This window comes from Diospyros lotus, chromosome 10 (assembly GCF_014633365.1).
Source record: "Diospyros lotus cultivar Yz01 chromosome 10, ASM1463336v1, whole genome shotgun sequence".
Classification (NCBI taxonomy): domain Eukaryota; kingdom Viridiplantae; phylum Streptophyta; class Magnoliopsida; order Ericales; family Ebenaceae; genus Diospyros; species Diospyros lotus.
The window spans coordinates 33,910,388-34,175,096 of record NC_068347.1 but is presented as its reverse complement, the minus strand read 5'-3'; the positions used below and the strand labels follow the sequence as shown (position 1 = coordinate 34,175,096).

At 35.6% G+C, this 264,709-nt stretch overlaps 25 protein-coding genes, 1 long non-coding RNA gene and 1 pseudogene across 29 annotated transcripts; 15 read left to right on the top strand and 12 right to left on the bottom strand.

Moving 5' to 3' along the window:
* The first annotated feature begins 1,851 nt into the window (after positions 1–1,851).
* On the top strand, positions 1,852–3,539 carry LOC127811563 (chalcone synthase 8-like). Its single transcript, XM_052351540.1, has 2 exons — positions 1,852–2,137; positions 2,291–3,539. Exons 1-2 carry the CDS (start codon positions 1,969–1,971, stop codon positions 3,292–3,294), a joined length of 1,173 nt encoding a protein of 390 aa, XP_052207500.1. The 5' UTR covers positions 1,852–1,968; the 3' UTR covers positions 3,295–3,539.
* A 19,348-nt stretch (positions 3,540–22,887) lies between these two features.
* On the bottom strand, positions 22,888–24,354 carry LOC127811774 (uncharacterized). The gene is made up of 2 exons (XM_052351944.1): positions 24,095–24,354; positions 22,888–23,305 (listed from the first exon to the last, which is right to left on the bottom strand). The coding sequence occupies exons 1-2, from the start codon at positions 24,233–24,235 to the stop codon at positions 23,018–23,020; spliced, it is 429 nt and encodes a 142-aa protein (XP_052207904.1). The 5' UTR covers positions 24,236–24,354; the 3' UTR covers positions 22,888–23,017.
* A 4,048-nt stretch (positions 24,355–28,402) lies between these two features.
* LOC127812142 (ras-related protein RABA5c-like) lies at positions 28,403–33,970 on the top strand. Its single transcript, XM_052352473.1, has 2 exons — positions 28,403–28,898; positions 33,336–33,970. Exons 1-2 carry the CDS (start codon positions 28,568–28,570, stop codon positions 33,644–33,646), a joined length of 642 nt encoding a protein of 213 aa, XP_052208433.1. The 5' UTR covers positions 28,403–28,567; the 3' UTR covers positions 33,647–33,970.
* Positions 33,971–41,879: 7,909 nt separating this feature from the next.
* LOC127812324 (transcription factor bHLH78-like) lies at positions 41,880–44,866 on the top strand. Its single transcript, XM_052352749.1, has 8 exons — positions 41,880–42,995; positions 43,080–43,298; positions 43,388–43,453; positions 43,531–43,599; positions 43,696–43,767; positions 43,865–44,089; positions 44,182–44,260; positions 44,354–44,866. The coding sequence occupies exons 1-8, from the start codon at positions 42,192–42,194 to the stop codon at positions 44,389–44,391; spliced, it is 1,572 nt and encodes a 523-aa protein (XP_052208709.1). The 5' UTR covers positions 41,880–42,191; the 3' UTR covers positions 44,392–44,866.
* A 3,000-nt stretch (positions 44,867–47,866) lies between these two features.
* On the bottom strand, positions 47,867–57,077 carry LOC127812314 (kinesin-like protein KIN-12B). Of its 2 annotated transcripts, none has more exons than XM_052352740.1 (16): positions 56,633–57,077; positions 55,831–55,968; positions 55,645–55,728; positions 55,369–55,494; positions 55,219–55,278; positions 55,074–55,127; positions 54,897–54,989; positions 54,499–54,594; positions 54,192–54,337; positions 52,208–52,357; positions 51,993–52,122; positions 50,622–51,881; positions 50,427–50,525; positions 50,194–50,346; positions 49,292–50,092; positions 47,867–48,388 (listed from the first exon to the last, which is right to left on the bottom strand). In XM_052352740.1, the coding sequence occupies exons 1-16, from the start codon at positions 56,960–56,962 to the stop codon at positions 48,074–48,076; spliced, it is 4,035 nt and encodes a 1,344-aa protein (XP_052208700.1). In that variant the 5' UTR covers positions 56,963–57,077; the 3' UTR covers positions 47,867–48,073. The 2 variants fall into 2 exon arrangements, with proteins under 2 accessions (XP_052208700.1, XP_052208701.1); XM_052352741.1 differs by having other exon boundaries at positions 48,194–48,396.
* Positions 57,078–61,187: 4,110 nt separating this feature from the next.
* On the top strand, positions 61,188–61,987 carry LOC127811445 (cysteine proteinase inhibitor B-like). The gene has a single exon (XM_052351330.1). It carries the CDS (start codon positions 61,390–61,392, stop codon positions 61,789–61,791), a length of 402 nt encoding a protein of 133 aa, XP_052207290.1. The 5' UTR covers positions 61,188–61,389; the 3' UTR covers positions 61,792–61,987.
* A 432-nt stretch (positions 61,988–62,419) lies between these two features.
* Positions 62,420–76,393, bottom strand: LOC127811444 (probable UDP-N-acetylglucosamine--peptide N-acetylglucosaminyltransferase SEC). Its single transcript, XM_052351329.1, has 28 exons — positions 75,922–76,393; positions 74,156–74,301; positions 73,955–74,053; positions 73,815–73,865; positions 72,128–72,244; positions 71,990–72,046; positions 71,480–71,599; positions 71,288–71,350; positions 71,110–71,188; positions 70,458–70,567; positions 70,296–70,349; positions 70,143–70,210; positions 69,908–70,010; positions 69,418–69,620; positions 67,977–68,073; positions 65,814–65,885; positions 65,611–65,687; positions 65,416–65,532; positions 65,214–65,298; positions 64,944–65,111; positions 64,608–64,718; positions 64,437–64,523; positions 64,200–64,327; positions 64,036–64,118; positions 63,744–63,849; positions 63,459–63,605; positions 63,096–63,216; positions 62,420–62,776 (listed from the first exon to the last, which is right to left on the bottom strand). Exons 1-28 carry the CDS (start codon positions 76,115–76,117, stop codon positions 62,663–62,665), a joined length of 2,979 nt encoding a protein of 992 aa, XP_052207289.1. The 5' UTR covers positions 76,118–76,393; the 3' UTR covers positions 62,420–62,662.
* A 1,856-nt stretch (positions 76,394–78,249) lies between these two features.
* LOC127812026 (40S ribosomal protein S8) lies at positions 78,250–84,649 on the top strand. The gene is made up of 5 exons (XM_052352284.1): positions 78,250–78,401; positions 78,530–78,602; positions 79,998–80,328; positions 84,137–84,306; positions 84,396–84,649. Exons 1-5 carry the CDS (start codon positions 78,398–78,400, stop codon positions 84,478–84,480), a joined length of 663 nt encoding a protein of 220 aa, XP_052208244.1. The 5' UTR covers positions 78,250–78,397; the 3' UTR covers positions 84,481–84,649.
* Positions 84,650–87,597: 2,948 nt separating this feature from the next.
* Positions 87,598–102,507, top strand: LOC127811547 (protein transport protein SEC23-like). The gene is made up of 12 exons (XM_052351503.1): positions 87,598–88,512; positions 88,608–88,781; positions 92,343–92,504; positions 93,289–93,431; positions 95,553–95,628; positions 95,777–95,949; positions 96,696–96,777; positions 97,445–97,522; positions 98,183–98,344; positions 98,452–98,715; positions 100,689–100,793; positions 101,771–102,507. Exons 1-12 carry the CDS (start codon positions 87,781–87,783, stop codon positions 101,918–101,920), a joined length of 2,301 nt encoding a protein of 766 aa, XP_052207463.1. The 5' UTR covers positions 87,598–87,780; the 3' UTR covers positions 101,921–102,507.
* Positions 102,508–103,793: 1,286 nt separating this feature from the next.
* On the top strand, positions 103,794–115,984 carry LOC127812038 (protein PUTATIVE RECOMBINATION INITIATION DEFECT 1). Its single transcript, XM_052352311.1, has 9 exons — positions 103,794–104,437; positions 105,344–105,453; positions 105,550–105,725; positions 106,351–106,662; positions 107,096–108,056; positions 108,142–108,850; positions 108,927–109,207; positions 109,281–109,947; positions 111,777–115,984. The coding sequence occupies exons 1-9, from the start codon at positions 103,961–103,963 to the stop codon at positions 112,011–112,013; spliced, it is 3,930 nt and encodes a 1,309-aa protein (XP_052208271.1). The 5' UTR covers positions 103,794–103,960; the 3' UTR covers positions 112,014–115,984.
* LOC127812039 (uncharacterized) lies at positions 113,325–118,821 on the bottom strand. 2 transcript variants are annotated; one of them, XM_052352314.1, is made up of 5 exons: positions 118,502–118,821; positions 117,933–118,127; positions 117,623–117,835; positions 114,718–117,258; positions 113,325–114,314 (listed from the first exon to the last, which is right to left on the bottom strand). In XM_052352314.1, exons 1-5 carry the CDS (start codon positions 118,539–118,541, stop codon positions 113,626–113,628), a joined length of 3,678 nt encoding a protein of 1,225 aa, XP_052208274.1. In that variant the 5' UTR covers positions 118,542–118,821; the 3' UTR covers positions 113,325–113,625. The 2 variants fall into 2 exon arrangements, with proteins under 2 accessions (XP_052208274.1, XP_052208272.1); XM_052352312.1 differs by having other exon boundaries at positions 114,718–117,288; positions 118,502–118,818.
* Positions 118,822–124,611: 5,790 nt separating this feature from the next.
* On the top strand, positions 124,612–130,996 carry LOC127812037 (protein TIC 22-like, chloroplastic). Of its 2 annotated transcripts, XM_052352309.1 has the most exons (7): positions 124,613–125,232; positions 125,475–125,549; positions 126,563–126,619; positions 129,781–129,840; positions 129,934–130,014; positions 130,107–130,142; positions 130,571–130,996. In XM_052352309.1, the coding sequence occupies exons 1-7, from the start codon at positions 124,684–124,686 to the stop codon at positions 130,649–130,651; spliced, it is 939 nt and encodes a 312-aa protein (XP_052208269.1). In that variant the 5' UTR covers positions 124,613–124,683; the 3' UTR covers positions 130,652–130,996. The 2 variants fall into 2 exon arrangements, with proteins under 2 accessions (XP_052208270.1, XP_052208269.1); XM_052352310.1 differs by lacking the exon at positions 126,563–126,619 and having other exon boundaries at positions 124,612–125,232.
* Positions 130,997–138,721: 7,725 nt separating this feature from the next.
* LOC127812036 (xyloglucan endotransglucosylase protein 1) lies at positions 138,722–140,814 on the top strand. The gene is made up of 3 exons (XM_052352308.1): positions 138,722–139,343; positions 139,959–140,152; positions 140,242–140,814. Exons 1-3 carry the CDS (start codon positions 139,059–139,061, stop codon positions 140,624–140,626), a joined length of 864 nt encoding a protein of 287 aa, XP_052208268.1. The 5' UTR covers positions 138,722–139,058; the 3' UTR covers positions 140,627–140,814.
* A 6,375-nt stretch (positions 140,815–147,189) lies between these two features.
* LOC127811670 (xyloglucan endotransglucosylase protein 1-like) lies at positions 147,190–148,566 on the top strand. Its single transcript, XM_052351751.1, has 3 exons — positions 147,190–147,565; positions 147,701–147,894; positions 148,041–148,566. Exons 1-3 carry the CDS (start codon positions 147,278–147,280, stop codon positions 148,420–148,422), a joined length of 864 nt encoding a protein of 287 aa, XP_052207711.1. The 5' UTR covers positions 147,190–147,277; the 3' UTR covers positions 148,423–148,566.
* A 1,084-nt stretch (positions 148,567–149,650) lies between these two features.
* Positions 149,651–155,305, bottom strand: LOC127811669 (uncharacterized). Its single transcript, XM_052351750.1, has 8 exons — positions 154,322–155,305; positions 154,034–154,139; positions 153,802–153,915; positions 153,449–153,681; positions 153,169–153,280; positions 152,222–153,024; positions 150,141–150,239; positions 149,651–150,000 (listed from the first exon to the last, which is right to left on the bottom strand). The coding sequence occupies exons 1-8, from the start codon at positions 155,183–155,185 to the stop codon at positions 149,881–149,883; spliced, it is 2,451 nt and encodes an 816-aa protein (XP_052207710.1). The 5' UTR covers positions 155,186–155,305; the 3' UTR covers positions 149,651–149,880.
* Positions 155,306–157,763: 2,458 nt separating this feature from the next.
* On the bottom strand, positions 157,764–159,680 carry LOC127812007 (UDP-glycosyltransferase 75C1-like). Its single transcript, XM_052352252.1, has one exon. It carries the CDS (start codon positions 159,533–159,535, stop codon positions 158,168–158,170), a length of 1,368 nt encoding a protein of 455 aa, XP_052208212.1. The 5' UTR covers positions 159,536–159,680; the 3' UTR covers positions 157,764–158,167.
* A 9,160-nt stretch (positions 159,681–168,840) lies between these two features.
* On the bottom strand, positions 168,841–170,124 carry LOC127811264 (UDP-glycosyltransferase 75C1-like). Its single transcript, XM_052350975.1, has one exon. The coding sequence runs from the start codon at positions 170,122–170,124 to the stop codon at positions 168,841–168,843; it is 1,284 nt and encodes a 427-aa protein (XP_052206935.1).
* An 11,506-nt stretch (positions 170,125–181,630) lies between these two features.
* Positions 181,631–182,998, bottom strand: LOC127811263 (UDP-glycosyltransferase 75C1-like). The gene has a single exon (XM_052350974.1). The coding sequence runs from the start codon at positions 182,996–182,998 to the stop codon at positions 181,631–181,633; it is 1,368 nt and encodes a 455-aa protein (XP_052206934.1).
* Positions 182,999–185,326: 2,328 nt separating this feature from the next.
* On the bottom strand, positions 185,327–186,952 carry LOC127810830 (crocetin glucosyltransferase, chloroplastic-like). The gene has a single exon (XM_052350394.1). The coding sequence runs from the start codon at positions 186,863–186,865 to the stop codon at positions 185,477–185,479; it is 1,389 nt and encodes a 462-aa protein (XP_052206354.1). The 5' UTR covers positions 186,866–186,952; the 3' UTR covers positions 185,327–185,476.
* Positions 186,953–199,222: 12,270 nt separating this feature from the next.
* LOC127810878 (crocetin glucosyltransferase, chloroplastic-like) lies at positions 199,223–200,842 on the top strand. Its single transcript, XM_052350458.1, has one exon. It carries the CDS (start codon positions 199,334–199,336, stop codon positions 200,726–200,728), a length of 1,395 nt encoding a protein of 464 aa, XP_052206418.1. The 5' UTR covers positions 199,223–199,333; the 3' UTR covers positions 200,729–200,842.
* A 5,628-nt stretch (positions 200,843–206,470) lies between these two features.
* LOC127811474 (crocetin glucosyltransferase, chloroplastic-like) lies at positions 206,471–208,072 on the top strand. Its single transcript, XM_052351378.1, has one exon. It carries the CDS (start codon positions 206,471–206,473, stop codon positions 207,857–207,859), a length of 1,389 nt encoding a protein of 462 aa, XP_052207338.1. The 3' UTR covers positions 207,860–208,072.
* Positions 208,073–208,485: 413 nt separating this feature from the next.
* LOC127811262 (UDP-glycosyltransferase 75C1-like) lies at positions 208,486–209,001 on the bottom strand. Its single transcript, XM_052350973.1, has one exon. The coding sequence runs from the start codon at positions 208,999–209,001 to the stop codon at positions 208,486–208,488; it is 516 nt and encodes a 171-aa protein (XP_052206933.1).
* Positions 209,002–210,592: 1,591 nt separating this feature from the next.
* Positions 210,593–211,903, top strand: LOC127811475 (uncharacterized). Its single transcript, XM_052351379.1, has 2 exons — positions 210,593–210,812; positions 211,377–211,903. Exons 1-2 carry the CDS (start codon positions 210,676–210,678, stop codon positions 211,630–211,632), a joined length of 393 nt encoding a protein of 130 aa, XP_052207339.1. The 5' UTR covers positions 210,593–210,675; the 3' UTR covers positions 211,633–211,903.
* Positions 211,904–212,048: 145 nt separating this feature from the next.
* LOC127811476 (uncharacterized) lies at positions 212,049–214,245 on the bottom strand. Its single transcript, XR_008025691.1, has 2 exons — positions 213,290–214,245; positions 212,049–212,410 (listed from the first exon to the last, which is right to left on the bottom strand). It is a non-coding gene; the product is annotated as an uncharacterized LOC127811476 (long non-coding RNA).
* Positions 214,246–215,782: 1,537 nt separating this feature from the next.
* On the top strand, positions 215,783–218,105 carry LOC127811473 (crocetin glucosyltransferase, chloroplastic-like). Its single transcript, XM_052351377.1, has one exon. It carries the CDS (start codon positions 216,603–216,605, stop codon positions 218,019–218,021), a length of 1,419 nt encoding a protein of 472 aa, XP_052207337.1. The 5' UTR covers positions 215,783–216,602; the 3' UTR covers positions 218,022–218,105.
* A 579-nt stretch (positions 218,106–218,684) lies between these two features.
* LOC127810794 (crocetin glucosyltransferase, chloroplastic-like) lies at positions 218,685–220,235 on the bottom strand. The gene has a single exon (XM_052350346.1). The coding sequence runs from the start codon at positions 220,183–220,185 to the stop codon at positions 218,812–218,814; it is 1,374 nt and encodes a 457-aa protein (XP_052206306.1). The 5' UTR covers positions 220,186–220,235; the 3' UTR covers positions 218,685–218,811.
* A 16,532-nt stretch (positions 220,236–236,767) lies between these two features.
* On the top strand, positions 236,768–256,644 carry LOC127811261 (phloretin 4'-O-glucosyltransferase-like; annotated as a pseudogene).
* The last annotated feature ends 8,065 nt before the right edge of the window (positions 256,645–264,709 follow it).

The following is a 264,709-nucleotide window of genomic DNA, read 5'->3' as shown; positions in this document are numbered from 1 at the left end:
AGTTGAGGCTGGCACGAGCTGCAGCTCGTGCCTACCCCCTTAAATCCGCCCCTGTATATAACCTTACGAAAAATCAACTTACAGCAATTAATCCTTAATTTTTTTTTTTTTTACACATACCTACATACCTAACACGAATCATATAATATAATATATGTCTAATGATGTAATAACCCTAGTTTAGCACAAAGACTTCTTCTAACCTCACTCATAATAAACTTCAATCATTTAGGCTAAGGTGGCCAAATGCGAGAGGAGAATATCATAGTTTATACATATGTTCATTTCCTACGCAACCAAGTGGCCGCCGCTAGCAAACAAAGGAGTGTTCTTTCCAGCGGATTGTAACATATTTAATGTCATATCTTAAAGGTGACAACCACATATAAGCTTTAAAAGTTTAATAATTGTATTTATTATTATTATCATCACTTCTTTCGCCACTGCATTATGAAAGTTCTCATAAATTAAAGTTTATCACTTCTATATGTTGTGTAACATAAAAAAGGTGTTTATATGATATAAAAGATATATATCATATTTTGTATTACATTTTATTTTTTTTATTATGTAATATATTATTTATGTTATATAAAAGATCGAAATATCAATTTAGACTAAAAAATATATCTAAGAGGCGTTGATATGCGAAATATCTCGGAGAAACCACCTTTTAGAGAAACTGTAACATCTTGGAGCTTATCCGGTAATTTTTTTTTTTTGAATAAAACATAAATAAAATAATTTCAATATTAAAAAATTGCTCAAAGATACCCTCATATTTTGACCACATCAATACATGTATTCACTATTTTCAACTATATTTTAAATTTACAACATCACCACTTGAAAATTGTCAATCATACCATTTCCCCATGATTTATGCTTTATTGCCCAGCTTTTGCCAGTACACCTTCCACGTTGTTGGATAAAACAATCGTGGCCTATTTCTTAATCCCAAAAGGTGAAATAAATTTTATGTGCACATGGTATCTCCTCGGTACTAAATTGTGACACGAGATTCAATCAATCATATGTTTATTTTTTATTTTTTTACATTTGTGTTTGCATGTATATTTATTTATATAAATATATATATTTATAATTAAATTATTTTTATCATGTCACGTATATTTTATCTTTCATTAATTAGGAAAAAATTGCATCAACCTTGTTGAATAATGTCAAATAAATGAAAATATAAAACAAAATGAGGCGTAAAATTAGAGAAAAAAACATTCAGTATAATATTACTGTTATTTACATATGGTGGGGTGTTTGTACAATATCATATTTGAATAATAACTCGTCATTTATTTATTTATTTATATATATATTTAAAATTTTAAAAATATGTTTAATTGCATTAAATATTTTCTCGTAAAATTGAATGGCCCAGTTGTACGTACAAGCCCAATGTGCATGTCCTTTGACGGTTAAAAGTTGTTTCAACTTTCGAGTGTGCAGCAGGACCATGGCAATTGATGGATTGCATAAACAATGCACGTGGTCACGTGCACGGCAGGTGCGGTGAATCTCAGCGTCCTCCAGATATGGCCCCCAGCCCGTTCACATGCACCGGTCCCCACCCAATCACTTCCCTCCTTGTGGATCCCGTGTTTCTCAATTCCCCACTAATTACACCACCGCCCCCTAGCCCAATCTTTTCGCAATATTCCAAAACTAACGGGGGCCTACTGCAAACTGACACAACTCTGGGGTCGCCTTCCAGTGGCTTCATTATCTTTAGCCATAGCGTATTATTATAATATTAATATACGACGGGACGACCGCCCCAGTGGTGCTCCGTGGTTTCGCACTTCGCAAGCTGTATATAAGCAGTCACACAGCCACTCGATCTCAGCGTCTCTCCGATCTCTTTCTCTCTCACCTTTTGCCTTCTTCCTCTCGGTTCCATCTTCGCAGAAAACCTAGATCGAGAAGCGGCGGCCGGAAAGACGAGAAACGATGGCTGAAGCGCAGAGGCCGAACCGCCCCAAGGGCCGCGCCATGGTTCTGGCCATCGGCACCGCCACGCCGGCGAACGTCGTTAACCAGGCCGATTATCCGGACTTCTACTTCAGAGTCACCAACAGCGAGCACCTCACCGACCTCAAGAAGAAATTCAAGCAAATATGTAAGCCCTCCTAATTTCTGTAACCACTAATTAGTTTGTGTAATTATGATTAATTGGCGAATAATAAGTACGATTAGTTGAATTATTATATTATTGAATTAGAATATGGAAAGCGGAAATGATGGTTTGGTTTTGGGAACGTTTGATGAACAGGCGAGAACACGACGATTAAGAAGCGACACCTGCACTTGACAGAAGAGATGCTGAACGACAACCCGAAAATAATCTCGCCGACGGAGAACTCCGTCAACGCCCGGCAGGAAATCACAGTGGCCGAGGTCCCAAAGCTTGCCGAAGAAGCCTCCCGGAAGGCCATCGAAGAATGGAAGAAGCCGCTGTCCAAGATCACACACATCGTCTTCTGCACCACCTCCACCATCGACATGCCCGGCCCCGACTGGGACCTCATGAACCTCCTGGGCATGGACAACACCGTCCAGCGCTTCGTCCTCAGCCAGCAGGGCTGCTCCACCGGCGCCACCGTCCTCCGGCTCTCCAAGGACATCGCCGAGAACAACCCCACCGCCCGTGTCCTGGCCGTCTGCTCGGACGTCACAGTCCCCTACTTCCGCGGCCCCTCCGGCGACGACGTCGACGACCTCCTCGTCGGCCAGGCCCTCTTCGGCGACGGCGCCGCCGCCATGATCATCGGGTCGGAACCCGACCCAACCGAACACCCCGTCTTCGAAATCGCCTCCGCGACCCAGGTCACCGTTCCAAACACCAGAGCCGCCATTGATGTCACCGCCCGGGAAGCGGGTTTCATCGTCCACTTATCCAAGGAATTGCCGGGGCTTTTGGCGAGCAATATTGAGAAATGCTTGGAGGATGCTTTCGTCCAGAAGGGAATCAGCGATTGGAACTCGTTGTTCTGGATTCCCCACCCGGGCGGCCCGGCGATCCTGGACAAGATCGAGTCGAAGCTGGGGTTGAAGAGGGAGAAGCTGGCGCTGACCAGGGAAGTGTTGAGGGAGTACGGGAACATGGTGACGCCGAGCGTGGTGTTCGTCATGGACGAGATGAGGAAGAGGTCCTCGGAGCAAGGGAAGGCATCGACCGGCGAAGGGTTGGAGTGGGGGGTTCTGTTCGGGTACGGGCCAGGTTTGGTCTTGGAGACCGTAGTTCTTCGGGCCTTGCCGACCGGCTGGACGAACTGAACCAGTGATCGCCGGCGGGGGGTAATAATTATGACGGTGCGTTACAATAAAGAAGCCAACCAGGGTTAGAGATTGGGTAAGGTTGATGATTCAGGACAATTCGATGCACAGCTGCTGTTGATCCAGTTCTTTTTGTTTTTGTTTTTCTTCTTCTTCTTCTTCTTCACTTAGCTGGGCATTTTGTACGTGCACTTTCTCTTGGATTAATGGAATTCAGATCCAATGTTTTGAGGCTTTTCTCTTTATTAATGGCATTCAGTACATGAATGGCCCTCTAATCTACAATCCCTTAAAGGGCTATCACGAGGTTAATTAAAAGGCATTGGTGACCAGTCTCACCTCCTTTAGCTTTTGGACATAAAATTTACAAAAAGGGTGGTCAAATTTTAATCGGGTTAAGGTAAATTGTATTTATTTACATCATGTTTGGTTACCATTGCTTGTTATTATTTGTTAACTTGTCTTTGTCTTTGGTAATTAAGATATAAATAAAAAACTAAGATATAAAAATTATTTTAAATTTTGATATTTTTAATGTATTTATTAAATTAAAAAAATGTGATTTTTTATTTTTTTAAATTTGTTTCTCTCTATTTATTCAAGATAAGTATATATTAATTCTTAAATATAAAAAAAATAATATTTGTGGCTTCTAGTATTTTAAAAAATTTAACAAATAAAAATTTTAAAATATTTCACTCTTATCTTAACCATTCTATATTTTAATTTGATAAATATTCTAACATTATTTCAATATAACCTTATGTTACTCATTTCAACAAATATTATTTAATCAAGATATAGATCGAAAAGATAAAATATAAAAAATATTGTAGACTTTTACCCTTTTTAATATGTTTATTAAATTTATCTGACAAGTTTTAAAAAGAAAATTATGTAACTTATTATTTGACAATTTTTATATATGATTTATCTTTCCTTCAATATAAGTGTCTATTGGATCTTACAAATAAAAAAAAAATGACGCATTCAATGTATTTTAACAAATTTAACAAATAATTTAATAAAAATTTTGAAATGCTTTCTATCCTTATAATAATCATTTTATATCTTGGACTAAAAAATATTCCAACTTTATATTGATATAAGTTTATTTTATTTATTTTAACAAACGCTAAGATACTTACATTTAGGAGTGTAAATTTTGGTTTATTCTAAATCGAAAATATTATTTATGGTTTGACCTCTAGTTTAAAAACAAGTAACTTTTAATTAACCTTTAGAGGTAACGTAAATAGTCCAACGTATGCGTTTTGGAACTTGGGTTGTCACCGTGCAAGTTATGATAATCCATGTCTATTCAAGGGGGGTTAGGACTTTGGACTCCTCCCCACAACTTATCTATCCATATACTTTGGATTATAATCATTTATGTATTATGTGTTTTTTTACTTTAATTTTTTTAATATTTCATATTATTTATTATAATTAAAATATATTGTTATTAATATTTCATAACCATAATTAGTTTTCTATGTTAGACCGAGACTAAATTAGACCAGAACGAACTATAAACTGATTGTTATTAGTATGAAGACTGAAGAATCAAATTGGTCACTCGGACCAGAATTTGATTACCCCTACAAAATATACTATCATTTGGGTCTACGTATCCGATTGGGCCAAGCCCATCTATGGCTTGTATTTTTGTGGAGCCCAATTATTTAGAGGCTAATCCACTTCTGTGCCAATAGGCCTTACTATGTCCTAACGGCCCATTACAAGTTGAGTGACTTGGGCCCATCCACATTGAACATGCCATCACCTAAAGAAATATAAAATCTTTGTTGCCGGCCGGCCCATAGAAACAAAATTTAAATAAAGCCCAATCCAAAGTGAATTAAACATCCAACAATCTAAACGGAAGAATAGACCGGAGGAATGGTTTTTTTTCTTTTTTTATAACGAGAGAAATTTGAGAGTTTCATCGATCACATATAATTTTTTGTCCGAACCTATTTTACCTTTTCTAAAACTTATGATCAACTTATTCCACAATTATAGGTAAACAAACAATTGCCTGGTCTTTTCATCTACATAGCCAAAAGACTCAAGAGTCTCTGAACATAAGTTACTTGGTGGTCTTGAATAGCTCTTTGGGACTACTTAAGAGACATTCATCAGGGCATTTTCACCTCGAAGCTTTTTTCAGGCCCTCCAATCTCTTTCTCTGATACATCTTATGAAAGAGTTTGAAGACTCATATATAGACCCAACCAAATGTCTATAAATATTTGTCATCTCCATGGCAAACAAATCTTCTTGGATCTTTTTGGATCCTTACTCTTTCTCACTCTAAGACTTACCTAAAAGACCTTTTCCTTGCACTATCCTTTGGGACACCGAAAGACTCCTCAAGATACAGTATAAACGTATCTGCATATTTTTACATAATTATCATGGACTATATTGTTTGACTTAGGCATTGAAAGGTTTGCGTAGAGGAGTTTCCTACATGCCATTCTGATGTCCTTTGTGATTGTAGACTTAATCAATGTGTCAATCCCTAAAGACCTACCAATAGCCTTTCCTGAAGGCTTTTTGGGTCCATTCTCTCCTTCGGCCCCTCAAGACTCTCATGGGCCAACGATATCAAAGATCTCGAAGACCCCATTCAAGTTCCTGAAATAGTCGCTTCTCATGGTAGTCAATTAAGTTTTGATCTGATTGACTTCAGTAGTGACATATCGGACCTCTCAGTCTCATTTCGTGGAAGGATTTTACTTTAATAATTTTTAAAATAAATAAATTTAATTATTATAATTTGACAATAATAATTTTGTTAGAGTGTAGAAAGATTTTTTTGTTTTTATTTTTATTTTAAGAGGAATAGCCTTTGATAAAAGCCTGAAGGGCTGAAGGAAGAAATATTTATATTTATAAATGGAGCAATCATAATAATAACATTTTGGAGGCATTCTCAGCCGCCACAATGCATCATTACACTCAAGTGTACACGAACTTCAAACAAGCGTGATTTCATGGAAGGATCATTACGCTCAATTGATTGCGCTTCCGCGCAGGGTAGGGTAGGGTAGGATAGGCGAGGCGCGTTCACATTTTCAATTCGCCTCAAACCTAAGAAAGACCCAATTGGAAGATTAATAAATCTATTTCGATATAATTATTTTTTTATTATTTTAATTATTATTAATATTAAAATAATTATTTTATTTACCAAGAATATGCCGTAATTTTTAAATTTTTTATAAGATTAAAATTATTTTTATTAAATATTATTATTAAAATATTATAAAATAAATATTATATAACTTTCTATTTAAATAAATTCTAGCCATTTAACAAAGTCCTTTATTGGTTGGGATATTCTCTTGAGGCCTCTTTCATATGCTCTTGAGAGACTCTCGAATCATGAGGAACTTTTTGAATTATAAACTATTAAGAGTATGTTAACTTATTTCTGAAGTTTTCACTTAAAAATTATTTTTTTTATCAACATTAAATTTTTATAAATAAAAAGTAATTTGTCAAATTGAGATATTTAATAACTCTTACATAAATTATTTAAATATTTTATTTTTATTTTTTACTGAAATTAATTTAAACATGAGATGGATAACATAAGAAACACTTCAGCCCCTAACTATTTTCTATTTTATGGATTTACCAAAAATTAAAGACTAAAAACAAATATTGTTCTGTAGCAATAAATTTATTGTTACAACTCGACAATAATAATTTGTAATATTTTTATTAAATTTTGGTAATAGTATCTTTTAACTTATTTAGTATTAAAATGAAAATAAATTTACAACAAACAACCAACCAAATTCCTTAAAAATATAGCGACCACTCCGTAGATAAAACTCAAATTAGGCTCACAAACTACCCAAATAATGTTATATTGAAACTTTAGGCAGCAAGAAATTGGCCGACCCAACAGACCCGACCCAACCAATATAGCATAAATTTATTAAACTTTTACTTTTTTTTAATGGTGACACACTTGACTTAGTTCTAATTGCACCCTTGAATTATCTAATTTCACATCATATAAATATTTGCTTAGTTTTGAAGCTGCAACTGATATTTGTTGTTATATTTTTGTATATCAGTTTTAATGATGAAAAACATCTATTGCTTTAATCCCTAAGTCATGTGTCAAATGCGTGGTTTTCAACATATATCAATTTCAATATCAAATATCACTTTATGAAAATGAAAACCCTATTTTGACTAAGTTTGGAAGGTTAGCATCTTATAAGGAAATATATATGAAAATATTTTCATTTTAAAAAACTATCTCCTGGTAATTTGATATCTAACATTTCTTAGTGCTAAAACAACTTTTAATGAATTTTTCATTAAATAGAAAGTATATATTTTGGAGGTGATAAAATCACAAAATCCTAAGTTTGTACTAAAACCTAAAATCACTTTTTTATTATTTTGAATTTTGATTTTCTAGATATTTTTATTGAATCCAAATAAATGGTACTTCGTTATTTACATTTATGTATTAAAGTAAATGGAGATAAAATATAAATAAAAGAAAATGTGGACTAAAGATATGTAAATAAGCTATGATGTATACATGCTGTGGATTGTGCTTTCATGCAAATGTTTCTGAATATCTATCATGTTTCTATGCATGTTTCGAAACTCTTTTAAAAATATTTTTAAGTGCATATGCTATTTTGAAACATCTATGTATTAGCATTTGTTTCAAGTTTTGAACTATGTTTCGAAACCTATATATCATGTTTCGAAACCACATTCATTTGTTTTAGGTTTTGAACTATATTTCGAAACTTATATATCATGTTTCGAAACCTCATTTCTAGAGAAGTGTGTTTCGAAACCTTTGATGGTATGTTTCAAAACCTCATTTCCAAATAGATATGTTTCGAAACCTATGTCTCTGTCAACAGAGATCCGAGATGCTTTTTGCTTTGCATTTTTAATATTTATCTAAAAGCCTCTCAAAATATTTTTTAATGCATTCTCCATGGCTTGCAAAATTCAAATTCAAATTTGAAGTGGAGATTATTATTATGTGTTAGTGGGAAATAGATTATGTCTCTCACTCATTGCAGTCTCTTGGTGCATATCTAGCTGGAAAGACTGTATGTTTTGAAATATGAGGAGTATGTTTCGAAACCTATGTGTAAAATTATGATGTTTCGAAACCTATTATGTATGTTTCGAAACTTACTTTTCTATCTTGTCTCTAACGGCTATAAAACGGTCAAATTTATATCTTTTGGTATAAATAGCAGGTATTTAAAGACAATAAGAGATTGATAGAGAGACAACAAGTAAGAACAAATGAGCACACACTAGAGACACACACTCAAACACAAGAGATGATTAAAATATTTGATTAAACTTTCAAGAAGATCTATACACATCCTATTCTTGTGCATTGCAAGTGCGAAAAGGATAAACAAGCTAAAATCCAAAGTATCATCATTCTAGCTCTCCTTATCTCAATTTAAGAGGTTTGTACAACCATGTGGTAAGGCATTTATTATTTTTTGGGTTATAAAGATAAATTTGATTATCTTGATTGTTGTAAGATGTGACGCCCCGTTCCTACTTATGGGTGCCACTCGTGAACAATTACCCGAATCATCCACCTGCTCGGCTTTAGGTGAAGGGCGGACCATGTTTCAAGACAAAACGTCCTATGTGGGAATTAGGCTCGTCCTTCTCTTCCCTCAATCCCAGGATTCACTAGCAGAATTGGGCTTAACCACGCCGCACTTAGCTAAAAAGAAAATCTCATTAAGGTGCCCAATTGTCATTTTCTCATTTATATTTAATTCTTTTTCCATCAAAGAATTTCACCGGGTTTCAAATATCTACCGTTTCAATCCATACACTAATTTTATCAATTTTGGAGGAAAACTCAAAAATTTCAATTTTTCAAAATTTGGCATTTATCTCCAAAAATTCCTTTATTTTGAAAATTCCTCTGGGGATCAAAATCAAATAAGAAATGCCCCAAAAATCTCCTAAAATTTCAAATTTAAAAAAAAAAAGGCCGACGGGGCCTGCTGGTTCGCCTGAGGCCCGTGCGGGGCCTCGCGGTGCGCTGGCCACATGGTTGGCAGCGGGTCGCGCCCCCCAACGTGCCCGCCAGCGTGCCCTGCGCCTGTAGCTGCCCGCTGTGGCCCACACGCGGGCCCGGATAGCTGCTGCTGCTGTCACCTGCTGCATCTTCACTTTTTTTTTTCTTGGGCTTTTAAACCCCAAATTTTCTAGAAATTTGAACACCTCTAATTTGCGTCAAAACCTCCACTTTTCTCATTCCAAAGACTCATTACACAACAAAAATTTCTATTATTTACTTCTTTGGTGCTTCCCACAATACACACTCAAAAATGAGATTTTCTCCACAACTTAGGCTTCAACATGCCATAAAACATATCTCATTTAAAATAAAATCAAAACACTCCCAAATATAAAATATACACATGCTCTTAGGCTTTAATAAGCCATTACCAACCAAATACCTTACACTACAGAAATCAAATGCCACAAAATAGGCTACCTTAAGTCATACAACACACTTAGTCTTCATTTCCATGCCTTCACATGCCATTATACCTTATCTTGATTCTTCCCATGCTTCCACAATCTATATGTAAGGGTAAAAATCTCATGAGCTATTAAGCTCAATAAGAGTGCAATGCAAAATAAATATGAACATAACAAGATTATATGATGCCAAATGCATGCAAGTGTGGCTAGGTCTTTTTGCCCTCACAACACACCAAGGTTAGAGGTATCAACCCACCATTTCAACCATGTTCCCAAACTAACATATGGCCATAAGTCTTATGAACATAAAAGAACATGCCAAATGCAACATATACATTTATGAACCATACTTACTATACATTGCAAGGCTACCATCCCATGAGGCCATCCCTCATCTCATTCTTCTCTTTGAAGCTTTAAATCCTCTTCTCAAGAGAGCTCCCACCATCATCTTCTCCCATCTAAGATGACATTCCAACTTGTCACTTACTTTGCATACAAGAATATTAAATAGAGAAGAAAAAGAATAAAACATACCTTGATTTGTTCTTCATTTCTTCTCCATTATTCCCTTTCTTCTTCATTTCTTTCATCTTTTCCCTTTCTTTCTTTCTTTCCTCCTTTGAGAGATTTTCCCTAAGTCTTGGTATCCCAAAACTCAAAAGCACATCCTAGCCCTTGATCTTTCTTTTTGAGGCTCCATCTCAACCCTTGAAAGAAAACATAATCCGTGCCATGGTCTCTTTAATTCTCAACCATTGAATTGTTTTACCTTTTCAAGACTTAATCTCCACCATTTACAAGAAAGCACATTTTTAATGTGTTGGTAATCCATGCCATTTATTCTCTTTAAATCCCCACCCTTGGATTTATTCTCTTTCTCAAGAATACATCTTACCCATTAGATTTCTTGAATTTCTCATTTATTTTTCATTTACTTAAATGAAACTATTTTCATAACCATCACACTTGAGAGACATAATTAATTTCTTTCCCATTTATTTAATAGGACCATTTTCCACCATTAATGCATGACTAATTTATTTTCTTTTGAATTTTTTTTTTAATCCAACACCATCATGCTTCTTATTAAATGATTGAAAGACCAAAATTATTTCTTTTTGCATTTAATTAAATCACCCATTTATACTTGAACAAGACTTTGCCAAGTGTCACCTTTTAAACCCATACTTGGCTCCCAAGTTCTCATCTTATCTATCCATGTGGCATTTCCACATTTATTCACAAATTTAGAGAAAACATAATTATTTTCTCAAATAATTCAATATCCACCATTTTTCCTATTTTTCATAATTAAATTCCTTTATGTAGTCACTCCAAATTACCAAAATACCTCTTTTATGAATTATTAATCCCATATCTCCACATAAATATAAAATTGGGATTTAATTCACTTACTCACCTAATTCCACACAGGAGTTATTTCCAATTTATCAAAATATCATTTATTGGACTTCACTATCCAAATTACCAAAAATGCCCCTCTCATAGGGCACCAATATTCTCAAAGATCTAACACCTCCTCAAGGGAATTTTTGAAAGTTTTCTTACTTCATTTCTCATGCTCATAACACTAGGATTACTGGGTGTTACATAAGGTTTGAGTTTATCCTTAAAACTCACTTGGTGTAAGGTTTGAGTTAAGCCCGTAAAAACTCACTTGGTGCTAGATTTGACTTGAGTCCGTAAAAAAAAAAACTCACTTTGTAAAGTTTTAGGGTAAATCGTGATAAAACCCTTATTGTGGTGATCACTAGTAAAAGTGATTGAGATTGAAAATCCTTCAAGTGGGTAAATTTGAAGGTAGTGGATTAGGCGGGGTGCCGAACCACTATATATCTTGTGTGCAAGTGTTCTTTAACTTTTGCTTATCATTATTGTCTATTACACATGCTTTCATATGGTTTGTTATCAAAGTCTAAAACAAAGTTTTCATAAGCATAAGTTTATACATATACATAGAAAATATATCTTTGATATACAAACATCTTTGATATACTCTTAAATATATAAATTATTTTTTTCAAAGATCATTATTTTGAAATACAAGGTAAAGGATTTCGAATCAAACAAAACAGTAAAGTAGATTTCGAAATATATATTTCATATTTCGAAACTTGTAAAATAGTGAACTATATTTCGAAACATATATAGTAAGTTTCGAAACCTACTTGACAGAAAGGTTTATTTCGAAACATAGTATTTTGCATTCAATCAAAGTTTTAAATTATCGAAAATTATACAAATTCCAATTCATCCCCCCTCTTAGGATATATTTGCCATCATTATGATCCAACAATATTCACACATTTTAGATAACTTAGTGACTGCACTCTCACCCTGCAATTAAAACACAATAAAAACAAATCATAATAAAACTTTTATATTTTTTTTATTTTAGTGAGAGGTTTATACTCGCCAGTGTACGAGTGCAGTTGTAGTCCAAATTTATATTTATATTTTCTGGATGAATCCAGGTCGTCCACTGAGAGATTTATTTATAGCAAAAGAAAAAGAATGTCACACACACGCACACGCATTTAGACAAATTGACAACAAGATTTTTTATGGTTTTGTTTTTAGACAACAGATACTAGAAAATAAAGTAAGGCAAAAATTGAAATAAACATTAAACGTAAAAATATGAATTTGGATAGTGCTTGAGTTAAGACAATTTCAGTACCAACCCGTTGATTCCCAAATTTTAGCATAAAAGATTAGCAACATTAATTTAATTTCAGATATGAGGATTTGTTATCAAATGCAATTAGAGATGATGATAGTTCTAGGTTAAGCAATCCCCATACATGATATGCGGGATTCTAATTTAAGCAACTACCATAAATTCAATTACAATTAATATACAAAACAACTAAATTAATCATCCGGATTTGGGTATGATAGCGTTTCCAGTTCTAGTAACTCTCATACATGGCATGAAAGCTCTAAGTTAGGCTTACGCTCCAATCCAAACCTAGTGATTTTTTAATAATTAATACACACTCATACTGAAATTTAAATTAATGTTACTTATTTAAAGCGCAGCTTTCTTTGGGAATCATTGGCGTTGGACACTGTCCTTGCCTTAACCCAAGATTAGATTTAACTACTCATTTTTATTTGAAAGTTAATTGACATAAATTTAAATGACGTAATTTAAATAACAGAATTTAAATGACAAGAAATTTAAAGGCATAAACTAACCGGCCATTTAGGCGGTGGATAATTAAATGACAAGAATTAAAATTGCAGAAATTTAAAGGCATAAACTAACCGGCCATTTAGGCGGTGAATAATTAAATGACAAGAATTAAAATTGCAGAAATTTAAAGGCACAAATTAACCGGCCATTTAGGCGGTGAATAATAAAGTAATAATAAATGACATAAGAATTTAAAAGAAGAAAGAAAAAAAGTAAGATTATAAGAGAAAGTACTAAAGAAAATGAGAAAGAACAAGAACAATTCTCAAAGAGAGAATTATAAGGAAACAACTAAACTTTTATTCAAGAATAATAATCACACTTACAAATGCAATCAAGTGAGCTATTTATAGGCCACAAGATGCAATACAAACCACACAATTTCAATTATTCAATTAGACATAATTATATCTAATGGGCACTCACACACTTAAAGTTAAATGGATTTTAGCTATAATACACACCTAATATTAAATGGATTTTAGCTAAAATACATACCTAATAAAGCACTCATAAAATTAAATGGATTTTAGCTATAATATCCACCTAATAGTTAAATGGATTTTAGCTAAAAAACACACCTAATAAAGCTCTCACATAAAAAATAAAAATAGATTTCTATAAATTGGTTTTTAATCTTCATTAGGATTAAAAATAATCCTTGGGCCTTCTCCAAATAATATTTTCCATGGGTTGCTCAAATTGGGCCTTAATTCTTCATGGACTTTAATTTTTCATGGGTTTGATTTCTTCATGGATTTGAATTCTTCATGGACTTGATTTCTCCATGGGTTTGATTTCTTCATGGACTTGAATTCTTCATGGGCTTTAAGTCTTCATGGGCTTGAATTCTTCATGCCTAAAAAAAATAAAAATAATTTAATGTTATTAATAAATTATATATTATATATATGTATTACACATGGCACATACATATATTAGATTATATTATATATATATTACATGCATGCATATAATGATATATATGTATTATATATAATTTTATATATTATTATTATTTACTTTAGAACTTCATTTCATTCATCTTTCAATTTAAATTTACATATAACCATAAAATATATATTAATATCTAATTTAAACCATATTTAAGATCAAAAGAAGGGTATAATTATAACAAAATTTTTACAAAATTAACCACTAATCATACCCCCCAACTTAAACATTGCTAGTCCCTTAGCAATCAGACTATACACCTGCCAAACTTTATTCACAATAACTATATGAATGTAAAAATTTCAAATTCGAAACCAAAATGCATAAAATCGAATAAGTAATTTAGCATTCTAAATCAGATTTTTGGTTAAAGGTCATACAATCTCAGGAATAGAAATTAGGATAACCAACACACAGACTTACTCCCTCAAAGTTTTGACTTCAAATCTCACTATGAATTTTCTCTCCAATAAAAAGGATTCATCAGGTGTACACACAAGGGGGTGCACCGTTATAAGAGTAAATGCAGAACAAGTTCAAAACTCGGTGCCATCCCAAATACAAGGAACGTATTTTCATGAAAGAACAAGGAAATTGACATAGCTTCATGATTGGAATAATGCTCTAGATGAGTAACTTCTGAATTTAAACATGATTCCCTACTCCAAACTCGAATTCTGAGATCACATGATTTATAGCATCAACAAGGACCAGACTGGGTTGTAATGGGGCTATAAGGTTAATACGGATTGTCAAAGAAAATGTAGAGTGTGCAAAGGGTGTGTCGGGATTTTTTTTTTTTTAGCATTTATTTTGAAACAGTTATGCTGAATAGCTAAGAGAATTTGCCCCCTTTTTTTTTTCTTTTTCTTCTTTTTTTTTTCTCTTTTTTTTTCTCTTTTTTTTTTTCTTTTTCTCTTTAAATATGAAAATAGAAAGACAGATTAATTCCCAAAATCACACCAGGTTGGATAAAATTCATATGGTTATGGGTTAACTGAGAGTAACGAAAGAAATTGTACTACAAATGGCTCAAATGGGATAGCAAGGGAGGTTAATTTAAAGAAAGAAAAAAAAGGTTTAATAGGCTTAAACTGAAAGAAATTGATCCCCCTATCATGCTTCTCAGTCATCTAAGTCGAAGTTTGAAACCAGTCAAATTCATCCGCTATCATACTAGACATTCAAAGCGAATTGATATTTTGAAGCCATTGAAAAGATAAGATAAACAAGAGAGCATATTTAGAGTAAGTATTATTTCACTCAGAATTAATGGTTATTAGGCTCAAACACTTACTTGGGTAATAGTCTCCACTTCTGTTGAGGGATCATACAATGTACTAATCAGCTAATTACTGTTACCTTTGACTTTATGACCGATAACCAATTTTTAAATTTTGAATCCCCGATGAATGCAAATTACTTATTCTAATGCACATACGTTTTCAAATAAGAAATCAATGCATCCATGTTTCGTATTGCAAACTTAACCGGCTATCAGTGCATAACTTCAAAACTTTAGGAATAGCGTTATTTGAAACACAAATTTTTTTTTTTTTTTAATAAGAGCAGATAAAGATAATCAATTCACACAAGACTACAAACTAGCAATAGCAAACTCACAGTTAAATATGAACCAGATAATTCATAACTAAACCTTACACCCCCCAACTTGAATTGCAGTAATAAATTAGGGTTGTTAGGAATACCTGTAACTCCACAAGTTCATTTTGCTGTGAACTGCTAAAACTTAAACAACAAATGAGCACATCATATATATATATTTATATTTTCATACCAAAATAAAAATTGATGCAAGTCATAAGATAAAAAAATGCGTCTCAAGAGTACAAAAAGTACTCCTTACTCAGCCATCTTATCAAAGACTTTGCTAACAACATTCCACAGTTTTGTTTTGTTTTGTTTTTGTTTTTTTTTTTTTTTAAAGAACACAATCAAGAAAAATTCTGCGAGTTGTACAATAACTAGTTGCGTCTCAAGAGTACAAAAAGTACTCCTTACTCAGCCATCTTAATAAAGAGCATTTCTCACAGTGATAAATCTAAATTAATCGGACCCCTTTGGCGCTTGTGACTAATTGCCTTAGACCAGTCTATCCGAGGCTCATGAGGATCGTACTGTGGAACATAAGCATGTAATTTCTCTAGCAGCTTATCAATGGTGGATGCAGAAATGAGAATCTTTCTTGCTGAACGAGAAATGAACTGTTGGTCCACAGCCTGATCAAGAAAAGAGAGTAACCCATCAAAAAAATGGTTAACATTTAAAAGTCCAATGGGTTTGGTATGAAGATTACTCTTGGCCCAGGAGATTATACAAAAGATTTCTTCAAGTGTTCCAAAACCTCCTGGTAAAGCAATGAAGGCATCTGACTGATAAATCTTACAAGCCATGCGCTCAGACATAGAAGTCGTTTCTATAAGTTGACCGCGTGTAATCCCGGAAATATGTGGTTCAGCTAAAGGGATTGGCATTATACCTACCACAGATGAATTTCCAAGATGTACAGCTTGTGAAACATAACCATTCAATCCACGACTTCCCCCTCCATATACCAAATTAATTTTTTTCTCTCCTAATTTTTTACCAAGTTCGTTCGCTGCAAGTGCGTAACAAATATCGCTCCCAAGTTGAGAGCCACAAAGTACGCATATGGTATTGATTCGACGAACTAACTGGCCTTCCATGTTTGTTCCTTTTGTATGTCCTGAAAAGAAGTTTGGCGATCAAAAGTAGCTATACAACAATTCAACAAGAAATAAATACAAACAAAAATCATGCGTATGTATAAGTAGTTGTGATTGTGGCTCACATCTTCCTCTGGTTTTACGTCCAGAAACGGTTTAAACACTTTCTATGAAGCGGGGATAAGCTTCCCATCCAATTTTCTTATAGATTGGCAAATAGGGTCATTTTTAGTCAGATTCCCAAGACTATAGCGTTGGTGGTCACTTCTGAACTGGGTCCATAAAGCAAGAAGTTCTCTTTGCACTATTCCACATGGATGCGTCTCAAGAGTCAATCGGATATCATCCAAAGACTCCTTACTCAGTCCATCCTTTATGAAACTAATTTTATCTTCTCGATTTATGGACGTAAACCCCACAGATTTGCATTATGTGTTACAGGTCCATCGAGCACATTTGTAACAACCATTCACTCTTTTCGCTCTTCTTTTCTTCGCAAAACTACTTTCCCTAAGCCTGGAAAATGCTTAAAACTATGTGAAGTTTCACCAGCTAATCGAACTTTTGCTTCAATCAGCCAACGAATATCTTCAGGGATGTTATTAAGCATCAACAACCTAAGTCTTTCACACCTAGCAACATAAATTTTTTTCAAATCATTCTGCGGGAGAGATGGATAGTACTTGTGAATTTTTGAGAGATAAAGATCCATTTTTTTTTTAAAAAAAAAAAATTATACTAAGAAGAAAGTAAAGAACTATAAACTTTACAAAAGGGATGAGAATACCTGATCGGAGAATAACACAAAGGAGAGAAGATTGAGCTCAAGAGGGGTGACTTGCCTCATACAGATATGGAGTCTCTTATAGAGCAATGGGCATCACTATTCTACACTCGACTCGAGGCATGCCATAATTGCACCGTCAGACTTGACGTCGTTTAGCGTCTCATTTTTCAACATTTGGCAGTGTGCCTTTTTTTTTTTCAACGCTCGGCGCCTCTGTTTTCAACATTTGGCAGTGTGCCTTCTTTCTTTATAGGGCAGTGTGATTGCACTGCCCAAGAAAAGATGGCTACCACCAGCGTCAATTCTGTCTCTCTCAATTCAATTTTTTTTTAATTAATTTTGTTTTAATTTTTTTTTTTTTTTTTTAGGTAAAATTTTGTAGACACCTTACCCCCCAACTTAAATTGCGTATTGTCCTCAATTGGCAATAAAAGGATAGAAGATAGGCATACCTGGCGGTCTTCAATACATAAACTCGTATGGAGAAATTTTATTTAGACTGCACATAGAGAAACACTAGTTAAGTAATGAAGAAAAGGAACAACTTATATGTATATATATATATATAAAATTATTTTATTATATTTTTATTTATTTATTTTTTTTTAGAATTTTTTTTTTCTTTTCTTCCAATTAAGGATCAAATGAGTGGTTGCCCACCTAATCGTATAATATCTCTCATTCACTACACCACTTTTAAAGTTATTTTCAAAATTATATAAATTGATTTTTCTCATGAATGCACATATATATTTTGAAAATATATCGTCCGGAGGTGTTGGTTTTATTATATCCGCGTATGGCACATTAATTTGCACAAACATCTCACACGTGTTTGGTTTAATTTGATCCTCAATAATATCGACTAACCTAAAAGATAGAAATTGAGGGGTAAGTGTGGATAAACTTATGATTTTTTCACATTTTGGCTCTCGAATTTTATCCTCTTCTTCCTCCCAGATTTCTTCTTTTCTTACATCATTTTGGTCTTTTTCTTCCTCTAAGGCTTCATTGACATCTACCTCACTGTGATCAACCACTCTCTCTTCTTGTACCAAAGGGTGTACTGTGCTAGGGGCATCAAGTTTCTCAATTATTTCTCCATTCCTTAAGACAGTCACTCCTATGTCCTGGTCCTGACTTTCACTTTTGATGATGGGTTTTATTAATGGGATTTGGAGTGAGTTGGGATGGACAGGCTCTGACATGCTCAAAGTCTGTGTTAGCTGTGTCAATTGGTTCCTAATGTCCTCTGTAACTCTAATAGTATGTTCTTGACATTTGGACATTTGTGTAAAAATTTCCATTTGGCCTTGCATAAATAGATTGAAGGTATCTTCTAATGAACTCCCATGAGGGGGTTGATATGCATCGAATGTAGACCCTTCATTAGTTTGAAATGATTGAGGCTGGGAAAGGAAGTGCTCATGTGGTTGGGCTACAAAATCATTTTCCCATGAGAAATTTGGATGAAAGTGTGAATTAAGGTGATATGCATCAAAGTCCGAATGGTAGTTTTCCTCATGGTTTTGGTAATACATTCTCTCATAGTTGTGTGTGTGTGTGTAACTGGATTGACCATACAATACCTCCTTAAAAGCAGGTATTATAGGGCAGTTATCTGTTAAATGAGCTGAAATCTCACACACAGCACACCAAACCTCAATTTCATGGTAAGTGGGTAACAAATGGGTAGTGTCTGATTGCAAATCAAAAGTGGTTTGCCTAAGAGGGTATAGATAATCCTTAAGAGGTCTAGACAAATCAGATTCAAAATGATAATTTTCATCATGATAAGTATCTTGTGCAGACAGATTGTAGTAATTTTTAGACATGAGTGTAAAGTTGACAATCCAATTGCAGGTAAAGACTCAGAATGATATGAAAATACTGTTTCAAAATTCTACCTGATCTCAGTCTCATATACAATGCACAAACAAAAATAAAGTAAAAGAGAAATAGAGTTACCGATTTTATCAAGAGATGCTTATTCTTTTTTTTTTTTTTTTTTTCTTTTTGTTTTTGCCTTAATCTCCCCGGCAACGGCGCCAAAATTTGACTGCACTCTCACCCTGCAATTAAAACACAATAAAAACAAATCATAATAAGACTTTTATATTTTTTTTATTTTAGTGAGAGGTTTATACTCGCCAGTGTACGAGTGCAGTTGTAGTCCAAATTTATATTTATATTTTCTGGATGAATCCAGGTCGTCCACTGAGAGATTTATTTATGGCAAAAGAAAAAGAATGTCACACACACGCATTTAGACAAATTGACAACAAGATTTTTTATGGTTTTGTTTTTAGACAACAGATACTAGAAAATAAAGTAAGGCAAAAATTGAAATAAACATTAAACGTAAAAATATAAATTTGGATAGTGCTTGAGTTAAGACAATTTCAGTACCAACCCGTTGATTCCCAAATTTTAGCATAAAAGATTAGCAACATTAATTTAATTTCAGATATGAGGATTTGTTATCAAATGCAATTAGAGATGATAATAGTTCTAGGTTAAGCAATCCCCATACATGATATGCGGGATTCTAATTTAAGCAACTACCATAAATTCAATTACAATTAATATACAAAACAACTAAATTAATCATCCGGATTTGGGTATGATAGCGTTTCCAGTTCTAGTAACTCTCATACATGGCATGAAAGCTCTAAGTTAGGCTTACGCTCCAATCCAAACCTAGTGATTTTTTAATAATTAATACACACTCATACTGAAATTTAAATTAATGTTACTTATTTAAAGCGCAGCTTTCTTTGGGAATCATTGGCGTTGGACACTGTCCTTGCCTTAACCCAAGATTAGATTTAACTACTCATTTTTATTTGAAAGTTAATTGACATAAATTTAAATGACGTAATTTAAATAACAGAATTTAAATGACAAGAAATTTAAAGGCATAAACTAACCGGCCATTTAAGCGGTGGATAATTAAATGACAAGAATTAAAATTGCAGAAATTTAAAGGCATAAACTAACCGGCCATTTAGGCGGTGAATAATTAAATGACAAGAATTAAAATTGCAGAAATTTAAAGGCACAAATTAACCGGCCATTTAGGCGGTGAATAATAAAGTAATAATAAATGACATAAGAATTTAAAAGAAGAAAGAAAAAAAGTAAGATTATAAGAGAAAGTACTAAAGAAAATGAGAAAGAACAAGAATAATTCTCAAAGAGAGAATTATAAGGAAACAACTAAACTTTTATTCAAGAATAATAATCACACTTACAAATGCAATCAAGTGAGCTATTTATAGGCCACAAGATGCAATACAAACCACACAATTTCAATTATTCAATTAGACATAATTATATCTAATGGGCACTCACACACTTAAAGTTAAATGGATTTTAGCTATAATACACACCTAATATTAAATGGATTTTAGCTAAAATACATACCTAATAAAGCACTCATAAAATTAAATGAATTTTAGCTATAATATCCACCTAATAGTTAAATGGATTTTAGCTAAAAAACACACCTAATAAAGCTCTCACATAAAAAATAAAAATAGATTTCTATAAATTGGTTTTTAATCTTCATTAGGATTAAAAATAATCCTTGGGCCTTCTCCAAATAATATTTTCCATGGGTTGCTCAAATTGGGCCTTAATTCTTCATGGACTTTAATTTTTCATGGGTTTGATTTCTTCATGGATTTGATTTCTCCATGGGCTTGATTTCTTCTTGGACTTGAATTCTTCATGGGCTTTAAGTCTTCATGGGCTTGAATTCTTCATGCCTAAAAAAAATAAAAATAATTTAATGTTATTAATAAATTATATATTATATATATGTATTACACATGGCACATACATATATTAGATTATATTATATATATATTACATGCATGCATATAATGATATATATGTATTATATATAATTTTATATATTATTATTATTTACTTTAGAACTTTATTTCATTCATCTTTCAATTTAAATTTACATATAACCATAAAATATATATTAATATCTAATTTAAACCATATTTAAGATCGAAAGAAGGGTATAATTATAACAAAATTTTTACAAAATTAACCACTAATCACTTAGGACTTGTTATCTCGAGATTTGGATTGTCGTAATAATCTATTATCGATGTTAATGAAAACAAAATTCAAACTTTCGACGTCATCTTCATTTATTTTGAAACTTCTTAATCTAATATAGCCAAATAATAATGTTTATGCTCTTGCTCTGTCTTCTAATAAAGATGACGATGGTGAAAGTGCTACGATTAGATTAAAAATTGAGTTGAAGATTTGCCTGATTATTTTGATTTTAGTGGGTGAATAAGAGACTTCATTTAAGAAGATAAAAAAGAAAAATTGGGTTGATATCTTTTTTTGGTTGAGATTTTTAATACAAATAAAATCTATATTATTAACACTAATAATTCATTATTTTTTATTAAGATAGAGTTTGTTAAAATGAGCAAAATAAGAGAATATCAAGATAAGCACGAAATAATTTTTGGATCAAAATATAAAATAATCAAGATAAAATTAAGAATCATTTTAAAATTTTTATCCAATTATTTGTTAAATTTTTTAAAATGCACTAAAAAACACAAATGTCATTTTTTTCTTATTTATAAAAATTAAAATATACTTATCTTAAAACGAAGAGAGATAAATATATATTGAAAAATCAATATAAGAGGTCATTAACGATTTTTTGAAAAAATAATCAGATAAACTTAACAAACATATTGAAAATAATAAAAATTTAAAATACATTTCATATCTTGACTTTTTTACCCCATATCTTAATTAACAAACACCCCCTAAATGAATACTATCACACCTTACTAGTTGCACTAGCCAAGTATTTATATGACACAAAAATAGTTGATTCAGAAATACAAAGACCAAACAAAGTTAAAAGTGTCGTAGTAAAAAAAAATGTGAAAGTTGAGAGATTAATTTACCGTATAGGAACTGATTCAAGGATAGCAATTAAAATTAAAAATGTCACAGAAAATAAATAAATAAAAGTTGAGGAGCGAACTACAAATTCTTATCCATCTTTATTGGGTTCGACGTATCTGTCTAATCCTTGGGTGCAACGTATCTGTCTAATCCAACGGAACCAGATAAGAAGCTGTACACTGCCATGCAGAAGAGTTGCACAAAGGCAGGAAGTCACCTCAGTGGCCGTATCACTGACCCCAACATAAAAGACATTCAAAGCCAAACCCCGGCAGCGCAACGCCGCCCCACGCGTTGGGCTGATGCAAACCCTCCACCAGGCCCCCAGCGGCAGCGGCGGCTGCAGCGGTAACAGCCGCAGCCCCATTCAAACTACCATTTTTCCGCAGAAGCACAAGCAGACAAAAGAGGCACAAAAAGTTGAAACCCAAACATACCCGAAAAGCCATGCATATGATGTTATATTAACAAATCCCATCAAAGCCATCAAAATCACTGAAAGGCAACAGTAACGCAAGACCGAACAAGGAGAGAGAGGATTACACTATAAATCAAAGGAGATCATCAAACCCCATCATCGCCATTGCTTTCATCGGTTTGAATCTGGCTGTGCTTTTTGGAAGAGCCTTTGCAGAGACTCACTGGGTATTTGATGGCATTGAGTTCCATCTTTCGGAGAGCAGCTTTGCCAAGATCAACCCCACAGATGTCTGACAGCCTGACAAGATAGAGCAATACGTCTGAAAGCTCCTCGCCCAGATGCTTCTTCTCTTCTTCCTCCCAGCCGGGCAGCCCCCTTGGGACCTCTCCCTTCCACTGGAAGATCTCAGACAGCTCCCCCACTTCTCCAACCTGACCCACAACGGCGGTTTCAGTCCCCATTAATTGTATTTGTTGCCGAATGTTACAAGAAACACGAGATTCAAAGCCACTTCAATGGGCAACCATTATCTGTTGTCCATTGTTGAAAGAAACACACTATTTACTTGTAGAAAGAACTGCACATGCGATAAACTTGTACAAGAGATAAAACAATAAAGAAGAATAAGCTTAAGGATGAATAATGCATTGAAGATATAATATTCCTATGGTATAAAGAAAGAGAGATAAACTTGCACCATAGGGTAAAGAGACAAATTCAACATATTGATGGATAAATCTAGCACCCACTTTGTAGTTCTTAAACCTTGAATGGAAAAGAGAATTTTTTCCAACTTTTTGGAGAGAAGAGAGTTCGAAACAAGATCAAAAGGCATAAGAACATCGATTTGGGATGCTGAGAAGCGTCGGAAAAATGGGATTTAAATTCCGTTTTCTTTTTGTTTGGGAAGAGCAAAGGGTGGAAAATCTGTCACCATAAAGGAGATAAAAGTCGCGGTGCATGATTTCGTTGCTTTTCAATTTCCCAGAAATTGAAAACACGCATTCTAGAAAGCCCACCACTTTGCATCGAAAGTGGCAAAAGGCACTTTTTCTCGCCGACCTTTTCCCAGGAACCAAACAGCAGCGCCGAAAAGCACTCGGGTTCTCAAAATTACTCTACGAAGTTCACCCAAAACTATCAAATCCATCGATGGATATCGGACAAAACAAGAAGCGACGAGAGATAAAACAGATATTTCATTAACAATACGGAATTACCAGAGCGAGAAGGAGATTTCTAGGGCTATGAAACTGATCCCAGTCTCTCTCTCTGGCGAAATCGGCCATTTTGGTCTTGAGCTCGTTCAGTGTCACGGCCGCCGCCTCCTCGTCGCTTTCTCTCTCTAGACTTCCCCTCATCTTCGCGTCGCGCTGTCTCTACACTTGTCGGCGGGTGTATGTATCACCGTACAGGGCCGTGTCGTGTGGGAGGGGTTGAAGACGAAGCACGGCGAGATTAAAACGGGCGCCCGGTTACCGGACAATTCCGGTTTCTAGTATGGCGCAGATAGCACCGACACGTGTCGGTTGGCTTTTGGATTTGGAGGAACCGCTGGTTCCTTCTTGGCACCGTGGGCCCGGCTTTGATTATGTGCCCCTTTTTCTTTTTCTTTTTTTTTTCTTTTTTTTAAATATTTTATTTTATTTGTCCATGGGCCCTACAAGCCATTGGGCCTTGGGCCTACACCCAGCATAGCCCGTGGCCCGGGGCCTACATTCTGAAATTAACAGACATGGCCCATTTCGTATTGGGCTAAACCTATAATGCAAACGTAAATAAATATAATATTATTTTATTTTATTTTGATAAAAAAAAATGAATGAATTTTCTTTTCCTCCTTTACACCTAAAATTAAGGTGAGAAAGAAAGTCGGTTTTACAACAACAATCTTTAGATTGTCAAATGTAACTAAATTTGATTTAAGAAAATTCAAATTAAATTGACCCAATCACATTAATTCAATTTGAATCTTTGATCTATTTGGACTTGAGAAAGTCCTAATAAAAATCATATTCGAAAAGAATTACAAATAAGAGTAAGGTTACAGTTTGCATAGTATCCTTAAGGTTTAACTAAAAACCCCTCATTATTTTTATGTTATAGAAAATAACATCGATCTCTGTTCACTTCTGTGATTGTGATCAGATTATCTTATTATTAAAAAAACTTTATTAACTCTATCTATGTATTTATAAAAACAGATACTAGCAAGTCGCAACCATGGTTATTGTCGGTGACAAAACTTAGATTGCGAGATTCCTCTATGAATAGAGAAAAAGGAAAAGATAAAGAAGTTGTATAAAAACCCAATTAGAGATGATGGGGTTACTCAAGAAGAAACAAAACAGTTAGATAGAAACTCAAATGGAGATGATGGGGTCACTTGGGGGAGAGACAGAGTAAAATGTAGAAATTTACTATCGTTTAAAAGTTTTTTCACGCTATGCCATGAATTTTTTTTCACATTTCTTTGTATCATAACGGGGTATCTCATTTTACAATAATTGAACTGTGGGTTGATGTTGAAAGATGAAGAAAGTGAGAAGGAGACAAAGAGAAGAAAATAATAGAGCATACACGAAAGACACATCTTTGACCATTGTCGAGTAAGAAAGAGAAAAATAAATAGACAACAAAATTAGAAATACATTTTAAATTTTTTTTTAATGTTATGAAATAAATTTAAAATATTTTTAAATTTATAAAAATAGTAAAAAATATTTTTTTTAACATTTTAATATAAAAAAAATATTTTAAAACACTCTCCAAACATTTCGTGCATTATAGTCTAAAACTGCATCCTAAAGTCTGTCTAAAATAAAAGAAAGAGCATTAAATTCATTTTAGTGAAATCAAATAAAGAAACACCGACCCAAATAAAAGAGGGGTGGCAGTTACAGCCTACAGCGTGGTACATTGGTAGAAGGAGTAACCAAAATGGACGGTGGTAGTCTGGCCGTGGAGGCGGTGTTAAATGAGGTGGAGGGCATTGAGTGAACGTGAACGCGGTCGTGGTCGCGGTGGCACCGGGAGTGGCACTGTCAATGGCATGCTCCGTCACCATCATTCTCTCCTTCAACGCTCCTTTCCACTCCCCACTCGCACCTCCCCCGCGCGTCCATTCACATCCCTCGCAACAATTTATGTTTTATTTTTAATTTAAATAATTATTTTTATAATTTTTTATATTAAAAATTATATTTATAAAAAGATCTTTATATTTTTGTTATTTGTTTGTTTCTCTCTTATTTTCATTTCTTTTATTTTAAAAAAAATTATTTTTTTTATTTTCATTTCGTATTATACTCGTTTCTCTTTTTTGTTTATGTACAATCTATAAGGATATGAGGTCGGTCGTTACATATGTTACTGAAATTAAGGTGACACATTTGCATTCAATCATAGTTTAACGAAAAATATTGTATTTATAAATAAATTTAGTAAATAATTTTCACAAATTAAAGTGACATACTTAAATTTTTAATAGTTTTATTAAAATTTATAATAATTTAATTTAAGATTAATAATAATGAACTTTTGTTAATTTTGAAAGGAATTATTATGAATTTGTGTGTCATTTCAACTTATAAGTTTATTTATAAGTACAACATTTCCTATAAGCTTGAGCTGAACATTTATTATTTGATGAGACTCTTATGATCATGGTTAAGGAAATACGATACTGATTATCCCATCTCTATCATTTTTTAATATATATATATATATTTATACACATAATAAAGAACTTACGGTAATATCTTTTGAGGTGCTTTTGATTCCGAAAATAACATCTCAAATGTTAATAAAAACAAAATAATCATTTTGCCTCTCTCTCTTTCATTCTCTGTCTTCTTTGTTGTCTTCTTTGTCTCTTTCCTTGTCACTATATAGTAAAAGTTGAAAAGAAAGTGACTGCTAACATTGCTCATTGTTGGTGAAAACACCATGATTTTGGATTTAGGGTTTTTTCACATAGTGTTGTTGGAAGAGATGAAGGGAGAAAGAGTGACAAAAAAAGGAAGTGATAGAGAGAGAGAGAAAGAACCAAATTAAATAAGGTAAATAATTGTAAAATTTATTAGATCAGATAATATAAATTTTAGATAAATAGATCATTAAATATATAAAAATTATGTTACATTGCCAAAAATATATGTTTTAGTGATCCAACATTGGGGTTGATATAGAAGTGCACTGTACCAAAAAATTAACCTCGATTTGATTAATAGAAAAAGAATAATGATATTTGCTTCAAATCAAACCATTATGGTAAAAGATGAGAAAACTGACCAAATATCATTTAAATTTTGTTTTTTAGACTCAAATACTCTTTAAATTTTGAAATTTATCTAATCTATCTTTGTACTTTCTTACATGAATCATAACAGTCTCTAAGATTTAGAGACTGATTTAACAAATTTTAAAAGGCCAAACCTATATGTTTTTCTCCCTAAACTTTACAAGAAAAACGTATTACCCTTTGAAATTTTATTATGATCTATTGAATACTTAACATTTATAATTTATACTTATTAATTATTTAACTTGATTTAAATTAATCTGTGAGTTACACATGATGTGAGTTAGAAATAAGAAAAAAAAAAAAGAATTGAATAAGAAATAGAACATACTGAATTGATCCAGTGATCTTTCCTTTTGCTTTTCCGTTCTCCTTCAGTTGTTGACATCATCTTTGTTCCCATCTCCTATCGACTTAAACAAAATAACCAAGTCTCTTGTTAGGTGTCACTGTTTCAATTGAAACGATCCTTCATTTTGCCTTATTCTTCGCATTTGGGCATCATCTTTGCTCTTTTCTCCCATATTTTGTCCACTCGAATAGAAAAATCGAGTCTCCTGTTAGCTATTGCCATTTCAACCAATTCTAACCATTCCTCTTTACTCTAACTAGTGACCTACAAGTCATGATTCCCTTTCTTTGACTAGTGTCCTAAGACCGACCCAACATTCCATTTCTTATTTACTTCGAATAGCGACTCGTGATTGACCCATTCTTTCCCATCCTCTTTTCTTCGATCGGCTAATCGTGAGTGGCTATCGACCCATCTCTTATTTACTCTGACCGACAACCCGTGTTCAGCTGACCTTTCTCCATCATCTTTGCATTTGAAGCTACCCATAGTTTGTTTGAGTGCGTTACAGTTTGTGTATATATATTTTGATTTTTTTGATAAAATATTTAGTCATTATTTATATGCTTAATGACAAGTTTATTACACGCTTAATGCTGATTAGTAATTAGATAGTTAACGGGTATAAATTATAAAGACTAAATATTTAATATATTAGATTTAAAATTCAGAAAGTGATAGATTTTTTTATGTAAAGTTGAGAGAAAAAAAATATGCACTCGACTAATTTTTAAATTTAAAGAGTTTTTGAATTTCTCTATGATTAATTTATTAAAAAAATAATTAAGAAAAAAAGAGAAGAGTATCACGCTTGATAAACAGCGCGTGAACAAATGCCATTACAATTCATGACGTCGTGTCTCTTATTGCCAGCCTTTTCATCTTCTGCTCTTCATCTCTCTCTGTCTCTCTCTCTGTCTGTCTCTTGTTCGGTGGTTCCAAATCGAGCTGTAATCTCCCAAATCTAGACAGAATTGGAGGCCGCCTCAAGCTCTCTTCTGCTTTTTCGCGTGTCTCTGCGTTGTATAGTGGACATATATGGATTCGGACGAGGAAGGAGAGGAGTACCTCTTCAAGGTGGTGATAATCGGCGACTCGGCGGTGGGGAAGTCGAACCTCTTGTCCCGCTACGCCCGCAACGAGTTCAATATGCATTCCAAGGCCACCATCGGCGTCGAGTTCCAGACTCAGAGCATCGACATTGACGGCAAGGAGGTCAAGGCCCAGATTTGGGACACCGCCGGCCAGGAACGCTTCCGCGCCGTCACCTCTGCCTACTACCGCGGCGCTGTCGGCGCTCTCGTCGTCTACGACATCAGCCGCCGCACCACCTTCGAGAACGTCAGCCGCTGGCTCGATGAGCTCAAAAGTGAGTCCTTCCTCAACTTCTTGTTTTTCCCCACTGATTCCTAGTTCGACTGGTCCTAATGTGTTGATGATAATTCAAATTAATTAAGATTTATCGATTAAATTGTTACATCATTTTGCTAGTTTGGTTATCTCAATCTTAAGTAGCATTTTCTCTGTTTTTTGGTAGATTTATCTCAGATTTGAGTTTCTATAAATAGTCTACTTGTTTTTGCAGTTGCAACCAACGGGAATTTAGGGAGAACACATTTTTGATGGTATAATTGGAGTCTTGTTTTAAGATTATGGCTTGATTGGTTAATTTAATGTCTGGCTGATGTTATTTTGTTTGATATTAGATTGTTTCTATATGTTGGAGTAAGTAGATCTGGGCCAACTAGGATGTTTTGATCATCAGAACGGAACAAAAGTTTAAAACCAAAATTTTTGCTGCTCTTACAAGGGCAATTCTGGCATTGTTGGTGTAACTTAAAAGACCTATGACTTAATTATGGTATGCTAAAATTGGATTAGCCACCTTTTCCCTCGCATTAAAGCAAATATGGCCCCCCTTAAAAAAAGAGAGAAATGGGAACCTTCCTCCTGCTTGAGTGTTGTTCCTTTATCTTTTTGAATATGGGGCAGGGAGATCACTTTCTCTTGCTACTTTGACTCGGAGTCATTTCCTAACAACAACAAAAATCATAAACCTTAATCCAACTCGATCCAATTCCTGATCCATCTAAATTACTAGATTACGGAGATCACTATTGTTAGGATGATTATTTTATTTTTTGACGTATTGCAACCTGAAAGAATGCCGTTTATTTTCCTTCATTTCCAGACTTTCTGGATCTTTCTGTCAAATTGACTGGCTAGCTATGTAACGTATGAAATAACCCCATTAACGAGGATGTAAAGAATAGATTGAAATCTTGCCTCATGAACTGATTGTATTCCGGATGAAGGTCTTAGAGTTAGCTAGACAACTTTCTGCAACAGAAACATCTCTAGATTCCAACGAAAACAAAATTTGTGCACTTTTGTTGGGTTGATATGCTGTGTTGCACACTTATTATTGTGAAAGAGACATGGACATTTTAAAAGGGGGCATGTTGTGTGATGTTGGCTTTGGGTTGAATTTTGAGATCATAACAACCAAGAAATTCCACCCAGACTTTAATTCTTTTCTCCCTGCATTTTATTAATGGATGATGTATTACTTAGGATTTACTCTTTTTTTTTTTGCATATTATGTGAGATTCAAAGCATAGAATGATCTTTCACATAATTCTTATTTATGTTGCCAATTGTTGGTCAGTTGATTATGAAGTTTTCCATTGATGCGTATCCTATTTTTCCATTGTTTTGAAGTGGTGTTTGAGTCTTGTTTTAAGACTGGCTTGATTAAATATTTTAATATCTGGGCTGATTATTTCCCATTTTGGTGTTATATGTTGTTTTATAGATTCTGTGCATGTTGATCTGACATGTTTTGAATGTAAGAACAGAACAACAGATAAAAGACCAAATGTTATGTTGCTATTATGGAGGAGGATTGTGGTTTTTTCAGTGTAATCTACAATATATATCCCTTAACTATTGTATATCGATATTGGAATAGCTACTTTCTCTCTTGCAGTGGAGCAAATATAGGTGACCCCACCAAAAAGGGAGAAATGAAAAACAAGGATTCGTATATGATTCTTTCCCTTTCTATCTTTTTGAATGCGTTTGGGGATAAAAGTACTTCTGAAAGTAGATTATTTTTGTTTCCCTTATTCCTCTTTCAACACCATCTCTGCCCTTGTAATGATGGCCAAACTGCCTTGCACAGGCCAAGCACCCAAAGATGCCAAGCAACTCCTCCTTCATTCCACTATAGATTAGTCACTGTTGTCATTCCTCATGACCTGTACCCCTCACCTAATGGAAGAAATAGCCTGAAGATTGCACTTAACCCTTGATCAGAAACAACTGAATTGCCCCATCTCCCATTCCTACTGAATCCATATCTTCAATGCTTGACTACAGACGCCAGGAACTTATTGCTAGCTAACATATTCACCACCCATAACATCCTCCTTTCTCTCTTTTTTCCCCAAGCAACTCACACAGAAGATGCCCCCCCAAACACACACACACACCCTGGGAGATGAAACAACTTGTTCAAAATTTTCTGCAGTATCATCACTATCAATCTTCAACTTTCTCTACCTTGATGGAACCAACCCACCACCTGATGTTGGCTCCATTCACCACCAACAATCCTAGCCAGTGCCCATTGCATACTCTGTGACTCTGTCAACCTGCTTTATTTCCTCCACCACTATCTTTAAGCTCTAAAAGACCATCACCGCCGAATGAATCAAAGTCCAAAAAGTACTTTATGGTTGGAATAACAAGTCCCCATATTTTTGTGATCGTAATTATATGGGTTTATCTATGTATATTTATGTTTGATATAATCTGTACATGTGTGCTAATTTGTTATAATTAGAATCTCTAATTGATTGCCCTTAAGGTTAAAAAGTAAGGTTTTGTGCTTACCAAGTTCAATCTTGATTGTTTGATTAATTAAATAAATTTCTGGAAAACTTGTTTAAATTTTTTCCATCTGATTTCAAAAGTGAAATTTTGCAGTTAAAACATGATTTTAGGAAGTGAGGACAAAGCAGTCCATTTATGTTTCCAGTTAATTTTATTAAGCGACAGGAAATTATAGGAAAATTTTTCAAAACCAAGAATAACATGTGTGTTTTGGTTATCTTAAGTTACTAAGGGAAAAGGTTACCATATTTCATGATATGCTGAAGGTTACTGTACATAGGAATTTGAAACCGGGAATTATCTTCATCTGGAATTCCAATATGGAGCTGAAGGTTCTTGGTCTGTAAAGTGTTTGATTCTTAACAATTCAAGTGCTAGAATCAACACTAATTCTGTTCCACATAACACATCAGTAGTCAAAAGCTACATAAAACAAAAACCTTTTGGAAGTTGGATAAATGCAACAAAAATACTGTTGAAGTGTCCTTGTAGCATCGGCACTTTGGAGTTCATAAATGTAAAACATCGCATACAATCATTTTAAAAATGCTAACTTAAAGTTAACTTTTGAATTCTTAGAATCAAGTAGCATACTCAAACTTTTTTAGTAGATTATTGATATAAGATTAGGTATTGGCAAACTTCTCTCGTCTTAGGCTTGTCTTCTTAATAAGGCTATCTATAAGTCTTGCTTCACTGTAATTTTGATCTGTGGCCAGCCTCAAATATTTCACCTTGGATCACAACCATATGATAGTAGTTTTGGGTTGATTTTGATATGTCCTCTCCAATGCAACCGGCCCTTGTTCAAAACTTCAAGCCAAAGTTGATTTCTTTGGGCTTTTGGGGACAAGTTGCGCATCTACAACTTTCCTAGTAATACTGATGTGAGATTACATCGTGATCCCTTTCTTTAGGTCTTGGCATCTTTGCTTGGACAAATCTCATTTTATTGTAATTTTGATCAGATCAATCTCAAGCATACCATTTTACATTGCTCCAAGTTGGCTTTGATATCTCTCAACAACACTAGCTTGAAGTTTACTTTTGGACTACTAAGACTGCCTATTCTAAAAAAAAATTGTCTCTAATACTAATACATTATCAATGTAGTGTTGGGATACCACTTCAATACGGGTTCTCATCTAGGGTTAGTTGACAGTTCTTTAGAATTTTATTCTTACACTAAAAATGTTTTCAATATTCTATGGATGTGATTGGGTTGTTCAAAACTTCCCTGTTTAGACTCTGTTGTTCTTGACAGATCTCATTTTGGATCCATGGTTAGCATCAAACTTAGCATCTTGGTCTACATCTACATGGAAGTGGTCCTACTCCAGTAACACTATGTTTACTTATTTAAAATAGGTAGCTTGAAGTTAACTCTTGAATTTCTAGCATTAAGTAATATATCCACAACTTTGCCAGCAGACTATTGCAGCAGTGTATGGTTGTGAAAAAAATTCAGCTAGCTGCTTAGAACTTTTGAATGATGGCCTGTGGTGTTATAACAAACACCCACATTGTGTTCTTATCAAAAAAATTTAGTGCATCCCGTCTGATCCTTGCAGAGGAGCATGGCTAAGCACATTGAAGTCTCCTAATGAGGCAGCGATACCTTGGTGAAGCTATATAGATGGTATATGAGTAGAACCTGGTCGGTTGTACCAGGCAGGAAATAACTGCTGCATTCTTTCGGAAAAGAGTGACCCATTTGCATCCCGTTGTGATTTGCATGAAGATTTTCAACCATATTCATCTTTCATACAAGTTCATTATATTAACCAATATATGCTTGTTTTCTATGTTTTCTACATCTACTATAATTTTTTTCGCCCATCTAACCTTTTTATTTGCTTCTGCTTTTAGAAACAACTGATGATTGAAGTGATGACTGCTTTTTATGCAGCACATTCCGATACCACTGTTGCATGGATGTTGGTGGGAAACAAATGTGATTTGGAGAATATTAGGGATGTAAGTGTGGAAGAAGGCAAGAGTCTAGCAGAAGCTGAAGGATTGTTCTTTATGGAGACATCTGCCCTGGATTCCACCAATGTTAAGAAAGCGTTCGAGATTGTGATCCGGGAGATCTATAACAATGTGAGTCGGAAGGTTCTAAATTCGGATTCATACAAGGCTGAGTTGTCTGTCAATAGGGTAAGCCTCGTAAAGGATGGTGCTGACGGATCAAAGCAAACTTCATGCTGTTCCAGATGAGACCTCTTATGCTGTTTTTCAAGGTGAGCTTTGTGTGTTCGGATGAGACCTGGTTTTGGTTTCTATGAAGCTGAGCATTCGGGTTGTTCCCGGCGAGACCTACTTGGGCTAGTCTCACAAATTAAATTGGTGTTCAAGGACTTCCCCCCCCCGCTTTGTGCCTGATTTCCTATACAGTATCTTGAGAGTGGTTTTCTCTTTTCTAATAAGATCATAGAAATTTTTCTGCCTAGGAATTGAATACCCATCCTCTGAACTGTAATAAAACTATAATTTGTTCAACTGATATAGTGAATCTTATAAAATTTTTATTGTTGGCTGGAATGTCTTTATCTCCATTTTACTTGAAAGAAACAGATTTGTGTCTTCTGGTTTTGAATTGTCAGAGTCAGTTGCATGCCTCTGACTACAATCCCATTTCTTTTGAGACTGACTCTTCAAAATAATGATATTCGGTCTAATTTAATCCCCAACTTACGGTCCCAACGGGGAAATCCCCATTTGAAAAGTCAGACCGGATATCAAGATCCTTATTAGTTACTAGATGCCATGACAGTATGGACCACTTGATGGAGTCTCTCTTACTTTCGACGCGAAATCGAAGGATGAATCATGATTTATTAGGGTTACTTATTTTTCCTAACGAACATTTTTTAAAAAAAAAAAATTATATTTTTGTTTGTGTGTTCTTTTCATTTTTGTGGTCAAGAGATTTGTAATTTTTAGTCAATTTAATTCATGTATTTTGATATTTTTTTTTACATGGCAACTTAAACTTTTTATTATTTCGTTTATATCTCTAAATTTGTATTTTTAAGTTAATTTAATCCACATACTTTGAAGTAAACAAAGTGTAATATGTATATTGTTATCTCATTCTCTCTCTCTCTCTTTTATTCTATATATAAAAGTATAAGATTAAATTCACTTAAAAATATAGATTCAAAAATATAATCAAAATAACGAAAAGTTTGATTTATTATAAAAAAAAAAATTGTGTGTTAAATTGACTAAAAAATTAAGTTTAAAAATATAATTAAAGTAACAAAAAAAAATTATATAATTATACGAAAAAAGGTCAGGTGTTAAAATTGTATGAATGGTGTGTGTTCATTCATCTTTCATTGAGACAAATTAGATGATATTTGGTGTAAGTAATGATGGAAGGATGACTTATTAGGGTTTATGTCATGAAGTAGAAATGTTAATTTTCCGGGAAAGCAGGGAAGGGAAGTTGCTGCTTACATGCTTCAATGTGACCCCATTAACTTTTCTCAGTTGCCAATGCAAGCGTGAAAGCCTCTTCTTCTGTAATATATCTCTCTGACCATCAAACTTTACTCAAAGTTGTTTGGATTAATTATATGTGAATTTTAATTAAAAAATTTTGAATTAGAGAGAAAAATTCTTTCATCTCTAATCTCTTCGTGAATGAAAATGCGTTTCGATATTTTTTTTAATATTATGAAACGGCCAAAAAACGTTTTTAAATATAAACAGAGCGTGATGTGTATTTTATTATCTCATTTTATTTTTCTTTTACACATAAAAATACATGGTTAAATTGACTCAAAAATACATATCCAAAAGTGTGATCGAAATAACAAAATGTTCAAGTTGTCACATAAAAAAAAAAAATCAAAGCATATAGATTAAATTGACTCAAAAATCAAGTTTAATGGAGTAATCAAAATAACAAAAGTTTAAGTAATTACAAAAAAAACATAAAAATATATTAGAAAAATATGAATTTGGCCCTATAGTTGAAGATTTTATTACAAAAATATAAAATAGGGGCATGGGCCAGCTTGGAGCTGGCTCTGAAAATAAATTAAGAAAATGACAATGTGAACGACAAGATCTGAGCAAAGACCCATTAATGAAGCTCTGAATCTGATTAATTAGCCATTCATCTCTGCAACAAAGAAACAATATTAATTTATAATGAATGCTTCCACTGAATGACACCTCCATAAAGCACCAAACCAGCCAGGGCTGGCTGTTAATTCATGGACATTTCTTCCATAACAAATGCTTCTTCTCATGTCCCTTTCCTTAATTCATTATTTTATTATAATTACAAACCCATAGTGTTGGCCCCTTTGATGCTTGCTCAAGCGAATCTAATCTCCAACGGTGAACTTTGTTTTCTTTCTTTTTTTTTATGATAGATGGGACCAATCACCTAATTCTATATTATTTTGTGTATTTTTGCCACAACAAATATGTAACAAGTAATACGAGTTAGGCGTTTTACTTGCGGGGTTTTGGTACTTCGTGGGTTAAGTTAGGATAAATGAAAATTATTTTTGAGATTCTCGAATTCAACTATTTTGAGCTAACGGAGAATCCAGCAGAGTAAATTGAAATAATGGTTGTCAAATTCTCTAATATTAAGATTCGAGAATTAAATTTTGTTGAGTTATCTCTTGAATAATAAAACAAGTGTTGACATTTTATTCCTCTAGATAGAAACACGTGACAAATTGTGATTTGTCGTTATCAAATTATTCCAACCAATACGTAATGTAATATAAGTAAGGATTTTGATTCAAAACTCATTTCAACAAACTTTTACAAATCCGTCAATAAAAAGTCTAGATAAGAAGAAAAAAAAAGAGAAAAAAAACTATAATTATCAAATAATGTGCTAAAATTTGTAATGAATGATCATTAAAAATATAGCAAGGAATGATGTTCTACACAAGTTGAAGTTCATTCAAATTTAAGCATTCTTCCCTTGCAAGACAAGTCAAAACAAAGAGACTAATTCAAGATTCACTTAATTAGTTGAGAAATAAAAATAAAATAATTAAAAATAAAAAAAATTAAGAATAACGATAGGAGAGTCCAACAGGTTCTTAAATTTACATGCGGTGTCGAATTTTAGTCGGGTTAAATATTATATAGTAAATATTAATATTTCACTCAAATTTAAAAATTCATTAGGTTTTTCAAATTTTATTCGAAATTAAACGTAAAGAAACGACGCACTTAAAGATAATACAATACATTGATGCATTATATACTTGATTTCATCTCTCAATGACTCAACTAAATTAACTTAATTAGTCGACTTACCTTTTCGCCCAAGTCATTCGATCTAGTGTGAGTTTATTTTTGTATACTTAATTTCCAACTCAAGAATATAAATATTATTTTTTAATATTAGAATTAAGTATTTAAATAATAATATTTTAATATATTAATATCTGACACAACTGCTCCCCCCTCAAATAATAACCAAAACGGTAACGGGACAATGAATTCACCCTAATCATTGACCCTCTGCCATTTGCGTTCTTTCCCACCTTTTGATTGGCAAATTAAAAATATACTGAAAATAAAAAAAAGGGAAATATGTATATATGTAGAATATACCTCGTAGGTTGTGCCAGATGATGGCCTATGGGAAGGCAACGCGTGGTTAGTTGGGTCAAATGATTGATTGTGCATATGTTTGTGTGCTTCAATGATTGATCCTCACGTTGGATCAAAGGCCTTTCTTAATTTCTCCTTTGTTTTCATCTCATCTCATGGCTTCCCTCCATTAATCTTTGTTTATTTGATTCGGTTTAGTGTTTAGGGCAATTTATTTTTATTGTATTTTAAGTAAAAGTCTGTTAAAAAATTAAAAATTATAAAATAATTTTTTGAGTTTAGGTTTTACATAATACACAAATTAAATAATTTTGATATCTAAAAATCTCTTCAAAAATTCTAAGATGATAGACATTATTCATAATAGATAATTTTAATTTTAATAAAATTTCATAATATCGTTACTTATAAAAATCCTGATCGTAATGGATTTCAAAATGTTAGGATAGTTATTATTCGTAAAAATCATAATTATAAGGGATTTAAAAAAATTTCATACTCTTCCATAAATTAACACTCTTATTCTAAAAAAGATATGTTTATACTATTATCTTTAATGTAACATTCAAATCTTCAATATCTAATTTAAGTATCGTAGTGTTTATATATGAATTTTTCTATACTTTCTGATCGTTTTCTTTGTTACGTACTCCAATCAACTTGGCATTGTTGTACATTGAAACTTGGTTATGGAGGCATCTCTACCGACATTGTGGCATCTTTGAAATTGGAAGGTTGAAGAAATTAATTACTCTTGAAGATAGAGAGAGAGAGATGAAGTGAGAAGAGAGGAATGGATGGCTGGCGGTGGAGTGGCCAGCAATGAGAATTTGAAGCACTGTAAGAAGATATAGATAGGAGACGCATTGGTGGCTGTTAGATCTTGACTGTGTATGTGTGTGTATATTAATTCACATGTGAGTTTATATATATATATATATATAAATTAAATAATTGAGGAGTCTTGTAAGTGATGTGATGATGTAATAAATCATCAATATTAAATAAAGGTTGACATGGTTATTGAGTAGAATGGGGTGCCTTGCAATTATTATGATAGAAAGATAATTCAAAGCATGTTGGAAGAATCATTCGGTACTTTAAAAGAATTAATCGACAAAAATCAAGAGACATAAGTAAATAGAGATATATTAGGGCATCTCTAACTCTTTACCCTAAATTTGGGGTAAAATTTATCCCAAACTTAGGATAAGACCCAATTCCTCTCCAACCCTTTTACCAAAATTTGAGGTAAATGAATAGTTTATTCTTTTTTTTTTTTTTTATTCTAAATATTTTTTATAATATAAATTATTTACTTATTTATTATATATCAACTTGAAATATTACCTAAAAATTACATAATTAACTAAAAAAATTTAATTATCAATAAAGGTGTGCTTGATTGAAATTATTTTTCATAAAAAATGTCATATCAATGAAAAATTTTTGATGCTTGCATATTTGATTGCTTAACATTTTCTATGGAAAAATTTCATAGTACAACACATTGAAACATATTTTGACCCATTTTTCATAGAAAATTGCAACTAGAAAAGATGTGGGAATTATTTTTCATGAAATTGGAAAATATTTTCCTTTTCCATCTTTTTTCAATCAAACACACCCTAATATTAAAAAAATAAAAGCATTACATTTACAATCTCAATTAACAAACCATTACATTGAACATGACAAAATTAAAAAAAATATATATTATTACATGTAAATTTTATTTAGTAATTTTTAATTTAGTGCATTTAATAATTATTAATCAATTATTATTTAGTAATTTTTAATTTAGTGCATTTATTAATTATTATTCATTAATTTATTAATATTATTTAAATATTATTAATACTAATAATAAGTAAATAAAATTGTAAAAATATATAAATGTGAGATACAAAAAGAATTAAATTTTGTTATAGTTAAAATGGCAGAGGAGAGAGGAATAGGAATAAACATATTACCCCAAATTTGGGGTCAAGAAATAGTGTAATCCCAAATTTGGGGTAATACTATTCACAACCCTAAATTTGGGGTGGGTTGAAAAGGTTTTTATTCTAAATTTGGGATTTTACCCTAAATTTGGGGTTGGATTGGAGATGGTCGTATACTATTGTGTTAGGGGATAATATTGTTAGGCAAGGATAAGGGCAAAAACTTGATTGGAGAAGAAGAAAAAGGCGATGCTTTTATACTTAGATTGTGTCAATCCTTTTGTATATACTTATACATGCATCAGTACGGTGGAAGTTTGTGCCTTAAAAAAATCTTTGACAAGTGTACCTTTATCTTGGATAGATATCACCACTTCTTATCTTTTATCGGGTGAGACAACTTATTTTCGAATATTTTTTTTTATCTAAATTCACATGATAGCAGTAATTTCGAAGTGGCTCCAATACCATTTATAACGTCATTAGATCTCACTAAAATATGTTAACTAAGAAATATTAATACATCAAAAGATCAATCAACATTACTAAAGGAAATCATTGTCGACTTGTATATTCAAAAGATCGAAGAACATAATTAAGAGATATTAATACATCAAAATGTTCAAAAAGACACAAATACTTTTATTTTAAAGAGAAAATCATTGTTGAAGGAAAGAAAAGTGACAAAGAAGACGAAAAAGGGATTTTTTTTTTTCTTTTTCATCATTTTAGTGTATTAACATCTATGTGTAAAATCCCTTTTAATAAATTATCAATGTAGAATTAAGTCATATAAAAAAAAAGTCCTTAATTAAGTACTTATGGTAATCATCATCTCTCTACATCTGCATGTATATGTAATTATATATATATATAGAGAGAGAGACAGACAGACAGACAGACCGGGGGGGGGGGGGGGGGGGGGGGGCATGTGGGCATCAACAGGGATGGGATGCCCTAACTGATAAACTAGGACCCAATAAGGACCGAATAATCACCATTAATGAAATGATTCTTAAGACTGAGCTTTCAGCCAAACCTTGCAATTAATGGCAATGTAAGGAGAGGGACAAATACAAAATATCAAAATGGGAAGAGAAACTAATTCTTTTTGGTACCTTTTGATTTGGGTCTCATTGTGGTTAATTTGGGTATTTCCAATTCCATGCCCTTAATTAATTCTCAGATAATTAAACTTGTAAATTTTGAGGGCCTCTCATTTTTTTGCTTGGTTTTTGTTTTTGTCACTAGTACTATTGTTTTTTATATGTTTTTTGCATGATCTATGTTAGGTACTTGGGTTAAATTTATATTTTTTTATCTTTATACTTTCATCTTTTTTTTTTATATGGTCATTTAAATTTTTTTTTGTTATTTTAATTAAACATTTAAACTTGATTTTCGAGTCAATTTAACTCTTATATTTTGACCTTTTTTTTTCCTTGTGATAATTCAATTTTTTTGTTATTTTCATTACATTCCTAAACTTGTATTTTCTACACAATTTAATCCATATACTTTCATGTGTAAAAAAATAAATAAATAAAATAAAATAATAAAGTACATGTCATATTTTATTTATATCAAAATACATAGGTTAAATTAACTAAAAAATACATATCCAAGAGTGTAATAAAAACAACAAAAAATTCGAATTATCATACCAAAAAAAAAATTAAAGTATTTAAGTTAAATTGACTCAAAAATAAGAGTTTATAATGTAATCGAAATAACAAAAAGTTTTAATAATTATATGAAAAAAATAAAAGTATAAGAGCAAAAATATAACTTCAGCTTATATACCTATAAATTAAAAATAAAACATTTTAAACGAAAGTTCGTTGCATGACAATTGATCATTATAGTTTTATTTTATTTTTTTATAAATAAAAATCATATTTAGCATGGTGGTGAACTTTACTTTGAGCATCTTATAATTTGAAGGTTAGGGGTTCAAATTTTCTTAGAAAAAATTATATTTAATTTTTAAAGAAAAAAGAGAAATTCAAATATTAAACAACACAAAATTTAATATAGGTTTCAAATTTTCTTTGCTTTCAAGTGTACAATTATAGTTTTATTGGTGACTTTCTCAGACATATTTTCTTCATTGCATATGTTATGAGTGTCTCATCTCAACTGGTAATTTAGATTTTGTTGATTCTATTTTATTTCAATTTTCTTTGTGATACTTGGGGTATATTTTAATTAAAAATATTATTTTTTATTTTTTTAATAATTTTTACTTTAAAAAAAAAACAATACAAAAATTTTTCATCCTCTAAAAACTTAGATCGATGGAAGATGGATTGGTGGTCATAGTCTAATTAGATTATGAGCTCGATTGGTTCTCAGCACGGACTCTCTCTCCCTCCTTTATATTATTATTTGATTATATTTTTTAACTTAAATTAAAAAAATATATATTCTAAAATTAACCCAATCTGATCTCCTCTCGTTGGACCCCATGAATTCTAACATATGACAATGCAGTTGGAGCTGTGTTAAATGGAAATTGGAATGGAAGTAGAAGCAAAGCTAGCAATCACTGCCACTTTACCTTGCCAACTCTGTCCCTCCACCATAAGTAACAAGAAAAGAGAGAGAGAGAGCGAAAGCAAAAAGGAATGTTCCTTTTCTGGGTCTCAGCATCTCTCTCTCTATATATATATATTGTTGCATAATCCATCTGAGATTGTTAAAAACAAATTACTATTACCACACCAGTAGATTCTGAAATCAAATTCCCTCCTTTTGACATTAAAGAAATCATTTTCCTCCACCGTCTATCGCGGAGTTTTTGGGTTCAGATCTTACTGTAAACAATCGAATATATATATATAAATCTTTTTGATGGATATATATACATATGCATATAAAATTGTATTTGCAAAAGGTCAAACGGACAGTTTGTTTTCTTTATATTTCTTTCTTGCTTCCCCTCCACTTTCCTCCATTTCTCTCTCTCTCTCTCTCTCTCCCCTTCGTTTGAGCTTCCATCACCCTTTATCTTTCTGGGTTGAGTGAATCGCAAGAACAAACCACAACCCACATTTTCTTTCACCTCCCAAGTCTGTTTTCCTAGCAGTTTTCCCGAGAAAAAAAATCCTTGCTTTTCTAACGGATTCCTGGCTGTTTCTGTTGAAACTTAGCAACTCGTTTGTGTAGTTATCGTTCCTTTTCTCTACAAACCTTTGAATTGAATTATCGAATTCGGTGAGATGGAAGAGGAGAAGATGTTTCCGGGGTGGAATTCTTCGACTTTCGGGATGGAGATTCAGTCCAATGAGCTGAATTGTGGGTTTTTGAATCCCAATTGGGAGAATTCGATGGATCAGAGCGATCCCTTTGAGTCGGCCTTGAGCTCCATAGTGTCGTCACCGGTGGCCTCCAATGCCGGCGGCGACGGCATCGTGCTCAGGGAACTCATCGGCAGGCTGGGAAGCATCTGTAACTCCGGCGAAATCTCACCGGAACCCTACATTGCCGGCAATAACAGCACCAACAATTCCTGCTATAGCACGCCGTTGAACTCTCCACCGAAGCTCAATCTCTCGGTCATGGATCACCAAATGAAAGGCAATTTCCCAATTCCTGGAAATAATCTCCCAAACCATCCAAATTTGACGCCTTTTTCTTCAGATCCTGGATTTGCAGAGAGGGCCGCAAGGTTTTCCTGCTTTGGCAGCATGAATCATGGAGGGCTGAATGGCCAATTCAGGCTCAATGAAGCCGAGTTGCCTCCTAGAATGGAGCCAGGAATGGTTTCTAGGGTTTCTGGGAACCATTCTGTGAAGTTCCCTGGATCCCAAATGGGTGGAAATTCGGGTTCTGACAAGAAATTCAGCAGGCTGTCAAGGTCTTCGACGCCTGACAACGCCGAATTCGGCGATTCGAGGGAGGAATCTTCGATTTCTGAGCAGATCCCGGGTGGGGAAATTGGGATCAAAGTCCAGAGTGATGCCAATGGCAGGAAGAGAAAAGCAGTTCCTAAGGGGAAAGCAAAGGAAAATCCTTCACCTAAGGTATTGTCCCTTTCTTTTGTGAATTTTATCGGTTTCCCAGTTCTTATTTTCCCGGGAAAATTGAAGTTGTTCTGTGCCCTGCAGGCTGCAGCAGAGAGTGATGAATCCAATGCTAAGAGAAGCAAATCAGATGAAGCCAATGGAAATGAGAAGGATGCTGCAAAAGCAAAATCAGAGGCAAATGATAATGGAAACCAGAAACAAAGCAAAGAGAGTGCAAAGCCACCAGAACCTCCAAAGGACTATATCCATGTCAGAGCCCGGCGGGGACAAGCTACCGATAGCCATAGTCTGGCCGAAAGAGTACTAGCTCTTCTTTATTATCTCATTCGCTAAGCAATTTTTCATTAGTAGAATCAACTGACATGTTCTGTTAAACCTTCGCGTGGCAGGTTCGAAGGGAGAAGATCAGTGAAAGGATGAAGTTCCTGCAAGATCTTGTACCCGGCTGCAATAAGGTAACGATTTGTGTGCTTGAACTCTATGAGAAAATTGGGCAGTTTGATCTGAATTCAGCTTGAATTCCTTGTAACAGGTGACTGGGAAGGCTGTTATGCTCGATGAAATCATAAACTACGTGCAGTCACTGCAGCGTCAGGTTGAGGTAAATCGAAGTTTTCCCTGTTCGAAACTTTCCATTATAGTTGCATACTTGTGGTTGAAAATGCTAAATTCATATTGGTTGATCTACTTTTTGTAGTTCTTATCGATGAAACTAGCAACTGTAAATCCAAGGACGGGTTTTGACATGGAGGCTCTTCTGTCCAAGGATGTATGTAATACTATTTATCGCATTTGAGTTCTTCCAAGTTATCTCATTTCCATATGAATTTGTCTTTTAATTCTTGTATATGTGACAAAAATTCCAGATCTTTCAGTCTCGTGGATCTGAGCCACACAATATGTACCCGTTAGACTCCACATCGCCTTCATTCCCATTCGGGTACTTATCTCCTCAAGGCCCATCCCTGGACAGTGGCATATCTAATGGAACAGAGACTGCCTTCTCAGTCCACTCTCTGAACGCTGGGATGCAGCGAAATCCAACTATGCAAGTGCCTGCAATCGGTGGATTTAGCGAGGCTGCCTCTCAGGTGCTTAGATCAGAGACTTGTCATATCTTTTCACAACAATTTCAGTCATGGTTTCATACGATTCTAATAGGCTTTTGTGCTTGTGTTTCCAGCATTCAACGTTCTGGGGGGATGACCTCCAAAGTGTTGTTCAGATGGGTTTTGGCCAAAACCAGCCACAGAACTTTCATGGTGAGTGAAAAACAACCAAATAAACCAACAAATCACTCTAGTTTTTATCGCTTGAAATCTTGATACCAATGTGCACGAACTTGTTGGATGCAGGGACAGTGGCAACAGGGCAAATGAAAGTGGAGCTATGATTCGCCCATCACCCATAATCAACATTGTTAAATTCATTTGAGGCCCCATGTGAGAGTGGCTTCTGTATATACAGAGACATGGAACAAACTTGGATTCTGAGACAGAGGACATCTTCCTTTTAGTCTTTTTTTTTTTTTTTTCGTCTATATAGCAATTGTTTCAGACTGATACTTTGGGAGACTTCTTATCAGAAAATCCATTGTAAACTCATTAGGACTAATTGCAACATGTAAGATGAACAAGGTAAGAGTTGTGTTGAAAGAAGAGAGAGAGGAGGGGAGAGAGAGAGATGGTCATCTAAGCTTTTGTTCCATACTTGTTCTTCACATTTTCTTACCATTCAGAAATGTTATTATTAATCCATTGAGACAGTTAGCCTATGGGAAAAATCTTTCTTTCCCTTTTAAGCAGGAAGTTTCTGTTTAGATTGGGGATCTTAGCTCAATCATTCCAATGCTGAAAAGCGTTGTAGAATTGCAAATTTTCTTATTTTTCTCCTTAATTTTCTCAGCAACCAAATGCAAAAGCTTTCTGACGGTGATCTTTTCCTAGAGCTGTCATAATCAGCAAGAAAAATTCCACAGCACAACCCGACAATGGGCCACTGTGACGATAAAATCGCGTGACTTAAGGAAGATTGATTCTTAATTGTAACCAGCTGTTAGTGGGGACAAATGGTCTGTTAAGTCCAAATGATTGATTGATTAAAAATGATCTCAAAGAGTACAATGAGCTGGAATCCAAAGTTATTTTGGTAAACCCTTTAGTTTACTGTGTACCAATAGCTATGTTTACTTGATTTTTATAATGGGGCCTGATGAGGAGCAGCATCAAAAGCCCAGGTTGGCAGTGGTGAACTTTTTGAACATCATGGAAGAGAAAACGAACCTGTTTGGATAAGCAGAAAAGAAAAGAAAATTTTGGGGCATGAATATGCTCAGATTCTATTGTTTTAGCCATTTGGGCATGAATTAATTGGGAAGATCAGTATTGGGTTTTGGAGTGGTTGAAATGATTGGGGGTGATTGAGATTGATGAAGAAACACTGATAGGCAAATCTGAAAAGATAGAAAGATGGGATCAGAGCAAATCCTCAAGGTAGGTGCGAGCTGAAGTTGGCATTGAATGAACTTTCAAACACCCTTTTGTGACCAAGTTCCAGAAATATATCACTTTTCTTTATTTCTTGTACAGCATTTAAATGGTCATTCAACCCAATTCAAGTGAGCTGTTATCCTTGTCTTTCAGGAGGACAGTATTCCTAATTTCACCAGAGAAATTGAATCATAGCATCCTCTTTGTTTCCTCATTTTTCAGTCTCTTCTTGAACCACTATTTTTAATTCGGACTATATTTAGTACTTTTTGTAGTTTGGGCTATAAAATGTTTTAAATGTCCTTAACAACTCTTTGTTTTTATATATTTTATTAAAAAATATTAATAACATTTTATATCCCAAATTACAAAAACAAGTGTAGCCTGAATTGAAAGTAATTTTATTTTTATATATGTATATGTATATATACCTTTGCTTTACGAAATGATTATTTCTAGGACTCGATTAAACCTTTGGGCTTACTATTGCTACCAACCGTACATGTGTAATCATTGTTCAGGACATAGTAAATCTAAAATGATTAAGAAATAAAAAAAAAAAATCAGGAAGCCAGTGATTGGAATTGTTACTGCAAGGACAATATGGCCTTGCCATTGATGACAATGACCCTAAAATTAACTTCTTCTAACCAAGTAGTTGGTACCAGCTCTACAAGAATCACTTAGACAGTGACTTCAAATCTAATTGTGTAGTAAATTAATATGAGAAATCTAGCCATCAGATCAAGCCAATCCTCTTCTTAGAAGCAGAATGGCAGCTGTAGGTTTAGCCCAAATTTTCAAGTCAGTGAGTTGTAAGACCAGTCCCCCTCCCTCTACCCCTTGTTCTTAGAGGACTTGAAAGAGTTGATTGCATCTCTATGGTCAACTTATGTTGAACATTTCAGATGTTTTGGGTTCAAACAAAACACAAAGAAGGAGATTGTCTAAGGCAGCACTGTAGACTTGCCTAAAGACTGTAATAAGAAGATGAACTTCCTTAGGCTCGCCGCGACTAACGGCGGGGCGACGGGTGGCAGAGGGTCCAGGGCTGGATGGAGAATGGTTAGGAGAGATTGATGGAGTGTGTTTTCTTGTGTAGGGTTATGATTAATGATCATTAGAGAGGGTCCATTCACCAGGCTGTCACTCTTGCTAGTATGGTTCATATATCACACCTTCCTTCACTTTATGTCCCTTTCTTTCACTTTAAGAAGCAATATGCTTTGAATTTGGGTTGGTGTCATCTTTGATTGGGAGAAAACACAGGCTGCGACTGTGAAGCAGCCATCATTTTTGCTTGTTTTACTAGCCAGATCTAACCCAACTTATCAAGAAAAATCCTCCATGAAGAGAAAAGCCAAAGCCAGTAGATTCAGTGATACATGGTTTAATTCTTCATAGGTGTGCCCAGCTTTCATTTAATTTAGTCTTCTCCTTGCACTTGCTTTGTTGGCCCCTTCTGATTCATTGGCTTTGTGCCATCCACATGTCCCTTTCACAGCCATTTCTCTCTTTAAATTTCGAAATAACGATATCTTTCATTTTTTTCATAATAAATGACATTTACAACATATCAAACTTATATTTTTATTATGCGAGATCCAGTACATACGTTTTAACTTGTTGGTCATTTTTATATGTTATCTTCTTCTATAATAATTCTTATATCTTACACTTTAACTATTCTGTCATTTGTCTAAAATTCATGCTCAATGCAGCCCTCCTTCAAGTTTGGGACCACTTATCAATAGCTCAAGGAAATTAAAAAAAGAAAAGAAAAGAAAAGATATTTGTTTTTGCAACTGGATAATGGATGGCTGGGGTTGAGTGCCATATTTGCTATCTGCTGTTGCTGTAAAATGCATCATCATGTTGAAGGAAGAACTGGTCCACTGGTAGGGAGAGATACATGTCAGAGAAGACAGGGCCACAAGCTAAACCTGCCTTATGGTCTCTCCATGACAAGATAGACTCCCACATCAGGGAGGCTGCCAAAGTGAACACTTGTGGACTGTCTGTCTTTGCCTTCCACATGACACAAAAACAAGCAATGGACATACTCCTCTGATCCACTTGAAGATTGCCCCCTATCCTCTTGACACCAAAACCAAACAAATAAATGATCTAAGCTTGTGAACACACATTATTTTGTATTTTAAGATCTTTTTCAGACCCATTGTCTACAATGGGTGGGGTCCAACCTATCCATAACCATCCAAGGTCCAGAAAGCTATGTTTCAATGCAAATTAATGGAACTCGTATCCCCTTTTCCCTACTTGGAACACAAATGTGTGGCATTAACTCAAACTATGGAGATTTTGATGATAAAGTGAAGAACAAGAGAAAAAGCAACTTTTTTAGCTTGGGAAGTTGGGTTCAATAAAGAATACAATCACTGATTCATTCATATTTTTATGATTCAAGAATCCAAAATGAATACAGAACACAGAGAGAACCAATACATTGGCCCTCACCATTGGTGAGAACAACCGATATACCACAATAACTGCTACAAGCTCAGTGCTATGCACGCAATCGCAACTGTTAACATATACAAGAGAATGCCATTACACATATCCTGTCTATATGTTGCACCGATCGTACCCAGAGAACCAAGATGATGGTTCTGCAAGTTTAGTAGTTAACTCACCTTCTTTGGTTTTATAAAATGACTCAAACTCTTCCTGCCATCGTTGATCGCCTGTGTCAGGGAACTCTTCAACATCATATTTCACCGTTTCAGAGTCATCATAAGCAGGCCGTGTTGCTTCTCTAGGCAAATGAGATTCTGCGAGTAACTGATTCAGAGAAGTTACCTCTTTCTCATGTTTTTTCTTCAATTTATCAATCTGCTTGTAAGCCTTCTCAGTCTCTTGCTCAGCCTCCATTGCTCGCTTCTGAAATTCTTCTTAGAAATTAAAAATCAATAAAACATTCTTTGGTACGAGTTTGTACAATAAGAAAAACCAAAAGTAAGATTGATGCTGTATCATTAAGCAACTGTGCTAATCACTTTGTAAAAAGTAATCACAACTGGCCCAAAGCAAACAAGCAGATTGTAACGACATGCTTTGTGCATCTGCAACTATCAACTGCAAAAATCTGTGCATCATTCAACTGTCAAGTTCCAAGACCTAGTATATTAAGTAAATTACAGATGTCTAACGTGATATGTACATCTTCTGGCAATGGGGATTCGTAGGCCTGAACATACGGGGCTCTTAGGATAAATGTAAAGAAATAGCCCAAGGGAACTGTGTGAATACCAATGCAATGCATTTACACATGCATATCATATCATATAAAAGCATGTGCTGTGCATACAGAGAGTCCTTAATGGATCTGTGTTTTGATTATGATACATGCAAGCAGAAATATTTTCATAATTCAGTACAAACAACTACAAGTGAAAAGGGCAGTGAAACAGAGACATTGTCTGCAGGATAAGCCTTCAAGTCCTCAGGATAAACAAGAATACAGGTTATGGGGTAAACACCATCATAAATGAAATAGAAAATTTCTTTCACATGTCATTAGCCCCGCCAACCCATAATCATTTTCAACGAAGGTTGAAGCAATACACGGAAAATATAGAAAAGAAATGAGGCTTGAATGTCAAAGTACAGAGAGCATAAGAAGATGCATGACTGACCATAGGAATGATAACCTTGGTGAGTACTTAATAATATGCAAACAGTAATACAAATGATTGTCAAACCATCAGACATCAATAACAAGAAGCAGAAAAATATCAACCTAGAAAAGCAACAAGAGATAGAGACAGAAAATTCCAGACTCACCTGGGCAGCAGCAACAGCTTCATCTGCTTCTTTAAGCCGCACAAGTAGTTCACCAGCGGCCTGGACAGCCTCAGCAGTATCCCTCAGTTGAGCCTGCAACCCTTTATTCTCATCCCTGAAATATCGTCTTTCTTTTTCTCTTTCCACTTTTATTGCAGCAATTTCTGCAGCAAGGGCATTTATGAACTTAGACTCGGCACCTCTCACACCTGCTCTTGCAGCTGCTTTCTTAACATCATCTATTCCATCCTGAATATTCCTATGCCTTGCAAGCAATTGGATATGTTTCTCTTCAAGGTCTGCATATTGTTCAAGCATGCGTGCATGACCTTCCATGGCCAACTGCATTGCTTCCTTCAGCTCCTCTGAGCATTGCTTCTCCAAATCCAGCTCATGCTTCCGCTTCTCAGCTAAAGAACGACTAGCTTCAAGTTCAATCTTCAATTCTTCAGCAAGAGAAATCCACTTGCTCTCTGCCTCTGACCAACGAATTCTCTCCTGCTCAAGTTTTTCTTCAACAGTCTCCTCAGTTGACTCTGGTATTGTGCACAATGGTTGAGTCGCACTTGGCTCGTGTGAATAAGTTAACTGCAGGAGAGAACCTCGCTTTTGAGACAACTTAGGTGAAGAGTCTATATAGTACTGTAGCTGGCTTCTTAGATCTTGAATCTCTTCCGATAAAACATCCCGCTCGCCCATATCAAAAAAGTTCCTATATCGTTCAAGCTCATCTTGAAATCTTTTTAACTCTATTTTTGTCCTTAAAACTTCTGGATGGTTTTCATATTTTTCCTTCAGAAGCTGTAGAAACAAGATGGAAGTTTGGATAATGCACAAAGAAAAATACAGGCTTTGAAAATGCTGGAACATTAGCTATCAGACTGAAAAAATCAAAAGCGTACCTTGTACTCATGTTTTAGTGATACTAACTCATCCTCCACAAACTCCTCATTAGTTAAAATACCATCCATTAGACACTCCAGCCGAACAATTTTCTCTTCCCGTGTCTGTCCAATAATTGCATTGCATTCCCTCTCATGCTTGTACTGCTGGACCTGTAATAGGCAAAGAAGTTGAAGATGAAGAAAAAGTTCAGTGGTTCTAGCTACTGCCTCATAACTTAAATGAGACCTACCAAACGATTAAGTTGCATAATTTCAGAAGTCTGCTTGGCAATGAACTCTTCCAATGCCATCTCTCTACGAAAAGCACCAGCTAAGACTTTTTCTACTGCCTGGAGGAGAATTAAAGTTGTCAAACACACTTGCAAAAAAACATTGAAGAGCAGATACAAATATCACCATTCCTATTAATGCCCTCAGATACATACTTTGGGGACTAGCTTCTTAGACTTTTCCGTTGTCTGCGACCCATCCACAGGTACCAACTGCAAATTCGAAGTGTCATTTGCATCTTTGAACTCTTGCTGAGAATTTTCTTCCTTGCATTTATCACACAAGGAAAGTAGTGGTTCCTTTTCTTCTGATATATATTCAGGAACAGTTTGTACACCCACATCAACCTTGTCAATTGGCAGAATTGGCTTAATGTCAGCAGGTTTATATGAAAACCTAAATGATGATCGCCTGAGAGCAGAACTTTGACGATGGGTATCAATAATTTCAAGCCCACGGTGGAGACTAGCAGCCAAATATTCAGTTGGGGGAGAACAACTTGTTTGAGTAGACTGAGATTTCAAAGAGCTGGTTTTTGTGGCTTTCGGAAAAGATACACATACATCTTGTGAACCAAACTTATCCTCATCTTTGAGATCTTTATGGGAAGGAGTTAATGTGGATGAACTCCTAAGACTTTTCCTGCTGTTGTTACTAACTCTTGGTGAGACACTAAGAGTGGGAGATTTAAGAACTGGGGACACTTCACATGGGACTAGGCTCAGGTTAGAAGGAGAAACTGGATTGTCAGAGCTATTCAGCAAAGTATTAGACATGTCTTCTACAATATTATCTGCAGATGCTTCACCAGCTGACTCTGAAAGTAAGTGTGCAGAACTATGACTCACTTGCCTAGTTGTTGATTCTTCATTCAGCAAATTACTAACAGAGGAGGCAAGACACTCCTGACTTGGCTTCCCAGTAGAATCTCTGACATTTCCTTTAGCATTATTGGGATGGTTTTCTTGAAACGTCATAGAAGCTTCTTCACAATCAGCAGTGATAATTTCATGCTTGTCAACTTGGTCAGATGTTTCTTCTTCCATAATGATATCTGTGTCCTTGGAGCCTTGATTCTCAATACAACTTTCAGATGTGTTTGTCCAGAGTGCTGCAGAAGTTCCAGCTTCTGTGTCCTTGCAGGTCACATGTTGTGAGCCCAGTTCTTCAGCTTCTAGATGGCTCACATCCATGGCATTGTTTGTGTCAACATCTTCTAATTGAGTACGATCTTGATCAGCTTCCTCAACAATTTCCATCTCTTCATCACTGTCATCATCTACATGAGGTAATGTCATTGGACGGTTAAGACTAAATTTCAGAAGATTCAAGCTTCTACGGGCATTCCACCCTGTTGAATAATTTCCATTAGGGTCAGTTTGGTTTCCATCTGCCTTCATCCGAAGCAGTTCGTCCTGTCAAACATAACAAGTTTTCATACTTCTGATATAACTAATAAGAGATGTGATTTCCCACCAGAAAAGAAAAAAAAAATCAAAGCAAGAACAAAAGACATGGACATATACTTTTAATTGCCGTATTACTTCACGCAAGAAATTTACATCATCCTGCATTACTTCATTTACAACTGCTTTGTTCTTAATAGCTTTTGCACGCTGGGCAAATCTCAGTGTGCTCAACGTCTCGCTCTTACAGCTGCATGATTACTCCATGTCAATTTCAAGAGCAATAGAAACAGGGAAAGAAGGAAACACATATTGAAGTAGTCGCCATGCATCACCTTTGTGCAGGAGAAATAGCACAGACCATTGCTAGTTTTGCATTTCCCCCAAGAGATTCCTGCAGTAAGAATGTCAACCTCGAATCTCTGTAGGGAATGTGCCTCTGCTTTCCTGTTTGGGAAACTTCCGCAAGAATGTTTATCAAGTTCCTGAACTCATAGAGAATTGGAATCAGCACACCGTTCAATTACTAATCATCAAGCAAGTTTGGAACAGGACTCCAATATATTAAAATTCCATGAAGATTTTTCTCAGAACAGAACAAGAAAGATTTTCTTATATTACAGGAAATCCTGTACTAGGCAGAGAAGAGAATTTTTTGATACATATGCCACCTTTTGTTCCAACCAGCATGGTATCCTTTCTAAACTGACTGGTGCTGGCCTTAGATCTAAATATATGATAAGCAATTTAATTCATCTGCCTATCAAAGAAAAATGATATTTCCTCCAAAAATAACTATCTTTTAAAATGCCACATCAAATGGTACCTTATTTCCTCCTCTTCTTTTTGCATCACTTGCTGCATATTTTAGGTGGTTTTTCTCCAAAATATTTCAAATCTGTTTGCTATTTCCTCCATGTATGCTATCTTAATTTATTTATCTAAAATACTCCCAATCTAATCAGAATTTCAAGAGAAAACACAGTTTAAAGTACAGGAAAATACTAAGACACAATGAGGAGATCTACTGCCACAACTTCCCTAACAACTATCAAAATAACTAACTGCTACTTTATCATTTACGTATGGTACTGTTGCTACCTTATTCAATAATTCATCATCCAACAGTCATATATTATTTTGCTATAAGACACAAGATGTATAAACAACATTCATTAAACAAGAATAACAATTATAGAACCTCCAACTCTGATAACAAAACTAATACTTCTTTTAGCATATCACCAATATGCAGCCCCCAACATATGATTATTTGGGGATTTATCTATTACTAACCACTGCCAGCTTTAATTTCAAATAGCGGAAGAGGGTCTCAAAACAGGAATACATTAAAAATTTACTCAAAGAAAGAAAGAAGGTATGGGGGAATCAAAAAAGATGGTTCCGATATGATTCATTGACGAGAGATTATTGAAACTAGACGTTCTTCCTCAAAGCAATAAAGCATGTACAAGAATCAATTTTCAAATTCAAATAGTTTCTTTATAACACTCTCTTTTTCCCTTTACTTTCAATGGTTTTACTCAACAAACAACAACAACATATCCAGCCTTTATTCCACTATTTCACTGGTTTTACTCCATCCTGCAAAATTAGAAGGTGATTCCGAGTTTGATTGCACCAAATATGTGCAGAGAAAAAAAAAAGAATATTAAAGGGGATGGAAAAGGCAAAAAAGAAGCAGCATTCACAACCACAAATTATAGCATATTTCTCCAGAGTTTTTGTACGTAATAATCCCCACTATCTGAACAGTACTACAATATACACAAGTTGGATTGCCAATAAAACCCAGTAGCCAAGGTTGGCAGCATGAATTCTATCTATCCAATCAGCTCTATCCATGGTCTTATCATCTGTAAGGCCATATATCCCATATCAACCAATAGAACATATGAAGTTTCTTATGCATAGAGTGAGTTTCATACATAGATCAGGACATTCTTTTTAATTTCAGAATCTCTCTCTCTCTCTCTCTCACACACACACACAATTTCCTAAAAGCAAATACATCTTCATTGAGCATAAACTTTGTCAGTTATCACCTGAACAAATAAATCAAACATGGACAGAAATCATCTTTCTCGGGATGCCTTACAAATATCACACTAAACTTATGCACTTATCTTCTCCAACGCACTTTGCAAATGTAGTAGAGCAGCCTTACCTTACATGAGCAAAAAATCATAGATTACAATGACTTAATGCAACTAAATAAGTAAATTGCTAAAGAACTGGAGTCTTAAACCTATGTTAAAACACTCTTTTAAGCACTTCACATTATATGCAAATCCTTACCCAAGCTGTGAGAGTGATCGGTTGATGTTTCCTGCTTCCTTCAAGCGCTCTCCAGCTGCACCTGTGAGTTTCTGTCTTTCTGAACCAGCAAGATCTACCAGGTTTATTCTACTTGTCTTGCAGCAGCTTAAACCATCTGCTGCACTCTAAAAAATTCCAATGTGTAGGTTAGATAACAGTTTCCAATCATGACATGGAGGATACAAAGAATGAAGATTGGGGAGTAGAGGGTTCTATAAAATATTATCATCCAACTTTTAATAGCCTCTGGTAAAAATAAACGACTTAATGATCTGGGTTGCATTACCTTGCATCGTGATTCAACAACACATGTAAATACACTGTGTGAGCGGGAACTCTCAGCATTTATACTTGTTGCACCAGTTCTCCGGTGTGACAATCCCTGCATAATTTACCCAGAAATTATGAACGGTATCCAAAACATCAAATAAAAGAATAATATAGAAGAAGATAATATCAAAATTCTGAATCTATTGCAATGACTGAATCATGTAAATCAATTAAAGAATTGACAAAATTTAGTAGGAACAATCAAATTTCATTATTTACTATTGTGAAATTTTATTTATACCCTCTCTCTAAGGTCAGAGCTGATAAAAGTGGTCCATGATTACACCTGTTGGATGAATCTCACAAGAAGATTCTGTAAATTATACCATGACATTAGTAAAAGCCTATTCTAACCTTCATTAAAATCTGTTTGACATCCTTCATGGTAGATACACACTCCTCCGTCAAATTCTCGACATATACACCAGATTTGACATCTTCCCTAATCTAGCAAGGCAAGGTAGAAAACATGTTAGCAAGGTATCCAACAAAGGGATAGAATCATAAGAATTAGCCTATTTAAGTAGTTACCTGGAGGTTTCTTTGGCTTGGATCCAACAAATCAGTGATTTGTTCATTATAAATCTGTAGGTAAAAAAGCTTATGGATTAAATTGATGAAGTAATTAAACTACTAATGTTTACTTGACCAAATAAATTACATTCAATTACTTAACCTCAAGAAAAGAACAGCGACACTGATACATGAGTTGCTTATCAACATGCTTAATTTGTTCCTGTGAAAAGAAAAGGCAAAGACAAAACAATGAGAACATTATATAATGTTATCGTCAACAAGTTAGACAATGAAGAAACTAGAAGCACACCTCATTTATGCGAGAAAAAAGTTGCTCAAAAACACGAGGGGTCAAGCCTTGTTGATCACTTGATAGGTTTTCTTCCAATAAGGCATTGGCAGGTCCCCACATTGTATAAGTCTTTCCGCTCCCAGTCTAAATAAATTGATATGAAGTGTAGAAAAAATATAAACACCCCCATTTTCAGTGAATAAATATATATTACATCTGTTTGTACATGTTTCTCGATCTATTTATATATATATATATATTCTGTGTAAGGAACAGAAATGAAGCAGATTATACCTGACCATATGCAAAAACAGAACTGTTAAACCCAGCAAGGCAATTTTCGACAAGTGGAGCTCCAACAAGCTGGAATATATCTAGCTGGAAAGTACACAATCAGAAATGAAAACTTTAAGTAATTTGTTGACATCAATTTAAGTGCACCCACTAGCCTACAGTAAATATCAATAAATTTGATCTTGCCTGTGTTGACTCGGAGTTAGCAACAGAGTCAAATGTATATGTCTGTCCAAGGATTGACAAAGAATCATTAGCAATTTTCTGAACTATCAAGTCTCCTTCCTCCTCATCTTTATTTGGTGGCCGGACTCGCACTATAACCTATTTTATACATCAATAACCAAAAGAATCAACAAGGATGAATAAGGTCGTGTTTGCAAGCCTAGTAAACACTGGAAAGAACCAGAAAACAAAGAAAAATATTCAGAACCAAACAATTTAATCATGGTGCTCTAAGAAACATGACCTGCCTTATTTCAGTTGTTTCACTATCCAAAAAAGATTCAAAATTTTGTTCTCTTGTTGACCGATGCATCCTCATAGAAAAAAAAAAATTAAGGATTTTTTTCTTCTTTTAGATAATAAAAGGAACAACATGCAATTTCTGAAATCCCAGTCTATTTATTCATCACTGTTGGTGGGGACACACGTACACTGACCTAACTTCTGAAACAATTACCGCAACAATAAACGAAATTCACCCAATTAAAGTTAAATTCTGGAGAGAAAAAAGAAAAATAACCTAAATCCACAGATTTAGTCATCAGGCATTTCAAAACACAAGATATGAATACACACGTATGTATAATCTGTCCTTGCCGAGAAGTTCAAACAAGAAAAAAGAAAGAACTTAGATCTTAGGCATGAAAACCATATGTCTCACTCTAATTCCCCTTTTCAGAAGTGTAACAAAAGATGTTAGGATAATTGAAGCCAAAAAAGGCCTTGGAGCTTGGAAAGTTAAGGTTTTGGAGAAACGCAACACCTTCACTTCTGAATCAGAGTATCCAGGAACTCCATTCTCTGGAATGGACTCGACGTTGAGCTTCCGCTTCAGAGGGTTCGAGGACGGCGGCCTCGGCGGCAATGGACTCCTGATCTTCGCCGCCGGCGAGGGAGAGGGCTTTCCGGCCACCGAGGGAAAGTCGAGAATCGCATTGGGATCTGTAGTCGGGGGAGCGTTCTCCTTGGACGACTTGTGCTTGCGCGAAGATCTCTGCTTCAGAGAACTATGAGGGTTCGGAGATGCCGCCGATTCGGAAGACGGATGGTTCTCTCTCAAGATCGCGCTTCTTGGTTGCATGAAGTGCTTCATTGTTCAAGAAAGTAGCAGAGAGAGAGAGAGAGAGAGAGAGTAGGGTTTGATCAGACAAAGCAGCGAGAGAGAAGGGTTTTGAGAACAGAGAGAGAGAGAGAGAGAGAGAGAGATGGAGCCGTTGGAGGGGCGTGAATTTGAATTTGGGTTTCGGGAAACGTCATAATATAATAATTCACATGATGCCACGTCACATGTTTGAGATCTTAACTATTTAAATAATATATATAAATATTATATCAATAAATAAGTAATATAATTTTATAATAATTTTATACAAATTCATAATAATTATATCCAAAATTAACAATAAACTTACTTATTCCTATAAATCATTATTAATTTTAAATAAAATTATTATAAATTCATGCAGTATTTTCAATAAATATAAGTATAATATTTCCAACATATATAACCACGAGTCTTTGTTTATTATAGATGAAAGTTAGGGACAATAGTATCAGTTACAAAGGAGGTGGGTGATGCTAATTATAAGATCTATTACATGAAGTAAAAAGGTTTTCATCCAAAATTAAACTTCCCATCAATTTGAGGGAATGGATCATTTCATTCTTTTATAAAAATAAATAATATTTTATAAAAATATTACTTTCATTATGTTCCATCAAACATGACATGTGTATATATAATAATTCACTAATCATACATTGATAGGGGTGAGCACGTACAACATTTTTGTCAAATCAAAATAATCGAACCAAACTAATTAAAATTATTGATTTGATTCCGCTTGATTTACAAGTTTGTCAATTTTAATTATTTCAATTTAGTTCAGTCTCATGTACTAAAATAACCAAATTGACCACACACAAAAAAACGACAATTTTGCACTTTAAGTTTGCCAATTTCATTTATTTTGATTTGATTCAATTTTCGTATCAAAATAATCGAACTTATCAAAATGTCTAAAATGACGTCGTTTTACATTTTATTATTATTATTTTTTTTATCTTTTTGATAAGTTAGGCTCTTTCATTTTTTTTTTAATTTTTTGATTTGATAATTTATTCGATTGATTCAATTTTTATTTTTGAGATAAATTTAATTTATTTAATTTAAACAATTGGATCACTTCAATAGTCACCCCACCACAATGAAGCACTCCCGTTTTGATACGTTGTGATTAATGGCACTTTTATTGCTTGTGAGGTTTGGGCTTAGTTGAACAAGGAAAACCTAATTGGGCCCTGTGGAAGAACAATTTGAACTTCATTAGGCTCCAGCCTCGTAAGGTCCTTTGCATATGGGCCCGTGGGCCTAACCCAACCTTTTTACTGATTAATAGAAAAATTCTTTAGAATGATAACAATTGCTTAACAAAATTAAGGATTTTTTTTCTTATTTTCCAGTATTTATAAATCAATATTAAATGTATTTATCCCAATATCAAATAGTTTATTATATTAAATCATTACAAAATTCAAATTAGTTAACAAGATAATATTATAATATTAATATGATAATACTAATAGTTAATACTATCATTAATAATATTTTCAATTTATCTTGTTTACTATTAGGGCAAACTCATATTTTTACTCATCGACTTTCATGTTTTTTTCATGTGATCACTCAAATTTTTTGTTATCTTAATTATATCCTTGTATTTTCATTTCGAGTTAATTTAATTATGTATTTTTCGTTAACTCGAAAATATAGATACAACAATGTAATCGAAATAAAGAAAAAATTGAGTGATTATATGAAAAAACATGAAAGTACAAGAGAACAAAAATGAGTTTAACCAATAATATTATTAGTAAATTACCATCATTAAATTATAATGTTACTAATATCATCGATGGTATCAACTAAAATGATCGCTCATAGGGCACATGTCAAATGGTTGGGTCATGATAAGTTGAGATTCATACCAGTAAGTTGTGGGTTTGAATCCTTGTCCTATACAGTGAGACAAATCATTCATCTACGATTTATCTCCTTTACTAAAATTAAAGGCATGGACAACAAAAAATCATGTAAAGACAATAATCCTAATAATGGTCAATCAATCGCCTTCAGAACACAGGTCAAATGGTCACGACACTTAACTCGATCTTATTACATATAAATATAACAATAGTAATTTATTTTGTCTTCAGCTTAAAAATAAATCAGATTGGACAAAACTCATTTACTCTTGGGCTAGGCTGAGTTTTTGAGTTTGGTTGGGTACGGAACGAAATTTGAACACCTCTAACATCAACTTTATGGTAATGAGTAATATACTTATTGATTTTAAATAATATAAGGATAAATATTCTCCTATGCAGAAGATAAGGTCTACGTTCTTTTATAATTTTGCCGACAAATGTTATATTATCTAATACAAGCAATATAGCAATTTCGTAATAACATAATTAATAACAACATATTATTGTATCATAAACCTTTAGAATTCAAAAACGGGTTTTATATAATCATCTAAAATAGTTTCATTTCTGAAAACAATAAAAAATATGTATTTTATAAGTCCTAACCATTCAACTATATATATATATATATATATATATAAGCGGAAGAAGAGGATATGCACGAAGACAAGATTTTTGTGGTTTATGCGTCACGGACATATATGCCCGTGAGTCCAATGTCTCTATCCATCCATATATATATATATATATATATTGTTTTGCTTATAAAATAATAATGATTAAAGAATACAGAAAAATCTTCGCACAAACACTTCAATGTTTAAGTCAGACACAAAAAATAATAAAAATTATATTAAAATTAGTATCAAATGAGTCCATTTTTTAGAATGAGTATTTACTTATTCACAGATAGATATAAAATAATCATAAATAGTTTAAGATTAAAAATTTTATAGATAATATTTATTTTGATTTTTCTTTAACTTTGTTAAGGTTAAAATTATTACAAATAACGTCTATATTGATTTTTTCTAACATCTTTTGAAAATACTTATCTCTTAGACGTTTATCTTTCCAAATAAATTTTTAAATATCAAAATTATCTAGTTTGAGTGTTGCATGAGACCTTCCATGTAGGAAAAAATTTACACCTTTAAAGGCTAATAAATTATTTTAATCTTTTAATAATTTTTTACAAAAATAATTATTAATATTAAATCATCGAATAAACTAGGCATTTGTATTTAAAGATAGAGATGCCCTTTGTATTTAAAAATAATAAATATTTTATTTAACTTTACAATTTTAGATATATATTTTTTTCTCGTAATTACATCATAGATGTTTAACATTTGAATATAACAATAATATCTTCATATTCTTTTCCTCTCTCTCCCAGGAAAGCGTACCGACCAAAATTCATCGATCGGAGAAGAATAAAGAGAAAAAAAGAGAAAATATAAAAATTATTTTTGTTGTATTAGTAAATTTAACAGCTGAAAATGTAGATAAAATTATAAAATTAAAAAATGTCATTGTCGTTTCTCAAGGTTGTCTTTTTACAATCTCAAGAATGTCAAAGTATTATAACTTTGACTTAAAATATAAATCAAATTTTTATTTTTATTTTTAGACTTTCATTTTATTTGTGTGGCCATTAAATTTTTTATTATTTTAATTATACTTCTATATTTATATTTTTAAATTAATTTAATCTTTATACTTTATTATATAAAAAAATCAAATTAACTCAAATCACTGACTTTTTTTATTTATATGATTTAAATTAATTCAAAAATATAAATACATAAATATAATTAAAATAATAAAAAATTCAAATAATCTCGTATCTCAACTTTTTTACATATTAAAATATATAAATTAAATTAATTTAAAAATATAAATATGATAATATAATTAAAATAATAAAAAATTTAAATAATCATACCAAAAAAAAATAAAAATATAAATTTAACCAAAATAAAAAGAAGCACACCGAGCAAAAAGATGTCCATAGATATGATTAATTCGAATTTTATAGTAATCTAGACTATGCCCATCTGGATTGAGTTCATAAAATTATACTTGAAGTCACATCAATCACATCTCAAAAAAGCAATGAATTATCTTAAAAGATGCCATAAATAAATATCTTCAAAACTTTTACCCAAATATAATGCTAAAAATTTAAGGAAACTCCTAAACTACGCTAGGAGATTTCCAAAGGTTTTCGTGGTTAAGCAACCATTCCATTGGCGGCGGCCTCTCCAGTAATAAGCAACAATCTGTGGTGGCAAAATTGGAATTGAGAAAAATGGCGCGTCGATCAAAGTGGCCCACCTTTTTTGAAAACGCGGCACGCCGTATGGATTGCCACCCTCTCCCATTACGTGTCAATCTCTCTCTCTCTCTCTCTCTATCGCTCTATACGTGTATATATATATATATAGAGATAGACAGATTAACATTTATACACCTCCAACATCCTTATTCATCCAACAGTTTCACAGATTTGGACCTCACCGACCTGCTATGAAGTTGGTTCGAGCGTCGATTCTTCTGCTCTGCGTCGCCGTCGTTGTGGCCGCGACTTCATTGACGCCGGCGGCGGGGGGGAAGGTGGGGGGCAGGACGAAGGTGCATGATGTGAAGAAGAACGAGGAGATTCAGCAGCTCGGGAGGTACTCGGTGCAGCAGTACAACCTCAGCCGCCAGAAGAAGACCAGGGGCAGCAGCGGAGGCCCGCTGGAGTTCAAGGAGGTGGTGGAGGCGGAAACCCAGGTGGTGTCCGGAATTAAATACTATCTGAAGATCGCCGCCACCGACAGCCGAGATGGGTCCCGGAAGATGTTCGACGCGGAGGTCGTGGTGAAGGCCTGGCTTCACTCGAAGCAGCTCCTCAACTTCGCCCCTTCTCCGGCGGGGAGGATTTGAATGGACGGCCTCCGGTTTAAGCTGTTCTGTTAATTACTATAATTATATAATAAGCATAATCATTTCGGAAGATCATATCTGTGTATCACTTTCTCTGGGAATTCTGTGTGTTGTGGCCATATCCGAGGTGTTCTGTTTGAGTTAGCATGCATAAGGATTTTGATTAAATTAATGATAAAGTTGCAGTTCCTATTCATCCTCCATTTTCCAAATTCCTAGATAAACCCTAATTCTTAAATAAACCCTTATAATCCTAAATAAACATTCCTACCCCAAACTTAATTATTAATGATTGGATCTATAACACTACAAACAACAAAATTAAGAGGATCAGATAATAAAACTCATGCTTATTGATGTCAACCCTAAACCTTAAATTATGGGGATCACAGGATAAGACTCATGCTTATTGATGCCAACCATGCAATTAGTCGCTCCATTGATTAGGTTAGGTTGCCATCCAATTCACTTGGTATCTCTAGAAGGTCAAACTTACCAACAGAAGAACCATCTAAAGTTACATCCTCAAGAACACCTACCTTACTCATTGATCCTTCAAATCATGGAAACCTTTGAACAACAAATGTTGCCAACTCATGAAAATGGATCCATGCCTAAGTAGAGAAAGTTGAGGAAAATATATCTCATTCTGTGTTACCTGTGAATGAGTGAGTCAATTTAGTTGAACCAAACAGTGATAAATCTTCGGATCGACAAGCCACACCTAGGACTTCTACTCTTTTCAGATTTTCATCATTAGATATTAAGGTTGTGCCATATGGAAGTAAATTGACTAGTATACCAACCACTCTAAAAGTAACAGCTTTACATTCTCTTTGCTTTACCTACAACCGCCATCTCTTCTCGTCTCTTATCTGTCATATGGGAATTCTGAATCGTTCTCGGTCACCTTGAAGGGCTGAGGATGCTGGCCAGAGCAGTAAAGCTTCCACATCCTGAAATATGCTCGCTCAAGGTTCCTCACCTGGATGTTGTACAATGTTAAAGGGAGTTTAAAAGGTCAGAATATGCAGCTTGCTACCAATCACAAAGTATCATTAGCCAATTATAAGCTCAATTGGTTGTATTTTACCCATTTGCAATGTTAAACACTACTCCACCTTCCCTGACGTGACGCCCCATGAAGGATCCTTTAACGGTGAGTTAAGAGATAGGGGTGTGGAATGGAAATAGACAGTAAAAAGGGTTCTCCTTTGAGAGGGAGAGGGGCAATACTTCCCATCTGTTCTCTTGAAGATAAGTCTAAAACAATGGAATTTAAATACAAAAGATTATGAACTCACCCAACGTGCTGTGTCAAAAAGAGGGCAAGTCCAACGAGCAGCTTTTAGCCTCTCAGTCAGATCCTGGAGCTTTTGGGGATTTAGTGCCAATGATACTGCCTTCTCTTCATACTCCTTCATACTAGAGTACACCAAAAGCAGCACGTGAGCCATCAATTGCAAACTAGAGCTAAAACAGAGGAAACCATAAACATGTAATTTGCTCCCATCGATTCCCAAACCCAATCACCCACCAAAAACAAAAATAAAACAGAAAGACAAGAATTCACTACTAATCTATTTCACTGATAAATCAGCATTTCCAAGAAAGAATTAGTAACAACTTAGATTATGCCTCCTCGTTTCTTACTAATCGTGTGATACCTGTTGACAATCATTTCCTCCCCAACACCAGTGGCTAGACAAAGTGAACCAGCAACTCTAGTTGCCATTTTCTCAAGGGGAAGAGTCACCATTGGGAGACCAGCCCACAGGACATCTGTTCCAGTTGTGTGGGCATTGCATAGTGGCCTACTCGATGAAAACCAAAACAACTTAGCATGATGGCATTATCACTAAATTAAAAGGATGGGTAATAGCAATTTTAGAAATCAATCAAGCAGGGTGCAATGTTCTTGATATGAGCAAACAAGTTCATCATATACGTACGTGTCGAGGAACAGATCTGCCAAAGAACTTCTTCTGATATGCTCATTTTTCATGGCAACATCCGTGAAAATAATTCGATCAGGTTGCACACCCTGTGCGGCAGCATCTGGACATGATAAAAGCGGTCACAATATTTCTATGCTGTATTGCTATATCATGCACGAATCATAAAAAGAATCTGGAAGCTATAAGTTCAAAATAAAATGGTAAGCATTATCCTTAGCTAGTAAGAGGAAAGAAGTTAACAAATGTACTCAATGCAAATTATTTTTACTAAAAAAGCCCCACATACACGCTCGAAGTCTCATCTCGCCTGCGGCAGGAAATCTAAGAAGCCAAAGTGCACTATTGCGGACACGCTTAAGAATATTGCACCTGAAATAGTTTTTAAGCCCAACTCAGAATGGCATCACATCATAACAAAAATAGTAATAGCATGTGGGAACCAGAAATTACCATGTCGTGAAAATTTCAGGGTCCATCTTGTACAGCTGATTGAAACAAGCAAATATAAACTTGCCGTCAGGCAATCCATAATCTGAACGCTTGGGTTGGCATTTTGGGTCCAATACATCACAGTTTTTCTGGTAAGAGTTGTAGAGCAGATTAAATTCACACTATAATAGAACTTTGTCCCCCCCCCCAAAAAAAAAAAAACCTTAAGTTCACAATAAAATAAAATCTGATACTAACCTGCTTATAATCATTTACAAAGTAGCAATGAGGTAGATGGACAAGCTTCTCAGAATATATATGAGAGAAACGTGTAGGGGAAACAAACTGCCAAATAACTAGTAAAATATCAAACCAAATACAAAAAAGAAAGATCACAATATACATGTAAATATAGAACTTTTTACTAACCTCGTCAGTGACCAAATAATGTATGTAAGATGCCCCTGTTGTTCCTGGAAATCCCATGTATGAGACCTGGATGGGAGCAGGCTGCATGGCAAATATTTCATTTCTAGCTCCCTGCACAATGAAGGAAATAAAAAGCCATGGAATCAATCCAGATTTTGGGCACAAGTGGCAAAACACAAGAACCACGAGAATATTTGCTCAGAAAAATGTTCATAAGATATAAAACCTAATACCTAAAATAGCAATTACAGGAAGTCAAAAGTAAGACACATAATTTCTCCTTATTTCCCCCCAAATAATACAAGAATACTAAAAAACAAGTATACAAAGGAATACCTTGGTGTAACCATTAAGGTTGACAAGGATTTGGATCTGATCATCATTAATCATTCTAGCAATCATATCAGAAGACATGGAAGAAACATCTATAAAATGCTCAGCTTCCATCTGGATGCGCACCCTCCATTCAGAGCCATCATTCGGACTTAAAGCATAGCAGAACACCTAATGCCACGATGTGTTACTTGCCGTGGATAAATAAATGAGAGTAAAAAGGTGTCAAGCAGGACAATAGCTTAAGTAGATAAGCAGTTAAAACCTGCACACCTCAATGTTTTCTCTGTCATGCATGCCAAATACTGAGCCCATAAGATGCGATAATGGATGGTTCCCAAAGTCACTGCTGACATATCTGAAACAGGGAAAATATCACACCATGTATAAGTTCATCCTTCTTTAAAAAAAAAAAAAAGGACAAATGATAAGTTGAATGGAAATAATGCAAAAACAGGACGGTTTCAAAACTTACCCAACCCTTAAACGGTCATTCCTACCACCACCCTTTATGGGTAAGGGAGTAGGATGGTTGAAGGGAGGAAGCGAGTAACGGGCAGCAATCACTGTGCAATGTGCAGCATATTTGCGACTGCAATAACATAAAGAACAATTCAAAGATTATGAGAAGTTGCTCCTGATGTCAAAAGTGTCGAACTTTAATGGATACCTGATTTCCAGGGCAAGCATTGGATCAAGGGGATAGGCAATAGCATGGAATGGCTGCACACTTGGAATAACTGACATCTACAAGAGGTAACAAATGTTGTAAGATAATCAAACAAAATTAACAGAAGAGTATTTCAAGTATCAATATCTGAAATTTTTGGGTGCGAGAAAGAAAGAGAAGGAATCAAATAAATTAGCTGAAACCTTAATCTGCCTTCGTATTATCCCTTCAACTTCAACAAACATCTTATGACGATCATCCCAGTCACACACACACTGTCAATACAAAAGCAAACCCATTGAGACAAACCACAACTAGCACATTCAGATATCATGTAATCTGCATTTGGTAAACTGAGAAGTTGGTATGACATCAAAACACTGGTTCAACTGCTCTAGACAGAGATATATACTCATAATGATACAGGAAATTGTTTTGAAATTGTCTAACACCTTGATAAGCTCAAAATGTGAACTTTCTGCTAGTAGAAAATCATATCAACAAAAGAACTTTACAAATGACAGAAAAAGTAATAGACAAAGAACAAATAATAATTGCAAATTTTATCCACATCCACATGCATCTTACTCATATGATTTAGACACAATGAATATCTCAAGTCTAATATATTTTTGGACTGACAATGAAAATGGTAGTGCGACATCATTTTCATGGAATCTATTCCATATTAGCCTGTACTACCATACCAGAGTAATTCTGGGGCCCCATACGCAACAGTAATTGGTCAATACTGAATTTTGCCAACTTAACAAAATCTAAATTTGAATACCAATATCTCATATCACAACTCAGTATAATAGCCCCTTTTTTTTTTGTTTGGGGGGGGGGGGGGGGGGGGGGGGGGGTGGCAATTACTCAGTATGCATCTCCAAAAAAAAAAAAAAAAACATTTTTTTGGTGTCAGTTTATGCATTTCTGTGTAATTCTATTGATCAACACAAAAGGAAATTTGAAATTTCTTCCATACATTTTTGCTTTGTTTATTCTTTTATTTTATTATTATTGTTTCTGCTTCAATTGCTTGAGTTGATTTTTGCCTCTCTATATCTAAGGGGCCATTTGACAAAACTTTCAATTTCCTATTTTCAATTTTTTGTGTTCAATTGCAGTTTCATTTGAAAAATGAAACTTAATATGTTGTTTTACCACTTTCTGTTCGTTTTTAGTTTTGTATTTTATTTTTCTATCCTACACCTAACCTCACTATAAATGGAGGAGAAGCTGAAGATCATCAGCAACTCCTTCAACCTTCTCCTCACTTGCAGGAGTTGGCAAGACTCCTATGGTAGTCATGACACTCCCAGATCTAGAAGACTTGCCAACTCCCATCGAAATCGCTGACAAGTGAAGAGACGATGATGGAGTTTGTCAGTGATCTTTGGCCAACATCAAGTTGGAGCAGTGAGGAGTGTGCGAAGGGGGAACAAATAAAAACAAAATCCGAAAACAGAAAACATATTTTTAGAGTTATCAAAAAATTGGGAAAAAAAAAAACATAAAACAAAAACCATTTTCAGTTTTTACTATCAAAATAGTGAAAAAGATTAAAAATAGAAAACGGCAAGCCTTCCAAATGGGTATGTTTTGTTTAATATTTTAAGTATATATTTTGTGTCATCTTTTTCTTTTTTTTTTTCTATATCCATTTTTGTTTTATATTGGTTTATATTAGTTGAAATTTGATTCTTTAAGTGATTAAGGTCAATAATGTCTCATTGATACCCAAAAAAAAAAAGTTCAGATATTTGATTTAGATTTATTTATATGGTTTTGTTTATATTGTTTTGTAACAATGACACCTGCTGGTACCAATACCATATCATACCATCCCAAACCGGTATTTTGTTCAGTACAATATTAACAGCAATGTGTGACATAAGACAGCAGAAAGGAACAAGTAAACAAATAGATCAACCAATAAATCTTGGGAATGTGTATCCAACACTTGAACTGGAGGAAAAATAGTTAAACTTTGGAATAGCTTCAACATTTGTCACCTGTGACCTACTAGTATTATGCTTCAGAAGCAGAACATATTTTGTTTCCCCCACAAATTAGGTTTCAATCCTTTATGACACAGTTTCAGGAGAAACAGGCTATGCACTACCTCCAAGCATGACCCTCTTAAGAACATTTGTTCTTTAACATTATAGGACCATACCAAATATGGCTCAAACATGCTCCACATAACAATGGCCCCTCATCCATTGGATAAAACACAGCTATATCATCTCACCATCATCCAGTTAATAAGAGACAACCATACTTTATATAATACTCTGGACCTATTATTCTCATGACCTACAAAAATATTGAGCATGAACAAGAGGCATATCATGACACACCTGCATGGTGTGTAGTAGATTACAAGTTGCTTCTGGAAAATCTGGTCGAAGAATCAATGCTTGCTTATAACTCTTTATAGCTGGTTCAACACGCCCACTACAGATTGATCATATCCAAAAATCAGCCGCATGCCAAAAAAATCAACAGACAAATCATAGACAATTGGACTGATGTATGATAAATTTATGGAAAAGTTTCATATAATCTCCAATATTAGTTGAATAAAAACACTTCAAACGGAAGACTGTAAAGAAAAGGTTGATTTCATTGACAACTGCACTTTCACAGAAACCCCCCACTTCAGGACCTCTTTTTTTCATTGTAACAGTTAACCTAACAGTTCTGGTCATGTTTTGCAATCTCAGCCCTCCACTTTGTTTACTTGCCCTGATGGACTTGCCTTAAGTGACACTTATATGACATACTTTAAATGATAAATGAAAATGAAAGAATGACAAACAAGTTGGTTTAAAATGAACAAGAACTACCATCTCAGCACACAGATTAAATCTAATAATGCTTAAACTTGATTGACTTGATTAAAATTATAATTTTATCCCACTAAAATTGGAATTCAATGGTTGGGGATGGTTTGACACACAAATACTAGACCGCAATAGATTAAAGCTATCTTTTTTTCTTAGGTGATTAAAGCTACCATTTTACCTTCTCTCCATCTTTCGCCCTACTCAATGACTGAATGCACATTACCATTGCTTCCAGATCCATCTCTCCCCCCAACAGACCATTTTAAATTGTACATAACTTAAACACACACTTGAACGTCAAACTAGTACCTATCCATCTACAAATATACAGCTGGGTACATGGGTTAGCGGCAAAGTGGGATGGCTACTGGGTTGTACCAAGTAGGTTTGAGGAGGTTTGGTGTGAGTTCATTGGGATAAAGAAGCAGTTCTTGTTGGCAGTAGAAGGGAGGCTCACTGGTGGGAATTTTACGGATTGTGCTCGCCATTGGGTGAGGGAGGCTTAAGGGCTATCAACTGGAATGAGTTAGTAGCAGCTAGTTGCAGGCAGATCTCATTAACTGTCATCTTAAATTTTTAATAATCATCAACAATATTATTACTACATACTAAGCTATCTCATCTCAATTAGTCTCTTTCATTGCAATTGTAGAAAAATTAATTTACATTAAATCATTTAATCAAGTACTGCGTTGACCTACTATTAAAAAAAATCTCACATTGAAGCAACTTTTACATTATTTTTAGGAGAAAAATGAAATTCACCAAGAATGAAATTCACAATATGTGAAGCTAAATTGTCTGTTTCTTATAACTCATGCACACCAAAGGACAACATTGCAACTGGACGACTAGTAACAGAGAAAACCATTAAAATTTGGGGGGGGGGGGGGAAAGGTACTTGAGTGGAATTTCATGAAAGTATAGGGTGTTTGACAAAAGAAAATTATACCTATCCTTGTAAGCTGAAGCAAGATTTGCATGAGCTTCAGCCATGGTTGGCCGAACTGTAATAGCCCGTAAATAGTCTTGAACGGCTTCACTCACTCTACCAATCTCCTTATATGTGTTTCCTCGGTTGACAAGGGCATCAGCTGCCAAAGGGTCAATTCGAAGAACTTCACTATAGCAAGATATTGCATCGGCACAGTTCCCCTGTATTACAATCAGAAAGCAAAAAAATAAATAAATATCGCTGGAAATAAAATACAAGAAAGAAAGAATGCAAAATATCACAACAGTTGCTAATGCAGTAATGCTATAAATTTTCACAGTAGTTGCTAACGACAGCAAAAATATCAATTTTTCTTTCATATCGAGCACTTCACATGATTTTCTTATGGTAATAATGAAACCAAAGCTCTTCACCATTTATGTGTGCAATTAGGGGAAAACATAATGGACAGCAGGGTAGAGTTCAAGAGATGAATAAATGCCCCTGCCTGTTGTTTGTAAATTATTGCCAAGTTATTGAAAGGAGAAGAGAGCCCTGTTGTTACAGATAATGTTGCCCTATAACATTGTGCAGCAACACTCATCATGTTCCTGCAAGATCAAGAACACCTCATTTGGAAACCAATTGCACATGTACAAGAAGATAAAGAAGGGAAGCCTCAATTTTCCAAAAAGAGTAACAAAAATTAAAAAACACTCAACAGTACATCAGGAATGACATACCATTCCATGTATATATTTCCAAGGTTAGCAAGAGCTTGAGGATGGTTGGCTTGCAAAGCAAGACATTGCTTCATATGGTAAATAATGTCATCAGAACAAATGGTCAAGAAAAGAAAAGGAAAGGCAAATTACACACAGGAGTGTAAAACCTACACGGTAGCAGTGAATGGCTTCCTCAACTCTACCAGAATCTTTCAGTGCATTACCCTTGCAATAGTAAAATAAAAGAACCACGATTTCATCAAGTCAGTACTAAATACAAAGTTACAATGTGCAGAGAAAGGATCCAGTTAGAAGAAGGTATGCAATACCAACCAAATTATTGTACGCCTCCAAGAAGCCAGTGTCACAAGCAATGGCTCGCTTGTAATGGATTATTGCCATATCCAGTTTGCCTTGCTCATAATATATACTACCCAAATTACCTGCAAATTGTGATTTCTCAAATTGTATTATGGTAGAGGTAAAACAAGAATCACCAAGCTATTCAATCTGTTAGGTATAAATCAATAATAAAAAAATTTAACTATCAAATAGAATTGCATTCTCTTATTATTTTCCAAATCAATTATGTTCTTAAGTAGACACGGCTCATAAAAAATTGGACATTAACAGATTATAGTGATATGCACTGTGGTTGTTATCCAACGCAACTTTAGGCAAAAAGTATCCAATACTTTATCAGTTTACACCTAAATTATAAATATAAGAAAACTTGGACCTAGAAGTAATGAGTTTGGACATTCCAAACTCATCTACTGTGCCTTTAAAGGTACAATCACCAAATGGATCACTTATTCCCAGTTCATCCCGCTTAAACCCTGACCTCCGTAACCTAAGTTGGAATACATTGGGAAGAATCATATTCAACATTTGGATCAGAAGTTCCAAAAATCAAAAGCCAGTAACTTCACACACTGCATAAACACAAATACACAGACAGAAGACAGAAAGCCAGCATACTCACCAAAGGCCATAGCATAGTCCGGACGAGCTCGAAGAGCATGTTGATAACAAGTGATAGCCTCTTGAGGCATTCCCAAAGCCTGGAAAATGCAAAACAAAGGTCTTTGTTTCTACTCCAAATTCGTGTCCTTGCATTTGCAGCTGCCCAACCATATGAGCACAGTGCACAAAGAACTTACCTTGTAGACACTTCCCAGGTTCAGGTAGGCATCTGCAAATGTTGGTTTAAGTTTAACTGCTTCCTGGATATAAAAATGCTTTCATCAACTTTTTAGTAGATAAAATCAGATTCAACAAAAGATGGAAGGCACAACCCCAGACAAAGTGGCAAACCATAAAAATGCCAGAGACAGACATCCTGTATTTCTTACCTTGTAATATTGAACGGCCCTGTTAAAATCACCTGCCTCCATGAAAAGGCCAGCAAGGTTGGACCATGCTATGGCAAAATTCGGTTGGATGCGAAGAGCCTCAATGTAACAATTATATGCCTAAAAAGCACGCTCAAGCTATTCAGAACATAACAGTCAAAGAATATTAATGGATCTCAAATATCAGCAAAAGCAATCGAGGGAAAAGAAGAGCAATAAATGCAAATTCAAATGGAATCTTAGACGCATTACTACCAATTATCATCTCTGACAAAAGAAATAGACAAGAAACAACACCAAGTTTCCAGATGAGACCATTGTCTGTCTGTTTTTAAACACAAGCACTTAAGAGATGACCTTTACTGAAAGGATAGATGCAATAACATCCAGTCACATGCTCCAAAACTGACTAACGAAATCATTAAAGGATCTCCCACTTGTGCCAATTTCTTGGAGACCCAATCTATGTCATGGCTATTGTCATTCGAGGCATAAAGGAGAGGTTATTACCTCTTGCACTAATCCTTGAGCTTTCATCAGATTCCCAAGGTTACTGTGTGCATCAACCTACAACAATGGATAAGAATCTCATAATAGCATCACCAGTTTACCAGTAAACAACTTAATGAAATGGAGATAAAAATCTACCAAACGAGGGTTTAATGCAAGAGCCTGGCGACAACATTGGGCTGCCTCATTAAGCCTTCCTTTCCGCATGTATGCACTGGCTAAATTGGACCAAGCATCTGCAAAATTGGGACGAAGCTGCAATAGACCAAATTCATAATTAATTAATGGTTATCACACAAACATTACAGAAGACATCTTATAATGCAAAACAAGGGCGTATAGGGAATGTGTAATGGTAATAGCAATTAAATGGAACTGAAAGGAAACCTCGAGACCAAAAAAAAAATGGAGAGGCCATTTTATATCTGACAAGCCAAAAATGGACGTGACCAGAGGGAAGGGTTCCATAAAACATAAAATAGAACTGATAACTAGCAGCTTCAGCATCTTACAAAACTTCCCATTGAAAATCCTGACAAAAGGCTCCATTACTGCAGTTCAATAACAGTTTCTACCTATTCAATCTTGTCAAGTTCAACATTATCTAATCCAACAATTAAGGTGTTTATGGGTCAGAGATCCTGTCATGATATTACACGCATGTTAAACAACAAAGCAGACTCTAGACAGCTCTGTTGTATCAAAAGAACAATAATGGCTGCTCGTCTTCAAGTTACATATGTTAAGGTACAATTGGACCATACACTGTCTAATTTATTGTGGGCAGATTGACCAGAAGCAAAAATCCTATCAAACTCAAATTGAAGAACGAAAATGTACAATGTCCAAATGATCATCCGTACCATAGCATTATCTAGGGATGTATGTTAAATGTTATTGCCCCAATAAGAGTTCAACTGAATTCTAAAGAAGACAATACCAGAAGTTACATATATGACGGACAGCTTAATACTACAATAAATTCAAAAGATGTTGTATCCTTCAGTATTGACAAGATAAATCGTTTCTTGACTCAAGAATACTACTAAATAGTAACTTCAAGTTATTATGTTTTTTTGAAGCACCAATTTTATCCACCAAAACTGCAGTTTTTCATGAACAAACATTTAAATTATCTCCTCATGCAGAAGTAATCGTCATTGAACTTCAGAAAACCATTCCCACAAAGAGATTCCAGATACAAGTCATTATGCAATTTTGAAGTTTGATAAACTTGTTCAAGAAAAAGTTTAAATTGGAAATGGGATGGGATAATGATGTACTAATGTTTAATTCTGTATCCTCACGTGGATTATCGCTCTTCTATTGCTACTTTATACTTGACAATTAGGTTAAATCAATGTGAATCAGAATTTACCAACTGCAACAAACCAAGTTAAAACACATTGCAGACAGAGATGTAGCCAAGATCATACTATATGCAACAACAAGACAAGGGGAAGAGCAAGTTCTTTAACAACTTAACAATGCATCTTATGGGTAAGAAAGTGAATACAAAGGAATCAGTTCTTATCACAATAGCATCTAATTAGAAACTTAACTCCTGCTGCTAGAGCAATGTGAGGAATTCACTGTGGATCATTACAAAAATTTGCAGTAAGACTCAGGAAAAATCAATCAGAAGTATGAAATTTTGTTTGGATGGACCCAAATGAACAGAAAAAGAATGCAGATAAAGAAGGGTGGGGGAGAGAGAGAATTAAAAAAAAAAAAAAACTGAGCTCCCAGCCATGAACATTCTCTCTAGTAGTCATGGAGGAAATGAAATGAGCATGGATAACAAAGTAGAGAGCTGTCTACAAACCTCAATAGCAATCAAATAATAGCGGATTGCCAAATCAATGTTTCCTTTTTCCTATTGGCAAGAAGATCACAAAATCACAGTATCAGAATATGTAGAAGCTATTAAAAAAAATGCAGCTGCAACATATGAATGCAGCTTACCTTCCAAGCATTTGCCATATTACCGTAGCACTCGGCAAAATGTGGGTCAATTTGAAGAGCTTCTTCATTCTTAGCAATGCACATATCAAAATCATGCAACTGAAAAACAAAGAATATAATATATAAGAGGTCAGGTGTATATAATCTCACAACCAACCTGCATAGTAAAGAAGAATGAAGAAAGAACCGCCATGTTCTGACCTGATAATACACTGCACCTAGTAAAAGAAGGTTATCAGTTCGTTGCGGGCTCCTATCATAAACAGCAATGCTATGTTCTAATGCTTGATTGTAGTTCCCAGCTTTGTAATTCTGATGAGCAAGGCCCAAGATTGTGTCTTCATCAACTGCAGCACATGAAGAAAATGAGAATGATAGCTTCCAACACTTAAATCAAGCAAATAGTTGAAAAGGGCGCAGAGAGGAGAGATTGGGCATGAAGAACGGCAGTTTATTGCAAAAGGGCATCAAATAACATCCAATGTCCATAAAAAATAAAATAAAAACAAATATAAAAATTATTTAAAAAAGAAAAAGAAGAAGTAAGGATTTCAACTTCCAACTTTCAAGAAAATCTGACTTTGATCGAGTCACCAATATTAGATATGCCATGCAGTGTCTTACCCATATATTCATTTGCCCAAAACATGTCAAATGTAAATATTGAGATCCAATCTTAAATTTGGAAATTTCATACTTTTTTTTAGAAGAATCTTGAGTAGAGTGTTACTGGATTGGGCATCTGAGGAAGCACTCTAGCTCATGGTACAACAGGTAGAAATGGACGGAAGGCAGCAGATAGAAAATAGAGGAAGGAAGAATCTTGGCTAATTCACATTCCTCCTTAACTTGAATAGGGGCAAGGAATTCATTTCCTTGTCCAAGTTCTCTGAACCAAGAACACTACCAAAGGGCATTGTTTAGGGGGATCCAGAACTGTGATATGGCATCAGAGAATTGTGCTATGCTCCCTGATTTTGTGCTTTAGGAAACAACACATTCAGTCCTTCATCTTTTAGAGTATTGGATACATCTTTACTGACAAGTTCAATCTTTGTTTTACAATTTTTTTGTTATCTGCTTAGATAGTTTTGGATACTATTGCTCAATTTTAAGAACATCAAAGAAAAACATAAGAAAATTTAACAACTTGGATCTATTCCCCATGCAAAATCAATGTTTACTTTCCTATCAGGTACTAAGCAATTTGATCCAGCACACAAACGGTAGCTTCTCCTAATCGAGATCTATTGCATAAGTAGGAAACAAAATAAACCAAAATCTAAACAAGTTCCATTTAGGGGTTAAATTCTTACATCAACAATTTAAATCTTCAAATTCACATTCTAACTAAAAACACCAAACCAGTGCAATTTGGTTTTTAGAAATAACAGATCAACCACCCAAAGAATCATACACGGTACTCCAACGGCCATTTTCACAAAGCACGTGGATGAAGCACTAATAATATAAAGTACGATCAGACCAAAACTAACTCAAGCAAGAAGCTAAAAATCCTTCTTAAACACAATTTTTAAAATATTCTAGGAAGGACAGTAAAAATAGGCAACCAAAAATAAAAAATATCAATACAACAGAGTACCATTCCCTACCTTAAAAAGTCTAGGAATGAAGATCAGACAAACAACAGCGTTTTCTAGCCAAGGAGTAAACAAAATTTTTCCACTTTACTCTTCACCAACTATCTTTGAACGCCAATTCTCTGGAAGAAACATTCTGCTTTATATGTGCTTTATATGTGTACACACACATACGCATAGAAACAGGACTACATAGTCCCGAAACACAGTAGTGACACGTCAAATCCCGAAGGCAGACACGAGACTAATCAAATTTGAAAAGAAAAAAAAAAAAAATCCTTCACCAAGAACCCAAAGCATCGGGAAAAATTGTAATCGAACCCTAAGCCCTAAACAAAAAAACACCAAAGAGTAGAAAACCGCAACCTTCGTTGGATTCTGCCGCCTGCGGGAGCTTGAGATTTGCGGGAGGCACGGAAGACTGCGAATGCAGAAGAAAGGAATCGTCCCGCTGCTCCCCATTGTATGAAACCCTCGGAACCTGAGCCAGCAGGAGCTGCTGCTGCGCCGGCTGTTGCTGCTGCAAGTGGTGCTGCCGAAGATCGTTCTGCAGCGAAATCATGATCGGCCGCCGGGAAACCCCACCGATAATCTACGAACGGATCGCCGAAAGCAGGGAACAATAAATTACAACACCAATTCCACGGAATGCCAAGGCGTTCCAGTGAGATGAAACGCGTACAAGTGCACGACAACGAGGGGGGCGGATTTTTCCCGGGACGCAGTGAGATTTTCCGGGAAAATTGACGCGAATTTTCTTGAGAAAGCTGGAAGAAAACGGACGGAAAGGCAGATTCTTTATTCGTCAGATCGGCCTTCGGTTAGCACCGATTATAACCTCTCCCCCTCCGCATTAAACAACGGAGAACAAAATTTCTGCAGCTTCCCCGGTGTCTTCGACGCCCGTAGCTTCTCCAACCAGGAGACGACGCGTGTGCCTAGCCGAGGGTTCTAGAAATTCCGAGTGCTAAAATTACCAAAATCAGTAAATTTGAGTCGACGTGCCCCCACTTGATGGGCCTTGTTGGGGGAATGTTTGGGGGTCTAGCGCAGGGGATTGGAGCTCCGGATGGACAGCTCCGATTATTTAAATTTTATTTTCGGGCAATTTTCTTTTAATCCGACAGTTTGTTTATTTTTACTTTTTTGTTGAATTTGGGCATTTCTTTAACGTTTTAAAGCTGGAAGCTCACGAGGGGCTGACACGTAGAGCTGTGGCGAGGTGGGGTTTGGTGGCTGGTTGACTAAGGGCCTGTTTGGCACGTTAATTTCAACTCACAAGGCCACGCAAACCCCCCTCTCCGGCTTAACTTCTTTGTTATGCTGTTTGAATTTTTATTAGAAAATAAAATATTTAACTTTCTCTGTGCCGTGTTTGGCAGAGTGAAAAGTGGAAGCAGCTAGAATGGATGGGTCTTTTGATTTTTTCAAAGTGAAAAGTAAAATATTTAACCTTCTTCGTTTTTCCCATGGAAAGTGAGTTTCTATACGTATACAAAAAATGGAAAAACTTATTCTCTTATGCAGATATGATGACACTTTTTACACTTTTATCTAACTTCATCAACATTGCCACCACAAATCTTAGCCATTTCTGCGTCGTCATTGTGTCTAACTTTTCGTATATTGTTGATATTCGTTGAGTCCTTTTGTGTCTCCATTATTTTTATTCATGTTGAGCTATTTGTGTTATTATTGTCGTTGTTATCATTTTCCACTTGTATGTGTTGAGTTTTACCTGAATTATTGTTCTTATCAATCTCTAGTCAAATATGACTTTTTATATTATCGTCTTCATCATCTTATGTCCAAATTTGCCTCTATATGCACATCATTATTTATGTCTCTATTATATATTTTTGTCTTTATGTTATATATTTGATGATAATAAAATAAAAGTATTATGTTTTTTTTAAAGTATCAACTAAACATTAACAAAAATATTATCACCCAATAGTCTTTCTCAGTACAGTTCCAATAATTTATAATTCACTCAGCAACTACTATTTGGAAGATTTTCGTTAGTTGTTCAAACTCGGAGGCTTATTTCATAACCATGTGAGATACTCTTATAAGATACAACAAATCTCAAGAGGTTTAATCTCCAAACGCTACTCGCATTATAATGTGAATAACAAAATTAATAATACATTCAAGATGCTCGCCTATAAATTTAAGTCCTGCTATTTGTACATCACTTTTGTATATCTTGGATTACATAAAAATGTATCATGACTAAAATACCTCTCGTCTCCATACGCCTCACGAGGGACTTTTTTGTTATTGATACATCTTTATGTAGTTTAAGGTATACATAAAAGTGTACTAATAGTATTTTTCTATAAGTTTATGGAAAAGCTTGAGATACTCACGTAAAAATTATGAATCTTTCTCCACCTATCAATCTCCCCCTCCCAATAAATAAGGAATTCCTCATTTGAAAAATATAGGCTTACAACTCTAACTGATACATTATCTCAATACAATAAAAATTATTCTTATATTTGGGCAACAATAGTAATAATTATCCAAATATAATATATAAAATAAATTATTAATATATTATTATATATAGATAGATAAAAATATATTTTGTAGACAGCCGATAAAATAAAATATATGAATAATTAATCAAGGCTAATAATATATGAAATGATGGGCTCCGAGAAGACGGACCGGCCCAATAATAGCCCTTGGGACCAAGGCTTGGCCGTACTATATATATCGTAGTTAGGGTTTTTCTAAGCCTCTTTGTTCGCGGTAGAGGCCAATCAGGTAAGGCAACCGATACCGGCGGGTAGCAAGACAGAGGGCTCCGCCGTCTCGCCGCCGCTCTACAAAGATGGGTAACGCCGCCATTACTTTTCTCTCTATCTTAATCATATACATTTGGGTGCATTCTCCGGTCTGCATCTGGAAAGATGGATAATCGCGTCTTGATGGTTGCTGCTGTGGTGTTTGTTGGTTGGTCTAGGGATTTCTCGAGATTCGATGCACAAGAGGCGTGCAACTGGAGGCAAGAAGAAGGCCTGGAGGAAGAAGAGAAAGTAAGCAAACGACCATGAAAATGTCATTTGTTTTTTGTTTGGCTTTGGTGACTCTTTAGCAAATTTATAACGGCCAAGTGGATTGTTGCTTTTATTAGGCATTTGGTAATGGCTTTTTTGATTCACCTGAGTGAAAGATTCCCTGCTTACGATGTTATTGTGTCGAAATTGATGTCTGTAGATTGCTGGATCTGTTAGCTATGATCACCAAGTGGTTGAAATTTGAGACTGGTGTGCTCTAAAGAGCTGCACCCCTGTTTTTGGCCTATGTTGTATCCGGACCTTTACTTCGATGGCGTGAAAATCCTTCATACTGATTTAATCCACATGCTTTCAGATAGGTTTTAGGAAATTGACTCTTTGAAGTTGTACCAGTGGAATCTTTTCCATCTTTAAGCTTGTCTAAAACGTTTTTGAAGACACCTATAAAATGGAGATTATTTGTAAGATATACGTTTTTCTTTTGTTTCTTATGTATACGTTGATATCTGTGATGTACAAACAGAGACACGCAGTACAAATACGACTGGGCACATGAACATGCCGATTTTGGAAAATTGCTGGACACATCACAATACGGTCGTGCATAGAGTACAGGCACAAGAAAATTTTAATATAAACGTAATGAAAGTACAATAGATTATTGAAATTAAAAAGCCACGACACTATCATCAAAGCGGGCAAGAAGAAAAGTTGCTGCAGCAGAAACCAAATGAAACTATTCTGACATGATTCATGAATCATGAGCAGATGCATATACACTTATCATCAGATCAGTTGGAAAATATATTGAAACATGTCAAAAATATCCAACTGTTTTGAACCCACAATTATAGAGCATGAAGCTGAAGTCAGTGAGATAAGATGCATATAACTATGACAGTGTCCAACAAATATTCGGAAAAATGAAATAGTAGTGAGAAATTAGACCATGCCACCTGGCAAGTCAGACAGATATTATTGAGTGTCAAACAGTATTTGTTGCAATGTGTTACACACGGAGATGACTCTCCAAATGTAGTGTTGCTTTCAAGATAGCTACTTTACATGATCGTGACAACAGATGTTGGCTTGAGGTGTTGTGAGGAAAGATTAGAATTCCTGAGCCTATACAAAGAAAACTTTCTTCTGACAGGACATACTCTATGTATGTATCCATCGGAAAAGCTGTCTGCTGAAGTATGCGATTTAATGCAAAGAAATTGATTAACAAGTATCACAGGCCCGAGACTTAGGCTGATGCGATAGTTCAACAGTATCAACTTAAGACATTTAGCTTATGTGTCCATTTATTGTATAAATTTGTAATTGCTGCGTGGCAATGTGAACTTGGATACCAAGTGTTAATTTTTTATTTCATCTTTTTATGGTTTTAATTTTCATTGGTTCTTGAAGGTATGAGCTTGGTCGTCAGCCTGCAAATACTAAGCTCTCAAGCAACAAGACAGTGAGGAGAGTTCGTGTGAGAGGAGGCAATGTTAAGTGGAGGGCCCTAAGATTGGACACTGGGAATTACTCGTGGGGTAGTGAAGCTGTCACCCGAAAAACACGTATCCTCGATGTGGTTTACAATGCCTCTAACAATGAGCTTGTCAGGACACAAACCCTTGTGAAAAGTGCAATTGTTCAGGTGGATGCTGCTCCATTCAAGCAATGGTATCTTCAGCACTATGGTGTTGACATTGGTAGGAAGAAGAAGGCAGCTGCAAAGAAGGAAACCACTGAGGTATTAGAAGTTCTAAAAAAAGTTTAATTCATATACATGTGCTGTAATTTTGTTGGTGTGAACTTTTACTCTTTCCATGATATGTATTCTGCCCAGTATTGAAAATTGTTCCAAACCCAGTGTACATTTTATTGTGTGCCTCTTTCCTTTTCTAAATTAGGAGTCTGTTTTTATGTTCTCAATAATTTAGTGCACATATGCATGCTTTATTCCCATTATTGTTATCTAATTCTATATTCTAGTGAGTTTTCATTTTAACCCTAAGGGCCCATTTTATAGAGTGCCCACTTTTTAGCTATCATTTCCAAAATTTTAAGGAGCCAAGATAAAAAATGGTGTTTGGTAGTCCATTTTCACTTTGGAAAAAAATTTAATATTTTAGATTTTTTTTTAAATACACACACATGAGAAGGTAATGTGCAGTGTTTTTCTTATTCTATTATATTTCACTTTTTTTTTTCTCTCCCATGCATGACTTCTTCCCTTCTTGGTTCTCCCCTTACGGGCCTCAACTTCCTAAATTAGTCCCTTCTCGTTCACAATCTTGGCCTTTTTTTCTCTCTTTATTTTTCAGCAAAGCCCAATGTTGTCCACTTCTTCCTTTTCCCATACCATGAAACTCTAGGAGAGAGTAATAGAGTAGAGGCTCAGAAAAGAAACAAAGGTCTCGAAAAATCAGTTTGATTTCATGCCTGATAGGTCAACAATGGAAGCTATATACCTACTGAGGCGCTTAATAGAAAGGTATCGGGATCATCATAAGGACCTACATATGGTGTTTATAGATCTAGAAAAAGCCTATGATAGGGTCCCTAGAGAAGTATTATGGAGGGTTTTAAAGAAGAAATGAGTCAGAATAGCCTATATATAAGTCCTTAAAGATATATATCACGGTGCAGAGACAAGGGTCAGAACATGCGGGGGGATACTGAACCGTTTAAAATTACAATAGGACTGCATCAAGATTCTGCACTAAGTCCATACTTATTTGCTCTAGTAATGGATGAACTTATTAAAGATATTCAGACAGAAGTGCCATGGTGTATGCTATTTGCAGATGACATAGTGTTGTTGGTGGATGAAACAAAAGGAGTGAACACTAAGCTTGAGTTGTGGAGAAACAATTTAGAATCTAAGAGATTTAAATTAAGTAGAAAGAAACAGAATACGTGGAATGTAAATTTAGTAAGAATGCAAGAGTAGAGGATGTTATAATTAAATTGGAAGACCAAATCTTATAAAGAAAAGACCATTTTCGATATTTGGGATCAGTGATTAAAAAAGATGGAGAAATTCACGAGGATGTTGCACATAGAATTAAGGCAGGTTGGCTAAAATGGAGAAATGTATCGGGGGTGTTATGTGATGGTAAAATTCCATTAAAACTGAAAGAAAAATTCTATAGGACAGTTATAAGACCAATCTTGTTGTATGGCTCAGAATGTTGGGTAGTCAAATACCAGCATGAGCAAAAGACGAGTGTAGCCATAGTTCTGAAAGGCGCGAGGCGCAAAGGGTCCTGGAGCCTGAGGCACGAGGTGAGGCGCGCCTTTGCGAAGCGAGGCGCACCTTTTAAAAAAAAACTCAAAATCTTGTAAAATCATAAAAAACTATCAAATTATCAATAATAACACATGCATATCATTAATGTTTCATTATCTTCAAATTCTAAACTAATAACATCAAAGTTAATTCATTCATCATGCAATTTCTAAACTAAAAACATCATCAAAGTTCAAACTTAAAGTCTCAAACTCAAACAAGTACCAATTATCGTGCAAAGTTCTAAACAAACATCTAAACACTACAAGTCCACAATCAATAAAGAAGTTTTAATCATCATCATCATTATACCCTTCACCAAATTGAAAATCATCATCTTACGGTGCCATATTTTGCTCATCCCTGATTCCCTGTTATTTTTCTTCTTTTGCATGTACTCTCCAATCTCTTGTTTTATTGATGGAGGACATTTTGGAATAGTTTTAGTATTCTCCACAATCAATAAACACTACAAGTCCACAATCAAGAAAATGCTTTCATTTTGAAAAATGCTATTTTTCTAGGTCTGGAAGATTAGCGCATTTTTTCTAAGTCTGGAAGATTAGGGCATTATAAGGAGACATATAAGAAAATGTTTTCATTTTGAAAAACTATCTCCCGGTATTTTGATAGTTAATATTCATTGTTGTTAAAATGATTTTTAATGAATTTTTCAAGAAATAGTAGGTACGTATTTTGGGGTGGTAAAATCGCTAAATTTTGAGTTTGTACTAAAATCAAAATTCTATTTTCTTATTGTTATGGATTTTGATTTTTTAGATATTTTTATTGAATCCAAATGGGGGTACTTTCTTATTTACATTTATGTATTAAAGTAAATGGAAGGTAAAATATAAATAAAAGAAAATGTGGACATTTACTTAAACTAAAGAAATGTAAATAAGTAGTGATGTATACATGCTGAAACTGAGAAGAGGGGATGTTGGAGAGGAGAGGAAGAAAGGATGCAGCAGGATGCAGGCGTGGGTTTCATGAGGCGCGCCTCAGCGCCTCACCTTGCAAGGCGAGCGCCTTGCAGAAATCGCCTCGCTTCAGCCCAAGCGAGGTGCCAAACTGGCGCCTTGCGCCTAGGCGCGCCTTTAATAACTATGAGTGTAGCAGAGATGAGGATGTTAAGATGGATGTGCGGCCATACAAAAAAAGATAAAATTAGAAATGAAGTTATTCGTAATAAGGTAAGAGTAGTGCCAATCGAGGAGAAGATGAGAGAGACTAGACTAAGATGGTTTGGTCATGTGAGAAGGAGATCAAGAAATGCTCCTGTGAGGAGAGTTGATAAAATGGAACAATTAGTCAAAAAAAAAAGATAGAGACAGACCTAAGAAGACTTTGAGAGAGACATTAAAGTTTGATATAAAGTGTATGGACCTAAATGAAGATATGACAAAAGATAGAAATACATGGAAGTCTATAATTCATGTAGTCGACCCCACATAGTGGGATAAAGGCTGGATATGTTGTTGTTGTACTGAACATTGCTGAAGCCAGATTCACTTTATTTGCTGAACCTAATTTGGGTTAGAACTGGTTATCCAATGGACTGTTACTGGCAAAGAATAATAAAAGGACAAAAAGTCAAAATGTATCCAAGGGTGGGACACTTTTGTCAATCTCAGTTGAATTATTGTATACATTTAATTATCAGATAAAATAAGTAATTTTTTTATCTAATCCCATATTCAATTTAGATTTTCACAAATTTGAAAAAGAAATAGAGTTATTAAGGACATGTTCTGTTCTTTTTTTTTTTTTTTAATTTCCTTGTGAAAAAGCAAGAATTGAAGCTCCAACAAAATCCAAAATCGAAGCCTGAAACCTGAAAACAAGTGTAGAAACCTGTTATGGGAGGGTGTTGTCAAAATTCTAATTGGCTGCTCTATTTTGAGGATTTTATTCACAAGAATTCAATTATTCACAATTGAATATAAACATCATATATGTTGATTCTGAAAAATAAAATGTTTGAAAGGGGGGAAGTTTAATACAATTGATATTTTCAGTTGTTGACTACTTCCCAGTCTTAATTTGTCTCTACGAATTCAATGTTTAGGCATCAATATTTCCTCTGGGCTGACATTTATTAGTATGCCGTGCCATGGAGTTTGATTTTGGATATAGTTTTGCACAAAAGGATTGTCAATCTCTCCTTTTGGGACCATAATTGTTTGTTGTTGCAAACCCTAAATTGTTGAGGGGTGTGTTCTTGTTGGTGGTTGGTCCTATTGTTCATGACACCTGTATGCAGGAAGGAGAAGGGGCTGCAGAGGAAACAAAGAAGAGCAACCATGTTCTCAGGAAGCTTGAGAAGCGCCAGGAAGGCCGTAAGCTAGATGCACACATCGAAGAGCAGTTTGGCAGTGGAAGGCTGTTGGCTTGCATCTCGTCCCGACCTGGTCAATGTGGCAGGGCAGATGGGTGAGTACAAAGAGCAAAAATGTTCTCTGCAATTGTATGTGCTCTTCCGCCTGACCTCACATCACTTCCTCTTTAAATTTCCACTGCAGGTATATCCTGGAGGGCAAGGAACTTGAATTCTACATGAAGAAGATCCAAAGGAAGAAAGGCAAAGGTACCAGCGCCGCTGCTTAGTTGCAAAACTGGATTGCCAACCCATGTGATTTCTGTTCTTGTGCCGGAATTTGAGTTATTTAGCTTTGCTGCTTTTTGATTGCTGTCTTAGGACAAATGAGTTGATGAGAAAATACTGGAAGATGTCTGATTTCTAGCTATAAATGAGAGATGAATTTGCTTTTGCTCAGTTATGCAAGTCGTCATTTTTACCTAAATGACAACGTGCTGGATTGATGGTTTTGTCTTTGATTAAGCTTCGGTTTACTTCTTGGGGCTTATTTAAATGAATTTGGCATGATTCTGCCACTAGTGTAGTGTGCGACCTCACACATACCAGCAGTTACCCTCTACAGTGGATTGGGAACCATCCTCCGGTGACCATAATGGCCCTTAGATGATTACCTAAACCACATTTTGACTCTTTGACAAGACGCGTGCATGAGGCTCCGTTAACTCATTTACGGTGAACCAACCACTGAACTTCGTATGATATTGACTCCTCTGCCATCACTTCACTCTCCCCCTCAATGCTTGTGGCTTTCTAGTGCTAGGGGTGTCCAGGCGGTTTGGATTAGTTTTGGATCAAAGAGTTTTTACTTTGAATATTGCATCGACATGGTTTGATTTCGTCTGGTTCAGTCTAAATTAATTTTGTTTTTATTTAATATAAATTTAAAAATATATACATATATATGTGCACACGTGAATTTAAGCAAAATTAATAATATTTAACATTTTATTTTATTTTTGTTTAAACAAAACAATTTAACTTCGAGAAATATATATATACACATGCAAAAACTTACCATAATTTTGATAGATTGTAACGATTTGGGCGCTATCTCCAAGAGAGGTTGGATGAAATAGATATGCTTGGATGGAAAGATCCTATAAAGCTTTGTTGGTCTGTGAAGATGCAGCTTTGCTGCTTGGATAGAAAGATCCTATAAAGCTTTGTTGGTCTCTAAGATGGGCTTTGGGCCTTTCTTGCTTAGCTTAGGTGGAACGTCCCTTTTTTTTAATGGTGTTAGAATTTATGTGCCAATTAACAATTTTAGGTAGACAATTTTTTTTTTTTTGGGGGGAGAGTAAAATTTTAATCTTGTGTTCAAATTTACGGGCCAATTAACAATTGTATATAGATAATTTTTATGGGGTGTAAGCCTTTTAAAAGATAATGAAGACGTGTAAAATTTTAAAAGAGAGGGTTGAAGAGTAGAATTTTAATCGTGTTAGAATTTATAGGCCAATTGACAATTTTAGGTAGATAATTTTTAAGGGAGGGGGATAGGGGCCAAATAAGGTGAAGAGTAAAATTTTAATCTTGTGTTAGAATTTATGGGCCAATTAACAATTTTAGATAGATAATTTTTATGAGTCGTAAGCCTTTTAAAAAATAACAAAGACAGTGTAAAGTTTTTTTCGTATCAGATCAAAAGTAAATTTAATTGCAAAATTTGTTCATCGAGCAAGTATAAAAGTGAGTCTGATTGATTATACAATACTGAATAAAAAGTTGTCACTCAATAAATAAGTATTACTTTAAGCATAATTGGTTGATTTTCTTCTAGAGCTCACATCAAATGGGAAGTTTAATATCTCAATGTTAGTAAGCTTGCTAACTCAAGCGCTTGGGGCACAAAAAAAAAAAAAAAGAAAAGAAAAAAACCTTTGCAAATATTCGAGCTTGGGCATGACATGTATAGCGGGGGTGAGGGTGAATTTTGACTTGTAAGTTTAGGTCAAATGGGGTATATCCCATAAAGTAAGGCCAATTGAAACTTTGGGCCATGAGATGATCATCAAGTACCATCAAGTTAATAACATCAAAACTCTTATTTATTTTTCATAATGTAATGGATAGATATGGAGATTTAAGGTGCTATTTATTTTTTAATTATTACTCAATTAAATTAAAATATTACTTCTATTATTTTATTGAAAACCTAATTTTTGCACATTAATATAATTTTATATGAAACTATTTTACTTTAAAAAATAACATTCAACTCAATTTGACCCATTTTGTATTAAATGATGATGGGTTTGATAAAAAAAAATTAAATAAGATAAATAAATTTAAATCTCTTTAGCAAATAAATCAAATCAAATGTATTGATCTCAAGATATAATTAATCTAATTCAGACCCGACCCGCGGAATTCGGGAGACCTCAAAATGTAACCCATTAAATATTTCAAGTTCGGTCAATTGGTAACGGCGGCAAGATTATGGGAGAAATCTGCAAGGATGAGAAACTTGACGGGCTAAAGTGTAGTTACCCATAGCTGACTTTTATGTTATAAAACCCTCAAAATAAATATTTGATATTTATAACTTTACCGCTACTTAGTATATGATAAGAGTTTAATTGTTTAAATAATATTTTGTTAAATAAAATTATAGAACTAAATAGTTCGAGTGATTAATGATGGATAGTAAATTTATAAAGTCAAGCATTTTAATCTCAAAATATTATTTTTACTATCTTTTATAATAATGCTTTACTAGATTAATAATGCTACATTTTTTATTTGGCGTAAATTGTTATATGGGTCATAAATAAGAACTTAGTTTCTATTTAGGTAGGCAATATTTGATTGTTATTGAATATTTAGTATGTGTTATAATTGTTATTGTTATTTTTTTAATTTACCTAATTAATCGTAACTTAGTTTCTATTTAGGTAGGCAATATTTGATTGTTATTGAATATTTAGTATGTGTTATAATTGTTATTGTTATTTTTTTAATTTACCTAATTAATCGAGAAATCTTTAGAAATCTCAAATATTTTCAATTTTATGATGATAGGTCAAATTAAATACAACATCTTTGTGCACAAATTCACTTGCTTTAACCTAATTCTACGTGCAAAAACATCCAACCAAGACAAACGATGTTGGACAATAACAAAAAGTTGAATTGGGGGAGGAATTTGGAGAGATGAGAAAATTGACGGGGCTAAAGTGCAATTACCATGAAAGAACTTAGGACACCTACAGAATTGGATCCAGAAGCATAACTTATTTTAATGGGGGGCGTAACAGCAATTAATATATACGTATGGGTAATATATGATAATATAATAATACAAACATAAATAGTCTCTGGTGTATGTATGTATGTATGTTACCCTCGTCTCCATTGCATTGCATTCCATCCCATCTCTCCTCTCCGATCCATCCCCTCTCTCGGTGACCCCTTTCCCCCTTCTCTCTCCATCGCCGAAGGGGTCGCCCCTCTCTCTCTCTCTTTCTCTTCTCTCTCTCTCTCTCAAAAATCTGAAATTAACGAAGAATCGAGAAGAACCCTAGAAGATGTCGGAGATGGCGCAGACAGATCCGGAAGGGATCGATGGAGTGCGGATGACCTGGAACGCCTGGCCGCGAACAAAGGTGGAAGCCAGCAAGTGCGTTATCCCAATCGCCGCCTCAATTTCGCCGATCCGGTCGCATCCAGACGTGCCGACCGTCCCTTACCCTGCGCTCCGGTGCAAGACCTGCGTGGCGGCGCTCAACCCGTTCTGCCGGGTGGACTTCGCCGCGCTCATCTGGATCTGCCCGTTCTGCTTCCAGCGCAACCACTTCCCCCACCATTACTCCTCCATCTCCGCCACAAACGTCCCCGCGGAGCTCTACCCGCAGTACACCACCATCCAGTACTCGCTCCCGACGCCGTCTCCTTCTCAGCCGCCCGTTTTCGTCTTCGTCCTTGACACCTGCATGATCGAGGAGGAGCTGGGGTTCGCCAAATCGGCCCTCAAGCAGGCGATCGGCTTGTTACCCGAGGACGCTCTCGTCGGTTTCGTTTCGTTCGGAACGCAGGTCCAGGTTCACGAATTGGGGTTTTCCGATATGTCCAAGGTTTACGTATTCCGGGGCTCGAAGGAGTTGTCGAGAGATCAGGTTTTGGATCAGTTGGGGCTCGGTGTCGCGGGGCGCAGGATTGGGCAGCAGGCGTTCCAGAAGGCGGGACCGACCGGGATCCCGACATCGGGGGTTACGAGGTTTATGCTCCCTGCTTCAGACTGTGAATTTGCCCTCGATACGGTCAGATTTTGTACTTCTATTTCACGTTTCTATTCATTTATGCAGCGATTTCATTTAGATATCTGGAACCTGATTTCCGTTTGTTTCAATATCAGCTCTTGGACGAGTTAGGAACAGATCAGTGGCCTGTCCAACCTGGTAACCGGGCATTGAGATGCACGGGAGTGGCATTGAGCATTGCTGCAGGTTTACTTGGAGCTTGTTCAGGTGGCACTCCGGCTAGAATTATAGCCTTGGTCGGTGGTCCTTGCACAGAAGGGCCAGGCACGGTAAGTCCTCTGGTTCCTTTGTTACGTGTTCTGCAAAAGACAAAAGAACCACTGAGATGACAAAGTTTTAATCAATTAGCACTCTGTTTTTACATGTTTAGTCTGCAATAGTTACGTTCTTTGTTATAACCAGGGTTTTGAAAATGTGTTTTGGATTGGAACAGGAGAGAAACTTACGTAATTATTGCCTTGTATTTTGGTGATAAGCATGCCCGCTCGTGGCTTATGGATTTATTTTGATTGTACCTAATATACTATTCTGATAGGGCGCAACTTATGGTTGACAGGGAATATGATTGCATCCAAATGATTGATATGTCTAACTGTAACGGCATGAATACTTTTAAGGTTTTCATTGCAAGATATTAAACAATTTATTCAAAATCAAGAAGAAAGGATAAAATTAGGAATGAAGTTATTCGTAATAAGGTAGGAGTAGTGTCAATCGAGGAGAAGATGAGAGAGACTAGACTAAGATGGTTTGGTCATGTGAGAAGGAGACTAAGAGACGCTCCTGTGAGGAGAGTTGATGAAATAGAACAATTAGTCAAAAAAAGAGGTAGAGGCAGACCCAAAAAGATTTTGGGAGAGATATTAAAGTTTGATATGAAGTGTATGGATCTAAATGAAAATATGACAAAAGATAGAAATATATAGAAGTCTAGAATTCATGTAGCCGACCCCACATAATGTGATAAAGGTTGGATATGTTGTTGTATTCAAAATCAAGAAGAAAGAATTGACTGTTATTAGAATTATGCTAGTCAATATGTATAAAAATTCCACTGCAAGACATTAAGCATTTTGTTTCAAAATGTTTTGAGTATAATTTGTCCCCGCTTCTTGGAAAAGAGGTCCTGAAATACGTAATATATACATATATTATAATACATTTATAATATAATATATTATATTTCACATATATAACATATACATTATATACCAAATTAAAGTAGCATATTTAATTTTTTTTTATAAAGTTAATACGAGGCTTTTTATAAAGTAGCATAACACCAAGTTTTTATAAACCCAAAGGGCAATTTTGTCCTGGAAAACATCACCTGGGAAAGTTACTTTCCCACCTCTCCAGATGGGAAGGACATTCTCAAAAGACATAGGAAGCTGTTGCCCATCGGAGAGCTACTTTCCTGGGAACATGACACACCTAATGTGCATATGTCTTTACCAACAATTAAATTTCCAGGAAAGTAACTCATTTTCCTCATACCAGATGCCACCGCAATTCTTCAATCTGAAGATGAAAATCTTTGCATTGGTTTGCCTAAGTTTGCTTTTTCCCTGTGAATGTTTTTAGGCTCTTACTGCAATGGTTTTCTTGTATGTCCTAGGTTTTCTAGGATAAAGTTCTGGCGAACTCTGACATCCTTCCTTTTGAACCCTTCACAAATTTTTTTTGTTATGTTTTCTCCTTATTACTTTTGTTTCAACTGGTTGTGTGAGAAGCAAAATGTTCTTGTGAGGAGAGTGGATGGAGTGGAAAAATTTATTAGAAAAAGAGGTAGAAGAAGATCAAGAACAACTTGGTTGAGGACTTGTAGGTAGGATATGAGTAATGATGGCTTTACCAAATATAAAGCCACATATAGAACTGATTGGTGAGCTAAAATTAATGTAGTTGATCCCATATAGCAGGATTAAAGCTTTGACATATTGTTATAGTTTTACTTCAACCTTCTCATTGTCTACTAGGTTTGTTATAGAAACCCCATGTGTGCATGCTTGTATAGAAACTATTTTGTTTTCTTGTGTCCTCGGATTTTATGAACCTTAGGTTTTTAATGTTTGAACCATATGCTGGCCACTTCAAGAAACCAAACTTTTACCTCTATTTTGTTCTTTTATGTTTTTGACTAATCCTTACTGCAGAAAATAAAAAAAAATAAAAGAGAAATTTATTTGGTTGGTTGGCATTTAATCCATATCCAGTTTGTATTTTTATTCTGTTATCCTAGGGTTACTTAAATATGAATCTTTAGCTGAAAACACACCTCTCACATACACAATCATTCATGGTTTGAATGATATCAATCAGAACAGAAAACACAAACAGAATTCAAAGCCAACAGTAAATACAAAATGAACAGAAACAGAAATAGAATTGAAAGAATAAGAACGCGCAAACCAAACATCCACAAGAACACCGGCATTATCCTAGTTCAGATTGCCCTTTAGGACAACCCTACATCCAGCCTAAGAACCCTCCAAGAGCAGCCTTCTTTGATTGAAAGAACAATGACCAGCACAGCTGGTTGCACCCCACGATTACAAGCCTTCTCTCAAGATTACAAATACTATTCTAAAATCACATCCTTTCTTCTCTCAAAGCTTTCTTGTGAAACAATAATATCACGCGTTAATGATGCCTAGCCCCCCTTGCCCTATTTACAGAATATTAGGGCTATAACTCCTAGGCTATTACAAAACCGGGTATTGATATTACCAGATTACCCTCAACTTAACAGCTAATTACAAGTGAGGCCACCGCCTATCTCTACCCTCCAAAACTGCATAATAACCTGTGCAAAGACACTGCTATCACTACCATCAATACTCTAGACAAACTCTTAACATATTCGATGCTGTAGACATTTTTTTGTCTTTGAGTCCATAGTTTTGCATGCCTGTGTCAAATATTTGGTTTTGTTTTTGGGTGTGAATAAGATGTGAGATTAGACAATGATAAGATCAAGGTGTTTTTAGATCGCATATGAAGTTGACATTGAGAGAAACAACAAAAAGGCAATGAATGGGACAGCTCATAATGAAAATTTTAAATTTCTGTAGTTGGTGCTTCAAATGTTGCACCCTAAATGATTTCCTCCTTCAGATGATAGTTTTGGTGGCGGGAGGCAGACATGTTTTTCTTTTTATATACTATTATTCTCTCTATGTGTTCCTCGACTTCAATTTTTCTGAAAGCGTGCTGGGTTCTTCTCCCCCTCTCCTACCCCCTCCGAATAAAAAAAAGGAAAAAAACACAAATTACAACATAACAGTTAACTGTATCATTGGCTTGGGTCAGCTAAAAATACATTTTTCATATCCTTTGTCACAACAGTAACAGCAATCACATATCTTAATCCTACTAGATGGGTTGATTACATGAATTGTAGACCTGTAGCCATTGCTATCCATGGCCATATGCTCTGTATGATTATCAAATCCTATGTTATGTTTAAGGGTTTCCTATCAAGTTTTGTTTACTCTCTCTCTCTCTCTCTCTATATATATATATATATATATATATATGAATCCATCTATTTCATCAACTTACCTCATAGGCACACTTATTGTTTGGAAACTTGATATTTGCATGCCAGTGGTAGTCCTTGATGGCTTAAGTTAATTAGCTTGCCACCATCAGTGTAGCAAGTATTGAAAAATGTACTAAATTAATTTATGTAATTTTATTTATAAAGTAAAAAAAAAATTGATTTCTTAATGTTATTTTGTTCTGGGTGATCTTGTAGCGCTCTTGCCATTTTGATGATTGTCAAGCATTGATTTGTTGCTTACCTGCTCTCATCTGGCTGAATACAGATTGTGTCAAAAGATTTATCAGATCCAGTGCGTTCACATAAAGATCTTGATAAGGATGCGGCTTCATATTTTAAAAAAGCAGTCCAATTTTATGAGGAGCTTGCGAAACAGTTGGTCAGCCAAGGTCACCTCTTAGACCTTTTTGCTTCTGCTCTCGATCAGGTATGTACTGGCTGTCCTTTTCACATTTGGTTGTGTTTTCTTGCATTTTTGGACCTCATTATTGTACTTGATACATATGCTTCTGCATTTGCAATTTCTTTGTAATGCTAACTTTTTTCTTTTTCCTTTTCTCCACTTGTTTTTCCTGAATAAACAACTTTTCTTTTAATGGATGTGTACCTTTTTAAAGGATGTTTTCTATTGCTTTTCAGGGAAAATGTTAGGAGGGAAGCAATGATAAAAATATTAACCTAGAAGTCACCTGTCATGACATTGATTGGCTACATTCTTGTCTCACGTGGATCCATTGTTATAAATTGGTCATCTGCTTTTCTCCATTCCTCGTCCAATCAATAAAGGATCGGAATTATTTTTCCATTACTTTTGTGTTCTTTCACTTCTGATGTTTTAGACATATTGGACATGGAAATGTTTCAGAAACAGTTAGTAAGCAAACCAGGTTGATGTGCATGGTACATCAATAATCCAAGTGTAAATTGATGTACATTTTTTTTTTTTTTTGCTTTCTTTTTCTGATGCATCTGCCTTGCACTTTTCCTTGGATCTCTGGGGAGTGTTAGGAAAAAAATGCAAAGCACCTGTGTGAAATGCAAGTTTTTATATTGGACATGATACATATGTTACTGTCTTAACTGGGTAACTTCTGTCATCTTTTAGCTGTGGCATCCTATATAGGGCTTGAGGAATATTTGTCAAATACTGATTGATGCCGGCTTCCATCATTGAAGCCACGTATCTGATCTAATTTGGTGTAACATTTTAGGTTGGGGTTGCTGAGATGAAGGTGGCTATTGAACGAACTGGTGGTCTTGTTGTTTTAGCTGAAAGTTTTGGTCACTCTGTTTTTAAGGATTCTTTCAGACGAGTATTTGAAGATGGAGAACAGTCTCTTGGCCTCTCCTTTAAGTGAGTTTATCAGAAACTTATGAAAGAATTGTCATGCATTTATAATTTTCTTTTGATTGTTGTTTATTTACAATATATTTGTATTCCATGATACTAAATTCGTCTGTGTTGCACAATTATTTTTCAAGTCAACTATGTCTCATCCAACCAAAGCATATTGAGTGATGCCTGCCTTTCTTTTGGCATGGTATGCTATAGATTTAATGCTTAGTTGATTATTCAGTTTTTTAAATGTTTCCATTGTATAATGTTTCGCCATGTAGAGATGATCCTTGCATTTACATTGGCTCCATAAATCCTAAAATTACCTATAAAAGGAATCTTTATTTCCCCCCAGTTTTTAACACTTTCTTGTATGGAAATTTTGTATGGAAGCTTAGGTGGTGTTTTCTTTGTGTTTCAGTTTTGAATTCATTTTTAGTTTTATATTTTGAGTGTCTGTTTTGAGATTGTTGAAAATGCGTTCTTTTTGTTATTATGAAAAAGTGTTTCTCAAAATTGAAAACTGAAAACGCGTTCATTTTGAAATTTTGAGAAAAATTATTTTATGATATTTTATTCAATAAATTTGATTATTGATTAAATTGAAACAGTTTAATGCTAGTATATTATTAAATAATATATACATTTTAAAGTTGATGAATTTACAATTTAAAATGTATAGAACGTGTTTTCACCCCTCATTGTGACAACGCCATTATCATTCCGTATATAAACGAAGAGAACAATAATTTTTTTTTTTTTTAAATCTACCTTGCTCATGGTAGACAAAACTTTGAAGGGAAAATGGCCAAAAGGTGAAATACTATTTTCACCCCTCATTGCCCAGCCTGCGGCGGTGATGGCCGTGGCAGGCGTTGTCGGCCAACAAGAAAGAGACCTAGTCGGATCTGGAAGAGAGAAGGACGAGAGGGAGTCGGATGGTGGTGACAGGCGCGGTCCATGACGACGAGCGGCGACGATGGCTGTGGCAGCCGTGTCGCCGACCAACAAGGAAGAGACCCAATCGGATCTGGAAGAGAGAAGGAAGAGAGGGAGTCGGATGGTGGTGATAGGTGCAGTCCATGACGTTTAGCGGTGGTGATGGCCGTGACAGGCGCGTCACTGCCCAAGAGACCCAGTTGATCTAGAATAGAGAAGGAAGAGAGGGAGACTTGAATCTGGGAGAGAGAAGAGGCAGTAGTGAGCATTTTGCGCGTTTTGGTTTTTTGGCGGTGTTTTGGCTGAAAACAGCCAAAACAGTTTTTTGCTGTTTTGGATTTCCTTTACAATTTTTTTTTCTTGTTTTCGAAAATGCATTTTTGAAAACAACAAAGAGAACACGCTTTCATTGTTTTGGAAAATTGAAAAGTGAAAATGGCCTGAAAACATCAAAGAGAACATAGACTTAGCTTGGGCTTTTGTAAGTTTAGGGATGACAGAGGATATGATGATCTTATAGAGGATATGGCTATAGATAGAGATGGCTGGAAGCGTAGAATTCTTCATAATCGACTCTGCCTAGTGAGATTAAGCCTTGTGATTGTTGTTGTAATTTAAGGACATCCCATCACTAAACGGACAAGGGTCCTAATTTTCTTGTGTTTTTTATGAAGACCATATCAAAGGATGCATTGCTAAAACCTGAGCTCTCTCTCTCTCTTGTTGGAGTTATATTATGGACGTTACATTCTAATTTTCACATTTTACTATATTTTGTTTCTGAGGGCAACCCTTGATAGCAATAGTAAGGTTGCTCCCATGTGATTTGGAAGTCAATAATATATTTGCGAAGTGCGGGTAAGGTTGTGTACAAAAACAAAACTGCCCTCCCGACCCCCTAAAGTGGGGAGCCTCATGCATTTGGGATGGTCTGGCTATAATCTGCTTATGTTCTTTGGTGTATAATTTATTTGCCTAGAACTGCTCCAACTATGCCAGAAAACACTGAAGTCTAGACTAAGAGTGCACGTATTGCCTTAAAATTAATATGCTTATGTGTGGTCTTAAGTTTTACCCCCACTGGTCACATATGTATACATAGACCTTTTACCCATGCTACTGTTGGCTTTGAAGCTTTCAATAACTTGATCATTGATTCCTTTTGGGATATATAAACTTACCACTGATTTGTTTTTCCAGTGGCACACTTGAGATTAATTGCTCCAAGGACATCAAAATTCAGGGGATCATCGGACCCTGCACATCTGTGGAGAAGGTTGGTTCATCTATATTTTTATCATATCTGATTGTTTTGATGATGATGGTGCTTTACCTGTACTTGGACAGTTATTTTCTGCTGACTGCAACATTGAATGGATTAGATCTTATATGTGATATCTGTACTTACTAATGCATCCTTGCAGAAAGGCCCTGCTGTTGCCAGTACAGTTATTGGACAGGGAAATACTACCTCCTGGAAGATGTGTGGTCTCGACAAAAGTACTTGCTTGACTGTTTTCTTTGATATTTCATCCAGTGAAAAATCAGAGCCTTCAGCAAATGTAAACCAGATGTTATACTTACAGTTCCTTACAAGGTGTGTCAGTAATCTATTTGCAGCTTTCTTTCTTGGAAGTTAAGCCAATGCACTTCCTTACTTATGCAGCTGTTAACTGTCTCATTATACAATATATGGAATGTGGCAGACCAACTAGGGAGCTGCACGTGTGTACCACATGTAAAATATGCATGTATTTTTAGATTTTTCTAAAAGCTGGATGCATGGACGCATTTTTAACATGTGTGGCATGTCTTTAAGATTGTTGAAAATAAAATGGAAGGCAGCATTTATAAAATCCCCTGAGACTTCTTAATATTGAAAATCCCATACCTTCAAAATTTCCTATTTTTGAGCAGATAGATGGGCTTCTAATTGGAGGATTTAAGACACTATACTCTTGCTGTTTTTCCTACCTATTAATATAGAAAAATGATCTTTTATTATTTTCAACGGCATATAGAAAGAAAGAAAATATATTAGAAAAGGATAAACAAGTTTTGTTGATGTTATCATATGGACATAAAGAAGGTGCACTATGAGGTTGCTCCATTGTGACCTTGAGGTCACAGGTTCAAGTCAGGAAACAACTGTTTTTGCCATGGGTAAGGCTGCACACAATTGATTTTCCTTATAGCCAGAAATTGCCATGTCAGCATGTTGGATCTTTTTCATATTTATGTCCATTATTATATTCATCTTTCCTAGATATTTCCATATTTGTTTATCCAGAAAGAGATTCTATTTTGATGTTATGAATATTTTGGTGAAATATTGAAATGCAGTTACCAAAGTCCTGATGGTCAAACAAGGCTGCGAGTTACAACTGTTAGTAGGAGATGGGTGGACAGTTCTGTCGGGTCAGAGGTAAAAAGTTTATTTGTCGTATCGTGAAATTTATACCCTCCAGATAAAGTGAAAAAAGGTGGTTGTTTGAGAGCCATTTTTCTGTACCCTGCTAAACTTTGAAACTATGCTGCATTTGTCTTACAGATGATGCTTCTTATATATTAGCTACTTTATGTATGGTAGTGAAGCATGTTTGTCTGGTTGATACCCTATTTGTTTAAAAGAAAATTTTAAGCTAACGAAAAAATGTAAACTCATGTTATCACACCAAAAAAAAAAAAAAAGTTCAAATTAAGAATGATGATGTGATAGATGATTTCAGATAGGTTTGAGGGTCTATAAATATCTGAAATAGTTGAATTTCGTTGACTGAAGGTTCAAGCTGAATTTTGTCTGTGTCCAGATCTTTAGCTAGTATATTCATCCAACTCAGTTTGTGACAAACTGAATCTGACGAATAAAATTTAAATCCTCCTTTAATCTTCTTGGGAATAGAAGATAAATATAGAGCCTGAGCTTTCTAATGCATGATGTTTTTCTCTGTTATTCATCATTTGTGCAATTAAGAACTCTGTTTTTCTCCTAAGCTCTTTCTGACTGCCTTGCATCTTGCTGATTTTGTAAAATTTGAGGGGACGTACAGTTGCAAAGGCCAATACTGACATAAAACATTTTGCTGCTACAGGAGCTAATACAAGGATTTGATCAGGAAACTGCTGCTGTAGTGATGGCAAGATTCGCTTCTCATAAGATGGAGATGGAGGTATTTTCTGATTTTGGAAATTGTGTTGAAGTTTCTTTGCTTCATTCAGACACAAATAAAATTTATTTGTAGTTTAGTTGTTTGTTCTTTGGTTCTCCCAGCTTCATGGTTGATATTTTCTTATATCATTGGAAGGAAGAATGCAGATTGTGAATAACAGTTGCTTAATTTGGCTTTGAAAATGACATAGCAAGCCTAAATCCCACTATGTCAGCTCGGCTACATGATTTCTAGCTAGTGCTTGCTAATCATTTATATCTATAACTTTATCTTCTATAAGCTCTTATAACTCATAACTAATAGTCTCTTACCAAATTTTTCTTATTCTCCCTCTCTCTTTTGCTGGATGTCTTTTCCATTTTAACCGCGTGCTAATTCAATGGGTAAATAAACTTCATTAATTTTCCTTTGAAAGGAAATAGAAATTTATATTGAAAACTAATAAATTATAACTATACTGGTATAGAGTTCTAATCTAATTTTGTGGATTTCTTCAAATTTTTTGTTCAATATTCCCTCTTATTATCATCATCATTGTCGTCGTCTGCTGCTACTAACACTGATTCCTGTTTTCCTTTTTCTGATGCAACTTATATGATCACATTACTGATTACTTAACTTACTTTTTCATACTTTGAATGGATTTTTTACATTCATCAGGAAGGATTTGATGCCACTAGGTGGTTAGATAGGACTCTTATTCGTCTCTGTTCCAAGTTTGGTGACTACCGGAAGGATGATCCTGCATCTTTTACATTGAACCCATGTTTTTCTTTGTTCCCTCAATTTATGTTCAACCTGCGACGGTCACAATTTGTGCAGGTAATTATGACCTACCAATATCATTCTTTTGCTTCAATTTTCAACCTTTTATCATATGATTCTCTTAATTATTGATTTCTTTTTTTATTCTCATATTTTGTCAACAGGTCTTCAACAATAGTCCAGATGAGACAGCATATTTCCGTATGTTGTTAAACAGGGAAAATATAACAAATGCAGCAGTCATGATTCAACCATCACTAATATCATATTCATTCAATTCACTGCCTGGACCAGCATTGTTGGATGTGGCTTCTATATCAGCTGATCGTATCCTCTTACTGGATTCTTATTTCAGTGTAGTTATTTTCCATGGAATGACAATAGCTCAGTGGCGGAACATGGGCTACCAGAATCAGCCTGAACACCAAGTATGTCATACTCTCTTGGTCTTCTTTGATAGTTGAAATTCAAATCATTTCTTGATTTCTGCATATAAGTGTAGACTCTAGCCATATTTTATCATTGGCATATGAAAGCAACCCTGATTATGTGTAGGCACGACACAATGTAGGACACATTCATCTCCTAAAGATGCATGCCAAGCTGATTTCTTTATAATATAACTCTCACCTTAGAAGGGAGCAATTCCTCAGTCTGTGATGACTATGAAAAGATGGGCTCCAGTTTTCTTCTAATGCATGCAACTTTTTTGACAGTTTCATTCTTTATTACTTCTCATCTGTAATTCCATCACAAACAAGTGGTTCAACTCTTTGTGACCATTAAGTTAAGATGAGGGAGACAATAATAGATTCTGGTTTTGCTGTGGTAAGTGGTTTGAGCTCGAAGCCAAGATGCTATTTTGGGAGATGCAGACCTCTTTGTATTTTTCTAGGTTATTTTATGTTGTCAAGGCAGATATGGACTATATTGGGAAATGATGTATTAATGTTCTGATTCTGCAGTCGTGTCAGAAAGAGCACCTGCTTTGAGAAATTATTGTAAATAGTCTAACTTTGTTTAATGATGACACCTTCTGGGGGTCGTAAAACATGCATCTAGTCACTTGGAGCTCTATGGTACTTTCCTTTGATTAAAGAAGGTGATAGCTGAATGCATCTTTCTCTCACTGAATAAAATGCTAGGTCATTTGCTCCACTTTCCACTATGCGTTTTTACTAATACTCAATAGTTTCTTAAATCAGACTATCCAATAAGCAAGAAACTGATCAAATTAGGATGAAGTTCATTAAGCATTGTCTGACTAGTTATTACAATAAAATTGACATGATGCAGTGCTAATGGGGCTTTTGCAGCCATTAATATTTGGCTTTTCTTGTGAAAAAAAATGTGAGAGAAAATGGAGTTTAATGGGTTTATATATATCAAGGGGATGGTGGACTAAGGTTATAAGCATATTTATCCAGAGAGTTTCTAGTATGTGTTTCTTATTGCTGTGAATGGGAAAGGGATGATGTTTATGCAAATAGTTTAGGGTAAATTAGTAAATTACAGAGTCAGTCCCTAAACTTTGCACTTTGTAAGAACTAGTCACTGTACTTTAATTTTTGTAACAACAGACTTCGGACTTTGATTTTTGTTAAAATTCAGTCGCTCTTTTTTGATTTTTTTGGGGTCAAATTCTGTAAGCAGAAATTGGCGTCGAATACATTAATATAAACCCTAAAATCACCCAAAATTAATCTAAATCCCCCAATCAAGTGATTTTTGGGGTCAATTTCGTTAACAGAATTTGACCCAATATCAAAAGATAGGCTGAATTTTAACAAAAATCAGTTTAGTGGCTGTGGTGACAAAATTAAAGTACAGTGTGACCAATTTGTTATAGAGTGCAAAGTTTAAGGACCAGCAGTGTAATTTACCCAAATAGTTTACATGAAAAAGGTTTTCAACGTGTTTGTTGTGAATGGAAAATTTGATTGCTGGGTCTTTGAGTTTTTACACTAGAATTATCCACTTATGGAAAGAAAGAAGATGATGTTATTGTGTTTCTTGAAAATTACTCATTTTAAAAAAGATCAGATCAGATTTTATCAAAAAAGACAGGTTATTGAGGATGATATTCACGTAACAAATGCTGCACAGTGTAAAGAAACTTCCTCTCCTAGACATGTATTGCTCTGAAAATTTTACCCTATTTCCTTGTTTCTGTTACAGTTGATTTCCAAGCTGATTCTGTTGCCATTAATATCTACATATATTGACTTATGTCCTTTGAAAAATGCTTTTCCTGTGTTTTGATGCTTTTTATGTTGTTGCCAGATGAAAGTTTCAGATTCTTGTTGCTTGGAATTAAACTATGTTTTGAAAGAAGTAACATAATTTTCTCTGTGAATTGACTTTTTCTATGTACTAAATTGCAACCTTTTCTACCTTAAAGGCATTTGCACAGTTATTGCGAGCTCCTCGTGATGATGCTCAGATGATCATTCGAGATCGGTTCCCTGTCCCCAGATTGGTCGTTTGCGATCAGCATGGTTCCCAGGTCATAATTTTTGTCCTTCAGTTTTATCAAGATTTTTACCCATTTCAGGACACATTGTGAATGTACATGCTCTTGATATGCATCATATCAGTGGTGTAATTAGGAATCTCGAGATATTTGTTGATCTTAGACCTTTTTGGGGAAATTTGAATTGGTAATGAACTGACGCATTATTAGATGAATCAAAGTTTCCATTTGAACGTTGAGAACGGAAAACATGGAATAGGCATGCTAATTTCCTGAAATCACATTATTAATGGGATTCCTAATTCTACATCCTTTTTAGAGTACTTAAAAAACTTACAGGAGAAATAAAATTTAAAACATTGTAGGCCAGCCTGTTAATTTCTGTGAGATCTGGGAATGTCAGACTGTTGTTCTGGCTTGTATTCTTACCTGTTAGATAACTCTCCATGTCACGACCCAGTCCAGTTCTCAGGTGACAAATACTGGTGGTGATTGTTCATCAAGCCCTCTAGATAAATAAAGAACAGATTGGAGCAAAATCTTTGAAATACCTGACAAGTGACATGGGACATCTAACTGATAAAGAGGATTAATGATTTCCTTGAATTGACTCGCTAGGAGTTGATAAAAGCAGTGGAAACGTGAAAAGATCATCACTGACAACCCCTAGTGAGATTTGTCATGTAGTCCACGAAAATATAGGTGCTTACTTGAGATCAAGGACAAGCTTCGGTAGTGTGTGTCTGGATCAATATCAACCTGTGACAAGTATCATAATGACTGACACACATTACAATTTAGCCTCATGCTAACTACATGCATATTTGGCAAAGATAAAATGAACCATTCACTCATTTCCAGCAGTAAGGAAGCTGAAGCAGTGAACTTAGTTGAGCGTCTGGCTCATACATCAAAACAAAGTGCATACGCCCAATCCAAATTTATTTCATGATTATTGATTATTCTTGCCCAACTTGTGGATCTAAATTTATTTGATGGTTATTGAACAGGCAAGATTCTTGTTAGCAAAGTTGAACCCATCGGCTACGTACAGCAATGCTCATGAGATGGCTGCTGGCACAGAAATGATCTTTACGGATGATGTCAGTCTTCAGGTGTTCTTTGAGCATCTTCAGAGGCTGGCTGTGCAATCTTCCTGAGAGCAGAATAGAGTCGGGAAATTTAATGGTGATATATGATGTGGGGGTAATTTGTTGTTTTTATGAGGATTAAAAAGTGCGAAAAATCTGCGCCCCTCCCTGGTATCCTTTAGTAATAGTGAGATATATATATATATATATATTGCCTTATGTTTTGGGTATCATCTTATCATGATAGCTAGGCTAGCTAGCTAGCTAGCTCGGATGCCATGCCAAAATTATTCAAACCACAAGGGAAGCACCTATCATTCTTTTTGAGTTGCTGGGGAGGTATTAGCTTCCTTGGGAAGAATAAGGGAACAAGGTCAGTTGATTTTGAGCTGTATGGAAGGAAGGAAGGAATGAATGAATTAGGAAAAACATGAGAGAATGTAAGTTAAAAAAGAGGTCAGAATTCAGAATCCAATTTGTTTTCCTTATTTTTTTGGGGGCTCTCTTCATCATCTTCTTCTTTGTATCCAGTTTTTTCTTCCTTGTGTATTGGAATGTTAAGGTTATCATATACACTACTGCATGCGGGGGCCTCTTATTACCCAGGTTGAAAGTTGAATAGAAACTTGTGCTTTGTTGCTCTCTGTTCTTTACAAGTATGCATCAGCCTTTGTTGCTCTCTGTTTTATATATATGCTCCTTTGGTAGATTTTATCTTCTTTGTTCTCTCTGCCACAATCCCACCATTTCATATGGCCCGTTTAGGGTGGGTTCTCAATGCCTCTGATTAGGGATGAATGTAAATGGGTTCTCTGCGGGTTTTAATTAATTCATTTAAATTGGAAATCAGATAGGCTTTGATTAGGGAGGGATGGATGTGAATGAATCCTCAATGGGTCCTTGGAATTCAAACGACTTTTTATTGGGGATGGATTTAAATGGATCTTCAGGGAGATCTAATTAATCTATTTGAAGTGAGAATTAGTATGAAAATGAGGTATAGGTAATAAAACTTATTAAAATAAACATTCAAATGAGTAAATAGGGGTCATTTAAAGTGTGCCAATGGCATCTGACCTTTACAAGTGTTGCCAGTGGGCATCTTACTTTTATGTCCATTATATTCTTAATGTTTTTTTCATAACAAATAAATTGATGGATAACTTAATTTGAGAAAAATAAAAAAAATATGATATGGTTGTATTTGACCTTAAGTAATAAAAAATTAATTATATTTGCCTTATCTAAATTAAAATTATATCTTAAAGGGGATAAATTAATTTGAAAATGTTGATTTAGATGTGATTAAAATAATAAAAATTTTATGATGTCATATAAAAAAATGTTAAAGTATATATGAGTAAAATTAATTTAGAAATATAGATTGTGTTTTTTTTGTTATTTTTAATTTTTAATTTTATAAAATAATGAATATATTTTCTCTTTACTGTTTTTAAAAATAAAAAAAATTATAAAAAAAATTAAAACAATAAAGAATTATTTGAAGTGTTTTTATTGAAAATAATTTTTAAACTCAAAACATATTTATTTGTTTATATTTTATTATTATAATAAAAAAAATTACAAAATTTATTAATTTAAAAAAATAAATATTTTTAATAATATATTAATATTAAATATTTTTAATTTACCAAATAATTAAATTTATTGAATAAAATATTATTAAAAAATTATTTTTAAAATTTTAAAGAAAATGGGTTTTCTAATTTTTTATTTTAAGAAATAATTTTTAAAATAAAAAACGTATTTTTAATATTATAAAAATAGATTATTAAAATAAAAAATTTAAAATAAATTTAAAATTTAAAACTAAAAATTAAAAAGTAAAGAGAATGTCATCTAAATTTAGAAGTGTATAATTAAAATAATAAAAATTTTAAATAATTATATAAAAATATAAGAATAAAAATATAAGTTTATATCTCATTAATATTTAATAGTTAAAGTATAAATAAAATTCGCGCCAAAATTTAAACGCTGCAACGCCATGCCCTTCCTTTCCCTTCCCTTCCCTTCCCTGCGCGTGCTCTCTGCAACTCTCTCTCTGTGTAGACAGCAGTTGACAGCTCTCGGAGATCGCGAAGCGCAATGTACTTGTACGAGCAAGAACGGCACCGCTACCAGCCACCCATCGAATCACAGCCAGACGAGATCAATGGAGACTCGGCAGCATCGCCATCAGCGTGCGCGCAAGGCCACCGCTCGTCCCTCAATTTGCAAACCCTAGAAGGCGGCTGCATCTGCCTGGTCTGCCTCTCCAACCTCATCTCCAACCCTCGCTCTCCCGTCGTCCATGTCTCCTACGCCCTCTCCCAGCTCTCTCGCGCCCTCTCTCAGCCCGCTTTCCTCCGCGACCTCCTCGCCTTCCACCCTCACTTCCTTGTCTCCCCCCTCGTCGACGCCCTCTCCTCCTTCGACGACGACCCCCTCGCCTCCCAAGTCATTGACCTCGTCTCTTTGCTCTCCCATTCCTGCGGTGGCTCTCTCTGCGGCGAGTTCGCCGCTCGGATCGCTTCTCGGCTCTCGTCCCGTGCCTTGGCCTGGAGCCGTCGGCAGGTGTTCGCGGTAATGTTTCCTTGCCTCTGCCGTTACGTTTTCTTTATTCGAGTTTAAATCTTAAAAAGCTAACACCTTGTCTCCGGGTTTGGTCAATGAGAAAAACAAACACGTAATAGTAGGCACTTTCTACGCAATCGAACCAAAACACAGTTATTGAATATACTCAGATTTTAAAAGCATAACTTCTATATATGTCATAATTTGGAGAAGTTTTGTGAATAAACAGTGTAAAACTATCTAAGAATTAACATATTTTTTCTGGGTTTATTTGTACTTGGCCAGTTCTATTTTCTAAGCTTACTTCAATGGAGTTTCTCTATTCTATTATTCACATACTCTAATGATATTTTTGGGTTTGGACCTTCTCTTGTAACTAATTTGTTGAATTACCTGATATCTAGATATTTTAAAACAAAAATCACGACATGGAGAAGTAGTTCAAAAATTTGTTTATGCCATACGATTGTACAAAATAATAATAATACAGAGAAAGAAGAAAACTTGTAGCATCCACTCATATTTTGACAAAAGAAGCATATGCTCCAATTTGGCGGTTTGGAATATACCATCTCTGACGAAATATATGGATGACTGAATTTTTAACTGCAGTATCCTACATACAACTGCTTTTCCATGGATGTTTGTGTTTATGCTGCAAAATTCATTCAGATCAGGCTTTTAGATGTTTGCTAGATGTTGGTGCTCAATCAATTGAACCCATCCGTGTGTAACTTAAAGACTAGTAATTTCTGTGAAGGCAAATTTTCCCTTTTTAGCCAGAAACCTTCTTTAGGGATTAAAGGTTGGATGCTGCATATAAGCGGGTTTCTTACCAATTAACATTGCCAATGTGCTTAATGAGAACTGTTGCTATTCTAAGTAACATCTATTTTGATTTTTCTTCAAATGCAGCTTCACTGCTTAGGCATTCTATTGGGTTGTCAGAAAAATAACCTCTATTCCTACATCAAAGACAAAGATGCACTAACTTTAAACCTTGTGACCGGTCTTCAGTTGCCAAGGTAGCAGCTGGAGTAAAACTCTGGCCTTAGATATCTCCTTATATACAGCATTTTATATTTAACCTTTTAAGCCTTCTTCATACTTACTGTGTACAGTGATGAAATCCAAGGGGAGATCCTCTTTGTTCTGTACAAAATATCCATCCTCCAGTATGCATGCAAGGATGAGGGCGCAACTGATATTTTCTGTCCCTTTTGTCCCAAGCTCTTGCAATTGTCATTGGATATCCTAACAAAGACTCAAAGTGATGATGTTCGCTTGAATTGTGTAGGTCTGTCAACTTTTTCTGGAATTTTCCTTCTCTTGTTTCTAGAATACTTTCTGCTAATAAGCGGAGCTGAAATAGGAGTTTAACATGTTAAGGCTTGTCTTGAATGATGTAAATTCACCATAGTTGTGCAGTTGGCTCAATATTTATATTGGTGTTAAGTTAAAGTGGCAACTGAAAATTAATGCAACAGTAACAATTCCCTGAACATGGATATTGTGGTTTCTTTTGGGCTAGTAAGGGAACTCATGGTTGCTACGGCATTCTTTGGCAAGGTGTATTTTGGTGTAAGCTGAATTTCGAAACTGGATTTTTAACTGTTAAGTAGGATTCTTGCTTCATAAATTGCAGCAAAATACCATGAAACTCTAAATTACACAATGGTTATACTACCTACTGTTCTATCCCTTTTAGTACTGCTAAAAATTTGGGCTCAAGTACAGAGTTGAGATTTGAAGTGTGCATCCATCTGTAGTTCACTCTGACACAGCATGGGCACACACTCATGTCTGTCTGACTTGCAATTTCTCTGACCTGATTTAGAAGCTGCATAATTTACTCTGCACATCCTCCTTTTCATTTTATCATTTTCTATGGGCTAATTTGTAATTCATTTCCACCTATGTAGCGCTTTTGACAGTGTTGGTTCAAAGGGGGTTCTTTCAGATTGCCTGTGCTATTGATTTGAGTTACAAGAATTCTTGTGAAGCTGACAACTTCATGCAAACAGCAGAACATGTAGTTGATGGTCCTCCTCTGAACATGTTATTTGCTGAGGCTGTCAAAGCCCCATTACTATCTTCAGACACTGAAGTGCAAGTCAGCACATTGGATTTAATCTTTCTCTATCTGTCCCAGGGAGGTGGTTCAGGGAATGAAATCCGAGAATTTGTGGAAGAAAATATTGCTGATTACGTATTTGAAATACTGAGATTGTCAGGTAAACATCACCAATAAACAAGGGGTACCACTAGCAACTAATATAGACCTTCAGTTTGAAAAATGGTCTTTCATATAGGGTTCATCATAAAACTTTGCAAAATTTGGTGGTTCTTATCTGGATATTATTTTGGTCTTCTTGAACTAATTATTGCAATTTTTTTAGTAATCCAAGAATGAAGAATGAATCACAATAATTGATCATGTTATGTAATCAAATTATTGGACGATTTAGTATCATCCATTCATGTCTACTGCACCAAAACTTTTGCATGGTTTATGATTTTATCAAAAACAAACCTTCAGTTCTTACACAATAGCGGCATACCAAGTCTTTATCCCATTATATGGGTTCAACTTATCATCTATAAAAAATATGGATTCCACCAATTCCAGTTTTTGTTGAGAGTGACCTTTTGACTGTAAATTTACAGGGTACCGAGATCCTGTTCTGACGTCTTGCCTTCAGGTTCTTGACCTTCTATCAACAGCTGATCAAATGTTTGGACAAAGGCTCACTATTGGATTTTCAACTCTGGTTCCTTCTCTGGATTATGTAGCTGAAGTTCCTTATCATCCTGTCCAAACGCAGACACTAAAGCTCATTTGGAACTATGTTTCAAATTGCCCTGGGCTAGTATCCCCCTCTTGCATTGAAGAATTAGGTCTTATCTTGACACAGATGGTTAAAAAGCACACTGATGGGGAGATGGGCATGCTCACGGAGACATTCTCTATGGCCTGCTTAATCCTTGTAGCTATTATGAAATCACCATCTTCTCAAGGAACTCCAAATTTCTCAACATCAGTCCAGGATGCATCAAGACATGCCATTCTCACTTGTTTGAGTCACCATAGAAACAATTCCATCCAACTTATGCACTCCCTCTACCTTCTGAAAGAGGCATATGCATATAGTCATGAAGGAAATTCCACCAGCACTAAAACAGAACTGCAAAACTCTATTGTAAATATATGTAAAACAACTTTATTGCCTTGGTTTATGACAGCCATACATGAAATAGAGGAGGATGTTGTCCTTGGTGTACTAGAAGCTTTTCACTCTATACTGCTTCATGATTCTGATGTCCAGGCCACAGAATTTGCAAACTTTCTGGTTTCATCTTCCTGGTTCAGTTTTTCATTTGGATGTTTGGGTTTATTTCCAACAGAGATGATGAAATTGAGAGTTTATCTGATGTTCAGTTCAATAGTGGATGTGATTCAGGGAAATAACTTTGGGCAACCAATTAGAGATGCCGCTTCCCATCTGCCATCTGATCCTGTTGATCTGCTGTTCCTTCTAGGGCAAAAGAGCTACAGGAATTTAGAACTGCTTTCCTGTCAATCTGCGGTTTTGCTGATATTGTACACCAGCTCATTACACGATGACGGGTAACCTTTTTCTCACTTCTTTAACTTCATGCAATTGATGTTTAGTTTTATCTGCCTTTTCTTCACTGATTTCTTCCTCACTCAGGCTTGCAGATGAGAAACTGGTTTTAGCTTCTCTCGAGCAATATATTCTAGTTAACAGCAGTGGAATCTTATGTGGTGCTGTTGAGCCAGTGCCTATGGAGCTTTTGGTTAATCTTTATGGCTTGTATAGAGGTCTTGCGAAGATGAGTTACCAAATATCCTACAGCCTGGAGGCCGAACATATTCTGTTCCATCTGATGGCAGAAAAAGTATGGGATTTGGTTGCCATGAGAATTCACCCAATATCATTGAAATGGTTGTTTCAACAAGAGAAAATCTGTAAGCTGTTATCTAACCAGATCCTGGAGTTATGCAGGTGCAATAGCTCATATGGAAATCGCTTCATCATGTATGGAGGCAGTAGCCAAAAGATAGATGTACATGCTATAGCAGAGTTAGTAGCATTGGAAGATAACTTTGCAGCTAGATTATTGGTATGTCTACTGAAAGAGCTCTTAGAAGAACATGAAGAGGATGACATTGTTTCAGTAGTCAGTGCAATGGCAGTAATGGTAGACAAATTTCCTGCTGCTTCAGATCAGTTATGCTTGCATGGGATAGGCAGTGGTATCCGGAGTCTGTGTTATCAGTCAAGGCATTCTTCTTCTCAAGCTTTTATGGTCACCTGTCAGCTTACTTTCTGCATTCTGCATTTAGTAAATTCTGCATCACTGTCTGATAATGAAGCTTGGCTAGCTATCACAATAGAGGTAATTATTCCACTATATTGAAGTTTCATACTAGTCTGGGATATTCGTTTGTTTGATTCACCTTATGTTTCTGTAGTTGATAGAATACCTAGTCCCCAGAGTTGCTGCAGACAGTTGGACTGAAGAAAGTTCCATAACAATTGGCATTCTTTGCTTAATGTTGCACCATTCCACCAATAAAGCACTGGTAGAAACTTCAAAATCTATACTTTTAAGCAGTTCATTGGTCTCGATAATGAACAACACAATCCATGTAGCCTGTTCAAGGGGACCTGCTTTACTCGATTGCGATGAAGGAACAAAAACTGGTGAAATTCTATTATTGGTGCTCCTGCTAAACTTTTTCTCATTGCAAAGGTAAGGACATCCACTAATTAATTTATATATCTAATACCCAGCAATTCGAGATCTAACATTGTTGTTGCATCAGCATACATGCTGTTCTTCCAGGGTCTGTGGACTTGAAAATTTTACTTGACCAAGATAATGGGAAGCAGCCACTATCATTTGTTAGCATTCATTGCCACGACTTATGCAGGTTGATGCATTTTGGTTCTACTATGATCAAGGTGGTTGCTTCATGTTGCCTCTTGGAACTGTTTACCAGAATATCAGACCAGGAAAATGAAAAATCAGATAAGATAAATGATAGCCCGCAACACCTATTGTCTGTAACGGCTGCATTAGAGGGCCTAGTTTTCTGCAGTGATATAAGAGTGGCCATGAATTGTAGCCTCTGTTTATCGATTATTCTGGGCTGGGAAAAGCTGGACATGGAATTACTAGCCAATCGAAGAAATAACTGGTGCAGGCTGATTGTTGAAGAGTTGGCAATGTCATTGGCAGTTCCATCTTTGGCATCAGAGTCATTTATGATTCATCACAAACCTGCCGTTTATGTGGCAGTCGCATTGTTGAAACAGAAAAAGGTTCCCGACTGGATGATTTCTGTTTTCAATGATATCTCTGTGCGTGGTATAGTTGAGAACCTTTCAGCAAGCAATGTAAGCACTGAGATTGTGCTCTTATTCCGAGAGTTAATGAATGCTGGCTACATCAAACCTCAACACATTGCTAATCTCAATCGGCTGTTCCAGGTGACATTTTGTTGTGGCTCTGTTTCATGCCCTTCTGTTGAATTACATTTTCTAGGTTGTCACACAAGTCTTTAGGGGGCAATAAAGTCATAAACTAAACTGAAACGGCTTTTGTTCAGCATTAAGTTGATAAATATAGTAAAGGTTCAAATACCACTAAATTCCCATAAAATTTATAATTTAGAATATTTAACCCCTTTATAGTTATATTTTTGAATGAGAACTCTCTTTGACATCATTTTTTGGCCACTTCCAGTTGTTTGTGGGTTGAATCCAAAAATTTGGACTCTTCAAATGTCTTCCCTAAATTGACCATTGGTAGAATCAACCATAACCAAGAATTAATACCTCAGAAAGGTCCGCACATGGATGCCCTTAAGAAACAGCAACACAAGTTATGCAACAACTTCTGCATTGTATCTCTATAAATCCAATTCATAATTCCAAAATTGAAGTAGCAAAAGAGGACCAAATAGAGGAACTCTCAACAAGTCCTATATTTCAGCTGTATAGAATAGACAATCCATAGCATGCTAAGCCCCAACCAAAGTCCAAAATGTAGCCAATGAATTGTCCCTAAAACCAAATAAGAAATATTAAACAAGTTAATTTGCTTCTGTGATTCAAAGATAAATTGGATTCTACTTAAGTTATAGACTGATTGGTTTTTGTGATTCTTTGGAGATAAATTGGGATTTTGCTTGGGTTTAGGAATTGATTGCTGTTAATGGTTACATTTTCCACTTTTCTTTATTTTTCCCTCTCAAATCATTAAATTGGTGCCACTTTCCTCCATAGGGATAAGTTTGGTATTTCCATATTTAACTGATTTGTAAAAATAGAATTGTGTGCAATTCTTTAAGATTAATTGGAGCACTATGGCCATTTTTCTTTTTCTGTCATGTAAATTTAATTTTTTGGCTGGAAAATAATGTCAAAAGGTTTAGTGAATTTTAGCCAATAGTAAAATACATCCTCTATAATAATATTTTAATCTCTTTTCACTGCTCTTACTCTGTAATTTAAAAGTAACAAAATTCCATCCTTGATTTTTCTGAAAAAGTTTGCAGTAGTTTTGACTCTGAAGCTTGTATTCTTTGTTGTAGAGTTTGAGTTGTATTCAAATTGTGTGTATTCATTATGACAAGATATTGAAAACTAAACAAAACTAATCTGATGTTGAAAAGGATGTGCTCAGGTACCTGTAAATGTTGTACCCGAGAGCTTAGAACAAGTAGGGATGAGATTTGAATAAAATGAGGACTGTTTTCCTGCCATTCCTTGATCTCAAGTGGGGTATTTATACATGAGTAAATCTAATATCTTCCTAAATACAGGGATACATGATACGTGAAATCAAACGACTTTGAACTTGAATTTTTCTGATAGGATTATCTGTGTGATCTCTTTCTTTCTTGGTGCTTTATCTTTTCATCTCTTATCCTCACAACCTGATCACAAACCAAGCTTTATCCTTTATCTCTTATCTCCTTTTAACTTTGACATATCCTAACAACCCTGGCCATCTCATCTTCCCAATTTTTCCAACGAAAACCAATCCTAAGCTCAGTGAGATTAGGATTTCTGACCTATTCCTTCTCTATAAATACTTATTTTTGTGTATTTATTATGTAGTTTTTATCTCAGTGAGATTTGTGTGAGGCTTGGTGTACTGGGGTTTTGAATTGAGAGTGAAGAGTCCTATGTTCTCTGTATCTCTCTTTATTTTCATAGTGGAATTTTGCTCCCCCACCCATGGATGTAGGCATATCACAGAATTTATTTTCTGTGTTTGTGATGATTTTTCCCAACATTCTTTCATATTGCAGGCATGCAGGAAATACCTGTACACAAATGATGTTCATGATACCAAAGGGCAGGAGGATATGGATAAGGAGGTTGCTGCCATCCCAGGTGATACAGGAGAAGTACGTCAGGTTCTTGTTAGAATCATGTCATCCCATTCATTTATAGGTACAGAATCTAATGGATTACCAAATAGAAATAGATTGTTAGAAGAAATAGAACTGTTTTCTAAAAGTTTGATGGAAGAAGATAGCAGCTAAGTGGAGTTCTTTGAGATAACTTTTACAAGCAAGGCCCTGGTTCTCATGGTTGAATTCAAAAGATGAGTGCCACCTTTCAATTAAAATTGTGTACTTAGTCATGTATATATCCATCAGATTCAATTCAAACCAACTCTCTAGCTACCTGGTTGGAGAATTGACTTCACATGACACAAGTTCAATTCATTAATAACATGGCATACAATCAGATCATAATTCTCATTCTGTTTTGTACTTGCCGTGGAAAGATTGTTCTTGTCCTTCTCTTCATTCTCTATTGATCTTATGCAACTATTTCTAGTTGGTAAAATATATTACTTGATCCTTAAGGTAGTTTTCTGGAGAGATTTTAAATATTTTACTTGATCTTCAAGAGCTAATAAATAAGTCAAAACACTTTTAAGGGAGAGCCCTTAGTGTTATAAATGGTATTAGAAGCAAAGATAACCTAACATCACTATGGAGCAGGTGAAGGCCAAGAGAATGTTGAGACTAACCTCAATCAAATTTATTAGATATGAGATATCAAGATTGATGAAGGCGCCACTCAATTTGTCATAATTCAGTCCTACAGTGGTAAACTATTGGAAAAATCTTAAATATATTACTTAGTTCTACCAGCCAGAGAGTTAGCCTTTTCCATTATATTAAATGAAATTATTAGCCACTCTCTTTTAACCATGTGTTAACCGGTGTTAGTATTGATAGGGATTGATTTATCTTGTTTTGATCTATCATTATCATTTAGATGATAAGAGTTATATTTGATTTAGATATTAAAATCATATTTTGCTATTCTTTCCTATTTTGGTTTTAAAGAGTAGATTTAGTTTTGGATTAAGATTTATTTTATTATCTTGTCATTTTGATCTGTTTCCATTTTTAGATTAACTGTAGATATGATAAGATTTGGATTAGAATCATATTAAAATTGAGATTCCTAATCAACTATAGATAGGTTTAGTTTTGGCTATAAATAAGGCTTAAGATGTACTCTTTTATTTTATTCTTGATATTGAATTTCTCTTGGCCAATCTTTCTCTTTTTTTCTTTCTTGTTCTTCCCAAGTTTCTGCTTCTTTTTCTTAATCTCTTCTCTTTCATTTATACTTCCAACATTTTTTCCTTCTGTCTCGCGTCAAGTATAAGTTGGAAAATAGAAGTTAACAGAATTACCACCTTTTCAAGAATATCAAGAATCTCCCCAAATCACAATTCTTGGCCATTTCACAGAATGGCTTTATGGTATGTACTTCGGCCTTGGATAGCTTCACTGGTCTCTGGGCTCACTGAGTGGCGGACTTCAGGTAAAGACATGAACTGGGGAGCATGCACTTCAATCAGCTGCTACCATATTTATTAATCAAGTCATAATCTAACTGCTGCTATCAACTAACCGTAGTATTAGAGCAAACCTATACAAGACACTATGCAATAAGCAAAGTCTAGAGAGCATAAATGGTACAGTTACTGGTAAACTAGCAGACAAGCATTTTGCAGCATAATATACAGTGACCAAAGTTCACTCAACTCACTTTTCAGTAGAACTGGCGGGTTTCTTTCTTCTCATCCCTCAATATTATGTCCACAGAGATAGTAAAAACCTACAGCTTCTAAGGTATTGAAGAGCAGCAGACAAATGGTACCCAATATGGTCTCCCCTTGACTTTCCTCTTATCTTTCTTGCGGTCATTAGGATACCTTGCCGGAGAATTCCATTCCGCTGTCACCCCACTCTTGGCAGATGGTTTGGCTGGTTCTTCAGAACCCTGAAGTGAACTCACTGTTTTGGCCAAGTTCTGATGGTTTTTTGTGGGCTTTTCATCTTTCTTCCTAGCTGGTGATTCAACATTTTTTGTAGTGTTCTCATCTTTCTTTACCATGGTTGGCGTTTCAGCTTCGCCCAGAAGGGACTGCAAAGGGGTGTGTTGCTTCCCTGTAGTCCAGTTTGTTACCTTGGCAATGATCTCTTCATTTTTCTTTCTTCCTTGCGACTCATTGACAACATCGGTAAGAGATGGGAACCATGCAGTTTGTAGAGGATCAGATTTTGGCTGTTGAGCATCCGGTTCCATGACTATGTCAGAAGGAGATTCCTGATCAACCCTACTTTCAGCTTCTATCAATGTCATGAAAGACGGGGGATCAAAAACATCTGATTTGCTAGAATGGTGTCCGGCAGAAGAAGCTTGGGGCTTCTGCAAGTTTACCGTCACTGATTGTTCCAGTGCCTGAGAATCAGTTGGCGGTGAATATTCAGCATTCACCGCTGTTGCATCTGATTGCGTGGAAACTATTGGACCTTTCATCAAGAACAACCAAACAAACACAAGTTAAAACGCATCTCAATCCATTAACACGACCATGTTGGACTTCTGTATAAGTATTATTCCTTTCTGACATGAATTAAAACAAAAATGCTGATGCCCAAATGGAGAGTACGACCCTTGATCCAAAAGGAAGGAAAATGATGGGGAGGAGGGCTACATAATTAAAGCTGAGAAGAAGAACCAAAACCAACACAAATTAATACAGTTAGGTGCAGGGGTGCCCAAGGTGTAATTGCATGCTCAAATGATATTACCCAAATCTATTTCCTGTTTGCAATGAAAAATCCAGTACCGTGTGAAGGCCATTAAAAATGTCATTTTGTGAGAAGGATCCTGACTGCTGATTTTCCAATCTAAATAAAAATGCAATTGTACCTGAAACAGAACCCCAGCTGCCTCCCAAACCATCAGTTTGGCTATTTGAATCGATGGAAACAGCAACTGCAGTAACTTCATTTGGTTTAGTGGGATTCTCATCGCCTTCCTCTTGCAGATGCACCATATTACTGTCTCCGATTTGGCCACCTTCAACTGCAGTATAATTTTTCTCAGCAGATTCAGACTCCGTGGCAGATTGCTCTGATGGGTTTTCTGGAATTCCCTGTGATATTTTAGCATCACCACGATGATTTAATTTGACAGCAGCAGTACGGGAGGCATCAAAAATCCCCACCAGCACTTCATTCTTACTACTGAGGTTGGGTTCTTTAGTGGCTTCTTGAGAATCCTCGGCCGATTGCTCTGGATGGTTTTCTGGAATTCCCCGTGACATTTTAGCATCACCATCATGATTTAATTTCACAGCACTACGGGAGGGATCAAAAATCCCCACCAGCAGTTCGTTCTTACTACTGAAGTTGGATTCTTTAGTGGCTCCCTGAGAATCCTTGGCCGAAAGCTCTGATGGGTTTTCTGGAATTATTTTAGCATCACCATCATGATTTAATTTGACAGCACTACGGGAGGGATAAAAAATCCCCACCAGCACTTCACTCTTACTACTGAGGTTGGATTCTTTAGTGGCTTCTTGAGAATCCTCGGCCGAATTCTCTGATGGGTTTTCTGGAATTATTTTAGCATCACCATCATGATTTAATCTGGCAGCGGTATGGGAGGCATCAAAATTCCCAACCAACACTTCAGTCTTACTACTGAGGTTGGATTCTTTAGTGGCTTCTTGAGAATCCTCGGCCGAATGCTCTGCTGGGTTTTCTGGAATTCCCTGTGATGTTATAGCATCACCATCATGACTTAATTTGACAGCACTACGGGAGGCATCAAACATCCCCACCAGCACCTCATTCTTACTACTGAGGTTGGGTTCTTTAGTGGCTTCTTGAGAATCTTCGGTCTCACAATTTTGTGAGCCAGAATGAGTTGGCACCGCGACTTCCTTGTTGCTAGAATTAGGGCCCACTACTTCACTTGAATCTAAAACAACATAAGTGGCAGTTTCATTTTCTTGGAGGTTGCTCACAACTTTGTCCATTCCTTCATCTTCAGCAGCTTTGGGTTCAGAGAGTCTACATGTGGATAGAAGAGTCATTTCTGAGCTCATTTCAGGTTTTACCCCAAGAGCCACATCTCTATCTTCATTCCCACTTAAATCAGAAGTTCCAGTTATAGCCATATCACGGCCACTGTTATTACCAGCCCCAAGTATGCCGGCTTCCACTGCCGAACGGTTTTCTGCCGACTCAGAAGCTGCTTTTATATTTGTTGATGGTTCTTCCTCAGTAACTTCTTTGCTGTCTGGAACATCTGTATCACATTTTTTAGCTTTATCATTAGGATCATCAGCGCCATTACCAGTACTTAAGTTGGTTGTATGAATCACTTTATCATCCTTGGAAGTAACTGAAGACAAACCATTGCCAGAATCACGAGGATGCTGCTCTTGAATACAAAAATCTGTTTGAATTTCCTGTGTCCCATTCCAGGTTTTTGACTGTGGGGCTCCTGTAGCATTGAATGTGCAATTTTCACTGCTTGCACCCAACATACTTGAATGGAAGCTAGAGCAGTTCTCTTCGTGGACAGTACTTCTATCAGTATTGATCACGGGTTCAATTATTTCACAAGACTCAACAGTTGCAGGAAGGTTTCCTTTTACTGCTTCATTGTCTTTCGGATCTTCATCTGAATTAACACAGCTAATGACATCCATAGCCTGTGCACAATCTGGTTCAAGTTCAGCATTACTAGCCAAGGTCTCAATTAATTTCAAAGATTGAACTTCAGGTGACAGATTGTGTAGAGACAATGTGAGTCCTGATTCATGATGTTCTTCCTTTGATTCCCCAACTCGGTCTGCACTTCCAGAATCTAAAGTTTTTGGATCCATTACCCCAAAATTGGAAATGACCTCGGATGATTCACTTGCAATTCTGCTGGGTGTTACTGCAACATAAGACAAAGCTTCTTTGACGCTACTTTCTTCATTTTCCTCTATATTAGTCTCCTGTTCAACACCACTGCCCCGATATTGCATCAAATCACCGACATTAGCCTTCACATGCTCTCCTGGTGCATAGATAAATGTTCCAGCATTGATGGGAATTTCGCTGGGTGTTTCTGCAACATCAGACGGAGTTATTTTGGTACTATGTTCTTCATTCTCCTCTATATTAGTCTCCTGTTCAACACCACTGGTTGAATATTGCATCAAATCACCAGCATCAGCCTTCACGTACTCTCTTGGAGCATTTATAAATGTTCCAGGACTGTTAGGGGGCAAATCACTTGCTGAATCAGTCGCTTTACGCAGGCCAACAACAAGTTCCTCAGTGCTATTATCAGAGCTTAACACTGGCTCATAATTAGAGCCCGAGACAATACTTTCAGAGGATGTGGTGGTCTCCAGCAGGTTCAATGGAGTTTCGATAGCCTTGGGCTTGTGCATTTGGCTGCTTCTATCTGTTGGAGTGATTGTTAGGTGAACTACATCTGCATAGAAAATCATGGGAACCAGGACTATGAAAATAATTTCGACAAAGTGATGCCTTCAAGATTGTTAAAGGTATTGCCTTTGTCAAGCTATAGATCATGGTCCTAATTCTTATTTTCATGTGCTTTTTGCATCTATCAATTCAACCAATTAGGACACTGTCATAATTCTTTTTGATCTTATGTTTTTTCCATTCTACCAAAGATAACAAGTAGCAACATCTAACTGAAAAATTCTTCATATATCCATCAAGAGATATTAATGATTTTCATGTCCATTGAGTAGTTAACATCAAGAAATGTCTAGGTAACTGGACTAAGTCTAAATCCATACCGGCAGTTGCATCATCAGCCTTTGTAACTTTTTCCTCATTCTTATCTGATACCGTGGCACATTCTAATCTACCTTCGCTCACTGATGTGAACCCACCATCCGAAAATTCAGTAACAGCATCTGAAAACACATCATCTTCTGATCTATTTGATCTCTCAGCAAATCCAACAGTAACAATCTCATTGTCGCCAGTCTTCTTCCCAGTTTTCGGGCCTGACAGTCATGAAAAACCATTTACCAAGTCAACCAACAATTACAAGAAACCAATTAACATCCATGTAATGCATCCATTCAGAATTAGGTTTCTCACTTGGGGTTAGTGGATCATCATCATGTTCATCATCAGAAACACCCGAATTAGCATGCTGTCCCGGGTCGATCAGCTTATAACCCTCAACGGTTCCACAGATCCTCTTGTGAGCCCTTCTGTGCTTGGCACTTGGGTGTGGATTTGGGAAGGGCCAACCACATTTGTGGCACAGATGAACCTCCTGGTTCTCATGGCCTGCAATGGCAGGAAAAGACTCAATTTAAACTTTCCCACAAGAAGGCAAAAGAAAACCCAGAAATAAACAAAAGCCAAGATTAGAGGTCCAGGCATTGAGAACAGTACTCCAGGTCAAGATCTATACTAAACTAGGAACCTAGAGATTGTACAATATTATGTGTACTTGAACATACACAATATTCATCAGAGAATTGCAACATTTTTGTACAGAATCAAGAATCCCAAATAAGAAACGACCCAAAGAAGGAAAGTAACCCATGAACAAGAGAGTCCATCAACAGGTAAACCCACAAATAAAATGAGCTAAAATCTCAGAAGATCAAGAACCCGATTCAAGAAAGTTGAGAAGAAGATGGGAAAGCTACACAAACCTGAACTGGGACTAGTCTTCCTGTGATCCTGACCATCCATCACACTGAACCGGAAGCAACAGAAGAAGCAAAGATGCAGAGAGAGTAGGCGCAGCGAAGAGAGACGGGATATTAATTAGGGTTGAAAGGCCTTTCTTTGGGTCGGAGAGAGAACAAGACAGAAGTCCGATCGCGGAGAGAGAGAGAGCAGAGAGAGATGAACTGGTGACGCATGTGCGCATGTTAGAATTGGTAGATATCCCCTGCGCCAGGTAGCACGTCAACCCGACAATGCTTCTACCATGAAACTACCACAAAGCGGACGAAAATTCCATCTTTTTTATGGGTATCTAAGTGGAATTCCCAACATCGAAGGTGTGATTCTCGTGAGACAGAGTGACGGTGAGAATAATGAGGATTTTGTCTTTTAGAAGTTGTACTATTTATGTAATATATGAACTCTAAACAGACGAGTGAGATGTCTAACGAGCTTATTCTTTTTATGACTTTATGTTGGATAATGATTGGAATGGTGTTATTTTGGGTAATGATCGATTTGAGATTTTTTAAATTAAATATAAGAATATTTGAGAAATGGATAACTTTTTTAGCGAAAAAAGAAAATAGAGTGACATAAACTCATGACACCCGCTAAAAAGGAGAGATACATGTCATTATGCAATTGAATAATGAAGAAAAAAAATAAATATTATTTATGAATCTCTCTTAAAAAATTTTGTGTAATATAAAATATGTGATGTATAATATAAATAATATATTATTATATAATTAAATTAATTAAATAATTTCTATCCTTATGGGCCTAATTTAGGTTGGGAAATTATAAGTTTATTGCCATATCTACCATTATTTAATTTTTCACAATCCATCTTCCATAAATGTGACCACCTACCACTCTCGAAGAAAATTCAAATATTTGACATTTTGGATTTATGATTTTAATAAAAACTAATCCACACATTTTCCATATTAAATGTGTTATTTCAAAACAAAATACTAACACTTTATATTATACGAAATAATGTTGTGTCGTACATTCAAAAAATGTGTCTTACTATTAATGTCATGTCAAGTGTTACTCAACAGTGTGCCAGTAACATTTTTAATTTGAAAGATGTTATTTGGACATAAAATATTAGTATTTTATGATTTTTAAGACATTGTTAATATCACATAGAGTATTATTGGATAGTGTATAAATAATTATTTCAATTTAATTATTTCAGTTTATCTATGCTAAGAAATATAATATATCCTCCAATATTCTGAAATAATACATTAATTATATATCATATAAGAACTTTGCGTCTTATATATACGCTCTTTCTGTCATATCAAAAACACCATTGATGTTATATAATATAAGATAAATCTGAAAACCCAGAGAGCATGACCGATGAGATTATCGAAAAGGGGCAAAAAGACTAAATTGTCCTCATTCCAGCCTTCGTCTCTATGCTCTTCTCCTTCTCCCATGGTCGCACGTCCAGTCCTCGCCTTTCTCTTCTCTCGCTTCTCCCATGACTACGCGATTGTCTCGCCTCGTTGCTTGTCACTGGATGCGGCAAAGCGACGATGCTGGTGGCAAGACGATGCGGCGATGCGAGATGAGGCGCGACAGTTGGAGGTCACATAGCCATAGGAGAAGCGAGAGAAGAGAGAGGCAAGGGCTGACAGTGGCATCCATTTTGAAATTTTGTATTTGAGATAAGGATATTTTGATCTTTTCGATCATATTTTATAAATTTTTCTATAAAGTTGTTTCGCCTTTTTAACATAACTCTATAATATATAATATATAATATATCCTCCAATATTAGCACGCTTATTTTTTTAAAATAAATAAATAATTGAAGGTACAACCTACCAACACATGCAGCAAAGTCCCGTCGCTTTTCAATGGTACACATTAACCAATAGCTACAGGGCACGTGCTCTGCTCGACGACTTGTGTTTGTCTGGCGTCCGTACTATGCATTTATGGAGCTGACAAATTAGGCAATGTTTCACTTGATTTTTTTATTTTATTTTATGATACCTGTGTATTTATATATTATCAAGATATAAAATTATATTAATTATTTTTTAATAATTAATGTATTATAAGTAAACGCCTATCAAAAGATTTAAAAAAAAGTTTAAAATAATTTTTGAGTTAAAAAAAAATATCAGAATTATCAAAATCCAAAATACCATAATCTCCCAGAGATTGTAACTACACTTCTGTCTCCTAAAAATAGACAGGTCTTCTTAGATTGTCTATTTGAAAGGTAGTTTTGGATAGGGTGTTAAAAAAAATTGATAAATTATAAAAATTGATCGAATCGAATTACGCCGTATGATTTTTTGAGCGAGCAGATAGACACAGTTTGAGAAATTCTCAAATCGTACAGTTTGCTATTTGAGAATTTCTCAATTCGATTTGAACTGAAATGTCTAAATATAATATTGTCGACGTTTGATTTCGGCCGACCGTGATTCGTTTTAGGCCGTGGTGAGTCAATCCAAAAATACCGAGAAGGAAGGAAGAAAACCCTTCCCCCCTAAAGTTCCAAGCGTGTACACCAGAATCTTTTACGTGGTTCGGCCAGAACGATGCCTAGTCCACGGCCGCCATCCGATTATTCTCCCAGAGTGGCGGTATCTGATTATTATTTTTCTTCTCCTCCTTGCCCCTCATGGTCTTTTTTATTCTCATTTATCTTGAGGGGCTTTTACAATCTAGATAATATATAAAAATACAGTGTTTGTATAATGGGGGACAAACAGTTCTTACCGCTTTCGCAAGACCGGGAGTGGGATTCTCATTACGAGGGGCATGGGCTGTTACAGATAAAGTGATCGGACCCTACCTCTGACTTCTCAGCAGCTTTGCCGCTCATGCGAGCTGGAGGTTTTAGGCCAGCGACCTGGATGGGCCAACGATCTGGAGGATATTTCAGGAGCTCGTTAGGGGATTACCGGGAGCTCGCCATATGCTGGCTTTACGAGTTCCGGATTTTTGGTGGAGGCTGGACCTTTCTTGACGAGGTCGTCCGGGCCTTCTTGGCCTTGGGTGATTGGGCCGGTCTATCGGACCGAGTCTGGCCCATGAGGGGTGATGCGGGAAATACATATAACAAATATAATAATAAAAAAATATATGAAATAATTTATATATTCATGATGTTTATATATAGGGAGATTGTTTATATAAAAGATTATTTATATATAATTTTTTATTTATTTTAGTTTATAGGCTAAATAGTTGATGAACAATTTACGAAATCGTATAAATCGCATCATGAAAATAGGTGAATTAATATTTTTGATGTTTTGGGCAAACCGCACCAAACTACACCACATTTTGAGGTATGATTTCTGCACACCAAATCAGACCGCGCAGTCTGGTTTGACAGAAAATCGCACAAGCAATTTGACGTATTGAAAATGTTATAAATCGACCAAATCAAATCGTGCACATCCTTAGTTTTGGAAGACTTTCAGAGTCCTCAAAAATTATGATAAGTTTTGAAAATTATAAGATTCTAAAATCTTAGAACTAACCACGTGAATTTTTCTTTAATTTAAGGTGTCATGAATAAAACGTAAATATGACAACTCTGACATTCAAAAATCATTTCGATAATTATGTGAAAAATATGAATATTATTTATAAGTATCTTAATTCTAATGAATATCAGAATACTAGAATAAACATTATTCGTAAAAATTATAATCTTAGTAGATCCTGAACAACTCGATGCTTTCTTATAAGTAGATGAGCCCTAATTTTGAAAAATATATGTATCTGATACTGATTTTAATATAATATTTAATTTTTTAATGTTTGACTTAAATATAAAAATATTTGTACGAAAATTGTCATGCGCCTTTTGATCGTTTTATTTCTTATAGAGTTTAAATAGGTTGATAATAACATTTTCAGTTAATAAATTCACTATTGTGTTCAAGGGATAAAGTAATAAATATATTTTATTTTCAGGTAAAGTATACTTATTATATTTTTTAACATTCAACTAATTTTATTAATTAATTAGATTATTTAAAATAAAATAAACACACCTTATCTAAAATTAGATGCATTAATTAAATGTCAAAACTATCATAAATAGTTTCCAACCAGTCACTGTCGGTGACGATTATTAAAACTAATTTCCAAAAATACCTTTTCTTTAAATTTATTTTCAAAATACCATTTTTCTAACCCTACATCTTAAAAAAAAATAAAAGAAAGGGTATATTGGGACATTGGTTGGTGAGTTCAAGAAATCTATAAATTCAATTATGTACTGCCACGTGTCACATTTTGATTAGTTTAATAAATATTAAATGTTAAAAACTACTAAAATTTATTAGATTTTAACTAGTTTGAGGAATCCATAAGTTTCCCAAACTTTTACTGACCAAAGTTATATTTGTCTCTTTATATTTTTATATAATTATTTAAATTTTTTATTATTTTAATTTATTGATGTGCCTTTTTGAATTAATTTAACTAATATATTTTAAATATTTTTTTTATTCTATAGCAATTTAAAATTTTTATTATTTCAATTATATCCATGTACTTGTATTTTCAAGTCAATTTAATGCTGTATTTTAATATATACAAAAAAAAGATAAAGTGATGTGAGTTAATTTAATTCTTTTTTTCACACGTTAAAATACAAGAGATTAAATTAATTTGAAAATACAAATTCTAATTGAAATAAGAAAAAATTCGACTTGTCAAAAAAAAAAAATCAAAGTACAAGAGTTAAATTGACTTAAAAATATATATATATATAATTAAAATAACAAAAAATTTAGATGATCATACTAAAAAAAAGGATAAAAGTATAAGAGTAAAAATAAAAATTTAATATTTAACTATTCTTTATAAAATTTAACGTTAAAGTGAATGGATTAATGGCCGCCTCACCTCGTCTTGTCGACAGTTGTTACATTGATTGTCGGTGAGGCGAGGCGTCAATGGCAGAGAAACGACGGAGACAAGGCCAGGCGACGACAGTGAGGCGCGACGAAAAGGCAAGGCGACGGCCATTGTAGGGGAGACGGGTTGAGTAAGGGGCAGTGGCACGCTTTGTAAATTTGTAAAGTAGGCAGGGGTAAAATAGTATTTTTGCCCTGTTTTGATGAGTGGCTTGGTAGGGCCATCGGGCCCTGTAGAACGACTCTTCAATATTTCGGTGCTATCTCTGGCTCTAACTCAAAATGGTTGTTTCGATTGGACGATATAGCATCGTCCTTAAAGAAATACGGTAGGCTGCGATGCACCCTATTGTCTCCCAATAATACGGTAGGCTGCGATGCACCCTATTGTCTCCCAATAAAGGGTTACGTGGACAGCAAGCAGCCAAGGCCCGTAACACACAAAGTACAGACCAAGAAGATAAGATTTATTTCCCCTTCTTATTGCCACGTGCTTCTCCACTGAATCCTTCATTTCAATCAATTGGTTTATTAAAATGTATTTCTTTACCACTATTTAATTTTTTCTTTTTCACATTTTAGTGAAATTATAAAAAATTTGATTAAAGGAATTCCAAAATTAAGATTGTTGCGAACAAATAAAAAAATTATCTCTGAATTATTTTAAATATTATTAACATTATGGTTTATTTTTTTAATATAAAAAACTTGAAAAATCTCCGATTATTAATAATTTTTAAGTTGAGCTATCACGCTCTTTTCAAAATTTATGATTGGTTTGAATCCCGACTCAATCATAAGAATATATTTAATGGTAAGTCAAAGCTTGGAATTTGATTTTTCAAATAGATATAAATAATTATTTAATTTTATATGAAGATAGAATCAAATCCACAATATTATAATATTTCAAATTTTCAAACACATGTGATAGATCATTTGTGTTACCACGAAGGATTATGTTCTGATGTTATGAAATTATATTAATAAAATATTATTTTAAAATACTTTTGACATATTGTATTTAAACTTATGAATTCAAAATAGTAAGTAATTTATGAAACAATTTGGGCTTTAAGGGGTAGTTTGGATTGGGCTTTTATTACTACTATTATTAATTAATTGAATAAATTATTAAAAAACTCCCAAGCCATAATGCTTCCTTTGAAACCTACAAGAGTCTCACACTTCACTCACTCTGCAGACTTAAACCCAAAACCCAAACCCCCAATTTTCTCGAGAAAAAGATGAATTTCCCGGAACCCAAACAGCCCCAGCAATGGCCTTCACTACCCAAACCTCCACTCTCCATCCTCCAACAAGCTCTCAGCCATCTCCAAAACCATTGCTGCAACCTCCTCCACCACCATCTTCACCAAAATGCACTCTTCAATGCTCCTCCCTTCTTCAACCCCAACCCTTCCTCTCTCAAGACCCAGCTCGATTCCACCCTCTCGAGCCTCCGCCACCGCGCCCAACAAGCAATCGAAGTTGGGTTTTCGAGCTTCCGCTCCGGCTGCGGTTCTGGCCCGGCGTGGGCTCGAATTTCCGAGAATAGTGGCGGTGGCGGCGTGGCCATGTCGACGGAGGCCATCGAAGAGCGGCTTACCGGCGTGCCGGTTTACGCTCTCAGCAACTCCTCGCAGGAATTCGTGTTGATTTCAGGAGCAAACGGAAAATCTGTTGGGTTGTTCTGTTTCAAGGAAGACGATGCTGAGGCTCTTCTTGAGCAAATGAAATCCATGGACCCCGTCATGCGCGAAGGCTCAAAAGTGGTTGCTGTTGCTCTAAACAAGGTGTAAATCTCTCTCTCTCTCTCTCTATATATATATATATATATAATATGGTAAAGATTCTGATTCTGTTAATGTAATTGTATAATTGTAAAAAGTAGTAGCTGTTGCTACGAACAAAGTGTAAATTTGCTCATGTAGTCTGATTTTGTATCGCCAAGTTTGTTTCTTTTTCTGTTAACGTAAACGTGCAATTGTTCATTTAATTTTTTTTTTTGGTTACTAACAGGCGATTGTGATTGCAGGTTTTTCAGCTTAAACTTGATGGTGTGGCCTTTAGGTTGATACCGGAGATATCTGAAATAGAAAATGCAATAAAGGTGAGTTATTTGGTAATCTTCTGTTCTTTTTGAAGATTTCGGATTTTTTCTTGGTGGGCACCAGTTAAATCTCCCTTCCACTTCAAATTGGTAAGCTAAGGACAACACCAACAATGATACTAACTTTAATCCTTACGTATGGTTGATTACACAAATTCTTGATCCATAGCCAGTTGTATCAATGCCATATCCCCTATTACATCCTACGTCATATTTAAGGGTTTTCCCACCAAGTTTTCTTTGGGTCGCCTCTCTGTATTTTGCTACAAACTGCCTCCATTTCATCCACTTGCTACACAAGTGCAACTATTGGTCGGCTTTTCAGATTATTAAACAATCTTAATTGTGATCCTTGCATCTTATTTTTATAGGTGATACTCCCATCTTCTAATATATGATGTCATTTTTTATTTTATTTTCTCGTATATGGTCGTATATCGACCATAGCATTCTCATCTAAGCTATGCTCATATTTTATATATGTTGGTATTTAATTGTCCAACAATATGAGCCACATAACAAAGATGGTCTTATAGTTGTAAATGTTCTTCTTCTTGTGCTACTTTGTCATCTTTACAGTTGACACAAGATAATCCCGTTCATGGGCTGGTATATACACACATGCATATATATCTTTATATATATGTATGTATATATTCTCTGCGATAAAGTGATAGGATTCAAAAATCCATATAATGTGAATTTCCTGACGCTGTAATCTTCAATAGCTTTAGCATGTGACAACTGACAAGCTTAGTATGCATCAAATAATGAATATGGAAAATTGAACAGCAAGAAGTTGTAGAGCTTGACAGATTGAAATGGTTTGACTTGTTCCAGCTTATGTGATTATTCTTCATATATGTATTATCTTCTGCCAGAAATATGACATTATGATGTGTATCCACATTTGCAGTCAAGCTAGAAAATAATCTTGACCTGTTTTCACACCAGGTGGTATAATGTTTTCTATCTTTTTTCTTTTTGTTTTTGGTTATGGAATATCTATCTAGGAGAGACAAAAGGCTGGTTTTCGAGATGAAAGCTTTGCTGGGGTTCCTGTTTTCCAGGTTCTCTTATCTAAGTTATTCATTTGCCATTATTTTCTTGTATATTTCTTGTGAAGGTGTATTTATAATTGAAATATGTTCAAGTAGGTGGTCTAAAATTTAGTTATGAAATATTTGCAATGCAAGCCCATGAACCAAAAGTAATGAAATCACTACTGGAATATATAATTTATATTAGGAACAGCTTTGGGCTGGTGAGGGTTGTTTCTTGGGCAGTGGGGAAGAGACACAGTTATGGGGAATATTTGATCAGGAAGGCTATAGGGCACACCATAATGCTGCACAGATAAGAAACTGTTTAATGTAACTGTTTACAGATGCTTTATTTATTTGTTTAAACTGTTAAATATATGAAATTTGGTGGAAGTTATATGCCTGTGGCCTTGCATTATCTTCCATACACACACATACTGTTCTTATAGGGAATATCTATAGAGCTAGCTTGGACTTCACGGAACAAGATTACCCTAGATAGTTATCCTGTTATATACCCTTGTAAACAATAAGTGTTGGAGTAGTATATTAAGATCATATAATTGGTTGCATTTTTTGAGCATATCAAATTGTTAATGAACTAGTTAGCCCCCATGCCGTAGTTACTGTCACCGTCGCTGTTGCCAACTGCTTGTAGCACCAGTGACATTTCTACAATATTAATCCTCTGGCCTCTCTCCTGCCATCTCCAATCTAACACCAATGGTTGTTACTTTCTCTATGGCCCCTAGTTAGGGTTGAGTTCTGTATGACCTGTCCTTATGCTAACTCTTTATTGCATTTCTTTGACAATTTGGTTTGTAAATTGTTTAGTGTTCTGAGTCTTTTTAAAAAATTGTGGAATTGGGAGTAACGAGGGGTTAGTGTTGCTGAAGTCTCCATAGAAACTCTTAACAGGTGTTCTTAATTATTATTATTTTCTTTTTTGGGCTCTGGATAGAAACCAACCTTACTTTATCTTCATTCTTGTTTATGCTAGTCACTTGTTACAATTTTTCTTCTGGATTTTAACAATTGTATGGAGATCAATTGTGGGGTCTCTCAGGTCCTAAAAGTTTATAATTTCTAAGCCCATTCCAGCATTTAAATAGTTGGATTTAGTCCATTAGTCACATGAAGTTTATTGAGAAAGGACTGAATATAATCACCAAAAGCAGCTTTCTTGGTGTAAAAATTCATTGGATCATACATGTATTTTAGACTCACATATGACATGCACACTTCCTGTTTAGGTCCTTTAAACACTAGGATGCATCTTTTTTGTTCTTCTTGGCTCTTATTCTATGCATGCTGGTTATCTAGCTGGATGCTTTGTGCACTGAAACCTATTTCCTTTTTTGTACAATTGAATATTCTATTAGTTCGTCCAAACTTAAACGACAATTAACAAATTGGATCTAATATTGTTAAACTGTAATAGTAGTAGCTCAAACTTGGTTGTATTCTAAAACATGAACTTGATCATGGATCTGTTGCTCAGCAAATCTGGAAATTGTAACTTTCGTTTCATTCTGATAAGTTTGAAAGTTACTAAAGCAAACGCATGCTTTTAGTTTTGGTTTTAAAAAATCTGCTCTGATGAGATTGAGATTTGCTGTATGTACAATTAATGTCCTTGTCCTGTGGTTTTATTCTGGCATAGAGGTACTTTGGGATATTGCTAGCTGGCTGCATCAGAAACTTTAGTTATTTTAACTGTTGTTATTGAATAAAATCTGTAACTCCGATTGAAACTACAAAAATTTGAGTTGTGAATCTGATGGGAACCCAAAGAGAAATCACAGAGACTAAATTCAAAATCACCAACTTCGATCAGGTTACAAGCAAAATCTGGGCATTCGAGAGGCCCTTAACTCTCCCTAAGACTCAATACAAAAATATTCCCCTCCTCCTAACTTCTCCACCCTCTACATATTCCCCCCACCCTCCTCCTCAACCGAATTCTGTTATGCATTTGCTGGGTTGTTACACAACCCAGCGATTTCCCCACTCTACCCCCTTACGCACATGGCTGGCTGTTATGCCAGCCAGCCCATTTACACCCCTGTCCCTTGGGCCTTCTTTGATAAGTCAAGTGAACCGGGGGCGTAACAGAATCATAGTTCTATTTTTTCTAACTTAGGACACGGTGGCATATATATAGATATCTCATGTGAATTGACAAAATCCTATGAACACCTTAAGGGTCAAACAGTTGGAGAGCACAACTATTTTTTGCTATTTACAACAAGAAGCACGAGCCTTAAATCCCACTAAGTGGGGTTGGCTACATGAATTTTAGGCCTCAATATCTCTATCCATAACCATATCATCTGTAAGGCCATTTATATCATATGTAAGGTTTTCCATCAAGTTTTTCTGGGTCTTCCTCTCCCTCTTTTGGTGTAAATTTCTTCCATTTCATCCACTTGATATACAAATGTTTCTATAGATCTTCTTTTCATGTGTCCAAACCATCTTAATCATGATCCTTGCATCTTATTTTCAATAGGTTCCACTCCAACCTTATTTTTGTTGATCTTGTTTCTTACTTCGTCTTGTCTTGGATGGTCGCTCATCATTGTAACATTCCCATCTCAATTATGGATATATAACTATATTGTTATTTACTAAATATATTCTTTTTGTATTTAATTTGGGGTTAAAATGTTATTTTTAGCTGTGACTGATGGGACAGTCATGTTCTGACTATGCCATTTCTGCGCTCTGTCCATTACTCTGGTAATATTAGGATCACGTTAAAGGTTATTCTTTCAATGAGAGGCGAGAGCTTTGGGGGCACTAGAGATTGCAACTACATAATAGAAGTGGGAGATTGCAAAAAGGGGGAATAATTATGATACTACCATGCTGGGTTTAGTTGAACCACTCAAACAGAGAACTGAACTGGGCCTGATTCATTTCATTTAGGTTCTACAGCAGGTCAGTTTGGTTCTGAGTTTAGAAGTTTGGAACTAATCTTGATTAGTTTGCTTCTAGCCTTCTAGGTCAAGTGCGGAACTGAACCAAAATAAACTCTGTATCCGTATTAGCTGGGAATGAACAGGCTTGAATTAGTTGTTGCTTATACTTCTAACCATCTTGTCTGATTTTCACTTTTGGTGAATTTATGCGATGACAAGAGTTCTCCAATAGAGTGAAGTTTATTGAACATCTTGATTTTGCAGTCAAGGAGCTTAATTTTGAGGAGCCAGGGTAAAAGATATCGACCTGTTTTTTTCAGGAAGGTTAGTGCAGAAGACAGACGTCTTGACACACAATATCTGATTGTAGTTTTTTCACCACGAGTACATTTTCCATTGCCTCATTGATTCATGTAGGAGGACCTGGAAAAGTCACTATTGAGAGCTTCTCGTCAGCAGAAGAGATTGAATCCTGTCTTAAGAGAGGGTGATATTCAGGTACACTCTTTTGTCTCCTTAGGTTGATGGCTGCCGTGCCTTGTGTCTTGTGACACCATCTTTCACTTGCATGATTCCTTCAACTTGTGTAGGTTGCTGTTCTTGAGGATATAATACAAGGGATGAAGGTAAGAAACTTCCACATATGTTTCCATCTTGTACTTTTGTTTGATTGCAAAGTTGCTGGGTACTAAAAAAGCAAGTTAGAGCATGCCTCCTAAGGCGGATTGTTTATTCTGTCCTAAAAATAGGAGAAAATTGGATCATGAAGCTGGTGATGTCTTCTTGTAATGAAATTTCATTCTTTCACCTGCCCCCTGAGATTAATTAAAAAGATCTTGGGTTGCCATAACATGAGAGGGATATTCACATTTGAAGACAAATGCATTATGCAACTAAAATGTGAGGTTTTGTTTTATACCAAATCTGTTCCTAGGACAATCCTCGGTAATTAAGGAAAGCCACCAGGGCATGGCCTCTTTTCCCCCTTCTCAAGCATCAGTCTGTTTAAGCATTCATGGAACAGGAAAAAGTAAGCGTATAAATAACAATGCAGGACAGTACCATGGCAACATGGGATGATGTCGTCTTCATCCCTCCTGGTTTTGATGTTTCAGCGGATCCTTCCCAGAAGTAGATTGCTCCATTTGCTGGTTCAGCTAAATATCACGGCCAACTTAGCGGTTTGCCTCTTTTCCTGTAGGCCTATGGCATATGAGTAAACCAACTACCGGTAAGCATGGAACTTGTGAAGTCATTCTCCGAACACTGCAATTCTCTTGTGTAACTTCTCTAGGAAAATGCACTTTACTTGATTACTTTGCTGTACCATATCATAGAAGAAATATATCCTCTGTTTTCCAGATTTGAATTGTTTGAAAACATAGCTTTTCTTTCTTCTTAGTCTGGTCGAAATTATTTGTAACCTCTATGATTTAGCAGAGGCCAATTTTGGCTTGTTGATTGAAGTTATATGAAGAAATTTGTGTCTGAAGCACAGGTAGTCTCCATTTTCTGTTGTATTCAGCCGCCTGATTTGATTGTATCTGCCATATTCTTGCTTAAATCTTCATATTTTGGGAGGTAGCTTCTGAACAGCATTAACTTGATCTTATGAATTCCATAGTTACATCTATAGCCAGTACTCTTTGCGTCATGATATTAAAGCCAACACAGGAATGTTGTTGGGTGGGTGCGAGCTAGGAAACTGTTCGGAGACTTTTTGATTTCGATAACGATTTCTGGCATGGCAAGGATGCCATGAATTAAAAGTAGAGTTTGTGATGACTCAATCTCACATCTGATAGTCTACTAGGTTAGTTTCAGCATGTTATTTGATCTTACAGGTCGATAGTTACTTTCAAGTAGTACTTTTGAGAAAGGATTCATGATGTTATAGCGACGATGTGAATGCCTTTAGGATAAGCACTTCATGATAGTAGCTGGAACCCAAATCACCTGGGTTCCATTAGGTTTCTTATTTGCTGGTACCCAGTGATTGGTCTTTATGATTCGATTAGGGTTTGCCTTTAGGATAAACATTTCATGATGGTAGCTGGAGCCCAAATTGCCTAGGTTCCATTAGGTTTCTTATTTGCTGGCACCCAAGTTATTGGTCTTTATGATTTGATTAGGGTTTTAAGCATTTTTTGATACCCACAAGGAGAAAAAGTTTGGTGGAGGATGGTCCAATCAAAATCAAAATTAGAGTAATGATGAGACAAATAAATAGTTTTAAGTAGAATTGGCAGCATCGCATAAAGAGAACCCTCTTTGATGCCTCTTAAGTGGGAATCTAAGGCTGGGTTGGATTTAGGTTTCTTAATGCATTGTTTCAAAGGTTGGTTTTGTTTACGATCTTTTTGGGACATTTGTTAAGGTACATTTAATATATTTTAGTTTTAGCATTCAATGATTTTATTAGTTAAAAAAATATTTTAAAATATAATATATTTATTATCAATCAATAAAAGTATTTAGTACTAGGATAAAGTGTATTAAATACACCTTAATAAGTGTCACGAGATATTCGTTAGCAAAACTTTCTAATTTTTTTTTTTAAAAAAAAGTTATTATATTTAAAAATAATGGAAATTTGTTTTTGAATTTTTTTTAATATTACAAATGACATCAAAATATTTTTAAAATTATAAAAATTATCTAGAAATAATTTTTTTAGTATTTTAAAAATAAAAACGTTTCAAAAAGGCCAAAACCTCGCTTTGACGTGTATAATACATCTATTTTAAAATAATCATTCGCATTAATTAATGTTCTAAGATGGTGCACCCGTGATGATAACTAGTATTGTTGTCATCAACTAGATTTAATTAATTTAAAAAAAAATAGATTTAATTAATTAATCACAAGTTTTATGATTGATTCAGAGATCAACTTAGATTTAATTATGCAGAGGTATGATGATTGAGGCAGTTCTTCACTTTAACTATTTAATTTTATCTTTAATAATAGAATATGTTGGGGCTATCCTTACTAAAATCAAACTGGTCGTTAAACTAAGTTTAATTGGCAATTTATAATTCAACGTCTCTAAATTAGAATTCAGGCTAAAAATGACGCATCCACTCGCTGCCCATTTGTCTATCCGTAATAGGGGCTCTTTGGGCCCCAAAGGCGCATGGCGTTAGCACAACCCTTACAACAAACCAGTTAGGTGGGTTGTTGTGTAGTACAATTTTCACTGGTCGGTAGAATTCTTCGCAGACGACACAAGACAAGATATTGTAAGAAGCAGAGTGATTTTGCTGTCACGATCTGTTGAGATTTAACTATTTCGTCACTCCAATTCCTCTTTCCCCCCACCCCCATTTCCTTAGATCCTATTTTCCCTCACGAGTTTCCCCCCTCCCTTGCCCGGGGGCCTGCCCTTACGCTTCTTTCTTGTTGATTTTCCCAAGTCCCGATAGTCATATGTTTATATGTTTGCCTCAAAGATTAAGCCATGCATGCATGTGTAAATGTAAATTGATTTAGACTTTGAAATTGCAAATGACTCCTTAAATTAAAAAAAAAAAGAAGCAAACCATGATTTGAAATTTTTAAAGTTTTTTTTTTTTTTTTTCCACTTAGACTAATTTGTCTATCTATTAAAGAATATAGATTTTAAAATATTATGATTATTTAGTACTTCAGATAAAAATTAAACAGATTCTTTGCGAACTAATAAAAATCATCAACTGAATTGAGAAAACTAACAAATCAATTTGAGTGGTTTTAATCGGTTTATGCACACCAATGGTCTCTCTCTCTCTCTCTCTCTCTCTCTCTCTCTTTTTTAAACAAATATGTCGATTTAATTCGATTTTAACAATTATAGCCCTTAATATGGTCTTTTTCATTTTTTTGTTGCTTTCCGTCACGATTTTTTGAACTAATATGTCAGATTTGATTTGATTTTAACAACTATAGTCCTTAGTATAGTCTTTTTCATTTTTTTTTTTTTTTTGCTTTTTGTCACGATGCATGCTTTTAATTATTATCCAAATAAACTTGTTTCTTACCCTACATTCGGAGTATTCTTAACTAGTGTACATTACTCTTTTGCTAATTTGTCTCTTTGTGAGTGTGTTGTAGAAGATTTAGCAACCACACATTCTCCCTGTCTGTTTTCTATAGTACAATTATATATATATATATATGTGTGTGTGTGTAATGCTGCCACACCTTATTCAATAATGCATGTCAAGATGCTGTTTTAGGTTTTATCTTATCATGATTTTTTTTTTTTATTGTGAAGAATTCAAAATCACTATAAGACAATTAACTTTCGGTTTGTGGCGTCTCATTCTCTTCAAAATTTATGGTCTGTGCTACCGCAGTTTAAGTTGTATGAACAGGTGATGAGTCACGAGTCGAAGCCCAGGAGCCTAGCCCTACGAAGAGATACTATTGGATGTGCAGACTCATGATAATCTTGTAATATCTCAAGCTCCCAAACACATATGGCGACCAATTATGCTTCGCAAAGGGTTATCTTTTTGTGGCTTTATGGTGATATTCTTTGGTGTTAGTTTCATCAAATTTTATATATAATAAAGTTAGAGTGGACTTAATTAAAAATATGTAACATATAATATTCGTGATTAATATAGTTTGAAGATATAAGAGTGAGACTAATAAACACATTTGTAAATAAATTCAGTGAATGAACGAAATGAAAGAAATTTGTAGCAAATGTGACAAAAGAGGATTAAAGAAAATTTAGTGAAAAATATTTAGACATGAACTGAAATATAGTGGTCATTTAAAAGATATGATCACAAATAAAAATATTAGAGAATTAAATTTCGTGCAATTAACCTTATAATATGAATATTTAGCCTATATTAGTCCCATATTGTTCACCCAATTCTTTCACTTAATTATGAGTTGAATTATTAAGCCTAGATTAATGCATCACTTGAGAAATTAATGGTACTTGTCGCATGGCCCAATTAAAGCCTTAATTTCCTACTTCCTGTGCATATTGTTGTCGTCTAGGGTTTACTTTGTTCTTGAGGTAACATTGGCCCAAAAGTGATGTTACATTGCAACAACCACAACCATTATAATATATTAGTTTACTATTCCCATATAATAGAAACAAGCCATAATTGAGTGGTCAAATCTAATGCCATGGGCTTATTAACTAAGAGCGAATTAATTCCCAAGCACAAATCAAGAAATCAGTATTTGAGTATTTTAAAAGTAGCCACAACAACTCAATGGGCCAAAGTTCAAGAGCTAGCATGGTTAATTTTGAAAAATTCAAGGATTGTTAGGCTAATTTTAACATTTAATGGGCGTTTGGGCTAAATAATCAAAGTTCAGGAAGTATTAATTAATTTACCCTCATAAATATTTATATGTACATTTTTGTGTTAATCACAACACCTTTCATAGTACAAAGTTCAGGAGGTGTAGTCTCACTTGATTGTCCTAGCAGTCAGTTAGGGGAGGTGGGCTAGTCTGTGTACTCAGATTCGAATTTCTTTTCCAACACAATTATTGATGAATTAGATCCAAATTAAATTTTTCATCACGAAAAGAGACACCGTGACCCAGCATTGCAAGGAAATATCATCCCAAGTTCAGGAGGTGTGATGTCTAATTTTAGAAAGTTTAAGAATTGGTTAGACTAATTTGAATATTTAAGGGATGCCGGGTTTAAGTAACTAAAGTTTAGGGGTTTAAATAAATGCTATACATCTACTTTATGCCCCCCATAACTTGAAAGGATTTGTGTTGTTCTAGGGGCAGGGGCAGGGGTATGGGCATGGGCATGCATGCACTTCGAAGAAGACATGGAGGGTAGGTATAGGGGGAGAATGGCCTTCTGTCTTGTGGAGCCTATTCCTATGGCCTCTTAAAGATAAGAAATTATGGCTCCTCCCCCCCAACTCATCTACTCATTTTGTCCTTTCTCTGCCATCTTTGGGGCTGCCTTTATTGTATGTGCATGCACATCTTTCATTTTTTTTTTTAAATTTTAAAATTTGAGAGATACCCGGTCGACTGAAATTGTTTCAGTCAGTCTAAAACTCATGACCTACTATGTTTTCAGTATGAACGGACGGACATGTGAGTCACGAGCTTAACTAAAACAGATACAAATTATTAATAGTCACATAAAAATAAATTCGAGTCACGAGCTTAAAATAACTCAAATTCTTAAACATATGTAGTAAACTAGTTATTTTTTATTATCCTTATCGTTTCTTCGTTTTTATTTTATATTACATTAATTTTTTTGTTATATATATATATATATAATTAAGTTAGTAGATAAGGATGGCAGTAGTACTGTTTTTTGTTTCTTTCTCCAATTGGGGGGCCCATTGTAATTAAAATCTTTCTCAAGATTTCTTCTCCGTCAAGTCATTAAATAATTAAGGTCTTTTCTAGCTATTACTTGTAATATATATCCATTGAAAATGTTATTAAGATGAAATATTCAACTAATTCTCTTTTATTAAGAAGAAAAAAAAAATGATTTACCAATTAAACTATACCTCTAAAATTGAAATAATCACTCGACCAATTAAGTCAAGTGAGCAAAATACCCACTTTACCCTTGTCGGGAGAAACAAACCACCATTTCAAGTAAAATCTTATTATTCTTAAAATATATTATTTATGTACAAATGATATAATATGAGTCACTCTGAATACTTTTACTCACTTAATGCATTGATGAATGAGTGTGTTATTTTAAGAGTCAAAATTAAGTATTTAAATAGTATTTTTATTAATAACACTTTATTCCAACGAGCATTTTGGCGAAGTGAAATATTATTTAAATATTTATTTATAATATTTTTAACAATATTTGACATAAAATATAACACATTGACACATGGGTGTGAAAGGAAAAGTGGCAAATGAGCATTTTTGGGGTAAAAATGATTGAATGTGACAGCTTGCAAGGTTAAAACTATCTTCTTGGACAAGAAAGGAGACACTATGGGTCGAACAACGGAGTTTCGTGTACTAAAAACGATCGTATTTGATGGTCGAGAAATAAAAAAAAAAAATGTGATTATTATTATTATTATTATTAAAATAATAATATTTTGAATATGAAGATATAATTTTAATAATAATTAATTTGTGTACGGATGGGATGGGTGATAGGTTGGTTTGAAGGGGTCAAATAATATGCATGAAGCCATGTATGAAGCTTTGTTTCCTTCCTTTCATTTCATGGTATGGTATTATTATTGGAACAATGGCTTCCCTTTCGGTGGGCATTGGAGGAAGGGAAGGCGGTGTGGCATTAGGAAGAAAAAATATCTGACCCAGAAACCAATGACGAAGGAAAGAAACTCATCGTCAAAGTTGGACCGTTATGTGAGGCTCCAAATTATGATGCCACACATATATAATATTAAATTATAATATTCTATTTAGAATAAATTTTTAAATTTATTTATATTTAATTTTATTATTAATCAAGTACAACAATAAATTTATTAAATAAAAATATCATACTCAAATCATTTAAAGTCTATTAAAAAAATATTAAATAACGTAATTTTTTTTATATAAATACTTTAATATTTAAGTTAAATATTAAAAAATTATATTAAAATCAATATAACAGACTTACCTTCTTTTAAAATGAGGGCTTATAAAATATATATATTTTTAAATTTCTTATAAATATTTTTTTTAGATAATATCTATTTTAATATTTCAAAATTTATTATAATTAAGGTTTATCTTGATGTTCCAAAATTCATTAGAATTAAAATCTTGACAAATAATATACTTATTTTTTTTATAGAACTCTTTAAAAAAATTTAAATGTTAAAATTATTTTATTTATACTTTATTTAAACTTAATTATAAAATAAGTTACACATTTTTAACTCAAAAATGGTCAAATCTCTAATAGAAAGTTTGAAAATACTATTGCCAGTGCGAAAGCCAGTTGGCATCCACCCACTGGTCCAACCCAATCATAGCAAATGAAGAGAGCCGATGGAGGGGGGCCCACATTCGGCCTTTATGGACAGAATCATTCTTCTAGTTCCATCCATATATATAGATATATATAAATATATCATTTTCTCATAATTTTTAAATTAAATAAATTTCAAAAAATTGATATTAAAAGAATACATTTTTTTATTATTAGAACCTCCTCAATGGACCGCCTAGGCGTTTACTCTATTCAACTATTTTTTTCTATTATTATAAGTATTGTTATTTGAATATAATAATAAATTTAATATTTAAAAATATTATCATCAAATCATCTAATCTTATAAGAAATAATATAATTAGAAGGTGTAGAAAAATTTTTGTCAAATATTTTGATACTTAAATAAAAAAGTGAATATATTAAAAACTTAAAGATTATATTTACACTAATATCAAAGACGTGTATTTTTTAAAATGATGGTATATTTTTATTTAGAAAGAAACATAGAGCATTAATACTAAATCTCTTAAAATTAGGATTCTTACAAATAATATCTATCATGATATTCTAAAATTATGATTCTTATGAATAATATTTATCTTGATATTATAATATATTTTTAAAATTAATTTTTTTTACAAATAATTAGAGAAATTTTTGAATGTTAGAATTACCCAATTTATGCATTATGCGAACTTGCTTCCCTTTCTAATTAGAGAAAAATTACACATTTTTAGATTAAAAAATTATTTTAAACTTTTTAGTATTTTAATAAACTTTTGCCTATGATATAATGACAAGCAATCTTATTTCGTTATTGGCGATTTCTTCATTTTATCGTTCTTAATAGAATTTAGAAAATAAAAGTATTTATTATATTATTAAAATTTAATAAAAGCCTAATCTTATAAGTTAGACGAGGGTGTACTAACTTGTTTATTTAGTACACAATATTTATATTTTAAATTCTAAACTTGCCCTTTTTAAAAAGTAAAGAAAAAAAAGAAGCCCTTCAAGGGGTGTGACAATTATATATAGCATAATGTAATATATTAATCACTCTAAAAGAGGTTTTGTTTTTAAACCAATTATCATTAATATGAGATGAACCTTATTATATGAAAGTTTAACTCATTAATGACCATAAAATGAGAACCAAAAGACCCTTTAATAAAAATGATTCATGATTATGAAAATACAACTATAAATTATCCCACATAACACTATAAAATTCTATAAATCTATATATACACTTTCAAGCCCTTGCAAAAGAAAAACCAAGAATCCAAAACCAACCACAAAGCCAAAAAACAAAAGTTTCCAGCTTTCATGGCGTAGGCTCAGCTGGCACCAGCTTTCCATGGATTCATTCTCAACTCAGCGTCCATTCACGCGTCTCTCTCTCTCTCTCCCTCTTTTTCACAGGCATTTCCCTCTACCTTTAATTATACAATTGATCTCTCTCTCTCTCTCTCTCTCTCTTTCACAGGCATTTCCCTCTCCCTTTAATTATACAATTAATCTCTCTCTCTCTCTCTCTCTCTATCCCCCTATATATACTGATACCCACTAACCCAAACTCACATCCCACTTCTCACCGCTTTCTGAAACCCTAAACATGGCATTCTTGTCTTTCATTAATGGCTTCTCAACCCTTCTCCTGGTTGCCCTTCTCGCGAGCTCTATGATGGCCGCCAAAGGCGGCAACTTCTACCAAGACTTCGACGTAACGTGGGGCGATCACAGGGCCAAGATCTTCAATGGCGGCCAGCTTCTGTCTCTGTCTCTGGACAAGACCTCCGGCTCCGGATTCCGGTCCAAAAAAGAGTACTTGTTTGGCCGGATCGACATGCAGCTCAAGCTCGTCGCCGGCAACTCCGCCGGCACTGTTACTGCCTACTACGTACGTACAGTTTCCTTTCACTTGCTTACTATAACAAACTTCTAGCTTTATTAGTAGCTTACTGCCTTCTATATATATATAGTAATAATTGCCAATATATATATATATAATTCTTTGGTTTCGACATGATGGGATGTGTTTGAAAGCAACCTTACGTACGATTGATTAAAGAGAGCATCTCCCGAGGCTTTGAAAAGAAAATTAAAGAAATGAAATGAAAGCGACACATGAATATATGAAGTGGAGCTATCAGTAACAGTGATACTACGTTAATTAATTACCTCCTCTCCATTGGAATTCAACAGTGGGAATTATATGTATATATATATATATTATGATATTAGCTAACAATAGCATTTCAAACATTAAGTAAGACGTCAATGTTTCCAAAGATATAGAAAATGAAATGAGAAAGTGATTTATCTTTACCTTTATTGTTTGGAGAATTGGAAACAATCTTTGTATAAAGGGGTTTTCGCCAACTTTGACGTAGAACTTGATTCATGCCCCCAAATCAACAGAAATTACGTCAAGAAATCATCTTTCGCAACATGTAATTCTTTCTAGAAACTTGGTGGAACCTTCTGAACTCTGTGTGTGTGTGTGTGTGTGCAGTTGTCTTCTCAGGGGCCGACGCACGATGAAATCGACTTCGAGTTCTTGGGAAATCTGTCCGGCGACCCTTACATCGTCCACACAAACGTCTTCACTCAGGGCAAGGGAAACAGAGAGCAGCAATTCTATCTCTGGTTCGATCCCACAAGAAACTTTCACACTTACTCCGTCGTTTGGAACCCACGACAGATCATGTAAGCAATTTGCGATATAAATTTCTCAGGGAGAAGAATGGAATCTTGATGAAGTTAATCAATCTCACGAGCTTGCTTTCTATCTGCAGATTCTTGATCGACAACACCCCGATCAGAGTATTCAAGAACGCGGAATCCATCGGCGTGCCGTTCCCCAAGAACCAGCCGATGAGGATCTACTCGAGCCTGTGGAACGCCGACGACTGGGCGACGAGAGGCGGCCTGGTGAAGACCGACTGGACGAAGGCACCGTTCACGGCTTACTACCGGAATTTCAACGCCAAGACATGCTCCGGGGCGTGCACGGAGTCGTTCGGCGACGGCGCGTGGCAGAGCCAGGAGCTCGACGCCCACAGCCGGAGGAGGCTGAGATGGGTTCAGAAGAATTTCATGATCTACAATTACTGCACCGATCTGAAGCGCTTTCCTGAGGGGCTTCCGAAGGAGTGCCGGCGGCGGTCGAGGTTCCTCTAGAACCTTCTGGGCGTTTGTGGATGGAGAAGGAGTTTGTAAATGTGTTGAAAAATTCTTTAGTTCTTGTTTGTTTATGTATTTTGTTTTCTTTTGTGTTGTATTGCTCTGTTATCATGAGTTTGGTGGGTTGGTTCCATATATATCTCTTTGATATCAAATAAATCCATTTTTCGTATTCTTGTTTGATATGATATGATATGATCTCCCTCATTTGATCTTACCCATTAATTTAAATTCTTTCATTTTAAGATAATTTTGATTGTTTTAAGAACAAAAAAAAAATCTAGTGACTAGAGTCCAATATGTTTTGACTTTAACATAGTTAAAGCTTAACTAATGTCTTCACATTAAATGTAATCAAAACCCTAAAATATATATATATATATATTATTTAGTCATTCAATTTTGATATTTGACATGACATTTATATTGAGTGTCATTAATACATTTCAAAATTAGTTCATGCTAAAGGTTGGGGACGACGACAAGCAATTGTCGTTGTCGATGTAATCGGGAACGAAAAAGGAGTTGAAGCAAATGGGGGCAACAGAGACAGCGATTGGTGAGGGTGATGGCCAACGAAAAGTGGCTGGAGGGGGCGACAGTGATGGCCGACGATGGTGGTCGAAAAATGAATGTTTAGATAACGTTAATACACTGTTAAAATGTAGGTTCAAATATTATTAATGGAAAATGAATGTCTTTGGATGGTGTTTAGATAACGTTTGCCTTCAGGTATAAAATGTAGGTTCAAACATTAATACACTATTAAAATAAATAAAAATAAATTTACCAATTTTAAATTAAAAGAATTAGGTTTATCTTTACTAATGAATGGACACGTGACACTTAGTGACAAGTTTGTAATATTACGTATCGAGTGATTAGAAAAATCGGAATAATTTACCCTGATGGGTCTGTACGAACTTCTTAAGGGTCACCCATTCTTGAATTTTTCTAGGTCAAACACACTTAACTCATGAATTCTTTACCTACATTTAGCCAAAAAAGTATCTAACTGGTATTGTTTCATTTTTTACTTATCCTCGATATATACTACCATTCTCTAGGCTCTTGGGATATTACATTCTCCCCCTTAAGCACATGACGTTCTCGTCATGCAACCTTACAACTGGTTTCAGATTTTCTCCTATTTGGGGGCTGTCATCCTAGAAACTTGCTAGAAGTCGTTTCTTGTACAAACCCTCGAGTTTCGGCGCCACTCCTCGCCATTATCGAATCGCCTTCATCAAGGGTCGGCTTTGATACCACTTGTAACATCCTGCATCGAGCGATAGGAAGGACTAGAACAATTTACCCTGATGAGCTTACATGAACTTCCCAGGGGGGTCACCCATCATTGAGCTTCCTCAGTTCAAGCACACTTAAACCTAGAGTTTTTTGTCTACATTCAGCTCAAAAGGTATTTAGTTGGTATTGTTTCATTCCTTACTTATCCTCGATATATACTACCATTCTCTAGACTCTTGGAGTATTACAAAGTTGCATCAAAGTTGTGAAACAACCCTTATTTTTTTTTACAAAATATTAATTAGACATTTAATCGTGATAGTTTTGATGCCATGTATATATTGATATTGTTGTTATCGAATTACAATAATTAAATTTTATTTATTTAAAAAAAAACTCAGCAGATAGCTAGCATGGCCATGGCTAGAGAGTCAAGTCAGTCCGAAAAGGGTTGGCAACAATCACGAGGGCTCAACATGCTATCTAGGAGAGTTAAAGAAAACAAGGTTGCCCTCCTAAAGAGTTACTTACCCAGAGGGTCCTGCGAAAGAACAACTCTGGAAGGCTTTAGAAGAGTTTGTGTAGTGCCTGCTAAGGAAGTGATTTAGAAATGTAGAAAAGGTTTTTTGATGGGTTTCTAGCTGGCTTTAATCTTTGGATTTGCGAAATAGAAGACAACCAGGAGGCACGAGAAGATTTCTCTTGTATAGACCCTCCAATACATAAGTCAAAAATGGTCGTGATTTTGAAAAGATGCATATGTTGTGTGGATGCAGAATGTAGATAATGTTCCCAAAGAGTAAGGATTATTCAAATGTGATGTGAAGAAATTCAAATGTGATGTGAAGAAAGGGATTTGGTATGGTTGAAGAGTTGGAATCAAGACCCTAAGAATCGAGAAAATGATCTTGAAGAATGAGGGGTCATGAGATATTTATACCCCCCAAGAGTTTGGGACAAGTAGCACATTGGGAAACGTGGCGCGCATGCACGAGGGCACGTGGCATGACCCTTTCGAGCAAGAGTGTTCAATTATCTCTAGATTAGGATTCAAGAAAACCCTAGTGAGAAACTGCCTCAAATTCTCCGAAGAATGTAGGCTTGAAGAAAGGCATGTCATGTTGTGCGAAATAACAAAAATTGAGGTAATGGGAGAGTTGTCTCCCAAAGAAGCTTTGGAGGCATGTGGGGCAAGCTTTGACGAAGTTAGTCTAAAAAAAGTCCTCGGATGGACTGGATAGGTCTTCGAGGGATGGGTATCTTGAAGACTCTCCGGGAGAAGGTCTTTCCCGAAAATTGTGATCTTTTTCAGGAGAAATTCCTCTATAAAATATGTTACAACAGATATGATATAAAATATAACACAATATTTTTAAATATTATTAAAAATATCCCAACTAAGTGTTTAATTAACATTTTGGCTCCCTTAATGATCGTACCTGCCAAATTAAGGATATATGCTCCAACAAACCCCAATTAATTAGGGTTGGAATCTCTCATTAAACAAGGGGAAATGCATCAAGTCAATCCCTCGGAAAGTGACCGCAGCGCCGCGGTTGGATGAATCAGCCGCTGGCACAACCACGGCGGGCGCCGCCGAGGGCCACAGCCACCGACCCGCCAAATATGCGTCGGTGGGTAGGCGAATAACAATTAACAACCAGCAATAGTGGCCGCAGCCACAGACTCTTTAAATTAATTAATGGCCTTCAGGGGATGAAACCAACCCAAAGCTGTCACCAATAATGATCCATAGGACAATACCTACAGCCACAGGCTTCTGCAGCATATGATTCACAGTTTGGTTTGTGTTCATTGCATTGCATTAGCCTTGCCGTGTTTAATCATAACATTAATTGATTGCATCATGGTGTCATCCAACATGAGAAATTCAATTTCCATGTCAATTAAGAGTATTTTGTATAATATAAAGGATTTTTATTTTATACATAACTTTTTTTTTTTTTTGTTGTATATTAAATTTTTGTAGGCTAAATCTATATTTTTGTTCTATATTTTTACTTTTTTTTTTACGTGGTTACTTAAACTTTTTATTGTTTCGATTATACACTTAGAGTTGTATTTTTTAATCAATTTAACTCTTATTCTTTAATTTTTTTTGTATAATAATATAAACTTTTTATTATTTCAATTATACCTATAAATCTGTATTTTTTAATCAATTTAACTCATATATTTTGAAGTGAATAAAGTGTGACGTGTATTTTATCATTTTACTTTATTTTTTTTACACATGAAAATATAAGTATTAAATTAACTAAAAAATACAAGTTCAGGAGTGTAATCGATATAATAAAAAATTTTGAGTTGCCATAAAAAAAAAAAAAAGTCCAAGTACAGAAGCTAAATAGACTTGAAAATCATGTTCAGGGGTGTAATCGGAATGACAAAAAGTTCTAGTGGCCACAAAAAAAAAAAAAAAAAATTTGACCATTTTTTTTATTATGTGAAAAACTCTTTATGTTGTATAAAATATCTTTCGATATCGATGTGTTTAAGTACCATAAAAGGGTATTGCGATTCTTTTTCTGCTCAATCTTGGTAAAATTATAATGGTCCATGCTACCAACAAAAAATTACTTGCCGAGTATTTGTATGCACAATAATGTTAGAGATCAACTCTTACTACGATAAAGAAAGATTAAGAAAGGGCGAGGTTGAGTATTGTTTGTATGGTCCAAAATATCTTGAGAATCCAATGGTCCTAAACTTAAGATCAACAATCCTTGAAAGAAAAAGAACAGATTTAAAGGCCATTCATTACACTCAATTCATCTCTCCAGCACCATACACAGGACAATAATTTAGAGTGTCCATTTCATGACAACTTTCAAAGAAAGAAACTTTGCTTTGGCCATTTCCCACTTCATTTTATTTTGCATATTTGAACTCATTACTTCCATTGATGAACCCTAGCGAAGGATTCTTTGAATAGGACAATGGAAAGCATTGATTTTCACTATAATTTTAACAAGGACATAAAGGTAAGAAGTACTTTAAAATTTTTATTAAATTATTTGTTAAATTTTTTAAAATATATTAGAAGACATATATGTCATTTTTTTCTTATTTATAAAGTCCGACATAAATTTATCTGAAAGAAATAGACATAAATTTATCTGAAAAGTTCAAAATAAGAAGTTACATGACTTTTTTTTTAAGAGTCGTCAGATAAATTTAACAAATATATTAAAAATTATTTTTGTTTGAAATACTTTATATATATATTTTTTAATTTATATTTTAATTAACAAGCACTATCTAATTAATTATTATAAAAAACGTAATGAATGCGCTATCTGTCGGTATAGAAAATGAAATTTCTTAAAGAAAATAATTTTCTTTTTGTAGACATAAAAGACATTCACAATAGGGTGAGTGAGATATCAGAGAGTTTTTCTAAATTGGGATTTGCTAAAAGTGCATTGTTTGATCTAGCTTGAAGCTTTATGGTATAAATGCTCCATTGAAATGAGCAAGTTCCAGGGCCCCACTCTCTTAACCCTATACAGTTGAGGAGTCCTTGTGAATAAATATTCCAAATCTTAATAATAAAAAAATAATATTATTGATACACCTTCGTATATATCATAAGCTACATAAAAAGTATATCAATGATAAAAATATCCATTATGAGACGATAGAGGCGCATGGAAACAAGGGATATTTTAGTCATAATACCCATTTGTGTAACTCAAGATGTACAAAAATGATATACATCTAACATGATTCATAATAAAATCACATAAAATGGCCAAAATTAAATGGTTATTCAAAAAATAAGAGATATTCGTACAAATGTAACATTATAATGTTTAGGAATATTAAGGTATAGACGGGTTCTAAGCTTATTTATAATTTCTCGAAATTTGTCTTGATTATTGTTCTTAAATTTAGGAAAGTTTAACAATGATAATTTCGACATAAAATTATTGTATGAGTGTCTGTTTCATGAATTTGGAGAGGTTTGTTTTATGGTTAGAGAGTTTTTTCTTTATCAGTTTTCTCTTTACTAAATTTGTTTTTATTATAGTGCTTAGGGTATTAATTATAGACGTTTTTGCAGTCTTTTGCTTAATAAAAATTTTATTTAATGAAAAAAATAAGGGACAATAATTTTTTATAATTATAAATAATGTTAACATATGAATAATAATGAATAGTGTAATTTTATTTTAGGTGGTGAAAATAAATTCTTTACAAAAAAACAAACATATAGATGTGATTGACGATAATTTAATTTTTATAAAATAGAGATTTTTGTAAATTAAATACACACCATATGCATTTCCCTATCCTAAACAACTGCAATTTGCTAATAAAGAGAAAGGTTTTGACAATGGTGGAGTGGCTAAGTTGGGTTTGAATTACTCATTTAACCCTAATTTCAAGTGTAAAACTCTCGGAGGTGTCTTGCTTAGAAAGATATAGGGACATGGATAGATATGACAAGTGCAGGAGATGTGATAGAATTGGATTTTAGCAATTGCAGGTGCATTAACCCAGTTGTCATCCACCTGCTGGTACAAACCAATCATATCAGAGGGTTGGCCATGCCCACAGGCTTCAAGGAAGAGTCAATGTGAATCAACTCCACCAACAAAACATGCCCAAATGATTTTTTTATGTAATCTTTGTGCTAATGATGGTATAATATTATATTTTATATTTAGACCTTATCTTAATTACCATTTTCATAATACATCCATACCTAATGCATGTTAAAATGATACCATTAAGATCATCTTTTTACGATCGATTATGTAAATTCTCATTCACTAGTCAGTCATTTTGATCTATGACTTATGTGTTAATTAAGAGTAATACAACTAAGTTTTTGAGTCATACAAAAACTAAATTAATGTGACTGGATCTAAGTCAGTCACTTAAATTAAGGATATCGGATTATAACACACATAATCTTTACTGAAGAAGGGTTTATGTATAGATAACAAACCAGAAATAATTGAGCCTCTTATTTCTATCCTTATATGTATTCAACATCACATCAGTGACAGATTTCTATCCAACAAGTTAACCAGATAAGTTTGCTCCTAAATTTACCTACTTTGAATTTGATTAGTAAAAATGGGCAAGTCGGATAAAGAACTTTTTTACCATCGTACCAACTTGAGAACCAAATGAATGCCAAACAAGAGGCTCCAGCTTGCATGGTGCTCAGCTGGCACCAGCTCTAGGGCCCGCTGAAGCAGCTCTCCTTCACAAGCATCTTCCTCCCCCCTTTATACCCCTCATCTTCCTCTCCCCCCCCCTATATATACAAACTCACCCATCTTTCTATTTGCATCACCAACAACAAGAATCCACACAAACCCATCTACCAACTCTGTCTGCTCCCCCTTGATTCTCATCTCTAAAATGGCAGCTTCATCTTCCTACAGTGGGCTTCCAATGCTACTGTTGCTCACTCTAGTGGTTCTGAGCTCTTTAATGGCTGCCCATGGCGGCAACTTCTACCAGGACTTTGACTTAACCTGGGGTGATCACAGAGCCAAGATCATGAATGGCGGCCAGCTTCTTTCTCTGTCCCTGGACAGGGCCTCTGGCTCTGGATTCCGATCAAAGAGGGAGTATTTGTTGGGGAGGATTGACATGCAAATCAAACTTGTTGCCGGCAACTCCGCCGGCACTGTTACTGCCTACTATGTAAGTTTCCCCTTACCACCCACTTGTTCTGTCGAACCGACACAGAAATCCAAAGCCTATGGCTAAAAGTTCATGCATGTTATGCATGCGTTAGTATTTGAAGTTGGTGACTAATGAGTATTGTTTGTGTTGCAGTTGTCTTCTCAAGGGCCAACGCATGATGAGATAGACTTTGAGTTCTTGGGGAACCTAAGTGGTGATCCTTACGTGCTCCACACCAATGTGTTCACTCAGGGGAAGGGCAACAGGGAGCAGCAGTTCTATCTCTGGTTTGACCCCACCAAGAATTTTCACACCTACTCAGTCGTCTGGAACCAACTTAACATCATGTAAGATAAAAACAATGGCATGTCAAGTCATTATTTCACTATATAAAGTTGACTACATCATGATTTTTGACTAGCCGATCATTTCCATCTATAGCCCTTTAACATCATGTAGGAGGTTAACTTACTCTCTTCTTGTGTTTTCCCAGCTTCTTGGTGGATAACACTCCCATAAGAGTATTCAAGAATGCTGAATCAATTGGCGTCCCTTTCCCTAAGAACCAGGCCATGAGGATCTACTCCAGCCTATGGAACGCCGACGACTGGGCGACGCAAGGCGGCCGGGTGAAAACTGATTGGACTAAAGCACCCTTCACAGCAACGTACAAGAACTTCAATGCCCAGACCTGTTCTGGGACATCTTGCACTTCCAGCTCTTCTTCCTTCTCAGATGGGGCATGGAAGAGCCAGCAACTCGACGCCTATAGCCTCAGAAGACTGAGGTGGGTTCAGAAGAATTACATGATTTACAATTACTGCACCGATTTGAAACGCTTCCCTCAAGGCCCTCCCCCTGAATGCAGACTATGAAGTTTCCCCTGAAGAAATGGCCCTTCCACTGAAACTGTGTAAAATATTATAATCACCTGTGAAAACTCTGTTTTGGCTCTGTTTGCCCTGAAGTTCCATGTGTTACACGATCTCAAATAAAATGCAATTACTTGTTTTTACTAATGTGTTGTGAGCGAAGACTAAATTTCTCCTCTTTTAAGCATCTTAAACCTCACATGCCAAGGAAACAGATTCAAAATCAGCAAAGAAAAATCTCTAGCAGAGAAGGCAAAATCCTACAAGATTCAAAGGCAAGAGCTAAATCCTACATTTAACAGAACCAAGAAAACAGATGTAACCTAGGGCAGCCAAGGTTCGTCAATACTAGAGCAGGTTGCACGGAAGGTTTAACATAAATTGGCTGCTTATTCTAAGATAACATCAAATTGTGAGCCTGGCGGTTAATTTCCTGAATCCTGAGTTCGAGTGTGGAGCTAAATATGAGGTTTCCTATATCTTCCCCAACTGAGTAGTCATACTGACACCCTGTTGAGAGAAATTCCATTTCTAAAGGGAGTATTCACTTACTTTCTTTCAAAGACTACATCCATAACTTCCTGTACAATTATAACAGAGTTGTACTTCATAGAAATTAATAATAGAACACTAAACTGGGAAATGATCTTAGAATGCAAAAGTTCTGTACATGAAACACTTTCACTTCTCTCATTTCTATATCCATCTTCTGGGCTATGGAAGCAAACATGAAGCATCAGTACTCTCTTTGAAAAGAGTATTTTTCTCCAACCAACATAATAGCTGCTGCTATCTCATTCAGAATACCTAATACTAACTTAAAATGTCTATGTTATTTGTAAAAGTAATTCCTTCAAAATTTTCAACAATGAGCAGGAAGGCTTCTATCTTTGCTTTCAGGCTTGAAGCTGTATTTTATCTAGTGAACAGTGAACACCACTGGCTGAGGATAATCAGATGCATGCACAATCTCCAACTATTGCACAGTTCATATTTAAACCTTGACAGTATGAGAATTAACAAACAATTTTACAGAAAACATTACCATTCAAACAAATTGACATTGGAAGCGGTTTTCCATAAGGTAATACATAGGGTGCAGTTAGTACCTTGATTTTTCTTCCCTTGATAAAACTAAAGAAACATTCTGTCATTTACAATTCCTCTTCCAGGTCAAGTAGCCAGGCATTTATAGCTGTTTGTATATCTAACATCCATTCACAATAAGGCATTTATGTCTTAGTTCATCGTCTCTTAACAGCCTGAAGATTGTAATTTCATATAATACAACTGTAAACCTACTCAATCCTGAGCATCACCCCAAAGAAAGCATATTTTTAATTCCACAATGCACTCTGCAAGCAAGACCAACTTATCCTTGAACAAGATAAGGTATTATCTGCTGATACTTCAACAGACACCTTACAACAAAACAAAACATTTCACAGAGACCAATTACAATCATTCAGCAAATTTTCTACTGTCTACTTTTTCATTCTTCTCCACCATTTGCAGGTCTGCCTTGGAAATAACTACTTCTTCAACATAATTAGCGAACTTCACTCTTGGCCGCTGCAAGAGCTGTCAGAGATAATAAGATGAACTCAGTGTGTTGGACTATAGAACTACAATGTTAATTGATATAAGCAGAAAACTTCAAGAACAAAATCTTACTGATGAATACAATCAAATGATATGAAACAGCATTTACCATCACTTACCATGCTTCTGGAATGAATACTAAGATCTAAGTTCATTTGGCCAAGGCGATCTTTTGCTAATTCCTGAGCGTTGAGAGCTCTTGTGGAAGCTTCCTTCACCTGAAGTTAAAACAGCAGACAAGTAAATTAGTAACGTACACAAGTTCTATTTGACTTCAAACAGGTTGAATTTCACAAAGACAAGAAATTGGAAGCTCTAGCTCTTTCAGGAGATAAAGATTTAGTGGTGAAAAGAGCTCTTGAACTGATATCACGACCCATAACTCAGAGCTCTAATAACCAAAATTGTTAACCTGAACTCAATATTCATAATGCGTTCTAGCACTTCAGGATATCTATTTGCATCTATCCACCACACAATTATAGCAGGTCATAGACCAAAACGCCAGTACTCAAGGGCAATGAGACATCATGAATAAACCACTATATTCAATTTCAGAGGGGAAAAACACTACAAATACAATGATATCCCCAGTCTATCTACAGTTGTATGTGATAGAGATAAAAGTAGTAGTGTTTATTAACATTCAAGTTGGGATGACCCAAATTTTTTGGCATAATTCCCCCCTCCCCCTGTTTCTTCTTTTTGATAGTATAGAAGTTTTTCCATTGTCCAACTGTCTCTCTAACACACAAGACACTACTTTATCATGTTCTTTCTGACACAATTCCAAGGTCAAAGAAAGGAGCTGTAAGTTAACTAGTAGATGAAATTGAAACTTGATGTCAACAGTCATCCTAAAAATTCATTTGGAGTTTCCTTTTTAGAAGCCTGGCATGCATATGTAAGAGTAAAGAGTCTTCCTGAAAAGCCTGAAATAAGTATCTAACAGATTAATTTGGATCAAGGGTCATTAGGTCAAGTTGGATAGTTTTTCTGCTACCAAGAGTATATTACATGCTTTATTTCTTTTAGCCGTGAGGATAGTATCTCTTTCGAGAAACAATCTACAGATGCTATGATTTGTTCTCAACACATTTCTAGGACTATGACGAAACTACCAGAGGCACATGCAACAAGTTAGTTTCAAATGGAACCCAAATCATGTGTATGGACAACTAGATATTCTGACCATTATGCAGAAACATAAACACAGGCTTCTTCACTGCAGGAAAATTTTGTACATGTACATTATGAACTTTTAAGTCCCGTCCTTGAAAATTACAATTTTCTTAGGCTAGCCATTGCATTAAATCAAATGGAAGGGAAAAGTGGAAACATAAAATCATAAAATCTAACAGATTAATTTGGATCAAGGGTCATTAGGTCAAGTTGGATAGTTTTTCAGCTACCAAGAGTATATTACATGCTTGATTTCTTTTAGTCGTGAGGATAGTATCTCTTTCGAGAAACAATCTACAGATGCAATGATTTGTTCTTAACACATTTCTAGGACCATGACGAAACTACCAGAGGCACATGCAACAAATTAGTTTCAAATGGAACCCAAATCATGTGTATGGACAACTAGATATTCTGACCATTATGCAGAAACATAAACACAGGCTTCCTCACTGCAGGAAAATTTTGTACATGTTTGTTATGAACTTTAAGTCCTGTCCTTGAAAATTACAATTTTCTTAGGCTAGCCATTGCATTAAATCAAATGGAAGGGAATAGTGGAAACATAAAATCATATTCGGTTACGGTATGCAGATGACTTGCCCAGACGTGAACAGATTTATTTCAGCCTGTTTGGAAATCAAAGAAAAAATAGATCAGAACATGATATTTGGCATCAAATACACGCACACACATATATATGTACTTGAGAGACCAAAAGAAACACAAGGATCATTTACCCAATATGAATCTCAAGGGCCGTAACAATTAACATGTGAACATATGAACTAAAAAATAGTAAGGTCAGTAAATAGCAACTCAACCCCTTTCTTTGACCAGTATTCTGCATTTTTTGAGGTAAAGCGAAAGCCATTAATAGCATGTTATGGGCCAAATAAAAAACAATCAATTCATAGATCCTCTAGTTACTAGGAAAAGGACAAAAGGTGTTTGTAATTAGACATGTAAATGAAGGACCAGCAAAAGGAGGGGAAGTTTATCTTTTGTTCCAGGTTACCTGATTGACATGGACAATGGCATGACCAGTGGCATCAACAGTGGATTTTTCCAACATATTTCGAAGATAAGATAGTTCCTGAATCAACTCCAAAGCTATCTCCTCAGCATCTTGCATCTGATTTCTCGAGAACTCAAATGCCCTATCTGCGTGGAGGCGAAATGAAGCACAGTTCAGACAATTACAAAGCCCTCTACATCCTCGTGGATTTCTCCTGAGAATCCCCTTCATAAGACCATCACTAGGAATCCCTGAAGAAATAGATCCTTCAAGTTTAGATGAATTTTGATGCAAGTTTTCTGATTCAAGTGCCTGTTGATTTTTAGAATGTTCCCTCTGCAATACTGTGTGGAACTCTTGAGTAGCAATGGATACACAATGAGAGAAATCCAATGTACCATCTCCATCCAAAGTTTCACAATTGCAGGGGACGTATAGTGGCTTAATTGTAGACTCCATTTCAGGATTGGAAGGTATGTCCCCGGAGGTGGCAGGCTCCCCGTTTCTGGAGTTGAGTAATGTAACCTGCTCAGTTTCAGTTATGCACTCCTTTTGAGAATCAAATGGCATCTCAGGCTCAATAATGTTTTCAGCAGATTTGAGCATGACCTCATTATCAAATGAACCATTGCTGGAAGTCAACTTTTCAGCAGGAGGGATCAGCCCTGAATCACCAGTGTGATACTCCATGGAGGAACCGTCTGTTGTAGGTGCATCAATGGGGACTTCTTGGAGGTGTGAAGCCAAAACAGGTAAGTGTTCCTTTGGGTTACTCTCAACTTTTGGAGTACATTTGGAGGCACCTACAAGAGAAAAAAAAAATTAGAACAAACAAGGTCAACTTCTGATCATTACAACTACATGTTAACAGATTAATCTGCAGCCTCTATAATACTCTTTAAAATGAGAAACCAGAAAAGAGAAGGTAGATATAGATTAAAGAGCACCAATGGAATTGTCGGAATCGTTTCCTATATCATTCAGAAATGGAAGCAATCTTCTGTAGCTGAATGAGCCTGGAGCCTTGAAGACCTTCTTCCGTGAAAATGAATTAAGAATCTATGACAAAATTGTAATGTCAACTGGTTTAGAAAGTGATCGTTTCAGGTCACATCATATAGTGAGCAGAAAGAAATTCTCCAAACGTGAATTAATCAGAAACAAGAGGAAAATAGATAAATATTTACTAAGCTGCACATAGTTAAAATTAAGGGGATAAGTTCTCACTGGTTTACTTTTAATGCTGCTGCTACTCTCCATTGACTTCCTAAAAGTATGAACGTTAGCCTTTAAATCGATGTCTTCCTCGTTTTCACTTTTTTCAATAATCTCAGGTTTACTGAAGATGTCAACATCTGGCGGGGTCATTTGAACATTATCTGCAGTCAATTCACCAACTCCATTTGAAAGGTGACCATCTTCATTGCTTCCATGACCCATATTAAGCAATTGACTGTTCCCTGCAGTTTCAGACAGATTTCGATTGCTCAAATCCTGAACTTTACAAAACAATTCAGTATTAGATTGCTTCTTTTTTTTTTCAACATTCTCCAATGGCTTTCTGTTACTAGAGTATGCACCTCCATCTTCATCTTTACATTTGCCCATGATCAACGAGTATTTATCCTCCGCCCCATTTAAGCTTGGATCCTTGCAAGAAACTCCTAAAGTACGTTTCTCTATCATTGAAACACCTAGGAGGGAAGATGACATAATTAGCTTTATTGCAGTTTAAACGATCAAAACATTTTCATGCCCACAAGTCCTTGGGGAAAAATAAGCAAACCAGATAGGGAGGATCGGGGCAATTACAAGGATCATCTTTTGCAATTTCCGTCAGAAAAGGCAACAACCTTCTAAAGCTGAATGAGCCTGGAGTTTTGAATACCTTCTGTCGTCGACTACATGAATTTAGAACCTACACATAATCAAAGAGGCAACTCACTTGATTTCAATTAGCAAAGATATCTATTATATCTCCTAGAAAACATATATATACAGGCAAAAGCTCTTATCGCGTGCTAGATATGGTATGAGCCACTAGTAGTCTTATTCAAGTAAAGTATGAGAATCGAGAACTCCGTTGATTTGCATGCTTACCATTTTATTCCTGGGGATGGAACCCTTTCTCCGCATAACACTGCCACTGATTCCCAACCAACAATCATCTTTAGGGCAAACAGTTCCATTCGAAATGCTCCAGTTCTTGTTCTCACTTGGCCTACTATCATCTATCGATTTCCCATTGGATATAACGGCATCAACTGGTGTCGTATGAATGCACTCTTCCGTCAAACTCAGAACCCTGCCATTGTCATCTCTCTGCTCCGCATCGCATACTCCACCTTCTCCCCTTTTCTCTGACAAATTAGGGTTTGCAAGATCAACACCTTCCTCTCTGCAATTAATTCCCTCTTTCAATTTGTAATTAGGTCCATTCTGCACCGGTTCTCCACCACCCTCGGATGCTCCATCAGCATAACAATGACCGATTTCCGGTTGCAAACTACGATTTTCACTGCTCGAATCCTCGGATAGACAACGGAACCCCAAGTCAGACTCTACAAGTTTGGAACTCTTCACTTTGGACTGCTTTCCCAGATCAAAGTCCGCGATACCACCGCTAAAACCACAACCCTCTTCGGTAATTGACGCCGGAGAGAAAACCCTCCTAGCTCGAAGGTCCTTGATGGAGGCAAGAGAGTTATTCGCCGCATCAGAAGAAACGTCGTGTTGTTGTTGACCATGGTGCCGGCTCAACGATCGGCTGCGCTTTGTGGTCGGCTGTTGAGACGAGTGGAGCTTGAGACGGCTTTGGGGGTCGTCGGCACGTTCTCTGCCGGATCGGTGGCAGTGAACGTATATCTGAGACCGGCTTCGCGTGAAGATGCCCGCGAATGGGCCGCAGGAGATGGAGGCTGGTCCATTTCTCTTTCGCTTTCTGGTTCGAATATCTGACTCCATTGCTGGCCTTGTTTCTGGATTCGGAGCTCCGGTACTAGGGTTTCGATGATTCAGGGAGAGAGAGAGAGAGAGAGAGATGGTAGAGACAGAGGCAGAGACAGAGAGCAGATGGCGGGAGGAAAAAAGTACTCTTGGCAATGGCGGGAAATGATCACATTTTGGCGGGAAACTATAATGGGCCTTGTGGCTTATGGGCCTCAATGTCGCTCTTATCGGCCCACAATCGAATGAAAAACTAGCCCAATTTAATTAATTTTATAGAAATCTTATTTAGATACTTATTTGCTATATGATGCACAAAAACCCTTGGGAAGTGCTGTTTTACTATTTCTGAAACGTTTCCTTAACCAAAATATCGAGAAGTACAAAAAAAAAAAAAAAACATTTATGGGTCATTTTGGCAATTTTAGAAACATTTCGGGACTATTTGTAATATTAGAAAAATTTCGAAAACACGTTCAATCTATAAAGAAGTTAGAGATAGAATTTTTTTTTTTTTTGAAAAATTTATCTTATATTATATAATTATATAATATTTACAAAAAAACTTTTTATATTTTTTTATTTATGCATTTCCTAACATTTTCATTTCTTATTTTTTTTAAATATTGTTTCCCTATTTTTATTTTGTATCATATATGTTTCTCACTTCTATACAACCTAGCCTATTTGTAATACTCATATATTAATGTGTTATATATTTATATTAATATGACATAAAATATAACATATAAATACACAAGCATTACAAGTGAATATCCAAATAGCATTTTCATTAAATTTAAGAGTAAAGTGTCAAATAAATTAATATATTTTAATTGAAAAATTAAATTAATCATTGTACTTTAAAGAGTGTTAAATAAGCAATTTAGATTGAAGGTGAAATTGATCGTCATACTTTTAAAATAATCAAATTCTAAATCCATGAATGCATGCAAATCTAGGTTTGGAGTTCACCTTATCTTGTTCATTTTAACAAACGCCCCCTAAGAATATAATTTATTACATTAATGGTGTATTTGATAACATAAAAATTTTATAAACAATGTCACATCTAATGAATTGAATTTTATCTTTGTTGTTTGACATATTGCATTTTCTATGGAATTGAATTCTATGATACAACCCTTTAAAACATGTTTGGACTTATTTTCTATGGAAAATTGATTTTAGGGGGTGATTTTTATTTGATAGTATTTAGTTAGAAAAAAAAAATATTTTTCAACTTCTATGAAAAATAAAAACCACCTCCTCGGATGGAATTTTTCATGAAAAATAGGTCAAATGATGCTTTAATAGTTGCACTATGAAATTTAATTTCATGAAAAATGTAGCGTATCAAACAACAAATATTGAATCTAATTATTTAGACGAGACATTTTCTATGAAATTTTCATACTATCAAATACACCTTAATATACCCTAAGAATGTGTTTGATTGGAATTGTTTTTCATAAAAAATGTCACATCAATCCCATGAAAAATGTAGTGTGTCAAATAACAAAAATAGAATCTAATTATTTGGATGAGACATTTTTTATGAAATTTTCATGCTATCAAATACACCATAAATGAGGCATTTGATACAACAGAAATTTTAAGATTCCTACGAATGTTAGATTGAGAATCTATATTTTCATGTTTGGTATAACTTTTTCATAAAAAAAAATTATGGGAAATAGGATTATCTGGAATGATTTTAAGCAACTTTCTCATAAAAAGATTTTCATAGATAGGGTTAAGAATCCAAATTTTCCATGAACTTAGAATGTTTTTAATAAAGAAAGAAACTAAAACAATCCTTACCCTTTTATAATCTCATACAAACATATTTTATATATATTATAATTATATAAATATATATTATATATTAAATATAAACATATATGTTATGTATATATATTATATATATATAAACGCGTATATACATAATGTGTAAAAAAATGATATTTTTTTGATTTCTTAAAAATGTTATGAATCTCAATATTTTATATAGTAGAAGGAATTTATTATTTTAAAAAAAATCAAATAAGGGTAGTTTTGAAAAAAGAACATAAATTCTCAATAATATTATATTTAAACCAAACATATCAATGTAAAATTCTCAAAAAAGAATACTTAACATTTCTAGAAATGTTTAAACTGACCAAACATATAATTACATAAATTATGGAAATTAAAAATTTCTAAGAACATTTCCAGTAATCATGACTCACAGGAATTTAAAAATTTCTCCCGTACCAAACGCCCCCTAAGAATGTGTTTGATTGTAATTATTTTTTATAAAAAATGTCACATCAATTCTATGAAAAATATAGTGTGTCAAACAATAAAGATAAAATTTAATTCTTTGGATGAGACATTTTTTATGAAATTTTCATACTATTAAATACACCATAAGAGTGTGTTTGATTGGAATTATTTTTCATAAAAAATGTCATATCAATAGAAAAATTTTCATACTCACATGTTTGATTGTTTAATATTTTTTACGAATTTTTTTATGATATAATATATTGAAGCATGTTTTGTCCTATTTTTATAAAAAAAAAATTATAATTAGAGGAGGTGAGAATTATTTTTCATGGCCCACTTTTCAAATAGAAAAGTGTCTAATATGGTTTAACTAATCTCGAGTTTAAAAGCAAAATAAATTGTTTGGGTTTATCCCAAACAAACCTCTGTGAACTCAAATTCGACTTAACCTCTATGAACCCAAATTCGACTTGAGTTCATCATCATCATCATCATCATCATCCCCTTCTCACTCTTCCTATAATACATCTGTGTTCACAAGTGAGTGGCACCAAAAAAAGAAAATCACAACTGAGTGTCAGAATGACTTTGACAAACTAATTTACAAATGCATGAATAAAAACACAAACTTACTGTTAATAGGAACTGAAGAGAAACACAAGAAGATGAGAGGAACTGAATAAATAAATCGTAAACAGAATTGGTGGCCAAAGAGATGGATCTCTTCTACTGTGTAACTTGATCTTGAAGCAGCCCATCGATGAAGAAATTCCTCAGATTCAAGTACGAGGATCCGCCTTCCATGGTGGCTTCTTTCGCCAGAGCCTTCCATTTCTCGGCATTCCGCTTCAGTTCTTTCCCCTTCTCGCCCCTTCCCAAAACCATTTCCACACACCTCTTGATCTCTGCACCTTCAAATACTCCATCTTCGTTCGCTCTCGCCCTCACCCCCGTCTTAAATTCATCTTCAACAAGCTTCGCATTCGTCGGCTGATCCGTGAACTGCGGCAAGCCCACCACCGGAACGCCGGCGACCAAGCTCTCCAGGGTCGAATTCCAGCCGCAGTGACTCACGAAACAGCCCAGAGACGGGTGGGAAAGGACCTCCGCTTGGGAGCACCACGGCACTATCATCCCCTTCTCTTCTAGCTCTTCTCCGTGACTCACAGGAGTTTTTATCGCCCACAAAAATGGCCGATGGGTTGAGAGCAACCCAGTTGCCATCTCCTCGATTTGCTTCTCTGATACCACTGCGACGGTTCCGAACGAGACGTAGACAACCGAAGCCTCGGGCTTCGAGTCCAACCACTCAAGATATGAAGTGTCGGAGGGATGATGACCTCTTGATTCTCTTCCGCGCAAGAACGATGATGGGATTAATGGTCCGATCGGCACCAAGTTAAGCCCTTGAACGGCTCTCAAGGCCTCTGATTCCAATCGATCAAAAGTGTTCACCAGTATTTTTGTGTTGGGATCGGCATCCAGTGCTTCAATCTGCTCTTTGAATCGTTGTAATGCGAAACTAATAAAAGTGGCTGAGTCCAAGCTCGAAGGATCGAGAAGGGTTGGCAGGTCCCGGTGACTGAGCTTCGGGAGGCCTGGTAACTGAACGGAGCTTGAAGGGTCGTTGCCAAGTTCTCTAATTGCGCCATGGCCGTGGAAGAAATAGAAGTAGATACCCAAAACAGTGGCCGGTTGAATCCAGAGAACTACAGACGGTATTCGAAACGAATCCGCGACTTTGACTGCCCATGACATGCCCATGGTGTAGACGAGAGCTGTCACCGGACTGCCGGCGGCGGCACTGGCGGCGATGACTTCGGCCAAGGCTTCGGAGCCGCAGGTTTCGAGCTGGGAGAAGAACCTTTCGTGGTCGCCGTCGCTAGGTTTGAAGCCGTCGTCGTAACCGTCGGAGAAGGCGCGCAATTTCAAGCCATCGGCGGAGGAGCAGGCTTCGGACATGCAGCGGTGGGCGAAGAGGCTGCCCAGAACGGTGACTTTGACGCCCATTTTGGCGAGGTTTATGGCGAACTGGAGAGATGGGTTGATGGAGCCTTGCGCCGGAAACGTCAAGTGGAGGATGTGAGGGTTCATCGTGATTGGCTGATGACTGAAAGAAGAGATGATTATGGATATTGGGTTCGATGCAATGAACACTAAAAAGAGGGGCTATTTATAGTTTGAAGCTCGCCGGAGAAGATGAAGACGATGAGTTTCAGTTCGCTTCATGCGTTGATTTGCCTTCGTTGATGGAAAAACATGAGCTCATGGTTTGACTTTCAAAGAGAATCGCAGACATTTCAAAGTGCTTAAATTACACGAAACACCAAAACTATGATAAAATAATTGAGAGACGCTGACTTTTTGAAAAATAACAAAGATTTTTTTTTTTTGGTAGATTTTGTAATTTCAATTTTATTTTTCTTATACTATCTGATGAGTGTTAAAAATTTTAATATAATAAAAATATTCTTGTATTTTCTCCCTTTTCTGTATCTTATTATCTTTTTTCTTATATGACAATTTAAAGAAAATTTAATTGTTAGTTGGTGTTATGGGTAATTTTTGAATCTTTTTTTATGGGTTGGATTCGATCGAGCAGGTCGACCCAGTCTCTCAAATTCCAATGAGCTTAAGGCCAAAATCACCTCAACAAGGTCGTATATTGCTAAAACCTAAGCTCAGACCATAGGAGTAAACGAGTTCCCAACAATGTCTTTAGCTCACTGGCTAATTTGATCAACTCTCAGGGCAAAAATATCACGTAATAATCAGAGGCGATGCTCATCTGCCTTATCAAAAACAAACCTAATCCCTGATAATATGAAATATATTCCCGATTTTGTGGAACTGATAAGGACAAATTGTCCCCATAATATTATCTTTCTATAATTAGAAGTCATTCAAATTATAAACACCCCACTCTATAAATATGGGTCAAAAATCATTGTATGGGCATGATCAATTACATACTTTTACTCTACCGAAATTATCAGAGAACAGTTGTGGAGTAGACATCATTCTAGTCGAACCACGTAAAAAACTCTCTTGCGTATCATTTGCTATTGATGCTATTTGTCTCTTCTCTTTGCAATCGCGTTTGTTTTATCAGTGTGGGTCGACGGATCACGGTCGATCAATTCTAAACGTCGACAGTTGGTCTCTCTTTGTTTGGATATTTTTATCATATTAACAATCTTGATAAGGAAAAAAGTACAAGTAAAATTATAAAATTAAGAAAAGTTCTCTATTATTTTTTAAATATCTGGACATAAAATAATATTTCATAATCCTATTAGTGTAGTATAGACAGTTCACCACATTTACTTGAGAACTTGGGATAACGCGAGGTCGTGGGTTCAAATCTATTTCTGTGTAAGATTACACAATCGTCTATGTTTATCCAATGGGCCAGATCCTCAAGTTTTGGGTCGCGTCAAACTTGTTTGTTCACTTAAGTATGAGATACAGACGGGTCATGCGTTTTAGAATGGATGAGATAGATTCAAGCTGAATGATGTCTGCAATCAAGGTAACCCTCAGTTTAATATTTTATAACATTTTAACCTTTAAATTATATTATTATTTTTGAGAGTCTATTTTATATATGTTTACAAATTATAAAGACTTAAAAATGTGACTTATATTTAACACTTAATTTCTAAGTTATTGCTATTAGTTCTATAATTGTTTTGGTTAAGCAAAAGATTAATAAGAGATTAAAAAAAATGATCACATATCAACAATATTTAAATTGTATATCATTAATTATGAACATATTAGGTGGTTTAAACCAAACTAATTCATTGATTAGTTCTTGATTTTTGTTGTTTAACTAGGTGGTTCAAATCACAGTTTGGTATTGGATTTGCACCTGTATTGAGATGAGTTCAATATCAAACATAATAAATAGAGTGTTTTATATATTTATCAACTTTGCAACTCAATTATTAATTTTTAGTAAATTAAAAGTTTTCCTTAAGGGTGGATTTAGGGGATAGGCACGGGCTGCAGCCTCTCAGATTCAATCTTCCCCCAAATCTGCAAGACAGATTTGACCAATTTGAAGGAGAAAGGGCTGAAATACTCATGAATCTAGGAGGCAGCCCTCCCCATATCTATTCCTAGATTCGCCCATAGTTTTCCTATCTTGTGTCACTTAATGGAGACTATCATTTTTATGGAGTATAAAGGCTTTGCCACGCAAGCACCACACAAGTAATATGTGGCAATAATTCTAAGAATGACTCAATTGATTGGGACACGATAAGATTGTCATTGAAACATGTTTGGATGGGCTGCGAAGATGCAAACTACATAACACATAAAGGTCAGCATGACCTAATTTGAGAAAACATGCCAAAATATTTGTATTCATGTACATTGCATAGAGTGATGGGCACAAGTTTTGGAAGATTACAAAGTTATCCAGTTGTATGTAGACAAAGATAGAAAGTTTGAATTTATAAATTATACCCCTATAAATAAGAAAGGGAAGGCACATCTATCTTTTGAACATGGGTCTGAAATCTATGAATAAGGGTATTCTCCTTAGTTCTAATTCATTTCATTCTATTTTTAGTTGATTCTAAATATAAATTCGAAGTTTTTCCCCAATTATTCTTATGTTCTTTTTTGTTTTTTTATCCGATTCTTATGGTATACATATTTAGGTAAATTAAGATCCGAGAAAGTGTGACTTAACTATCACCAAGGGGGTGATTGTGACCTAAGACTTCACGATAAAGACATAAATTCTATAATCTATTTTATCATATAATTATAATTTAAACTAAAATCAATATAGTTTCCTCAATATTGATTGGGAGTGATTACATATAATTTGCTTGTTACATTATGGGAAACTTTGGCGTAATATTTTTAGCATTATCACTAAGTTAATTTTTTCTTAGATGATAGCGATCCTTTAATTACATTAATTGAACTGCGTGACGGGCAAGAAATAGACCCTAATTGTGTTCTAAAAGTCTAAAATGTTGTATTATATAAAATTGTTAAAAGTACCCGTCTAACTTAACTTAGAATCATTACTAATACTATATTATATTACCACTTCCAATGAGATTTAAAAGTTTCAAATTAAGAAACGTGAAAATGTTAAGGGTACGTTATTTTTATTTTTGAATTTTGAATTTAGTTTTAGTTTTTTATTTTGATAGTTTATTTTTAGAAAATTAAAAATGCATTTTCTTTGTCATTTTGAAAAATTATTTTTCAAAATAGAAAATTAAAAAACGGGTTTCGTTTAAAATTTTAAAAATATTTTTAATGATATTTTATTAAATGAATTTAGTATTTTATTCAAAAAATTAAAACTATTTAATTTTGAATAAATAAATTAATTAATTTGAAAAAAAATAGCAAATGAGATCTATGATTATAAATAAGAAGCATTAAAATAAAAATTATTTATTAAATTACTAATTTAATAATAAAATAAATATATTATTTAACATATATACACATACATACCTATTATTATTATTGTTACAGGTATTTCTCGCTTTACTCTTTATGGGTTGAGTTAGACTGAGTAGGCCAACCCAATCGCATGAAGGCTAGTAGACCCTGAACTGAGTTTATCGAAGCAAGCTCGCACGTTGCTAAAGCCCGAGCTCAGATCGCGAGACCAAATAGGCTTTACATGAGTGAGTTTCCAGCGACTCTTAAAGCTCGCTAGCCTAATCGATCAGCTCGCATAAAGAGAAAGTCAAATGCCAGAGAATGTCAATGGGTTAGGAGCCGTCCTAGCTGGGCCAACTTGGCCCCATCCTCTCAGCCCATTTGATCGGCCATGTCAGTCTCATCCTGTTTCTTGGCAACAACATCATTACAACTACTTCTGAATTTTCGCGTGCCCACCTTAGATCCGATCCTCATTAATGACAGATCAATCCACCTTGCCATTGCATGAACGTCTCTGCAAGTTATTATGTCCCATCACTTACAGACGTACATCACATGCAGGAGGACATCTCATCCTCTTATAAATCAGCTAGCTCTTCCCAGAGCCATGATAAGCTTTTCCCCACCAATTTGCTGATACTCTGCATCCACTTATTCGCTTACTTACTTGGGCATCGGAGTATTGTGCAGGGGTTGATCGGACGGCGGATCAACAAACCAAACCAGACAACCTATTTTCTTCTTTCTCAGATTCATTAAACCAGTGCGGGCCGACAAATCACGGTTAATCAATTACGAACGTCAATAATTATTATATTATTTATTAAATTATATATTATACATATAATAATAATAATAATAATAATAATAATAATAAACCCACTAACTTATTCTCTTCCTCTTTTCCTGTCTTCTTAATTTCCTTAGCCTCCATCTCATATGACTTGAATCTGACAATAGATAGGCGATCTGGGCAGAGAAGTTGGTGGGTCGACGCACACCAACGAATGACGAAGTCGTGGCCGAGAGGGGCTGGTCCTTGTTAGCGGTCGTCGTTTGCTTTCGTCGTGGCCAGGGACGGTGATTCCCTTGAAGACAAGAAAAGAAGGAAATGGTGGCCAACGAACCTAGCCTTGAAAAGAGGAAGAAAAGGAAACAGTGGCAACGAATCTTGCCGGTAGCAGTGATGGCCTTGAAGAGATGAAGAGAATGAAGTAGTAGCGGTGGATCTAGCTTGAAAATAGGAAGGGAAAGAAGCGGTGGCCTGTGGTGATGGATTGAAGAGAAGAAGAGAAGGAATCGGTGCCCGGCGAATCTGGCTTGAAGAGATAAAGAGAAGGAAGCGGTGGGCGACGGTGATGGCTTGAAGAGAAGGAAGAAAGGAAAAAGTGAAGAGAATATCAAAATATGGAAAATGAAATATGTTTTATGTGTTTTGAGTTTAGAGTTTGTTTTGGATGAAAATACCTTGTTGTTCTGGGTTTTCTTTATATATATATTTTTTGTTTTCAAAAATATTTTTTTAAGAAATTATTTATATTATTTTAGAAAATTAAAAACTAAAAATAATTTAAAAATAACAAAGAAAATGTAGCTTAAATTATTAAACTCATATTGGAAATGAACGCTTTAGAAAATAATTTAATTTGGATTAGAGGATCAGATAAGACTTTCAACCATCATAAAATTTAAAATTATGAATGAAATATATTTTATTGAGTTTTTTTGAGAATGAACCATAAATATCAAAATCTTTATATATATATATAAAAGTAAGATAGTCTTTAAAAAAGAAATTTTCCCTCAAAACTTACATTAATGATTTGTAATTAATATTTATTGCATTAATAATTTAAATATTTCAATTATTTTGAAATAATAAGTAGTAATAAAACTTCCTCTTTATATATATAAAAGCAAGATAATCTTGAAAACATAAATTTTCTCCCAAAACTTGCATTAATGATCTGTAATTAATATTTATTATATTAATAATTTAAATATTTCAATTGCTTTGAAATAATAAGTAGTAATAAAACTTACCCCCAAAACTTGCATTAATGATTTGCATTTAGTACTTATTGCATTAATAATTTACATTTTGTAATATGCATTAATAATTTAAATCTTTCAATTATTTTGAAATAATATATACTAATTATTGTAAAATTAATAATGAATTTTAAATACACGAGTTTTTCAATGCTAATCATAGATTTTTTAATACATTATTATGTGAATATTAAATATTTAATTAATTCATCAATCAATAAAAAATAAATACTATTTATGAGAAATATGAATAGATACTTAAATTATTAATTAAGTCACAAAAAATTATTCATTTATATAAAATCTTTATCTTTATATATATAAAAGTATGATAGTATTGAAAAAAGAAATTTTCCCCCAAAACTTGCATTAATGATTTGTAATTAATATTTATTGCATTAATAATTTACATTTTGTAATTTGCATTAATAATTTAAATCTTTCAATTGCTTTGAAATAATAAGTAGTAATAAAATTTTCTCCCAAAACTTACATTAATGATTTACATTTAGTACTTATTGCATTAATAATTTACATTTTATAATTTCCATTAATAATTTAAATCTTTCAATTGTTTTGAAGTAATGTGTACTAATTATTGTAAAATTAATAATGAATTTTAAATACATGAGTTTTTCAATACTAATCATAGATTTTCTAATACATTATTATGTGAATATTAAATATTTAATTAATTCGTCAATCAATAAAAAATAAATATTATTTATGAGGAATATGAATAGACACTTAAATTATTAATTAAGTCACAAAAAATTATTCATTTATATAAAATTTTATCTTTATATAATATAATATAAATATCTTTATATATATAAAAGTAGGATAGTCTTGAAAAAAGAAATTTCTCCCCAAAACTTGCATTAATGATTTGTAATTAATATTTATTGCATTAATAATTTAAATATTTCAATTGCTTTGAAATAATAAATAGTAATAAAATTTCCCTCCAAAACTTGCATTAATGATTTGCATTTAGTACTTATTGCATTAATAATTTATATTTTTTAATTTGTATTAATAATTTAAATCTTTCAATTATTTTGAAATAATGTGTACTAATTATTGTAAAATTAATAATGAATTTTAAATACACGAGTTTTTCAATGTTAATCATGGGTTTTCCAATATATTATTATGTGAATATTAAATATTTAATTAATCCGTCAATTAATTAAAAATAAATACTATTTATGAGGAATATGAATAGACACTTAAATTATTAATTAAGTCATAGAAAATTATTCATTTATATAAAATTCTATCTTTATATAATATAATGTAAATATCTTTATATATTTAAAAGTATGATAGTCTTGAAAAAAGAAATTTTCCCTCAAAATTTTCATTAATGATTTGTAATTAATACTTATTGCATTAGTAATTTACATTTTGTAATTTGCATTAATAATTTGAATATTTCAATTGCTTTGAAATAATAAGTAGGAATAAAATTTCTCTCCAAAACTTGTATTAATGATTTGCATTTAGTATTTATTGCATTAATAATTTAAATATTTAAATTATTTTGAAATAATATGTACTAATTATTGTAAAATTAATAATATAAATTTTAAATACACGAATTTTTCAATACTAATAATAGATTTTCTAATACATTATTATGTGAATATTAAATATTTAATTAATCTGTCAATCAATTAAACATAAATACTATTTATGAGAAATATAAATAGATACTTAAACTATTAATTAAGTCACAGAAAATTGTTCATTTATAGAATAGTATGCAAATATTTTTTCCCTCCAAAAATCTGTCAAACTATTTTTTACATATAAATTTTGCATTAAACTTGCATGAATTTTTCAATACTATTAATTAATCAAAAATAAATATTTTCTCATCAGTTAATCCGTCAATCAATCAAAAATAAATATTCTTTATGAGAAATATGAATAGACACTTAAAGTATTAACTAAGTCACGAAAAATTATCTATTAAATAAAATCTTATATTTGTATAATATAATAATATATAATTATTATATTAAAGTATAATAATTTACAAATTTTTGTTCCCTCCAAAAATCTGTCAAGTTATTTTTTGCCTCTAAAATTTGTATTAATTTTGCATGGGTTTTATGAGAAATATTAATAGACAACTTAAACTATTAATTAAGTTATAGAAAATTGTCTATTTATTTAAAATATTATCTTTATATCTTTATTATATATATTTATATAATATTAAAATATAATAGTCAAACAAAGTATTTTGCTAAGTGTCAATCAATGGTAAATTTTTTCTCTCAAAAACTTGCATTAAATCAAAGGTAGTGATTAATTAATTATTAATTTTTTTAATAATTATATTATAGTCTTAAAAATTTGATATCTTAACAAATTCATAAAAAATTATTTAAAATTATCAAATGTTAGGGTTTTTCAATACTAATTAATATTTAAGGTATCACATTTATAAGATGGAAGAAATCAAAATTCATATTTTTAAAATTTTGTTATTATTGAAAAAACTTATTCTTACTCATATTTAAAAATTTTAATTTATATTTATAATTATAAATAAAAAAACGAACGTCTTTGAGTGGATATATTATAGATTTTATAATATTTGTTTATAAATAAATATAATATAATAAATAAAAATTTATAAATATTTTGTCAAATGACTTATTTAATATGTTAATTATTCTTTAACACATTGAATGACCGTATATTAAAAATTAAATTGATCATTATACTTTATGGAGGTGAAATTGGTTGCTAAACTTTAAAAATGATCAGATTCTAAATCCAGAAACTAATTATGCAAATCTAGATTTAGAGTTCGATTTACGTATTTGTAATTGTTGGGTTTTTTTTTATTAAAAATATAATTGATTACATTAATAGAATTAAAACATAAAGTAGAAAAGTGTTAAAATCACATCAATGACTATGGTTAACTACTCTCGAGTCTAAAAATATAGTAGGTTATTTAATATTTTAAAAATATAACAACTTATTTAACCTTTATTAAAGTATAGTAGAGAATTTGATCCTCAAGTTTAAATATAATAATTTATTTGTCACGTCACCATAAATTTAAATCAATTCGAGTTGAAAAAAAAAAAGAAGCAATACTCAACCATTTGTATAAGAAAAATGTCGGGTGGGAACCCATAAATTTATTATTATTATAAAACTATTTATGAGGTTTGAAAAAATACAACAAGTACTACTAAAATTTAATATTATGTTGTAATTTCTCAATAGATGGTTAACTCTCGTAGCTAAAAAAATATTTAAATACATTTACATTTAAAGACTTTTTTCTTTATTTTTTATTTTTATTTATCTCATTTCAAATTCCTTATTTGTTTCTCTTTCTTTTAGTTGGTGACAGATGACAAACGACAGTGCCAACATTTTAGATTCTAAATCTAGATGATTGTTTTAAATTTGAAATAATTCGCACAGCAACGAAAACAAAGAATGCAAGCGACAATTGTAAATCTCTCTTTATGATGAGTTTTATCGCAAATAAACACCATGAGGTTGGAGTCATCCATGATAAACTTAGACCATTTGGGTTCATCGCAGATGAACCTAGCTAGCTAGCTAGCTAGGTGGTTTAGATTCAACATGATGAACCCAAATTTGCCTCATTTTATTATTATCATCACTCTCTTTCTATAATAAATTTAAGTTAACTACTAAGTATCGTAAAAGGAAACAAAAAATATATCACAATTGGGTATGGGAATGACTTTTACAAACGCATTTACAAATGCATGAATGAAAACACAAAATTACTGTTAAAAGGTACTAAAGAGAAACACAAGAAGAGAGGACCTGAAGAACTCATGAATCGTAAACAGAATTACTGGCCATAGAGATGGATCTGTACTACTGTGGACCGATGAAGAAATTTCTCAGATTCAAGCTCGAGGATCCGCCTTCCATTTCTCGGCATTCCGCTTCAGTTCTCCCCCCTTCTCGTCCCCTCCCAAAACCATTTCCACGCACCTCTTGATCTCTGCACCTTCAAATACTCCATCTTCGTTCGCTCTCGCCCTCACCCCTGTCTTAAATTCATCTTCCACAAGTTTCGCGATCGTCGGCTGATCCGTGAGCTGCGGCACGCCCACCACCGGAACGCAGGCGACCAAGCTCTCCAGGGTCGAATTCCAGCCACAGTGACTCACGAAACAGCCCAGAGACGGGTTGGAAAGGACCTCCGTTTGGGAGCACCACGGCACTATCATCCCCTTCTCTTCTAGCTCTTCTCTGTGACTTACAGGAGTTCTTGTCGCCCACAAAAATGGCCGATTGGTTGAGAGCAACCCAGTTGCCATCTCCTCGATTTGCTTCTCTGATACCACTGCGATGGTTCGGAACGAGACGTAGACAACCGTAGACTCGGGCTTCAAGTCCAACCAATCAAGATATGAAGTGTCGGAGGGATGATGACCTCTTGATTCTCTTCCGCTCAAGAACGATGATGGGATTAATGGTCCGATCGGCACCAAGTTAAGCCCTTGAACGGCTCTCAAGGCCTCTGATTCCAATCTATCAAAAGTGTTCACCAGTATTTTTGGGTTGGGATCGGCATCCAGTGCTTCAATCTGCTCTTTGAATCGCTGTAATGCGAAACTAAAAGTGACTGAGTCCAAGCTCGAAGGGTCGTGAAAGGATGGAAGGTCCCGGCCACTGAGCTTCGGGAGGCCTGGTAACTGAACGGAGCTTGAAGGGTAGTTGCCAAGTTCTCTAATTGCGCCATGGCCGTGGAAGAAATAGAAGTAGATGCCCAAAACAGTGGCCGGTTGAATCCAGAGAACTACAGACGGTATTCGAAATGAATCCGCGACTTTGACTGCCCAAGACATGTTCATGGTGTAGACGAGAGCTGTCACTGGACTGCCGGTGGCGGAACTGGCGGCGATGACTTCGGCCAGGGCTTCGGAGCCGCGGGTTTCGAACTGGGACAAGAACCTTTCGGGGTCACCGTCGCTAAGTTTGAAGCCGTCGTCGTAGCCGTCGGAGAAGGCGCGCAAGGTCAAGCCATCGGCCGAGGAGCAGGCTTCGGACATGCGGCGGTGGGCGAAGAGGCTGCCCAGAACTGTGACTTTGACGCCCATTTTGGCGAGGTTTATGGCGAACTGGAGAGAGGGGTTGATGGAGCCTTGCGCCGGAAACGTCAAGTGGAGGATGTGAGGGTTCATCGTGATTGGCTGATGACTGAAAGAAGAGATGATTATGGATATTGGGTTCGATGCAATGAACACTAAAAAGAGGGGCTATTCATAGTTTGAAGCTCGCCGGAGAAGATGAAGACGACGCGTTTCAGTTCGCTTCATGCGTTGATTTGCCTTCGTTGATGGAAAAACATGAGCTCATAGTTTGACTTTCAAAGAGAATCGCAGACATTTCAAAGTGCTTAAATTACACTAAACACCAAAACTATGATAAAATAATTGAGAGACGCTGACTTTTTGAAAAATAACAAAGATTTTTTTTTTTGTTGATTCTGTAATTTTAATTATATTTTTCTTATACTATCTTATGAGTTTTAAAAATTTTAATATAATAAAAACATTCTTGTATTTTTTCTCTTGAAAACTTGGAATAACGCTAGGTCTAAGTCGTGGCTTCAAGTCTATTTTCATATAAAATTACACAATTGTCTGTATTTATTTAAAGGGTTAGACGTTCAGGTTTTGAGTCGCATCAAACTTGTCCTTTCACTTAGGGATGAGATGTAGACGGGTTGTGAGTTTTAGAATGGGTAAAATAGATTTTAACCTTTAAAATATGTTATTTTTTTGAGAGCTTATTTTATATACGTTTACAAATTATAAAGACTTAAAAGTGTAATTTATATTAAACACTTAATTTTTATGTTATTGCTATTTGATGAGGGAATATTTATAGGGGGACAATTTTACTGTACTACCCCTGGGAGGTTACCATTAACTCGGAGCCATGTGTGCCAGTAAAGGCCAATATGCGATCGCCACGTGTCAAGACTTAAGAGCTCTGCTTATCTTTATAATCTTTATTATGATTTTGAACTGGAAAGAGATAAAGAGGAAGATTAAGTCAACCAATGATATCTTTAAATATCTCAAGAATTATCTCTATTAGGGAAGATTATCTCTTCTCCCCATGGAAAGGAGATCAACCTCTCATTTTGAAATATATCTTATCTCCTAAGGGAAAGGCCACGGGACATCTATAAATAGAGGGCAACCTCTACAGGTAGGGGGATCTGACTCCTAAGGGACTCATATATTATTTTTCCATTACTATTATACTCCTCAAAAACCCTATGAACTGACTTGAGCGTCGGAGGGATCACGGGGAGCGAGTCCCCACCCTTTTTGCAGGTACTTGATCCGAGACAGAAGAGGGTGATCGGCTCCGCATCATCCATTGGTGCCCACCGTGGGGCCTTCGTCTTTTCCTTCTGTTTTTCAAGTACAATTTCAAGCCGTAGGAAATCTATTCAACTCAATTACACGTATTTGCTGATTACATCATGGGTACGCTTGTTTCTCTTTTAATATTTTTTGTGCCTCCTACGGTTTTTATTTTTCAATTATTGTTTTATGTAAAAATAATTGAAAGAGAAGGCCAAAATATTCATATATATATATGGATATATATGTTCAATCACATAAAAGAAGCGTAATTCTGCCATTATTGTGGATCACACGCACATACATACATGATACACATTTACATTCATATTATATATATATATATGTTGGAGAAAAGCTCCTCATAGAAGCCTAGCAGAATAAGTAAGAAAAAAGGTGTTATATTATAATATTAAAGGGGAAGGCTTTCTGGAAAAAAGGTATATACCCATAAGTCGCCATGGATGAGCCAGGAGATGGCTGCAGCAAGCAGCGATAATGGCGGCGACGGAAGCTCCGTTAATGTCGCTTTGGTTAAAACTTATTTCCCTTGTTTTATCATTCTAGTGTTTTAACTACTATCTATTGGAAAATTGCTAGCTATATAGGTAGAGGCAAAAGGTTTTAATTTGAATTGCTTGATATATATGCTCCAATGACTTGAATTTTAATTAATTCTGTTAAAATGTTCGGGATTAATAACGTTAACAGACGAAAGGCTCGCCCCGAATACTTGCAGATGTAGGCGTTATGCCGAACCGCAAAAATAAAATACTCTCTTTAATTGCGGATGTAGGCGTTACACCGAACCGCGAAAACAAAATATTGTTATTCTTTAATTGCGGACGTAGGCGTTACGTCGAACCGCGGAAACAAAATATTTGTTATTCTTTGATTGCAGATGTAGGCGTTGCGCCGAACCGCGAAGACAAAATGTTATTATTCTTTAATTGCGGACGTAGGCATTTCGTCGAACCGCAAAAATAAAATATCAAATATTCTTTAAAATCTCGATCATCAACTATAATCCAAGCCATTATGTGCGCATGAAAATCGAAGGTCCGAAAGGCCTCAGCAACGCAAGAGTAAAGGATCAAATGTGATCCTTGGGGGGCCCCGAACCCCCGAACACTGAAAAACAAAGGATCAGATATGATCCTCGGGGGGCCTCGAACCCCCAAACACTCAAGATGAAAGGATTAAATATGATCCTCGCAGGGCCCCGAACCCTCGAACACACATTATCTCTGACGGCGGATGTAGGCATCAAGACCGAACCGCGAAGACAAAATATGAACATTATTTCTAATTGCGGACGTAGGCATTTCGCCGAACCGCGAAAATAAAATATGGATATTCTTTAAAATCTCGTCATCAACTACAAAGCTAAGCCAGCACGTGCACACGAAGACCGAGGGTCCGAAAGGCCTCGACAGCGCAAAAACAAAGGATCAGATGTGATCCTCGGGGGGCCCCGAACCCCCAAACACTCAAAAATAAATGATCAGATGTGATCATCGGGGGGCCTCGAACCCTCGAACACTCAAGATAAAAGGATTAAATGTGATCCTCGCGGGGCCTCGAGCTCCCAACGACTCGAGACAAAAGGATCACATATGATCCTCGAATTCCTGACAACTCAAAACCAAAGGGGACCACCTCTACTAATTAAGGCACTAGTTCGGAGGCTACGAACCTTCGCCAAATGAAGACCAAAGGGGACCACCCCTACTAATTAAGGCACCAGTTCGGAGGCTACGAACCTTCGCCAAATGAAGACCAAAAGGCATCAGTTCGGAGGCTACGAACCTCCGCCAAATGAAGACCAAAGGGGACCACCCCTACTAATTAAGGTACCAGTTCGGAGGCTACGAACCTCCGCCAAATGAAGACCAAAGGGGACCACCCCTACTAATTAAGGCATCAGTTCGGAGGCTACGAACCTCCGCCAAATGAAGACCAAAAGGGACCACCCCTACTAATTAAGGCACCAGTTCGGAGGCTACGAACCTCCACCAAATGAAGACCAAAAGGCATCAGTTCGGAGGCTACGAACCTCCGCCAAATGAAGACCAAAGGGGACCACCCCTACTAATTAAGGTACCAGTTCGGAGGCTACGAACCTCCACCAAATGAAGACCAAAAGGCATCAGTTCGGAGGCTACGAACCTCCGCCAAATGAAGACCAAAGGGGACCACCCCTACTAATTAAGGCACCAGTTCGGAGGCTACGAACCTCCGCCAAATGAAGACCAAAAGGCATCAGTTCGGAGGCTACGAACCTTCGCCAAACGAAGACTAAAGGGGACCATACCCTCAGCCAACAGCCCCGAAGGCAAGGCGCGTAACCTCGACCAACACAGCTTCGGCCAAACGGCCCCGAAGATAAGGCAAGCGGCTTCGGCCCCCACAGCCTCAGCCAACGGCCTCCGAAGACGAGGCACGCAGCCTCGGCCACCGCAGCTTCGGCCAAACGGCCCTGAAGATCAGGCACGCGGCCTCGGCCACTATAGCCTCGGCCAGTGGCCCCCGAATACAAGGCACACAGCCTCGGCCAGCGGCCTCGAAGATAAGGAAAATTCTCGAACGTCACTATCACCTCGAGCGACCTAATCACCCTTTGCATGGGAAGACTGAAAAGGCACCGGGAGACTTAAGAAGCGAATTCAACATCCGAGACTGCTAACCCAAATTTTTAGCAGAACTTTTTTACAGAGGCTCAGAAAAACAATGATGACTACTCCTTCAGCTACTCAAACTCCTCGCTCGATCAGCTCAAGGAGTGGGGGGCAAGTGATGAGGGAATATTTACAGGGGGACAATTTTACTGTACTACCCCTGGGAGGTTACCATTAACTCGGAGCCATGTGTGTGTCAGTAAAGGCCAATATGCGATCGCCACGTGTCAAGACTTAAGAGCTCCGCTTATCTTTATAATCTTTATTATGATTTTGAACTGGAAAGAGATAAAGAGGAAGATTAAGTCAACCAATGATATCTTTAAATATCTCAAGAATTATCTCTATTAGGGAAGATTATCTCTTCTCCCCATGGAAAGGGGATTAACCTCTCATTTTGAAATATATCTTATCTCCTAAGGGAAAGGCCACGGGACATCTATAAATAGAGGGCAACCTCTACAGGTAGGGGGATCTGACTCCTAAGGGACTCATATATTATTTTTCCATTACTATTATACTCCTCAAAAACCCTATGAACTGACTTGAGCGTCAGAGGGATCACGGGGAGCGAGTCCCCACCCTTTTTGCAGGTACTTGGTCCGAGACAGAAGAGGGTGATCGGCTCCGCATCATCACTATTAGTTCTATAATTGTTTTGGTTAAACAAAAGATTAATGAGAGATTACAAAAAAAAAAAAAAAAATTGGTCACATATTAACAATATTTAAATTATATATCATTAATTATGAACATATTAGGTGGTTTAAACCAAACTAATTCATTGATTAGTTCTTGATTTTTGTTGTTTAACCATGTGGTTTAAATCTCGGTTTGGCATTGGATTTGCACCTGTATTGAGGTGAGTTCAATATCAAACATAATAAATAGAGTGTTTTATACATTTATCAACTTTGTAACTCAATTATTAGTTTTTAGTGAGTTAAAAGATTTCCTGTTTTGTGTCGCTGTAATGGAGATTATCATTTTCGTGGGGGTATAAAGGCTTTGCCATGCAAGCACCACGTAGGTTATGTGGCAATAACGTGAAATTCTAAGAATAATCCAATTGATTGGAATACGATAAGCTTGTCATTGAGACACGTTTGGACGTGCTATAAATATGCAAACTACGGAACACATAGAAATCAGCATGACCTAATTTGAGAAGAGACTCCAAAATATTTGTCATGTGTAGAGATGTTAATGGTGTACATTGCATAGAGTGATCGGGCACAAGTTTTGGAAGATTACAAAGTTATCCACTTGTATGTAGATAAAGATATAAAGTTTGAATTTATAAATTATACCCTTATAATATGTCTTTTGAACATAGGTCTGAAACTTGTGAATATGGATATTCTCCTAGTTCTAATTCATTTTGTTCCATTCTTAATTAAAGTCTAAATAGTATAAATAATCAGTGATTTTTGTACTAAAATACAAAATATCACTAATTTTTAATTTGTAGAGAAAATATCACTTAACTTAAATTTAATACATAATTTTATAACTATCATCAATTATCGTTAAAAGAGACTAATGGAATGTTAAGAACGCTAAAGACATAGATGACTAAACAATATAAATGATCATTGAATTTTGTACTAAAATACAAAATTATTAATATTTCAATAATTTTTTTTAACAATAATTAATGATAATTATAAAATTATATACTAAATTAAATATACAATTTAGTATGCAAACGAAAAATTACGTTCAATTCCGGCTGTTAAGAGACGATGAACTAAGGGATCCTTTCTTATCCTAAGAAAATGGCAATTTGGACCGGAAAAGAACAATCAAAAGGTAGCATCTGCACCCTTGCTTTATGGAGAACCGCTTCCAATGTCAACATGTTTGTTTGAATGGTAATGTTTTCTGAGTGAGATAGCAACAGCTATTTATTTATTTTTGAATTACATTAACTTATTTAATCTTATAGTAAACAATTTGACTCTCAAGTTAAAATATAACAATTTATTTGTCACGTCACCTTAAATTTAAATTAATTTGAGTTGGACATCAATTTTAAAATTTATAACATAAAATTTAAGAAAAATATGGCGTGGGTACCCCATAAATTTATCATAATTACAAAAGTATCCCTAATATTTGAAAATATACAATAAGTACCACTTAGATTGAATATTTTGTTATAATTTCCTACTATCTTAGTTAACTCCCCCTTCAACATTAAAAAATATTAAAATATCTCTATATATCATTAATTATAAGTATGTCCATTATGTTCTCATTATTTATTTTGATTGTTTTAATTTTTTTCTTTCTCTGATTGATTTTTTAGTTCAACCAAACTAATTCATCGATTAGTTCTTGACTTTTGTTGTTGAACCATTGGTTCAAACCACATATTGGCATTACATTTACATCTGCATTGAAATGAGCTCAATATCAAACGCAATAAATAAGGTGTTTTATATATTTATCAACTTTGCTACTCAATTGTTAGTTTTTAGTACATTAAAAGAGTTTCTATTTTCTACCGCTGCAATTGAGACTATCGTTTTCATAGGAAATAAAGGATTCACTATGCAGGTAATTAATATATGAAAATGACACAGAGTTCTAAGAATGATCCAGTTAATTGAGATATGTTTGGACGTGCTGTGAATATGCAAGCTATAGAACACATAGAGGCCACTAGGCAAATAGCACGACATAATTTGAGAGCACCCTTCAAAATATTTATCACGCGTAGGGACATGATTTGTATACATTGACTAGAGTGGTAGGGCACTAGTTTTGGAAGATTGCAAAGTTATATCCAGGTGCATATAGATATAGATAGAGAGTTTGAAGTTGTAATTCCTTTTGTTCCATTCTTATTACAGTTGATTCTTAACAAAAGTTCGAAATTCCTTTCCAATTGTTTTAACGTTCTCTTTTGTTTTATTTTCGATTCTTATGATATACATATTTGGGTAGACGAAGGCCCGAGAAACGGGCAAGAAATGGACATAGGATTAAGTCCATTCCATTGGCTGAGTAGCCTAAATGAAATTGTGTTCTAACAGTCTAAAATGTTGCATTATATAAAATTGTTAACTTAACTTAGGATCATCACTAATACTATTATATTACCCTATTCTAATGGGACTTAAAAAGATTCAAAATTGTGAAAATGTTAAATTATTAAACTCACGTATATATATATATATTTTTTTTTAAGATTGAATGGAATAAAAGAATTCAATTAGAATAAATGATAAATATTGAAATATTCTCTGAAAGAAGACAAGGATGATCACTAGGACTACTTTTATTAGCTGAAATAACCAATTGATCGGATTTAGATAAATCCCCTAAGCCTGACCCTGTTAAGCATTATGAACTGACCCGGAAACAAAAGGATTTGACCTGAAATCCATTGTTTCCCCAGAGCCCAAGCCAAATTGGGTCAAACCCAACCCTCAATATCACTTAAAGTGTAAGATCATCCCTAAATTGAAGAAAAGCACCCCCAAGGGCTTATGAGCTTTGACCCAATTTAGTTCACCCATTTTAGTCTTGGCCCAATTAGACTTGCTTTCTAATTGAAACGTTTAAACCAATTAAGTCCAAATTATTAACTTAGGAAGGAGTATTAGGATAGACCGATCCCTTTTTATTTTGGATAAGTGATAAAATGACCCATTTTATTTGTAAAGTAGATCAAATGATCCAAATGCTTGTGATAATTATGAGCTTGTAGCAATGTTTATGAGTTAACTCAATTAGATTTGATTTTGACGGAATGGAATAAAGGGCATTTCTTATTTCTTGACAAGATATATATATTATTTGGATTAATGGTTGAATTTGGCTAATTGATCTCCCTTAATCCTTAGGCTATCTCCAATAATGGCATTTTTTGCTCGCTAAGCCAAAAAATTGGGAGACAAGATGAGAAAATTAGCTCCAACAATACTTGTTATACCTATTTTTCCTCGCAAAAAAATTGACAAATTTGAAAAGGCTCGCCACAGTTGGAGATCAAAACCCACGTAGCCCTTATCACATCTCTCTCCCATCCCCAACGGCCATCAACGTAGATCAAGATTTCAAAGAAGACAGAGTTGTAGGCACCAAATCTAATGGCAGTGGCAACAACGAGCAATACTAGCGGCAACGGTGACATCTTTTTTGGCGAGTCTCGCGTATGGTTTATGATTTTGTATATTTTGTATTTATTTTTGTATTGGATTATTGATGTTGTGTATTTATGTATTTGATTATTAATTTTATATATGCATGTATTTAATTATTTTATGTATTTAATTATTGATTATTTGCATGTGTGTATTGATTATTGATTTGTGTATTTAATTATTGATTAAATTAAAAAATAAATAATAAATTTGCATAGTAATGGAAATTATAAGTAAGGTAAAATAAATAAATTTAAAGTTTATTAATAAATAAATGAAATAAAGAATGAACTATAAAATATAATAAGGAGTGTGGTTGAAATATACACAGTTTTCGAGATAAAATCAAAATAGAGAATAAATTATTTATAATATAACTGGGAGAAGATAGCCTTAGCAACCCTAAATTTCATCTACAAATGATCCATAAAAGTTTTGAAGGGTAGATAGTATAAATGGTTACTAAACTTTACACTAAGACATAAAAAGATCACTAAATTTCAATTTATAATTAAAATATCATTCATATTCAATTTAATATATAATTTTATAATTATTATCAATTGACATTAAAAGAGTTTAACATGATATTGGCATGGCTACTAATGTGGACGATTGAACAACATAACTGCTCACTAAATTTTGTTCTAAATTACAAAAAAAATTGCTTAATGGTAGTTCTTCCTGTAAAATTGTTTGCTAATTCTTATCTTATCAAGCTTTAAATATGAACTATACAATAGCAAACAATTTGACTCTCAAGTTAAAATATAACAATTTATTTGTCAAATCACCAAAAATTTAAATTAATTCGAGTTGGACCTCAATTTCAAAATTTATAACACAAAATTTGAAAAAGAAAGTAATACTCAACCAGTTATATAAGAAAAATATAGCGTGGGTACCCCATAAATTTATCATAACTACAAAAGCATCCCCAATGTTTGAAAAAATACAATAAGTACCGCTTAGATTTAATATTGTGTTATAATTTCTATCCATAATTAACTCTAATTAAATATTAAACTATCTTTATATTTAAGGATTTTTTTATTTTTCATTTTTATTTATATTTTTCAAATTTCACCTTTGTTTATCTTTCTCTTGGTTGGTAATGACGGCAGTAATAATATTCTAAATCTTAGATCTAGATGATTGTTCCAAGTATGGAATGATTTGTACAACAACAAATACAAAAAATGATAGTAGGTAGGGGGTACGTAAAGACAATAACTATAATTTTCTTTTTATAATAAGATAGCAAAAAAACTCAGCTTTTTGCGATAAATCATTATAATAAGATTCATCCGATAAATGTGTTAAAATAAAAGTCAAAAAAGAAAGAGAAGCTAAAAAAGAAGAAGGAGCCAAGGAATAATCATGCATTTTGTCAAAAAGAAATGGCTGTTGCTTTTGAAATTAAACAGCAGCTTTTTGAATTTTTGTGAAAGATTGGAAAATGCAAGCGACACCCCATGCTACCAATGCATAATTAATGCCTAGGGGAAGTTTATAAATTGGCCTCCCAACTCAATTGTTGTCCCCATTTTTATCCCATAAACCTCAGCATCCCATTTGTCTGAGACGAAATTTTTTTAAAGTGTAATTAGATTGTGATTTTGTGAATAGAGAGTGTTTATAAAAGTGTAATATATATTTTTTATATAATAAAAATACTACAATAACTCAGTAAAAGTAGAGAATTTTTTAAATTAGATAGAATTCTCATGTTCTTCTTTTATTATTTGAGATGATCGTTCTTGCGTGAGTCTCGGTACCTTTAAATACTCTATTTTCGTTCACTACTGCCCTCAACCCCATCGAAAAATGCGCGCAAGTTCAAGCCATCAACGATGAAGTAGGCTTCAAACATGCGACGGTGGGCAAATTAAGAAGTTGCACAGAACATTGACTTTGACACCCATTTTGGCGAGGTTTATGGCGAACTGAAGAGATGGGTTGATGCAGCCTTGCGCTGGGAACATCAAGTGGAGGATGTGAGGGTTCATCGTGATTGGATGATGATTGAAGGAGAGATGATTGTGGATATTAGGTTCCATTAAGTTTGAGGCGAAAATGTGTAAGTTTTAAGGGGAACCTTGGGAAATTTTCGTGTCTAATGAAAGTCCTTGTGTTAGCCCTAATGTCTTGCTCATAAGAGTCTTGATAGGGGTTCCTGTTACCCATAGTGAGGCATGTATTAGTCGAGTCATAAGTTTGAGCAAGTATTGTTGTTGCTTTCAATGTGCTCCCGATATAACTGGGAGAGTTGCAAAGGACTCAAGTCAAATTTATTATTAATCTATTCTTGAGTTAAGCTGAAATTTGTTATATTTGTGACTCAAAATTGGATTGGGTCAAATAATTTGGATTTGTGCCACGGTTTCTGCCATCGAACAACCCAAGCCCAAGGCTTATTCTTTTATCCTAATGCTATTTGTGTCCTTGACCTGCATATATATATATATAGAGACAGAGAGAGAGGTGAGTTTTGGGGAAATTACAAAGGGCATGGCTTTTCTCTTGACACACACACATGAATAAAGAAACCCTAATCGTGAAACATAGAGAGAGAGAGAACTATATAACGAAGAAGAACTCAATGCACACAACATGGAAGAAGAACTGAATGTGTGAAGGTGATCAATCGGTGAAGAAAATCGCGGCATTCAAACCAGATCTGAGACACGTCATTCGATAAGGTTGAATGAGTGAGATTGTCTGGTGTATTGTGAGCATTGTATTTTGATTGATGTATTATTCTTGAGTGATCGTGAGATCAAGAAAGAGTTCTTGTTTATGTTGTTTTGTTTATTGTTGTAAATTTTATGTAAATATGTCATGCATTTTATAGTGGATTGACTAGAAATGGAGTTTTGCCGTGAGTAGGATTCTTTCGAATCCAAACACGTATATGTTTTTTTCGTTTCTGTTTTCGTGTGCATTATGTTAAGTTTATGTTTCGTTTTATTTGAATTTATTGGATCATTGGTACTGTCTGTCGAGGTTGTGGGTCGTGTGATTATTTTATAGTTCGAAGTTAGCCGAACAAGATGAACAGCGATGAAGAAGACGAGTTTCAGTTGCTTCACGCTTTGATTTGTCTTAGTTGATGGAGAAACATGAGCTCATAGTTTGACTTTTATGGAGAATCTAGACATTTCAAAGTTCTCAAATTACACTAAACACCATAACTATGATAAAATTATAGAGACCCTGACATTTTGAGAAATAACGAAGATTTTTTATTGATTTTATAATTTAATTATATTTTAATATGATAAAAATATTGTGGAAGTGTTCCATTGCTATCACAGATTTATTTTCTATAATAAATCTGTGTTCACAACTGAGTGTCGAAATGACTTAGACAAACAAAGTTACTGTTAAAAGGAACCGAAGACAAACACAAGAAGATGAGAGGAACTTTAGAAATAAATCGTAAACATAATTGATGGCCAAAGAGATGGATCTATTCTACTGTGGAACTTGATCTTGAAGCAGCCCATCGATGAAGAAATTCCTCAGATTCAAGCTTGAGGATCCGCCATCCATAGCTGCTTCCTTCGCCAGAGCCTTCCATTTCTCGGCATTCCGCTTCAGTTCTTTCCCCTTCTCGCCCCCTCCCAAGACCATCTCCACGCACCTCTTTATCTCTGCACCTTCAAATACTCCATCTTCGTTCGCTCTCGCCCTCACCCCCGTCTTAAATTCATCTTCCACAAGCTTCGCGTTCGTCGGCTGATCCGTGAACTGCGGCAAGCCCACCATCGGAACGCCGGCGACCAAGCTCTCCAGGGTCGAATTCCAGCCGCAGTGACTCACGAAACAGCCCAGAGACGGGTGGGAAAGGACCTCCGCTTGGGAGCACCACGGCACTATCATCCCCTTCTCTTCTAGCTCTTCTCTGTGACTCACAGGAGTTCTTGTCGCCCACAAAAATGGCCGATTGGTTGAGAGCAACCCAGATGCCATCTCCTCGATTTGCTTCTCTGATACCACTGCGACGGTTCCGAACGAGACGTAGACAACCGAAGCCTCCGGCTTCGAGTCCAACCACTCAAGATATGAAGTGTCGGAGGGATGGTGATCTCTAGTTTCTCTTCCGCTCAAGAACGATGATGGGATTAATGGTCCGATCGGCACCAAGTTAAGCCCTTGAACGGCTCTCAAGGCCTCTGATTCCAATCGATCAAACGTGTTCACCAGTATTTTTGGGTTGGGATCGGCATCCAGTGCTTCAATTTGATCTTTGTGTCGCTGAAATGCGGAACTAAAAGTGACTGAGTCCAAGCTCGAAGGGTCGAGAAAGGATGGAAGGTCCCGGCCACTGAGCTTCGGGAGGCCTGGTAACTGAACGGAGCTTGAAGGGTCGTTGCCAAGTTCTCTAATTATTGCGGCATGGCCGTTGAAGAAATAGAAGTAGATGCCCAAAACAGTGGCCGGTTGAATCCAGAGAACTACAGACGGTATTCGAAACGAATCCGCGACTTTGACTGCCCAAGACATGTTCATGGTGTAGACGAGAGCTGTCACCGGACTGCCTGCGGCGGCACTGGCGGCGATGACTTCGGCCAGGGCTTCGGAGCCGCGGGTTTCGAGCTGGAAGAAGAACCTTTCGTGGTCGCCGTCGCTAAGTTTGATGCCGTCGTCGTAGCCGTCGGAGAAGGAGCGCAAGGTCAAGCCATCGGCGGAGGAGCAGGCTTCGGACATGCGGCGGTGGGCGAAGACGCTGGCCAGAACGGTGACTTTGACGCCCGTTTTGGCGAGGTTTATGGCGAACTGGAGAGATGGGTTGATGGAGCCTTGCGCTGGAAACGTCAAGTGGAGGATGTGAGGGTTCATCGTGATTGGCTGATGACTGCAAGAAGAGATGATTATGGATATTGGGTTCGATGCAGTGAACACTAAAAAGAGGGGCTTTTTATAGTTTGAAGCTCTCCGGGGAAGATGAAGCCGACGAGTTTCAGTTCGCTTCCTGCCCTGATTTGGATTCGTTAAATGGCAAAACATGAGCTCATGGTCATAGTTTGACTTTTATAAAGAATCGCAGACATTTCAAAGTGCTTAAATTACACTAAACACCATAACTATTATAAAATTACAGGGAAACCCTGACATTTTGAGAAATAACAAAGATTTTTTTATTTTAATTATATTTTTTTTATACGAGTGTTAAAAATTTTAATATGACAAAAATATTCTCATGTTTTCTTTCTTCCGTTTCACCTTTTTCCGATATGACAATTTAATTGTCGCTTAGTCTCTTTTTGTTAAGATATTTTTATCTTATTAACAATTTTAACAAGGAAAATATATAAGTAGGATTATAAAATTAAGGGAAGTTTTATGTTATATTTCAAATATCCAGATATAAAATAATATATTTCATAATGTTCTAACCTTTGATAAGAGTATATTTTGTAAAGGTTTTCAAACCAATTCATTGATTAGTTCTTAATTTTTGTTGTTGAACCATTTACTTCAAATCTCATTTTGGCATTAGATTTGCACCTCCATTGAGATGAGTTTAATATCAAACACAATAATTAAATAAAGTGTTTCATACATTTACCAATTTTGCTACTTAATTATTAGTTTTTAATGTGTTAAAAGAGTATGTGTTTTGTGTCACTGTAATGAAAACTCTATTATTTTTGTGAGGTATAAAGGGTTCGCCACGTAGATAATATATGACAATGACAAGGAGTTCTGAGAATAATCCAATTGATTGAGACACAACAAGATTGTCACTGAGACATGCTTACATGTGTTACGAGTTTATTAGGCAAATAACATGACATAATTTGAGAAACCTTCAAAATATGGAAGGAGATGATTTGTGTACATTGCCTAAAGTGATAAAGGCACAAGTTTTGGAAGATTCCAAAGTTATCCAATTGCATGTAGATATAGATAGAGAGTTTGAATATGTAAATTATACCCTTATAAATAATTAATGGGAAGGCATATCTGTCTTTTGCACATAGGTCTGAAAGCTCTACAAATGGGTATTTACTTTAGTTGTAATTCATTTTGTTACATTCTTAGTTGATTCTTTATAGAAATTCTAAATTCTTTTCTAATTATTTTTGTGTTCTTTTCTATATTCTTTTCACTTCTTATGATATACATATTTAAGCATATTAAGATTTGAGAGAGTCTGACTTAATCTCCACCAAGCAAGTGATTGCAATTTAAGATCATACGACAAAAAACATATATTCTATAATTATATTTTATTATATAATTATAATTAAAATAAAATTAATCTGCTTCCCTCAATATTGATTAGAAGTGATTACATATAATTTATTTGTTGGATCATGAGAAACTTTGATGTAAATATTTTTAGCATTATTAGTAAGTTAATTTTTTTCTTAGATAATAGTAGTTAATCTTTAATTACATTAATTGAACTGTGTGACGGGCAAGAAACGGATAAGTCCATTTCATTGGTAGGGTAGCCTAATTGCGTTCTAGAAGTCTAAAATGTTGTTGTATTATGTCCACATATCTTGTCATTTTGACATTTTCTGTTCCTATGGTTGAAAAATTTTGTTAAAGTATCAGTCAACTTAAACCTAACCCTGTTGAGTGTTAGGAACTGACCCGAAAGCTAAAGGATTTGACTTGAAATCCATTGATCCTCAAAAGCCCATGCTAAATTGGGTCAAGCCCAACCCTCAATCTCACTTTAAAAATGTAAAATCGTCCTTATGTTGAAGAAAATAACCCCAAGGGCTTATGGGTTATGACCCAATTTAGTTCACTCATTTTAGTTTTGGCCCAATTAGACTTTCTATCTAATTGAAACCTTTAAACTAATTAAACCCAAATTATTAATTTAGGAAAGAAAATTAGGATAACATGATCCCTTTTGGATTTTGGATAAGTGATAAAATGATTGATTTCATTTGCAAACTGGCCCAAATGGTTGCGGTAGTTATGCACTCATACCTATATTTGTGAGTTAACTCAATTTGCCTTCATTTTGATGGAATTGGAGAGGGGGCATTTTTCATTTATCGACACGACCTGCATATTGTTTGGATTAATGGTCGAATTGGGTCAATTAAGCTCCCTTGGTCTTTAGCAACTCTAAATTTCATCTACGAATAATTTACAAAAATTTAAAATGTTAAATAGTATAAATGGTCATCGAATTTTGTATTGAGGTATAAAAATATTACTAAATTTTAATTTAATATATAATTTCATAATTTTCGTTAATTAATGTTAAAAAAAAGTAACGAGATATTGACGGGATTAATAGCGAGACGTTGACGATGTTGAACTACAATAATGTCCATGCATGATGCATCAAATACCTCGTAATTCATCAACAAAATTCTTAATATTCAAGTAGGATGATCCACCTTCCATGGCGGCTTCCTTTGCCAAATCCTTCCACTTCCTGGCGTTCCTTCTCATCTCCTCCCCTTCCATTGCCATTTCTAAGCACCTCTTGACCTCGCCGTCTTCCACCATTCCCTCTCTGTTTCTCCTCACTTTGATCCCCGCCTTCCAGACATCTTGAACAAGCTTCGCGTTCGTCGCTTGATCTGTCCACAAGGGAAAACCAACCACAGGGACGCCCAGAGCCAAACTCTCGATGCAAGAATTCCAACCGCAATGGGTGAAGAAGCACCCGACTGATGGATTCGAAAGAACCTCCACTTGAGAACACCATGGAATCACCAGTCCTTGCTCTTCGAGCTCAGCCTTGCAGCTCAGCTCGTACCCTTGATCGTCGTCGGTGCCGCCCGATCGAACCACCCACAGGAACGGCCGCCGGGTTTCCAGCAACCCCCGGGCTATCGCCTCCATTTCGTGATCCTTCAGCACCAAATAGCTTCCGAATGAGACGTAGATTACAGAGGCAGTGGGCTTCGAGTTCAGCCAGTCCGTGTAGTCTTTTGTTTTCTGGAACAGGTCGCAGCCGAAGGAGGTGTCCGACGGGTCTTTCCCGTCCAAGAAAGCCGTCGGGATTAATGGTCCCGCGGCGATCATGTTCAGCTTCTTGACGGATCGCAGGGCATCGAATTCCAATTCGTCGAAGGTGTTTACCAGAACTTTCGAATTCGGGTTTGTTTGTTGTGAATCTGTGATCACATCGATGTGCTCTTTGAACAAAGCGATTGCGAAGTTGCTGGGATCGGAAGGGAACAGAAATGGCGGAAGATCGTCGGCGGTGAGCGGCGGCAATCCAGGGAGCTGAATGGACCAAGACGGGTCGTCCGAATTTTTCATGATTTCATCGCCATAGCCATTGAAGTAGTAGAAGTAGATGTCTAAAAGCGAGGCCGGCTGAAGCCAGAGAAACGTCGCCGGCAGGCCAAGCTTCTGGGCGACTCGGCCGACCCAAGGAAGAAGGATACAGTAAACCACATGGACAAAAGGTTGGCCCTGTGCGGCGGCGGAGGCCACGAGCTCCTCCATCGCCGCCGACCCCCGCCGCTTCTGCTCCACCATGAAGTGTTCCGTGTCTGAGGTTTTCCAGCCATTGTCGTAGCCGTCGGAGAACCCGACGAAGCTCAATCCCGGCGGAGCGGCGGCGGCGGTTTCCGTCATGCGGTTGAGGGCGGAGAACGCCGTCACAAAAGTGACCTTCAGGCCCATACCCAGAAGCCGTTTGGCGAATTGCAGAGCTGGGTTGATGTGGCCTTGCCCCGGAAACGCTACCACGAGCACATGGCCGCCATGATCCATTTCAGAGGTTCCTTTCTTCTTCTTCTTTCTTCTGTCACAAAAACCAGAATTCTTTACGGGAATCAGTTAAATATATTGAAAAACACGAAAAAGGAAGCATTGATTACAAAAAGGATAGGATTCTGGAGGGTCTGAAAACGATGTTTGTGAAGCAGGACTTAGGAGATGATCTTGTTCGTCTGTTTGTGTCTTGTCTTTTTGCAAGGGAGTAATGGTGTCAGTGGTTACAGACGCCATTGCAGCACCTTCGCTTTGGTGAATGGAAAACACGTCATAAATCAATAGTCTTCGCGTTTTACATTCACTCACAGTTAAGAGTGAGCAAATTTTCATTTAAATCAAAGTAATCAAATTTAACCGGTTAAAATTTACCATTCGATTCAATTTAATCTGTAGATCAATTCAATTTAAAATTTTAAAATTTGAATATTTTGATTATTTTAATTCAACTCGATTTCATTTTTTTATTAAAAAAATTATGATAATTAAACCAATTAAAATATAAAAATAATATCATTTTTTTAACAAAATTCACAGATTCAATTCAATTATTTCAATTTAAAAAAAAATTATTGACCTCAAATTACTTCAATCTACTTACATTTTATTATTTTTTATTTTTTTCTTCTCTTGGTCGTTTTTTTTTTTATTTGAGCAACTATTTCCTTAGTTTAGTTTGATTTTTAAAAAAAATTAATTTATTCAGTTTGATTAATTTAATTGATTTGTTATTGGATTGACGATATTGGTCAAGCAACAATTTTTTTAAAGCATCTTATTACACTAAGCTGTATCCACGGTGTCTTTTCAATCCGAACTTCATTGAAATTGAGATTCTTAAAGTTTCCAATTTAGAGAATTTGGACACCTCTAATTATATAAATGGGTTCATAAATTCAATGACCTAAAATCTGCCACGTCATATAATATATCCAAATTTGAGTGGGGCTGGGGGATTGTAATTATCTTTTGAGTTATTTTATAGGACCCGACAAACTTATCAAGCACCTTATAAAAAGGAGGACAAAAAGACAATTACTTTTGTTCATTTTGTAAATTTGTAAAATAGGTCACTGCTATTATCTCCCTCTTGCTCGTCTCCTTTCATGATTGTCGCTTCACCATTGCCCTTACTTTGTCATCGTGCCTCGCTATGAAGTGACGTTCGATGAGACAAGACGACAATAATAGCGAGGTAATGAAGATGAGACAAGGCGAGAGTGACATGATAACGAGATATAACAAAAAGGTGAGGTGATGGTTATGAAAAGGAGATGAGCGAATAGGGAGAGAGTAACGGTGATTCATTTGACAAATTTGTAAAGTGAGTAGAGTTGATTTTAACTTTTTGTCTCTTTTGGATAACTCAGGCAGTAAACTCGTCAGGCACTCTAAAATATCTGCTATCTTTTTGGGCAATTATGTGATGCAGATGCATACGTGGCCCATCAGGCCAATAGGTTCAGTTTGGGCTCCGCCATTGACATTATTGTACCAGCAACGTTCATAATGAAGCCATGACGTTACGGTATCACACGTGTTAAATGTTTCGAGGCCAAACCATATTTTTGTTGGTGTAACTCTATGTTTTTTCAGTCATTAAATTTTTTTATTAGTTCAATTATACTATTAAATTTATATTTTAAATTAATTTAATTATTATATTTTAATATTTTTTTATATAACAATTTAAATTTTTTATTATTTTAATTACACATTTGTATTTAATTTTTAAGTCAATTTAATCTTTATATTTTGATGTGTATAAAAAATAAATTAAAATAAATCAATTTAACTCCACATTTTTACGTGTCGAAATATAGGTGTCAAATTAACTTAAAAATATAAATACGTTAGTGTAATTGAAACAACAAAAAATTTAAGTTGTAATATGAAAAAAATATTAAAATATATAAGTTAAATTAAAATAACAAAAAACTTAAATGGTCACGTGAAAAAATATGAAAATATAAAGGTAAAAATATGAATTTGGTCAATGTTTGATATTATGTGATTTCTTTTAGCTTGGTATACCATGAATTTATCATCAATTAATTAGATTATGGATAATGTTAGTTAAACAATACTAAATATACATTATTCTCTTCAATATCTAAATAACTCTATTGGTTAATTAAATAATTTAAAACACGAAGAAACATTTATTATCGGTCAATAGAATTGTTTGGATGTTGAAAAAATATACATTTATAGCTACTTAACTTCAGATTATTTAGATGTTAAAAATAAGATGTAATAAATATATTTTATTTTAAAATAAAATATATTTATTATATCTTAACTATTGTGTGTTTAAGACAATTATTATTAACATTACTCTTATTATTATTTTTTTAATGTTATTCTTTTTACAAAAAAAAATTGACATATATATTAAATAATAAAATAGCAAAAAATCGACCGTTTTGTATAGACCTATGTCGCTAGCTAGCTTCTCTTTTGTCAATAAAAAAAGAGAAGGAAGAAACGGAGAAAACAACTCCTTGGTTAGTCTTCACCTAGCAAATCTTAAAATATAACAAACTAAATTATTTTAAATAAAAAAAAACAAAGGAGACAATAGTAATTTTCTTTTTTTAGCATGGCGCCATTATGAGTCTAAAGATCACGTGCCAATAATAAATTCTTACTCTAATTACATGTACTTAAACCTAAGAATCTTTCTTCCTTCTCCCATCACATCCTAGAAAGACCGCTCGAATGAATAAAGTCAAGTAAGAAATTAATATTTACTTTTGAAACTATCGAAATTAACAATATTTCTTTTTAAATTATTGATTACATTTTCAAAAATTATAAATATTTTTTTATTATAATTTTTTTTTCTGTATGTTTAAAAAGTGTGTATAATTTATAAAGTGTTTATAATTTTTAAAAATTAAAAATATATTTATAATTTTTGAAAAAATAACTAATAATTTATAAATAACTATTATTAATTCTATAAACATCAAAATTAAATATTGGACTTAACTTTTTCAAATATATATATATATATATGAAAAAATGGTTAAGTTGGATGTCCTAGTTACCAAACGCTAGGACACGAGTCGTAAGGATGGGGTCTCGAATAATCTTTTTTCTTTCTTCCCAAATCGTTTGCATCCATCCTATTCTTTTTCTCTCTCCATTTTATCCCCTTCTCTAGATAGTAACACAAATGATTTGAGAGAGGATGAGAAGAGAGAAAACTATTCAGAGCTCTTCCTGTTATGCGTTACCATTATATATATATATATATATCTTACGTAACGTTGTTTACTTTATACTAAATAATATTGATGTGACAACTTAAATATAATAATGTGAAGTCTACCATGTTAAGTTACTGTGCTGAAATAATTCAATGAGTAGTCCAATATAATCATTATATTTGAATTGTCAAATAAGTATTGCTTAGTATAAACTAAGTAACGTGTATATATATATATATATATATATAAGTTACATTGAATCCTATTTATAAGTTATTTGTTTAAATAGTGTTTGTTAAAATAATTAAGATAACATTATATCACAATAAAGTTAGAATGTTTTGTGAATTAAGAATGATCAAAATAGGGCTAGTAAGTATTCTAATATTTTTATCAGAATATTTGTTAAATTTTTTAAAATGTATTAGGTGTATATAAGTCATTTTTTTTATTTGTAAAGTTTAAGATAAATTTATTCAGATGGCCAAAAAGATAAATTTATGTAAATAATTCAAAATAAGAAATCACGTAACTTTTTTTTTTTGAAGTTATGAGATAAATTTAATAAATATAATAAAAAATATTTTTTTTAAAAATATTTTGTATATTTTATTTTTTCAATTCATATATTGATTGAACAAGACTGTACGGATTGGTAGCAGATTGAAAGTGAGTGTTCACTGTTATGAATCCTCGGTGGGCCATTTTACGGTCTTATTGTCAAAGGCAAAGTGTCATTTGAACACTTACTGATAAGATTTTAATGTTATCTTATGTCTTTATGTTAATATATAAATATTATAAATAAATATTCAGCTTACATTTTGACACCCAATTATGTTCCCTCCACAAATTAAGTAGTTGTTAAGATAAGCAAGGAAGTGGGCCATACTCAAATATATAAAACAGAAAATAAATACTAAGGAAAAATTCAAAACTGATTCGGTTTATCCAAACTAATCAAATGAATCGATTGAACTTATTGGTTCAATTTGATTTTTTTTTCATGAGTTCAGTTCAGTTAATTTTTCTTAAAAGTTTAATTTTCAATTCGATTTTTTGGTTAAAAGAATCAAACTAATCGATTTGACTAAACTTTAAAATGATATTATTTTGATATTTATAAAATGACATCGTTTTTTTTTTATTTTATATATTTTCTATTACTTATTTCAATTTTTTTTTTGCGATTTTTCAATTTAATTGGTTCGATTTATATAGTTTGAAGTTGATTTTTTTAGTTGTCGATTAGTTTGATTTTTAAGTTAATCGGTCAATTTGGTTCAATTTTACTGACCATTTATACACCCTTTGATTATATAAGAAAGGAAATCTAGCTATCACCTCAATATTTATTTATTTTTATAATAATTATCATAAAGAATATATGTAGTGATTATATAACAATCTTCTATCTCTACATTTTAAGTATGAAAAATTCTATTTAGATATTTAATTGTGACACTTTTAATGATATTCGTGTAATTATGTATTGTACTTTATATCTTATCAATACAAATATAATATATAAATACACAAATATTAACAAAAGTGTTACAACTAAGTGTCTAAATAACATGTTCGTTTAAATATCTCAGTATAGCCTCGTGTTCAAGTCAGTAATTAAACTCGAGAAAAAGAATGAAGAATTTGTAGTCAAATAATCTTACATGTGGAGGTTTTTCTTTTATACAAATAAGAAGATGTGAGATTTTTGGAATTAGTTTTGAGATCGGTGGGATTTGAGAATTCTTCTAAGATTCTTGAAATTAATAAACATAAAAAATAAACATGGCTCTTCCTTGGATCTCTCTGAATCAAACTAAAAGTCAACTAAAATTAATAGGTAAATTGAAAATCAAATTAAATTTGGACCAATCTTAAACCAGACTAATATAGTAGGGGTGAACAACATTTTTACTAAATCAAAATCGATTAAGTTGTAGGTCGGTTTGGTTCGATTTTCAAGTTAGGTAATTTTGGTTATTCTGGTTTAGTTTGGCCTTCCTACTAAAACAATTCGAAATAACTAACTGGTTTAGTTTGGCCTTCCTACTAAAACAATTTGAAATAACTAACGGATAGGAATGTTAAAGACTAAGTTGTTTTTTTTGCCAAAATTTTCATTTTTCTAGTTTTTTTTTTTTCCAATTAGTTTGGTTTTTTTCATTTTTTTCATTCTTTTCATTTTTTTATTTGCTTCGTTTTGAGCATCTATCTCACCGGTTCCTTTTGATATTTTATATAAATTTAAACTATTCAATTTGAATAATTCGATCTATTCGATCAATCGAATGCTCACCTCCAGTCGATTAGTTCGAAAAACTTTTTTTTTTTTTCAATTAGTTTGGTTTTTTCATTTTTTTCATTCTTTTCATTTTTTTTGTTTGCTTCGTTTTGAGCATCTATTTAAATCAGTTCCTTTTGATATTTTATATAAATTCGAACTATTCGATTTGAACAATTCGATCTATTCGGTCAATCGAATGCTCATTGTAATACCCTATTTTTCAAGCGCGCTATTACTTGGGACAATTTTAAGATAATAATTTTTTTTTCTAAAACTATTGGTAAACCATATCGTTCTTCATATCCATCTCAAAATTTTCATACATCTATTTGGAAAGAAAATCATTATAAACATTAAATGCGAAAGTTAGAATCGAATCTAAGATCTTAACATTAATCATAAATCAATTCTTATATTCTCATTAACCATAAATAAGGTTATATAGCATCATTAACTATAAATGAGACTATACATCATCATTCCTCAAAACATTTAGAATTCAAAGTAGCAGAACTTAAATACATGGGCTACATAACATGCATTCAACTCATCATGCACTTTGTTAAGTGCCATTTCATACCTCATTCATCCTCGTTTCTACTACAATCTTTATTTGGAACGTTTGAATATTCTAGAAGTAAAACCCAAGTTAGAAGATGAATCATTTAAGTTCGGGAACAAAACATTTAATGTTCATGTATGTATGTAATGCACATAATATTATAACTCTCATGTTTGGATCGATTGCACCTTAAGATTACTTGCCATTTTTACAGTCTCCCTACCAGGTCGGGGTGTATGGATTCACCATTAGCAAAGCAGCGATGCCAATTGTAATATCTCGAAATTTTGGAGACGAAAATAATTATTAAATTTCTGTATTTGATGATTTAAAGTAATCAAAGAGTGGTAAAAATAATACTGCTAATAATAAAAAATGTGTAAATTATGTTAACTTAATTTGAATTAATTAATTAATACATATTGATAATAATAATGAGTTAAGAAATTAACTTAAATTAATTAATTGATAAGTTAATTTGTGGCTGTGGTGCGCGTGAATGGCTTGGAGGCCAAGATTGGCACAGTGACCTTCTCCAAAAAAATCTAAACTCAGAGAGAATGAGAGTCGCGAGAGAGCAGGGGGGGAGTCGAGTGAGGGAGGGAGATGGAGAGATTGGGTGAGGGAGAGAGCTCAGTCGCGAGAGAGATAGAACGAGGAAGAGAAGGAGGTGGCTGCCACGGGAGCTGGCCGAGAGCTCGGCCATGGCAGCCGAGCACCTCGTCGCGGCCACGGGCTATACGGAGCAGCGGTGGCGGCGGCGACGCGAGGCAGTAGCAGCGGTGGTACGCGTGGCCGTGGGAGGCGGAGTTGGAGGCGGCGGATGTGGAGCTCGGCCGCGCCACTGGTGCGCTGGTTGCGGGAAGAAGAAGAAGGAGGCAGCAGCCGCGGGGAAGAAATGAAGAAGAATGAGAAGAAGAAAGGAAGAAGAAGAAGAGAAGAAAAGAAGAAGAAAGAAAGAAAAGAAGAAAAGAGAAGAGGAAGTGCAGGCGCGGGTGATGCAGGGAGGAAGAAGAAGAAGAAGAAGAAAAGAAGAGGAAGAAAATAAAGAAAAAAAATAAAGAAATTTTGGAATTTTTCGGCATGAGAATTGATCAGGTACGTGGGTAAAAATTAGTCAAAGCATGTCATGTTTAAATTATAAATTTTACGCGATTAAAATTAATTAATTTGGGTCCCGGTTGTGTTATTTGGTAGGAAATGATTTAATTTACCTCGGGAGCTTGAGAGAGGTCAGAATCAGCTAGTTTCAGGCAAGTTCTTAATGCTTTCCTCGTATTCTTTAATTTTCGTGAGAAACCCTATGATTTCTCGTATTTTATACGCTCCCTTCGTCTGTTTCGGCCCGTTTATTAATTATGGAATTTTGAGTCGTTCGATTTAAATTTAATTTATTAAGTTGGGTTCGAGGATTTTATTAGCATGATTTAATTTAAAATAAATATGAGACTCGTTAAGATTTTATTTGAGGTGTGCTTACGTGGGATTTTAGACGGCTAAATTATTTATATTACACGGTAGATTTATTTAATTAAAACTGCGATTTTATTTATTGCCAGCGAACGTTTTACTTCGCAGCAGGTTCGTAAGAAAAGCAAGGAACGACCGTGTAAAGGCAAGCTCTCAACCCTCTCTTCTTGATCTTTAATTCCCGTGAAAGGCCCCGTGATTTCTTGTATTGTATCACCTCCCTTACTTTAATTCGGCACCTAACCTTATTTGTTAAATTATTATTTATTTGTTCTAATTTAAATTAAATCCAAGGCTTTTATAATTTTATTCGTTTTGAGCCTACAGGGGGTTTGTACCGCCCCCATTTCCTTTCGGAATGATGCTGAACCCAGTTGGGGAACTAGGTTCCTAGTCGTACGGATTTTATTTACGATTTTTCTCGGATTTACTTATGATTTGGTTAGAGCTATTGAGCAGTGGGGCAGGGGTCAACCGTTTGGTGACGTTGGGGTAGACTACGATACGGCCCTGAAGAGGACCGTTGGGCGGACACTCCTAGTCACTGACCGTTGACCGGTGCCGGGCATTGCTGACTAGCTCTGCCGGTATGTGATTTACTGCATGATTAGATACCTTGTATTACTGTTCATGATTTGATATGCACATGGGTACGGGATGCATGTTGGGATATTCATTTATTGAGTATGCTTGGACACGGACATTCTAGCTTGGTTAGGTTGCATCCAGCGCGGCATATGCATGGCGTGTGGTTTACTATGTGGGCGGAGCATGGCCTGATACCTGGATGTATGGGCGCCTTGTATCACGTTGATGCTCACTACGCCATTGCATTTCTATGTGCATTGCATGGATACTGGTAGTATTTAGTTCTCGGACGGGAGTACCGTTCTGAGGGAGCCTATGGCTCGGTTGTCGGGAGTACTGACGAATACGGGTGACGGGAGTACCGACCCGGGATTGCGCGCGCAGGTTTGTTGTAGATATTTGTTGCCTTTCAGGGCAGCGGCAGGTTGGTATGGGACTTGGGTGCCATGTGTCTTGTGTGGGCCCCAAGGACCGGTATGTGCTTTTATTATGCTCTACTATTGTATTATAGCGTCTCATAACTTGTGTGTACCTGGGGGTTTATTTTGGGAAGAGTTTTCTGGTTATATTCAGCCTACAGCCTTTCTTTCCTTATGCTTGCTGAGTCTCTTGACTCACCTTACTTTCTATCATTCCAGGTAGTGGCGGCGTGGGCCATGGCAAGGGAGTCAGCTTTAACGACAGAGTCGGTGTGGTGTACAGGCAGTCTCGTCAATCCCTATCCACTCTGATGTCTAAGTAGAATTTACTCTATTATTTCGTACTGTGCCAGGTGTTTTCTCGAGTCTTGTGTATGTCGGCACAGGAGTTTGTGTTTATTTATTTATCTTGTGACCGCTGTGTTAACGGGATACCCATAGTGCATGCATGTCTTGAGCTTTGCTTCCGCTGTTCTTATTTTCGTGTATGCATGCCGGGGTGGTCTTTGTCTGGTGTCTCATTCTTTTCTCTTCCCGTAGGCGCTCCCGTTCGGGTAGTCCGGGCGGCTGGGATATCCGGGCAGGGGTGCTTACACCAATACCTAATCCCAAATCCATGCAACGTATGACCGTGAAACTCATCATGCTCATATGCATATTTCATAAATCAAAACATGTAAATACAATCTACATGACATACTCACATCAAAGAATGATGATATGATAAGATCATTTACATAACATTGGATTTTGGGGTCGAACAACTTAAGTATTTTCATAAAACTAAATCTAGTTTGGAAGTACCACTTACCTTCTCAAGTTTATCGGGCTACATCGATACTCACGCTTGCCTCGAAATACGTGCATCGCCTCGATTTGCGTGACAACCTCAAAATTCACACAAGTCACTTCAACTTAAGCCTCAAGTATTCTAATCATCATATTTATTTAAATAAATATTAAAACCTATTTTTCCACAATTTCTTACATTTTCTTTATTTTTCCCCTATTTCTTCCTATTTTTCCTCAATAAATCCAAACTAAACATTTCTCAAATATTTTCTAAAATATTTCACAATAAAAATTCATAAAATAACATTTCTGAATTTTTAAAATTTTCTAAGAAATTCTACTCACCTTGACTTAGCCTTTCGGGTTTTCTCGATATGCGTGCCCAAATCTAAAAGTGCGTGCCCGATCAATTTTCTGACTCCAAGCATACTCCTCAAGCTCCAAATTAATTCTGAGAATTTTCTAGCATTTTTCGAAATTTTTCTCCACCTTTTCCTTTTTTAATTTTTATTTTTATTTTTTTCTTTTTTTTTTTCCTTTTCTTCTCTTCTTCTTTCTCCTCCTTCTTTGCAACGCACCAGCACTGCACGCACAACTCCTCGACCACTGCCGCCTTCTCCGACCGCCACGATCATCCTCGACAACCTCGCTGGCTTTGTTGGACCGTCGCCGCACCACCACGGCCGCCCCTGCTCGTCGTCCAACTCGCTGCCACACTGCCATGGCCGTTGGAAGCTTGCGTCCATGGCTGCAACAAGCTATTACGATCTGTTCCAACCATCTTTGCCGACCACTGGCATCGTCGCCCACTCATGCTACTGCTACGTTTGCTCCCATGGCGTTTGAAGCTTACGGCCATGGCTGCTTGCTGCCATTGCCAAATTCAGCCAACTGTCCCTCTCCTTTTCTCATTCCCGGTCTCTCACAGCCCTCGACCAAGTTCTCACAAGCCCTATATTTCTCTCTCTCTCGACTTCTCTCACAGCTCTCGGCACTCTACATCTTCACACACACGCGCACACACACAGAATATATATATATATATATACATTTTACACCACTTAATCAAATAATTACAGCCAATCTCTTATCCAAATGCTTTAATTGGTTTTCCCTTAATTATAGCAAATTTGGCCCCTCACGCGTGAATATTTTCCCCTAGAGTCTGCCATTCATTATACACTTATATATATTACACTAATATATTTATGATAAAAATACACATTTAATCTTCATATTTCATCTTTATTATCCTTGGGAATTTCTTAATTTGCAAATACACGCTCAAACGTCCAATAAATTTACATTACGATACAAAAAAAAAAAAAAATCCCAAAATCAATAATTTTAAACTTACTTAAAAGGACAATTTCGTTCATGCGCCATCCTCAAACCTTGATTCGTCCTGAAATCACTCTAAGGTTGATCTTTAGGAAAAATCGGAACCCCCTAGGGTTCCGTTTATTTTTCGAGAATCCCTTACGGTAATTCAGTTTTTCAATCTAAATCATAATTGTATTTTAGTTGTATCGAAAATAGTTTCGATTCCCATTTCTTTTAATACTATAAATCCTATCTCAGGACGCTTATGAAGACTATATAATTTTTCATAGACATTTACACTTTGAAGTATTCTCTGTAATCGATTCGATTTTTATAATTATAAAAAATTATACTTATCTTCTTAATCTTTTAATAATTTTACTTATAATTTATGTTAAAATTATTATTGAGTACTTTTTAAAAATCTGAAATATTACACTATCTCCGGTGAATCAGTTCAAAAATAATATTTTAAAGACCCCGCATGTCCTTTTCATTTTGTCTTCTAACATTGAGTCTGAAACTTTGGAGAAGAATGCAAATTGATTGCGATAGCCGATGACTTGAAAATTCATTTAATCTCTCACGTCTTTTTACATCATTTGATTGATTGATTGACCTCTTAATCCTGTTAATTAGACTCGTTAATCTTAAGATTACAACACGTGGCTTGAAAATTATCCACACAAAAAATTATGATACGTAAATATGATCCTAAATAAGCCAAATCCAGGGCGGATCTTTAGATAAATATGAAGAAAGATTGCCTTTAGATTCATCAATGATAAACGAATCAAATTTGACACTAATAAAACTAAGCTAGTTAGAGTTTGTGAATATATTTTATTAAAATTCGATAAATATTAATAGTTTTAATTAAAAATTCAAAAATCTTTTGGATTAAAAGCTCATAAACAAAGCTATTTATAAATATATTTATTTATAATTTTATAAATATATTATTTAATATCAAGTTATCAAATTTTAAATTATTTTGATAATATAATTATATATATAATAAAATAAAATAATAAATTAAATTTAAATAAAATAATAGATTTTAGAGAGCCCAAGAGCTCCAACTCGAGCTTGAGTTTCAACTTGCCAACAAGTGCTCGAACTCCTGTTGAGATTGCGATCAACTTGAATTAAGTTCACATTAATCAACCTTAAACTCGAGTTTAGGCCTAAAAATTAGCTCAAAAGCTAAGCTTAAAGTGAGCAAAGCTGATTTAATTCCAACCCGCAAATAAATTTTCTAATTGCAAAGCTAATTGAAGGCAATCTTCTTAGCTAATGAATAAAGATGCAAGTTTCTATCGATTAGTACTTTCAAGTACAAATTAAATAATTAGATCATAATAAATTAAAATTTATATAAGTGGATTATGAGTTTTACTCTTTATCCTAAAATCTTCTGTCTATAATTTATCTGCTTTGTTCAAATTGAAAGTTCAAACGGTGAGGGATACCTAACGGCGATAATCCGAAGTTGCAATCAATTAGTGACATTGATTGATTAACAATTAAGACCTTTCAAATTTAGCATCCATCGAGGATATTAAAGACAAAAGAACATTAAATATTGGTTGTTTGTTGCTGATGCGACCTGAACCGATGCAGATCGTCACTACAAACGTCACGAATCTCCATCCTCGAGCTTCAATCAGCATTATAAATGGCGAAGAAGATCAAGCAGTCAGTCTCTGTAATTGTCTTCTTCTTCTTCAATAGTCAATAATCTTCCTCAACAGAGCAACAGAAAGTAGAATTATATTTAATTATTACTAAAAAGCTGCAGCTGCTGCCATGGACGAACTTCGAGTCTTGCTGGTGACCTTCCCGGGCCAAGGCCACATCAACCCGTCTCTCCAGTTCGCCAAGCTCCTCGCCGGCATGGGCCTCAAGGTGACCTTCGTCACCGCCTCCTCCGCCATCAGCCGCATGGCCAGGGCCGCCACTTCTCCCCCGCCGAGCTTGACCTTCGCCGGCTTCTCTGTCGAGGGGTTTAATACCGGCGTCGACATCGACGACTACATGGTTGAGCTGCGGCGGAGGGCCTCCGACGCGGTGGAGGAGATGATCACCTCCGCCGCGGCAAAAGGCCAGCCTTTCGTCCATGTGGTCTACACCATTCTTCTTCCATCGGTCGGCAAGATCGCTCGTAATCATAACATTTCGTCCACATTTCTCTGGGTTCAGCCCGCCAGCCTTTTCGGGTTTTACTACCACTACTTGAACGGCTATGGCGACGCCATTCGAGAGAATGGCAACGACCCGTCGTGGTTCATCGACTTGCCACGACTGCCTCGCCTCCATAGCCGCGATCTTCCCTCTTTTGTTCAAGCTTCAAACACGTATAGCTTCGCAATTCCATCGGTTCAGAAGCATCTGGAGGTACTTGCTGAGGAGAAAAACCCAAGAATTCTCTTCAACACATTCGACGCATTGGAAACCGAGGCACTGCGAATTACCAAGAGCATCAACCTGGTCGCCGTTGGGCCATTGATCCCTTCGGCCTTCTTGGACGGCAAGGATCCATCCGACACTTCTTTCGGAGGAGACCTGTTCCAGGAATCAGAGGATCACTACATCGAATGGCTGAATTCGAAGCCGAACGAATCCGTTGTTTATGTGTCCTTCGGGAGCCTTTCGGTCCTATCGGATCAGCAAACGGAGGAAATTGCTCGAGGGCTGCTGGAGAGCCGCCGGCCGTTCTTGTGGGTGTTGAGAAGATCGGAAAACGGCGAGAAGCAAGAAGACAAGCTGACCAGGAAGAAGGAACTAGAAGAGCTTGGGATGATCGTTCCATGGTGTTCCCAACTGAAGGTTCTGCAACACCCATCGGTGGGATGCTTTGTGAGCCATTGCGGCTGGAATTCAACTTTCGAGAGCTTGGTTTCCGGTGTTCCGGTGGTGGGTTTCCCGCAATGGTCGGACCAGACGATGAACGCTAAGCTCGTTGAAGATGCATGGAAGACGGGGATCAGATTGACAGAAAACGAGGATGGAATAGTTGATGGGGATGAGATCAAGAGGTGCGTAGAACTGGTGATGGGCAAAGGAGGGAAGGGAGAAGAGTTGAGAAGGAATGCGAAGAAGTGGAAGGATTTGGCTATTGAAGCCGCCGGCGACCATGGATCGTCGACGGCAAATCTCAAGGCTTTCATCGACGAAATCAAATTTGGGGCGGTCCCCTCATAGGACAACAAGACGCAGCATTGCCTTCTTGGTTCTGTGATTAGAAATGATCCACTGTGTCTAGTACTAATCCAAAATAAGGGTTATTAATAATAAAATATTTATAATTATAATTTATATTAATAAATATATATACACATATATTTATTTTTTTGATAATATATGATGTGTTATAAATAAAAGATCATTAAAAGATTAAAAAAATTCTAACAGCTGAAGATAAATTTTTAAGCTAAAAATGTGTAATTTTTTCAAAATTTTGAATAAACTACAAATAAGATCACTCAGATATTCTAAAATTTCTCTCAAAATTTTATGAAAAATAAATATTATTTATAAAATTTTTAATTCTAATAGATTTCAGAATTTTAAAATAAATATTATCTATAATAGTAGTGGATTTTAAAATATTAAAATAAATATTATTTAAAAAAATTAATTTTAAAAATTCTATAGTCCTTTTTATAAATAGATAAACTTTCTTTTCAAAATATGTATATTTTTAATATTAATTCTAATACCATCTTTAATACCAGCAGAGTAATATTATTTATCTAAATTAAAAATAAATTTAATTTAAGTTTTATTTTTTATTAAATAATAAAAACAATACTTAATAAAAATGTACTACATAAATTGAAGATTTATCCATGATCTAGATAAATATCATTATTCCAGCGAAACATGGGACGGCTAGCGTTTGTTGGGGCAATTGTGAGTTGAAGTGTCTGGCGGGCTAGTGGCCACTTTTTCATGAGTCTAGCTGATAGGCAAGGAAGGGTCAACCAATCATTTTTCTCCTACCAGGGTACCACCCTTATCTTTAAAAATAGTTTTGATTTAATTAAAAATTTATTAATTTTATTAAAATAAAAGATCTCAAATAAAAGTTAATTTTTTTAATTTAAATAAATATTAACACCCGCATCAAAAGATTAAATAATGATTAGGGATGTATATGAATTCACGATTTTGTATTACGTACATTGTCTACTCTTTTATTTCGAGCTATTATAATTGAGAATTGATATTATTACCAAACCGTGATTCAAATTATAGGTATACTTTATACCCTAAATGCTTATTTTGAAAAATAATTAAGAATTGATAATAGAATTATTAACTCTCATGTTAAAAATTTAAATAATACTAAGAGAAGTGTAATGCTGGATGGATTTAAATAATAAAGATGATGAAAATCTCCTCTAACATTTGCGCATATATATTCATGAGGTTAGGTGAAATATATATATATATATTAATAATTTAAATTTTTTCTTATATTTTATATTTTTTATATTTAATGTGAAGCTCGGGATATGCTTTACTTTTAAGTTTTTGTAAACACTTATTGGTGTTTTTTTAAAATTATATATTTACTCAAAAGTTAAGGTTGCATTCTCTTTGCTATTTTCAAGTCATTTTTAGTTTTCGTGTAAGCACTCCTGCCCGAATATCCCAGCCGCCCGGACTAGCCGAACGGGAGCACTTACGGAAGGGGAAAATAATGAAACACGAGACATAGACCCCCATCTGGCATGCATACACAAAAATAAGAACAGCGGAAACAAAGCTAAACACATGCATGCACTACGAGTACCCCGCTATCACAGCGGTCATATGATATATAAATAATGACAAACTCCTGTGCCGACATACACGAGACTCGAGGAAAGATCTAGTACAGTAAAAATGATAGAGTAAACTCTACTCAACCATCAGAGTCGACAGGGATTGACGGGACTGCCTGTACACCACACCGACTCTGCCGCTAAAAGATAACTCCCTTGCCATGACCCACGCTGTCATTACCTAGAATGATGGAAAAACAAGGTGAGTCGAGAGACTCAGCAAGCATAAGGAAAGAAAGGCTGAAGGCTACACAAAACCAGAAATCTCTCCCCAGAATAAACCCCCAGGTACACACAAGCCATGAGACGCTACAACAAAATAGTATAGCATAATAAAAGCATATACCGGTCCTTGGGGCCCACATAAGACACCTGGCACCCAAGTCCCATACTAACCTGTCGCTGCCCTGGACGGTAACAAATACCTCCAGCAAACCTGTGAGCGCTGTCCCGGGTCGGTACTCCCGTCACCCGTCCATGTCAGTACTCCCGACACCTGTCCCTGTCGGTACTCCCGACAGCCGAGCCATAAGCTCCCTCAGAACGGTACTCCCGTCCGAGAACTAAATACTACTAGTATCCATGCAATGCACATAAAATGCAATGGCGTAATGAGCATCAACATGATACAAGGCGCCCATACATCCAGGCATCAGGCCATGCTCCGCCCACATATTAAACCACACGCGATGCATATGCCCGTGCTGGATGCAACCTGACCAAGCTAGCATGTTCGTGTCCAAGCATACTCAATAAATGAATATTCCAATATGCAACCCGTACCCATGTGCATATCAAGTCATGAACAACAATATAATAAATCTAAACGTGCAGTAAATCACATACTGGCAGAGCTAGTCAGCAGTGCCTGGCACCGGTCAACGGCCAGTGACAAGGAGTGTCCACCCGACGGTCCACTTCAGGGCCATATAATAGTCTACCCTAACGTCACCAACAACCGACCCCTGCCTTTCTGCTCGATAGCTCTAACCGAACCATAAATAAATCCAAGAAAACTGTAAATAAACATAATAAAATCGTACATAAACCCGCACGTCTAGAAACCTAGTTCCCAAACTGGTTCAGCATCATTCCCAAAGGAATGGGGGCGATACAAACCCCCGTAAACTCACAACAAATAAAACTCTAGAAGTCCTGAATTTAATTTACATAAACACAAATGGATAATAATCCAACAAATAAGGCTATGCGCCGAATTAGAGTAAGGGAGGTGATAATATACAGGAAATTATGTGGTCTTTTACGAGAATTAAAGAACATGAGGAGAGGGTTAGGAGCTTGCCTTTTTTTCTAGCGGATTCCCACCTCCTGGCTCAACCGCTGCACAATTAAATACATTTTACTATTAAAACTAAGCTTCGATTTAAAATCCCTACGCGTATTTTCGATAACCTAACTAAATCGGTATAAAATCGAAACTATTACAGGAATATGAAGCCACTAAAATTTAGATGGTAAAGAGAGCTTGCCTATTTTGCAGATTTCTGGCCTTAAATGCTCGCACACTGTAAAATAATATTAACGCTAAAATAAACCAAAATACAGCCTAAAAATACGATTTAATTCGTAGAGAATGTTAAATACAAGCTGATTAACCTACCTCACTCTTCAGATTTTCACTTGCACGGAGAAAAATTATTTTTCCTGAATTTCTCTTCTATTTTCTCCCTTTTTTCCTCGCTGCTTCGCGTCTGTTCTCCTCTCATTTTTAATCTCCAATTAAGCTTCAATTGAAGCTTTAAATTGCAGCCCGAACCCCAGGAAAATCGGCCAAAAATAGGGCCAATTTGGCCTTAAAATGCGAGAAACACAGAGGGCGTGGGAGAGTGGCAGCGCGGACGCACCAGCGCGCGCCACGTGGCAGCCAAGGGCTGCGCACTGCCTAATCAAAACGGCGCCGTTTTGGCGTTTTATGGCTGATAAAAATCAGCAAATTTTCTCGCGCGCGCGGAGGCTCGCGTCCTCTCGCATGCACACGCGCACGCATAACCGCTCGGTTGGCACTCACCTTCATACATATATACACATTTAACTAAATTTAAGGTGACTTATCGCCATTTTCAAAATTTACATTTCAGCTCCCACATTTTCTATTAATTGCACACTGGCCTGAACTTCACTTTCCTTCTTATTACACTCAAACCCCGAATTCTCCAAAAATTCTACCAAAGTAATTTAGTTAACCCTTTTATAAATACTCCCAATAATTTATTTAAATTTCCTACTTCCTCAAAATTACATAAATAAATATTTTTTTTTAATTCTCCAAATACCCAAATAAATTAATAATCATTTATTTAATTCCCAAATTTCGAGATGTTACATTTCGATTTTCTAAAATAATGAAAATGCGTTCTCTTTGTTATTTTTAAAAATAAAAAAAATTATAAAGAAAACTCAAAACAACAAAAAGTTGTTTTGAGTATTTTCATCCAAAACAAACTCTAAACTTAAAACACATTTATTTATTCATATTTTATTATTGTAATGAAAAAAATATTACAAAATTCACTAACTTTAAAATATATATATTTTTAATAATATATTAACATTTAATATTTCTAATTTATTGAATAATCAAATTTATTAAATAAAATATCATTAAAAATTATTTTTAAAATTTCAAAGAAAACGCGTTTTCTAATTTTCTGTTTTGAGAAATAATTTTTCAAAATGACAAAGATAATGCGTTTTCAATTTACTAAAAACAGGCTACCAAAACGAAAAACTGAAAATAAATTCAAAACTCAAAACTGAAAATTAAAAAGCAAAGAGAACGCAGTCTAAATTATGCGTCGTTCTATCCTTTGAAAAATCAATAATAAATTTACATATTATTATAAATTATATATAAAATACGAGAAAATTAAGAATGATCTAATTTATACAATTTTCAAAAGAGTAAATCAGTTTCTTTTTTGAAGTTATCCTTTGAAAAATTTTCACCAATCTTCACATTCGTTTCTAATTTTTTTTTCTTAAAAGTCAAATTATGAGTATTTGTAGGCCCACACAAACACAAAATGTTTAACTCAGATGCTAAGGACTTAAAAATTAAAAATTAGTATTAAAAATATACAATTTTCAAGAATAAGAGCTCATCAGGAGAAATATAGAGTTTTATGAGATTTATTAAAATTAATTTTTTTAAATAATGTCTATTTTAATATTTTAAAATTTATTAAAATTAAATTTTTTATAAATAATGCCTATTTTTTAAAAAAATATTTCAAAGAGATTTTGATATTAAAATTATTCTATTTATGTTTTATTCGAAAGGATAATCGCCCATCAAGAGAAAAATTTTATGATTGATTTCAAAGTTTTATGATTTTCCAAGAATTGTAAAAGTCTCTCCAAATTTGGGGGTGAATTGGAGAAGGTTTTACCCTAAATTTAGGGTAGGGTTGGAGATGGTCTAAGATTATTTTGAGTTTTTAAATTTTTTTTTTTTTTAACGAGCGTCACCTATGATACATCAACAGTAATTAATCTCCATTTGTCTCTTCTTGTGACCACTGGCACTTGAAACCACTGCAGCAATAGGTGGTCTGTGCTCCAGAAAAAAAAAATAATAAATAAATAAAATGATGAATTTGTCTGGTCGAATATGCTTGTTGAAATATTAATTATGGGGAATTGCAGATAAACACGTGAGGGAATAAACAGACAAGGTAAAGAATGTAATTTAAATATATATACACGTGAAGCAGCCTTTCGCATGGAAGCAGAATTCTTTTATTTTATTTAAATATTTAAAAAATATAAAATAAATTATAAATTATTAAAATTATCGAAATCTCAGCTCGTGTTCTTAATTTTTTTTAAAAAAAAAAATAGATTATAAATAAAGACTTTATCTTATTATATAAGATAAAAAATTATATCCACGATTTAGTGACGTAAATTTAACTTATCGTGACTGGACCAGACCAACGTGTGGTGGAAGTGATCCGGATGCGCTCAGTTCGTCACGCCAGACGTCATCATCCACTTCACCATCAGGCCACGTCGCTTGTAGTTATATTAAATTAATTAATTTCACAGATTCTTTCTTACTTCTTCTTCTTCCTCTACCCAAGCTGCTGCTTCCATGGAAGAGCTTCGAGTCCTCTTCGTGACGTTCCCAGGCCAAGGTCACATCAATCCATCACTCCAACTGGCCAAGCGCCTCGCCGCCACGGGCCTCAAGGTCACCTTCCTCACCGCCTCCTCCGCCCTTACCCGCATGAGCAAGGCCACCACGGCTACGCCGCCGGGCCTAACCTTCGCCGGCTTCTCCGACGGCGCCATCGCAAGCTTTAAAACCGCCAACGACGTCAACGACTACATGGTTGAGCTGAGGCGGCTCGGCTCCAGGGCGGTGGAGGATATCATCGCCTCCGCCGCGGCGAACGGCCAGCCTTTTGTCCACGTCGTCTACACCATTCTTCTTCCTTGGGTGGGCCAAATCGCTCGTGATCTTAACATTCCGTCCACATTTCTGTGGATTCAGCCCGCCGCCCTTTTCGGCGTTTACTACCATTACTTGAACGGCTACGGCGACGCCATCAGAGAGAATGTCGTCGACCCGTCGTGGTCCATCCACTTACCGGGTCTGCCCCGACTCCATAGCCGCGACCTTCCCTCTTTCATAAAACCTTCAAACGTCTATGACTTTGCAGTGCCGTTAGTCCAAGAGCATCTAGATTTTCTTGCTTCAGAAAAAAAGCCAAAAATTCTCATCAACACCTTTGATGCATTGGAACCGGAGGCACTGAAAGTCGTCGAGAACATCAACCTGGTCACCGTCGGGCCGTTAATCCCCTCGGCTTTCTTGGACGGGAAAGATCCATCCGACACTTCATTTGGAGGAGACTTGTTTCAGAAATCAGAAGATCACTATCTCGAATGGCTGAATTCGAAGCCGAAAGAATCCGTTGTTTACTTGTCATTCGGGAGCCTCTCGGTTCTATCGAATCGACAAACAGAGGAGATTGCTCGGGGGCTAATACAGAGCCGCCGGCCGTTCTTGTGGGTGATGAGAAGAACGGATAACGGCGAGAAGCAAGAAGACAAGCTGAGCTGCATGGAGGAACTTGAAGAGCTTGGGATGATAGTACCATGGTGCTCGCAAGTGGAGGTTCTGGAACACCCATCATTAGGATGTTTCGTGAGCCATTGCGGCTGGAATTCATCATTGGAGAGCTTGGTTTCCGGCGTCCCGGTGGTGGGTTTCCCACAGTGGGCGGATCAGTTGACGAACGGGAAGCTTATTGAAGATGTCTGGAAGACGGGGATCAGATTGACGGAAAACGAGGAAGGAATAGTCGAAGGCGGTGAGATCAAGAGGTGCATAGAAATGGCGATGGAAGGGGAGGAGATGAGAAGGAATGCGAAAAAGTGGAAGGATTTGGCTATGGAAGCCGCCGGCGACGGCGGATCATCGGCCGTGAATCTTAGGGCTTTTCTGGGTGAAATCAAAGCTGGGGGAGCCCGATAATTCCTTTTTACTCCGTTAACATTATAAATGATATATGTAACAATATCATTAGTTATATATCCTATTTTTATTAGAAAAAATGTTAGACAGAAAATGTCACGGCTCTTCATGAATTATATTCTTTGAAGAGCCGTGTGACATTAATATGTCTAAAAATATTATAAATTCTTGAGGATATTTGTGCCATTTTATCATATATTATTATTTTAAAAATATTTTTAGTGTCTGTAATTTGATACATTTAACCAATTTGATGTTAAATATTATTAACTGATAATTCACGTACCATTCGTATATATACAAATATTATATATTAAAAATTTAAAATAATAACTTTAAATATTTTAAATGTCAAAAAATAACATTTACACCTCCAGAGGTGCTATACCCAAAAATAACCACCATATCTTGAACTTTGATTTGAAGCTCACTCGATCATATCGCTGCTCTCACATCATCCAGAAAAGCCTTGAGATTGAAGTCCGACGACCCACCTTCCATGGCCAAAACCTTCCATTTCTTGGAATTTCTCCTCATCCCATCCCCTCCCATCACCATCTCTATACATCTGTAAATCTCCTCACTTTCCACAATTCCTTCCCCATTCTTTCCCACTCGTTTTCCCGTCATCCTGAATTTTTCCTTATCTCGAGGCACCATGAAGGGTCGCCTGAATTTTTCCTTATCTCGTCGCCATAGCCGTTGAAGTAGTAGAAGTAGATATCAAGAAGAGTAGCCGGTTGAATCCAGAGAAACGTCGACGGACCGTGAAGCGAACGAGCAACCCGGCCGACCCACGGAAGAAAAATTGTGTAGACAACATGGACGAACGGCCGCCCCTCGCCCGCGGCGGAATTGATGACCTCCGCCACCGCCTCCGACCCGCGTCTCCTAAGCTCTGCAACGTAGAGCTTCAAGTCGTCGGCCTTTTGCCACCCGTAGTCATATCCGTCTGAGAATCCGGCGAAGCTCAGGCCTTCCGGCGGGTTCCTGGAGCCGGCCATGCGATTAAGCGCGGAGTAGGTCGTGAGAAGAGTGACTTGGGCCCCCATGGCGCCGAGCCGCTTGGCCAATTGCAGAGACGGGTTGATGTGGCCTTGCCCCGGGAAGAAAACCAGAAGGATTCGAAGATGGTTGTCCATGTTCGAGCTTCTGGATTTGCTTCTTCAATGGACGCTTCTGATACAAACAAGCACCGTCTCTATGCAGAGTAATGCTATTCGGTCTTCCACAACGCCACCCTCAGTGCCACCCCACAAAATCTTGCGATATTTTCGTAAGATATCGCGATATTTAAGAATAAAATTTTGCAAACAAAATTCAAAATCTTCTTCTCTCTCTCACTCTCTCCGTGTTTCCCTTTCTGCGCATCCTTCTCCCCCCCTTAGAGCCGGTCCTGAGTTTTTGGAGGCCCAGGGCAAATTTTTTTAAGTGTGCCCATTTATATAAATTAAATAAAAAAATAAAATTATTAATTAATTATTTTTATTAAAATTATAAAAATTTATAAAAGATAAGAAAAAATAATTTGGGACCTCATTAAAATCTTATTTGAGTAAAATTCAATGGAACAAAATCTCAAATGAAGGAAAAAGAGGACCTTGCATTGTAAGTATTGCATTAAAAAATGAAAACAACATATTTAAGTCTACATACTTCCTCCCGAATCTCCGTAAGCATTTCTTGATTTGATTAATCTCTCTTTCATCTAAAGTTGTCAAAAAATATCCAAAAACCGATGAACTGGACCAAATCGAACCGAATCATGCCTTTTGGATTGGTTCTATGGTTCAATGGTTAGGTTCTGGTTCTAAAAAATTAAGAACCAATATATTTAGTTTGGTTATTGATTTTTTTTTTCAAACCATGGTTCGAACCGAACTGGAACCGATATTATACTTATATATATTATAATTTTTTGAGAATATATATATACATATGCATAAATAGTATCACTTCTTAGGAAACTAGTGAGATTCATGAACTCTTTTATTTCTAACATTTTATGCGCTATTGCTATACTAAATGGTCGATGTAATCTCATTTGATAAGATAGTCTATAAATTATTTTGTCTTACTTTTACTTCAAGACCTGAAGCATTAATGAAGTTATGGTTTTATTTTAATTAACAAATTTGTTTGTAATTTTATATTTTACAAAAATATTTAGAAGTTAAATGTTAATTGGATAAAACCGAAATTGGTCCGGTGTGACGGATTGGTTATGGTTTGATTTTATATATGTAATGATTCGGTTACGATTCTTATTTTTTGATAACCTTTAAAAATGGTTCGGTTATTGGATTCTTATAGAACCGAACCAATCCAAACCATTAACACCCCTACTTTTATCCTCCACAATTAATCGAAGTAAAAACAATCGTCACATGTACTAACAAAATAAAAATAGCAATGAAATCTTCTTTTGATAGGGTACAAGTGGCAACTTCTTTTGTTAATTCTTATAAAACCGGACCAATCCGAACCATTAACACCCCTACTTTTATCCTTCATAATTAATCAAAGTAAAAACAATCATCACATGTACCAACAAAATAAAAATAGTAATGAAATTTTCTTTTGATAGGTACAAGTGGCAACTTCTTTTGTTAATTTTTTTTAATTTCTTATATACATATATACAAAAGTTTAAAAAAAAAAATTGTGCCATCTCATTTGTGGGCCCTGGGCTATGGCCCTGGTAGCCCTGGCCCAGGGCCGGCTTTGCCCCCCCCTCCTCCCCCAACCCCCCCCCCCCTCTCTCTCTCTCTCTCTCTCTCTCTCTCATTACTGTTTCCAGAAATGGGAATCAGGCAATGGCTGAGAATTCAGAAGCTAATGGAAGCCAAGCATCAGTGGCTTTGAATGTCGGAGACGTCGGAGACATGGATCCCAATGCAGATTCCGGCTGCTTCTTTCCGTCGTCCTCGTTCCGTCCCCGATTTACAAGGAGGTAAGTCTATGATTTTAAGCAAAGTTCCAAGAAATATGTATATACTTAAGATTTGAGTTTGGCCGAAAGTTTAAACTTAGATCTATGTAGATTCGGCCGTTGGATCTTGTTGGTTTTTTGGTATGTTGGTCGATGGGGATAAGGGTGTCGGGTGGTTGCTTCTGATCGTCGAAAACCACCGGCCACAGTGGCCGCATGGTGGCCGGTGGCCACTGGCAGTGCGTTTTTTTTTTTCCCTGCAAGTGTTGCGTTTATTTAATTTAATTCTTATGTAAGTTGGGTTCACCCGTTCGACCCTACTAGGCCTGGGCCTCGCAGTAGTAGTCGGACTCGGCTTGCGCTTCGGATCATATATTTTTTCAAATGACAAAAGCGTTTTATTTGATCTATAATCGTTTCATAATATGGTTATTTGTTTCTTCAGCAAGATGCTTCATGTATTTTTTGTCGATGTTTATCAGTCAAATTAATTTTCCAGCCATCAAGTTTTATGACCTATGATAATTTTTTGAATTCCAATTATGGAGTAAATTGAGCTTTAAAATTTTATCTATTATCTTGCAGGTCCAGTGCAGTTTCCATTGCTATTTTCAACCAAGCTTCAAAAGTAACCATATTTCCACTTGTTAGTATTACCACCTCTTTTGTTGCTGAAGAAGATACTGTTGGACGGATAAGAGATTTAGCTTCCGAAGAAGAGAATGTGGGAAAGACTTCAGCCCAAGATAATGAGATGAAACAATTGATGCTGTGCTTGATTTGGTTTTCGTTTGCGCTTTCTTTCGCGAAGAATCATGCATCATTTGGAAATTGTTTCTGATTTGGTTGTGTTTGAATTGTTTTTTTCATTTTGAATGTGTTAGATCAACTGTCATCGTGGATGATGTCTACTGTGTTTTCAAGGGAGTGTTGGAGGTACTGTGTTTTCAAGGGAGAGAGACAATGAATGAATGGGCTCTTTTATGTATGGTATTTGTGTAGTAAATGTGTTTCTGAAGAAATTGTGCAATATGGGTTGACACTTCTGCGAGTACGTGAACCAAAATGATAATATATGTGGTTGTGATTAATAAAGCGATTATTTTATTGAATCTGCGATTGATGATGATCTTAACAGTCAGGATAATTTTGTTCTACATATATGTGATTGGATTCTTCATAAAGGTGTTAGTTTGAAGTAACTTAATGTACATAAGAAATTCAAACACAAGATTGGATTCTTCATAGAGATGCTAGTTTTAAGTAACGTAATGTACATCTTAAATTGGTTTGGGCAACAAGAACAGGAAATTCAATCACAAGACACTGTCATTCTGATGACAATAAAATACAAGTTTAAGCGACTTAAAATGTGCATCTTAGCTTGTCTGATGACAATAAATTGATTTGCACTTTGCTAACAAAATGCTCTTCATAAACAGCTCCTTAAAATTTTTTGGCTATACTATTTCTTAATGCTCTCGGACATCTGGTGAGTTGTCATCGAATTGTATTGTAGATGAGGTGTGTCTGTTGGCATGAAAGATTCAACCGTGTCAAAAATAAGCACCATATGCATTCCATGAGTATCAACCTTCCAAGTTTTGATAATGAGCAGCCTGCAACACAAGAGATTAGTTACAAAAGATGCATGCAAAGCACAAGGATATAACCAAAACGTGATTGCAAATTTTTTTTTTTCTTGTTTTATTTTTCTTCACATGTCAAAAAGCAAACAGAAATAATAAAATAAGGGACCCTGCCCCGTAAGCCATAAAAGCCAATAGCTAGTCCATCTTGAATTATAAAATCTACCAAATAGATTGAAACCTAAACAAAACCAGAGAAAATGCACAGCAAACGGAAGCACTTTCAACTAGGGAATTGGCTCTGTAAAAGCAATTAGCCCTTGAAATAATATGAAATTACCTAAAAAAATCATAGAAAAACCAGTAACAACCGAGCAGGCAACCATACCTATGCAATTCATTGAGGCTTTCTTTAAGAATTTATTGTCTGCAATAAAATCTAAAAAATTATAGAAAGTGAATACTTTAAAAATATAATATGGTAGATGAATATTTAAAAAAAAAAAAATGAGAGAAACAGAAACAGAGATTTCCGCCCACATCTGTCGCCATCAGCGGCCGCCAGCGACCACTGCCGACCGGATTTCCCACGATTAGAAACATCAAGTCAAGGGGGGTTAACACACAAAATTGGACAGATTTAACGGTTGGATTTTTATACATCTGAATTTTAATTTTGGGCCACAACTTAAAAACGCACTGCCAACCGCCACCGGCCACCCTGGCCAGTGGTTTCCGGCGATCAGAGGCAACCACCCGACACCCAAGGGCCCATCGACCAACATACCCAAAAATTAGTAACATCCAACGGCTGAAGCTCCGTAGATCTAAGTTCAAAGTTTCGGTTAAACCCAAATCGTAAGTATATACGTGTATCATGGAACTTTGCTTAAAATCATAAAGACTTACCTCCTTGTAGATAGGGGCCGGAACGAGGACGCTGAAGACGCTATGGCACGGGACGAGAGAGAGAGAAGGGGGGGGGGAGGGGGAAGAAGGATGAGCAGAGAAGCACTGGAGAAAGTCTGATAGAGGGAAGATGAGTTGTTGTGGGTATTATGTATTAAGGGTATATCTGTAATTATATTGATGGGTAGATTTGTAATTGCATTGTTGGTGGCTTTGAGGGTGGCGTTGTGGAAGGCCGAATAGCATTACTCCTCTATGCACATATGAGTCATGCTATTGTACAGAACATATATTACAGAAATATTTATAGAAAAATTAAAATATCTATTTTACCCTTGTAATTAATGACCCAAATGCCCAAACCATCTCTCTCTCCTTGTCTCTCTCTCGCTCTCCCTCTCACACCATCAGCCCCAGTAACGGCAGTAATAGCAGCGACAAGCAACGACAACGAGGTGAGGCGAGGCGAGGCGGCGACGGGTGAAGTTGCAGTGGCGAAGGAAGGGGAGAAAGAGAAAAAAGGATGAACAGGTCACAAAATATCACATTTTTTAATATCAAAATATTGTGATATATCATCTATATAAGCTTTTTATATAAAAACTTATGTACAAATAGCATTTTCCATGCGCACATACATATAGCCCGAGACAATGACGTCAACGGTGACAATTGGACCCCATTTTGGGCCGAGTCTATGCACACATACATTTAACCACATGTTGATATTGTCCTTTGGATAATTACCAGGGTTAGGTAAAATTGGTTGTCCCATTCTTATCTTTTGAAAACATAACTTTTAATAAAAGTATATATTACCCATCTTTATTAATAATGTATATAAAGATCAATTTAAAATTCTTAATTCACATATCCCTGTTTTTAGAAATATCCTCTTAACCTCCTAAATTTCAATTTGGTGAGTATTTTTTAACAATAATTAAAAAAATACCATATTAATCATTTTTATTAACAGAGTATATATAATTTATAAAATTTTATTGAAAACTAGTTTGTCTCTGGTACGACGCACCAAAGCTCATATGTATTAAATTTATTTAAAATTAACAATCTCACAACTATAAATTCTATTTATAAGTTTCAAGAATTACATATTTTTTATAAATTAATAATTAATTTAATATATAATAAATATAAATAAATCATATAAAATAATAAATAATATGACAACATATAATTTATATAAATTATTAACATAAATAATAAAAATATAAAACATAAAAATTTTCAAAAAAAATATGACAACATATGATAAATATAAATAACCTATATAAAATATTAATTTTGTCAAAATAACTTAACCGACTTATTTAAAATAATTCAATTTTGCCTAAATAACTAATTTAATATAACCTACAAACTAATTATTTTTTGAAATTAAGTAATAACATAAACATATATAAGATTTGTACTTTTTTTGCATGAAACTAATTAAGGGTTTTAGAGTTTTGAGTGGTGGTTTTATTAAGAGAGAATGAGAGGTAAATTATGGAAAATAAAATAAAAAATTAAATTTATTTTTTTAAAAAATATACTTGGCAGTCGGTATTTGACGATATTACATGATATCTCAAGATTTCTCTCGATTTAAAAAAGTCTTTTTTTATAATTTATTTTAATTAAAATATTATGTTAATATTTAAAAATTAATAATATGAATTAGATCTTGTCTCTTCATATACTAATATGTTTACATATTCTTCAAATATTATTTAACCATGAATAAAATCTTTTACAGGTTTCAAAAATTATACATTTTTCATAAATTTATACTTAATTAATGATGTATAAAAATTTTATTTCGAGTAAATAAAAAAATAAATAAAATATAATAAAATATCAAAATAAAAAATGATAATGGGCGAGAAAAAAATTTAACGAATATTTTATTATAATATATATATATATATATAGATAAGGGCATTTATAAAATTATTAATAAATTATTTTAAGACTCAATTACCACCCCGACAGTTTTGCTAACAAATATTGACGAAATTAAAATGTAAAGGGCAATAAAGATGCTTCCAAAATACAGAGATTCGATCACAAAAAAGAAATGACCAAATATATATTTTGCTTTTGTATTTATATTTTTTATTTAAATATTTAAATATTTTATTATTTTAAATTAATAAATTTATTGAAAATAATAAATTTAAAAATATTATTAACATAATATAAAATTTAACCATGATTCAAAATTATAAATTTAGACGTATTTTTAAAATAATAAAAATTTAAATGTATAAATGAAAGAAACATGTTAGTATAAAATTAAATATGTATTTTGTTAAAAAAATAGTAAATTAATTATAACATTTTTCAATAATATTCATATATTAATATAAATATATAATACATAAATACTCCAATACCATGAAGCCACGTTGCAACGTCACATCTTCTATAATTGAGAGTCTAAATAGTCAAAGATGACGGCCGTGTCTTTGTTTCTTATCAATCTCAGTCTCAGCTCATCTTCTGCAACTCTGCCATTAACGCCGGACAGTAAGGTCGTCAGCCATGACCAACCGCCACTTGCTTCTCGTTTGCTGCCCAGCCCAGGGCCAGCTCAACCCCACTTTCGAGCTCGCCAAGCGCCGGACGCGTCACTCTCGCCACCACCTTCCATGCCCTCCGTTCAATGCCCACCCTCCCTGAAATCGATGGCCTCTCCTACGCCGCCTTCTCCGACGGAAACTTACCGAAGGACGTTCCCGGCCGGGTGATGGACGAGCTGCGGCGCGCCGGGAGCAAATCACTGGCCGAACTGATCACTACCCTCGCCGACGATGGCCGTCGGGTAACGAATTTTTATCTTCTTGTGACCACTGGCACTAGAAACCACTGCATCAGCAAGCAATTGGCGGTCTGTGCTCCAGAAAATAAAAAGATAAATAAAATGATGGGTTTGTGTTGTTGAAATATTAATTATCGGGAATTTGCAGATAAACATGTGAGGGAATAGACAGATAAGGTAAGGAATGTAATTTAAATATATATACACGTGAAGCAGCTTTTTGCATAGAATCCGAATTCTTTTATTTGATTTGAATATTTAAGGAATATAAAATAAATCATAAATTATTTATATGACAACGTGTTGTGGAAGTGATCGAGATCCGCTCAGTTCGTCACGCCACACGTCATCATCCACTTCACCATCAGGCCACGTCGCTTGTAGTTCTATTAAATTAATTAATTTCACAGCTTCTTTATTACTTCTTCGTCTACTTGTCTTCTTCTTCTTTCTTCCTCTACCACAGCTACCACAGCTGCTGCTGCTTCCATGGAAGAGCTTCGAGTCCTCCTCGTGACGTTCCCAGGCCAAGGCCACATCAATCCATCACTCCAGCTGGCCAAGCGCCTCGCCGCCGCGGGCCTCAAGGTCACCTTCCTCACCGCCTCCTCTGGCCTTACCCGCATGAGCAAGGCCACCACGGCTACGCCGCCGGGCCTAACCTTCGCCGGCTTCTCAGACGGCGCCACCGCCAGCTTTAAAACCGCCGACGACGTCAACGACTACATGGTTGAGCTGAGGCGGCTCGGCTCCAGGGCGGTGGAGGATATGATCGCCTCCGCTGCGGCGAACGGCCAGCCTTTTGTCCACGTCGTCTACACCATTCTTCTTCCTTGGGTGGGCCAAATCGCTCGTGATCTTAACATTCCGTCCACATTTCTGTGGATTCAGCCCGCCGCCCTTTTCGGCGTTTACTACCATTACTTGAACGGCTACGGCGACGCCATCAGAGAGAATGTCGTCGACCCGTCGTGGTCCATCCACTTGCCGGGTCTGCCCCAACTCCATAGCCGCGACCTTCCCTCTGTCATAAAACCTTCAAACGTCTATGACTTTGCAGTGCCGTTAGTCCAAGAGCATCTAGATTTTCTTGCTTCAGAAAAAAACCCAAAAATTCTCATCAACACCTTTGATACATTGGAACCGGAGGCACTGAAAGTCGTCGAGAACATCAACCTGGTCACCGTCGGGCCGTTAATCCCCTCGGCTTTCTTGGACGGGAAAGATCCATCCGACACTTCATTCGGAGGAGACTTGTTTCAGAAATCAGCAGATCACTATATCGAATGGCTGAATTCGAAGCCGAAAGAATCCGTTGTTTACTTGTCATTCGGGAGCCTCTTGGTTCTATCGAATCGACAAACAGAGGAGATTGCTCGGGGGCTAATACAGAGCCGCCGGCCGTTCTTGTGGGTGATGAGAAGAACGGAGAACGGCGAGAAGCAAGAAGACAAGCTGAGCTGCAAGGAGGAACTCGAAGAGCTTGGGATGATCGTGCCATGGTGCTCGCAAGTGGAGGTTCTGCAACACCCATCATTAGGATGTTTCGTGAGCCATTGTGGCTGGAATTCATCATTGGAGAGCTTGGTTTCCGGCGTCCCGGTGGTGGGTTTCCCACAGTGGTCGGACCAGGCGACGAACGCGAAGCTTATTGAAGATGTCTGGAAGACGGGGATCAGATTGACGGAAAACGAGGAAGGAATAGTTGAAGGCGGTGAGATCAAGAGGTGCATAGAAATGGCGATGGAAGGGGAGGAGATGAGAAGGAATGCAAAAAAGTGGAAGGATTTGGCTTTGGAAGCCGCCGGCGAAGGCGGATCATCGACCGTGAATCTCAGGGCTTTTCTGGGTGAAATCGAAGCCGGGGGAGAGCCGGATGAGCCCTTTTTATCTCCGTTAACATTATAAATGAGTAATGTTACAAAATAATCACTGTGACCGTATCATTACTTATGAATCATATTTCAATTAAAAAAATATTGTTTGAAGTCACATCATACTTCATTCTTAAACTATATACTTTGAGGAATTGTGATATTAATATATCTAAAAATATTGTGTCATTTTATAATATATTATTGTGTTGCAAATAAAAAGTTTACTGTCTATAATCCGATACACGGCAACTGTTATCTTACTCCACTGAGAGACACCATAACAATTGACCGACTAAGAGAAATGGGTGGGCCCATGTCACATGTATGGCCAATCTCTCTCTTTATTAGTCAGGTAATTAGACACCATAACAATTGCCCGACTAAGAGAAATGGGTGGGCCCATATCACATGCATGGCCAATCTCTCTCTTTATTAGTCAGACAATTACTTATTCGATAGTAGACAACATAGCAATATTTTTTGATATATTTAACCTATTTGATGTTGTTTTTAGGGCACAAAAATTAGATTTACATATGACAAAAAGTTTAATATATACGATAAGATATTATTTAATAATTAAAAAATATAATATTTTTATATTTTTATAAATTAAAAATTAAAAATTATATTTATAAATTATTGGTGAAACACAATCAACTGATTATTCATGTCATATATCACAACACATTCATGCATGTACAAATATTTTATTAGAATAAAAACTTAAAACAATACCTTTTAATATTTTAAATATCAAAAGAGTGCTATACCTAAAAAATAACCACGATATCTTAAACTTTGATTTGAAGCTCACACGATCATATCGCTGCTCTCACATCATCCAGAAAAGCCTTGAGATTGAAGTCCGACGACCCACCTTCCATGGCAGCTTCCATGGCCACAACCTTCCATTTCTTGGCATTTCTCCTCATCTCATCCCCTCCCATCACCATCTCTATACATCTGTAAATCTCCTCACTTTCCACAATTCCTTCCCCATTCTTACCCACTCGTTTTCCCGTCATCCAAACATCCTCAACCAGCTTCGCGTTCGTCGGCTGGTCGGTCCACTGAGGGAACGCCACCACCGGGACGCCGGAAACCAGGCTCTCCACCGTCGAATTCCACCCGCAGTGACTCACGAAGCACCCCAAGGATTCGTGTTGCAGAACCTCCAGCTGCGAACACCATGGCACGATCAAACCCTTCTCCTCTAGCTCGTCTTTGCAGCTCAGCTTCTCTTCCTGCTTTTCGCCATTTTCGTTTCTTCTCACCACCCACAGAAATGGCCGGTTGCATTTCACCAACCCTTTTGCAATCTCCTCCATTTGTGGCTCCGATAGAACAGAAACGCTTCCGAAAGATACATAAACGACGGATTCTTTGGGCTGTGAGTTCAACCAGTGGACATAGTCTTTGGATTTCTCAAAGATATCGCCGCAGAAAGAAGTGTCCGACGGATGCTTCCCGTTTAGAAATGCGGACGGAATCAACGGCCCAACAGCCGCCATTTTCAGGTTCTTGATGGCTTTCAAAGTTTTGGGTTCCAATGCCTCAAACGTGTTGACGAGAATTTTCGGATTTGTTTCAGATTTGAGAACATCGAAGTGCTCCTTAAGTACTGGAAGCAAAATCTCATCCTGGGATTGCACAAAGGAGGAGAGCTCGCCGCCGGTGAGCCGGGGCAGCCCGGGAATCTCGAGGCACCATGAAGGGTCGCCTGAATTTTTCCTTATCTCGTCGCCGTAGCCATTGAAGTAGTAGAAGTAGACATCTAGAAGGGTAGCCGGTTGAATCCAGAGAAAAGTTGACGGAACGTGAAGAGAACGAGCAACCAGGCCGACCCACGGAAGAAAAATGGTGTAGACAACATGGACGAACGGCCGCCCCTCGCCCGCAGCGGAATTGATGACCTCCGCCACCGCCTCCGACCCGCGTCTCCTAAGCTCTGCAACGTAGAGCTTCAAGTCGTCGGCCTTTTGCCACCCGTCGTCGTATCCGTCAGAGAATCCGGCGAAGGTCAGGCCTTCCGGCGGGTTCCTGGAGCCGGCCATGCGATTAAGCGCGGAGTAGGCCGTGAGAAGAGTGACATGGGCCCCCATGGCGCCGAGCCGCTTGGCAAATTGCAGAGACGGATTGATGTGGCCTTGCCCAGGGAAGAAAACCAGAAGGATTCGAAGATGGCTGGCCATGTTCGAGCTTCTGGATCTGCTTCTTCAATGGACGCTTCTGATACAAACTCCTGTCTCTATGCACACATATATATAGCCCGAGACAATGACGTCAACGGTGACGATTGGACGCCATTTTGGCCCGAGTCTTTCCGGTTAGTTTAACTGTCCTTGGATTGATACATACATTCATCAGTCTGCAATGACGAATGGATTCACTGTTAAATTGAACATACATTCATCAGTGCTGACGATGGTTTCACTGCTGAGCTGGCTTCCACCTTATCCTCCCGCTGGAGCCTGGATCTAACCACATGTTGATATTGTCCGTTGGAGAATTACTGGGGTTAGGTAAAATTGGTCGTCCCATTCTTATCATTTGAAAACATTACTATTAATAAAGTATATTACCCATCTTTATGAATAATGTATGTAAAGATCAATTTAAAATTCTTAATTCACATATCCCTGTTTTTAGAAATATCCTTCTTAACCTCCTAAATTTCAATTTGGTGAGTATTGATCATTTTTATTAATAAAGTATATGTAATTCATAGAATTTTATTAAAAACAAGAGCATTTGTAAGATTATTGATAAGTTATTTTAAGACTCAATTCGGCAACAGTTTTGCTAACGGATGTTGACGGCATTGAAATATAAAGGGCAATAAAGATATTTGCAAAACATAGGAATTCGATCACAAATTACCTTAAAAAATAAATAGTCAAATATATTTTTAATTTTTATATTTATATTTTTTATTTAAGTACTTAAATTATTATTTTAAATTTAAGTACTTAAAAAATAAATAATTTTTTTTAAGTCAATTGCATATCTCAGGACGTTTGGTTCGGGAGAAATTTTTAAATTTGTGGGTTTCATGATTTCTGATAATATTCTTGAAAATCTTTGATTTCCAAGATTTATGTATTTTTATATTTTGTTAGATTTAAACATTCTCAGAAATATTTGGTATTTTTTTTTGAAATTTTACATTCTTATATTTGATTTAAATGCAACATTCGTGAGAATATATATATTTTTTCAAAATTATCTTTATTTGATTTTTTATTTAAAAAATGAATTACTTATAGTATATAAAATATTGGGACTTACAACTTTTTAAGAAGTAATTTTTTTTTATTTTTTATACATTATATATATATGTGTGTGTGTACTTGTTAGAAGAAAGTTATGATAAAAATAATTGTAAAAGGGTTATGGGGTTGTAAGACGGTAAATGGTGTTTTAAACTTTTTATTTGTTAAAAACTTTGTAAAGTCTATGAGAATTTAGGATTTCTAACCCCTCATAAAATTTTTTTGTGGGAAAGTATCATGAGAATGTTATTTTCTCAATATTCATTTTTAAACAAATTATACCAAACACGGGAATATAAATTTTCAATCTAATATTTCCAAGAATCTAAAAATTTCTCCAATACGAAACGTCCCTTAGTATATGTTATGGGCATTTCGTGAACTGTCTTGGGCTATTGACAAGACAACTTTGGGCTAGGAGTGGTCCAATGATAAAGGCCAACCTCTCGGAGTATAACAGGCTCAAGAACAAAGATGATTTTGTGAGGTTGCATAATTGCTAAAATGCAAGCTCTGATTACGACAGTAATCGAGCTCTCGGCAATGGCTTTAGCTCGCTAGTCAACCTGATCAGCTCGCAAAGAAGACCACGAAATAGAATAACCGAATCTGATATCTATTTGTCCTTATCCTTGGAAGGCCAGACTTCACATGGTGTGAAACTTTTACTCCCAGTTTTAAGGAGATAAGAAGGGCACTTTGTCCCTCAAGAGGTGTCCTCACCACAATTAACTTTGTGTAAATTGTCTATATCCCACACTGTAAAAAGGGAATCAAAAGCTATTGTATAGGCATGACAAAAAATATATATTGTCACTCTATAAGAGAAAATCAGAGAATAGTCGTGGACTAGGCACCATTCCAGCCAAACCACGTAAAAAAATTCTTGCGCGTTGTTTGTGGATAATGTTGTTGTTCTCTTCCCTTTGCGTTCGTGATCACTAGATCAATACGGTTTGACAAATCTCGGTTGACTATTTTTGCATGTCGACAATATATTTGTTGAGAACAATTAATTCAAAGATATAATTAAAATAACAAAAAGTTTAACTATGTAATTGACTCAAAATAATAAGTTTAGACGTGTCTATAAAATACCAAAAATTTTAAGTATTTAAATGAAAAAATTGTATTAATACATGTTGACATTGAGGATTGGTCAACTGTAGTTCGTTTACACGCACTGAAAAAGTAAACACGATTTTAAAGAAAAAGAAGGGAAGAGAAAGTATGCAAGAGAGTTTTCACGTGGTTTGCTCTTAACGATGCTTAGTTCACAATTGTTTATCTGATTATTCTTGCAGAGTCACAATATGTTATTGTTTGTTGTTCTTCATATAATGGTTTTTGACCCCTATTTATAGCGTGAGGTGTTTATAATTGAGATGAGATTCCAAAATAAGAAGATATTATCACATTGATAACGCTTCCCTCTCTTATTCCTTCTAATCAAGAACATATTTCGCTTTAGTAGAGATTTGATTTGTTTAAAATCGGGAAAGATGACTCATTCTCCAATTAGGTTATTAAGAATTTTCGATAAACCCGTTCCTACTGCATTATGCGAGCTTAGCAGGCTTGCGAGGAGCTAAAGACGTAGCTTGTTGTACACACCATTTTGCAAATTGGATTTAGTTTAAGTGACCTGCGAGCTTGCTTTGTTGGTTTCGAGCCAGGGCTAATCGGGCTTCGGATGATTGGGCCGATCTGTTGGGCTGCCCTCGACCCACAATCATGCGGTCTAGAAAATACCCATAACGCTAGCCCCCCAACGCTTAGTGCGATCTGTGGATTGAGAGCTGAAGCATATTAGGCGAGGTGGGTTGTGTGGGCTACCGAGTCGCCTTTTTGGTTTCTGTCCAATCACTTCAACCTTGCTCGTTTTCAGGCTGCACATTTTGTTTTAGAGACATTTAATGCGCACGTTTCCCGTAACTACTGAGTCATTATGCTCACGGGCCCCATGACTTTATGTGTTGTCGTTAGATTTAGGGCAACTCATCGGTGTCTCGATCCAATAGTGGAACAACTCGACCTATATAAGTGAGAGAGAATTCTTTTCCCTTTTATCATGCCATTTTGAAAAGACTTTTTGCTCACGTCCTTTTCTCCTTATTTCTGACTCTGAGACTCCATTGCTGAGTGCTTCGAAACTTTTTGTCTTACTCCGTAAAGATCATTGTCGCATTTCTGTTAGATATTGCCTTTCACCTCAAGCATTTGCGATGATCAACTGAAACGGTAAGTTTTCGTAACTCGTTTTACAACTACTTTAATTCCTTCCTACTAAGTTTCTATCCACGCATTGCCTCCTGGTAATGGTTGTGTGTTTTTAGGGCGTCTGATGATGTGTTGTCCAGCCTTCGAGCTAACCTACTATAAGGGTAGCTTTATTTTGCTTTAGAGGTTTGACGGGCTGGTAGACCTAGCCCCCCTGCCTAGAGCAGTTCCCTGTTGCAAAACACGTTACCTGATAGATAGGAAGTATCCTTAGGAACTTTGATTTGTGGGGCTTGGTCCGCTTCCAGTGGCCTGACTCTGTTCCTCGTCTTCTTTCATTATAGATGTCTACCTCGGGTCAGAAGCGCTGCAACCACACAATAGGAGATGATGACACCCCAAGCCCTTTGGATCGTAGCGGAGAGGGGGTGTAAACTGCGCAAGAAGCGACCTCTCAACATACTGAGGTCGCTAAGGAACTCGTTGTAGCCTCCGATCCTGCTGCCACATTAATATCCCACTTTCTCGAGCTGGTTATATTTTAGGACAATTCTGAGATAATAAATTTTTTATTTCTTAAAAACTATTGCTAAACCATATTATTCCTCATATTCATACCAAAATTTTCATACATCATCTCAAAAGAGAATTATCATAAACATCAAATGCAAAAGTTAGAATCGAACCTAACATCTTAACATTAATCATAAATCAATTCTTATATCCTCATTAACTATAAATAAGGTTATATATCATCATTCTTCAAAATGTTCAGAATTCGAAGTAGTAGAACTTAAATATATGGGCTACATAACTACATTCAATTCATTATGCATTTTGCTAAGTGTCATTTCATACCTCATTCTTCCTCGTTTTTGCTATAATCTCCATCTGAAACATTTGAATATTTCAGGGGCAAAGCCTAAGTTAGATGATTAACATCTAACTAAGGAACAAAACATTTAATGCACATAACATCATTACTCTTATGTTTGGGTAAACCGTACCTTACTATTACCCGTCATTTTTACAGTCTCCTTATTAGATTGAGGTGTATGGGTGCACCCTTGGCAAAGTAACGACGCCAGTCCCTAATCCTAAACCTATGCAACGTATGACCATGAATCTCATCGTGCTCATATGCATATTTCATCATCAATACATGTAAATGCAAATTACATGACAGGTTTACATCAAGATATGACAACATGATAAAATCAGGTTTTTGGGTCGAACCACTTACTTTCTCAATCTTATTGGGCTATCTCGATATTCGCGGATTGTCTCGAAATATGTGCATCATCTCGATTTGCGTGCCAAACTGATAATTCGCTCAATTCACTTCAACTTAAGCCTCAAAGTACCTTGATAATCATATTTATTTAAATAAACATTAAAACCTATTTTTTTCATAATTTCTTGCATTTTCTTTTTTTTTCTTCCTATTTTTTCTCAATAAATCCAAACTAAATATTTCTCGAATATTTCACTATAACAATTCATAAAATAACATTCTTGAATTTCTAGAATTTTTTAGGAAATTTTACTCACATTGACTTAGCCTCTCAGGCTTTCTCGACATGCGTGCCCTAAACGCGTGATCGATCAATTTTCTGGCTCCGGGCATACTCCTCAAATTCTAAATTAATTCCTAGAATTTTTTGAAATTTATTAGAGATTTTTCTTCCTTTTCTTTTTCTTCTTTCCTTCTTCCCTCCTTTTGCACGCGACCAGCCTCGCCCTCGGCCACCTGCCATCGTACAATAGTCACAACCGGCCATTGAAGACTCAGGGGTACTAGTGGAAATTGAGAATAACTGAGACAGTAACGGTTTAGCTATCAAGATAGGTTTGAATCATTGAGGTCCGAGTATTAGAATGGTTTGGTATTTATTAGAATCATTAAGGTTCAAGTATTGATGTTTGCCTTTCTCAGATGGAGAGGACTCGAAGAATCTTGGATCTCAATGAGCGAGATGAGGAAAATGGTAGTAGCAGTCATCGTGGTCGCTCAGTGAGTCGCGCCACAAGCAGTTGCCGTAGTCGCTCTACAAATTCTTCTACGAGTAATCACCGTAGCCGTTCAACAAATCGCGCCACGAGCAGTAGATGACAAGAAGAGCAATCAGGTCCTAGTGAAAGTAGGCTTGATCGAATAGAGTGAATTTTAGAGGGCGTGCTGACACATGTAACAAGGAACGAGCCGCCAAGGCACACACCCCATGTGCTGGATCAGTATCGTCGGCAAAGACCCCCGGTGTTTAGAGGAAAAGCGAGAGATGACCCCAGTGCAGCTGAGTACTAGATAGAGCAAACTAAGAAGCTGCTCCAACATCTGCAATGCAGTGACAAAGAGAAGGTTAATTGCGCTACATTCATGCTAGAAGAAGAAGCTGCACGATGGTGGCAATCAGCCCATCGGGCTCTACAAATGACACCTAGGCAAGCAACGCAAGATCTAAGGCCAAGATGAGCTCAGCCGATAACTTGGGAAGTATTCAAGGAAGCTTTCAATGCTAAGTACTTTCCCCAAAGCTGGAAAGAAGAGAAGACTTGGGAATTCATGAAGTTGAAGCAGACTGATGAAATGTCAGTAACTCAATACGATGTCAAGTTCACCCAACTGATCAGATACGTGCCTATGTATGAAATTGACGAGAGACAGAAGGCACAAAAATTTGTGGGTGGATTGAAAGTGGATCTACAACAAGCTCTTAGCTCATGTACCATCAACACTTACAACGAGGCGCTGGACAGGGCTCTGACCACCGAGATGAATATACTGGGTGTAGGACTGATAAGATCTGATGAAAAGAAGAGAGATTCGAAAGGCACGGAGCATAAGTCAGGAGGGAAAAATTTCAAAGATAGCAAACCGTGTCCCCGATGCAATAAAGAACACCCAGGAAGCAATTGTTCTCAAGGGCATATCACGTGTTTTTCATGCGCCGAAAAAGGACATAAGGAAAAGGACTGCCCTAAAAAGAAAGATGTACCTCCCACTGGGGATCGAACGGGGATCACATGCTACTCGTGCAACCAACCTGGTCACTACGCTAGTGAATGTTTGAAAAGACAAAAGAGGGATCAACCTGGGAAGATAAACATGACGCCATGACCTCGCACCGAACGAGTCTACTGCTTAACAAGAGAGGATGAAGAGGTCTACCCTGGCTTGGCAAGAGATGATGAAGAAACCCATCCGACAATGATTAAAGATATGCCGAGTTAATTCAATGTTATCAATTTCTGTATCATCATGGCATACGCATTAGCCTTAGAATCGGTTAGGAGTCAATAAAATGTATTTTGAGGACACGATTGGAAATAATAATAAGTATTATAAATTATTTTGGGATTCATGTAACTGCCGTTTAGAGCTACAACAGGATATTTTGGAAAATAAAAGACGTGTCTGGTAAGCTCGGATCATATGGAGATATAAGTTATGAATAATTGCTAAGAATTATGAATGGTACTGAGGACATTTAAATTGGGAGTCATTAGCGATAGCAGTGATATAATTATCACGGACCAAATTTCGAGGACGAAATTTCTTTAAGGGGGGAGAATGTAATACCCGAGAGTAATTTGAGGACAAAAATGATATTTGGTAAAGGGCGCAAATGAAATTTTGAGAAAAAATAAGACTATAGGGTACACTAACACAGTTTTGGACGACCGAATTAGTTAGAGGAAGTAACCCGGACCCTAGATAGCCAAGGAAAATGGTATAGTAATGACAAGTGATTTAAATTATGATTTTTAGTGATAAAAGAAATGAGATCGGGAACAATTTTCGATACAGCTAAAATATAGCTGACAGTTAGGTCGTATTACCGAATTGTTATAAACGATATCCAAAAAATCAACATAGTGTGTCTAGGACTAATATTTAATGTATATAACAACCCTTACGTGGTTTCGGGTTGAATCGGATGGATTTGAGGTCAAATCGATCAATCGGGTCTAAGTATAATTTTCTAAAAATGCCTGAGGGAGGTCAAAACGGTAAATTTTCAAGAATTTCAAGGGAGAAATGACAAGTTCTAATCTTGAGGGTCTTAGTGATGGTGCTAGAAAGATCAGGGACTTGAGGATAAGGGCCAAAATGCAAAAGAGAAATTCTAAGGGGTTAAACTGCAATTTTTAGAAAGTTGTACATGTATGGCCGATTTGGCCGGAAAATCTGACGATTTGGCAGCCTAGGTTCGTCAGGGCATGGCCTAGGGTAGTCTAGGAGGCGTGGCGATGAAGCTTTGGTCGGAAATTGGGCACGGGGGGTTCAGATTTTGGCTATAATTAGCCAAAGGTTTCGGCCGAATTTGAATCATCAAATCGCTCAAGTTTGAGAGCGAATCGAGGGAAACCAATAAGGGGCTTTTGATCCTTGAGGGAAGAGGATCATTTCTGGAGATTTTGGGAATTTTTGGGGCGGTATAGATGTGTTTTTGCATTCGGCCGTATGTATATATATATAACGAGTAAAGGTGAAATCGGGTTGTAGAGTGATCGATCGAGGGAGCTAATAAGGGGCTTTTGGTCGCAAGGTTATGGGTAACTGATCTGGAAGGTTTCGTGTCAATTGGAGTTCGAATCGAAGGTGAATTTGGCTCGTCGGAAAACGTAAAGCTTCGCCGGAGCCGGACTGTAAATCGTCAAATCAGGCTATTTTCGGTGACTTTTCCGGCCATGTGATGGTTCCATTGTGATCGAATTGAGGAGAGCTTCAAGGTCGTGTCGTCGGATCAGCCATCGGAGCAGGTCGCCGGAGAAGATGACCGGAGGTATTTTTTGTAATTTTTAAATACTGAAAATATAGAAAATTCAAGAAAAAATAAAATTAAAGGGAATAAAATTATGAAAAAATATCCAGAAATTCAATAAAGATGAATAGTTTATTTTGATAAATTTTTATCTTGGAAATTTCTTGAGGAGATAATTATTTTGGATTTTTTAAAGGAAAGGTAAATGGAAAATAAATGGGAGGGATTTTTATAAAATTCTGAGAAAATTCCAGAAGGATAAGGGATTTATTTTATGAGTTTTGGTGATTTTTTTGGAGGAGATTCGAAGTAAATCAAGAAGAAATAAATTTTCTCAAGAAAAAGCAATTATGGAAATTTGAGAAAATCTGGAAAATTCCCAGAAAATTCCAGTGGCTTATAAATATTTTTTTATGAATTCTTATGGAGAAAAATTTGAAGAAAATGCTTGAATAGATATTTATTTGGAATTATCGAGAGAAAAAAAGGAGAAAATTAGATAAGATTATGAGAAAATTGAGAAAATAGATATTTATTTTCCTTTGAATGCATACGATGTCTAGGGTATCATTAAAGCTCGAGGTTGAACTAGAGAGTGCCTGGCACGATAATCGAGGTCGATCGGGCTCGCTTTTTGAGGAATTTTGAATTTAGCCCAAGGTAAGTGGTTCTACCCGAAAAGACTTTAAGTAACATGTGAATGGTTTACTGTGAGTGTTCTTTCCTATGGCTTGGTTTATTATGATGGATTGTCCAAACGGTTATTTACACATGCATTAAATTTCGTACGGTAAATTGCATACATTGAAATGTTGGTTTTAAGCTATGCATGTTATGATTTTCGACATTGGCTTGTTTTGTGTCGTCCATGTGGGACGTGGGTTGGTAAACTGTGATGTAGCCCAAAGTGACAGCACTCGGGATGCGTACCTAGGATTAATGCTAAGTGACCACTTGGGACGGGGCTGAGATGGACTTCACCCTACGGGACCCAAGTGGCGGGGCTGAGAGTGGACACCACCCCGGTTGTTGGCTCAAGTGGTGGGGCTGCGAGTGGACTCCACCCTAGGTTCCTTTGAGTAATAGCATTAATGCCGAGGTGACGTCGATTCAGAGGATAGTGTTGATGTGACACTCTTGGGGTTAAAGTTGCGTTGGGTTTTGGAATGCTTTTGAGTAGGAGCGTAAAGCTTAACAATGACAATGGGGTGATTCTCGAGTTCATATGTCGAGGTTGTTCCTCTTAAGCAGGGCTGGTTTGCCAATGGATCGGTGTGGTCATGTCGCCTTTAGAGAGATTGCATTTTCCCCGGTTAGGGTTAAATGCTATGTGGGATTCTCTTAGGCTGGTGCATGTCAGGATTTATCGGTTTTATGCATATGATTTTGCGTTTCTGCATGAAAATATTTTTGAACTCTCACTTAGATGATTCAGCATCTAATTTGGACTATGTCCCTAGAATATTCAAACGTTCCAGGTGAAAGCAATGGCACCAAGGGAAAAGATGTCGTCGAGATGTAGCTGCTAGGTTCAGTTTTCGTAAGTCTTTGTCTATGATTACGATGTTCAGAGATGATATAATATTTCGATATTTTCATGTGAAACATCGATTTGGTTATTGTAAAAAGAATTGTCAGTTATATATATCATTGAGGTTTCGATCTTGCTTCCGTTGATATGATTGATAATATCTGTCTTAGTCTATTAAATTTCGATATGCTGAGAAGGTACGATCGGGATTGTCGGGAAATGTCTATGATGAGGGTATGTATGTCAAGAGGTTTATGTTGTGTGTATGATATTGAAAAAAAAAAAAAATCCCGAGATCTCGAGGTAATGCACGTTCTGGGAAAACGGGGCGTTACAACACGACTTACCTTTTTCCATGTGGCAATGGTTGCTACTCTTGACCATGGCTGCTGGCCACTTGCTGCGGTCACCTCTGCTTCTCCCGCTTCGCCGCCACCCATCCTCGCTCTGCCCAGCTTCCATCTCGGCCAGCCATGGCCGATTGGCCCTTCCTCTCGATCCCTCATCTCTTTCACTCTCTCTATCTTTTTCTCTTGCATTTGCTCTCTTCAACCTCACAACCAAGCCAAGCTCTCAGCCTTTCTTCTTGCATTTTAGATCTCAGATATGAGAGAATCCTAGGCAGGCAGCATGCGCATACATATATATACATATATACATATTACACATTTTAACCCCAACCTCTTGTTAATTATCCTCACAAAATTCCTTAATTTCGCTTAGGGATTTTGATAATAACTCTTGGACCTTCCAAGACCTTAAAATAATTACCTTCAAGCCACACAATATCTCATTTTATCAAAATTAATAATCGGTATTTACTCGATAAAGACTGATTTCGTCCCTACGCATTCACAAGACCTTTGTTTCATCCCGAAACCAATTCAGGGTTGATATTTACAAAAAATTGAAGCCCCTCGAGGTCCCATTGACTTTCCGAAAGTCCCATACGGTAATTAGATTTTTCAGCCTAAATCATAGCTGTATTTTAAGTATACCGAAAACAATCTCAATTTCAATGTCTTTTAATACGATAAATTCTATCTCAGAATGCTCATCGATACCATATCATTTTGCTTAGACATTTACACTCCAAGACATTCCCTGCCATTGATTCGGTATTTATAACTGTAAAAATTTATATTTAAGCCCCTAATCTTTTGATAATTTCACCTATGGCCTAAGTTAAAATTACTCTTGATTCCTTTAAAAAATTTGGGATATTACAGCCATTTTACGAGTTGCGGATAAGCACCAAGCTTGCGAGGTGTTCAAACACTACCCCTCCAAAGCAACATTTGGCGATCTCAAGGCGTACGCTTCGGAGTACCGACTACCTAGAGGTTGCCGCATCATGGTGCCTTCCCCAAATGATCACACGGTCTATCCTCTACTGGGGTTCATTGCCATTAGTCCCTAACACTTGGAGTTCAGCTTCAGGTTCCCTGTTCCAGCCTACCTCATAGACCTCCTAAACAACCTCGAATTTTTCCCCTTTCAACTCACTCCAAATTCTTATGCTCAGCTTACTTCTTTAGGCATCCTTTTCAAAAGGAAAAATCTTCCCCCTCCTTCACCAAAAATCTTTAGACATCTCTACTCTTTTAAGGGTATGAAAGACAGGTTGTACTACATGTTGGCTTGTTCATCTAACTATAAGAAACTTTTTCCCCAAGGCAAAGCCAAGGGGAAGTCCAATGTGGGCGATTATAAAACCCATTGGTTTTACATCTCAAGTTCCTCCCTTCACAGCCCGAGGAGCTTCAGCTTTGTCCTCGTTCTAGGTAGGCGAGTCTTAGGTCGCATCATCCTTTCCTTCAAAGCCTCAAGAACTTTAGCTTACTTTTTTTTTTATACTCTATTTCGCAAATGTCACCGACGCAAAACCTGAGCTTACCAACACTGAGGTTAAGGAGCTCGAAGTTCTCACAAAGGGAAAGACAGACTCGGACGACCTCAAGCTCACCGACCTACTGCTTCGTTCCTACTAGCTCGCTCCTCTTCTTGATTGTAAGTCCATTAGGGACAAGAAGGATATTAGAGTTCGAGACACACGAGATGTAACGCCCTGCTTTTCTCGAGTGTTAAATAACTTAGGAATTTCGAGAATATTTTTTTTTCAACATAAACTCAATATAATCATTTTTCGACAATCCCGTTCTACCTTCTCAGCATACCAAAATAAGAATCAATAAGCTGAGACAGGTAATTATCATAAATGCGGAAGCAATAATCGAAACCTGATATGGTACATAACCGAATTTACTTTAATCATAACACAAGAATCCGTACCATTGTATCATAAAATACTTAAATGCGTGGAGACTCATTTCTCGAAATAACTACTAAGCACCTCAGATACAATCTAATGATGCCTCAAAAATACATTAAATCGTAACAATTATACATGATCATCAATATAGTATAATTTTCTAAACATGACTAAAAATATATCCTGAATCCTCATGAAGGAGCCAAATATCGAAAATAACTCGTTGAACCTATTGGCCACGTCATCACGTGCCGTTACATCTCAATCATCCCCTTGCCATACTTGCAAATCCTAACTAGAACGTTTGAATATTCTAGGGGCATAACCCAATTAGAGGATGAATCTTCTAGTGAGTGTTTAGAAACATGACACATGAATGCATGATGCAATAATATGAACAATCATATGCCCTAGTATAACTTCCTTGGCCTTCCAGCATGGCACAGAACCCTAGGCAGAATCCCGACCTGCTTTTAGGATAATCCTAATGTTGTTCTATCAATTTTCTTTGAAGAATTACGGCTACACTATATGGGCGACATCCCAATCCCATGCACGAGTATCAATATGCCAATAATATCGAGCCATACAAAAAATCATAATCCATCGATGCAATAATACATGTATAAATATGACAGGATGCTCATATAATACATTTAACTTAGCCACTTTCATGACTATTATGCTTAACCTAGGCAAAATATAACATGTATAAGTTTTTAGAAAAAACCACTCACCTTTAGCATGAAGTTCGGAATATCTCAAAAAACGTGCACCGCCTTAATTTTCGTGTCAAATCTCAAAAGTTGCACAAATCACTAATCCTCGAGCATAACAATCCTATAAAACATATTTATCACGGAATATATCAATATTCGAATTTCCTTACATTTTTCTCCCATTTTCGTTTATAAAATTCTAAATAAATACCTCTTTAACTATTTTCTCCAATCTTTTTTCACAACAAAGCTGGTCGATGCAGAAATCGAGAAATCAGGAAGGCAAACACAAAAAAAAATTTCACAACCCTCTAGAATACAATTTTCTAGGAATTTTTGAATTTTTCTCACATTTTTCCATGCACGCATGTGCCCCCATGAGCCGCGCGTGGCATCTATGTGTGAAAGCCGTGCGTGAAGGCCACGCTTTGGCCTACTTCTCTAGCGACGGAATTTCAATGAGTTTAGAACACCGAAAAATTGGTTTGATAGTAGTTATACGTACCGAATCGACTGTAGGGAATGCCTCGGAGTGAAATTATCTAAGAAAAATTATATGGTCTCAACGAGCGTATCGAGATAGGATTTATGGTATCGAAAGAAATCAAATTCGGAACGATTTTTGGTACAGCCAAAATGTAACTGCCATTTAGGCTGTAAAATCGAATCGTCATATTGGACTCCCAAAAAAATCAACGGAACCCTAGGGGGGCTCCGATTTTGCATAATGAGTAATCCTTCAGTAGTTTCGGGATGAAACAATAACCCAGTGAGGACACTGGGACAAAATCGTCCAAATTGAGTAACTTTGAAGTTATTAATTTTGTATTTTCGGTATTGTAATACAAATTAATTTAAGGTTTAAGGGGCATAATTGTAATAAAAGAATTTCCCTAGTGATATTATGAGAAAATTGAGGATTAATATGCAATTTTCTATATCTATTATTGTGATATATAGTATGTATATATATATAAATATGGATGTGCTGTGTGTGCGTGGGATGGAAGCAACCCATTCCTCTGCAACTCCATATCTTCACCCCCATGCCCTGCAACTCCAGATCAGCCACGTTCTGTAAGATTTGTGAGTGTTTCTCACGTAATGAGGTATGGCCTCAGTGAGGAAAGAGAGTAGTCGAGCGCTTATAAATAGAGAGGAGGGTTGAGAAGCAAAGGGCAAGCCAATAGTCGAGTGAAGCTTAGAGTAATGGCAAAATCGACTGAGGCAACGAGCAACCAACCGGAGGACGAGGGAGAGCCGGGAAGTGAGAAAGAGGTGGCCGGAAGCAGCCGAAGCTAGCTGCAAGGGGCGGACAGCAACCATGGCCGCAAGCTGCGGCCATGGCAGCTCAAGCGTGAGCTCCAGCAGCAAAGCAGCAGCGATGGAAGACGCGGCAACAAGTGACGCAGAGAAGGTTGATCACGACGAGGGGTGACGCGGCTGGCTAGAGGCAGCCGGAGGAGGCCGTGGTTGCGGCTGGCAGTGGCGGAGGCAGGCTGTGAGTGGCCGCGGTGATGGCGCACAGTGGTTGTGCGCAGGGTGCAGAAGAAGAAGGAGAAGAAGAAGAAAGAAAAGAAAAGAAAATGAAGAAAAAAAGAAAGAAAAAGAAAAAAAAAGAGAGGAAGAAAAAGCTGATTCGTGGAAGCAGGGAAGAAGAAGGTGAATAGGAGAAGAAGAATAAAGAAAATAAGAAAAGAAAAAAAGGAAAAAAGAAAAGAAAAGAAAATAAAATAAAAGAAAGAAAAAGAAGAAAAAATAGGAAAAATTCTTGAAAAAATTTCAAAAAATAGGATTTAGTGATTTATTATTATTCCGGAGATTTTGGCAAAGAAAAATTGTCCTGGCATGCTTTTTGAGATTAGGGCACGCATACCGAGAAAACTAGAGAGGCTAAGTCAAGGTAAGTAAATTTTTTTAGAAAATTTCAGAAATTCAAGAATATTATTTTATGAATTTTCGTAGTGAAATATTTGAGAAAATATTTTAGAAATATTTAATCTGAATTTATTGAGAAAAAATAGGAAGAAATAGAGAGAAAATTACAGAAAATGCCAGAAATTATGAAAAAATAGGTTTTAATATTTATTTAAATAATTATGGTGATTAGGATGTTTTGAGGTAGCCCGATAAGCTTGAGAAGGTAAGTGGTACTCCCCAATTAAAGTTATTTTTATGGAAAATGCTTGGTTTGTAAGTGGTACTCCCCAATTAAAGTTAGTTTTATGAAAAATGCTTGGTTTGTAAGTGGTTTATGTTTCTCGAAAATGTTTTTATCATATTGACATGCCCTGATATGTATCCATCACGTAGACTGCATACGTGACATGACTATGAAATGCATGAATACATGTTGATATCATTGATCACTCGCATTTGAGGCCGTAGGGAGTACGATCTGGCACTGCTGCTTTACCAATAGTGCACCTATACACCCCGACTTCGAAAGAGGTGGCCGCAAAAATGGTAGGTAGCATGAGGGGTGCAGTTGAAACCTACGATGAAAGACATTGCATACACACATGACATAGCATTATGTACCCTTACTTAGATGATTCATCATTTAACTTGGGTTTTGCCTTTGAAATATTCAAACGTTACAAGTGGAGATTGTAGCAGATTCGAGGATAAATAAAGCATGAAATGGCACTTAGCAGGGTGCATGAAGAATGAAATGTATGTTATGTAGCCCATGTATTTAAGTCTGCTACTTTGAATTTTGAACGTTTTGACGAATGTTGAATTTATTTATGATTAATGTTAAGATATTAGGTTTCAATCTTTGCTTCTGCATTTAATGTGTGTAATGATTCTCTTTCGAGATTAATATATGAGAATTCTGGGACGGATTCAACGAATGATGTGGTTTAGCTTTAGTGTTTGAAAGAAAAATTTTATTATCTCGAAATTGTCCCAAGTTATAATGCGCTCGGGAAAGCGGGGCGTTACAACACTTTCGGTCGAAAAGTTTGACTATTTTCGATCATGCTAAGGCCGATTGTCGGCCAAGATTGGGTCTAGGGCCTTGCCCTGAGGTCCCTTACCACTTTCTTGGGCCTCTCATGGCTGATTTCGGTGATGGGATGGAGCTTGGTCGGCTATGGTTTCCAAGCTCTTTTAAAAATTACACTATCACTCTCTCTTATTCTTGAATTGCATTTTGGCCATTTCCACAAGGTCCATGGGTTTTCTCACATTACTGTTGAGACCCTTACGTTCTAAATTTCTCGTTTGACCCTCGAGATTTCCAGAAATAAGTCATTTTGACCTCCCTCGGGTATTTTTAAAAATTATACTTTGGCCCGGACTTATACTTTGCTTGCAAAACACCATTGTTTCACCTAGAAACCACTTTTAAGGGTTGTTTATCAGCCCAATTTGACTCTTTTAAGGGGTTCATTGACTTTTTGGAAGTATCTTAAGACAATTTAGTTTTTCAGCAAGATTAAAACCTGTGCCAAAAATTGTCTATGATCTGATTTCTCTTTATGTTAAAAATCATTCCTCGAGATGCTTGTCACTACCGTATCATTTTTCTTAGATATCTCGGCTCCAAGGCACTCCTTGCAGTTGATTTAGTAAATTTTTTAGGCTATTTAGATACCAATCTTCCCCGAAATTCTATTTTTCTAATAAAACACTTATTCTCAAATAATCCCAATTTCTTGGGTATTACATGAGAGATCTACTTCGTTTTCGAGGCGGTGGCCGTAAGTGAAAGCTTGAGCGGGAAATGCGAGGTGGCTTGTAAAGCGATGACTGAGATTGTTGTAATGGTGAAGCTGAAGCTCCGCAAGCCCAACCAATCCGCGACTTCCCCTATTGTCGTTTCTTCATCTCATTCTCCTACCAGTGTTCGAAAAGCGGAATCTCGTTCCTAGGGAACCAACGAGAATCGTTATGTCATCGCTCTAGATGCCCCGTCCCAACGAGAACAGTCGCACTATCTCTGCCAGCGTCGATCTTTAATGCGCAGCCTACCCCTACCTCGCACATGAGGCGACCGCGGCTGCAGCCGAGCTTTTCCTGTTACCAGGAGAAAAAGAAATCCTTCCTCTATCTCGCCCCATCTCATCCAAGCCAAGCAGGGAAAAGAAAAAAGGTGGCAGCCTCGTCTGAGAAGGCTGCACCTGAGGTCATGCCTGGGAAGGTGTACTTCGACACTCTTCTCGATGGCTTGGATGGGATCTTAGGTACTTTCGCCAAAGTCCTAGAGAAGGAGCAGCTTAAGGGCGAACAACTCTCAAAGCTGCTGGTGCTACTTCCATGGAAGAGCTTCGAGTTCTCTTCGTGATGTTCCCAGGCCAAGGTCACATCAATCCATCACTCCAACTAGCCAAGCTGTAACACCCCGTCTCGCCAGGCGTGTCACTATAAGGGTATTCCCGGGATTTCTTTTTTTTTTTCTCTTTAAGTTACACACGTGCGGTATTTCAAGAACAATCTTCACATGCAGAAACAAAACCCCGCGAACCCCAGTCTTGCCCGTTTAACTATCAAGATCAATAATCTTAAACTAAACGAGTCTTAATACAACGCAGCGGATACACTAATACCAAAACACCATTGTATTTCCATAGCAAAATACTTAATACAGATCAAATGATAAAATCGCTATTATACAACTGTTCATTTACAACCTGAAATACATACTAAAGCCTCCAAACGATACAACGACTAACAAACTAAGCACCATTGGCCCTCAACCGGCCACATCCTTGCCTTCGCAGCAGTCCCTGGCTGGAACATTAAACGTTCCAGGGGCATAACCCAGATTAGATGATAAACATCTAAGTGAAGGTATGAAACAGTTATACAATGCATGAAAGACATACGAACATGACATACTATACGACAACATGCAAGACACGTCTAACTCGAGATATCACCTTGACATACTTAATCCCTCGAATGTCCCACTGTGACACACGTTCACCTGGTCCAACGTTAATCCCTCGAGTGCACCGTCGTGACACCCGTTCACCTGGATTAATATTGTCCCAATCTCAAGTAGACCCCATCCCGCCCCATACGGACCCAACGATGCAATTTAAATGATATGAAAATTACACGCCATGTACCAACATTTTAAAATAAAACAGTTAATGCAATGTAGCAAATATCGACACAATGATCATAAGCAAAAGCCTTGTAAAACAATCTATGTCTAGGAGGGTATAACCGCTCACTAGAACTCACCACAGGCACCTAAAAACACTTCCAAGACAAGGAAAAAGTTGGAATCAAACCACTCACCTTGAACGAATTTGGATTGCCTCGATCCTTGTGCACGACCTCGATTTGCGTGCCAAGCCCCAAATACTTGAACTTGTGCTCAACCTCAAGCCAAGATACTTCCTAAACATCATATTTAATTAAGGAAGCATTAAAATCTATTTTCCTCAATTTTTCCATAATTTCCTCTATTTTCTCCCAACTTTCTCCTCGTTAATTCCAAAATAATTATTTCTTCAACTATTTTTCGAAATATTTCAACACAATAATTCCTAGAATAATTAAATAAAAATATTGGAATTAAAATTACCAAAATAGCCCTTCGCACGCGCTCTCACGCGCCCTGCGCGTGGAGGCTGGCGCGTGCAGCCACGCGCGTCGTCTTCTTCCTCAAGACCCGCCGGCGACGACCCCTCCGATGACCGATCTAAGCACACCCCCTTCAAGCCCTCGGTGAGTCGATCCCAACGGCACCATTTTTAGGCCGAAAGCTCGCCGAAAAATGGCCCAAACGGCCAGTTGCAGGTCGGCGGTGGCGGACCGCCTCCGATTCTCGGCCGAACTCAAACAACCCTCAAACTCACACCAAAATGCTTCAAATTACTCCCAATCTCTTCTCCTCAATGCAAGGATCAAAAGCCCCTTAATCACTCTCTCAAAAACATCCAAAAACACGATCGATTTTGAGCTCCAAAATCCGAAACCCTCGGCCCCTTTTATACCCAAAAACCGGTCGAAATCTGGCCAATCACCGGCCATAGCTTGGTCACCAAGCATCCTTGCGCCGGCTACCACCTCCCCCAGGTCGCCCTTGGCCATCCCTTTGCCGAGATCGGCCTCCACGTGCAAAGATTTGCGGCGGCCGAAATCTGGTTGCTGTGTTCACACTATGCAAGTTTGATAATTTGCACTTTCACCCCCTTGACTTTCCAAATGACATTTATGCCCCCTTCCAAAGCACCCCTAATAAATCCAAATATACCTCTAAGTCCCACAAGTTTAGTACATCTCATTTGACCCTCAAGATTCCTGAAAGATTACCGTTTTGACCTCTCTCGGGTAAAATTAGAAAATTGCACTTAGGCCCGATTGGTCAAATTGACCTTAAATCCATTTGATTCAACCCGAAATCGCTTAAGGGTTGTTCTACACATTAAATACTAGTCCCCAACATGCTCCGTTGACTTTTTGGATGTCTCCTACGTCTATTCGGTTTTCCTCAGCCCGGTCAATAGCTGTACCGAAAACTGTTCCTGATCCAATTTATTTAATCACTAAAAATCATAATTCGAATCACTTGTCGATATTATACCATTTTCCTTGGCTATCTAAGGTCTGGGGTACTCCCTCGAGCCACTTCGGTCTTTTAAGACTGCAATAGTGTGTCCTAAAGCCTTATTCTTTTGATAATTCCACTTGTACCATTTATCAAATATTATTTATGACCTCAAATCATTCCTGGGTATTACATTCTCCCCCCCCTTAAGAAATTTCGTCCTCGAAATTTTGTCCGTGACAATTGTATCACCACCGGTGTTAATGACTCCCTAATGTAATGCCTTATATACCATTTCTAGTTCCTAGTAATCTTTCATAACTTTTATCTCCATAGGGTTTGGGTTTACCAGACTCATTTCTGATCTTCCAGAATATCCCATTGTAGCTCTATACCTACGGCTACTCGAATCCCAAAATAATTTATAAAATCCAATATCACTTATAACTGGGTCCACAAAACCTATTTTATTTGACTAATAATTCTCCCAACCACTCTTATGTTAATGCATATGTCATGATCATGCAAAGATTGAACTAGCTTGGATGCCATTTTTGCACAGAATTTGATAATATTGAATTTACCCAGCTACCATCATTGCACAGAAATTGATAACATTGAACTTACCCATCTGCCATTATTGCACAGAAATTGATAACATTAAACTTACCCAGCTGTCATGATTGCACAGAAATTGATAACATTGAATGAACTCAACGTATCTTTCTCAATTATCATTACCTTGGTTGCATATTAACTTTAAAAAAATAACTTCTTAGCCTCTTACAGCTGGTCATGCAAATTATCCATTTAGGTCTCTCAAAACACAATTTCTTTTACTGGAACCTAACATCCTGACATGTTACTATTTCTCTTTCAAACACCATCCATCAATCAAATCAATTTATCTCAACACAGAATTCTCGTGTCGTTTCAATTTATTGACAACATTCCCTTTTTATGTACGTCCATCACTTGTGACTCCTCAACCTAGTACCGCCAAATGCTTTACTTCAACTAAACGGTGCTTTCCATATTCTTCCACATGAGAAACAATTTTTCTATTGAGTTAAACAAGATTCCTCTTATCCTTGATTCTTGGAATAGATTTAATCTCGTTCCTCCCTAGGCGATCTACTTTTCATACTACTTCCTTAAATGAAAACCTTATTGAATAACCTTTGATTCTTACCGAGTCTTTAGCAACACCTAGCATAACCTTAATAGCTTGACCTACTGTCTTTTAACCCAAATAAAATTTCCTTAGTGGAATTGGAAACTCACGTCTTCTTTTATAACAACTCACTCATATGTTTTCTCAAAATCGCAACATGTTTCTTGGAAAGAGCAACACTTTTCTTTACTTACCAACATATAACTTACCACATCCTCATGTTGATTTTGTCTCTTTTAAAGATCAACTCATGTTTTCGAGAGTATCAAGATATACCTATTGTTGCTTCAATCTTTTTATATCACCAAAAGTAAAATTTGAGACAACTAAATAGAGCCTATTGCTCACAATTTCTGGGGCGCGTAATATTAAATACACTACCAAAACCAGGTAAATAATCGTAATTAAATTCTTCCAAAGGCCATATCAAAAAAAACAATTGTCCCACCATTTGCTTAATCTGGAAGCAACTCCACAACATATGTCTATACCAAGGACTATTCTACCTCGACCTAGGAGCATAATTATTATTTCATCACAACTCCTGAATTCCCAGGCTAACTAATCATTTCTTAGTAACCTTAACTTCACGAATTTCTGTCGTGAATGAAATTATCCTAGAAGAATCCTTCACAAATCTCTGTTAACATCTTGCCAGATTTTGTTTTGTCACTTGAGATTACTTTTCCTTCTTTCGATTTTTTTTTTTGATTATCGACTACCATATTCCACATAGCAATTAACCTGCTTAGGTCATCTTCCAATCCTTCTACCTTTCAATAATGATTTAGGGATCCTACCACGATGCTCTGGTCCCTAGGAACTTGGACTCTAAACCATACATAACATCCTCAGTGTTGTCCCAAACTTTGGCACCTGACTGTCTCCACAGTTCACTGTGTTGCTCCAATTTGTAGGTATCACACTCCAAACCGCGAGCCAACCACCAGTCCTCTGCCTTGGTCCTTAGGCTCAGATCCATTGTTACAAACCAACACCAATGGTGTTATTGTTATGCTTAGAATTCCTCATTCTATCTCTGAGAGCTACAGTGGTTCTATTGGTACTAATCCAACTCCCTGATCTTTTGGCTTCCTAATGTTCTTTTCCAGAGTAACACTCAATCGTATCGAGCACCCTTATCCTAACCATTCCTAAGACTTCGGATTTCTTTCCCACAATTTAATCTCTTTTACTTTCCAAATTTGTTATGCATGTGACGGAACCTCACGCTCCTATTGCTGCTCTTGCAGACGTTCATAATTTATCAAACACTCCAGCATCAATTGTATTTCCAGTTTATTATTTTCTAAATTTATACTAGATAGTTCAACCATATTTTCGTCACGGCCGTATGCTTAATCTATTACAAGATTTATTCCTCGATTGACTTTCAACTAACACTCACTATACAGGTTAATATGTCAATCATTCCTATTGCTTTGAATCTATTAGGACCAACTTCAATTTTGCTAAGACCTAATCAAATTCCAAGATATCTTTATGAGCTTAATCAAGCTTTAGCAAGCCTCAATAGTAATACGCATAATTCCCTTATCCCAAGATTTTTTTTTTTTTCTAATTTCCAATGTTCGTTTTAAATCACAAATCTCTAATCTATCGTTGTTCCCTATATTATTTACAATCTCAAAATCATCGAGTAAGGCTCCATTTTGCAAATTCTCTTTAAGCCAAAAGATTCTTTTAACTTCCAAGGGAAAATCCTAATCCTCGAAACATGCAAACTTTACGTTCTACATCCTATTAACTTCCGATCATAGCTTGATCCTAACTATAGCCAATTTACGGTCGATCCCTCTTTGTCTCGTAGTCACTATTCGAAAATCCTATATCATCAAGATTTTATTCAAAAGGAAAATTCCCACTATAACCTAGAGCATTTTATTCAAGCTAATTACTATCGAGAAAAACTTCTAACACCTCAAACAAGAATTTGATCCTTACTTAGTTTCGATTCATTTTTCTTGTCTAATCCTAAACTAATATCCTCGATACAGTTCTCTTTCTTTTTTTTTTTTTTATCATCTCCCAAAACTTCCATAAAACTTAAATCTACGTCTTAACTCTCTCTGTCCTTGAATAACATATGACTCGTCCCTATGAGTCGTTTTCTTAAGGTATTATTTCTTTATTATCTCTGTCATCAATTCCGATTTTTCTATCTCAATATCCCTACCAACACTTCTGGATTCCTAAAATCCTCAAGCTCTGTTCTCTAAAGCACTTATCGAATCATCCTGAGTTTCTTATCGGGTCGTTCCTTAGGATCCTCAATCTATACCAAGTCATTCTTTTCCTTGAATCCTTATACCATTCGATCAAACCTGACTTACAATTAGGATATGCCATATTAAACTAATCGTCCACAACTTGTTTCTTTTTAATAACCACCAGTTATCCCAACATTTAGTGAGATTGATTTTAACTAATGATCTTCAATCTACGGTTTTCGATTCTTACGAATCCTCAGTTATGGTTTGTCGAACCAACCTTACATTCGACCCATATTGTTTGATGCTAACTCCCAATCCAACGTTTCATCACTCAGCAAAAATCTAGTATTCTTCAATTAATAATGTCAAAGACTTCAACCGACAAACCCCCAAATCTCTAAGCAGGGATTTTATCTTTATGACCTATCGGCTCCCCTCCTCTAAGTCTCCGTTCGAGATTTTCACTAGTTAGCCCTAACTGAATCCGTTCTTCTTAAGTCCTCAATTTGGATATCTAACTTAACCTTAAGATCTTCAAGTCGTTTTTCTTTCCCACGCCCTTGACAGGTTCTCCTAATAATCTCCATCGTTTCGATTATCTTTGTCAAGGCATGACACCACCATTATTTACCATGTCCCAAACGGGAGGGTACTAAGACAATTCACTAAGATTCTTCCGAAAGAGATTTTATACTATACTTCAAGTTGTACCAGAATTACCAAAGTATTTATTCCTCAAAGGTTTTGGATTATATATCTCTTTCATTTCGACGACCCTCTTCACTAGCTTCCTAATTTCCAAAAGATGTGAACAGAACTTGTTCGTCTTCTTTTGACGCTGAAAGTATATTCAAATTGAAAACCTCAAATTTCACCTCTCTAGAGTCTCCATACTATTTCGACTATGTGCCGAATGTCTTCTAGAATCCATAATCCCGTTCTAAGTTCTCATTCAATAGTTCAAATCATGCTAAGTTCAACAACCTAGTCAAATCGTCCTAGGGTTTTAACCTAGGGCTCTGATACCAATTGTAACACCCCGTCTCGCCAGGCGTGTCACTATAAGGGTATTCCCGGGATTTCTTTTTTTTTTTCTCTTTAAGTTACACACGCGCGGTATTTCAAGAACAATCTTCACATGCAGAAACAAAACCCCGCGAACCCCAGTCTTGCCCGTTTAACTATCAAGATCAATAATCTTAAACTAAACGAGTCTTAATACAACGCAGCGGATACACTAATACCAAAACACCATTGTATTTCCATAGCAAAATACTTAATACAGATCAAATGATAAAATCGCTATTATACAACTGTTCATTTACAACCTGAAATACATACTAAAGCCTCCAAACGATACAACGACTAACAAACTAAGCACCATTGGCCCTCAACCGGCCACATCCTTGCCTTCGCAGCAGTCCCTGGCTGGAACATTAAACGTTCCAGGGGCATAACCCAGATTAGATGATAAACATCTAAGTGAAGGTATGAAACAGTTATACAATGCATGAAAGACATACGAACATGACATACTATACGACAACATGCAAGACACGTCTAACTCGAGATATCACCTTGACATACTTAATCCCTCGAATGTCCCACTGTGACACACGTTCACCTGGTCCAACGTTAATCCCTCGAGTGCACCGTCGTGACACCCGTTCACCTGGTTTAACATTATTCCCTCGAGTGCCCCAGTGTGACACCCGTTCACCTGGATTAATATTGTCCCAATCTCAAGTAGACCCCATCCCGCCCCATACGGACCCAACGATGCAATTTAAATGATATGAAAATTACATGCCATGTACCAACATTTTAAAATAAAACAGTTAATGCAATGTAGCAAATATCGACACAATGATCATAAGCAAAAGCCTTGTAAAACAATCTATGTCTAGGAGGGTATAACCGCTCACTAGAACTCACCACAGGCACCTAAAAACACTTCCAAGACAAGGAAAAAGTTGGAATCAAACCACTCACCTTGAACGAATTTGGATTGCCTCGATCCTTGTGCACGACCTCGATTTGCGTGCCAAGCCCCAAATACTTGAACTTGTGCTCAACCTCAAGCCAAGATACTTCCTAAACATCATATTTAATTAAGGAAGCATTAAAATCTATTTTCCTCAATTTTTCCATAATTTCCTCTATTTTCTCCCAACTTTCTCCTCGTTAATTCCAAAATAATTATTTCTTCAACTATTTTTCGAAATATTTCAACACAATAATTCCTAGAATAATTAAATAAAAATATTGGAATTAAAATTACCAAAATAGCCCTTCGCACGCGCTCTCACGCGCCCTGCGCGTGGAGGCTGGCGCGTGCAGCCACGCGCGTCGTCTTCTTCCTCAAGACCCGCCGGCGACGACCCCTCCGATGACCGATCTAAGCACACCCCCTTCAAGCCCTCGGTGAGTCGATCCCAACGGCACCATTTTTAGGCCGAAAGCTCGCCGAAAAATGGCCCAAACGGCCAGTTGCAGGTTGGCGGTGGCGGACCGCCTCCGATTCTTGGCCGAACTCGAACAACCCTCAAACTCACACCAAAATGCTTCAAATTACTCCCAATCTCTTCTCCTCGATGCAAGGATCAAAAGCCCCTTAATCACTCTCTCAAAAACATCCAAAAACACGATCGATTTTGAGCTCCAAAATCCGAAACCCTCGGCCCCTTTTATACCCAAAAACCGGTCGAAATCTGGCCAATCACCGGCCATAGCTTGGTCACCAAGCATCCTTGCGCCGGCTACCACCTCCCCCAGGTCGCCCTTGGCCATCCCTTTGCCGAGATCGGCCTCCACGTGCAAAGATTTGCGGCGGCCGAAATCTGGTTGTTGTGTTCACACTATGCAAGTTTGATAATTTGCACTTTCACCCCCTTGACTTTCCAAATGACATTTATGCCCCCTTCCAAAGCACCCCTAATAAATCCAAATATACCTCTAAGTCCCACAAGTTTAGTACATCTCATTTGACCCTCAAGATTCCTGAAAGATTACCGTTTTGACCTCCCTCGGGTAAAATTAGAAAATTGCACTTAGGCCCGATTGGTCAAATTGACCTTAAATCCATTTGATTCAACCCGAAATCGCTTAAGGGTTGTTCTACACATTAAATACTAGTCCCCAACATGCTCCGTTGACTTTTTGGATGTCTCCTACGTCGATTCGGTTTTCCTCAGCCCGGTCAATAGCTGTACCGAAAACTGTTCCTGATCCAATTTATTTAATCACTAAAAATCATAATTCGAATCACTTGTCGATATTATACCATTTTCCTTGGCTATCTAAGGTCTGGGGTACTCCCTCGAGCCACTTCGGTCTTTTAAGACTGCAATAGTGTGTCCTAAAGCCTTATTCTTTTGATAATTCCACTTGTACCATTTATCAAATATTATTTATGACCTCAAATCATTCCTGGGTATTACACAAGCGCCTCGTCATCATGGGCCTCAAGGTCACCTTCATCACCACCTCCTCGGCACTTACCCTCATGAGCAAGGTCGCCACGGCTAAGCCACCAGGCCTAAGCTTCGTCGGCTTCTCCGATAGCGCCACCGCCGGCTTTAAAACTGCCGCCGACGTACACTACTTTTGAAAAATTATGATTGATTTTGATGATTTAACAACTTTACATTGGCATAATTGAGACTATATTTTTAATTTAAAAATAGTTGATTAAGAATACGTTGCATTTTTTTACAGGAACAGATGATGTAGTTGAGGTGAGATAATCCTCCAGATAAAATGACTGATAAGAATATCTTAGAAAAGATCCTTAGACGACAATCTATTCGTTTGTTTGGTTGGGGATGATCTCTTAGTACTTCCGGGACAACATGCACTAGTGAGAAGTCTAGTCGTCCAACCTATAATCAATTGGTTGAAGATTTGAACCAATACAAGTGTCTTTTTCGAGAGCTTCAGGGAAATGTAAACATGTTGCGACAAGTGTTGATTGACAATAATATTATGCCTTTTCTGTCTACTCCACATGTACCATCGGATCATATATATAGTTCAAGACGATCCTGCCTCAACCTTTCTCGCCTCAACCCATCCAGCTCCAGCCATTCCCTCCATTCTATTGAACAGGAGTTTGGTGACGAGATTTAATAATTTGTTTTATGTTCTTTTTTTCTTATATGTTTGAACCTTTTAGGCAACTTCATGATTTTATGCTTATTTTGTGACTTTATGACATTTTTGGTATGTATATGTTTGAATTATATTGTAATAGATGTTGCAACAATTGAAATTTTAAATATAAAATTTTTAATTTTGTCCACACATAATATGTTTTTTAGCCACACAGATGGAAATTATTTTCTTATACGGAAATTATTTTTTATATTATTATCCACATATAATATGTTTGTTACCCACATTATATTTTTTTTACCCACACATATTCAATTTTTTTTAAAATTATTATCCACACATAATATTTTTTTTATCTACACATAACATTTTTTACCCACACATATGAAAATTATTTTTTATATTATTACCCACACATAATCTTAATTTTACCTACACATAAACAAATACACGTGTCATGCCACATCATCATCCAATTAAAGTCACGTCACAATTTCAACTTCCTAATATAAAAATACCTACACATACAGAAATATTTACCTATACATATATGTGTGGGTAATATATTAGGCTTTACCCACACATAAATATATGTGTGGGTAAAAGTTATTTTCTAACCCCTGTTTACCCACACATCTTGACATTTGCATTATGTGTAAGGAAAAAGTATAGTTGACACATAAGGTAATTTTTACCCACATTTACGTGTGTGGGTAAAACTCTCAAATTCTTGTAGTGTCAACATCTTTGATGCATTGGAATCGGAGGCACTAAAAGTCATGGAGAACATCAACCTGGTCACCGTGGGCCGTTAATCCCCTCGGCTTTCTTGGACCAGAAAGATCCATCCAACACTTCATTCGGAGGAGACTTGTTTTAGAAATCAAAAGATCACGATATCGAATGGCTGAATTCTTAGCCAAAAGAATCCGTTGTTTTCTTTTCATTTAGGAGCCTCTCGGTTCTATCGAATTGACAAACATAGAAGATTGCTCGGGGGCTAATATAGAGCCGCCGGGTGTTCTTATGGGTGATTAGAAGAACGGATAACGGCGAGAAGCAAGAAGACAAGCTGAGCTGTAATGAGGAACTTGAAGAGCTTGGGATAATAGTGCCATGGTGCTCGCAAGTAGAGGTTCTGCAACACCCATCATTAGGATGTTTCGTGAGCCATTGTGGCTGGAATTCATCATTGGGGAGTGATAAGTGTTTTTTATACACTTATTTTGGTCTATAAACTTAGCATTTATATATTCAATGAGTATGATTTCTACTTGATTTGGTTTTATATGTGGTTATGTAGATGTGAAGAGATTTGGGATTTATATTGCTTTCGAGAGATTTAATATAGATTAACACTTGGTAATAAACGACATAAGGTTTGATAATAGGTAGAGATACGATTATGCCTTGTGAAATCTCATTTAGATGATCATTGTGGATAAATACATGTTTGTGTATTTATAGATTAATTAAAGATAACTAATTTCATATGTGAGCATAAATTCGATTGACCATCAAGAGATGCTTTTAATTAACTTAGAATCATCGATTTTCAGCTCAAAGCAAGGATTATAAAACCTGATCACTAGAAGATTAAATCAATTGAAGAACTACGGTGGATTCATGAACCCTAATGTATTAAATTTCTACATTTAAAAATCTAAGGAGTTGTTTTGCGTTTTTAGTTAGTCATTCAGTTTTAATCAATATAATACTTACAATGAGTAATTATTTTATTGTGTGTGGCTTATTAAAGTTAATAGTGGTTAAAGTAGAGATCAAAAGCTAATCCTCGTGAGAATGATATTTTATTTATCATTATATTATTTGTTACGATTCCGATCACTTGCGAGAAAAAATACGCGAACAGAGAGGTTTGGTTTCCGATGTCCTCGTGGTGGGTTTCCCATAATGGTCGGACCAGGCAACGAACAGGAAGCTTATTGAAGATGTCTGGAAGACGAGGATCAGATTAACGAAAAACGAGAAAAGAATAGTTGAAGGTGGTGAGATTAAGAGGTGCATAGAAATGGCAATGGAAGGGGAGGAGATGAGAAGGAATGCGAAAAAGTGGAAGGATTTGGCTATGGAAGTCGCCGACGACGACGAATCATCGGCCATGAATCTTAGGGCTTTTTTGGGTGAGATCAAAGCTGGGGGAGAGCCCGATAATCCCTTTTTTATCTCCTTTAACATTATAAATGAGTAATATTAAAAAAATGGCAGATATGTTTCTTCTTGCAACCCCTTCATACTTTATTCATGAATTATATTCTTTGAAGAGCCCTGATATTAAAATATCTAAAAATATTGTAAGCTCTCGAACTGAGGGTATTTGTGTCATTTTATATTATATTATTGTGTTACAAATATATCTTTTACTATCTATAATCTGATACATTTAACCTATTTGATGTCGTTTTTAGGCCACAAAAATTAGATTTACAGATGAGAAAAGATTTAATACATAAGATAAGATATTATTTAATAATTAAAAAAGATAATATCTTCATATGTTTATATATTAAAAATTAAATATTATATTTTTAAATTATTGATGAAACACAATTAACTAATCATTCACGTAATGTATCAATACACATTCATGCATGTATAAATATTCTATCACAACAAAAACTTAAAGGGCTATTAGTACCAAAAAACTAAAACTTTTCGAGTTTTGGCTATTTTATTCAATTTTGACAATTAAGACCGAATTTGTAAAGTTAGTTATAATTTTATGCAAATTGAAAAAACGGGTTGCCTGACCTATTATTTCATTTTTTTTATAATAAAATGTTCAATACATTTTTTTAAATGTGTGAGTTTAATTTTTTTATTGAAAAAAGATCAGATAAATAAATCACCCTCGCTTTCCTTTTAAATAGCTCCAAACAAACAATTGTCACTGTCATTGACTACGATAGTGGTCTAAGGACAAAAAAAAAAAAAAATTATCCTACTTAGAAAGCCCAAACATAAATTTATGAAAAAAAAATCAACAGACAACAAAATCATTTTATAAGCAATAATAAATAATTATTTCATGAAGACAACTAAAGTAACAAACACACATATACATTTATTAGAAGTTTTTGAAATAGATAATAGAATATTATACTCCCTTAAAAAGGTACAAAAAAAAAAAAAAACATAAACTCTTTTGCTATATTACACATAAATGTTAAAATAGTTCATTTCCTTTTAGAATCACACAACAAATATATTACATTTGAATGGTATTTTTTTTATAAAAAAATATTAAACTGTTATACAAAGTTGTATTTTAACAAAATTATACGGCCACGACCGGGTAGCCCGTAAGGGTGATTTATTTAGCTGATCTTCCTTAAAAAAAAAAAAAATGAAACTCACACACTCAAAAAAATGTATTTAAGATTTTATTATAAAAAAATGAAATAACGGGCCAGGCAACCCGTTTTTCAATTTGGATAAAATTGCTACTAACTTTACAAATTTGGCCCTAATTGCCAAAATTAAAAAGATTAGATAAAATCGCCACAACTCGAAAATTTTTGACTTTTTGGTGCTAATAGCCCAAACTTAAAACAATACCTTTTAATATTTTAAATAGGGTTATTAGTACCAAAAAACCAAATGTTTTCGAGTTTTGGCAATTTTTTCCAATGCTTTCAATTTTGGCAAGAAAAGCCCAATTTTTGAAATTAGTTACAATTTTAGTTAATGCTGAAATCAATTTTGACTAGCATGTGGCTTTGCCCAGGTGGCATACCACTTGTCATTTAATTTATTTTTTATTTTTTTCATTATTTTCTAAAAAAAATGCTCTATCTTCTCTTCTCTTTTCTACACATACACAACATATATATATACACATATACACACACAACAATATATATATATACACATACAACAACATGCATTTATATACGCACATAGCAACATATATATACACACACATACAGAAATATTTACACACAACAACATTTATATATATAAACATGTACACACAATAATATATATACAGTGGTGGGGGATGACGGCAGCGCTGGCATGAGGGAAAGAGAGGGTGAAAGAGAGAGATTGATGAAGAAGTTCGACGACCTTCATCGGAGAAATCCGATTGGAATTCTCCAATTGAACTTCTCTAATCGGATTTCTACAACCTTCATTATTGGATTTTTCTAATCGGACTTTTTTAATCGGGCTTTTCCGATCGGACTTTTCCAGCCTTCATTATCAAACTTCTATGCCCTTCATTATTGGGCTTCTCCGATCGGGCTTTTCCGATCAAACTTTTCGAGCCTTTATTATTAGACTTTTACACCATTCATTATCAAGCTTCTCCGATCGGGCTTTTCCGATCAAACTTTTCGAGCCTTTATTATTAGACTTTTACACCATTCATTATCAGGCTTCTCCGATCGGGTTTGTAACATCTCGTATCGAGCGATAACAAGGACCGGAATAACTTACCTTGATGGACTTACGTGAACTTCCCAAGAGGGTCATCCATCCTTGGATTACCTCAGGTCAAGCACGCTTAATTTGGGGGTTCTTTGCCAACATTCAACACAAAAGGTATCTAGTTGGTGTTGTTTCATTCCTTACTTATCCTCGATATATTCTATTCTCCTCTGGGCTCTAGGGGTATTACATTCTCCCTCCTTGAGCACATGACGTTCTCGTCATGCGACCTTATAACTGGTCCCAGATCTTCTCCCCTTGGGGGCTGCCATCCTAGAAGCCTGCCAGAAGACGCTCATTGTATAGGCTCTCGAGCCCCGGCACCACTCCCCGCCCTCATCGGACCGCCTTCGCCAAGGGTTGGCTCTGATACCACCTGTAACATCCCGTATCGAGCGATAAGAAGAACCAGAATAACTTACTTTGATGGACCTACGCGAACTTCCCAGGAGGGTCACCCATCCTTGGATTACTCTTGGTTAAGCACGCTTAACTTAGTGGTTCTTTGCCAACATTCAGCCCAAAAGATATCCAGCTGGTGTTGTTTCCTTCCTTACTTATCCTCAATATATTCTATTCTCCTATGGGCTCTCGTGGTATTACAGGGTTTCTCCGATCGGACTTTTCTAGCCTTTATTATCAGACTTCTACGCCCTTCATTATCGGGCTTCTCCGATCGGACTTTTCCAGCCTTCATTATCATACTTTTACGCCCTTCATTATCGGGCTTCTCCGATTAGACTTTTTCGATCGAACTTTTCCATCCTTCATTATCGGGCTTCTCCTATCGGACTTTTCCAGCCTTCATTATCAGACTTCTACGCCCTTCATTATCTGGCTTCTCCGATCGGGCTTTTTCGATCAGACTTTTCTAGCCTTCCTTATCAGACTTCTGTGCCCTTCATTATCGGGCTTCTCCGATCTGTAACGCCCCGTCTTCCCAAAACGTGCATTACCTCGAGATTTTAGAAATATTTTTTTTCCAACATTATACACACAACATAAGTCTCTCGATATGCATACCCTCATCATAATCATTTCTCGACAATCCCAATTATACCTTCTTAGCATATCAAAATTTAAAAATTAATACTAAGACATGTATTATCAATCACATCAGCGGAAGCAAGATCAAAACCTCAATGATATATAACCGATAAATTCCTTTCAGAGTTAAATAACCAAATAGATATTTCACATGAAAATATCAAAATATTACATAAACTCTGAACATTGTAATCATAGACAAAGACTTACGAAAACTAAACATAGCAGCTACATCTCGACGACATCCTTTTCCTTAGCGCCACTGCTTTCACCTGGAACGTTTGAATATTCCAGGGACATAGTCCAAATTAAATGCTTAATCATCTAAGTAAGAGTTCAAAAATATTTCATGAATATATGCAAAATCATGTATAAAACCGAAAAATCCTGACATACCTTAGCCTAAGAGAATCCCACATAGCCTTTAGCCCTAACCGGGGAAAATGCAATATCTCTAAAGGCGACACAACCACATTGACCCATTAGCAAACACAATCCTGCTTAAGAAGGACGACCTCGACATATGAACCCGGTAATCACCCCATTATCATTGTTAGGCATTACGCTCCTACTCAAAAGCATTCCAAAACCCAACGCAATCCTAGCCCCAAGAGTATCACATCAACACTATCCCCAGAATTAACAACACATCGGTATTAATGCTATCGCTCAAAGGAACTTGGGGTGGTGTCCACTCTCAGCCCCGCCACTTGAACCAACAACTGGGGTGGTGTCCACTCTCAGTGTGACAGCTAGGCGCCAGGCGGTGCCTATGCACGTGGCCGCGCGCTGACTGCACTCTCACCCTGCAATTAAAACACAAAACAAAACACAATAAAAATTTTATATTTTATTTATTTATTTAGGCGAGAGGTTTATACTCGTCAGTGTACGAGTGCAGTTGTAGTTCAAATTTAAATTTATACTTTCTGGATAAGTCCAGGTCGTCCACTGAGAGATTTATTTATGGCAAAAGAAAAAAGAATGTCACACACACGCACACGCATTTAGATGGATTGATAACATGATTTTTTTATGATTTTTTTAGATAACAAATACTAGAAAATAAAGCAAGACAGAAGTTGAAATAAATACTAAACGTGAGAATATGAAATTGGAAAGTACTTGAGTTAAGACAATTTCAGTGCCAACCCGTTGATTCCCAAATATTAGCATAAAAGATTAGCAACATTAATTTAATTTCAGATATGAGGATTTGTTATTAAATGCAATTAAAGATAATGATAGCTCTAGTTTAAGCAATCCCCATACATGATATGCGGGATTCTAATTTAAGAAACTACCATAAATTCAATTACAATTAATACACAAAACAACTAAATTAATCATCCGGGTTTGGGTATGATAGCGTTTCCAGTTCTAGTAACTCTCATGCGTGACATGAAAGCTCTTAGGCTTACGCTCCAATCCAAACCTAGTGATTTTTCAATAATCAAAACACACTCATATTGAAGTTTAAACCAATGTTACTCATTTAAAGCGTAGCTTTCTTTGGGAATCATTGGCGTTAGACACTGTCCTTGCCTTAACCCAAGATTAGATTTAGCTACTCATCTCTATTAAATTAATTGACAACAATTTAAATGACATAATTTAAATAACAGAATTTAAATGACAGGAATTAAAATAGAAGAAACTAACCGGCCATTTAGGCGGTAGATAATTAAAATACAAGAATTAAAATTGCAAGAATTTAAAGGCAAGAAACTAACCGTCCATTTAGGCGGTGAACAATTAAAATACAAGAATTAAAATTGCAAGAATTTAAAGGCATAAACTAACCGTCCATTTAGGCGGTGAATAATAAAGTAATAATAAATGACATAAGAATTTAAAAGAAGAAAAGAAGAAAGGAAGAAAGGAAGAAAGGAAGAAAGTAAGATCACAAGAGAAAATACTAAAGAAAATGAGAGAGAACAAAAGCAATTCTCAAAGAGAGAATTCTAAGGAAATAACTAAACTTTGATTCAAGAATAATAATCACACTTACAAATGCAATCAAGTGAGCTATTTATAGGCCACAAGATGCAATACAAACCACACAATTTCAATTATTCAACTAGACATAATTATATCTAATGGGCACTCACACACTTAAAGTTAAATGGATTTTAGCTATAATACACACCTAATATTAAATGGATTTTAGCTAAAATACATACCTAATAAAGCACTCATAAAGTTAAATGGATTTTAGCTATAATATCCACCTAATAGTTAAATGGATTTTAGCTAAAAAACATACCTAATAAAGCTCTCACATAAAAAATAAAAATAGATTTCTATAAATTGGTTTTTTAATCTTTATTAGGATTAAAAATAATCCTTGGGCCTTCTCCAAATAATATCTTCCATGGGTTGCTCAAATTGGGCCTTAATTCTTCATGGGCTTGAATTCTTCATGGATTTGAATTTTTCATGGGCTTGATTTCTTCATGGATTTGATGTCTTCATGGACTTTAAATCTTCATGGGCTTGAATTCTTCATGGATTTGAATTTTTTATGGATTTGATGTCTTCATGGACTTTAAATCTTCATGGGCTTGAATTCTTCATGCCTAAAAAAAAAAAATAATAATTTAATGTTATTAATAAATTATATATTATATATATGTATTACACATGGCACACATATATATATATTAGATTATATTATATATATATATTACATGCATGCATATAATGATGTATATGTATTATATATAATTTTATATATTATTATTATTATTATTAAATTTTACTTTAAAATTTCATTTCATTCATTTTTCAATTTAAACTTGCATATAACCATAAAATATATATTAATATCTAATTTAAACCATTTTTAAGATCAAAAGAAGGGTATAATTATAACAAAATTTTTATAAAATTAACCACTAATCACACCCCCCAACTTAAACATTGCTAGTCCCTTAGCAATCAGACTATACACATGCCAAGTTTTAATAACTGTATGAATGTAAAAATTTCAAATTTGAAATCGAAATGCATAAAATTGAATAAATAATTTAGCATTCTAAATCAGATTTTTGGTTAAAGATCATACAATCTCAGGAATAGCAATTAGGATGACCAACACACAGACTTACTCTCTTGAAGTTTTGACTCAAATCTCACTATGGATTTTCCCTCCAATAAAAAGGATTTCTCAGGTGTACACACAAGGGGGTGCACCGTTATAAGAGTAAATGCAGAACAAGTTCAAAACTCAGTGTCATCCCAAATACAAGGAACGTATTTTCATGAAAGAACAAGGAAATTGATATAGCTTCATGATTGGAATAATGCTCTAGATGAGTAACTTCTGAATTTAAACATGATTCCCTACTCCAAACTCGAATTCTGAGATCACATGATTTATAGCATAAAATGGGACCAGACTGGGTTGTAATGGGGCTATGAGGTTAATACGGGTTGTCAAAGAAAAGGTAAATTATGGAAAGTGTGTGTGTCGGGATTTTTTTTTTTTTTTTTTTTTTTTTTTTTTTTTTAAGCAGTTATGCTGAATAGCTAAGAGAAGTTGCCCCATTTTTTTTTCACTTTTTTTTTTCTTTCTTTTTTTTTTTCTCTCTTTTTTTTTTTTCTCTTTTTCTCTTTTTCTTTCTCTTTAAATATGAAAATAGATAGACAGATTAATTCCCAAAAACACACCAGGTTGGTCAAAATTCATATTGTTTTGGGTAAAACGAAGGTAGCGAAGAAAGTTGTACTACAAATGGCTCAAAAGGGCTACCAAAGGAGGTTAATTTAAAGAAAGAAAAAGGTTTAATAAGCTCAAAATGAAAGAAATTGATCCCCTTATCATGCTTCTACAAAACGATGATACTCAGTCATCTAATTCAGAGTTTGAAACCAGTCAAACTTATCCGTTATCATACTAGACATTCAATGCGAATTGATGTTTTGAAGCCATTGAAAAGATAAGATAAACAATAAAGCATATTTAGAGTAAGTGTTATTTCACTCAGAATTAACGGTTATTAGGCTCAAACACTCACTTGGGTAATAGTCTCCACTTTTGTTGAGAGATCATACAGTGTACTAATCAGCTAATTACTGTTACCTTTGACTTTATGACCGATAACTAATTTTTAAATTTTGAATCCCCGATGAATGCAAATTACTTATTCTAATGCATATACGTTTTCAAATAAGAAATCAATGCATTCATGTTTTGTATTGCAAACTTAACCGGCTATCAGTGCATAACTTCAAGCTTTAGGAATAGCATTATTTAAAACACATAATTTTTTTTTTTTTTTTATTATTATTATTTTTTATTTTTTTAATAAGAGCAGATAAAGATAATCAAAATCACACAATACTACAAACTAGCAATAGCAAACTCACAGTTAAATATGAACCAGATAATTCATAATTAGACCTTACACCCCCCAACTTGAATTGCAGTAATAAACTAGGGTTGTTAGGAATACCTGTAACTCCACAAGTCCATAGATTTGCTGTGAACTGCTAAAACTTAAACAACAAATGAGCATACCATATATATATATATATTTATATTTTCACACCAAAATAAAAATTCCATGCAAGTCATAAGATAAAAAAATGCGTCTCAAGAGTACAAAAAGTACTCCTTACTCAGCCATCTTATCAAAGACTTTGCCTAACAACATTCCACAGTTTTTTTTTTTTTTTTTTTTTTTTTAAGAACACAACCAAGAAAAATCCTGCAAGTTGTTCAATACTTAAAATGCGTCTCAAGAGTACAAAAAGTACTCCTTACTCAGCCATCTTAATAAAGAGCATTTCTCACAGTGATAAATCTAAATTAATCGGACCCCTTTGGCGCTTGTTACTAATTGCCTTAGACCAGTCTATCCAAGGCTCATAAGGATCGTGCTGTGGAACATAAGTGTGTAATTTTTCTAGCAGCTCATCAATGGTGGATGCGGAAATGAGAATCTTTCTTGCTGAAAGAGAAATGAACTTTTGATCCACAGCCTGATCAAGAAAAGAGAGCAACCCATCAAAAAAATGGTTAACATTTAAAAGTCCAATTGGTTTGGTATGGAGATTACTCTTGGCCCAGGAGATTATACAAAACATTTCTTCAAGTGTTCCAAAACCTCCTGGTAAAGCAATGAAGGCGTCTGACTGATAAATCTTACAAGCCATACGCTCAGACATAGAAGTCGTTTCTATAAGTTAACCGCGTGTAATCCCAGAAATATGTGGTTCAGCTAAAGGGAATGGCATTACACCTACCACAGATGAATTTCCAAGATGTACAGCTTGTGAAACATAACCATTCAATCCACGACTTCCCCCTCCATATACCAAATTAATTTTTTTCTCTCCTAATTTTTTGCCTAGTTCGCTTGCTGCAAGTGCGTAACAAATATCACTCCCAAGTTGAGAGCCACAAAGTACACATATGGTTTTGATTCGACGAACTAACTGACCTTCCATGTTTGTTCCTTTTGTATGCCCTGGAAAGAGATTTAGCGATCAAAAGTAGCTATACAACAATTCAACAAGAAATAAATACAAACAAAAATCATGCGTATGTATAAGTAGTTGTGATTGTGGCTCACATCTTCCTCTGGTTTTACGTCCAAAAACGGCTTAAACACTTTCTATGAAGCGGGGATAAGCTTCCCATCCAATTTTCTTATAGATTGGCAAACAGGGTCGTTTTTAGTCAGATTCCCAAGACTATAGCGTTGGTGGTCACTTCTGAACTGGGTCCATAAAGCAAGAAGTTCTCTTTGCACTATTCCACACGGATGCGTCTCAAGAGTCAATCGGATATCATCCAGAGACTCCTTACTCAGTCCATCCTTTATGAAACTAATTTTATCTTCTCGATTTATGGACGTAAACCCCACAGATTTGCATCGTGTGTTACAGGTCCATCGAGCACATTTGTAACAACCATTCACTCTTTTCGCTCTTCTTTTCTTCGCAAAACTACTCTTCCCTAAGCCTGGAAAATGCTTAAAACTAGGTGAAGTTTCACCAGCTAATCGAACTTTTGCTTCGATCAGCCAACGAATATCTTCAGGGATGTTATTAAGCATCAACAACCTAAGTCTTTCACACCTAGCAACATAAATTTTTTTCAAATCATTCTGCGGGAGAGATGGATAGTACTTGTGAATTTTTGAGAGATAAAGATCCATTTTTTTTTTTTAACTATACTAAGAAAAAAAAAGTAAAGAACTATAAACTTTGCAAAAGGGATGAGAGTACCTGATCGAAGGATAACACAAAGGAGAGAAGATTGAGCTCAAGAAGGGTGACTTGCCTCATACAGATGTGGAGTCTCTTATAGAGCAACGGTCATCACTATTCTACACTCGAGTCGAGACATGTCACAATTACAGGGTCAGGCTTGGCGTCTCTTTTTCAACGCTTGGTGCCTCATTTTTCAACATTTGGCAGTGTGCCTTATCCTTTATAGGGCAGTGTGATTGCACTGCCCAAGAAAAGATAGCTACCACCAGCGTCAATTCTGTCTCTCTCAATTCAAATTTTTTTTTTTTTTTTTTTAATTTTTTTTTTTTGTGGTAAATTTTTATTTTTTTTTTTTTATTTTTTTTTTTTAGTAGGGGCCCAATAAAATCATATATATCACACAAGACAATATTATCAAGTCAATCAAAATTATTTCACTAATAAATCAATAAGTACACCTTACCCCCCAACTTAAATTGCGCATTGTCCTCAATCGGCAATAAAAGGATAGAAGATAGGCATACCTGACGGTCTTCAATACATGAACTCGTATGGAAAAATTTTTATTTAGACTGCATACAGAGAAACACTATTTGAATCAAAGTTAATTAAGTAATGCAGAAAATGAACAACTTATATATATACTTCTTTATTATTATTATTATTATTATTTTTTTTATTTTTATTTTTATTTTATTTTTTTTTTCAGATCTATAAACATCCATTTAACCTAAATGGAAAGGTGGTCTTTTAACGTCAGATTCCCAGACGACATGAAACTTCCCTTATTCATCAGATGATGGTGGATCATCCAAATCCACAACTCCTTCATTCTCCTCAACACTACCCTGGTATGGTTTCAACCTATGACCATTGACTGTTAGAAGCTGTCCTGACTCCGGATTTTCTATCTCAAATGACCCATATCCTGAGATGAACTTGATTACAAAAGGGCCGACCCATCGAGACTTCAATTTTCCTGGGAATAGATGCAATCGAGAATCGTACAAGAGTACCTGTTGCCCTACCTGAAAGCTTTTTCGAATGATATGCCGATCATGTAACTCTTTCATGCGAACCTTGGCCAATCGTGCATTTTCAAATGCTTCATTCCGAATTTCCTCAAGTTCATTCAATTGGAGCTTCCTGGATAAGCCTGCTTCAGTTAGACTCTTGTTGATCTTATGAATTGCCCAATATGCTTTATGCTCAATTTCCACCGGCAGATGACAAGATTTACCGTATACTAGCCTATAGGGAGACATTCCCAAAATTGTTTTGTAAGCTGTCCTGTATGCCCAAAGAGCGTCTACTAGTCTTAAGGACCAATCCTTACGATTAGCAGCAACAGTCTTTTCCAATATGCGCTTAATCTCCCTATTGGCTAGCTCGGCTTGACCATTGGTTTGGGGATGGTATGGTGTTGCAACCTTATGCAGTACACCATATTTCTTCATTAATCCTGCCACAACTTTATTACAAAAATGGGAACCCCCATCACTGATGATTGCTCGTGGCATCCCAAATCGACTGAATATGTTTTCTTTCAAAAATTTCACGACAGTCCTATGGTCATTTGTTCTGGCCGGGATTGCTTCTACCCATTTGGACACATAGTCAACAGCAAGTAAGATATATTCATGACCAAATGAATTGACAAATGGGCCCATAAAATCCATACCCCAACAGTCAAAAACTTCTAACACTTGGATCGGATGTAATGGCATCATGTTTCTCCTTGACAGACTTCCTATCCTTTGACATCGATCACAATTTGAACAGAACTTGTACACATCCTTGAACAATATCGGCCAATAAAATCCACTCTGAAAAATTTTTGCAACTGTTTTCTTGACAGAAAAATGGCCTCCACATGCAAGAGTATGACAGAAATTGATGACACTTTGTTGCTCATGATCGGGTATGCATCTACGGATGATTTGATCAGGACAATACTTGAAGAGGTAGGGCTCATCCCAAAAGAAGGTTCTGACTTTTCTGAAAAATTTATGCCTATCTTGCTTACTCCAATGGTCTGGGATCAGACCAGTTGCCAGGTAGTTCGCAATGTCAGCATACCAAGGGACAACAGATGATGCACGAATAACATTCACTTCAAACAGTTGCTCATCAGGGAAATTGTCATGAATTGGTTCATCAAATTGTGTGAGATCTTGACTTGGAATCCTTGACAAATGGTCAGCCACCACATTTTCTACTCCCTTCTTGTCTCTGATTTCAATGTTGAACTCTTGCAGGAGTAAGATCCATCGGAGCAGACGGGGTTTTGCATCTTGCTTTGTGAACAAATACTTCAGAGCAGCGTGATCAGTAAAAATGATCACTAGTGACCCTACGAGGTAAGATCGGAACTTGTCCAGGGCAAAGACAACTGCTAGTAACTCTTTCTCTGTAGTGGTGTAATTCTTTTGTGCCTCATTAAGAGTTTTGCTAGCATAGTATATCACATGAGGTTTCTTATCCTTCCTCTGCCCTAACACAGCTCCTACCGCGTAATCACTAGCATCGCACATAAGTTCAAACGGGAGGGACCAATCAGGGGACTGAATGATAGGTGCTGAAATGAGTGCATCTTTCAATTTATCAAAAGCATTTTGACAGGCAGGACTCCATTCAAACGGAACATCTTGAGACAACAAATGGCACAAGGGTCTTGTTATGGTGCTAAAGGAAGCAATGAATCTCCTATAAAACCCTGCATGTCCCAAAAAACTTCTGATGTCTTTCACATTCCTAGGGATGGGGAGTTTTTGAATTGTTTCAATTTTTGATCTGTCTACCTCCATCCCCCTAGATGAAACGATGTGCCCCAAGACTATGCCCTGTTTCACCATGAAGTGACATTTTTCCCAATTGAGTATCAGATTTGTTTCCTCACATCTTGCTAAAACCTTTTTCAAATTCTCCAAACAGGCCTCAAAGTTACTTCCATAAACAGAAAAGTCATCCATAAATACTTCAACAATCTGCTCAACCATTTCACTGAAAATGCTCATCATACACCTTTGAAAGGTGGCTGGAGCATTGCATAACCCAAATGGCATGCGCCTGTATGCAAATGTCCCAAATGGACATGTGAAAGTTGTCTTCTCTTGATCTTCTAATGCAATTTCTATCTGATTGTACCCTGAGTACCCATCTAAGAAACAATAGTAGGCTTGGCCTGCTATTCTCTCCAGAACTTGATCCAAGAAAGGCAAAGGAAAATGATCTTTCCTTGTCACAGAATTGAGCTTTCTATAATCAATGCACATACGCCATCCTGTCTGGATGCGCGTGGGAATCAGTTCATTGTTCTCATTTTTTACAACAGTGACTCCAGACTTTTTGGGTACTACCTGTGTTGGACTTACCCACTTAGAATCAGAGATTGGGTAAATTATTCCAGCATCCAATAGCTTAAGCACTTCTTTTCTGACAACTTCTTTCATGTTGGGATTTAATCTCCTTTGCATTTGCCTAACTGGTTTTGCTCCTTCTTCCAAGAATATCTTATGAGTACATATCAAAGGGCTAATACCTTGCAAATCTGAAATGGTCCATCCTAATGACTTCCTGTGTGCTTTTAGAACTTCTATCAATTGTTGCTCTTGCTGAGGTGTCAAACTTGAAGAGATCACTACTGGGAATGCTTCCCCTTCTCCTAGAAAGACATACTTCAAATCACTGGGCAATGGCTTTCTCTCAGGCGTGGACTGATGGCTATCAGGAGCCATGAGCTTACTGTCCAAGTTCCTTAATGGCTCTAAACCAGGCATCCATGTAGGCTTCTCACTTTCTTTGCTTATGACTTCCACTTCTTTTATTTCTTCAAGATCTTGATTTCCTTCTTTGGGTCTTCTCATGAACTCTTCAAAACAGTCATTGGTCAGTGTTTGGATCAAGTCTACCTCCTCCACTTCACTCTCAGTGTCCTGATGTTTGGCTACCCTGAAGATATTCATTTCTACAGTCATGTTCCCAAAAGATAGCTTTAACACACCATTCCTACAGTTGATGATGGCATTTGATGTGGCAAGGAATGGTCGACCTAAGATGACTGGCACAGGAGGTTGAGGACCCTGATGTGGCTGGGTGTCCAAAACGATGAAGTCTACTGGAAAGTAGAACTTATCGATTTGTACCAGAACATCCTCCACAATTCCTCGTGGAACTTTGACTGATCGATCAGCCAGCTGAAGGGTCACTCTAGTGGGTTTAAGCTCACCTAATCCCAACTGTTGATACACGCTGTATGGCAACAAATTGACACTAGCTCCTAAATCCAAGAGTGCCCGATCAACCTTTTGACTTCCTATGATGCATGTAATGGTTGGACAGCCTGGGTCTTTGTATTTGGGAGGAGTTTTCAATTGGAGAATGGCGCTGACTTGTTCAGTCAAGAATGCCTTTTCATGCACATTTGTTTTCCTTTTGACAGTGCACAGATCTTTCAAAAACTTTGCATATGAAGGTGTTTGTTTGATTGCATCCAACAGCGGGATGTTGATTCTCACTTGCTTAAACACTTCATATATATCTGTATTTTGTTGCTCTTTTTTCAAATGATTCAACCTTTGTGGAAAAGGTGGTTTGGGCCTGTATTGAATTTCTTTCTCATTTTCTTTTTGTTTTTCATTTTTTTCATTTTTTTCATTTTTTTCCACGGTGGATTCATAATCTTTTGGTTCTTTTTCTTCATCAACATGTTGGTTTATCCTAGGATCAGTTGGTTTCTCAATTATTCTTCCACTTCTTAGGGCAGTCACTGCTTGCACTTGTTCATGAGTGTTGGTTTCACTATTTGAAGCTTCTACCTGGTTGGTTTGTCTAATTGGGTTAGGATTAGTTTGGGATGGAAACCTTCCGGGTTCTCTCACACTCAATGTTTGTGTTATCTTGGTCAACTGGCTCCTAATGTCTTCTACAGCTCTATTTGTTTGGTCTTGATTTTTGACAAGCTGAGCAACCTGATTATTGATACCTGTTTGACTTTGGATGAACTGGTGCAAGGTATCTTCCAAAGATCTCCTATGAGGAGGTTGGTAAGTATTGGATGAAGAACCTTGATTTTGTTGGAAAGTGTGCTGTTGTGCAGGGAAGGGAGGTTGAGAATGATTTCCAAAATCATTTCTCCAAGAAAAATTGGGGTGATTTCTATTATTGGGATGGTATGAATTGTAGTTCTGATTATTCCCATAATAGGCTCCACTCTGATTTTGATTTTGTCTCCCCTCAAAGTTGTGTGAATGATTGTTATTAGTCTGCCCATACAATACCTCCTTGAAAGCAGGTAGGGTAGGACATTCTTCAGTTGAATGATCTATTGCATCACACACAACACACTTTACTTCCACTTGATTAACAGATTGCACCTTTTTGGGTTGCATGTTTTCAACTTTCTTTGTTAAAGCAGTTAGTCTTGCATTTAAATCATCACTCTCACTTAGTTGGTATCTCCCTCTAGGTTGTGGATTTTCTCTTGAATCAAGAGCAGATGTTGGACCAACTTCCCAGTTTCTTGTATTCTCAGCCAATGTGTCAAAGAAGTGGAAAGCTTCTTCTGGAGTCTTCTCATAGAATTCTCCATTGCACATTGTAGAAACTAGCATTTTCAATTGTGGAGTGAGTGAATCATGAAAGAAACTGACCACTCTCCATTGCTCAAAAGCATGGTGCGGACAAGTGTGAAGAAGGTCTTTAAACCTTTCCCACGCTTGAGCAAAATTCTCATTTGGTTTACAGGCAAAGTTCATGATTTGTCTTTGAAGAGTAGCAGTTCTGTTGGCAGGGAAGTATTTTTTTAAGAAAGTTGTTTGCATTTCTCTCCAAGTTCCTATAGATCTAGGTGAGAGAGTGCTTAACCATATTTTTGCCTTATCTTTCAGTGAGAATGGAAAGAGTTTTAATCTGATGACATCCTCATTTACTGTATGGTCCATGCAAGTGCTACATACTTCCTCAAATTCTTTCATATGAGTATATGGATTTTCAGAATCCATGCCATGAAAAGTTGGCAACAATTGGATTGTGCCAGGTTTGAAGTTAAACCTATGGTGGTTGATGGGAAGAATAATACAAGAGGGGGTTGTCTGCCTAGGAGGATGAAGATACTCTCTGAGGGGTCTGATCATCTCCTGATCAATGGGATCAGGGTCACCGTGGTCACTACCACGTGCAGAC

Excerpts from the sequence above, each read along its gene's own strand:
- LOC127811563 (XM_052351540.1), top strand. The coding sequence starts at position 1,969 with ATGGCTGAAGCGCAGAGGCCGAACCGCCCCAAGGGCCGCGCCATGGTT. Across the intron at positions 2,138-2,290 it reads GAAGAAATTCAAGCAAATAT|GCGAGAACACGACGATTAAG; the intron begins GTAAGCCCTCCT and ends TTTGATGAACAG.
- LOC127811774 (XM_052351944.1), bottom strand. The coding sequence starts at position 24,235 with ATGAGGGGAAGTCTAGAGAGAGAAAGCGACGAGGAGGCGGCGGCCGTG. Across the intron at positions 23,306-24,094 it reads GAAATCTCCTTCTCGCTCTG|GTTGGAGAAGTGGGGGAGCT; the intron begins GTAATTCCGTAT and ends GTTGTGGGTCAG.
- LOC127812142 (XM_052352473.1), top strand. The coding sequence starts at position 28,568 with ATGGATTCGGACGAGGAAGGAGAGGAGTACCTCTTCAAGGTGGTGATA. Across the intron at positions 28,899-33,335 it reads CTGGCTCGATGAGCTCAAAA|CACATTCCGATACCACTGTT; the intron begins GTGAGTCCTTCC and ends CTTTTTATGCAG.
- LOC127812324 (XM_052352749.1), top strand. The coding sequence starts at position 42,192 with ATGGAAGAGGAGAAGATGTTTCCGGGGTGGAATTCTTCGACTTTCGGG. Across the intron at positions 43,299-43,387 it reads GCCATAGTCTGGCCGAAAGA|GTTCGAAGGGAGAAGATCAG; the intron begins GTACTAGCTCTT and ends TTCGCGTGGCAG. Across the intron at positions 44,261-44,353 it reads CCAGCCACAGAACTTTCATG|GGACAGTGGCAACAGGGCAA; the intron begins GTGAGTGAAAAA and ends TGTTGGATGCAG.
- LOC127812314 (XM_052352740.1), bottom strand. The coding sequence starts at position 56,962 with ATGAAGCACTTCATGCAACCAAGAAGCGCGATCTTGAGAGAGAACCAT. Across the intron at positions 55,128-55,218 it reads GTCGCTGTTCTTTTCTTGAG|ATTTATAATGAACAAATCAC; the intron begins GTTAAGTAATTG and ends TTTTACCTACAG. Across the intron at positions 50,347-50,426 it reads TTATGCAACTTAATCGTTTG|GTCCAGCAGTACAAGCATGA; the intron begins GTAGGTCTCATT and ends TGCCTATTACAG.
- LOC127811445 (XM_052351330.1), top strand. The coding sequence starts at position 61,390 with ATGAAGTTGGTTCGAGCGTCGATTCTTCTGCTCTGCGTCGCCGTCGTT.
- LOC127811444 (XM_052351329.1), bottom strand. The coding sequence starts at position 76,117 with ATGATTTCGCTGCAGAACGATCTTCGGCAGCACCACTTGCAGCAGCAA. Across the intron at positions 72,245-73,814 it reads ATTATTTGATTGCTATTGAG|CTTCGTCCCAATTTTGCAGA; the intron begins GTTTGTAGACAG and ends GGTCTATTGCAG. Across the intron at positions 64,119-64,199 it reads CCTGAAATTTTCACGACATG|GTGCAATATTCTTAAGCGTG; the intron begins GTAATTTCTGGT and ends AAACTATTTCAG.
- LOC127812026 (XM_052352284.1), top strand. Across the intron at positions 80,329-84,136 it reads CAAAGAAGGAAACCACTGAG|GAAGGAGAAGGGGCTGCAGA; the intron begins GTATTAGAAGTT and ends ACCTGTATGCAG. Across the intron at positions 84,307-84,395 it reads CAATGTGGCAGGGCAGATGG|GTATATCCTGGAGGGCAAGG; the intron begins GTGAGTACAAAG and ends TTTCCACTGCAG.
- LOC127811547 (XM_052351503.1), top strand. The coding sequence starts at position 87,781 with ATGTCGGAGATGGCGCAGACAGATCCGGAAGGGATCGATGGAGTGCGG. Across the intron at positions 92,505-93,288 it reads TTGCTTCTGCTCTCGATCAG|GTTGGGGTTGCTGAGATGAA; the intron begins GTATGTACTGGC and ends GTAACATTTTAG. Across the intron at positions 97,523-98,182 it reads CTCATAAGATGGAGATGGAG|GAAGGATTTGATGCCACTAG; the intron begins GTATTTTCTGAT and ends TACATTCATCAG.
- LOC127812038 (XM_052352311.1), top strand. The coding sequence starts at position 103,961 with ATGTACTTGTACGAGCAAGAACGGCACCGCTACCAGCCACCCATCGAA. Across the intron at positions 108,057-108,141 it reads AGCTCATTACACGATGACGG|GCTTGCAGATGAGAAACTGG; the intron begins GTAACCTTTTTC and ends TTCCTCACTCAG. Across the intron at positions 109,208-109,280 it reads AACTTTTTCTCATTGCAAAG|CATACATGCTGTTCTTCCAG; the intron begins GTAAGGACATCC and ends TTGTTGCATCAG.
- LOC127812039 (XM_052352312.1), bottom strand. The coding sequence starts at position 118,541 with ATGGATGGTCAGGATCACAGGAAGACTAGTCCCAGTTCAG. Across the intron at positions 117,289-117,622 it reads GGCTGATGATGCAACTGCCG|ATGTAGTTCACCTAACAATC; the intron begins GTATGGATTTAG and ends TTTTCTATGCAG. Across the intron at positions 114,315-114,717 it reads CAGCTGGGGTTCTGTTTCAG|GTCCAATAGTTTCCACGCAA; the intron begins GTACAATTGCAT and ends TCTTGATGAAAG.
- LOC127812037 (XM_052352309.1), top strand. The coding sequence starts at position 124,684 with ATGAATTTCCCGGAACCCAAACAGCCCCAGCAATGGCCTTCACTACCC. Across the intron at positions 130,015-130,106 it reads TAAGAGAGGGTGATATTCAG|GTTGCTGTTCTTGAGGATAT; the intron begins GTACACTCTTTT and ends CAACTTGTGTAG. Across the intron at positions 130,143-130,570 it reads ATATAATACAAGGGATGAAG|GACAGTACCATGGCAACATG; the intron begins GTAAGAAACTTC and ends ATAACAATGCAG.
- LOC127812036 (XM_052352308.1), top strand. The coding sequence starts at position 139,059 with ATGGCATTCTTGTCTTTCATTAATGGCTTCTCAACCCTTCTCCTGGTT. Across the intron at positions 139,344-139,958 it reads GCACTGTTACTGCCTACTAC|TTGTCTTCTCAGGGGCCGAC; the intron begins GTACGTACAGTT and ends GTGTGTGTGCAG. Across the intron at positions 140,153-140,241 it reads TGGAACCCACGACAGATCAT|ATTCTTGATCGACAACACCC; the intron begins GTAAGCAATTTG and ends TTCTATCTGCAG.
- LOC127811670 (XM_052351751.1), top strand. The coding sequence starts at position 147,278 with ATGGCAGCTTCATCTTCCTACAGTGGGCTTCCAATGCTACTGTTGCTC. Across the intron at positions 147,566-147,700 it reads GCACTGTTACTGCCTACTAT|TTGTCTTCTCAAGGGCCAAC; the intron begins GTAAGTTTCCCC and ends TTTGTGTTGCAG. Across the intron at positions 147,895-148,040 it reads TGGAACCAACTTAACATCAT|CTTCTTGGTGGATAACACTC; the intron begins GTAAGATAAAAA and ends GTGTTTTCCCAG.
- LOC127811669 (XM_052351750.1), bottom strand. The coding sequence starts at position 155,185 with ATGGAGTCAGATATTCGAACCAGAAAGCGAAAGAGAAATGGACCAGCC. Across the intron at positions 153,916-154,033 it reads AATTGCAAAAGATGATCCTT|GTGTTTCAATGATAGAGAAA; the intron begins GTAATTGCCCCG and ends CTTCCCTCCTAG. Across the intron at positions 153,281-153,448 it reads GCAGCATTAAAAGTAAACCA|ATTCTTAATTCATTTTCACG; the intron begins GTGAGAACTTAT and ends ATTTTGTCATAG.
- LOC127812007 (XM_052352252.1), bottom strand. The coding sequence starts at position 159,535 with ATGAACCCTCACATCCTCCACTTGACGTTTCCGGCGCAAGGCTCCATC.
- LOC127811264 (XM_052350975.1), bottom strand. The coding sequence starts at position 170,124 with ATGAACCCTCACATCCTCCACTTGACGTTTCCGGCGCAAGGCTCCATC.
- LOC127811263 (XM_052350974.1), bottom strand. The coding sequence starts at position 182,998 with ATGAACCCTCACATCCTCCACTTGACGTTTCCAGCGCAAGGCTCCATC.
- LOC127810830 (XM_052350394.1), bottom strand. The coding sequence starts at position 186,865 with ATGGATCATGGCGGCCATGTGCTCGTGGTAGCGTTTCCGGGGCAAGGC.
- LOC127810878 (XM_052350458.1), top strand. The coding sequence starts at position 199,334 with ATGGACGAACTTCGAGTCTTGCTGGTGACCTTCCCGGGCCAAGGCCAC.
- LOC127811474 (XM_052351378.1), top strand. The coding sequence starts at position 206,471 with ATGGAAGAGCTTCGAGTCCTCTTCGTGACGTTCCCAGGCCAAGGTCAC.
- LOC127811262 (XM_052350973.1), bottom strand. The coding sequence starts at position 209,001 with ATGGACAACCATCTTCGAATCCTTCTGGTTTTCTTCCCGGGGCAAGGC.
- LOC127811475 (XM_052351379.1), top strand. The coding sequence starts at position 210,676 with ATGGCTGAGAATTCAGAAGCTAATGGAAGCCAAGCATCAGTGGCTTTG. Across the intron at positions 210,813-211,376 it reads CGTCCCCGATTTACAAGGAG|GTCCAGTGCAGTTTCCATTG; the intron begins GTAAGTCTATGA and ends ATTATCTTGCAG.
- LOC127811473 (XM_052351377.1), top strand. The coding sequence starts at position 216,603 with ATGGAAGAGCTTCGAGTCCTCCTCGTGACGTTCCCAGGCCAAGGCCAC.
- LOC127810794 (XM_052350346.1), bottom strand. The coding sequence starts at position 220,185 with ATGGCCAGCCATCTTCGAATCCTTCTGGTTTTCTTCCCTGGGCAAGGC.